We start from the raw sequence: 236,190 nt of genomic DNA, 5'->3' as shown, positions 1-236,190 counted from the left end.
GAAAAGATCTTAAAGAATTCCCCTTTTCTGATACCTGTTTTCACTTGGATTACTAGCACTGTGGATGCAAGAGATCTCGGTGGGGCGCACTGACAAGCGGAGAAACGAGTTGCCGACCACTGGCATACAGCCATAAATTAGTTGCAGCATTAGCGATCCTGTGGGCATGTCTACTAACTACATCGCATATTCCCAGCGATAGTAGCGACACTGTTGGAAGAATACCAGAAACCATTAAGTTGCACCAAACATTCATGGTGCTCCTAACTTGAACAAAAATATTATGACATGATTTTAAAAAATTACAAAAAAAATAAAACACTGCAAAATCCAAGTATGAGGTACCATACTCTACACTAGTGGCACACACTCAGTAACAAATCCAAGTCATACTGAAGAAGAAATATTACTATAATAATAATAATAATAATAATAATAATAATAATAATAATAATAATAATAATAATAACAACAACAACACTTAAAAATGAGTTTTAGAGAACACGGACGTTCATTACCGCCTTCACATCAGCCGCTTGTGATATTCCAAGTACCAAATCTCATAATCTTATTTCTTTGTTGTGGTTGCGCCAAAGAATCAATCCCATTCCGAGGCTTATCTAAGGGTTTCGTAACAAGTGTTTTTTTGCGGTGATATGTTGTTAGCGTTTCGGCCTAACCTCAAGCAGGAGGACCATCCCTTATCAGCTGCACGCGACTGTTTATTCAACAGTAATCTCACTAGAGGTTTTGATTTTATCGATAAATCTGCGAATGGAACACGAGCAGATTTATCTAGAGAAAATCAAAACTCGAGTGGGATTTAATTGACTATTACACGATTAGAAGAAAGTATATAAAGATTAGAAGTAACAAAGTACTCCAATACAATAAAATATTAATTGGCTTACGAAAATACAACTGTCTTCAAATGTATTATTGTACCATCTCAACATTACGCTAGATGGTAGTAGTGTTTTATGATTATGTTTTCTTGTTACCACTATCAGTTGTGCCAACTATGGAATCATCATTGAACTCTGTGGACTGATACTAGTCAAGAAAGCTTGTTGATTCAGTTTCATTTTTATTAAAACATTTGCATTTCACTTCAATCATCCGGATCCCAGTAATCAACGTCATTTGACAGATGATTTTCAATAAATCTTAGTATTAAACAATCTCTGATACGTGACTATCCATAATATCATATAGCAGAAGCTATAACAAACATAACCTAAATAATATAAATAAGTGTTAGAGACATTTTAATTAGGGATGATGAAATAAACAAGAAACGTTTAAATTAACGACGATGAAATAAAAAATAAACTTGAATAACTTTAAAAGAAACAATTATTGAAAGTACAATTTTCAAATTTGAATGTTTTAGTGGTTGGTGGTTCAGTTGATGTTATATTGGACGTGTGCGTAAAAGAAGTGAACTCGTTGATGTACATGGTGTATCCCTCAAATTATTCAGGATTTCCGAATGGTGCTCTTCATTACCAGTGATCTTTATTAATTCTTGTTCTTGAATGCCAATGCGAGTCATATTTGAAAGTGCTGTGCATCGACTGGAGTGGTTTGTAATTTTCTGTTTTTTGACGTCCAGACCAGTGCAGTTTGATATATTGGCAAACAAAGAAACAAATGCTAGGATAGTGATAAAAATAAACAAATGCTAGGGACGCGATAAAATTGTGCGATAAGCAGCCATGATTGTTTGAAAGACGTCTTTTCGTACCGTTTTATTGGTCGAAAGTAATGTGACGTAGTAAAAGTGTAATAGTCAATATAATAGTAGCTACCTCCATATCTGAAGTTAAAACAAGGGATCAAGCAGTGGAGAGATATTCCAGGCTTAATCGACATTTACGATAAGTTTCTTTTTATTCTTAACAGTTATTCATCCTAGTGAAAACTCCAGGGAAATATAGTATAATTAAATAAAGAGATACTGGTATGCAATGATTTATAATAAAATTTATATTTCAAGGTGAACAATTTTACTATATTGCTTGTAACAACGTTACTTTATCTCAAAGTACAGTAGTGGCAAAAAAAACCGGACCGACCCTTGTAGCTGATTCCAGAGCCTTGTTCTCTCCAGAACACGATAGACTGGTAACTAAGACTTTCGTGGTTCGAATCCTGCCTGGGAAGGAAACATTTTTTTGTTCCTTATTCAAATTTATTGCCAATACTTTTCGATTGCAGCGATATTTTACTACGGTACTTAATTTATTATTCCCAGAGGATGAATTTTACCAGCAATCGAAAAGTATTGGGAATAAATTTGAATGAGACAAAAAATATTTCCTTCCCAGGCAGGATTCCAACCACGAAAGTCTTAGTTACCAGTCTATCGTGCTCTGGAGTGAACAAGGCTCTGAAATCAGCTACAAGGGTCGGTCCGGTTTTTTTTTTTGCCATTACTGTACATCAGCATTAGCAATTCAACATAATTCGAATTTAACTGAGTATCCATTATTATTATTATTATTATTATTATTATTATTATTATTATTATTACATGGCGAGTCCTCACGTTGCGGATAGAGGAGACGGCCTTGAGATATGAAGGGTAGCTGCAATTATATTGAATAAACAGTCGCGTACAACAGATAAGGGGTGGTCCTCCAGCTTGAGGTTAGGGCGAAAAGCTAACAACCCATCACCGTAAAAAAAGCTTGATCCGAAACGAAACGAACGTTTCGAAGAATTAGTTTGTGAGCTTTTTTTCAGTCGTAGTCTACGTTGCAGAAAAAAAGCGTGAAATAAATAACATCAGATTTGTAATGATGGGTAGTTTGGTATCATGGTCTATGAAGAAAGAGGTTGCTATGACAACAATGATGTATTAAATATTATTACACGGCAAATCGTTTCTTAATATTAACTTTATGGCACAAATTATTATGCAGTCATAATAGAAGTCATGATGGTTTTGTTAGCACGGCAGCATTTTAAGGCACTGGTACAATAATGTGGCGTATTATTCACGATTTTTACTAAACGATTAAGACTGTTTATAATGCTGGTGTACGAAAAAAAAAATCGATGTACTATAGTATAGATTATTCCTGTACTGCGTTTTATTGCGACGCGTAAACTCCGAGCTGTAACAAGGCCATTACCAAGGATACAATGCAGTCGGTGTGTTTTATTTACTTGCTTGTTGTCATCTTGACATTGAGCCAGAGTATTCACATTGCAATTGTTCTAATGAAGGCTGACCATTTTCCTTCCTTTTTCTTGCCTCCCCTTGTATCCTTCCCCTCGCTCGTTTGTCACTATTTTCTTTCCCACGTCTTTTTTGTCCTGCCTCTCCTTTGTCTCGTTCTTCAACCTCTCCTCTCTTTTTATTTTCTGTGTATATTTTAACTCTTCCTTGTCTATCCCCTTATCTCTCCATCTTCTCTTTTTGTTTTCCTCTTTTCCTTTCCCTTCTCTTTGTTTTCTTTTGTTAACCTCTTCCTTCTTACTCTACAACTTTGATTACCTTCTACAAAAATATTAAATAAAAACGAGCAAACTCAAATTATGCAGTCATGCACGGTACACTCTTTTAGGTCATCAAGACAGTGAACAAGAAACGAATAAAAATAGTCATCCATTAAGAGAGAATATAACAACACAAACAGAACTGGTAGAATGCGTATTCCTAATAAATAAGAATCTACAAAGAAAGCTATTACATCTCGAAAGAATAAGAAACATCGGCAGATAGAAGAAACGCCTAATGTAATAGGCTACATCAGCAGTCGAAACCCACTAGACTCTAAAATTTCTTTAAATGATACAACATGGAATTCAAGAGAAAAATATGATTATAACTGAGAGCGGTAATTCATTTTAAAAGAGGAAATTGTATGGACCCTTTTCTCCTTCTTCTTCGCATAAGTCTTATTATCTTTCCGCTGCGCTTCCATCGTTTCGTCTTCATCTTCGCAGTAATATTCGTCACCCACTAGGCCTCCGCAGCCATCTTCGTCACCTACTTCGCCCTTCCACCCGTCTTCGTCACCTACTTCGCCTTCGCATCTGTTTTCGTCAACTATTTCGCCTAACCAGCCATCTTTGTCACTACTTCATCTTCGCAGCCATTTTTGCCACCTACTTCGCCTTCGCAGCTACTCCCTCTATTCCAAAATATGGTATAGAAAGATATAACTTATTCCGTTCCAAAATATGGTATAGATTTGTTACAGTTCTCAGTAATACAATGTAACTTTAATACATTTTCTAGATACTTACTTGTTTGATAAATCAACAAGAGAAAAACTAATAAAATAAAGTACATTTCATTCTCTGTGATGTCAAATTAATAAAAGAAAAAACAGACATCGTTTTGAGAGAATCAAATTAACATAAAACTGCAATAAATTACAACCCGTTTTTGTACGGCTGTTGTGCCTTAGATGTTCTATTCAAATTTGACTGGGTTGGTGTTACATTTTCTGTAACAGTAACATCACAGGAGACGTCCATTTGATTTCTGTCCATAATGAACTATTTAAATATTATAGTTTGATGCACTACAGAAGATTAGAAACATTCACAACTGCATGTCGGATAGTCCCTTCACTACTTCACTACCACACAGCTAAACATTTCGCGCGCATTATGTGCCATAATCAAACTTGTTTTGTTTGTTACTATACCACAGTTTGGAACGGAGGGAGTATCTTTTATCACCTACTACTACCTTGCAGTCGTCTATAATTTCGTCGTCGCGGCAGTCTTTGTAACTACTTCGTTTTAGCAGTCGTCTTAGTAACCTACTTCACCTTTGCAGTCTTAGTCACCTACTTCACTTTTGCAATCGTCTTGGTAACCTACTTCACCTTCGCAGTCGTCTTAGTCACCTACTTCACCTTCGCAGTCGTCTTAGTAACCTACTTCACCTTCGCAGTCGTCTTAGTCACCTACTTCACCTTCGCAGTCGTCTTAGTAACCTACTTCACCTTCGCAGTCGTCTTAGTCACCTACTTCACCTTCGCAGTCGTCTTAGTCACCTACTTCACCTTCGCAGTCGTCTTAGTCACCTACTTCACTTTTGCAGTCGTCTTAGTCACCTACTTCACCTTCGCAGTCGTCTTAGTAACCTACTTCACCTTCGCAGTCGTCTTAGTCACCTACTTCACCTTCGCAGCCGTTTTAGTCACCTACTTCACCTTCGCAGTCGTCTTAGTCACCTACTTCACTTTTGAAGTCTTAGTCACCTACTTCACCTTCGCAGTCGTCTTAGTCACCTACTTCACTTTTGCAATCGTCTTGGTAGGCTACTTCACCTTCGGAGTCGTCTTAGTCACCTACTTCACCTTTGCAGTCGTCTTAGTCACCTACTTCACTTTTGCAGTCGTCTTAGTCACCTACTTCACTTTTGCGATCGTCTTGGTAACCTACTTCACCTTCGGAGTCGTCTTAGTCACCTACTTATCCTTCGCAGTCGTCTTAGTAACCTACTTCAACTTCGCAGTCGACTTAGTCACCTACTTCACTTTTGCAATCGTCTTGGTAACCTACTTCACCTTCTCAGTCGTCTTAGTCACCTACTTCACCTTTGCAGTCGTCTTAGTCACCTACTTCACTTTTGCAATCGTCTTGGTAACCTACTTCACCTTCGGAGTCGTCTTAGTCACCTACTTCACTTCTACAATCGTCTTGATAACTTACTTTACTTTCGCAGTCGTCTTAGTAATCTACTTCACTTTCGCAGTCGTCTTAGTAATCTACTTCACCTTCGCAGTCGTCTTAGTAACCTACTTCACCTTCGCAGTCGTCTTAGTAACCTACTTCACCTTCGCAGTCGTCTTAGTAACCTACTTCACCTTCGGAGCTGTTTTGGCCTTCTTGTAGGACTAATTATTATTGAAATATATAATTCTCAATATATTCAACAACAATAAATCTTTATAATGAGTCTCTATAGCCACTTGGACATCATAATACAATGTCACAGTTTTAAGACAAATCGGAACAAATATCAGTTATCGATGGAAGAGAGGAAAATGTATTTGTCTGCCGGAAATTCAACATGCGCCCGCTATATTTGAGCAACAGCAGGGGATACTATTCAGAATCAAGGTAATTTTTTATAAACACAGCGGAGAATTAAATAGACTGCGTCTGCAATTACCTTCTCATCACGATCCAAATTCAATTAATGCATACAATTATCATATCACACTTTGTAATTTTAATTATCTGTTATTAGAAATTGATTCCTCTCGTGTGACCATGGCCCTTGCTTGCATCACGCAATCTGTTGCAATTTCCATGTATGAAGGTAAGCAAGAAATGTTGTATTTCAGTTCGTCTTTCATTTCTTGCCGAGTTATGATTCATTCCTAAACAAACAAATGTGGCAATAAACTGAATTCAACTCTGCTTAACAAAATTTAGTATTGAATGTACCTACATAAGCTACAGGGTGTATCTTTAACTTTGAATTATACTGACAAACACATGAACTTAATTTATGCTCAGCAACAACGAAAAATATTGAACTGTGCCCTATGTACAGAGTGTTATCATATTATATTCTAGAATTATGTCAATCTCCTGACATTTATCTTTCTTCATTAGTAATTGTTATTCGAAAGTGTTCTACATGTACAGTTCTAAAAAAAATGCGACGTCTAATTTGATCAAGTTCCAGACACAAAACATTGCACATGTGTAGTAAACAGCGCCTGTATACATTCCGCTTGTGGACGTCTTGCGAAGCTTGTTGCCTACATAAAGGAGGACTGTCATCAAGAATCGATCTATTATATTTTTCTGGTACTGTACAGTAGTGGCAAAAGAAACCGGACCGACGGAATAATCAAAGTCCCCGATATGAGCCACTGCGCATGCCACGCCCTCATTCACAAGATAGCGAGCAATCTATTGAAATTGTTGTAGTTTCGACTGCTGACGTAGCCCATTTCGAAAGCCATTAGAAAATAAGCTGGTAAAATTCATGTTCTGGGAATAATAAGTTAATTGAGTAGTAAATTATCGCTGCAATCGAAGAGTATTGGGAATAAATGTGAATAAGGAACAAAAAAAGTTTCCTTACCAGGCAGGATTCGAACCACGAATGTTTTAATTACTAGTCTATCGTGCTCTGGAGTGAACAAGGCTCTGAAATCAGCTACAAGAGTCGGTCCGCTTTTTTCTTTTTTTTTGCCACTGCTGTACATTACGTTGATATTTCAAACATTTAAAAATAATACCAATTGACTGAAAATGTCCCTAAGAATGACATATGTATAAAAGGGCAACTAGTACAGTAAAAAAAAGGCGAAAGAAGAGTTTCATATTATTTCTACAGTGAGAATGGCTCACCAGAACAGTCTCTATTTGAGCCACTACTGATGACTTGAGAAAGAGTAAGGAAAGTGAAGTGGTAAAAGAGAAATTTTAAAGCAAGAATGGAAGACGCAAAGAAGATATAGAAAAATGAACAAGAGAAAATAAATTTGAGAAGATAAGTATAAAGTAAAGGAAATATTATGAAATCTGGAGACTAATATTATCGCTTATTCATGTGGAGATGTAAGAAATACCCATATATAAAAATAGTGCTATGCAGGTTTGAAGTCTGGAAACATGTTTAATGTCACGCAACGTGCTATAATAATTTTGAAGACTTGATACTTAATAGCAGCTGTGATCAAGGCCTCTTCAACAATTTATTACAGCAATGAAACAGTTAGCAATAAATTTCGCATTGCCTTGAGTTTGAGCAAAATGTTTGCGTGTGCAAATGCCGCGATTGCTCAGGAAACCAATATTTAGGACATTTAAGCACGCATATTCTGTTAATTGCAAATATATACATTTTTAAGGAAGTGAAGCCACATTGGTGGAGGGGAATTGTAAGTAATTGGAGTTGAACACGTGACAAACAAGGTGAACAAGAATGCAGACAAGGATTGTGGCATTTCTACCACCATTCTGAAATAATAGCTTGTAAAAAGCTGATATCAGAGATGATATAACAGATTTGTCTACATAATTGGTGTCAGAAATATGAAAGATTTTTCATTGTACTCTTTCCGAGTATTGAAATAAATCAATTTATATTTTATTATCAATAATTATTATTACAGATATTTTATGATACCGGTACATAAAGTTACACAATTTCATTATCTTCTTCTTCTTCCTGTCACGTGTTCGACCACTACCCGCCTATTAAGATCTCAAACCATATTTTGTTAGGCCTTCCTATTGATCTCTTTCCTTTGGCTAAATAATGAAGAATTTGGCATAAACTCGACTAGTGTCCATCCGTAATAATTATATGGTTTTTCCATTTATTGCTGTAGCATTCCAAATGGTCCAGTAGTGGTGGGATTTTCAGTTCATCACGTACATCTGAGTTTCTTTTCCTGTCTAATCGAGTATAACCTGCAGTTCTTCTCAGGAATTTCATTTCATTGGCCTCAAGCCTTTTCTATCACTAGTACAGATGGTCCATGCTTCACTGCCATATGTTGGCATAGGGCGAGATAGTGTTTTATAGATTCATATTCTTGTATATTTACTTACTTTCGGCTTTTAGAGAACCCAGAGGTAATTCCGCCATCACATAAGACCGTCATCGGTCCCTATCCTGAGTAAGATTAATCCAGTCCCTATCATCATATATCACCTCCTTCAAATCTGTTTTAATATTATCCTCCCATTTATGTCATATTCTTGTATTTCAATATAAAACAGGAATTATTAATTTTGGCATCAAAGTATTGTAATAATTCGTATGAAATAAGTACAGTAGTGGCAAAAAAAGCAGGCCGACCCTTGTAGCTGATTTCAGAGCCTTGTTCACTCCAGAGCGTCGGTGCATATTCCTTGGACGTGTAAATATAGATAGCTATGCTAATAACGATTTTTGATGTACAACAGTATTGTTATTAAAACATCGGGGATTTTTTATTATGCCAGCATTAATTATCCTCACTAGTGAGATGACAAATTATTTTAATACAGTGTATTGGAAAGAGAGAACATGCGGTCTTTAGTATAACAAACCAGCTGCGTGGCTGTTGTTGAACTGCACAGGTGGTTTCGGGTCCAAGGAATATGCACTGACGCTCTGGAGTGAACAAGGCTCTGAAATCAGCTACAAGGGTCGGTCCGGTTTTTATTGCCTCTACTGTAAATTTTCATCGTCATCGATAAACTTACAGCAGAGGTCAAGCTTATAGATTTTAACCACAAATTTAGATGTTTGTTGTCTTAAGTGAATTGTATAATTGATATTATATCTGCAATTTTATCTAAGTTAAGCAACTTAATAGTTATTTATGCAAGTAGTTAGATATGAGCAACATTACCGCTCGAATGTTTATACAAAAATGAGGCGTAAGCAGAGTTCTGTAATTACAAGAGAGCGATAATTATGCTCATCCACTAGCTGCATACAATATTTTATCCGCGTTCATTTAACAATACGTTTAATGTGTTCATGATACGATCGTTGACTGAGTGCGATATGTAAATTACTACTGCACTCAGTGCGGTAATGAATGCCATTACAGCACTCAATGCGGTATTCATTTATATATCGCACTCAATGCGGTAATGAATGCCATTACTATGGTGATATGAAGCTGGATAAGTATCCCTTAACAAACCAAAGCAGATATGACATTATTCGCCCACGTAAAATTTCGATACTGAAAGCTTTTACAATAATATCCTTAAATAAAAAAAATACTAATTAACTTAGAATTTTATACCATAGGTTCATTTACAAAAAAACCAATTCATCTGAGAGTATTGCTGCTATTATGAGTGTTGAGTGTGCCTTGCTTCTTAACTTCGTCAATTATTAATCATGTAAAGAAGACAAAGTTAGACCTTGATGCAGTTAATTACACTGTGATGAACTTTAAATTTGTAGTATGAATTTCATGACCGTATTAAATTTTATACCTAACCTGTCATTTTTATAAAACTGTCTACACTACCTTAACACGATTCAATATTATAAGAAATCTTGCGCAACTTTGTAACGTATCTAAACAATTATTATAATGACGGATAATACCGCAAAATTGTTGGTGCATCAACACGAAGAATACTTTCCTTCAAGCCCCGGTCTGCGAAGCTGTTGGGAATATTACGAAGACACAATACTACAACCTATCGTCCTTGCTTTGTAACACGAATATTACAATTTTTCTCGACCTTTAGGATGAAGATCTTGCAGCCTTGGAACTTATGCAAATGCTCGTAACACTTCTGTGGACATCTGACTGGAAGAATTATGTAAATTCTTTGCTGTCTCTTAGCCCAGTCTATAAATTTAGCTACCAGTTGAGTTTGCAATGTTTCATCTCCTTAGGTTTCTTCTTTTATTACATCACTGTTGACGGGATAATGAGATTTTTTAGGTTAGTATCGTCGTCGTCGTCATCGTCATCGTCATCATCATCATCACAGCCAAGTCTTTTGCAACTTTTCTCCAAAACTTTATAGACTATCCCTGTCTACCATCCAACACTTGAATACTTCAAGAGATCTTGTGGCTACACTTCATGAGATCCCTATTTTGAGTTTCGGCTAGAGCACAAGAAATTTTTCTTCAAAGGAATTATTGATGTGTTCCTCCATGGTCTAGAATTTAAGTTAAGTTCAGATTTAAGACCTCTTCTAGCGCCACATAATCATGATCATCCTATCGTATCATCGGGGAAATGTAACTCCATCTTCCAGCGTTCCAAGCTCAGAAGTGAGTTACAACTAAGCCACTGCTAAAATAGATGATCAGAAATGTCGAAAGATAACTTCGTAGCATTGGAAAAAAAATTGAGATAACTAAAACAGTAGTCATTTATTTCATGGACCTTTGTATGATGTAATAAACCGAATAATAATGGCACATTGATTTTCGAGTTGCATTTTTTATGGACAGTGCACCTCGGTAGCAATCATATACTGTAATTCCTTGCCTGTTAACACTTCAGATAAGAATTGCAAGGAATTCCGTTGTGTCTGCATCTACTTACTTTCAACCACAAGGAAATCGAGTTCGCCCAGAATACTTAGCATGGCTTACTTCGGGAGGTAATTAAGCTGCGTGGCAAGTGTCATAGATTTACGGCACAGAATACAAACCTGTTTTTTACTTGGTTACTTAACTATATCAACTGGAGGTTATTTAGCGTCCATGGTATTGGTGATAGCGAGATGATATTTGGAGAGTTTAGGCCGAGGATTCGCCATAGATTACCTGACATTCGCCTTACGGTTGGAGAAAATCTCGGAAAAGCTCAACAAGGTAATCAGCCCAAGTGGAAATCGAACATGCGCGAGAGCGCAACTCAACATCGCAGGCAAGCGCCTGCGACTACAATCTCGAAAACTTGTTGCGGTAATGAGCGATTTATACATAGTCGATTTTCATGTAAGTTTCTACAGGGACATCATTTTATTTTTACTAACATTTTTAATATTAACCTGGCTATACCTTTCTATTAACGATTGAAACAGGAAACACCGTTTGCTACCCTTTCCACGACGGAGTTCGATGATACTGGCGTAAAATACAAATCACTTTACTAGGTATAGGAGGGAAGAAAAGTGGTTCATCCATTTATGTAAACTAGGAAATATCGCAATTTTGAGTTTGATAATTTTCATTAGGTTTTTGTTTAATCAAAATACAGTACTGTATCAACATTTAGTGTTTTACACACGAATTGAGCTATCCATTCGGAAGTATTAATTATGCAGTGTATATTGTACTGTTACAGCACATTAGCGTACTATATAGAGAATGAAGTTAAATTGAAAAATAATTATAATATGGATATTTAAACACATTTTAGAAAATGGTGGCCGTTCATTTCGATACAGGCTTCAATTCTTTTGAGCATATTATCGCACTATAGACTATTGTACCTAATTCCAATTACCAGTTTCGTCCTTCGTACGAGTAACACATGTTGAAATAATTCTGTACCTACTCTATAAAAGAGTACCTTACGTACTGTAAATTCAATCTTCACTTCTGCCCGATCTGAAAAGATAAAATCACTCAGAAATGCTATCTACTGTCCGTTCAAGTGGTTTTGTCGCAGGGTTGTAGAAAGGGGGGGGGGGAATCACGTGACAGTTAATTACTTAAGGAGGCCCTTTTATTTAAGTTACTTTAAACACTTGAATAATATTACGTAGACGTCCAATTCCTAACAGAAATTATTGTTTTCAGAAAAGAGCTAAGATAGCCCAGCTACTAGACTTTACAAAGGGACGAACAGAAGCAGGTGGGGGAAACCGCGATGCGACATAGGGAAACGGACGACAGTACCCGTACGAAAATATGATTCAATATTGAAAGCTCTTTCGTCACTGGAAAACGCGAACATATTTCTGAAACGTACTATACTCAGTAACTCAGTACTGCTTACGCGCCCTCGGCTCTGTGTCGTGAACGGTTGGAAGTTTACTAGTAGAAGGGATGGGAGTGAAGTACATTCCAAAACTCAGGTACAATAAAAATTGAAGTAAAAATAAAATGATGTCCCTGTATTTGGAGAGAATTTAGTATATAATAGGCCATTCGGTATCTTGTGAAACCTATATGCGCCTCAGGGGAAGAAAAAAGTGGACTAAAAAGCTTCCCTCTCTCGCTGCTCTTCTAATTGTAGCACACGAGTTCACTTAGACCTACCCCCACCATAAGGTTCTTACTATATGCTATGGCGCACACAGGCATTTGGTTTCACGAGATAACGAATGACCTATAGTCAGTTTTAATATGCCAGGATGTGCAGAATAGAAGAGAGTATTAAACTTTCTGTGAAATGATACGCAAGCACCGACCATGTTAGTGGTAGCTGCAGACTGTTCTGCTAAAATTGTAGGGGATTAAATGCGTTTCCTCTAATACAAAACTATCAGAACAATCACAAAATGAAGTTATCTTTGAATTGTCTGGTTTCTCTTCGCATGATTCAGATACGAAACAGTCATTCAGTTCTTCAGAGGCCAGATACCGAAAACCAGAAATCTGAGTAAGTCATCTACCCTCTTCCAATGTTTTGTCGTATGTATTTCAATATTATTATTGTCTTATATTTTTACACTTTGTATGTCTCATTTATTTTGACCTGCTATTCACATTTTATTATGCATTTTCCTTTCTTTCTATATGTTACTTGTTGTTTACATTAAATTATTATTGTTTTATTCAGTTTTGTGTGTAAAATAATAATAATAATAATAATAATAATAATAATAATATTAATTCTTTATTTATACTGGCAGAGTTAAGGCCATAGGGCCTTCTCTTACACTCTACCAGGTCACAAAGTATACAAGCAGTTAAAATTTAACAAAAAGTTAAAGAACAGAAACTAACATATTACAAATAATAATAATAATAATAATAATAATAATAATAGCATAATAAAATCGACACTAAACAACATGAAAATAATACCATAATAGAAAAAAGAAAGTAAAATACATTGGAATATAGCAAAAGCAACTCATTTAGTACAAATAGTTAATATGGAAAACGTAAGGAAGAATATAAGAAAATAGAATGTAATAAAATTATAATAAAAAAGAAAAAAAAAAAAAGAAAATTAAATTTAATTCACAATAAAAGGCTATGACAATAAATTCATCAGCTGATAAAGAGAACAAAGGGGGGAAAGGAAGGAAAAGAAATATATAGCCTATATTTTTACAAAACTATCGCAGAGAAAAGGGCTTATAACTGAAAGGAATCTGAATTGAAAACTTTGTAAATTTGTAGTGTTTTTGTAACGCAGTTTTACTCCTGGTTGAGTGTTAAAGAAGACCGTATGGCCTTAACTTTGCCAAGTTAAATAAACCATTATTATTATTATTATTATTATTATTATTATTAATATTATTATTATTATTATTATTATTATTATTATTATTATTATTGAATTGGAAAATTATCTTTTGAAGAGGTGTAGAAGTTCAAATATCTTGGAGCAACAGTAACAAATACAGTATAAATGATACTAGGGAGGAAATTAAACACAGAATAAATATGGGAAATGCCTGTTATTATTCCGTTGAAAAGTTTTTATCATCCAGTCTGCTGTCAAAAAATCTGAAAGTTAGAATTTATAAAACAAATATATTACCGGTTGTTCTTTATGGTTGTGAAACTTGGACTCTCACTTTGAGAGAGGAACAGAGATTAAGGGTATTTGAGAGTAAGGTGCTTAGGAAAATATTTGGGGTTAAGAGGGATGACGTTACAGGAGAATGGAGAAAGTTACACAACACAGAACTGCACGCATTGTATTCTTCACCTGACATAGTTAGGAACATTAAATCCAGACGTTTGAGATGGGCAGGGCATGTAGCACGTATGGGCGAATCCAGAAATGCATATAGAGTGTTAGTTGGGAGGCCGGAGGGAAAAAGATCTTTAGGGAGGCCGAGACATAGATGGGAAGATAATATTAAAATGGATTTGAGGGAGGTGGAATATGATGATAGAGAATGGATTAATCTTGCTCAGGATAGGGACCAATGGCGAGCTTATGTGAGGGCGGCAATGAACCTCCGGATTCCTTAAAAGCCAGTAAGTAAGTATTATTATTGTTATTGTTATTATTATTATTATTATTATTATTATTATTATTATTTGTTAAACCAATAGTTTGAAACTTGCATCATCAAGCCTGTGAAAGGTGGATTCTGCATACAGTTAGGCCTATTTGCACTGGCAAAAAATCAACCTACACTAGCTGTTGCCAATACAAACACAATTTTCCGAAAAATCACGCTAGATGGTGCAAGATCAACTGACGGAAAATCATGTACCCCAAAATCCTACTACCAATATTGGAAGCATTGTGAGTTTCTCTTTCATAGAAATGTCAAAAGTCTAAGCCAAAAGTCTTCTGATACCTTCAGTTAACTACTTACATAAAAACAAGCAAAATTTTCCATACGCCTTCAGGCAAAGAGAGAAAACACATTTTAAAATGTGAAATATGCTACCCAATGAAAACAAACTCATTAAGTTCGGTACAAACACCTACTAATATAGTACATCAACCTGTCAACTGTGACGGCATGTAACTTGCAGGAAGTCTAATGTAATGGAGATAGACGTAACCTCTAGCAGACCCCAAACACCACCCACTGGCATCAAAATAATATGCTTACGATATTGTTCCTGCGAATTCAGCAGCTAGAAGCCACTTCAAGAGGCTGGAAAGGTTAGAGATCACATATTCAATCCCAAACGGAGGCAAGTAGTTTCTCTTCCCTATAACTTCTAAGGCAATTTCGTGTTCCTTCAACCGCATCTTACACCAACACTGCGGGGGTCCCTGTGAGATGTGGCTGAGTTCTTCCTTCCCAACATTTCAAATAATTAAGTTGCATGATGTTCCATTTATATGCCTCCATTAATCTTATATTTTTGCTGATCAGATCAAATTTTCCGAACGAATAAATAAAAGTAATACAGTTTAAGTTGTGCTGGAACATGTAGCTACAGTGAATATTTATAATACAGACTAAGTCTTTGTAGTTACTACCAACCCAGATTATACAGCTGCATTAAGTTCAATCTACAAACTTCATTAGCTACAGATGTACCTATTCATCAGAGAGAATGTTCTAAGCTGCAAAAAAAAAATCGATTTCAAGAATTCGCAGAAGTTGACGTGTCATTTAAACCATTACACTGATTTTATTCAAATTGAAATATATTTATTTAATACACTAGGTTTACACTGCATTAGGCACTGCAGCCCGAAAGAGCAGAAGCTCGTGCTAGGGCGCAGTTCAGTTTAGCTATACAAAATTGAAGAGTGTTCATCCACCACAATAACATTAATAGGTCTATACAGTAAAATACAGACTATGTAATAACATATACAAATATAGAAAATAGAAATTACATGAGTATTAGATTATAATTTTAAACTAACTTACCTCAAGAGAAGACAAAACAAATTATTAATATAATTTATTTCCTAACTCTATGTATGTTCAGTATACTTACTCCTGCGTGATCACTAATTAATGCATTACATATTTTGGGTCCAAAATTTCTGTATTTAGAACCGGATATATTGCAGATTAATAATAATAATAATAATAATAATAATAATAATAATAATAATAATAATAATAAATAATAACGATAGTAACAATAACAATATCATTAACAACAGTAATACGAACAATAAAATAATAATAATAGCAATAATAATAATACTTATGGCTTTTAAGGAAACGGGAAGTTCGTTGCCGCCCTCACATAAGCCTGTCATCGGTCCCTATCCTGTGCAAGATTAATCCAGTCTCTATCATCATATCTCACCTCCCTCAAATCCATTTTAATATTATCCTCCCATCTACGTTTTGGCCTCCCCAAAAGTCTTTTTCCTTCCGGTCTCCCAACTAACACTCTATATGCATTTCTGGTTTGACCTAAACGTACATGCTCTGCCCATCTCAAAAGTCTGGATTTAATGTTAATATTAGTGTTAATGTTAGTAGTAATAATAATAATAATAATAATTACTATTATTATTATCATAATAATTATTATTATTATTATCATAATAATTATTATTATTATAAATAAAACTTAATAGATCTGTAATTAAAAGCACAAACCGCCCGCAAATTCGGTATCGATTCTAACGATACTGTAAAATTTATTTTTCTATGTACATTAGTATTATACACCTGCAATACTTGGACTTCCAGGCGGAAAAAGATCTTTGGGTAGACCAAGATTTCGTTATAGTGACCAAGTACTATGAAATCTTTAGCAAGTCAAGAGGAAACTGGCTGCAGTCGCTAATCAAGTGACGTCATATTTTGAAACTTTCGTAAAGTTTTCTCCATTTAACCCTCGAGCATAAATTTATTTAAAACGTTATTATTATTATTATTATTATTATTATTATTATTATTATTATTATTATTATTCGCTTTACAGTTCATATAAACTGTGAAATCCCGGCCGCTAAGTCACTCAATTGAGTGTGCTCTTTATTTGATGACTTGATGAGTCGTAATATGTCAATATACATACAGTACACTGTATGTCGAACATGGAGTAAGGCCACTAAGAGAAAGAACCAAAGGAGAAAGTTTCGATCCGGCGCTGTGTTTTGAATCTCGGCGTAGCTCAGTGGTTAGAGCACCCAGTGTGTAGAACTGGGAGTCCCGAGTTCGATCCTCCGGCCGGGAGCGAGTTTTTCTCCATTAACAATAAATGTATAGCAGAAGCTTAACAGCAACAGTGGTAGCGACTGTGGTGGCAGATGTAGTGGTAATAATGAAATTTCGTCATGTAAATTGTTCACTCACATACAGTCCCCGAAGGTTTTATTTAATGAATCCGAGATTCAGTCCTTGGGCCTTGATTGCCTGGGAAGGAGATTTTTAATACAGTGCAAGAAACAATTTCTGACCAGTTATTAGGCGTTTCAAGGAGACCCTAGAACCTTCTACATCTGGAATGCTCCTGCAAGTTTGTTTACGAATAATGAGTTGAAAAAATACTTTAAAGCCTTAGAATAAATTTATATCCGAAGTTACGTTGGCATTATAATACAAGTACAGAAAATTAGGCTACATTTGATATTGCATAAAATGGTAGTGAGTCCTTTTACGTTGAAGAAATTCTATTTAATTCCCAATTGGACTGGAGACGATATACCGCTTCGTGAATACAAGATGTTATATCAATTACGTTCTTGTGCTTCAGGTCGTTTCATGGGCGTTGTTTACTGCAAAGTTCAGGGGCGACTGAAGTCCAGACAGAGAACAGAGCACTGAATTTCCAGACTCAGTAATTTGCACTTCTCTTTACTGTTAATCGCTCCATTCAACGATGCATTTTACCTACAGTACATACTCTGCTTGCGACAAGATGCATGATGGTTAACGTGGGAAGAAGGATGGAATTCAAAAGGCAAGAAACAATCTTTCTCTTCTTCATTTCAGTTCCGCAATAAGGCGACTGTTTCTTTCTTCTCGACAACGAGAAACGTTTGCTCTATTTCTTTAGTATTTAATGAGATTTTATGATTCTTAATTAGAAGGTAAAGATGCATAATTTAATTTTAAACATATCTTTATTGCAGACAAAAACGTCTTTTAATTACTTTTCCGCTTTTTTTTTTACGCAATGTAGAAATTTATAACATTCCTAAAACTGTCGTAATGAGGTAAATATTTGCTAAATCGTCAACCCTCTAGTGAGGGTGACCACAAGAATTCTGAATATAATAATAATAATAATAATAATAATAATATAATAATAAAAATACAGTAGAACCTCTATTATCCGTGGTAATGAAGGGGATGGACTGAACGGTTAATCGAAAAAATCGGATAATCCGTACTATAGAAGACTTTGATAAATTAAGTGTTGCATAATGCAGTTTCGTAATTTCCTCCGTGGTCATGTGTTTTAACACATTAGGTAGTGGATCAGAAGTTTTAAGTGTAATAGCTCTGTTGGAAAGAGTGGGTGAAGAGAGAATAATGTTGAAACTGATCAGGAAGAGAAAAAGGAATTGGCTGAGTCACTGACTGAGAAGAAACTGCCTACTGAAGGATTCAATGGAAGGAATGGTGAACGGGAGAAGATTTCGGGGCAGTAGACGATATCAAATAATAGGCGGCATTAAAATATATTGATCATATGCGAAGACTAAGAGGAATGCAGAAAATAGGAAAGACTGGAGAATTCTGAGTTTGCTGTGATAGAATACTATGAATGAATGAATGAATGAATGAATGAATGTCAATGACCGGTTTCTAAGGGTCAAGAAAACTTCCTATGATGAATTTCTGTGAAAAGATAGGAAACGTATAAGTCTCATGTTATAGATTTAAGTAATTTATACACTTTATCCTTTTTTATCTCGCATAGTTGTAACTCCAATCCCGTATTCCGATGTGAGATGAACCACAGTTCCTCTTTTCCAAAACCACTCAATTATATGCACTTCTCTTCGATACTTAGCACAACATACTGTATTCCTCTGGCACTTCTTGAAGACGTTTTGCAGACAAATTAAACAGGTCACTCGGAGAGTAGATCATAATGTGTAAGGACAAAGGCTTGTAATATCACTCTCTATAAAAAAAAAAATACGTACTAATGTATTGTGCAGTCCTAAATATTTTTTCTGCAACAAAAAAAGAAGAGAATGACAGACGGATAATCCAACAATCGATTAATAGGGTGACGGATAATCGGATTTCTACTGTAATAATAATAAATTAATCAATTAAAATTGCTACAATGTACTAGGCAAGGCCCATAAAACCAAGCTTTTTTCTTAACGCGGAATCATCTATAACTATGAGAAAAACAATGCTTACTTTCATTATTTACAATTGACTGTATTCATTTGACTTTCGAGCATAAACATTTCATATTAAAACACTTGAAAAAAACATGTTTCGTATTGTCGATTACAGTAGGTACCAAATCTAATAATGGAAAAATTATTAAGAAACAATAAACTTCTCGAGTTTCTTTATAGACCGTTACAAACCGACTGCATCAATTTTAGATTTCACTCATAGTAGTTTCTTGAACACCTGATATTACTTCATATTTTTGTTAATTAGTTTTCTGACCAGTACAATTTTTTGTGTGCACCAATTTTTTTTTTTTCATTACCGATAATTAAATGAAAACTAAACGTATTTCTCAGTAAGGCTATCACTAACTGAAAGTTTTGCAACACATGACTTTAATAACTGGGGTATAGCAACCGTCTTACGCACGCATTCCAGACTGTCTGGCAATATAACGTGTAATAAACGCTCAAATTAGGTAGGCTGAAACTAACAGAAGCCCACGAAGAGCCGCTCTACATACTGTACTTCAGATCTGCTCAAATTGCATCAGAAAACCAGTAATGAATTTTACTGAATATTATTGATCACGATCTAGAAGATCACGAGACTGCGTACCGATCTTTCATTATGCATCTAATAATGTATTCCACATTGAAACGTGCCTTGTCGGGTGCCACTGGACCCGACGTAAGAGTGGGCAAATCAACTACCTTTCATGTTCTGTCAAGTACAGACATGTGCTGCTTTCCAACTGCAATTAAATGCATCTATACTGAATACTATAAGCTGAGACCATCTGTGACCATGTGCCACATTTCAGAGCTGAATTCAGGTACTGGCTGTAACTAGTGCCCGGATTTTATGGAATTACATATTTTATTCGTATACAGAGCGTTAAGAAAAGTATCCAACATTTAAGGAGGTGCTAGTATGCATCAAAATAAGAAAATAATGTCTAATAAACAGGATCCTACAACACATACTTTCTGAGATCTGAACACTTGTTCATAGGAGGTGCTGAATGTGACGTCCATTCATGGCAATGCATTCCTCTGCTCTTCGGCGTAAGGAATCACGCACTCTTTGAATGTTATGTTTTATTTAACGACGCTCGCGACTGCAGAGGTTATATCAGCGTCGCCGGATGTGCTGGAATTTTGTCCCGCAGGAGTTCTTTTACATGCCAGTAAATCTACTGACATGAGCCTGTCGCATTTACGCACATTTAAATGCCATCGACCTGGCCCGGGATCGAACCCGCAACCTTGGGCATAGGAGGCCAGCACTATACCAACTTGCCAACCAGGTCGACCGCACTCTTTGAAATTTGTTTTAATACGTTGATAAGAAAGTCCTGATAACGATCCCAAGTTAATCTCTGTGGTAGCTCGTATGGCCCTATTAATCTATCACCAAGAACGCCTGCCCATAATTTGATTGAGAATCGGTGCTTAAGCCTTGTTTCTTCAACTGCATGGGGATTTTGATCAGCCTACACATACTGATTACGAAAATTCACAACACCATCTCTGCTGAACCCCGCTTATATCCGCAACCAGGGTTTTTTTTTTTTTCAGTATTACTTGCGACGTACCATTATTCCATGCCAGGGGTGTCAACTACAATACGATTATTTGATAGTCTGCTGTATTGTAGGGCAGAGAAATCCATTGTCATGAATGGACGTCACATTGAGCACCTTCTATGAACAAGTGTTCTGATCTCAGAAAGTATCTGTTGTAGGATCCATGTTCATGAAACATTATTTTCTTGTTTTGATGCATACTATCATCTCCTAAAATAATGGATACTCTTTAACACACTGTATATGTTGCCTAGATAAGAGAAATAAAAAATATCGGGGAATTACACTAAATACATCCTTATTATGCAGTTTTAAGTTACATATACTTATATTTAATTTTTTTTTTTATAAAAGTAACATAATGATTGACTTGGGAAAGTATTTGAGGCTAAGAGGGATGAAGTTACAGGAGAATGGAGAAAGTTACACCAACGCAGAAGTACACGCATTGTATTCTTCACCCGACATAATTAAGAACATTAAATACAGACGTTTGAGATGGACAGAGCATGTAGAACGTATGGGTGAATCCAAAAATGCGTATAAAGTGTTAGTTGCGAGACCTGAGAGAAAAATACCTTTGGGGAGGCCGAAACATAGATAGGAGGATAACATTAAAATGGATTTGAAGGAGTTAGGATGTGATGTTAGGAACTAGATTAATTTTGCTCAGGATGGAAACCGATGGCGGGCTTATGTGGGCGGCAATGAATCTCCGGGTACTCTAAAAGCCATTTGTAAGTAAGTAAACATAATGATTGTGATGTATTTACGATAATTAGATTATTATGAAATATGTTACACACAGTATTTGAATCTGTTATTTTCTTTTAAATCCCGTAAGTCAAGAATTGTAAACTTGTAAAAATCAATAAATAAACAAAATAAACTAGGCTGTAGCTGTACAATGTTGCTTATTAAAGTTAAATCTTGAGTGAATAAGTCAAGGAAACATGTCATGAACTTTAACGTGTAATATTAAATTTGCTGCTTGACAAGCTAGAAAGATCATGACTTAATTTGTTTAATTAATGAAAAATATTTTGTTATTATATTAAGAAAACCAATAAATTCAGACTCCATTTATAAAGCAACATGTGTGTTGCAATAATTTGTTTACTTACATTGTTCAAGTATACAAAATGTTATAAACATTTAAATTATTATTAACAAGTTCTCCTAAGGCACACAAGAAACAAATTATTTCGTGAAACTACACAGAAAATGTCTCAGGAATGAAGATCATCAGTTAATATCCCCTTCAGTTATGTCCCAATGATACACTCTCTTCGTGAAACTTAGAATTTTCTCTTCACTAGATAAATATCCCTGAAACTATCTCAAATCCTCCATTTTCTTTACATTTATTGGAAGACGGTTCAAGTATGCTCCTTCTTCTGTCATCGCAATGGCTGTCTGAGCCTTGTTACATTTATGCCTAATGATTATTTTTATTTCCTTTTTTCCTCTTAATGGCTTCATTTATCTCACTGTTGCCCGTTGAAGACATGTTGGCATAGTATAAACGTTTAGAACAAATACTACAACAAATTAAACACAACTTTATTTATTACAGAGTTTTCGCAGGGTTATTTCATTTCCACTCTGTATATGACAGTGAAACTTATTAGAAGTGATACCGGTTAGCGATGATTTATAATGGAATGATGGTAATGATATTATAATGGCGAAAGATAAATATATCATATCTTATGAACAACACTCATTTAAAGCTCGTGTTCCAATACAGAGCTTTACACAAACATGACCCCTGGGAGAGGGATCCACGTTGGCTCCACCTCACGCCCGCAGCGTGCTGCACATATCGTGCTGGACCCTGGTCATGACTGGACGTATGTGGAACATTAGTATTTTATCACACATTCCTCATGCCGGCGAAACGCGAGCCTTCGTTTCTTCTGTAACACAAGACGAAGGAAAGTTGTTTGTTGAAATCCGCTCGCCCGCCCCGCATGAAGCAGCCGAGCCCCGTCACGGGGGCCACGGGCACTGGGTAGGAAGCATGCTTCATTATCAGCTGCTCATCTCCTGCGTTTCGTGCGAACTCTCGTCCCTGGACGCAGGGCTCCGCCCCTCGATCATTCACCCAATACAAGGTTGCTTTCGTTACAGAACTACTGTAATAATTACCATTGATGCATTTCTATTCCATGGTTTATACTTATATGCATGAACGAGTGTAGATTAATCATAATATTGAGGATTGGATGAATGAGCGAATACCAGACGGATAGGTGGATTAGTGTTGGGATAAACACATAAGCCAACGCATTAATAATACTTGAATATAGACAGATACGAATATGTTAATGAATAGGTGGAAGAATGGATAGATTGACAAATAAGAGCATAAATAGATGGATGTGCAGATGGATTTATCAATGGTAGATTGAACAGATGGACCAATGATTCGATGACTATATGGCAAACAGACGACGACAGCACGAATAGAAAGGCGAACGGTTGGACTGATGGATGATAGCATAAATATATGCGCGGACGGATGGAGTGGTGAAGGATAGCATGAATAGGCGTAGAAGGATGGGCGGGTGAACTGATGAATGACGGCTGGTAGGTTGATAATTTTTTAAAATTATTATTTAACGACGCTCGCAACTGCAGAGGTTATATCAGCCGGAATTTTGTCCCGCAGGAGTTCTTTCACATGCCAATAAATTTACTGACATGAGCCTGTCGCAATTAAACTAGATTGATAAATGATAGCGTTGATGATGGACCGACGGAGAGATTGAGAAATGTTAGTAGGAATAAGGGGCGAACGAATAAATGGACGGATTGACGAATGAATAGATGCACGAACGGAATAACGAATAGATCCACGGACGGACTAACGAACGAATAGATGAACGGACGGGCGAATAGATTCATGGACGGACTAGGAAACAGATGCACATACGAACGAAAAAATAGATGTACATACGGACGAACAAATACAGTATATGCACAGACAGACGAACAAATAAATACACGGACGAACAAATACAGTATATGCACAGACAGACGAACAAATAAATATACGGACGAACAAATAGGCCTAGATACATGCACGGAAGAACGAACGAATAGATGCATGGACGGACGAACGAATAGGTGCAAGGACAAGCTAACAAATAGATGCGCGGATGGACAAACAAACGAATAGATGCACGGACGGACGAACAAATAGATGCATGGACGGATGGACGAACGAATAGATGTATTGGAGGACGGAAGAACGAATAGATGCAAGGACGGACAAACAAATAAATACACGGACGGACGAATAAATAGATTCATGGACGGACGAACAAATAGATGCACGAATAGACGAACAAATAGATGCACGGATAGACGGACAAATAAATGAACGAATGGACGAACAAATAGATTAATGGACGGAAGAACGAACGAATATATGTTTGGACTAATGGAAGAACGAAAAGATGGACGGACTGGTGAAAGAATAGACGGGCGTTATGTTGAATATAAGAGAGAAAGATTAATGATGGAGACTTAATGGAATATAAATGAATAATGATTGGGTAATTGATTAATTTTAGAGTTTAAGAGAAAAGGAACTGGAAAAGGTTATAAAAAACATGATCTCGGTTCAGTATGGTGCTATCTATTCAGTGCACAGTAGAACTCCGGCTTTATTCGCATAATACAGTTACTTCATCCAGTGTAAAATACAAGGTGGGGCATGGGAACCAAGTGTTTTTGGAATGACTTGTACTCGGTCATTATGAAAGGGAGATACGTGCGGCATGTGACATTCCATTCCGTGGCTCATAGCATTTCACCTGCAGTGGGCATCATGGAGCAGTGGACACATGTTTTCGTACGATTCTTTTGTTACGAATGGCGAGTCGTTGACCATGATACGGCGTGAATTTTGCTACAGAGTCAATATTAATCGCAATGATTCAGTTCCCATGCGTGACACAATCTTATGTCAGTCTTTGAAGAAAAGGCGCAATACTGAAGAAATAACCGCCCAGACACCAACGCAGAGTGTGTACTCCAGAAAATGTTGAGTCAGACAAGCGATACAGCGCGGCCCAGAACGCTCTGCTCGAAGACATTCAACTGCACTTGGAATCAGCAATCGTACGATGGATTTTGCATGACGATTTGTAGTTACACCCATACAATTGGGTGGCTGTTTAGAAATTCAATGTAAGGGATTACCCCAATGATGAATTTCGCACAGGAAATGCTTGCACTCCACGAGCAGTCTGGAAACATGAAGATTGCAATGAGTGCTGAAGTCCATTTCCACCTTAATGTAGCCGTCAACAGACAAAATTTTCGGTATTGGGTGCTGAATTAAAGGACGCGATACGTCTCGTCAGCACCTTGAACACTGCGTCAAAGCAGACGGACATCACTTGTCAGATGTAATTTTACGCTCATAATTGAAATGGTATGTTCTCACAAATGTTGTTCTACCAATAAATTATGTTGAAAACAAAAACTAACTATCTTATGATTATTTTAAAAACACTTGGTTCCTATGCCCCACCCTGTATAACCATCGGCGTAATACTTTGAATCACAGCGTTGTCTTCTGTGTTCTTGCAGTTAACGTACTGGTTGTTGGATCCGAAACTTGTTGTTTCAACCCCGGCCGAGGGCGAAATATTTAAAGGGTGTTAAATTCATAGCATGGCTTTCTCTGGGAATGAAGTAAAGCTGTGGACTGACGGCACATAAACGAACCCTGTTTCTGGCAAAATTTCTTGACCATTTCTAACCCATGTTGAATTTCAACTCTGAATAAACTCTACACTTGAAAGCATCGTTAAATAAAATAATAGGCCTCTCATTATTACTAATACTGCAATTCTGCTGATTATAGTCTGAAAATTGTGCAAATTATCACAGCAGAAATTACCACCAACAAACTCTTTAACCAATACAAATTCAATTTGTTCTCATCGGTATTTTTAACACAGCAAGTTATTACATCAGGTAATTTTGCGGTAGGTAATCCTACAACACAGGAAATAAATTAAGAAATTTCATCAAATCATCTACTCTGTGTCATTTAATCCCAAAGGGGATTTCAATGAGCACTAAATACTTATCTACAGTACTTGAACCATTGAGCTAACTTTCTAAAATACTTGTTTGGAAATTACTTGAAATAAGGAAGAAAAGAACGCTCTCGTAATCAGTCACAAGTTCCCTGTCACTAGAGGGATTCTTTTCACATACACTTGCGTGACGTAGAACGGAATATTGCCCCCTGCGATTAAATTACATCTCAAGCGAACCCAAGTATGGATAGCCCTGATCTGCATATCGTTTATTCAGTTTCATCCACCACGAATCTGGGCCTTCCGCATTGTTGAGCAACACACGCGCTGCAAATAGTTATACTATATACAGTCCATGTGTATAAGTCCCGTAATTCACATTATAAAGTTGGTGGGTGACTCGAAGCCTTTTAAACACAGTTCAGAAGAATTCGACAGCAGGAATTGGTGTCAGATTTGTATTGAACTAATTGCAGAGATGGATTCATAAAAGTTACATAGTTTCAACTTTCTTTTTTTTATTATGTGAAAGTATTGTGAAAGTAAATTATATATTACGACTTTTTTTTTCTTCGAAAATATGAGTTTTAACATTCTGGATATCGAAAAAATACTCATTATTGTAATCATAGGTCTGCCTATTATCGATCATTCGAAATCTATTTGACAATTTTTTGTTTAGTTGGTTATTTAACGACGCTGTATTAACTACTAGGTTATTTAGTGTCGATGAGATTGGTGATAACGAGATGGTATTTGGCGAGATGAGGCCGAGGATTTGCCATAGATTACCTGGCATTCACCTTACGGTTGGGTAAAATCTCGGAAAAAACCCAACCAGGTAATCAGCCCAAGCGGGGATCGAACCCGCGCCCGAGCGCAACTTCAGACCGGCAGGCAAGCGCCTTAACCGACTGAGCCACGCCGTGGCACAAATTTTGTTATTAGTACAGAGTATTTGAGTAATTTTTATCAGGGAATGATGCACATGCAAATTATAACTTCAACGTAACATAATTAATCATTATTTAAATCAAAAACACACAATGGCAACTGACCCTCTAAAACAAATCGATAATTATTCTGTATTACGTACGATAAATTGTGAAGTGAGACGATGAAATACAGATTAGTCATAAATTAAGTAGGCATCAGATGTACAGAATACAGCATTTGTTACGTTATTTTCCAACATATTTCCCACCCGAATTGAGCGAATTGAGACATTTAGCATACCGTGGGGTCAACAGTGCGGTGCAGACGGCTGTCATACACTCGTTCCGAGCCTAGGCGGCAGACTTCTACGACAAAGGATACAAATATCTCATTTCCGGTGTAGAATAAATTGAAAAATAGCTACACAATCGCTGTATCTGGTCTAATAAATGTTTATATGAAATTGTGGTTTCTTTCTGTTAACGTCCACAGGAAAGCTTACTTTCTGGAGGGTCCCTCGTAATTGCGCTCGAGTGGCCAAAATTTGTATACGCACTTGTTTTGCCATTATTAACATTGTGAAATAAAAATAACTTTTTTTTATCTGCCCCCATAAGAATGTTTGCTTTTGAGCTCATATCTAGGAAAATACAACTCCGACTTCTTTAAACGCTATAGCGCCACTTAAAAAAAAAGAGTAATGAAAAAATATGGTATTGAATGGTACTATTTATCCTTTGTACAAGTTATTTAGTCGCACAAAAACCTGTAGGTCTACATATGCATCTCTTAAATATCATGTCGAAGGCTAATATAATAGGATGTTGTATATCTTCGATTTAATCACATCAATAAATTTAAAATAAAATACTATTACCTACAGACGTACTAGTTCTCTGCGACCCATTTTATATTCAATTTAATGGCGGTACATTACACTTACGTAGAATCGTTTTCTGAATCCGTTAAATGATAGCAACATTTCATCTTTTTGCTACAATAAATTACTGCTCGTCTGAAGCTATCGATAGTTATAAATATCGATAAGTGGTCATGCATATGGATTGCAGCACATGTGAAAGGCGATCTATATCCCAAGGCTTCTGTGTGATCCGATTTGCAAGAAAGATTACCCACTGTCCACTTAATTACACTCATCTTACAAAATACAGTACGTGGAAATAAGAGTAGTCCACTGGAGAACAATGGGTAACACAGTGATGAAATATACAAAGAGAAAACAAACCGTAGTCTATGGGTCACGAATCGCAGGGTTACTTCAACACTGGTATATAGACTTCCGCTGAAAAAATACTAGAGCATTCGATAAGTAATGGCAACAATGCTGTAAGTCAGTGCTCCTAGCGGTGACCATTGACATCTTATACTACAGTACGTAATAGAGCAGCGATTGTTTCATAAATTTTCAATATTGAAAGTCTCAAAGTAGCCATATTTTGTAAATACAGTGGCTGTTTCTGATTTGTAGTAAACAATACAGCCCTAAAGGTACGAACAAAGGTGCTTCATAAAAATTCAAGCTGCAAGAGAAAAACTTGCAACTCAGTGCTTTAGGGCATTACAAGAAGCCTGTGGGAGAGAAGTCCTACCATATTGAACTATTGCAAGTTGGGTGGAAGCGAGGCATTGGCTTTCAATCAAGAATTGGCATCGGAAAAGCTTTAGATTGATCAGCGAGATATCCAGAAATGCTACTGCAGATGGAGTACGTCGTCCTCCAAGAATTTGGCAACGTGTTGTTGACATGGCAGTAGACTATATTTGAATTATGTAATGTCAAAAGTAACCTAAATAAATTTAGTGTTGTCCACACTTGTGGAGTAACGGTCAGCGCGTCTGGCCGCGAAACCAGGTGACCCGGGTTCGAATCCCGGTCGGGGAAAGTTATCTGGTTGAGGTTTTTCCGGGGTTTTCCCTCAACCAAATACGAGCAAATGCTGGGTAACTTTCGGTGCTGGATCCCGGACTCATTTCACCGGCATTATCACCTTCATATCATTCAGACGCTAAATAACCTAGATGTTGATACAGCGTCATAAAATAACCAATAAAAATACATTTATTATGAAACAGTAACTATGTTGCCACTACTTTTCGAATGCTCAAGTATAATATAATACTGAATTTTTCTGAGTCTGATCATTGTATTAAAAAATTATGTCATGATAAGATATCCCATGATTACCCTACTAAATTCAAATATTACCATCGACTTGCGTTATCTTCACCCTTCGTGTCTGAATAAAGAATTGTACAGCTTGCCAAATTCACGTAAAACCCTGGAATGGAACGGAATTTGAGGAGGGGAGCACTACGACCCAGCACTATGATCTTCTAATATCTATTACGTTAACAACCTTCAAGCTAGACGCCTTCCCAAACCCACATCGACTGACTACACTAAGGAAACAATCCTGTCAGCCAGATACACGTTACTGTTCGTTAATAGAAAACCAAAGCTTTAGTCACACAGATAGTGTGCACTCTGACGTCTTGTCAACCCACTTGAGATCAGTGGATAAAAAGGGAATAATTGAGCCGGGGTCTGGTAGAGTTCCTGGGTAGCTCAGTCGGTAGAGCGTTGGCGCGCTCAGCCGAAGGTCCCGGGTTCGATGCCCGGCCTCGGAACAATTTTTCCCTTCAAATTATTCATCTAACGTCGTTGTTTCTTGTTTATGATTTTCTGTAACAAATCATATTTTCCTATAAGAGTGTCAATTGTATTATCATCATTTGTGATCAACTGAGCTAATTCATTTTATCGTTGAAGCCTAGCAATAATGTCTACCATTGTGGTTTGCTATTTACAGAGGTTATAAGGTATTTTAGTACTGCTACTAGACGTACCCTTCGTATGGCAGACCTTTCACCCATCCACCACTACAAATATATTATTATGTTTCCATTGTAAAAACCTATGCAAGTGAATCCGAGACGCTGATAATGTTGCAACAAGCTCATCTGGACAAATTTTTATCACTTGCACAAATTATGTGTTTCATAATTTCAAAGAAGGCCATACATTTCCATTTCTGGCTGTAATATCAGCTAATCTTCGATGGACAATTTTAAAATCCTGTCACTAGTTCATGATTAAAGTTGACGTCATTCAAACAGGATTACCATGACAATCCCGGGAGGTCGAGGTGACAATAGCGCCCTTCTAAGCCTCTTAGAACTAAATTAATATGTATGCATGTAATACAATCACGACCAGTTCTATGACAGCGGTGCATTGTTACTTTAATACAAAAACCTGTCATTTACACTTGAAGTAATACGTGCGTTGAGGATGCAGACAGCCTTAAATATGAGTATTTTAACGCCTTAGCATGAATATTGCTACATAAGTCTATATTCATAGATTTCAACACGAATACAGGATACGATTATTAAAAATAAAAAATAAAAGCCAGGAACTAAAAATATTACCACTATAAACCAATTCATTATTTATTTCCTGTGGGAAGAAGAATTTAAAATATCCAGCATTGAAGTGCAACTGAGTGAAAAAGGACGAAGACGAACATAATCTTTACGACGCCATAAGAAGAAAATAAAGCAGGAGTAGAAATAAAACTATGTACTAGGAAAAAAGAGTAAACACAGTGGAAGAAGCTGGAAGAAAACAGGAATAAACAGGAGACTGAGGAAAAGAGGAAAAACTCACAGGAGGCTGAGAAAAACAAGATAAAAATACTAATAGGAGAGAAAAATATTGACAGGAAACAGAGAAAAATATTGACAGAAGATTTAAAAAAACAAGAAAAAATACTAATAGGAGAGAAGAAATATTAACAGGAGGCTGAGAAAAAGAAGACAAATACTAAAAGAAAACTGAGAAATACAATGGCAAATACTAACAGGAAACTGAGAAAAGCAGGAAAAAAATATCACTAGGAGCTTAGAAAAAGAAGAGAAAATAGTAACAGGAGAGAAGAATACTAACAGAAGGCTGAGAAAAAGAGGATAAAACAATAACATGAAGCTGATAAAACAATAGAAAATGCTAACAGGAGACTGAGAAAAGAAGAGAAAATCTAACATGAAACTGAGCAAAACAATAGAAAATACTAACAAGAAGACAGAAATACTAACAGGAAACTGAAAAGACGAAAAAATACTAACTGAAGACTGAGAAAAACAGAAAAACACACTAACAGGAGACTGAGAAATACAGGAAGAAAACTAACAGAAGTCTAAAAAATCAAAAGAAAATACTAACAGAGAAGTGAGAAAAATCAAAGGAAATACTAACAGCAAAATGAAAAAAAAAAAACAAAAGGAAATGCCAACAGAAGAGAACAAGTCAACAGGACACTGAGAAAACAGGAAAACAGTAATGGGAGACTGAGAAAATAGAAAAATTGCTAACAGGACACTCAGAATAATAGAAAAATAAATGAACAGAGGGCTTAGAAAAATTAGAGAAGATACTAACAGGGTTTTGAGAAGAACAAGAGAACAGGAAAGAAAAAATACTAAGAGGAAACTAAAAAACAGAAAAAAATACTAACAGAATGTGGAAAAAAAAAAAAGGAAATAATACTAACACGGGGCTGAGAAAAACAGGAAAAGATATTAACAGGCGGCTCAGAGAAACTAGAAATATTAACATTAGACTTAGGAAAACAGAAATAGTATTGGCCTATTATACATTAATGGAGAGAAACGTATGATTTTCCGCAAGGTACGTAATTGTTGCTCGCGGTCTACATGCACTGATGCAAAGGAAAAAAAATGTCATACCGATAGCAACTTTCTTCTGTTTATATTGATTGTATTGTTAAGATTTGTATGTGCAATACGAAATGGATAGTTTTGAAGAGCCAAAATAAATAGGCCTAACGTATGCTGCTAGGGAGGCAGTTTCTGGTTTACTGCCGAAAAAATCCAGAAGATTATATGAAGGTGCATACACTCGTTTTAAGGAATTGTGTTTATTGAAGAATGTGCACATGTATTTCACGGAAAGAGTGAAGGAATACAAGTCTTATACGATATGGGTACAATATTCTATGTTAAGTTCTTGTTTAATAGTAAATATGGAAAACTGATTGCATTGTTAAAGACGAATTCAGTTGGATATCGTGCAAAAAGATCTGAAGTATTGTCCAGGGATGATGTTTAAACGTTTCTTTCTTTTTTTAGAAAATGAATGACGACGTGTATTTGTTGGTTAAGGTAATAAATTAGTACCGGTATATATAAATTAAGGTTAGATCGCTGTAAAACATATACAGAACGTATGTTAGGGAGAGAAGTACTACACTATCTCATAGGGAGAAAATGTTACATTTCTCTCCCGCTTTTGTAACCTAGAAACAGACATTTAGACGGCCTAGGAAAAAAAATATTAAAGAGAGGTTAAGAAAAAAAAAATACTAACAGTAGGTTGACAAAACAGGAAAAATACTAAGAGGAGGAAAAAACTAAATGCGGGAAACTGCAAAAAGTAAAAGCTGGAGATTGAGCGAAATAAAAGAACAATGGATTGTGGAAAACAAAAAACAGGAGACTTAGAGAAACGGAAAAGAATTGTACTGAGAAATACGAAATCAATAACACGAGACGAATAAAATTTAGATAACGGTTAAAAAGAGAAGATAATTTAAAATAGGAGTAAAATATGGCAGAAATACACTCAGGGACAAAAAAAACCGGACACTTCTATATTTGCTTGTATTTTGTTGCCAATTATTTCAAAATGAAACAAAATCCATTTAAACAAAATAATGTTTCATTTAGCACCTTATACGACAACATTTGAAAAAAAAAAAGATCTCTGATGAGAAAATTTACAAAAAATTACAAAGGGCGTATAACTATGGCATCGTTTGGTCTAACTGTTTTTTCATTTTATGGTGCCTTAAACATTAAAAACTCTTTTTAGTAATGGGTATTACCCCCACTGGCTTGAATAACTGCATCCATACGTCTTGGCATGCTCTCAATTTGGTTAGCAATGTCTTCTTGAGGAATAAGTTCCCATTCTTCGCCAAGTGCTCGCCTCAACTCTTGTAACAATTCTGGTCTCGGTCGTCTATTCTTAACACGCCGTCCCAGCATGTCTCACACGTGTTCAATTGGGTTCATGTCTGGACTCCTTGCTGGCCATGGAAGAACATGGATTCCCACTTCTTGGAGATAATCTCCGACCGCATGGGCAATATGCGGCCGTGCATTATCATGCATTAAAACAAAATTATCGCCTACAAATTGGCCAAATGGCACAACATGATCAGCCAAACATTCATTTATATACCTACCAGCTGTTAGTCTTCCATTTTCAACAAAAACCAACTCTGTACGAGCATCCGTACGCACTCCTGCCCAAACCATCACTCCACCACCTCCATACGGCACACTTTCGGAAATGCAACACTGTGAAAATCGTTCTCCCCTTCTTCTCCAAACTCTTTCACGTCCATCAGGTGAGCACAGATTGAAACGGGACTCATCGGTGAACAGAACACAGCTCCACTGTCCATTTCTCCAATCCCTGTGATCATTTGCAAAACGCAGTCGTTCAACTCGATGCATCCTGAGAAGTCTGGGACCAGTTGCAGGTCTACTTGATATCAGTCCACTTGCTTTCAACCTCCTTCTAACTGTTTTGGCCGAAATTGGGCGCCCATGCATGTTAACAAATTGCTGGGCTACACTAGTAGCTGGCAGGTTGCACTCCCTAAGAACTCTCAACACCATATACCTGTCTTCATTTGGATTTGTAGCTCTTGGACGACCCGGACCTGGTCTTCTGGTATATTCTAGGGTCTCTCTATACCGTTTTATGGCATCATGGGTTGTGCTTCTAGCCATATTCATAAAATTTGCAATGTAACGTACACTGCGTCCATCATCGTAAAGGGCTACAGCTCGAGTCACATCTTCAGGTCGCATCTTATTTTAAGACAAATGTTACAACCCCACTTAAAATCAGAAAATGTAAAAATAAAGAAATAACGAATGATAACGATAATGAAGCACAAAATGGTTGAGACAAAATTGTTATAGCTGAGACTCCAAAAGCAAAATTGGAATATTTGGTTGTAATGGCTTGTTTATAAAACAAAAAACAATCAACAATATATAAACGTCTCCATAACAACAGATGGCTACCATAATATTGTATGAGAAGATAATATTTTGCAAAATACCAGACAATATTAAAGTGTCCGGTTTTTTTTTGTCCCTGAGTGTATTACAGAAAAGTAAAATTATGAGACAAATTAGGTAAAACAAAATTATATGGAGTTGAATATAGAAGATTTAGGAAAGGGAAAGTGGAGAAACAATAGACTCTAATGTTAGAAGAATATGTTAAAAATAGAGGAATAGAAGAAAAAGTGAAGAGGAATGCAGTGTTAAAAAGAGGGAATGCAGTAAAGAGAAAAATTAAGAAAAACTGAAGTAAGAAATATTTAAGTTTCAAAGACTAATTTCACAGAAATGCGTCAAACTGGTCCCTCGCTTTTCGACAACGTCCGAACATGTGCTAGAACAACTTTCTCCATAATTTAATAACATTAAGTTTTTATAAAGCTTGCGTATAGAGAACACAGCATCTCACGTATTTCTGTCTTAAGTATTTATTGCCCGTGAAGGTTATGGGCCACATAAAGGGCACAGCCGTAATTTAATGAAACTCATCTCAGTTCTTTTTTTCCCCCGACTAGCTACGCATTTTAAAAACATGTGGACTCACCTACTAACCCAAATTTTTAATCCAAGACTTCTTGTTGAAGGCAATAATCATGTATGAATAATACATAAACCAAAGACAATAAGAAAGTACTGCATATCACGAGTAGCATAGCTAATTTGTATGATTGCTGCTTATTAAATCCAAGAATACGAGGCAAGCCCGTCAAGTAAAATTAAGTACTTTAAATATCATTAGATAATACTTCAGCTGACAGTCCTTTCGTATTTTCCTGTCTGACACCATATAACTTGTTATTAAAGATACATTATTAACTTTAAATGTTATTAATATCACCGTGTAGTTGCCAGCGATGTAAAGATGATTATTATCAATATCATTCAATTCAACATTTCCGCCTTGAAGCCATTCTGAAGGCAACGTTTTTCTAAGTTCCTTAGCATGGCTTTTTATTTTAATATCACTCGTTCCTCTTCCAATCCTCAAGTCATATTTCGTATGCTTTCATAATTGTTATTCGTTCATTACAGTTTTGCTACTATTCTTGCTCTTTCTTTCAGTCTCCAGTTTGCTAAAATATGTATGTATGTGTATGTATGTATGTATGTATGTATGTATGTATGTATGTATGTATTTATTCACACTGCAATGGGTATATACCCGGTGGCAGTGGTAACTAATTACACTCAATAATGACAATAATAAACGTATTAATTAAAAATACAATTAATAATAATACTAATAATTAACACTAATAATAACAGTAATAACAACAACAATAATAATAATAATAATAATAATAATAATAATAATAATAACAACAACAGGGAATATACTAAATTAAATGAAACGATCACTTAAGGGGACTTGGTCATTATCGCATGCAAAATAATGGTAAAAATAGCCTATCTTCAAACAGTCATAAATATAATACTATTTATCAGAGGTCTTTCATTTTTGTTAGCTATGTGTGTATACATATTAAGCTTTAAGTGAAAAAGAATGCTTACTCTAGAGTAAATCTTTATCCTTAAATTAATTTTTTTAATTAAGCACTTTTTTTTTATAAATTCACTACATGTCTATGATTAGGTACACTCTATTCACTTATTATAGCACATATTGAATTTAAAATTTGACCACTTACTGCTAATAGATACTAAAACATACCCTACTAAAATTATTCATGCATCTGTAATATTATGGGCATAGGGCTTATAGCAATCATCACCGTCAATAAATAAAAAAAAATTGACGATGATTAGTATAAGCCCTATGCCCATAGGCCTAATATTACAGATATTTTAATAATTTTAGTAGGGTATGTTTTAGTATCTGTTAGCAGTAAGTGGCCAAAATTTTAATTCAATGTGTGCTAGGATAAGTGAATAGAGAGTACCTAATCACAGGTATGTAGTGAATTTATATAACAAATATGTTTAAATTCAAAAAATACACTAGATTAACCATTCTTCTTTCATTTTAAAGCTTAATGTATATACATATATCACTAAAAAAATGAAAGAGCTGTGATATATAATATTACATTTATGACTGCTTGAAGATAGGCTATTCTTACCATTACTTTGCATGCGATAACGTCCAATTCCCCTTAAAATAACATTTGAAATATTCTAATTTGTATCTTAAAACTAAGATCGAACTAAAACCCACGAGTATATGTTCATATCTGCACAACTACCTTTCAAAATTACACTCATTTCGCTGTCAACTCACTCACTGCACCGGAACTACGACACATTTCACTGATTCTATCCTGATTTCACTAACACTTCAAAAACATTTCACTGTTCAAATTCTTTGCACTGCCACTATAAACTATAAAGCTTCACTGACAGGAACACGTTTCACTTACACAGCACACTTCACTGACACGACATACTTCTTCACTGATACAACACACTTCACTGACACAACATAATTCTTCACTGATACAACACTTCAATAACAACATATCATTTACACCCTTTAAATACTGTGTATAATTACCGTCTATTAGTAAGGTCCTTAAGCCTATTTTAAATGCATTTTTGGTTGTTGGTAAAGCCTTACTTTTATTTCTCCGTCCCCTACTTTATTTTCCACCGTCCATAGATTCATTTCCCTTTCCATGCACCGACTCTTTTCCTCTTCACTTACTCATTTTTTTTTACAAAACGCCCCTTACACGTTCTTTCCATCTACTATAGATCCATTTCATCCTTTTGTCTCGTGGTCCATTATTTCGCTCCTTTTCCTAATCTTTGTTTCGCGCCTTTTCCCGATCATAATATGTTTCGCCCATTTTCCTTCCTACTAAACTCAAACAAATTCTAGTACAGACCCTTGTAATGCCTCACTTTGACTACTGTGATGTTTTATATAGCGACCTAAGTGCTGAACTTTCTCAAAAACTTCAACGTGTACATAATGTCTGCGTCCGATTTATTTTCAATATCTGCCGACATGATCATATATCGGAATATTTTCTACGACTCTCCTGGCTCCGCTTGTAAGATCGACGTTTAGTACATTCTCTTTGCCTGCTATATCGAATTATACACGATTCCACAACCAACTACCTTGCCTCTCGGTTTATTCTCCTAGCTTCACATCATAATCGAAATACACGTTCACAGCACAATCTGTTGCTATCAATACCACGCCATCAGACATCTCTGTACTCAAGTTCTTTCACAATAGCCATGGCCCGCTCATGGAATTCGCTGCCGCTGGAAATCAGGGGTAGTCTTAGTCCTCAGTTGTTTAAAATTAGGTTGTTTAGAAATATTTTAAATGCACAGAATTAGTCTTTTTTGTATAATTTTTGTTTATTATTATTATTATTATTATTATTATTATTATTATTTTAAACTGTCATTGCTTTATTTTTCCATTAACATTAATATCTAAGTAATTGTCATTGTCTCAATGTAACCCGTGCTGTGCTGATCATACAAATTGTACTATTCCTATAATTGTGAAATTATATTCATACGTATTAATTCTTTTTCTTTAAGTTAATACTTGTATACTAGAATGTATTTTCCTGTTTGCGATTATGTATTCAATCGCTTATATTTTATTATATTTATGTATTATTAGACCTATTATTATTATTATTATTATTATTATTATTATTATTATTATTATTATTATGTTAATAGGCCTACTGATTGTGTATATGTATTCAATCTCTCTTTTTTTATTTCATTATAATAATAATAATAATAATAATAATAATAATAATAATTATTATTATTATTATTATTATTATTATTACTATTATATTTTTAAGTTAATACTTGTATATCGGTATGTATTTTTCTGTATATGATTTGATCCTAGTTGAGTGGAAGAGAAGGCCTGATGGCCTTAACTCTGCCAGGGAAAATAAAAAACTATTATTATTATTATTATCCCGTTCCTATGTTCCGCTCCTTCTTCCGATTCTTTTTTCGTCTCGTCTTCAGATTTCTTTCGCTGCGTCTATCTTCGCACTACCTTTTGATCCTACTCTTTCCTTCGTCTCCTCAGACTCTTTTTCCTTCGTCTCCTGATCCTATTTTTTTCTTCAGTCTCCTGAGACTATCACCATCTCCTGAGATACGTTTCCCTCTGCTTTCTGAGACTATTTCCTCAGTCTTCCGAGACACTTTTTTCTACTCCTCGATACACTTCTCCAAATCTCCCGATACATTTATCCCCGCCTCCTGATACACTTCTTCTATTCACCTCCTGATATATTACTCCTGTCCGCCTCCAGATACACTGGGCTACTTGTGTTCGCTTCTAGATACACTACTTCTGTCCGTCTCCTGATAGACATACGCTACTTCTGTCCATCTCCTGATACATTATGTCTAATTCTGTCCGTCTCCTGATACATTAGGTTTACTTCTGTCCGTCTCGTGACACACTACTTTCGTTCATCTCCAGTTACACATCTCCGTCTTTCCTTCTGATACACTTCAGAGAGAGACAGGACACGCCTACGAACAGCACTGAGATACAAAACTCTCTTCTCTACGCTGTATCTCCTCCAATTAAAAAAATACAAAACAAATATATATGAAAATGCAAAACCCATGCAATTACGTGTACCTTTACTTATCCGTGATATTAACTTTCAACCATAATCGATGTCAAGTAAATAATTATAGTTCTTTTTTTTTTTTTTTTTTTTTTTTTTGTAGTCAGGATATGACATAGTGATAACTCAATTTTTTTAACTAGCTTAAAGTCTACGCCTGTAGGACTAATCTCTTCAATCCTTCACCTTCAATCCGTATATAGAACTGTAAAAATGTATTTCAAATAAACCGTTCCCATTTCACGGCCTCTTCTTGTTAATCTAAAAATGTGCCGGCTGACATTCGTGTTATCACACTCCGTTATTACTGTATATAGTGTGAGAAAAAATGAAGCGAAACGTGCACAAATTTTGAAGTACCGAATTCTCGCTATTGTGTCTGACAGGCTATTGTTAAAAATTGGTCTTACAGCAATATCGGCAGTTTATCATCTGATGAAACTGCTGCTGCTTGGTCCAGAGAGCGGCCTTTCCCTTCTCGGCGTCACCTAGCATCGTAACAAAACCATCTTCATTACTCCCACTCTAGAAAGTTGCCTCCTACCTCGCCGCGTTTGTTGCAAATGAATTATTATGTAGCTGGCTTTAGTGAACTCTGGCGTGTGGAGTGTGTTACAGTGGGCAGCAAGTCTTCTCTCATGGATTTATTTCGGGTGCACACATGGATTCAGCCGTCGGCCGTCTTACAGGTAAATCCGATTAAAAATATGTTGAGGAGATTCAAGTCACGATCTTTTCTATCTCTACAGAGTACAACATTATGCAATATCAATATGCTACAATTTGAAGCCTTTACAAAAAAAAAAAAGGATGACTTAGCAGTTTTAAGAAATAACATTATGAAAATCACATATCCTTATTATACTTGTGTTTTTGTGGGTAGCCTATATAACATAGGCCTATGAATTTAACATTGCCATAAGAAAACTATGTATAAAAACAATGAAGAAATATATTAATCAATGGTCCACGTTTTGAAATTATGAGGCTGTTTGAAAAACAAGAAAATATCATGTATGGTTGCTAGGTGAAACCCCGATATTTCACAAATTGTTCAAGCCCACTAAAGTTATTTCTTCACTTTTTCTATTCATAGGTAGCCTATTTACGGCATGTTAAATCCACACTCTGTATTCTTAATCCTTAACTCTTGCTAATTCTCGTCACTGGAACTCTGTACCACCTAAAGTCAAGGGTTGCCAAAACTTGAAATGTTTTAAATTTAAGTTAGAAAAATTATCTCGTGACGAGTTGCCAAACTTGCTATAATGATAAGTATTGTATTACATCTTCCCATGTATACTCTACATTTAGAGAATCTAGTGATTTTCATTTTATCTCTTTTGTTTCTCTCATTATTTTTTCCCTAAATTGTCTATCATATAAGAACACGTGCTACTTATTATCTTAATTATTCTTTTTCTTTGTATGCATAAAAATTATGTTTAATTTATGCTTCGTATTTCACTATCTTATTATAATCCTCTCATATTTCTATATATTGCATAAGTTTAGTCTCACTTATTTTGACTGACTTTACATTTTACTATGTTTTTTTCCTTTTATGTATTGTAGATGTTCCAATTTATTGACTTATTTTTTACACTGTTATGATAATCTCTTTCAATTTTTTAATACTTTATTTGGTGTATTTGTAATGTTTTCTCTATTCAAGTTCTAATCTTGTTGAGCGTTAGAAAAAGCCTTATGGCCTTAACTCTGCCACATTAAACAAAACCCACATTATTATTATTATTATTATTATTATTATTATTATTATTATTATTATTATTATTATTATTATTATTTCCTATATTCAGAAAAACATACGGCATAAAGAAACTATTAATCCTGGAAACATGAAAGCGTTCGGTCTATTTTTAAAGGAATTTAGCCTTTCATGGCGATTATATTTAGATGTAGATTTCCGGGTACCGGTATTCAACCATGTGCTGAAACATGACATCTGTAATGTTTCCGAACTTCATAGAAGTTCCATTTATAGGGCAAGTTATTGCGATCTAAAGTGTCATCTAATCTGCAGGGACCGCTATGCGTGGCTACTTGGAGAAACTTATGTAACCGAAGTTGAATTAAGATTGTGGAATAACACATGAATCTATATCTACATATATACAAATTTATTTTGAAGCGGTCGGACAGTAAAACCATATGCATTTCTTGACCAAGCGGCCCGGATTCCATTTCTGACTTACCGGTTTTTAATGAAGAAATTCCTTCCGGACTCTTTTTCCAAGCCAAATTATTCAAAATTTCGAATGAACTTGTTTTTGAATGATCGTTTTCCCGAATCCATTTTTCCGAAGCCAATTTTCCGAAATAATTTTTCCGATTACATTTTCTCAAATGCACATCCAAATATAGTCTTATATAGCAATAACGAATTACAACTTCTAGGCCTACATACAATAATGGATAAAAATATGAAACGTTTTTGTAGTACAAAGTTTCACAAAGATGGAGAGAGAACCTTAGATAACGAAATTCGCACGAGGTGATCTCAAGTTATTGCTAAGAGGTTAAAGGTTTTTCCTGTGCCGAATTAAAGACGAACAGAGAAACTCAAATAATACAATCCATACGGGGTGGGATGAAATTATCTAGTTACTTTTGATTACCGACCATTGTATATCAATCGTTCCCACCAAAGAGTAGTACATCGAAACTTTAGAGCGCTTTACTCTCTCAGAAATTATCCCTGGTGCATCGAGGAAGGGGGATCTACTTTATATATACAGTATATATACATATACATATATATATATATTTATTAGCGGAAAATTGTGTAATGCTAAAAGAAAAAATGAAGTAGGTACTCTTCCAAAATCTATCTCAAACTCTTTTTCTGCCCATTACAAACTCAAATTTGACTCTCCAAGATTGTAACCCAATGTCACGATGTGGAAAATCAATATTATGCTGACAAATGACTAAGTTATAATAATATATAATTTCCTCACATTATTAACTACTGAAATACTTTCCAATCCTTACATAATTTTCTACTCTCCCAATGTCACCTCTATATCTAAACTTTGTTACAGTTTTGTAAGTTTAACCTCTCCAAAACATGTAGCCTACCACTTCTATGATTATGTAGAATACCTCATCAGCTGTTAATAATCAATGCATAGTTATATACCTAAATTAATACTCTGGATAAACCATTATGGTCATGTGTGTATTAGATCGCTCATACTGCTGGTCTTTAAGTCGAACGCATAGACTACACAGCGCGAGAAGCGACTTTCAATACTGGTAAATTACAGTAATGCTATCATAATTGCTTCTAGGTATGTGTAATCTGTTCTTGAACGACGCTATATCAACTACGTCTTTATTTACCGTTGATGGAATTAGTGCTAAGGAAAGTCTTCCTAGCTACGTATCTCGAAACTATGCCAATGAACTTAATTTAAGTCGTAAAATCAAATATGAAATATAGGCCTATAGTTAATTCCTACGACCAGGCTTCCAAAATATGATTATAGTTTCTCTACATAGTAGCCTACAAGTAAAATTCCCCTAAATAGTATTCGTCTGAAATTACTGTCTGGTTTAGGGTAAAGTTTGTGCATTTATATAAATTGGTTAAAAGTTATGATCATAAATGAAATATTCACTTTATACACCAGACTTTTGTGTATTTTTTGTTATAAAAGATTAATACATATAATGAAACGTAACGAATATTTTGTTGAAGTGACAGTGTTGTTGAGTCGATTGTCCGAAAACAGGTCTGAACCTCACAAGTGACACCAACAAGGCACCACTTATGAGGCAACTAGGCCAGAAGATAAAAGGGTAGGATGACCAGTTTCTTTCCCCCTCCATTGCATACATCACCGATTAGCTACATATCACACTAATCAGACTTCAGATACATACAAACAATCTTCGTTTATCACAGAGACGCATATTTGTGGCATTTTCGAAAAATGGACACGTTAAGTTTTGAAAAAAGCTCCTCAATTGTTATCCCCCTGACACACATCGTTAAATGAGACGTACTGCCTGATAATAGATGTACATATCAGCCAGAACCTCAATCAGAAGTAACAAATTCATGAAAGAACTTGATTGTTTTTCAGTATTGTAAACTGCCATCTTGGTTGCACTTTTTACTTAATCGCTTCTTCAAATTTCCAAAATTCTTCGGAAATGCATAATAGTCTAGGCTCCGTATTCCAGCTATCTAAAGACTGAAGTTAAAGACACACTTGGTATTTAGTAGCCTATGCCGAACATAAGTAGTGCAACGTATTAAGATATAAAAACAAACACATCACGTCATTGCGTGCTCGTGGAGTACAGTCCCGACATTCTGAAGCTAAACACATGCTTGAGCCGTGATGTTCATTTTCGTCGTAATCTTTGCAGTGAATAATAACGTGCATTCGTAAGTTGCGTAATTTTAACATATGGGGATGTTACTTGAAATGATTTTACATTGCAAGAAATTCTTTCGATAGTACATGACGTTATTGGTGCATGATGTAATAAAAAATATTCCTATTGCCTGATATTTTTTCGTGTTTCATTAGGATATTGCAAATATCGCTTATCACTAAAAACCCACTAATTTTCTATGTACTTTTCTAGAAATTCCCTAACTGTAGATTATTTAATTTATTAAGAGGGATGTTGGGACTGAACATCATGGTAGCTACAAAAATCCATGTTGAACGTCGAGTTAATATCTTCATAATTTTCAGATTTTGATGATATTGGTCCTTTTGGATTACATTCAACACACTTTCTGTGCCTTTTGAAATTGCAGTGTCTTTCAGTGCACTGTTGTTGTCATTTTTACGTTTATTTTGCACAATTTATATGTAATTTTATCTATATAGACAGTGAAAATATTAGTTCAAATATCCTCAACTTTCCCCTGCAATATTACACGCTTGAGTGTCTTGCCTAAGACATTTTACCTCTGCAATGAACCTTAAATTAGCCACAAAGATGTAGTTATTTAAATAATACGACTAGTAAGGACAGTGATCGATAAGACTACTCACTATGACTGCGTCTCGGTTTTGATTTTCTAAAGGAAGAGGACAGAGGATGCGCAACTATTTTGTATACGAACCTACCTGTACCAGCGCTGTGATGTCACATATACTTCAAATCAGAAAACCTAATTTCAGTTTATAGGTAGCTGGAATACGGAGCTTACATATTACAGAACGAACATCTAAATTTTCTCAGGACTAATAAATTTGGAAACAAAAACTCAACAGTCTATAGAGGAAAGTATTGAGTAGATGTAATTTCTTTGTAATGAATCGTTTGCAAAGAAACTGAAATCAAAGAACTGAAATCCAATAGATCTCATTTTGTCAGTGCTATTTCTAAGAATGGTGCTGGAATTTCAAAGCCTTCCTATCATACAACGTTCAAGTTTCTGTCTCAACTACCCGTTGACATGTGAAGCGCACGTGCAATGTGATATAGGTAATCATTATACAGACACATTGAAAACCTTTGGTGAAAATTGTAGAATCGTGTACAAGGCTACGAATGGGAAAACATTTAAATAGCAGCCTACATACATCGAGTCAACTTTCGGTACTCTGAGCCCCTGGCAGTGTCACGCCTTACCACATTGTAGATCAGGTAATAACCATGCGTCTAATATTGCTTTTTTAGGCATGAGATTGGATATTATGCTCTAATAATAATGTCAGGGGATCTATTTCAACGCTGCGAGGCAGTGTTCTAACATCTAACAGTGTCTATTCGGACTAGTCACACTGACTTTGCCTGTCAGCTATAAGACATTGATAGCTCTGTTTACACTAATAAATATTTCATCACATTGTGCACATTCATTCTTTTTAACAAAGGAAGTGTCAATGAGCATAAACCAAAATCTGCCTTGAAATTTAGTAGACAATCTACACCTTATAAAAAGTCCTTACTCCAAAAATTAGCTGAGAGTTCCCCGATATCGAGATAGAAATCCCTATTAAAACACTAGAGGAAAAGCAAGAAATTCTATCGCTGGTTTGTGCGCCCTGTATGGCCGCTCGACAATATCGCAGCACACCCCGTCTCTCTTCACTGTTGCTAATTAGGGGTGCCCAATTGCCGCTGCATGACTGCTTTATAAGACGATATTACAGCTTCAAGCTTGCATTTGAAACTAGCAGCAAATTTTTGGTGTGTCGTATTCTTATAAGACCTTCCTTTTGTTAGTGAAATTTCAAGGCAGGTTTCGATATGAGCTCAATGACAGTTCCGTTGTAAGCATCGTCTAACTCAGGCCTGCACAAAGTCTGCGCTCTCCGAGCCGGCTCACAGCTCATGAGCGGAATGCAGATATTAGCTGCGCTTTGTATAAGGGCGGACTAGAAGAAGGGGTGACTCGTACAAAATGTACACAAAAGAAAATACTAGTAAGAGTGTTCATGAAATGAATTCCCGTTCAGTGTTTACAAAACTATCTTGGACTATTATTAATTAATAAAGAAATATTTATTTTACAGAAATAATAGAAACTCTATAGTTACTTAAATGTACAATATCATTTTGTTATATTTTTATTTATCAGTACATCAAAACGAGGTTTTATACTGTTGGTAGCTGAAAGGAATAGTAGTCTACTGATCGTAATGAAACCTCAGTTACAGATGTTCGATGCCTGCCTTTATTAAAGTTGATTGTAGAAAACAGTTGCTCATAAATATAAATGTTGAGCCAAACATAGCAATCATTTTCAAATTCAGCCTGTGTAGTCGTGGATATTATTGCTAATGTTTAGTCTTGTAAAACTCAACCAGGCTAGTAGTAGTATTCAAACGATCTTTAGCCCTTAGGTCACATTGAAGATCAATAAGTTCGAGCCGTAAATCGTTAAGTGTTATGTTCCGTCATTTAGATTCCTCCATACTGTACTGTAGCAGTAGGTAGGCCTAAGCAACGTGAAACAGTTACTGAGAATAGGCCTACATACTGCACTCCACTAGATAACTGAGTGGTCGTTTCCCTCTCCTCTACCCATAGCAAGTCTATGTCATTCTGACGTATCTTCTCTCCGTTTCGGCGAGCGGTAAACACGGCTCTCCCGCTCCGAAGGAGCGCACGCGCTCGTTGAGCGCTGTTTGTGCAGGTATGGTCTAACTCAAAGAATTAGCTCCCTTTCGAAAATTCCTCTAAATAAACTCGATTTGTTACATCGTCGTTAAATAACCTAATATAATTACGATTCTACAATATTTACTACTAGTGAAGTGCATTTTGTGGAGTGTGGCATTGTACGGGACAGAAACATGGACATTAACGACGAAGTGAATAGAAGCATTTTAAATGTGGATATGTAGAAGGATGGAGCGTGTGAAGTGAACAGACAGAATAAGAAATGAAGCTGTTTTGAAAAGAGTGGGTGAAGAAAGAATGATGCTGAAACTGAACTGAAAGAGAAAGAGTAATTGGTTGGGTCACTGGCTGAGAAAAAACTGCCTACTAAAGAATGCACTGGAAGAATGGTGAACGGGAGAAGAGTTCGGGGCAGAAGAAGATACCAGATGATAGACGACATTAATATACAGTATATGGATCATACACGGAGACAAAGAGACAGGCAGAAAATAAGAAATATTGGATAGTGTTGGATTTGCAGTGAAAGACCTGCCCTTGGGCAGGACACTATGTATGTATTTAGACTTTAATGTTCTTAAAATAAGACAAATTTATTATATTGTATTAATAAAAATCATATATAAAAATCGAAATAATTTTGAATTGTATTCTCATAGTTATGAAACCAAAGGTATGAATTCTTTAATATTGTTTGAACCAAAAGGCAACACTGCTACAGTATTTAACCATAGTAGTAATTTAGGCCCAAGAATATATAACAAATTTATATTTAAATATCCCAATCTTCTCAATTCTAATAGTTCTAGTATTAAATTTAAAAAGTTATGTATGGATTTTATAAAAATTGAAAAATTATAAATTTAAATTTATATATTCTTATTGCGTAGTAGACATAAGACAAATTGTATTATACCTATACTTCTTAATTTCAATTCAGGAATCCGCCTGAACACAAGTTCTACTCTTTCAGAGGCGAGCTAAAGTTTTCTGTTTATAATATATTTTATGTTACAATTATTAGCAAAATAAATAAATAAATATTACTACTGTCAATCAGTATTTTGGAAAAATGTATGTAACTTTAAAATGTCATTCTCTAATATTTTCTTTATTACAGTGCGAAAGATCAGAATACGGTTTGCATACTAATTAAGAGAATTATAAAAAGTTGCATTAACATTTATTAAATGTCTCTGAAATAGGTACAATGCCATGTGATACTAAAACATAACAAGGAATTGCGTCAGACAATAACAAAGCTTTAAAAAGGACGTGAGATATGAGAATACGGTTAGACTACTTTTTAATTAAGCAACTCCTTACTTGCTAATTTGACTAACTCAACACTAAATGAAGATTATGAATGTAAGCGAGACAAGACATTGATGCAAACTTTCTCAAGAATGAATAGTATAGGTTAATTTTTTCATTTGAAATAACACCTCAAAGCAGGGGAGATAATTCTTGTGATATAGGCTACTATTGTTCCCTGTGAGAGTTTTCTTCACGCCACACAAACAGTTTTCTGGTGACACATAGCACACTATCTTTCTGGAGCTTAGAGGTGATGTTTTATGTGACAGGGAATGGCGTTTATAAGTTTTCCGTTTTTTAATTTCATTTGTCACATAAGATGAAAACAGAAAATGAATCAGTTACACAGAACGTCTTCAGATCGCTATTTTTCAGAGAGAAATTGACTATTAAGTACAGTTAGTATAGAGCATACCTGCACAAACAGCGCTCAACGAGCGCGCGCGCTCTTTCGGAGCGGGAGAACTGTGTTTACCGCTCGCCGAAACGGAGAGGAAGATACGACTGAATGACATAGACTTGCTATAGGTACAGGAGAGGGAAACGACCATTCAGTTATCTAGTGGAGTGCAGTGTGTAGGCCTATTCTCAGTAAATGTTTCACGTTGCTTACCTACTGCTACAGTACAGTATAATAATAATCCGTGGCGCTACAGCCCGTGAAGGGCCTAGACCGACCTGCCGGCTGCTGGCTTCACGCCCACATGCCGAAGCAGAGGTGGACGATCATCCAACCAGAATGGAGGTATCGTGTGGTTAGCACGATGATCCCCCCAGCCGTTATAGCTGGTATTCACAACCGGATTTCGCTACCTATCGTAGCTTCCCAAGTGCATCACGATGCTGGGTGGGCACCGGTCCCATACGCTAGCCGAAATTCCATGAGAAAATTTCTTCCCTCATGAGGACTCGAACCAGCGCGCATTCCGTAACGCGAGTCCTAGGCGGGATGCCTTAGACCGCGACGCCACGGCGCGGGACACAGTACAGTATGGAGGAATCTAAAAGACGGAACATAACATTTAACGATTTACGGCTCGAACTTATTGATCTTCAATGTGACCTAAGGGCTAAAGATCGTTTGAATAATAATACTAGCCTGGTTGAGTTTTACAAGACTAAACATTAGCAATAATATCCACGACTACACAGGCTGGCTGTGAACACGATTGCTATGTTTGGCTCAACATTTATATTTGTTAGTAACTGTTTTCTATAATCAACTTTAATAAAGGCAGACATCGAACATCTGTAACTGATGTTTCATTACTATCAGTAGGCTACTGTTTCTTTCAGCTGGCAACAGCATAAAACCCCGTTTTAATGTACTGATAAATAAAAATATAACAAAATGATATTGTACATTTAAGTAACTATAGAATTTCTATTATTTCTGTAAAATAAATATTTCTTTATTAATTAATAATAGTCCAAGATAGTTTTGCAAACACTGAACGGGAATTAATTTCATAAACACTCTTACTAGTACTGAATTTCCTTTTGAGTATATTTTGTACGAGATCACCCCTTCTTCCAGCCCACCCTATACAGAGCGCAGCTAATATCTGCATTTCGCTCATGAGCTGTGAGCCGGCTCGGAGAGCGCAAATCTTGTGCAGGCCTGGTATAGAGGGTTCACAGCTTGGTTTCTGACCTAGAACACGCGCATTGAACATTTTGATGTAGCTCACCCAAGTTCGTTAATACTAGGCTCTGAACTGCATAGTTTGGATTCATCAACCTAGTTGTCATAGTTACCTTGATGATAAATAGGCTATTACCGTAACGGCGAGAATAATACGTAGGCCTAGAAGAGTTTGACATAACTATTTCTATCTAGTAACAAAACTGACCTTCACAAATCCCGTACTAAAATATGAAGACATTAGACGAACCACAATCTTGAAATTATCTAGTATCTGTGTCACAAAGTCTATTTACGGAGTGACACACGCACGTTATGTCACTGCGGTTACAGAGACAATCGCTGTGAACTTGGCACTACTGAACCCTCATCCTCTGGGTTGCGGTTGTTCGGCCGAGCGGAAAATTAGTGTCAACACTTTGTCTTCTCCGGACTGTTAGTGTTGACATCCATGACTTCATTTGCGCGGTTCTCCAATGGGGATAAAGCAGGGATTAAGCTAGAAAATGTCGCAAAAATGCACAAATGAAAATTATATTTGTGAAAATTGCGGAAAGCTTGTGCAATATTATAAATAGTTCTGCAGAAAAATAAAATTAATAAAGTATGCAGAAACAAAAAGTTATGTACTTTATTTCTTGAAGTTTTATTACTTCCAATCCATCTTACCACATCTAGATATATTATGTAAGTAAATCATTACACGTAGGTATGTTTAGAATCACTTACTGCATGAATTTACATCACATTAAAGTACGTTATTTTAGCGACACTATAAACCAGTCAAAGCAAACGCATTTTTCTGACCTAGCGCTGGGTATGAAAGGGAAAAGGATTATGTGCCTATATGAATAAGCAGCCTGTTGGATTAAGAAAACAGTGGTGTGCAAACTTCAAACGGAACGTGAAATTTTATGTCTTTATTTTTATATGGCTTCTTTCTGTTTGATATTATCTATATTATCTGCGAAACAACAGTACTAACACCAATTTCTTAATATTGCAGTTGTGTTTTAAACGTTAATAACATTATAAAGAGTTAAGAAGGGATATTCACATAAATTCCATAGTAGTACAACTATACTGTACTAAGTGAATGAAACACGTCATTCATAAAGAAAGTGTTATTCCAAAGAAAGAGATTGAGTATGACATGATAAGTTGGAATTGATACTGATGGTATCTTTAGCCTTATAAAAGTAATCAATAAACTAATCAAAACCATATTTTTGTACAAAGCAAAGTTACCTAGATATATGTTTTAACTTTAACTAATAGGCTATTACATAACAAAACTCTTACCGCATTATGCTTTTAAGATGATATGGGTGCGCAATTTCCTATCATCAGAATATTAAATTATTTTCTCGAAATCTAATGAAGCTATAGAGCTGACGTTTTTACAACACATGGGCACATATCTTTTATTTATGATGTAACAGTAGTTGCCTTCTTAATTCATTTCCTTACAAACATTTTCCGTGCAAATTTTTCAAACATTTTTAATATCCTATCTTCAGTAATACGCATTTACGATATATTATATTTACGAAAACATTGTTTCAGTATCTTTAAGGCTTCTAAATAAACATATCTGAAAATTATACTTTCCTGTAAAATAGAAGTTGAGAAAATGTTCCTTTTGAATAAAAGAGCAAACTTGTGAAAAATGAGCATTAAAATTAAAACTTACATTCTTACAATGCACTTATACTTATCAGATAAATCTAAAAATTAACATGGATACAGTTTTAATAAGTTCTCTTTCCTTTATCATTGAATCAGTGCTGGCCATCCCTATATGTAGCTCGACCAAGCGGCATATACTACCTCTTTCGTCTGTCTATTTCCTTTTCACTGTAAAGCGCTCAGCCTCTCCTGAACTCTAAAGCGCGCGCATGCACCTATGGGTATCTTTTGACATGACTGCTATAAACACTGAAATTCTTTACGAGTAGGCCCTTCACATTTACCATTAACAGAGTGCTAACTCTTTTTGCTGAAAGGCGGTTTCTAATTCCAGTTTTTACAAGATTCATGCAACTAAATACTCACTCACAATTATTTACAGTATGCGATGGAATTATATAAATCAATTAGAATAAATTGATCAGTTAACTGACAAATTGTACTAATTCTTTGAAATCCATTCCTGAACATCTATTGCTCGATACCTTTTTGAACATTGTCCATGCCATTAACATTTCATTTAAATTCAGATTAGTTCAAACACATCTCTGATTTCATTTTCTCCATTAACATCTTCGTTTCTGAAGTCCAATGTGGTTGTTCCATTTTTGCACATTACATTGAAAGTTTGTTGCAGTTTTAGAAGTCTAGTAGTAAAATTTGACAAATGCAACTGTGGTTAAACCCTGGGATAAAGTAAATAATCTACAATAGGGATAATGATAGTAGAAATAGGATACAGGAATCATGTTCTTCATTCCACATATTAAAATTCCGTTACTGACGAAACATAATTTTACGAAATTTTATGAACATGATGTGTTATGATTTTTCGATAAAAATTAAAATTGTCCTTTTTATAAAAACAAATTTTTCGGTCCAATTCGAATAATTCTTCTTAACCCAGGTTTTATATAAACAAATTTTTCGGTCCAATTCGAATAATTCTTCTAAACCCAGGTTTTATTATAATTTTGAATTTTATTCGCATAGTTGTGAAACAAAAGGTATGAATTCTTTAAGATTGTTTGAACCAAAATGTAACACTGCTACAGTATTTAATCATAGTAGTAATTCAGGCCCAAGAATATATAACAAATTTATATTTAAACTAGCCGTACCCGTGCGCTCCGCTGCACCCGTTAGAAATGAATATAAAGTAATTACATAATTAAAATAGGACGTTTGATCCAGGGAACATTCGTGTTTGATAGAAGGATAAATCGTTTAATATGTTACTTAATTTAAATTGCATGCAAATAATTAAAATGCGATCATTTTGGTCCAGAGACACTCATTTGGTGCAATGACAATTCCTTTAACCTTTTTCTTAATTTTTATTACATGCAACCATAGTTTAATGAAGATGACATCATTTAGATTTAATGTGTATATTTTATTTTACTTGTTATAGGTTTCCATTGAATTATGGTAATAACTTAATTTTAACCCTTGTTTTCTACGTATTCAGTAAATGGCGCTTGGCCCACTATGGTTGTGAACCCTTCAAATAACTTAAATTATATTATATAATATTACATATTATATTATATCATATCATATCATATCAGATCATATCATATCATATATCATATCATATATATCATATCATATCATATCATATCATATCATATTATATTATATTATATTATATTATATTATATTATATTATATCAGAAGTTTCTGTACTAACATTATAGCATTATGTCCATCAAGAGAAACTACACTTTCCAATGGTGAAATAATAATTAATTAGGCTATACAAATCGGTTAATTTAGCTTCCGATATTACTTCATACAAACACAGAAACATTCTCTGTACGCTATCTTTCATAGCTTTCGATTGTTGCTGTCCAAGGCCCCTTATAGACGAAGTCATTTGTTTTTTAATTCATTACACGGCCTTAGATGGCAGTTATTTTTATTTTAAAACTCATTTATCTCATTAAATATCAGTCCTATCAAAATTTTTCAAGGAATAAAACTTATCGAAAATTATTTTTAAAGAAACGTTTGTTATGTAACATTTTTCACAAAAATCAATAATAAGCGAGATATTTCGATTTATTTAATTCAGGCTCCCTTATAACCCCCCTTTTAAATAATGTATTTTCAATGCCATATAGCCTAAAATCTAAGTTACAACGAACTTAATTTATATTCCAATTTTCATCGAAATCCGTTCAGCCATTATAGCGCGAAAAGGTAACAAACATACAGACAGACAGACAGACAGACAGACAGACAGACAGACAGACAGACAGACATACAAACAAAAATTTCAAAAAAGCGATTTTCGGTTTCAGGATTGTTAATTATATATGTTAGGACCAATTATTTTTGGAAAATCGAAAATTACCAGAAAAATTTCGGCTACAGATTTATTATTAGTATAGATATCCTAATCTTGTCAATTCTAATAGTTCTAGTTTTAAATTTAAAAAGTTATATATGGATTTTATAAAAATTTTAAATTTAAATTTATAAATTCTCATTGCGTAGTAGATATAAGACAAATTGCATTATATACTTCTTAATTTAAATTCAGGAATCCGCCCCTGAGCACGAGTTCTACTCTAAAATTTTTCTGTTTATGTTATATTTTATGTTACAATTATTAGCAAAATAAATAATTAAATAAGCAAACAAATAAATAAATAAATAAATAAATATGAAATCAAATTTCAGGAATTGGAAAATCCTGGGCTATTAACGTGTACTAAGTTCCGTTAGAATCGGTCTATACATTACTAAATAAATTGGAGAGGAAAAAATACTGTACAAAGACACACAGGATGATTTCATATATAATTTCTTCCGCTTCGTGAAAGCATATTTAAAATAAATTACTTCACGGTGTTAACCCTTGTGAGTCACTAGGTTTTAATCCCTTTAGATGGTCCATTGAAAATTCGAAACGTTTTGTAATAATTCTGGCAGACATCTTAAACCTCTTACGAGATTAACATCATAGGATCTAAAAAAACGCAACATGCGGTCCACGACCACCGGATTAACTTCACATCTCGACTCCAAGCTGCAGGCTTGACCTCCATATCCTATGTAGGTGTGATTCAGAGTTCCTTTCCCTCGTTTGTCAAGCGTTCATTATGCCATTTATGCGCGCTTGGAGGGTTAAAATCTCCACCCCTTTGTGCCGGGTATTCTCCTCACAAATATGGGCGGCCACGGAATTCCTGAGCAAGGACACACCGCTTTATTCGGTTGGGAACTTTCCTACTGTCTATACAGCATTGTTTATTTACGTAAACAACTTGCAAGGAAGATGAGAACAAAATTGTGATTATGTTCGTGAATAATAATAATAATTTCACATTGGCTATTATATACAGCTACATCACTTCTACTGTAATTCCTAACAGTGAGGATCTGTTCTCCCTTTCATAAGGTTTGAATGCATTTGTGATGTGCTATCATCAATTCTGATCCTTAACTATAGCGATCATACCATTAGGAAGTTCTACTCAGTGGCGACTCGTGATATTTTTTGTATGTAGGATATGAGATTGACGACTGATGACCAAGACAGAAATTAATATTAATAATAATATAATATTAGTAATAATAATAATAATAATAATAATAATAATAATAATAATAATAATAATAAAAATAATAATAATCATCATCATCATAAAAATAATAGAGCATGCAAAATTAATACAAGTCGGCCTAGGACTATGTTAGTCTTTGACTCTCCATTCTGGAACTGGCAATTTATTAGTAATGAAGTTCGATTCTCCTCCCCATTTTAGTTGTGAAGATGGCTCCTAAGCCATTGTACTGCCCGATATTTACCGATGCTCCGTCGTACGTTTGCGCAATTCATTTCTTGCTACAGTTAAATTCTTCTAAATGATAAAATACAACTTCAGATATTCTTTCGGCTGTCTTGTCATCTGAAAGTCATATTAGGGGAGAGTCGGGTAGTATCGGACATCGGGTAATATCGGACAGTGAGTTTCTTTCATCTACCACACGATAATAGTACCTGATTGACATGGTTACGTTTCTGTGATGTCGTATAGAGAAACGTAACCATGTCATTCAGGTACTACCATATGGTGGTAGATGAAAGAAACGCACTGTCCGATACTACCCGATGTCCGATACTACCCGACTCTCCCCTAATTCTTGTAGTTATTATAGGTTATTTTATTTTTTTAATGTAATTTTGTTTTTTTACTCATTTTATTTTTTTATATTATATCATTTTAAATTATTTATTATTTCGTTTATTCTATTCTTTTAAAATGACCAATAAACTGCATTTAAGGAGGCGATAAAGGTACTTGAAAATTCTTATTGTAGTCTCTGATAGGTTTTCCACCACCCAGAAAGAAGGGTCGTAGTATTAGGATACGCGGTCATATCCTCAAACGTGGTTATACTCAAGCCATACCCGCCCTCCGCACCTCCCCTGTTCACTAACTTCACTGTTAGAAATACCGTTTGCTGTAAGATGTTTGGATGGTTCTTCGGAAATTATTTCTGAGCTGTGGAGTGGCGACAACTCACGACAGAAAGGGGAAGCTTAAAGGAAATGAATACGTCGGGACACATTGTAAAGCAAAATCTGTAATTAAAATGTTTTCACAGGAGTTAACATATATTTCTATCCTCAGAGGCACGAAATTAAGCTTTAGGATCATCAACATATCGTTCATGGAGGAATCGCCACTGGTTCTGCTACCTGTGTGGGGAGTCAGAATTGGCAAGAGTCCAACTTCTACTTAAACTATTTACACAAACACCCACACTATAGCGTTCACATATATCAGTGTTTGGCAGAACTCTGTCTCTGGCGATCTGCAATACAGCATCGGGGCAACCGGAGAAATGGCAAGAAAATGTTGCCTGTTTCAAGATCAGAACTCATGTCCAGTTCAACTTATGCTAGAAACATCTTGATATTCTATCTCGTGGTGAACTACAATTCAGAATTTTTTTCGTTTATTTTACCACGCTTTATCAACTGCGATGGTTATCTAGCGTCTGAGTGAAATGAAGGTGATAATTCCAGTGAAATGAGCCCAGGGTCCAGCGTCCAGCATTTGCTCTTATTGGGTTGAGGAAAAACAGGTAACTTGCCTCAACCAGAATTTGAACTTGCTCGTTTCACAGACATACTGTTACTCCACAGTGATGGACAGTTCGGACTACAGAAAATCGAAAAATCGAAAGAGAATTGGGAGGACAAATTTAAAAGGTACGCAAAACGCGTCCTTGCAAGGGGTTGGGGGCTGTACAAAACTAAATATGTGAGCTCCAAGCCTGTTGGCCACTAGTCTCACTCCGGGTTACGCTGATCCACTGAAGGAGCTCTAGAAAATTTTGAAGGGGAAGCCGAAATTGGACGAACCTCTTAGGTACCACATACGCGAGGGGGACTGAGATTTGATCAAGTGATCGGACTACAGTATTTCATACACACTTTTATTCAACATATATATCACCAAACCAATTCAAGAATGGAATAAAATTGTCAGTAATGGTATACAACTAGCAAGGAACAAATCAGTCCAAACAATACTATATGCCGATGATCAGATACTTTATCAAATTCTTAAGGAGGACTGCAGATTGCAGCACATCAATTATATAATATAGCAAGCGAATGTTTACATTAAATTTTCCGCATCAAAGACAAAGGCAATGGCAATGTGAGGGAAAACATCCAACACGTGAAAATTGAAATACATGAAGAAATAATAGAATAAGTTTCTGAATTTACATATTTAGGAAATTTATTTGCAAAGCAGAAAACTGATCTAGACGTCAAATTACAAAAATATAATAAAATGAACAAAGTTATTAGAAGACAATTTTGGAAAACAGATGACAGTGGATACAAAGTTAATGCTACTAATTCCACAATTTGGGACATCTGGCCGACATCTACGGCTGTCCACTAGGATCCAGAATACAAAGCAGAGGTTAAATTAAAACTAAAATACAATTTGATTTGCGGAGAGAATACGGAACAATGATAAATTTAAAAATAAAGTACAATTTGATTTCGGAGAAACATGAGATGAAAGTACAATGAAGGGTAATGAAAAAAAAATTACATAGTGTTATACAAGTGACTGTGTAAAATGGATAATGAATCCCTCAATACCATTAGACAAATTTTGTTAATGTCCTCATTAGAAAATTTAAGAGAAAGGAGAATGGTTTTGGTTAACTTAAATGAAGTTCCCCTAGAGCCAAAAAAAAGTCCTTTCACTTCCCATGTATTAATATTCATTTTGTATCTCTCACTGAAGTGAGGAATACATGGATTGTAAATAGATTTCTTTTCATCGTTGACGTTATTAGCTTGTTGATCATCCTTCTCAAAAAGGTGAGTGGAGTAAAAAATAAGGCTTCTTTGATTCTGGCGATCGATGGCTATAATGTCTGCTCTTCTCGTTGACCCATAACTTTACTTTATAATTACAACAGTGGTGATGGCACTGAATACAGAAATGTGAAGGACCACCATTACTTGCAAGCGGGGTAACGACAATTGGCCTAAATATAATATATTAGTGTTAATTTAATGTAAAAACTTTGCACTAATTAAAAAATTAGAAAATAGGATTTTAATAATGAAAGAAATAATTGTAGATAACATAGTGAAGCGAATGGTAATTAATTGGTTCTTATTAGTTCCAAAATGGAAAGTAAGTATTGAACGGTTTTATATATGAACAAAAAAGTGGAGTTTGAAGATTTCTCCTTCGTGAAAGCAACATTGTCACACAAGACTGTGTTATTTCCTATAAACAAACAATTTTGCAACTGTTAATGATATAAACACGATTTTAACTTTCATTTCCTTACTGAACATTAATAGATGCATTACGCCTGCAAACACTAATAACTTCCCTGCTCTTGAGACTTGAGTTGTTTAGTAATTGTTAATAAAACGTGAAATGCCTGAACCGAGATATGGAGAATAATGACAAAGCAGCCACCGGCGTAGCGAAAGGAGAGGTGTCAGTCTACTGTTACAATCCGGATCAGCTTACTTAATACGCTAAGGGTGAAACCCAATCATTTTTCTCCTATTACTACAAATTCTAGGGGATTATAGTGGTTTTCTAGATGTCAGGTTGAATTTTCTTTCACCAACTTCATTTCTTCGGTAATTTTTTTCTTGGGATGTTTACCTGTTTGTGGAATCAAGGATCATGTCTCTGTTAGAGTTCTATCCCACTGCAAAATTGATTTCGAAGTAGGTGGATCCACTTTGAATTGAGCCGTTCACAGCATCAAAAATGGGCAGTGAGGGTTAAAGTAAACATTCTGTAAAATACAGCGCAAAGTAGCAATTAATATTCAATTTATTTAAACTATTATTAGTCAGTGGATAGCAAGAAGGACATATTAATTGCTACTTTGCGCTGTATTTTACAGAATTTTTACTTTAAACTTCATTACCCAATTTTGACTTACACCACTTTTGCTCTGAACGGCTCAATTCTAGACGAAATCGGCTTCGAACTCTGGTAACAGATTTAAATTCTGCAAGCCAAAGCACTTTTTGCTATGGTGTCCACATTTTATGTTCAATTAGAATGACTAATGTCAACTGTTAGCAATTCGTGACATAAATCCAAATTATTACTGTTAAATGAAGAAGTGTATTATAATGTTTTTACTCAAGTTTTTAAATAATTTTGCATCATTACATTCACATTTGGCACTATATTAACTGTAATATTATAATATTCTAGCATCCATTACCATTATGTATTTTCTTTCTTTTGTTTGTGTTGTTTGTTTTGTTGTTTTTTTTCTCTCTTATTATGTATTTTGTGTATACATCTGTGTATGCCACCTGTAATTGGAAGCCTGCTTCTGTTGGTGATGGATTTAAAATAAAAATAAATACGAGAAAAATTCGTACCGGCACCGGGAATCGAACCCAGGACCTCTCAGCTCTGCGCGCTGAGTGCTCTTTACCAACTGAGCTATGCCGGGACACGATCCACGGCGCCGGCCGAACCCCTCTCGTAGTGTTATTTTACGGCCTTACTACCTGCATTTGAGACGATATATGCAGGAGCGCATATTAAATGACTTTGTGGCCATATTCAACATCAGTTTAATGAAAAGTGCTAACAGTTTATATATATCAAATATTCATATGAATGAAGTCTCGCCCTCCTCATTGAATATTACACGACTAATGTGAACTAGTCAGTTGTATTATTATTGTTAAATACATTAATATGAATATTTGATATATATAAATCCCAATGATAAATAATATCTTTTTTGTTTTCTTCAATTTTCTTGCTTTTTTGTATAAATTCCTAGCATTGTTGTTATAAAAATAAAATCTTGGGGAGCTTCTGGATCCTGTCCCAAACATAGCCTACTGTATAATAATAAAATATTCTTCTGTTAATAAATGATGATGTTTAATCAATAATTGTCCAAAGACAGGTTTGAACCTCATAAATAACACTAAAAAGACATCACGAGGTAATTAGGCTAGGAGATAATGCGGTAGGGTGGCCAGTTCCTTTTCCCCTCCAATGCATACATATTCCACTAATCAGTCTTCAGATCCATACAAACAGTTGTTCTTCCCCTGACACATATCGTAAAGTGAGCTGTACTGCCTGATAATAGATATACATATCTGCCAGAACCTAAATCAGAGGCGATTAATAAATGGTGAACAATTATTTCTAGATACGTGTAGCCCGGATCGGTATACAAACAATATTGTTTCTCCTACACACATCGTCAAGTGAGATGTACTGTCTGATAATAGATATACATATCTGCCAAAACCTAAATCAGAGGTGATTAATAAATGGTGAACAATTATTTCTAGGTACCTGTAGCCCGGATCGGTATACAAACAATATTGTTTCTTTGACACATATCGTAAAGTGAGATGTACTGCCTGATAATAGATATACATATCTGGCAAAACCTAAATCAGAGATGATTAATAAATGGTGAACAATTATTTCTAGATACCTGTAGCCCGGATCGGTATACAAACAATATTGTTTCTTTGACACACATCGTCAAGTGAGATGTACTGCCTGATAATAGATATACATATCTGCCAAATCCTAAATCAGAGGTGATTAATAAATGGTGAACAATTATTTCTAGATACCTGTAGCCCGGATCGGTATACGAACAATATTGTTTCTCCTACACACATCGTCAAGTGAGATGTACTGCCTGATAACAGTGCATGATATTAACACACTAAAATGCTCGAGGGAGTACTACCACAGTCTAATACACTGGGGACAGAACATCTAAGGCCATATTCATAGACATTCTTAGCGCGGGCTTCCGGTGGATGATCAGCGAACTAACGTTTTTCGTTTTCATAAACCAGTGTTAGCGATATGATATGATATGAATTCTGTACAAGTAATCAGTCGATAGCCGGGGCTAGTTTAGCACGGTCGTAGCGCGGGCTAGCGAAATGTCTTTGCATAGCACCCCTAGAAGCTTGAAGACCGTTATTTTTAAGTGGTCCGATCACACCCTCCTCCCGCATTAGCAGGTACGGTACCATTCGTCTGCAAAACATTATCTGAATGGAAGTTATTGTATTGTGGCTGGATCAGTGAAAGTAAGTAGTCAACGTTTTCAGTTTGTAGTGCAACGAACAATTCTGTTGTGTGTGGGCTCTTCTGTAGTGACGTCACTGAAGCCTCTAGTTGTTCTGTCCCCGGTGTATATACAGTCACGGAGCTTGAGTTGTTGAGGTTGCTAGAAACAATAGACTGTGCAGGTACTATTTCGCATTGTCTGTAATGAGGCGATAGTAGCGATCCTAGTGATTAGCAACTATCTACGGATGCATAATTATTACATATTGAGCTTCGTGAATGTATATGCTAGACTGTGGTACTACATCAGTTCTAAACTGGTGTAAAATGGCATCACCGAACACAGCCGAAGTCGATATATTTCCGCCCTTAATAGTCGGCTTCCACAAGCTCCTGCGGGAGACGCATAGCTTCAGCGAAAGCCACGATTGGCTCTGAAAGAGGCTGTCTTATATCTCTGATATATGGTATGGTCTTAACGCGAAATAGTTTTTAAAATCTTACATGGTTGTTGGTAAATCGTAATTTTCGTCATGTGAAGAAGGCATATTTAATAAAATAATTGAATCCTCTTTTTAGAAACCCCGTAAGTCAAAATTTAACAAAACTGAGTTTATTGCCAATTTCTGTTCTGTAGGGATAGATATGCTATTTTGTAGCAAAATACCACAAGTCAAACGATATTTCTATTGTGACATGTGCGCTTCAAAATTAGGTTTCGTGGAGAAGGCCCTTAATTCGATGCCAAGGCTGACACAAAATAAACAAAACTCTAGCCTAAGCTGTTGTGTTTGGTAAATTAATTATTTTGTGACTGAATTTTGGATTTGTTACAATAATGTTGTTGTCTTTTGTGTAATATATTATTCTATTAGATTATTTCACGAAGAACTTTATTATTTATGTCCTTAGTAAAATTTCGTACAGGTTAGAGCAAAATTTGTTCACATGAAGCAAAAATTATGAGGCCAGCTTCTAGAAACTGGTTTTGAAAATTAATTTCGCATTATTTTTAACCAAATTTTCAATTATTTCATGAAATAAAAAAAAAATGTTAAATCTTTATCAGAAATCCCATAAGTCAAACACTTTCAGGCATGAATATTGAGTCATATTCTATTTTTTTTAATATTGTTTTGTATATTGAAATATTCGTTATGTTTTTACCAACATTTCCTGTATAAAAAATAATCCAATAAAATTCTTAACTCATGAAACAACTATTTCGTGACTTAAGAGGTTTCTAAAAAATTGATTGAATTACATTTTATGTGGCTTTCTTTGCAGTTAAATTTATTCAAAGATGCTGAAAATTAACAAAATCCGTGAAACATTTCAGTAGAAATCATTGCACTCAGACGGACATGTCGTGGATGTCAGAGATGTTGAAAACGTGCCGACATTTCTTTGACAATCTCGAAGTAATTCTTTACAGAGTCGCAATAATTATTTCTCTTCACACTTCGTTTACTGAAAGGTAAAAGGGACAGAGATACAGTATACGTTGAAGGGAGATAAATCTTATGTCCACGTCGGGATTCGAATCCTGTTTAGCCAGATTTGTTGCCAAAACGATACTAATTCAGTCATAGCCAAGGACTATCTCTTATTTAAATTTGTTATAAAATTCTTACATAAATTAATCAACTTCACAGACAACTTGTGGCAATGTTTCAACACCTGAACATCTGGAGACATTCCAGTAACAGAGCTGCGGAGAAATCTGCCTCCCTCGCATAATGTCGCTGACCCGTTTGTGACCCCTCAGCAACTTCTCTTTCTGTATAACTATTTGATTGTGTGTTTAGATTCATTATACAGGACGATGGTGTCTGGACTGTCTCCGAAGTATAATAAATTGAAAGTTGGCGTAATTATTATGTTCACATTTAATTTTATCTGTCTTCAATTCACACATGAGGTCATGCATAAAGTACCAGTCCTGTCGATATGTAACTAAGCAGTCAGAAATATTTTGCTCTTTGCAGCATGTCGCACACTTCTGGACTCATATTAATGGCCACGGACGAAGCGCAACGTTACACGCATTCGTTTACTGATTTGGAAATGCGCTCAGGCGTGGGTTCGATATCCATTGGATTAATAACCCGGTTGGGATTCGACGTACAATTACCTTTTTCTCCTCACTGTGTATGGTTGGGTGGATGAAAAATTATAAATTGACCGTCACAAAAATATGCAACCCACTTCCACCGTTACTGCTTGTCCTTCCCATTCTTATCTTTGTATTCCCCCCTTTTCGGCGTATTTTCCCGTTCTCCTCATATTCCGCCTGTTCTCATCGTATTCCCCCTGTTCTGCTCGTATTCCCCCTCGTTCTCCTCATATTTTCCCCTGTTCTCCTCGCATTTCCCCCGTTCCCCTCGCCGTTCTCCTCGCATTTCCCTTGTTGTCTTCGCATTTCCTTCGTTCTCCTCGCATTTCCCCCGTTCTCCTCGTATCTCCGAATTCCTCTTGTTCTCCCCGTATTCCCCCTGTTCTCCTCGCATATCTCCTGTTCTCCTCGCATCCCCCACTGTTCTTGCATTCCCCGGTCTCCCCGCATTTCCCCCGTTCTCTTCACATTTCCCCTGTTCTCGCATCTTCGAATTTCTCTCGTTCTCCTCGTATTCCCCCTGTTCTCCTCGCATCCTCCCGTTCTTCTCGCATCCCCCACTGCTCTCCTTGCATTCACCCGGTCTCCCCGTATTTCCCCCGTTCTCTTCACATTTCCCCTGTTCCCCTCGCATCTCCGAATTCCTCTTGTTCTCCCCGTATTCCCACTGTTCTCGCATATCTCCTGTTCTCCTCGTATCCCCCACTGTTCTTGCATTCCCGGTCTCCCCGCATTCCCCCCGTTCTCTTCACATTTCTCCTGTTCTCCTCGCATCTCCGAATTCCTCTTGTTCTCCTCGTATTCCCCCTGTTCTCCTCGCATTTCCTCCATTCTCCTGGGATTTCCCCCGTTTCCCTCGCATTTCCCCCGTTCTCCTCGCATCCCCCACTGCTCTCCTTGCATTCACCCGGTCTCCCCGTATTTCCCCTGTTCTCTTCACATTTCCCATGTTCTCCTCGCATCTCCGAATTCCTCTTGTTCTCCTCGCATTCCCCCTGTTCTCCTCGCATTTCCTCCATTCTCCTGGGATTTCCCCCGTTTCCCTCACATTCCCCCCGTTCTCCTCGCATTCCCCCGTTCTCCTCGCATTTCCTCAGTTGTTCTCACATCTCCTATTATCTCCGAATTCCTCTTGTTCTCCTCGCATTCCCCCCCTGTTCTCCTCATATTCCCTCTATTCTAATCGTATTTCTCTCTTTTCTTCTCGCATTCCCCTTGTTCTCTTCGTATCCTTGTTCTACTATCCCCCTTTTCTCTTCGAATTCCTCTTGTTCTCCTCGTATTCCCCTTCTCCTCTTCGAATTCCTCTCGTTTTCCTCGTATTCCACTCGTTTTCATTGTATTCCCACAACATGCCCATCATGCTAGCCGGCTATTTCAGCATAGACACATCCAGAAACAAAAACTCCGCTTTTCTTGACTTCATGTGCGATACTTTTGTTTTAGGCTTGCATCGACAACGGCGCCTACGAAGCTCGACGGCTCGTGCATTGACACAATTCGTAAGAATTTGTACGACTTGCAATCCAACCACCACATATCATAATTTACTTCACGTGCCATCACCCTATCTATTCTTGTCGTGTATATTACCTTTGAATTTATAGAGTGCTGTGATATTTCACTCAATGATTACATGTACAACTTACTGTCATTTCTAGTACTAGACATGCGTTGTTCTACGTAAATATATGCAGCATAGTAAAGCTAGGTACCTCTCAAAAGTCTGCTCGTGTCACTTGAACTGCTTTCCGTGATTTCTAATACTAGTGACAGACTGCAGTCGCTAATCGCGATTACCATTATCGTGATTATCTCCGATCACGATTACCGAAAATGTGTGTACACACCAGGTCACGCTTGGTCCCGTCTGGTCAACAGCTGAATCACCATAGAGCAGCCGTAGCGAGAACGTGACTCGCGAGACATTGTGGCTCGCAGTGATAGATGTGCATTTCGCTTGCTTCTAACCTCCCCCAACCCCCACCCTCTCACTCACTGGAGTCAAACTCCGTTCCATTTGTATTTGTCTCTGACCTGTGAGTGGCGTATGTCTCTCTTGAAACCATGTACGAAAGTTCCAAGTAGGATGGGAAGACGCATTTTTTTGCTGTCAATATCATGAGAATATTAAATGTAAGATTTGTTCAGAAGTATTACGAGGAAAACGGTTGTATAACATAAAACGGCATTATACTACATGGCACTGATGAAACATTAAAAGGTTAAGTGTTATTGTTGTTGTTGTTATCATTATCATCATCATCATCATCATCATCATCATCATCTCTGTACGTCGACCCTTTTTCAGCAGATGTACGAATAATGCGGTTTAGCTCTTAAATTTGAACTCACTGATTTACTATGTGATGTCAAATGAAAGCTAGATCTAAGGACTTGACAAATGTTGAACTTTCAAATCTTTGCCAAAAAATAAATATCCGAAGCTTCGTTCTTTCGCTTGCTCTGTTGAAGCCATGTTCGCTACAACTTACGTTTGTGAAAAATTATTTTCAACAATTAAAATAGTAAAAACCAAATTTAGATCACGACTGACAGAAAAATGCCTTCGTGATCAACTACGACTGGCAGTAAGTGACATAATTCCTGATTTTGAAACTGTCGCAGAGACATTCTAAAGACAGTTAATTTTAGGTTGTGATATTGTTCATTTATTGTTTATTTCTTTCTTCGTACACGTACTAAACATTAGTTTGTAGCCTTGTACTGTATAAAATTATATTTAAGTGCTTGACGTAAGGAAAATAAAAATCCGTTAATAAGTCAGACAGTTGCTTCACTTCCCCTTCGGGTATCCGCCTCCCTCCATAGGTGCTATGCACGTTGCAGGTTACACAGTGGTTCGGCGCACGTTTACATTTTCGCCACCGCTGCCATAGAGGAAACAATTTTCTCTATGTACATACATACGTGTTTGTTTCCCTCCTGGATAACATCTAAAGTTTAAACCTTCTTTTGATGTTTGTCCATTGTTTTTCATTTTTATTTATTGTTGTTTTTGCAGCTTGATATGGGAATTTTTTTGTTAAAATTTTTACATGTTATATAATCTAAACTGATACAATTTATATTATTTTGAAAGAGATTTGATAACCTATATAATTTATATCATTAAGCCTAAAATTTATATTATTTTGTAACAAAACATATCTTTAAAATCAACCCTAACCTCAACGATATCTTCGTAATGGAGACTTAAATTAAAAATCGGAAAAATAAATCAGTTCCAAAATTGTAACCCATTATTTATTGAAATGAAACATTTTTCAGCAGCCTTCTATTGATCTCCATATATAAGTAATTCGTCTGCCATTTGTTAATATATTTCTTTTTATTTTTCTCACATATGCATTAAATTTCTCTAATACGTCTAAGAGTCATTTTCGTTTCTATTTAATATAACAGAATGGAAGGAGTTACAAAATTCCACAGCAGAAGCTATCACGACTTCCTAAATAATATAAATCAAGGTGATTCGAAACCAAAGATTACTAAAATGTTACTTTCGTCCACTGGGCCGTGCCTCAGCGCGATTATTTAGTTCTGGAAACAGGATTTAGCTCCTGATCGCGATCGGAACGGTGACAACCCCGATCGCGATTAGGTCGATAATCGCGATTAGTGACTGTAGTCTGTCACTAGTATAACACGAAGATACTTAAATTGGTATCGCTGAAATACGGTATATAATGTGAACTGGTAATGGAAATTACGGGAAAACGGCTGAACGGATTTTAATAAATGACCCCTCATTTTGAAGCTTCAAACTCAAAGTTTTTCAGAAAACTAGTAGTTTTCAGTAAAATGTCAATTTTTCAACATAATTTTCCTATTTTCCAAAATCCATCTGTCGTCACTTTTGAGAACTAGTTAATTGCATTTCAGAATAAAACAAAACACACACTACAGTAAACAATATTACACGAAGGCCATGATCTGCAAGAATGCTGACATATTTAGAGCTCAAATTAAATTGGTTATTAAAAACTTAACTTACTAAAAATAATTTACAAGTTCGATTCTGTGGTGTGTAATTTTCTGAGTACAGCTGTGTATTGGATATTAAAAACTACAAAACTTGAGGTGGTTTGATGACATTATTACCATTAGAAATGAAATATTATTGTAGTTAATGTCATGATGTGGTATTTTTCATCAATTATACATATTAATGCTTACTTACTTACAAATGGCTTTTAAGGAACCCAGAGGTTCATTGCCGCCCTCACATAAGCCCGCCATTGGTCCCTATCCTGTGCAAGATTAATCCAGTCTCTATCATCATATCCCACCTCCCTCAAATCCATTTTAATATTATCTTCCCATCTACGTCTCGGTCTCCCCAAAGGTCTTTTTCCCTCCGGTCTCCCAACTAACACTCTATATGCATTTCTGGATTCGCCCATACGTGTTACATGCCCTGCCCATCTCAAACGTCTGAATTTAATGTTCCTAATTATGTCAGGTGAAGAATACAATGTGTGCAGTTCTGCGTTGTGTAACTTTCTCCATTCTCCTGTAACTTCATCCCGCTTAGCCACAAATATTTTCCTAAGCACCTTATTCTCAAACACCCTTATCCTATGTTCCTCTCTCAGAGTGAGAGTCCAAGTTTCACAACCATACAGAACAACCGGTAATATAACTGTTTTATAAATTCTAACTTCCAGATTTTTTGACAGCAGACTAGATGATAAGAGCTTCTCAACCGAATAATAACACGCATTTCCCATATTTATTCTGCGTTTAATTTCCTCCTGAGTGTCATTTATATTTGTTACTGTTGCTCCAAGATATTTGAATTTTTACACCCCTTCGAAAGATAAATCTCCAATTTTTGTATTTCCATTTCGTACAATATTCTGGTCACGAGACATAATCATATACTTTGTCTTTTCGGGATTTATTTCCAAACCGATCGCTTTACTTGCTTCCAGTAAAATTCCCGTGTTTTCCCTAATCGTTTGTGGATTTTCTCCTAACATATACACGTCATCCGCATAGACAAGAAGCTGATGTAACCCATTCAATTCCAAACCCTGCCTGTTATCCTGAACTTTCCTAATGGCATATTCTAAAGCGAAGTTAAAAAGTAAAGGTGATAGTGCATCTCCCTGCTTTAGCCCGCAGTGAATTGGAAAAGCATCAGATAGAAACTGACCTATACGGACTCTGCTGTATGTTTCACTAAGACACATTTTAATTAATCGAACTAGCTTTCTCTTCTGTAGGGGCGTGAGCATTTATAACTATGATGTCGCACCATCTACCCTTAAGTACTAAATATGATAACCTGTCACTGATAAATTCGACCTTTTTTACTGCTGATTTTATTCTTTTATGAACAAAGAATCCTGTTCCTAATTGGTGATTATTGTTTCCTTCCCCATAATACAACAAGTAATCTCCTATTTGTGATATGCCATTCCCATCTAACCTAACCTCTTGTACTCCCACGAAGTCTATTCTATATCTAGCTAGTTCTTTAGCTACTAATGTTACCCCTCCTGTTCTATAAAGACTAGTTACGTTCCAAGTGCCAAATCTCAAAACCTTATTCCTTTGCTGTGGTCGTGCCAGAGAATCAGTCCTATTCCGAGGCTTATTGTAGGGATTCGTAACAAGCTGTTTTTTTACGGTGATGGGTTGTTAGTCCTTCGCCAAACCCCCAAGCTGGAGGACCACCACTTATCGGCTGTCCACGACTGCTTATTCAATATATTCGCAGCTACCCTCCATATCTGGAGGCCGTCTCCTCTATCCGCAACCTGAGGACGCGCCATGCCGTGGTGATAGGGACCCAAAATACATATGAATGCTATATTGATGATATGATAGTGAAACGTTTTGAGGTTATATAAGAAGATGTAGGGAATAACTTAAATTAGATTTTGATTTCTATATTTTACAGAGTGGCGGCTATATAGTATATGTTACTGAAAGCTATAAAACTTACGTAAGATAATATTATTAAAAATCAAATATTTTTATAGTTATTAATCAAGTAGGGGGGGGTCTTTTTCATATATTTAATGGCGGTATGGTGTAGATATTTATATGCGTGGTTCTCTTCAGTATTGGCTTGAGAGAGAGTATCTTTCATTATTATGGAAGCAAATAACTTTCAGAATGTCTGGTATTCTTCATTGAAAATAAATCTGAAAAATGTTTATTTTAACGTCTAATGAACTTAGTTTGCAGCATTTGCTGCACAAGCCACTAGTTTAGATTGAAAACTATGATACAGAAGACTGAGTTTTACCCACGAGAATCATCATGCTAGTCACTCACTGCGATCTCCTCGGTTTATTTTTAGTTCATGGACCCACAATGAGCTATTCGTACCTACGTGCTTTTGTCATACCCCACGCCCTTCTAAAGACTACGCTGAGTTGTCCTTCATTGTTGCACACGCATCTATTCTGGTCAAAATCGTTTTCTGAAAGATCTACAAAGAATTCATGCACAAACGTAGAGTGGATCACCTTTGTTAAGCTTCTTTCCTTTTTCGGAATGTAGTCTAAAAACAATATTTGCTCTCTGAACTTGAGCTGTGAAGTGCGTGTGTGAGGCAATACACAAGGTTAACTGTTACACAATCTATCCACTTTAAACTTTCTCTCAGAGTCAGTCTGATATTAGTGTCATCACGTTTAAATATCGCATTAAATGCAAGTTCAATTTGTTATTATGACAGTACCATTTATTTTCCTGTAACAAACGCAAACGGAGACAATATTCCTAGCAGGATAAAGATGTGCAGAATTTCGTGGACACGAACTTAGGAAGGGAACTCGCTACGAGCAAACAAAATTGTTTTATAAAAGCCCATACAAATTTTAGAATTTCAAGGCAAGATTCTAACATATTTTGGATCGGTTCCCGACAATTCGCCACAGAAAATTGGTAACTGGGACAATTGGCCACAGAAAATAGGTAATAGGGACAATTCGCCACAAGTAGGCAATTCGCCACAAATACACAATTCGCCACAAACAGACAATTTATTTAAATGTGAATTAGTGGCAAATATGATAACTTTCACGTTGTCCTCCGGTTCAAAATACAACAACCACCTTTCTCCTTGCATGGTCTTAGTGTATCTGTCGGCTATAACTTTCAGTTCGTCAATATTCCTTGGTTCAGGTGATAGGTGCAGCTTCCTGGCACGGCGCACAGTTTTTTTAATAAATTATTTCTTCGGTAGATTCAGATTGACTTCGCTTGCAATACGCTGTAACTCATTTTGAATAATGACAGACGTTGGTTCTCGGGAAGTCCCCGCCCTTGCCTTCATGTTCTCTACACATTCCTTTGCCTTAATCCTTCCCCAGTCTGCAGAATGAGTCTTGTGTTCAGACGGTTCTTTGACGACACTGCTTCCATCTTCTGATAACGTGACTGTTGCATTACACCCGCCACGCATGTCACAGCGCCAAACAACTCCATTCTTATTTTCTCTAAGTCTCGTGTACATGTAGCCAAGGTATATTAGTTTGTCAAAACCTCTTTCTCATTTTGTGAAGCGAATTTCTTCCGCCATAGTTCCGAATTAGTTTACAGCTTCTGGATTTGTCTTGTGTTACCATAGAAATATATTATAAAAGTGTTGCGAATTTGAGTATTGTCTTGAATTTTAATGTGTGGCTAATAATTGTCTTATGTGAGGGCGGCAATGAACCTACGGGTCCCTTAAAAGCCAGTAAGTAAGTAAGTAAGTAAGTAAGGCTAATTGTCTTTGATACGAATTTCAATTTTGTAGCGAATTATCTTTGATACGAATTTCAATTATGTCGCGAATTGTCTTTTATACGAATTTCAATTATGTGGCGAAGTATCTTTGATACGAATTTCAATTATGTGGCGAATTATCTTTGATACGAATTTCAATTATGTCGCGAATTGTCTTTTATACGAATTTCAATTATGTGGCGAATTATCTTTGATACGAATTTCAATTATGTCGAAAAGTATCTTTGATACGAATTTCAATTATGTGGCGAATTGTCTTTGATACGGATTTCAATTATGTGGCGAATTAACTTTGATATGAATTTAAATTATGTGGCGAATTGTCTTTGATACGAATTTCAATTATGTGGCGAATTATCTTTGATACGAATTTCAATTATGTGGCGAATTGTCTTTGATACGAATTTCAATTATGTGGCGAATTATCTTTGATACGAATTTCAATTATGTGGCGAATTGTCTCTGATACGAATTTCAATTATGTGGCGGATTATCTTTGATACGAATTTCAATTATGTGGCGAATTGTCTTTGATACGAATTTCAATTATGTGGAGAATTATCTTTGATACGAATTTCAATTACGTGGCGAATTGTCTTTGATACGAATTTCAATTATGTGGCGAATTATCTTTGATACGAATTTCAATTATGTGGCGAATTATCTTTGATATGAATTTAAATTATGTGGCGAATTGTCTTTGATACGAATTTCAATTATGTGGCGAATTATCTTTGATACCAATTTCAATTATGTTGCCTCTGTGGCCAATTTTCTGTGGCGAGTTGTCCCCAACCCATTTTGGATAAAAAGGTAGTCGTGTCTTCAACTTAATTTATTTAAGGAAATATGTACACCTTTCACTTGAAGAAATTTAATGATATTAAAAATTTAATTTCTACCTATCCTGAATTAATTTTGTTTTCTGAATATGAACAAAATTCGTCCGTAGACAGATAGATAGACAGGGACATTCATAAAACAATTATTTCTGTGAAAATCTTGAAATTTTCTTTCCTCTAGGTAGCATCTCAGAAATTTTCATTTACATTTCACATAATGAGAAAAGAAAAAGTAAGGTCCTATTAGTTAAAACATCTGTAATAGTGTATGCTAATAGACAGACAGACAGGACAGACAGACAGATAGACTGATAATTAAATTCTTGGGACAGATGGACAGTCAGAGAAGGGGATAGACATAGATAGGAAAGAAAAAATATATCTAAGAGGAACGTATTGCTAGTGGAGTAAAATGGAATTTATATGCAAGTCTCTATGTCAAAGAGAGCATTTAGACTAAAAATACATTGCTGTGATATTCTTTAAAATGCAATTACAAACGTATACTGGTGATATTACTGAAGGGAACATGCTCACAAATGCAACAATTCGGTATTTCCCTCCCTTCTCCAACAGCCTTGTTAACATTCCAATCCATTGCGTGTTAAATAAAGATATATTATACCATTTGCAAGGCAAAACTCTGCCTCTCTCCTTCTGATTGCATATTGTGAATGTGATTTATTTACACCTTGGGAGAGTTGTAATGCGATGATTAGTGAAAATGAATTAGCTAAGCAATTCAAGCAGTTAATCCATTAACCTTCTCTGCTTCACAGACGCCGCCGTCATGACTTTGAGAAATAGGCTGTGTAAACTTATTTCGCATACTTTCCATATAAGTCTCAAGGGTAAAGAGTAGAAGTATTTCGTCCGTAACGAACGATACAACACTACGACATCCTCATTGTCTCATTTACTTCTTTTCCTCCCACATTACCTCCTACATTTTCCGTCCTAACCGCATATTCTCTGGTTTCACTGAGAGTTGGAATTCCACAATATAATTTTTTACATTTGTTATTTAACTATGATATATAAAATGTGGCATTTTCTAGTCATGGAAATGGTGATGAGAATATGATATTTGTCTATATTAGTTCGAACATTCGCTAGAGAGTTGCCTGACATTCGCCTTACAGTTCGAGAGGTCCTGGAAAAAAATAAAGTCTAAGCTAGAATTCAGCACAAGCAGAATTCAAATCCACGTCCAAACACAGCTTCCCCCGGATCAGTAGGCAAATGTTTCCTGCCAAAACTACGCCGTGTATTCCATCTAACTTCATCACTCACCATATTAGTGACTTCTCCCACCTGCCCTCTCCCGCCTTTTTTTTCATAAATCCTCTCGGGGCACTTCTTTCACCAGTCCTCGCCCGACACTTCTTTCAGCAGCCATCTCCCGATACTCCTTTCACCAGTCATCTCCCGACATTCCTTTCACCAGCTCTCTCCCAATACTTCTTTCGCCAGCTCTCTTTCACACTATTCCACCAGCCCTCTCTCGATAATTCTTTCACCCGCTCTCTTTCACACTAATCCACCAGCCCTCTCTCGATACTTCTTTCACCAGCTCTCTTTGATACTATTCCATCAGTCCCATCGCGACACCTTTTTCACCAGTTCTGTCCCGCAACTCCTTTCACCAGCTCTCTTTAACACTATTCCGCCTGCCCTCTCCCTACACTTCTTTCACAAACTCTATTTTACTCTATTTTACCAGTCCTCTTCCGACACTTCTTTCACTAGCTCTCTTTGAATACTATTCCATCAGTCTTCTCCCGACACTTATTTCAACAGCCATGTCTAGAAATTCGTTTCACCAGCCATCACCCGACCTGCTTTCACCACCCATATCCCAACACTTCTTTCACCGGCTCTAGTTCACACTATTTTACCAGTCCTCTTCCGACATTTCTTTCACCAGCTCTCTTTGAATACTATTCCATCAGCCATCTCCATATCTGCTTTCACCAGCCATCTCCCAACACTCCTTTCACCAGCCATATCACGACACTCCTTTCATCAGTCATCTCGTGACACTTCTTCACCACCTCTCTTTGCCACTATTCCACCAACCCTCTTACGACACTTTTTTCACCAGCTCTGTTTGACACTTCTTTCATAAGCCTTGTCCAGACACTCCTTTCACCAGCTCTCTAACACTGTGTACTCCACCAATCCCCTCCCGACACTTCTTTCATCAGCTTTCTTGGAATACTATTCCACCAATCCTCACCCGACACTGCTTTCACCAATCACCTCCCAAAACTTCTTCACCAGCTCTCTTTGAGGCTATTCCACCAGCCCTCTCCCAACCAACACTTCTTTCACCACATCTCTTTGACATTCCATCAGTTCTCTCCTTCCACTTCTTTCACCAGTTGTCTTCAACACTCTTCCACGTGACTTTCCGACATCTCCTCTACCATCTTCAACAAATTTTCTATCATCTTTGAAACCTTAACATTTTCATATCCTCTTTAATCTTCATAAGGAGTTTAATAATTTCTTCCATAATTGGTTCCAACATCTTCGTCATCTTAATTATTTATCACATCCTCTTCAAATTCTTTCTTATCCTTTTCTGAATTATTATCGGCCTATTTAATATACCTTCTTCTTCTACTTAGCTACCATCGACACTTCTCCACAAAATTAGCCACCTCATCCACCTATTTAGCAGCCTCATCCATCTACTTAGCCACTCCTTCCACCTACTTATCCATTCGACTCATCTACTTAGCCACCTCCTCCATCACCGTGAACTTATTCGTTGGTCTCCACGTTCTCCAGACCTGATATCCCTTGATTTTTTTTTCATGTGGGGTATAGTGAAGATAAAGTATGACTACCACCCCTGCCACAGACCATGCTTGATCTTATTACTTGCTACATCTGCTTAGCCTTTTCCTTCTTGTTCTAAATACCTTCCTTCATTTTTCAGTTATCATCATACTGCTGTAAAATTAATCAATCTTCAGTTCATTACCTCCAAATCATCTTCATCCTCTGTTCATCCCTTAATCAACTCCAATTTCCTCATCTTTATTACTTTTAGATTAACTCAATAATTATATCATCTCCATTTCAGAATATTCCCTGCAACTTTTATCGTCCTCACCTGTTTATGAATGACTTCTTGTTTTCCCTTTTATCATCAGACGACTCAGCTTTAGTTCCTCTAGTTGTAAAATTTAACTTTCAGAGCAATATTTGTTTTACAATCAGTCATGATACCACGTAGCAGGCAAGTCGTGCTGTATAAGAAATGGATATATCACACGCAAGTGAAATTGAAACTCTGATGGATTTCTTCTTGACATTATTGAATTAAGGCTGGAGCTCGCAGGTTCCAAGAGAAACTTAACACCCACACAAGTGAATTACGATGGCCACGCCAGTAACGAGATTTCCGTGTATGATACTCGCTGACATGAAGTTTATTGAGATTTATGGGTAATATGCTGCCATGATGCCACGGCAGACAAGCTAATATTTAGGAGCTTAGTTTATTTACGTCTTCCTCAGTGCATTGTTTTAAACGATTCCTTGAGATTTGGCATTTACTCGCTGATAAAGTGGGGTAAAAGGTGAGCCGTATTTTACGTCAGACTTCGTATTAATTGTTATAAAAGACTCACTCGTTGTCTATTATAATACAAGAAACATTAAAATACATCTTTAAACTGCCAGGTAAAACCATTTAAATTAAATTTATTTCAATTCGAACTATAGAAAGTTGTAATATAGGTAACTTTATTCTTTCTTAGAAGATGTTGAGTTTTTGAATTCTTGGAAATTTGGTTAGGTAGAGGAAATGTTGTTGTTTTCTAATGCCAGGCGTTTGACAAAGTCATTTGACCTCTTGCACTACAATACTTTTACTTAAATAAAAAATTAAAGATTATATACAATGAAAAAAAAAAAGTAAAAGCCGAATTTCTAAAGATATTGTCATGGTCAGCCACTGAAGCACAGATTTTGAGGTGTTCTGAATCCATTTCTTGATCCATTAAAGTAGTCCCCGCCCGGAGATCCGATTGGGGGACTATTTTACCTCCAGATAATTTTACCTTAATGGTACTCATTTCATATTGGAGTGGTTAAATGGCAAGTTGTAGCCGATTTAAGTGAACACCATATTTTAACGTTTTGGTGGCTACTTCATTCACACACAACCCCCAGAATGTCTGGAGGACCACACCTGCTGTTGGTCGACGGGTCCATTGGACCTAGTTGGGAGATCTTGTTGATCACAAGCTTTCCCTCCTTAAGCCTCTGGAGGACGATTTTAGGCCATAGCAGGTCAGCACTAGGAACAGAAAAGTAGAAGGGGTAGGAAGGAAAGTGAAATGAACCCCTAGGCCTCGAATGCTCTAATACTGTTGGGATCGAAGAAAGTAAGAGTTCAGTCAGAGGACTGAATAGGAAAGGGGAGAGAGGGAATTAGGTATTGAATAGAGGAAAATTAATACAAATTTCGGTCATTAACTCATCAAGCTCACCAGTGGTAATTGATTAGTAGCCACTCCCTTTAGTTCTGCTTGTAAAATTATGCTAACAGCTGCACCACGGAAAGTTAGGGGTGGGACATTGGGTATTTGTCCACGTTGGTTCCTTAAAGCCTTCAATGGGAAGGATTAATGGCTCTCCCCCCCCCTGTATTCGACAAATTCCGTTTAGAGGAAATGTAGGCTTACAGATCTCCCATAAATACCTATCCGGTTTCGAACACATGTAACTTAGGTTTAATGAGATTCAGTTATTTAAAATTCATACCACTAGAACGAGAACCTCAGAAAGTTTTCGTTTAGTGCATCATCTGTGGTAAGACTGCTACGCAATAACTAATAACATTTGTTCACTATTGAGACGAAATGACTATGCTATGAAGACAGAAAAGAGTTTTGTAATCTTGATTTTCATGTTAACCAGTCAGTTATTATTGTCCGACAATATTTCCGAAGAAGCTTTGGTGTAGAACCAACCAGTGGGCCTACAATTCTCCTACTTCTCAGTTTTAGGCCCGGTATTATAAATATGGTTAATCTAAAGATTATGTTAAACCTAAGTTAAACCTAACTGAGAGTTTAACTCAACGCGCCGTATTACAGAGTCTCGGTTAAGTTGAACTGTAGTAGAATAGATTGGTATTATTGCTAGGAAAGAAAAGAAGACGTTCACTGCTGTTTGATCATATTTTTGCAGTTAAAATAACCGACGCCCGTGGAGAATCTCCATTGAGATATCTTTGTTCTTCGATAACAGAGAGAATATCGTAAAAATCCTATAGAGGACCAATATCGCCTCCTTCAGTATGCTTGTCAGACTTAACCTCAAATGATTTCTTAATGCTGGCTACCAATGTTATACTTCCAAACACAATGCAACCAGATTAACCCAGGCATGACCATCCGCGAATACAGAATCAGCTGACTAAATGAACTAATAATATTAGTGTGCGTATTTTATAAGTTGTGTAAAATGTTCATGAAACAGAATTCACTCAAATAATACAATTATTTTTATAAGTCTAGTAATGTTAGGTAATATTATCAGTGTGTATATCAAACAGGCCCTAGTATTTCAAAGTAAATCTTACCAGGAGACTATGAGCCACACACAGTACAGTGCGCGATAGGCTTATAGTAGATTTATGGACACCTACGAAATTTTCCATCGTTTTCAGTATAGGTACAAACTCAGAAATAAAATTTGGGCCACCTGAATTTTCCAAGTTCCAACTTGGATACTGCGAATGTTCAATAAGTTTCATGATATTAAATTTAGAGTTTCTAGAGGTTCTAGCACAATAAAGAATGTTAAAAACCAAACAATTTGCGTATAATTAATTCATTTCATTATTTATGTTTTGATGTACAGTAATTTGATCGAACTTATCTGATGAGACGTTTTTGTTTACATTCTCTTCTCTCTAGTCTTGCGGAGTGGATGATTGGAGTTACACTCATCCCACTGCGGAGCAATGACCTCAAGAAGCACTGCTATTCTTTGCAGCGTTTCAACACGTTACGTTTCGTATTCTCAAAACTATTGGACGTATCAAAAGATTCATTTGACAAAGCTTGTTCGCATTGACTTGGTCTATTACCTCTGTGAATTAATCTAATAGCTTCCCTTCCATCCTGTATATTTTTGTCTACCGTTTAATAGTCACAATGTACGCGAAAACAATAATTGTAAATAGCAGACTTATGCGAAGCTACTTCGCTGCATGCAACCTTATACATGTTATAGCAATATTCGTATTTGGCATTACAAAATGTAACATACCTGAATAATACGGAAGAACACAGTGTTATGCTCAGCTTTGTGAAGTGAAGAGGTACCGGTAATGAAGTCCCATATCTGCAACAAAAGTGAAATGTAATTCATGATATTTAATGGCTGAAAGTGAATACACGAGACGGCTGTTATAGTTGACATACAGGGTGTTAACTAATATCTAATATGTGGGACGTTTTTGGAGAATTGGTGGAGTATCTAAAACAAAACAAATATCCACGTAAATATATAGCAAATTTCGCTTATTTTTTATTACTTAAATTAAAAATTACATATACATACTTAAAATATATAGTTTGCACCAAAAACTGGCTAATCAACCATCCATTCTATAGTATTAGTGAATTTCTTGACTGCACTGTAAATATATTCTAAATTTATAAGTTGCACTGCTCTTTATTATTATGATTATTATTAGTATTGGTTATTGTTATTATTATTACCAACATTGTATTTCATTTGTATTGTAGTATTCATCTGTTTTATATTTTATTGCAAATATTATTTTATATCTCCTGTAATTTAGTATATTTTATGTCTATTGCAACATACTTTTGGTCATGACTTTATTAACGATTGATTGATTGATTGATTGATATTGATTGAAAGGAGCAAATGTTCATGCTTGTGGCAGTTCGAGTTATATAATATAGGCCTACTACTAGAAATTAAGTCATATAAGTAAAATTTTAAATATAAATTGAGAAAAACATTAGTTAAAAAAAAAATATTATTTCTTTCTTTCTTTCTTTCTTTCTTTCTTTCTTTCTTTCCCTTAGTTTAACCTCTCCCTTTTAGGTGCATTTACACGACTCACGCCACACGGGCCTTACAGGGCCGCGACCTGTCGGGAGAGGAATTAATCTATTGGATCACATACATACTTTTTTGGCCACACAAGGACATGGAGGACCTCCCGGGATGAGGGATCAGCTCAGTGCCAGGGCCACCTCCGATACAACACAAACATTTAAGACATTACACATCATTCACTTACACACATATGAAAGGATTAAGGGAAGGATCGCCGTCCATGGCCGGACTTTCAAGAGGTACAATCCCGGCATTTGCCTGGAAATAACTGAGGAAACCATGGAAAACCTCAGGATTGCCGGCCCAAAAAAAAGATATCTATACTAAAAAAAAAAGTTAAATGGATAATTTAAATTTAAAGAAATGCATTATTTAATTCTCATACTGAAAATGTTATTATTAAGATTACTAAATTCATGATTTGTTTTAATAACTGATTGCATAATTTTGGCAGACGAAATGAAGAATGAATTTGCCCAGACCTCGTATTGTATTTCGGTTCAAGTAAAAGACATAGGTTTAACATACTCGTGTTTTTCTTAGCGTAGTAGTATGAATGCTTACTTATTACAACTTATTTTTATACATTTCTGTTTACAAAGTCCATACATAATTCTACAGATAGTGCTCAAAATAGCCATCATGAGTTCTAATGTAGGCTTCTAAGCGTCGTCGTAAGATACAATAAAGTGGAAATAATGAATCAAGCATAACGTCATTCTTACAGCAGATGCTACATTTTCAGTCAACTGACTTACACCGCACACGTTATGTAAGAACACGAACATGTTTTGATATTAATATCATCATAGCAGTGGTGTCTCTGATTGAGGTTCTGGCTGATCTATTATCAGCAGGCTTCGGCCTAGGGACACAGAGTAACAAGTATGAGGTTTAGAGTACACGGAGTATAAATGACGTCATGACCAGTGTGCAGTCACCCGACTGCAACAGCACAGGTGGGTCCGTAATGTGCATTACCGTTGTGTGTATTGCTGCTTGGCTGCGGTACGTGTAAAGGCTGGTTCACAATAAACCGGGGACGGAAACGATATCGAGAACGAGATTGGAAATAATGTTAAAATAAATGTATTTAAATGTGAGCATTCACAATTAACTTTCACGCTCTCGTTCCCGGGCTCCGGCAAGCTTCTCGTTAATTGTGAATACTCATATTTAAATACATTTATTTTAACAATATTTCTGTTCTCGTTCTCGTTGTCGTTTCCGTTCCCGGTTTATTGTGAACCAGCCTTAACAGGCTTCGGCGTAGGGACACCTGATTGAAGGTTACAACTCACGTTAATACTTTAAAGGTAGACATTTATTGTCTACACTAGGAATGTACTGTATATACTGCATCTGTACAGAGTGAAATATATTTTGTGCCATATTGTGACGGCCTGTTTACATTTTGAGACACGAAATAACGGCGCGCTTCATCTCCCGCTCCACTCGACCAACAGAACACTATCGTCCGTGCGTTCTGAACTGCATGCGTTTTTGTGCCCAGGACAGAAGTCTGATTATCAGAAACTATACATCTCACTTGACGATATGTGTCAGAGAAAGAACAATAATTGTTTGTATGCATCTGAAGTCTGATTAGTGTCATATGTAGCTAATCGGCGATGTATGCAATGGAGGGGGAAAGTAATTGGCCACTCTACCCCATTACATCCTGGCCTAGTTGCCTCATAAATGGTGCCTTGTTGTTATCACTTGTGAGGTTCAGATCTGTCTTCGGATAGTTCACTAAACAAGAACATAGCAGTGGATGTTTATCATTATTTTCAGACCTGTATACACAAATTCTGAGTATACTCAAGTAATGTTTTGTTTACTTTTATAAATATCTGTCAGTACGCACGAAAGTTATGTGGAACGATATTCGCATATTATGTAAACATGATTTTAACTCTGAATGAATAGTTGTCAGTACGATAAATGTTGACATATACTGCTTGTACGAACGGATATTTTCTAACTAAGCATAACAGTATGTGATAGTTTAATGTTGTTCTCATGTTATAACAATCCGCATGTATTATAAATCGTATTATAATATCACTGTGATTCAAATTACACTTCAAAATTTGTATCTCTCAAACGATATCGTATTTTACAAGAAAAAAAAAGTTGTTTACATTTTCTGTTTTACCACCTAGCATTCACAAAAACCTTTCGAATCACACTCTGTAAAGTTCATGAAAGCATTCGCTTGGGAATTTATCAGGACAATGCTATGCAGTTCGACAAGGCCATCACCTACACCGTTTGGAGGTAAATATTGAAACCGAAAGATAAATTTAAGTCATTTTCCTATTTCTGGTTATATAATTAACATGTTAAAGTTACAGTACAATCTTCCGGAGCCATACTTGTCCGAAGTAAAGATGCAAATACAACACAGGACACAGTAGAGCCACCGGCGTAGCTCAGGCGGTAGCGCGTTTGCATGCTGATCTGGAGTTGCGCTCAGGCGTGGGTTCGATTCACGCTTGAGCTGATTACCTGGTTGGTTTTTCCGAGGTTTTCTTCAATCACAAGGCGAATGTGAGGGTAATCTATGGCTAATCCTCGGTCTCATCTCATCAAATACCATCTCGCTATCACCAATTCAATCGATGTTAAATAACCTAGTGTTGATACAATGCCGTTAATCACCATATAACAACAGCAATGTAGGAACTAGGAAAGACCACAAGACTCAAATTTAGAAACATTTAATATCAATACTGCGAAGTTACATCAAGAATAGAACTACTGTATCACGTGACAAGTGAGCTATATAAATAAGTATGTCTTGACTGGAACCTCTCTTAGGCCCGGTTTTATAAATACGGTTAATCTAAAGATTATGTTAAACCTAAGTTAAACCTAACCACGAGTTTAACTCAACGTGCCGTATTACAGAATCTCGGTTAAGTTAAACCGTAGTGGAATACGATTGGTATTACTGCTAGGAAAGAAAGGAAGAGCATTGCAACTGTTTAATTATGTTATTGATTTAAAATAGCCGACGCTCGTGGAGAATCTCCATTAAGAAACATCTTTGTTCTTCGATATCAGAGTATCATAAGAAACCTAAAGAGGACCAATACCGCGTACTTCAGTATGCTTGTCAGACTTAACCTCAAATAGTTTCTTAATGCTGGCTACCAACGTTATACTCCCAAACACAATGCAACCAAACTAAACCTTGAATGACCATCCGTATAGAATCAACTGAGTAATTAAGTAATAATATTACAGGGCGTATTTTATATGTTGTCTAGAATATCTATGAATAGAATTCAGTCAAGCAATACAATTATTTTTACGAGTCTAGTAAAATTAGATAATGTTAGTATGTTTATAAATCAGGCCCCATAGTAAATCTTACCAGGAGACTGACACACACACACACACACATAGTACAATGCGCAATAGGTTTATAGTAGATTTACGGACACCTCAGAAATCTTCTATCGTTTTCAGTATGCTACTACCAGAGGAAAAATAGCGCAGCGTAACTAGTAACTGATGCAGAGATTCAAAAGAATGTTTTCAAAAATAAAAAAAAGAAATCATTTATCTTTTCAAATAATCTTTAAATTCAAACCCTAAAACAAATATTTTTGCATTTCATTTTTCTGTTGCATGTTGTGTCCGAGTTTCAAATTTTCGAAACAAGGTTAGGGCTATAGGCCTAATTCTGAAGGTTAGGACTGTCTGCTTCGAAAGCTTCAATCTGTTTTAAAACTTAAGTTCATTTATTATATTTCAAAGTGGTGCACTCTATTTCGAAAAATTCTTGGCAGCCGTGGTCGTTCAGTAATATAAATCACTCATAAGTTCTTGGAAAAAATCTGCAATATCCGTGTGTATTGCGGGAACCGCCATCTTGCACTGTTGAGCCTTGAACTGCAGTTTAAACGGCTGAGAACTGCCGATCAAGTTAAACTCAAGTTAACTCAAGATTAACTGGTAGTTAAGGTTTATAATACGAAGCAGAACGAAAAACTTTAGTTTAAACTGAACGTAAGGTTTAAACGGCGTTTATAATACCGGCTCTTACTCTTTCCTTGCGCCAACGTTCTCCCCATAACCAAACAGAGGAAGTATTCAAGATTTGGTTGCCTTATGTTTATATACGCCGTTATTTATTTGCTCCATAGTGAAACTGGTCTAAGAGCACAACCACGACTTACTTCAATCACGGAATAAAAAAGGCTTTCCCCATTTGGAATTCTAAGGCACTTTTTTGAAATGGAAAGATCACGATAATGGAACAATGCAAAATAATATTGCCAACATAAAATATGAAAGTCACGAGGTGTCAGTTAGGAATTGCCTCCCAATTGTGCATCGAAAGATTGTTTGCTTTCAATATGGGCTTGGCATTTAACAATAGTTTTCTGACGGCTTCTTCGCCTGTTGGCGCTCCCTAACTTCCCAGCAGGAACGGTACGCGGGCTTGGCTCAAGGAACTAGAAGATTCTTCACTCTTTTCACGAGAATTCGAGTCTTAAGCTCCGGAGACAGGCTACATTTTCTATTCTAATGACTTTGGAGCTACAATCTTGGTCATAAACGTCAACTTAAGTCCATGAGAGCCCACCTTCTAGAATGACAAGAAATAAAGTAAAGAATTGAATGAAAGGATAATAGAATAGAGAAATGAATGGTTAACACAGACGCATGCACATGAACATGCACATAATGAAAGAAGTCAAGTTTCTAAAAGGGCTTAAAAATATTGTACACAATAAAAAGAACTCAGGATGATGTAACAAAAAATTGACAGAGCAGGGATGGTTACATTTTATATATATTTGTGGGTGTGTGTGTATAAACGGTAAGAAATGAAGGGAAAAAGAAAAATATACTGAAAGAAAATGAAGTAACAATGGGAAGGATCATAAGGAAAGAAGCTGAAGAATAAACGAAAGCGAGGAAGAGGGACGGAAATAAATAAAAGAAAGTAATAAATGTGATGAGAAGAAGTAAACGGAAAGAAAGAATAAAATAAGTAATGAAAGACTGAAAGAAATGTAATAAGACATTACTGCAAAGGGAAGAATTAAAGAAAAAAGGAGGACGCAGCAGGGTGAGTGAAGAAGGCAGCAGAGTGAGATACGGAGAAGGTAGCAGAGTAAGAAACGAATTAGGCAGTAGGATGAGAGACGAGAAGGCAGCAGAGCGAGAAATGAGGAAGGCAGCAGAGCGAAAGACTAGGAAGACAACAGAGCGAAAGACTAGGAAGACAACAGAGCGAGAGACGAGAAAGGCAGCAGAGCGAGAGACGAGGAAGGTAGCAGAGCGATGGACGAAGAAGACAGCATAGCGAGAGACGAGGAAGGTAGAGCGAGAGACGAGGAAGGCGGCAGAGCGAAAGACTAGGAAGGCAACAGAGCGAGAGACGAGAAAGGCAACAGAGAGAGAGAGAGAGACGAGGAAGGCAGCAGAGCGAGAGACGAGGAAGGCAGCAGAGCGAGGGACGGCAGGCAGACAGACAGACAGACAGACAGGCAGGCAGGCAGGCAGGCAGACAGACAGACAGACAGACAGACAGACAGACAGACAGGCAGGCAGGCAGGCAGACAGACAGACAGACAGACAGACAGACAGACAGACAGACAGACAGACAGACAGACAGATAGATAGATAGATAGATAGATAGATAGATAGATAGATAGATAGATAGATAGATAGATAGATAGATAGATAGATAGATAGATTTATTCGATCTATAATATTCTTACATTTGCTTTATAGCATAGAATAAAGAACATGTCCAATTCTTACGTTTAACAATAAGATGCAATACACATAAAATGCAAATATGAAATATGTACAGAATTAATACCTTAATAATAGTAATATTTTATACAATGTAGTATGTTTACCATTTAATAGCATTATAATATTTACACAGTACTGTGAAATGTCAAGAATTCATCTACAGAATCGAAAGTGTGAGATATTAAGTAATTTTTTAGTTTTACCTTAAATAATGCAGGGTTTTGGCAATGATTCTTAATGTCTTCAGGAAGACTATTGAACATTTTTATCGCCATGTAACGTACTCCCCTTTGAAAGCATGATAAATTTGATGATGGCGTATGAAAATCATTCCTTCTGTGGGTATTTATACTATGTATGGCTGAGTTAGTTGGAAAATTTTCTTTATTACATAAGAGGAAATTTATTGTAGAGTATATGTATTGATTTGTTAAGGTTAGAATCTCTAATTTTTTTTTAAATAATCTACATGATTCTCTAGCCTTTGCTCCAACTATTATTCTAATGGCTCTTTTTTGTAATAAGAATATATTTTTACTATCTGCAGAATTTCCCCAAAATATTATTCCGTAGGACATAATGGAATGAAAATAGGCAAAATATATTGTCTTTAAGATACTGCCGTTTAGAAATTGTTGTAACGACCTAATTGCGAAGCATGCTGAGCTAAGTTTGGGGGACGAGGAAGGTAGGGGAGGCAGCAGAGTGAGGGACGAGGAAGGCAGCAGAATGAGAAATGAATAATGCAGCAGAGTGAGGAACGAAGAAGTCAATATAGTAAGAGGTAAAGAAAGCAGGAGTGTGAGAAATACAAGCAACGGACAGAGAAATAATATAAGAACTGCATTGTTGCTAAGGCATAACACGTACAGTGAGTATTACGTTTTTTCTTCATAGCGCTCATTTGTTTAATTATAAATATCCTAATTTATTATTATATATGCTGATCGTATTATTTGCTGCATCACTATTTTTTTCACATTGACATGTATACTATAATAAAATACAAATAAATTGAATAATTAAAGGAAGAAATTATCATCTAAATAAGAGGACTCGGGGAAGGATACAAGAATACTTGTAGCATTACCGCGCTGAATGGCGATACCAATGCGCTGACGTAGATATTGACTGCTTCGAGGGTCCCCAGAAAGCTGCACTAAACTTCTGCCTATGGTGGAGATGAGAGCTGATCTACATAATCTACAATAACGCAATTCGTTGCTTTTTAGTTTAAAATAGTGCCAAATCAATATTAAATGGTGCAGATTTATCTGCAAATACCGGAGCGGAATTCTGACCTACAAGGGAGGATTAATAAATCCCCAACGCATTACGATGTTCGGACAGAGGCGAAATCACCTTCACCTTCGAAGACTTTCAGCAAAATAGCTTCGAACATGTGGCAACACTGCCTCTCTACACAATGGTATTCTAGTATTGCAGAAATGAATGAGCATTCCTCGGTATCGGCCTCTAGAGAACTGGATGACATTTCGAAATCGGCACTCTTGTGTCACTTTTGCATGGGAGGCCTTGGTTTAAGGGGAAATAAACGATGAAGAAGAACCTTTATATTTCTTTCTCTCTCTCCTCTCTTCGTGACGTCACTGGAGGAGACCGGTTTTTGGATGAGCGCTTACATTATATTGTAGTGCAGGTAACAGTAGTGTTCTCATACTGTATGAGAAACTGCTAAGTACGTGTGGAAGTGGTGTGCAGTGTTGTGTCTCGCGGTAGGGGAGAGAAAGGGAGAGGAGACACTGCTCCAGTTAGTGCATTGTTATAGTGTAGTGCCCAGTAGCTGTTTCCAGGTTACAGGATAATAAAGGACACGCCTTCCAGGTTATATGTCAAGAAGGGAGCATGCAGAAATCAGCATTGGTAAGTATCGATGCAAGTGCAGGACTCAAATGTCACTATTTTTGTTGTCAATAGATATTAGATATTGAAGCGCTACAAAAAATAAATTGACCATAAAGTTGACACGTACCTACTTTCTCGTCTCATACTTTACACGTTTTACAACAATTTGGCTTTTCGTAATATAAAACACGACTTTCTTTATAATCCTGAAAAGTAATATATTCGACTATTTACGCTTTATAAGTATTAATGCATGATGTTGACATGTACTTCCCCATTATACATTATATATTATTACATTATTATTATTATCATTATTATTATATACCGATTTATATAAATATTTTACATGTTTTGCAAAAATTCAGCCATTTATCATTTAACAAACATACACAAAATGCATTTAAATAATAATAAATAGTAGGTACATAAATACTCATTTAATGTATGTAAGCACAGGAAGGTACTTTTCCCTTTTCCTCTACAGACGCAAAATAAGTTTTTTTTTTTTTTTTTTTTTTTACATTCCCGAAAAGTAATATACTTGACACGTTTTTCTCAGAAATTCGGCCTTTTTTCATTATAATATGTTCAAAAATACATATGCGTAGGTACATATCGTCGTTGTTCCTGCAATAACTCCTATGTGTAAAATATAAAATTTCTCAGTAGGAAGAAAAAACACAATTATTCATCCTATGGCAGCCGTACATAAGGGACTGTGAATTCGTACATTTTCGAAACAAAGAAATATAATTACATATAGGAGATTTTATTATTTGCTGTACCAATATTTAAGTTATTTAATAGAGCAAAAATCTGAAAATTGGTAAATATGTCACATTGGAGTTATTGCAGGAACAACGATGATTTTTAATGTGCTCAAACGTAAGAAAGTACCTTTTTTTTTCTCCCTGTAGCATACAAAATGAATGTTCTTTAAAATCCCGATAATAACAATTGATCATTAAGCATTATATGGTTTAGTATTATCATTCATTAGTTGTGCATAAATTCATTTCAAATATCCACTGCAATCATTTCTATTGTTTTTTTAATTTACGAATATCAAATTTTAAATATGGATACGGTATGTCAAAAAATTTATAGATGAACATAATGTGGTATTCGATAATCTTTTGAAGAAATGCCTAGAACAAAACCAGTAAGACCTTCTTACATAAATACTTTGGTGAAATATATTGATCTTCAAATTTAAGTAGCCTAATTCGGGAAGTATTTGTTTTAATAGAATCAGATGGTATAAAACTGAATAGCCAATTTCAATATTTATATTATTTCTCCGGTAAGTGTATAATTTTTATTACGTGTGTGTTACATTTATGTATTACGTATTTAATTAACAAACGTCTTCGCCCTTATATCGGTAGGCATCATTAGGTCATTTACTAAGTTGCTTATTAAAATTCAGAATTTATTCGAACAAGATTAAAATTCTAAAATTGTTCTAAAAATTGTACATCTAGTGTTATTCTACAGTCATTACGATGCATTGATTACATTATTTTGAAATAGTATATTTACAAGAATGAAATTAAATTAAATTAAGGCCATTAGAGATGCAAATAATAAGCTTCGTCACATATGATACATTTTAACACATGATACACTAGAAAAACACAAATATAAATACATTAATTGAAACAGTAAAATTTAATTAAAACATTGAAAACAGGAAATGAATTGAAACTATGAAAATTAATTAATAAACTTAACACTTAATGTATTAATAGTAACAAAATGTAAATAAGTTTATTTATTAAAAATAATTTCTTGCGTATTTTTGTTAAAAACTCACCAATAGAGTAAATAGCACTTATTAATAGCGAATTATAAGATCTAGTTTTGAAGTTTTTGATTAGTAACTTACAATATTGATAGGTAAGCTTATTATTAGGGGGGCGGATTTCAGCATATTTGCATGTTTCATTCCTTATTTGCAAATCATATGCTATTATATAAATGCGTTTCACGTTATTTGCAACTAAATGTTAAGATTTTATAGCGCATTTTTATGCATTAGGAATTAGGAATTAAAGCATATTTCAGCTTTCAGCGCATATAAAAGCATATTTTGCTGTGTTCAAGCATTTCAGTGCTTAAATCAATATTAAGAATATGAAAAATCAGCAAAAAAAATGGAATAAGAAGAAACACAGACATTGAAACACATTACAGTTATATTTTATTTATTGCAACATGACAACAAACAAACAGTGCACTGTTATCCGCGAATCACTGTGGGCAATTCCGCGACAATGAACGAAGTCCTATGATGAATAATTTCGAGGGAAAAATTGTTCCGGGGCCGGGCATCGAACCCGGGACCTTTCGTTTAACGTACCAAAGCTCTACCAACTGAGCTACCCGGGAACTCTACCCGACACCGATCCAATTTTTCTCTCTATATCCACAGACCTCAAAGTGGGCTGAGAACCGTCAAGCAATCAACATTGAGTGCACACTAACTCTGTGTGACTTAAATTGTGGTTTTCTGTTAACGAACAGTGACGTATTTTATGCAAATCAAGCATTCAGGTATAACTCCCTGTAAAGTTAATTTGAATAATTTCGAGGGAAAAATTGTTGGTACGTTTAACCAAAAGTCCAGGGTTCGATCCCGGTCCCGGAACAATTTTTCCCTCGAAATTATTCAAATCAACTTTACAGGGAGTTATACCTGAAATCTTGATTTGCGAAGTCCAATGATGTTGAAAGGTGCTTCAACATTTAAAAATATTGTGTGTGGACGATAAAAAAAAACCTTGTTGCTTAACAATTTAGAAAAAGTTGACAAAGAGGCTGGATCTAATAGCTGCAACATACTCACTTAACTCATTCTGATCGACTTTTCAAATAACTACACGAACGAACCTGTGGAGAAGAGTATTTCCACAGCAACGCTTTAACTCCCATGTAGCAACATTCACAAATACTTAAATGGTAAGACAGGCTGTATCGTCTCTTTGCTAGACATTTATATGCCAGCTTACCATACCGCATTTAGACATACATAACTATTGGTACAAGTTTACGAGGACTAGTCAAACCCTGAAAGAATATAAAACATCGCGACCCGAAAGTAATTGTGGCATTTCGAAACGATTATATTGTTGCAATTAAACAAGTGTCAAATGAAACACTATCTCACCAAGTTTTCCTGGCATCGGTATTAAGGGGTTAGGTACAGCTTACAACAGTAAACTTTTTGAAATATTCAACATTTTTTCCTCCATTACTGTATCTTGTACATTCATGAAAATTGGTATGTGTAAAACATTGTCCTTTTGCTACATGAAAAAAAATATTTTTAAGATTAAAAAAAATATATGTATATAGATTATTTTCAAAATTCAGTTCACTGTGCAGTGATGAAGCGTTTCCCACATAAGTCAAAAACTATCCAACATTCTGTGGTGAAACTTTTGTGTGTATTTATGCATGTCATATCTACAATATGATGCAAGATCACTCCTCTACCTTTGATAGACCGTCTGATAAAAAATAAATTCGTTTAAAAATGGTTAAATATCAGTATTTTCTTCTAATACAAAATTTAAAAAAAAATAATATTTATTAAAGAATGTAGTGATAGAGCATGATATTGCAAACATGAGTTTCAGCAATAAAATAAAAGAGAGAGAAAATGAAAAAGTTAACAAGTTTATGAGTTATGAGGGAAACGCTTCATCACTGCACAGTGAACTCCCAACATTTTGAAATTTGAAAAAAAAAAAAAAAAAATGTATATATAAATTTTTTTTAATAGTAAAAATGTTTTTTTTTTCATATAGCAGAAGGACAGTGTTTTACACATACCAATTTTCATTATTATACAAGATACAGTAATTGAGGGGGAAAAAATGTCGAGTATTTAAAAAAAATTTACTATTGTAAGTTGTACCTAACCCCTTAAAAATAAAGGATAGGCAGCAATCGAACAAATGCAATAATATACATAGTTACATCCAATGGTAACAGTTGTACACAAGATTGATATTCATACAAAAGTACAATATTATGTTTGCACTTATCAACATTTGAATCAGTGACTGAGTCCATTTTTAATCCTTATAAATGTATTGTTACATGAAATCCGCCAAGATGATAATAGCAAAAGACACGATTTTACTGTGGATATTCATTATGAAAATGGCAATTACGAACAGATATTACCTCGCACAATTTTCAATGTTGAGGTACTTTTCTGACATAGAATAAAGACATAACTTAATTTTGGAAACTAGAATTATTTTCCTATGTTGATTTGGAAATTATTCCTGATTTCAGACAACTATATTTGTGGGATGACGATGTCAAAAAATTTCATTTCAATCACTCCGCTAGTTTGAAAAAAATTGACATTTATCGCTCATTGTTTTCAGTTTATTTTCTGCAATGTTTATTTCTAAAATGTTTTATTCACATTTTATATGTTTACTAAAACGTTAAAACTTATAGGGAATGTTAATCAGAATTTTCTTTATCTGCCTTAAAAATTTCAAAGAGATTGCTTTGATAATTCATGAGATAAAGAAAGAAATGTGCGCTGATGTATTTTATAGTGGATTTACACTTCTTGGTTACCTTTTAATATGTTCAAGTCAATTAGCTCAAAGATAATGGAGTCTGTATTTTCATTTTGTTCCAGAAACTTAAATACTGATATACTAGACAACTCTTCAGTAAAACGACACTACTGACGTAGGAAAAATTATTTTGCAATAAACAATAAACGCATACTGTTCAATCGGAAATAAACTATTTCTTTGCATTCTGCAATGTACCAATAATGACTACTTGAAGTAGTAAATATATTGTAATAGTATATTATATTCTTTGAACTGAATGAAATCTCAATACAACACATTTTCCGAATATTTTTTATGTGATGAGCACGTCTTTTTTTTTTCGAAAATTCGAATAAGAATCGTTTACATGTACCGTAATAAATTTTCACGCATAAACGCTTATTTTGGTACGTATACACATTACTACTGACTATTACGCAAAATTCCTTCGCAGATAGAGCAAATATTTTCTAAAGAAACAAAATGAGATGAAAATGAAAAACTCACAAATGGTAGAAAATGACATAGTAACCACGTAATGTTTTAATTACTTAAGTTGTTTTACTTATTATCCAGACATCTGAGATGGGCAGGGTATGTAGCACGTACGGGAGAATCCAGAAATACATATGGAGCATTAATTGGGAGGCAGGAGGGAAAAATATCTTTGGGGAGGCTGAGAAGTAGATAGGAAGATAATATTAAAATTATTTTGAGGGAGGTGAGATATGATGGTAGAGACTGGATTAATCTTGCTCAGGATAGGGACCGATGGCGGGCTTATGTGAGGGCGGCAATGAACCTCCGGGTTCTCTAAAAGCCATTTGTAACAAAGTACTGAAGTAACGAAAGCGAGGGACAATGACGGAAATAAATGAAAAGAAGGAATTAAGGTGCTCTAAAAGCCATTTGTAACAAAGTATCTAAGTAAGTTTTACTTTTACAATTGCTTTTTTTTCGATTACTGTAACCTTGATTCTTATGTTTTCATGTTGTCTTCACATTCGGTTTTTCAACATTTATACTCTTACAATCGTCGTGTTTATTTGTTTCTGTATCTGCAGCCAGACATTTAAAAATGTCAATGGCATTTCGTATTTCACCTATGAACTAGCACGATACACGATAAAAGCATTCCATTGTTTAACACAAGAAGACTCAGCTGTAAAACCTGATTTTATGACGACTATCGTAAATTATACTGTCAGCGCTGAGCGGTATTTCATCAGAAAATGTTTACTGGAAGTGTTACTAGACGAGGTCACGGTCATTAGGTAGCAACGATCAGCATTCCTTTTAAGCAAATGGTACCCTAAAAAAAATAGATTTATTTACATTATCATCTGTCACTCATACATTTTTGTTCCTAAAATATATATTTATTTGCTAAAGTAACCGATATTATTTCTTTAGCATTCGTACATCCTATACAGTCACACAACACAGCTTTCCATGTCACGTGACAACGTATACACACTCTTCAGCTGGCAAAACACGCACTAAGTAGGCGCTGTTTTTCTTATCGTGAATCTGTTAAGTAAATTTCCATACCTTTACTGTTGGTATGGGCAGCTAATTCTTTTTATATTCGTCTATGTGCTGTGGAGATCTGGGAGCGCAATTTGAAGGGAGATCTCGACTAAAGCTCATTAACAGTATCCTCGTAATTTCGACTTTGTTACTCTCGGAAGATGCGAGAATATTCCTAGACTACAAAAAGGAATACTTACATCAGTCCATTGTGAGGCGTTGTATTCCTTTTCTTCCTCACAATGCTCATTACCTTCTTTTTTAGTGATCTTTGATATGCCCCATCACGTTTATTTCCGGTAACTTAGGAAGGATGCATTTATTATCAACGATTTCCCAATCCAAAAATATTCAGACATTCAGTCCAGCATCTCTTTATAGTTTATAGGTTATACATCTCCCCACTTACTAATCGCCTTCTCCCCTCTCGAGCATAAACAGTCTCATAATATCGTTTCATTCCTCCTGTACTCCAATGTCCAACTGCTCATCGAAACGCGTCTTCTCATGGTTGAGAAAAGTAGGAAAAAATTATCTGCACAGAAACATAACAGGATGGTCTCAACTGACTGTCATCTCCATAGAGACAATGGACTTTTCCAAAGCAATTGATCAGTTTGCTCAGCCGAACACAAGGCGAAAGATGATAGAAAGTTATAGGTCTACTATAACTTGCATCTCTTTAAAATACAAAATTCACTAGCCCGGTTTTAATATAGGATACGCATTTCCCCACATCGATAATGAGCACCCATTCCGGGATCCATGATGAAACAAAGGATTGCAAAGTTTCAAATGCACAGCCGAATGCTAATATTATTAGTAATTGGCTAAGTCACTGCAAATGTAACAAAAATTGAAGAATATTATAGACATATTAATTTGTCCTACAGAAAATATCTGTAATATTGACACTTTTTAGGAGAAAAATTCGCTTCGGCACCGAGGATCGAACCCGTGTCCTTGGTTATACGTACCAAGCGCTCTGACCACTGAGTTACGCCGAATTCAATCAAGTGTCAATATTACAGATAAATTCTGTAGGACAAATTAATATGTCTATAATATTCTCTCAGCTAGCAGTGCATAATAACTGCGGATTCCCGGCCAATAAGTCACTCAGCTGAGTGCGCTCATAGTATAATGGCAGTTGACATTGGATACACGTCAACATATATATGCCTAACTTGGAGTCAGGCCACAAAGGGAAACATCGAAGGAGGAAAGTTCGATCCGGTGCTGTGGATTGAATTCGGCGTAGATCAGTGGTCAGAGCGCTTGGTACGTAAAACCAAGGACCCGGGTTCGATCCCCGGCGCCGGAGCGAATTTTTCTCCTAAAATATTAAGTGTAAAAAAATTGAAGAGTTCAGAACCATAATGGGCCAAGCGCCATTTACTAAAACCGTAGAAAACAAGAGTTAACATGAAGTTATTACCATAATTCAATGGAAACATATAGCAAGTAATATAAAGTATACACATTAAAACTAAATGATATGTCAATCTTCATTAAATTATTGTATTCACTTAACTTTAACCCTTGCTTTCTCCGTTTTTAATAAATGACGCTTGGCCCACCATGGCTAGACAGTTAACACATTTCCAAGGCATATTTTATTTTTTTTTTATTTTTATTTTACGACGCTGTATCAACATCTAGGTTATTTAGCGTCTGAATGATATGAAGGTGATAATGCCGGTGAAATGAGTCCGGGGTCCAGCACCGAAAGTTACCCAGCATTTGCTCGTATTGGGTTGAGGGAAAACCCCGGAAAAAACCTCAACCAGGTAACTTGCCCCTACCGGGATTCGAACCCGGGCCACCTGGTTTCGCAGACAGACGCACTGACCGTTATTCCACAGGTGTGGACGGCATATTTTAATACATATACAAACTACGAGTATATATAACCCAAAATATGCAAAAATTATGCAAAAACGTCGAAGGAATCAATCACACTTAATTATATTACAAACGTAAGAGAACTGGATTTGAACTGAAATGTGAACATTTCTTTGTATTCTGATAGCAATAAGCCATTATTTGATCACTGTTGCCAACAATAATTATAGAAAATATATTTTATAAAGAAAATATATTAATATGTGTACGTGTATCTAAATCATTATTTTATCACTATTGCCAACAATAAATTATAGCAAACATTTATAAAGAAAATAATATAATATGTGTACGTATGTGTATCTAATCGTTTGAGTGGTTCGGGTTCCTCATATTGCAGATAGATGGTAGGATCCATTTTCAAGTTGCACATCACTTCGTCGGGCCACGTTATGCCTGATGTATATCTGTGGAGAGTTATGTCGTGTACTAGGGTGAGTGTATGTGTAAGTGTAGTGTAGTGTAGGGAATGAGCGGTGATGATGATAAAGATGAGAAAGAGAGTAGGGAAAACCCGGTGTCGGCACGTAGCCTATTCCTATCGAATAGCACTAAGGGGGCCGCCAGGCTTAACGTCCCCATCCGACGGACGAATCACTATCAACAGTGACATATCCCTTCTCTTCGTATGCACTGCAGAGAAATTTGGAATTTAAGCTACCTCTTTTACATGAAAATTTCTGACTACGCCCGGAATCGAACCCGGACCGGTAAGTCTGGTGGCAGACGCGCTACCACAGAGCTATCTCGGCGGACTTGATGATATTAATATGCAGTAATGTATTTTTATACCGATATATTATAGAGATAATGGGCTACGAAGGGAACAAAAATGTAAAAGCGTTACAAAAAAATGAAGCCCGATGGAGAAATTCCGACTTCATATTCAGAATCGTCACATCCAAAAACATAAGAATGGGTGAAAATTAGTCACTTAACAAAATCATTGTTGAGCAGTGTTATTTTCACACACCTTCAATATGAACTGAACTGTAAGTAGGCCTATATTTTTATAAAGCATCAACTCTTGCTTTGATTAAAACAGCAGTTATATTTGTAACGCCAACAAGTTCGATATCGATAACTGGATTTAGGTACACTTCCGGCAGGGGCGTTGGGACGGGTTCCCTTCACTGTGACGCCCTCAATTCCACCCGAACAATCTGTGTATATGGAAATCAGGAGGCGGATTCTACGAGGATTAAAAATCCTGGAGCATGAAATCGACCAGTCACAACCTCTTTCCATTCAAATGTCTTGAAATATAAACACGTTCATCCGATATGTTTATTGCAAGAATTGCACCAATGAACAAGTCTAAAATATTATACATAAAGGTTATTGTGAAGTTTCAATTCTGGTTTATACGGGGTGGGCAAAATAAAACTGGCCTGCGGAAAATATATATGAAATATATGAATTTATATGTGTAAGACTGATGAGGAAATGACCCTGACAATGCAGGAAACCGCGATTTCGATGCAACAATGGATCGCTGTCACATGTCCGCGCATGCGCATGTCCCGCATGCTCTGTCCCGAGCTTCGCTGTGTCATTACGTTTGAGTGAGTGTTTAGTGGCCAGTTGAATGCAACACAAAATGGTGCTCACAATAAAACAACGCGCAATAGTCGAGTGTTATGCGAAGCACAATTCATGGTAAAAGTGTGTGGAACTGTTTGCGCAAGAGTTTCAGACTGGACGTATTTTGGCAAAACCTACAGCAAAGGCTGCAATGCAAAACTTAGTAGCAAAATGACGTGAAACGGGCTCTGTAGCGAATAAAAACCGTAACTATCCGAAAAGAGTTCGAACACCAGAAAACATTGCTCGAGTGCAAGAAAGCCTGGAACAAAGTCCGACGATATCGCAAGGAGAAAAATGCCAGATTTTCCGGGCCAGTTTTATTTTGCCCATCCTGTATAAAGGGTGAGCAAATAAAAAATTAAAGCAAGTAATAAGAGTGTGAATTCTTACGTTATTTCCAAACAAAGATGGATTCAGAGTATTACACAGAATGACCGAGAATTATGCCCAACAAAATAAAAATACATATCAAGTACAATATTGGCCACCCTACCCCATTTACTTCTGGTTTTATTGCCTCATGAGTGATATTTTTATATTTCACTTATGAAGTTCAAATCTGTTTTCGTACAGTTGACTAAAAAATAAGCACAATTATTTGTTCTACTTCCAAAGCAGCTAGAGTTGTATAAATTTCAGTCAGAGGAAGTCTTAGAATAGACATACAACTTATGAATGCAGCTATAATGAGACTAATGCAAATATCTCTTACAATTAGATGCTGGATTTTAGAGAATATAGTAGCCTACTGTCTTTATCATGTAACTTTTTTTCTTATGTAAACAATTTTAAAAAATGAGCATCACGAAAGTAGAAACAATTTTGTTTCTCAAGTTATCAATTGAAGGGTACAGGAAAAGAACGAGTTTTGTCCACTTTAGCAAATTGTGCAGAAGAGCAGTTTACAGTTTTTATATTTTTTATTTAACGACGCTCGCAACTACCGTGGTTATGTCAGCGTCGCCTGTGCCTGAATTTTGTCATCTACCTGGCATCGAACCCGCAACCTCGGGCACAGAAGGCCAGCACTCTACCGACTGTGCCACCGAGGCCGACGGTTTCCATCGAACCAAACTTAATTTTTATGTAACTAGTAAGCAAAGTGAGTACAAATTTAAAAATATACAACAAAAATGTTTCTAGCCACTACCGTAAGAGCCAGGATCTCGTTACTGAAGTGCAATGGCGTTCAAAAACTAAACATTTAATGAAAAAGTCTTCTTTTCATTATCAGAAAGTATTTCCTTAAAAATATGTTTCGATTCTGCAATATCATTATACATAATACTTACTCTAAATGTATCACAATGAGAAACTAAAATATAAATTTACATATTTTATTCCAATGGATGATTCCATCCTAGAGATTCTCTCATGCCAACCAACTCATTGACATTTTAACAGAACACGAACTGACTATAACAGCAAACTTACGTAAAAGAATGTAGGAAAACAATTCATGGTTCATTAACCATACATCCTTTGTCATGTTACAATACGCCGTAAACATCTGTTGCAGTAACATGTCTTCATAACGATTTCACCCACTATACACTGTAGGAAATGAAACTCAAATGATTACTTCAGGAATATAATTTAGAATATCATCCTAGCACATACAATATTTCTTTTCAATTTTTAAAATTTGGAGTAAGTTTATGTTACTGGAAAAGTCATTATTAGACCTCGGATTTTTAGGTTAGGTTAGGTTATTTTACATCGCTGTATCAATATTAGGTTATTTAGCGTCTGAATGAAATGAAGGTGATAATGCCGGTGAAATGAGTCCGGGGTCCAGCACCGAAAGTTACCCAGCATTTGCTCATATTGGGTTGAGGGAAACCCCCGGAAAAAAACCTCAACCAGGTAACGTGCCCCAACCGGGATTCGAACCCGGGCCACCTGGTTTCGCCGCCAGACGCGCTGACCGTTACTCCACAGGTTCGGATATTTAGGTTCGAATAGGATAGGTTGCAACAATTTTATGTAAAAATCCCTAAATGTATGCAACGCGAGGAACTCTCGAGTGATGATATTGCCTAAAACTAAGTGAATTAAAGAACGTGTGTGTAAACCTATGCTAAAACGAGCCTAAAAATCCGACGTCTCATTACTAATTAAATAACAGGAATTATTTATAACTATTACACAAGGATACATACAGAAAAAGTGTTTGACTTATTTTTCGACATAGTCACCCTGCTTTGCAATACACTTGGTCCACCTGTCGAAGAGTTTGCGGATGTCCTCAAGAAAAAAGCATTTTGATGTGGCTCGTATCCAACTTCGCACCGCATCCATTACCTCATCGTCATCTGCAAAGCCCTGGTCCCGCAAATGTGTAAATCTATTGGCACAAAGTTCGGACTGTATGGTGAGTGTTTCAACACCTCAAATTTCAGTACACGTATTGTATCCACTGTATATGCAGCCGTATGAGGGGGGGCGGGAGTTGTAGTGAAGTGCTGAGGAACATCCCCGGCGTTTTGATCGTATGGAGGGCTTCAATTTGCTTATCAACATGTCACTATATCGAGAAGTATTCACAGTTTGATCCTTATCGTGAAAGTGCACCAATAGGCCTATAGCGTCATTAGCATTCCAAAAGATCGTGAGTATTATTTTCCCAGCAGATGCCTGTGTTTTCAATTTTTTTTTTGACCGGAGACGAAGTGTGCTTCCACTCCATCGATTGTCTCTTAATCTCTGGTTCATAATGGTGCACCCAGGACTCGTCTCCTGTCACAATTCGAGTGAAAAAGGTATCTCTTTCACGAACATAACGGTGCAAGTGCTTCTGACAAATTGTCTGCCGAACATGCTTGTAATCACCGGTCAAGCTGCCTTCGCACCCACCGGTCACACAATTGCCTACCTATAGCCAAAATCATCATGGATGATATTGTATGCAGATCAATGACTCATGTTGAATTCCGCTGAAATTTCATCAACAATGACTCGCCTATTGTCACGGATTCGCTGGTCGATCTGCTATTTCATTCTCTCTTTTGCCGCGCAAACTGGTCTCCCATTCCGACATACGTCACTGATATTTTGTCTTCCGTTTTTAAGTCTTCCTACCCATTCATACACCCTTCTGTAACTTAACCAATTTTCTCCATACTGAACCTTCATTCTGCTGTAGAGTTCAGAAGGATTCACTCCCTCTGGCTACAAAAAAAGAAGCTTCGTTGCTTTCCTACGGTGCAACCGAGCGAGTTGACTCAGATGGTAAAGTTTGAGACTCACATTCGAGAGGTCCCGGGTTCAAACCCCGTGTCCGATCAATCTGACTGAGGTTTTCCATAGTTTCCCTCAGTTACAAAGGCAAATGTTGGATTGTAAATTTACATACCATGATTCATCACTACCTCAATCACCAATAACAAAAATATTAATCAAAGTATAAAATCAGTTTATATGCACACAATACATAGATGTATACATGAAAGCGAGAAATTTCCTTGAACTTGAAAATGATATGATTGTGTGTATCGAACACAGAGTGCATTTTTGACAAGTTACTTTCTGTGTAACGAGCATATTTATCGCATTATTTCTTACCATACTTTGTAACTACCGTACTGAAACTTACTTACTTACAAATGGCTTTTAAGGAACCCGAAGGTTCATTGCCGCCCTCACATAAGCCCGCCATCGGTCCCTATCCTGTGCAAGATTAGTCCAGTCTCTATCATCATATCCCACCTCCCTCAAATCCATTTTAATATTATCCTCCCATCTACGTCTCGGCCTCCCTAAAGGTCTTTTTACCTCCGGTCTCCCAACTAACACTCTATATGCATTTCTGGAATCGCCCATACGTGCTACATGCCCTGCCCATCTCAAACGTCTGGATTTAATGTTCCTAATTATGTCAGGTGAAGAATACAATGCGTGCAGTTCTGCGTTGTGTAACTTCCTCCATTCTCCTGTAACTTCATCCCGCTTAGCCCCAAATATTTTCCTAAGCACCTTATTCTCAAACACCCTTAACTTATGTTCCTCTCTCAGAGTGAGAGTCCAAGTTTCACAACCATACAGAAGAACCGGTAATATACTGAAACATTTTATGACTTTTATGTTGAATTTTGTTTATGGGTTATTTGCAAAATAAATTTATGTTAAGCACACGTTTTTTGTTGTATTTTCATCTCGTCACCCCATTCCGCTTTTTACAAGAACCGCCAGGAGGTCGGTCCCGACCCAAATTTTGGAAATCAATATCCTAGAAAGTACATGTATTAAGGTCTGTTTTAGAGAAGCGCACAACCTTCCGTGACAATAGATCGTATGACTAAAGCCGTCTAATGGTTATGTTACCTACATATTAATTTTTTACATGGTAAAGAGAGTTAGGATCCCACTTAAGAAGTGTAACCTTGTGTCGCAGTATAGGACCAATGTGAATCGTTCGTTATTTACGACACCAGAATGTTAATGACTAGGAAGAAGTAAGATATGATGTCACACACTGTTAATCTTATTTTGACACCAACAAACTTGTTGGCCGTCAAATATATATGCATTCGTAACATGTGGGAGACTGGTCCATACAAGAAGTAGCTTACCGAATGCTTGAAACAGATGTTAATACTGGATTATTACTATACGCAAGGACACGGCCGTAAGCATCAGTCCTCGGGAAAGGTAAGATATATTCATTGCAGCTTGCATAAAAACACAACCGTAAATTAAAATGATTCACTGCGGATGATCACAAGAGAAAGAGAGTCGAAGAAATCCTCGTTTAATTAGAAAGAAATACGATTGCGAGAGCTGTAATGCTGTCTACGTCCTGGTTTTCAATTACTTCCTCATTCTGCTCTTGATTAAGAAGTTGCATATAATGGCTATGTTTTTAATTGATTATTTTACGACGTTTTATCAGTTGCTATGGTTATCTACCGTTTGAGTGAGATAAAGGTGATAATGCCGGCGAAATGAGTCCAGGGTTCGGCGCCGAAAGTTATCCAATATTTGCTCTTAATGGATTAAGGGGAGAGGCAGGTGAAAATTAAATTTTAGGAAATATGGAAGCTGAAAATGTGAAAATTAATTTTCCTTTTCTTTTCCATATGTAAAAGAACTAGTAAAAATTTGTTCTCATTTGTTTGGATATTTCAGGAATTACTTTTAGAAATCTAAAAAAAAGTATGATTAAAAAAAACTGAAACTTTTCCAAATTTTCACATTCAAGTCTGTTTTTTTTTCAATCCAGTATTATATGTTAAGTTTTATTTTTTATTTTTTTGGTTATTTTACGACGCTGTATCAACATCTTGGTTATTTAGCGTCTGAATGAGATGAAGGTGATAATGCCGGTGAAATGAGTCCGGGATCCAGCACCTAAAGTTACCCAGCATTTGCTCGCATTGGGTTGAGGGAAAACCCCGGAAAAAACCTCAACCAGGTAACTTGCCCCGACCGGGAATCGAACCCGGGCCACCTGGTTTCGCAGCCAGACGCGCTGACCGTTACTCCACAGGTGTGGACTATATGTTAAGTAAAACTGGGCTTTTGCAGTTCAGTGTTGTTATTGCTTTTCATTTTTAAAAATAGTACTTCATGCGGTTTATATAATTCTAAGTATTTTAGTACACACCTTAATTCAAAAATTTCTGAACAATATAGTTTGAGTAGAGCAAAATGGATGCACAGAATTAATTATCTCTGCTTTCATGAGCATGGACCAAAAAATCAGCCCTCTAGCACAATGTCTGTGGAAGTTTTAGCATTTTTTGTAATATATCTGTGGTGTTTGGGTAAAGGGAGATAAGTCATAAAAATGAGTTCGGAGATAAATGAAAATTAAACTTGGAACCCTTATTACAAATAATTTTCTACACAAATAAAACACATCAACTGCTAGGATTCTTTGATTTTTGCACACACACTTGTATAATTTAACTTGTGTGTTCATCTGGGGAACAAAATTCCACCTGGACAAAAAAAATGACTTATACCCCTTTACCCGAACACCACAGATACAGTATAATCTTAAAAAAAGTGTGGAAAATGACATTTTAAAGTTTTCATGCATGAGGCATATAAAGCGCCGTTATTTAAAACGGCTGATTTATGACCGATTCGAGACGGCGAAACTATCTGAAACTTTGGGAATTCATTCTTTAAAGCATAAGTTATTTCTTTTGTAAGAAAAATGAAAAATGTGATTTTTGGTCATAAATGATGAGTTCTCACCTGTGTGCCCCCTTAAGGAAAAACCCCGGAATAAAACCTCAACCGGGTAAATTGTCCCAACCAGGATTTGAACCCGGGCCAGCTAGTTTCACGGTCAGGCATGCTAACCGTTGCATTACAGTGGTTAATGAGTTTCAATTGAAAAGCTAAAACTGTATTATTTTTTGGGATTTTGGATTGTGATGAAGCACTGCCCAATTCTGAAGAATAACTTTCGGTAACAGAACAAAAGAACAGGTCAACTTTCCTTTTTCATACCTTCTCTGTTAACAGAGGTTGCCTAAGTACGAAATATGAATTTTCTTTATCATGACACATTAAAAAAAATCGTACTACATCGATGATTATGAAAGTTTTAAATCACGCTGCGAGTAGACTAATGTTAATAAAATTCTGACGTGGCAGCATAGATAATAGCGGGTCAATCAATCTCCTAGCAGTCTTCAAAATATTCAAGTCGGAGATTAACGATTCAATCGCTTTTTTTCAATTATGATTTAACTGTTAAATAAGAAGCAGTATCGTGGTTAAGTCATTGCACTGCTCATCGGAAGGGAGTGGGTTCGTTTCTTAATAGGAACATTCATCCATAGTGTTCTGTCCAAGGGCAAGTCTTTCACTGCAAATCCAGCTTTCTCCAATCTTTCCTATTTTATATCTTCCTCCTTATCACATATAATCCATATATCTTAAAGTCGTATACCACCTGATATTTTCTTCAACTCCGAACTCTTCTCTCATGCACCTTCCCGTGCATCCTTCAGTAGATAGTTTCTTCTAAGCCAGTGACTCAACCAATTTCTTTTCCTCTTCCTAATCAGTTTCAGTATCATTCTTTCTTCACCCATTCTTTCCAACACAGCTTCATTTCTTATTCTGTCTGACCAATTCACACGTTCCATTCTTCTTCATATACACATTTCAAATTCTTCTATTCGCTTCTCTTCACTTTGTCGTAATGTCCAGGTTTCTGTTCCATATAATGCCACACTCCGCACAAAGCATTTCATTAGTCTCTTCCTTAGTTCTTTTTCCAGAGATCAGCAGAAGATGCTCCTTTTTCTGTTAGAAGCTTCCTTTGCCATTGCTGTTCTCCCTTTGACGTCTTAGCAGCAGCTCATGTTACTGCTTATGGTACACCCCAAGTATTTGAAGCTGTCCACTTGCTCTACTGATTGATCTAGAATTCTCAAGTTTACCTTCTTCATTTTTCTTCCTATGACCATGGTCTTCGTGGTCTTCGTCTTATTTGCACAGCTGTCATTTAGTTCTAGTAGCATATCCCTTAGTACCAGCTCCTCTTCTGCTAACAACGTCATATCATTAACAAATTTTATGCTCTTTATTCTTCTTCCTCCTACTATCATTCCACCCAAGTTCTGAAAATAGTTCTTCACTAAATCCTTGAAGTAGATGTTGAACAGGGTAGGTGATAAAGTACATCCTTGATGTACTCCTCTTCCTATTTATTTCCTTCTGACATTTGAAGAGCACAGGAAAAGAACGTGCTTTGTCCATATTACCAAATTTTTCAGAAGAGCAATTTCAGAGTTTGAAACCAAATTCCATGGAATCTAATGAAGAAAATTAATGAACACTTAAGTCAATATGAAAGTACAGGTTATGTAAACGAAGTTTCATTTAAGTTTGCATCCTTATTTTGAAAATTGTAGTTATATTGGCATTTATGTAAAGTAATGTCATATGTTATAGAGAGAAAACGTGCTTCTTATGTACGGAGGAATTACTTTTACAGTAGATAAAATAATACAAATAAAGCTGTCTTCTTCGTAAAACATTTTGATAGATAAACTCGTGAATTTGACTGCTGAAAATTTAAAGAGACTCTTAATAGTACATTGTGCTATTCGAAAATAAAATGTAAATTTCAATTTGAGAGTGCATATTTTTAGTGTTTTTTCTTCATTGTTTATATTTGGTCATTTATTAGTACAGATACGAAAATAAAATTTAGAGCTCTCTTAAGCTAAGCGCTCACTTATCGGAAAAAATTCGTTCGCCGCGTTTAGATTTTTATTCTTTGCACTATTTTAAATGGAGCATCACGCACTTGGCCGTAAGGCCTTTGCCTGCATGATCGGAATCCGTTGAAAATTCTGGCTAGAAAATTCTAAACGGATTTTCGTACGGTCCAAGATCGAAATATAGAATTATATAGAATTACATGGCAAATATATCGATAGCAAGGACTCCAATCGCGGTAATATTGAAGGTATAATGAAATGGATGAAGTGAAGCTTATTTTATTAAGTCCAACAGTATGAAAAGCTTAATAGATAACTTATGAAATTAGAATTATAGCATTGTAATATAGAGAAAGAACATATGGGATGAGATTGAGAAAATCTAAATTCACCAGGTAGGCTACGTCCTTTATAGTTTATTTAAGTTACAGAGCTATTTATTTTATTTTCAGGTTCAGTTCAGAGTACTACAATGAAATAATGTGCTCTAGGGGTAAATTACAACACTATTTGATTATTCATTCGGAGATGCGGACAATGAGCGATACTATAATAAAAATCCGAACGCAACGAACGAATTTTTTCCGGAAGTGAGCGTCTACCTTTATTGTGCAAGTTTCGCTTACAACACACTGCGCATGAGCAGTATACAAGAGCCACTGTATAGGCTATATGCTAATTGTGACGTGTGAAATTGTTGCCTACATACAGAGATAAATCCTGTCTCTATCCGTAACGAAAATTTTATCAGTATATGTTGTGAACTTAATTCTCAATGTAACTACATACGTAAGTTACTTTAGAGGAAATATTACGAGGAAAGAAGGGAAAAAGTGAAATAGAAGCACTCTTCTCATTTGAGAGATATATACACACAAAAAGTCCCTGGTAAAGTAAGGTAACTGGGAGAACCGGCCTTGGACATGATTGAATTCTTTCTTCTGTACAGCGTGATGTACAAGCCATGCGTTGCAAAGCTCAGCTCGGTTAAATTAAAGTAAAATACTTATTTCAATTACCCAATCCGCTTCTAAGAGCCGTAGGATTTGTAAACAAGAAAAAGTAAAACCATATAATTGGCTTATCATGTGATCTTCGTTTCCAAGAAGGAAAGTGTTAAATAATTGTACCGGCAGCAAAAACTTGAACGTATTGCTTCATACCATTATTTCGGATGAGATTAATTGATTTAAAACGAATACAGCAAAGGAAAAGCAAGAGTTGATACACTTCAAAGATATTGTGAACTTCTGCACTCGAAAAGTTTCTTTCTGTAAAAGAAGAAAAGCGAATAAGATTCGATGTCTCTTAAATCAGATAAAAGTAAACATACAGGTTTCTCGCTTTTGTGTTTCACAATCATTAGCTATAAATTCAGAAAACCTCACATGGAATTCTGGTGGGAAAATAAATATTACCTTCCTTCTATTGGCACTGAATATATGCCCTTATTTCGTGTTTGCCCTGGGATATAGTCATGCTCCATATTTACCTCTTCATTAAGAAATCCTTCCTCTATACTCGTATTTCTAATGTCTAATCTTTGAACTATATTCTAGTACTGTTTCTGTTATTGTCTTTCTACCACTATCAATTATTATTATTATTATTATTATTATTATTATTATTATTATTATTATTATTTAGAAAATATAACTTATTCATTGGACATTTACCATTGATGCTAATGAAATAATGTCATTTTTTGAAGATAAACTATTTTCTTCAGGTGAACAAAGTAATTTTGGTGGAAAGGAATTCCTACTTGTTGAGATGATTACAAAGAGCCAAATCTACTTCCTGGTCCATTTGTAGTAAGTATAGTACTGCCTTTTACTGTAGTACTCGTAGATGTGTTTCTTGGAGTGAAGTTCCTTGTCTTTCTTATGGGAACGCTATGGCGAAATAATCGTAAAAAATTAAGAAAACCCACTTAAAAATGTATTGTGACTCTATTTAGACTGAGTTCAAAAGGCTTATTAATTTATATTCCTATTAGTATTTACAAGTTTTGGGCCAATATGAACTAACATTGTTTTACTTTGTGACGTCAATATAAAATATATTTAAAAAATATAATTTAAAAAGTATTTGACCTTAAGGGGTTAGGTACAGCTTACAGGAATATCATTTTGGAAATATCCAACTTTTTTTCTCCATTACTGTAACTTGTATAGCTAATAATGAAAATTAGTATGTGTAAAACACTGTCCTTCTGCTATATAAAAATATTTTTACGATTTATAAAATATTATTTACATTTTTTTTTTCAATGTTCAGTTCATTGTACAGTGGTGAATCGTTTCCCACATAACTAAAAAACTATTCAACATCCTGTGATGAAATTTTTTTGTGTATTTATGCATGTCATATCTACAATATGATACAAGATCACTTCTCTACCTTTGATAGATTATATTATCTGACAAAAAATAAATTCATTTTTAAAAATGATCAAATAGTAGTACTTTTTTTTCTAACACGAAATAAAAAAGTATTATTTATTAAGAAATGCAGTTGAAAGAGCATGATACTGTAAATGTGTGTTTCAGAAATAAAATAAAAGAGAGAGAACATGAGAAAGTTAACAAGTTTATGAGTTGTGAGGGAAACACTTCATCACTGCACAGTGAACTGTAACCATTTTGAATTTTGGAAAAAAAAAAATAAATAAATATTTTTTAAATTGTAAGAATATTTTTTTCATATAGCAGGACAGTGTTTTACACATACCAGTCCACACCTGTGGAGGAACGGTCAGCGCGTCTGGCCGCGAAACCAGGTGGCCCGGGTTCGAATCCCGGTCGGGGCAAGTTACCTGGTTGAGGTTTTTTCCGGGGTTTTCCCTCAACCCAATACGAGCAAATGCTGGGTAACTTTCGGTGTTGGACCCCGGACTCATTTCACCGGCATTATCACCTTCATATCATTCAGATGCTAAATAACCTAGATGTTGATACAGCGTCGTAAAATAACCCAATAAAATAAAAATAAATACACATACCAATTTTCATTACTGTATAAGATACATTAATGGAGGAAATAAATGTTGATTGTTTCCAAACATTTTACTGCTGTAAGCTATACCTAACCCCTTAATGACACCAAATTTTGTACAGATTATAGTATTGTAAGCATATTTAAGTAGTTTGAAATTTATAAACTTTGGATAAAAATTTTAGAAGTTTTAAAAATCACAAGTATCCCCTTAAAGATTTTCTATTGACAGCAGTAAAGATTTCAGTATTCGGTGAAGTATCATTAGATAAGAAATAGCTTATAAGTTCGTATTGGAAGATTAGAGAGATCTCTCTACATCTATGAATATTATAACTTTTTCAGAGAAGGGCTAGATTGTTTCAATGAATGCTTTTATCCGAATGAGGAATGACAATATTCGATTTGCACTGAATTAGCCAGAGGTACTTCCAATACTTCCAGCTTACGAAATTCAGGATAAATTTTCGAGTAGTAACTGGCTCAGTTAGTGAAATAAGAATCAACTGACAGCGAGTGGACGAAAGGCCGAGTGAGAGAGTGAAAGGGTGGCCGAGTGAACAAGTGAAAAAATGACCAAGAGAGAGAAAGGGTGACAGGGTTAGCGATCCAAAGAATGGATGATTGAGCAAGCGAAAGAGTAGCCGAGTGAGCGAGTGAAAGAGTGGCATAATGACAAATTGGAGTGTAAAAGAGTGGCCAAATGACTGAGTCAGCGTTTAAGAGTGGCCGAATGACAGAGTGAGCTAGTGATAGAGGCCGAATGAGCGAGGAAAAGAGTGGCCGAACGAGCGAGCGAAAGAATGGCCGAATGGCCAATTAATAACTAAAAGAATAGTCGACTGAGCGAAAGGATGGCTGGGTAAACGAATGACGGATTGAAGTGTAAGAGAGTGATCAAATAATAGAGTGACTCCAAATGATAGAATAACCGAGGGATCGAGTGAAGGAATAAAGAGTCACTTAGCGAGCAAGTGACAGACTGAGCTGTTGTACGAGTACTCGAATGAGAAAGCGATAGAAAAAGTAACTGATGGTAAGTGACCGATTGGTTGAATGAGTAAATGGATTAGTGGTTGACGGTGTGATCGAGTGAAAAGTGATCAACGAGCAACTGGTTCAATGAGTGCACGTGGGGTGCGAATTATGATTTCTGATGAGGGTGGATAGAATCCTAGACAGAGAATACGATACATAAAATTATTATTATTCTCATTCGATACGGCTCAACGTTTAGTCGCATAGAGTTGTTTGTCTTGCATCTTGATCATAATAATAATTATTATATATTCATGAGCAGGTTTAAGGTAAGATGTGTAATTTCTACTTTATTGATTGTTGTCAGGTTGCTGGTGATGATAATACATCAATATCATCTTCTTTGTTTACTTTATATTGTATAAAGTATACTCGTATTAAAATAATAAGATTATATTTTGTGAGGGGGAATAAAAGTTAACACTGGCAGGGATGTTAATATGAATTTATGAGGGGGGATAACTTTTCAACAGGGAGAAACCCTCATCCCCCTGTTAATTTGCACGCTGAGTGCATGAGTGGCTGACTGAAAGATCGGCTAGCATCGAGTGACCGACTGAGAAAATGGTTAGACGAGTGGCTAACTTAGTAACTTAGTAGTAGACGGCGACTGTCTCACAACGATTGCGCGAGTGTTCGAGTTGTTGATAATGTGGGAGTTATCGATTAAATAATGAGTGGCCGGCTGAGCGAGTGGTTGAGTGGAAGAGTGTTTGAGGGATTCGACGTGAGTAGCTATAAGAGTTAATAGGCCTATACGTTTTATGAGATTATATGAACAGGAGATTGCTTGACTAAAGAAGTAACGAGAGTTGAAAACTTATTTGATCAAACGATTATTGTGTATGTCAGTTATTTGTATAATGGTTTAAAAACAATAATAATAAAATCTTTGAAAGACGTTCACTTCTGACTGTGTCAGAGCAACAAGATCTGTATTACAGGTCTTCAAAAACAAGTTAATGTCTTCCTAGAAATCAGAATGCCAGCTGTACTGTCAAGGATGTCGCTTCTTGCACTTGGACACGGATATTGAATATATCTTGCGGTAGTAGCGAAGATACGAAATAATTCGACATCTCCATCATCTATCTCCCAAGGTCGGAATGCGCACCTTTCACTCCAGTAACGCACAAACAGGATGAAACTATAATTAGAGAGCAGCACTGGAATGTGGGCGAAGCTCTTCCCTGGAGGGAGCTTCAGATTTACGTAACGGTTTCATATGAGAACATATCAGTCATGCTCGAATGAAGTACAAAAAATTATTTATTACATAACTGAACATTTCCAGTTTTTAAAATCAGATTTCTATTTTATTTGATTTGAACAAATTAAGTCAACTTTAGAACATTAAGCTTCTGTTTATGTAAGGTGCTGGTCAATGGACGAACATTACCAGCGAGCGTCGCCAAGGTACTGGTACCTAAGGCTAAAATTTACAAAATCGGATAAAATCAGAAACGTTTCACAGATATTTTAAATTATTAATTTATTTGGATTATTTTTTTCTGTACATTATTGATAATGTGTAGATCAGTGCTACATAACTGGCCACGATTATTTAAAAATAAGTTTTATTTTATTCTACAATTTATATAATAATGTTCACAAAAATTTCAGTTCTGTGACGTTTCAGAACTGACAAAAACCAATTTTCAAGTTGTTATCCCTTAAATCTCATGTTGATTACTGGGTTTAAGATTATATTGAATATGCACACTCTCATATCTCACTGTTAACATAAATCTACACGACACATTTTACTTATTTTACAGAATTTAACTATCTCAGAACTGACAGGTAATAAAGATACTCACTGGAAAATAGATACATATCTCTTTCTTTCTCTAAAAACAAAATTACAAATCATCCTTTCACTGCATACTCCTACACTCTAGCCTATACCAAACTGAAGATCTGTTCTGGACTCTTGCTGTCATCCACTGGATACTTATATCTCTTGTAGCATGTGTCACAGAGCTGACATTAACTATTAGTGACTGGTTTAAATAATATTTAGAGCATTAAAGAAGCAATTCAATGACTATATTTTATAATACGCTAATAAATGACAGTGGTATGCTAACATTTAATCCTATCAAATATTGTGTTTCACTCTTTTAATTGCTAAATGACAATAAAAATGCTTTTAAAGATGTAGTTAGGGACACGTCACCAGAACTGACATTTCCACACTCAGAGCTGCTGCTTAGGCATAATGTGGTTTAATTACAATTGTCCAAAATAATAATTAAATTACTACACGACAGTTGTCATTGTTTTAGTAGGTAAAATTCTATAATTTCTAGTCAGTTGCACAATAAATTTCAAGGGCATGTTTTGGCCCTAAAGATAACTACAAGTACAATTTTGCCGTCTTGTTAAACGGAAAGGGTTATTTTAAGGGAAGATGGTATAATTTTAATTTTTTTTTCTTAATTGATGCAGGTTTTTAAATTCTTCTATGTAGAAATATAATTGCTGCAGGAAGTTAAATTCCAGACTAATTAAAAAAATGGGATCCAAACTTTGAAAAAAAAAGTACAATGAATATATCTCAGTCATTAAAAAAGATAAATCCAAAATCTCTAACATTTTACTTCTAAAAGCAAATTCGTTAAGGGAACTGGGTAGTAATTAAGGGTAAAAAATCAGATTTTTTATTTTGTGTTTTAAAAAATGTACAAAAGCTGTTCTTTAAAGCAATAGCTGTGTATATTGTGGAGATAAGTCCTTTAAATAGTCTCTTGAAATTTGTTGGCGCACGTAATTCAAACATCCTTTTTTTAATGCGGTTTTCCGTAAGTTGATATTTTTTCGAACTTAAGTGCATTTTGCTCTGAAATTACTGAAGGTATTTACATTAAATTTTTACAGTGTTTTTTGCAGCCTGTGTTACACCCCAGATCACATATAGATTGCTCACTCCTATGTTAAAATCGGTTGCACTTTGAAGAGAACAACCGCCAGGATCGCCACCCGGCCGCCGTAAACGAACACAAGATGGCAGTACAGTCGCTAATGTAATTCAAATGGAAGTTATGACGTGAGTCCTTATGTAACAACTAGATGGCAGCATAGTAAACCTGACAAAAGTTGTTACCGTCAAAGTCTATAACGCAGAGCACTCTGGGTATATATGATCTAGGATTATACAAATATGCATCCTTCACCTGACATCATTAGGAACATTTAATCCAGACGTTTGAGATGGGCAGGGCATGTAGCACGTATGGGCGAATCCAGAAATGCATATAGAGTGTTAGTTGGGAGGCCAGAGGGGAAAAGACCTTTGGGGAGGCCGAAACGTAGATGGGAGGATAATATTAAAATGGATTTGAGGGAGGTGGGATATGATGGTAGAAACTGGATTAATTTTGCTCAGGATAGGGACCAATGGCGGGCTTATGTGAGGGCGGCAATGAACCTCCGGGTTCCCTTAAAAGCCAGTAAGTAAGTAAGTAGGTAAGTAAGTAACATACGGGTTTATGAATATCACTCACATAACATGAGGAAAAAATGTATACATAAAATTGCAAAACTTATTAATCACATTTTGCAATTCATTTTGGGGTTTCTTTCATATAAGTCCTAAAGAGATCTTTAGTTGAATAATTATATTGCTTATTTTTCAGTCAATGACTTATCGCATAATATTTAAGGATTTATTCTTTTATATTACATTTAATGGGACTGATTCTCCGGCACGATGGGAGGCCGGAGGGAATAAGACCTTTGGGGATGCCGAGACGTAGATGGGAGGATAATATTAAAATGTATTTGAGGGAGGTGGGATATGATGGTAGACATTGGATTAATCTTGTTCAGGATAAGGACCGATGGCGGGCTTATGTGAGGGCGGCAATGAACCTCCGGGTTCCTTAAAAGCCATAAGTAAGTATATTACATTTAATGTTTTAGGAACGTTTTTGTCGCCCAGCCTATTCATTATGTTTTATCTGATGATTCCCAATATGCTTAATCAATTTAAGAGAGCAGTATATTATGATAATAAATGATTGAAAGAATTTTAGTTTGTCCTTTGAATGTGCAGAAATTTTTTCCGAACGACTACAACAGTTTCAAATGGCTTTGCTGACGAAAAGTTACATACTGGGAATTAAATAAATGGCTTTCCCAAAACACGCAATGAAATGCTTCCCACAAAACAATTTTTATCTGGAAAAGGAAGCAAAAACGAGTAAAACTGTATTTTTTTTTTTTTTGTTTGAAATATCTGAAAGAATAGCCCCCTAAAATTAATGACATAACTTAGGTTCACTCTTTATTTATGGTTTCCATGATTTTCAAAACGTTTAATTTTTGTAGAAATTGTGACTTGCTTGTGACCCACTTTCATAGATCCTGGTATTAGCTTGACATTTGTGTTGCTAAATACATTTCGCCGTGCCTTTTCGATCAAGTTTCTCCAGACAAAGGGATACTTATCCTGCATCTCTATTCGTTGGATAGTGGGCGGTGTGAACGTAGAATTCAAAACTAAATGGATCATTATTTCCTTTTTATTATGATGACTACGATGATACACGGTTTTTTAATGCTTGTATTTACATTAGAGTGTACAGTTAAGAGCGATCTCTGGTCATGACCATGCTATACTTGTTCAATAATCAAAAGTCTCGGCATAAATAATTTTTTTTTCTTACAAGTCCTTTGTGCTAGGATGGGTAATGATAAAGAGCCTTATTGAATACGTGACTATGGGCGCAATTAAATGGCCTAAAGTACAAAACAGTACAATTCATTTCAGTTGCTTAATATTTACCTCTGAAATACATTGCGAAAGAATAAAGGTGTGATTCTAATTTGGTACAAGATTTTCTTTGTTGATGAAATAAATGTTATATAATGTAAAGAGAAACAAAATTAGGCTATTATTGGTCCTGATATTTTGAAAGAGTTCAGAATGTCTTTCAAGATATCAGTGTTTATATTTATGTAGAAAAAGTTCAGACAAGTAATTTAGAAATAATCAACAAAACAACAGTAACAGTGCAATTTTTGATCATTATTATACAGTAACCTGTTTTAAAGATAAAGTCCTTCAGGTATGTTCAAGGTACATACATAGCATACTTTTTAAAATGGTGAGATTGGGTTAATTCTGTTCTAAACATTTTCTCTTCGGAATTCCAAGCTTTATTCAGACAGTGCATTGAATTTCGTAATGTATGAACAGTGAATTCCATTATTAAGAAAACAGACTGACAGAGGGTAGATGGAGATCTGATATGTATGTTTTATTAAAATTAATCTGAATATTATGATTAGTACTAAATGCATCTCGATTTTTAACATAAACTATAATCAGAGAACGAATATATTTCCAAAGTAAGGCCAATAATCTAAATGTTGATAAATCTTTTTACAGGAAGTACTTTTATACGCAACTGTTATTATTCTCAGGACTTTATTTTGTAAAACAATGTTAGTTTCAGACGAATTAGCCTCGAATACTAACCCATACTTTATTATAACATGAAAGTATGAACAGTATGATATTTTAAAGGTGTTTGGTAAAATGCCTTTTTTACTAGATGGAAGTAAATCATTATTTGCATAGACATTCTGTAAATGTGATTTGGAGTAAATCAAAGTGATAGGACCTATTTTTATTTTTCCTTTTTAAGGTGTTTCTTACTAATAAATGCCTTTTTTGTCATTTGAAAACAATATTTCTTGTTTATTTAAAATTTTCTAATTAACTGCAATGTAATGTGTAAGAAATTTAAATATTTTAAACAATGACTAACTTTACTAACAATAGTAGGCTAAATAAAAGTATATATTATTTTAATGTACCGAAGTACATATGATATTTCCATGCAGATATTCTGCGTCATCATACGATGAAAGAGTAATGGAACGGAGAAAAATTCTCTCCGGCGCCGGGATTTGAACCCGGGTTTTCAGCTCTACGTGCTGATGCTTTATCCACTAAGCCACACCGGATACAACTCCGATGCCGGTTAGAATCGTCTCCGTTCCATTACTCTTTCATCGTATAAATAAAAGTAATTCATTTCGGTGCTCAATCTGCTAATAATCGTGCTTTAATACTATTTGTGTAATATGAATAATGATAGACAATCCACAGTTACAAATATAATATTGTCAAGTCTTCAAGATACCAACAATCAGCTTTATAATTTTGAATATTAAGCTCGTTCTCATAGAAGTTGTTACGTAGCATTTCAAATTGTTTGCTTTCATATTTTCAAATCTTACTGTTACAATTTTGTGGTACACGTGTTTATTATTCTAGGAGAAAGAAATTTGAGTGAAGAACTGTCAGTTATTGTCGGTGACAGAAGGTGTAAGATCGGTAATAGGAATTGGCCTTGATGCTTTGCATTTCGAGAAAACACAAATAATTAATTTCAAATAAACATTTTATTAAACTAGTAGAAGGCGACGTAATGAAAATTTAAAACTAACGTACTAAATAAAGACAACACATTATAATATTGAAAAAATGAGTTTGCCTGAAAGAACAGAAAACAGATCACTCTACTGCAAATTCATAAATATTAGTGAACTGAAAAATGATCGTGAAGTTATGAATGTATGTATGTAAGTATGCAATTTTATATCGTAGTGTGAAGAATGGTGTATGCATTGGGATGCACGATGTGTAGGAATGTTTCTGTTCTCTGACAGTCAAATGATTGGTAATGTGGACTTCTCCGTGAGCATAAATTAGAGTCTTCAGGTTTATTGCCCGACTTAAAAGGTTAGTTGCTGTACCTTCACAGCACAGAGTTAACTCATGACATGACTTCCATGTATTGAGCATTTACGTACGGCGTTAGCCCTGCAGCAAACGGGCGTTTTTCCACTTGCTTAAATTATGAATGGAATCTAACCAATGCAAGATTTTACCCGCAGATGAAATACAAACCTGAAGAAAACATGCATGTTTCCCACGTGAAAAAAAATGTATATTTTACATTATGCCTTTATCTAAAAAAATATATGTGTTCTTCCAAACAACAACAAACAGAGTGTTCATTAATTATAGAATATTACTCATAACTTCTAAAATTTTCATATTACAAAGAAACGTTTTATACAAAAACAATTAGAGATAAACAATATGATTGCCAGTATTCAAAAAAAAGTTAGTTATTCTAGCATACAGAATGTGACAGTAAAATCTGTTAATTTCTTTTAAATTGCATTCTACATATTCGGAATCTCTATTAAATTTTACATATGAATGCGCAGAAGTTCTACCCATTCACCCTTTTCGTGTCTTTTAACTATTTATTAAACTTGTTTTATGGACATTAAACTTGAAACAAATAAGTAGTCTACGTATGTAATAGTAATATACGTTACAAGAGCGGTATGTTGACGTTTTCATGGTCGAGGAAAAGATTGAAAAAGCGAAACGTAGTTGAGCTTTTTTAATTTCCGAGAACATGAAAACAAACATACCGCTCGTGTATCGTACATTATTTTGTGCGAAGATCGTTTATTATATACCTGAAAGACGAATTTCTAATTAGTTGCAATGAAATCTCCATGTTGGTTTCTGTTTAATGACGGCAACTTCGGAAAACCAAAATATCTTTCTTCAACATTGTTGCTATAAAATGTTTTCTGTGTTTACTCAGCAGGCCGTGATATACGTCTGTCTTTTTTTTCCCCCAGTCTATAAATGCGAACTTAAAACAAACGGTAAGGTTATGTAATGATTTATTTTTCATTTTAATATTTTAACAATATTATTTATATAACATATTGCAGTAATAACATCGGCAAGTTGATTTGTTGATTTTTTCACGGCTTCCTTAACGTTACTTGTATCAGGAATGCAATAAGTTTCGTGGAGTAGTAGACTTTACTTAATTTTTGCAAATATTTAAAAACAATAATTAACATTGCAATTTAGGTGAAATTGCACTGGTAAGTTTCCAATTTATAATTATTACTATGTTAAACGTCTCTAAAAATAATATGTTAAAAGCCTAAAGCAGTAAAATGAATGTCGCGCTTAAGCGGTAAGAAGAGGGAAATTGTTATGTGTGTTACGTTGGGAATACTGAATGTGGTATTTCACACTTGCCGCGTATTGGTTCTGTGCGGAAAACAAGCAAATACGCACGATCTCGCACAAAATCATGTTAAGTGGGTCATAAATTGAACAAAACACTATCACTAACCAAATTTAACAACAGATGCTCAAAATGAGAATCATTTACAACCAATGTCCCAGTCTCTCACGAAAACAGTCCATTGTCTTTCTCATAGTTACACGACTGATCTGTTCCATCTTATATACAGTATAATTCTTCCTTTCAGTTCAATATTTCTTTGTGTATCCTGATACACTCTGAACTTCAAGTAACCATGAACTTCAAGTAACCACAACATACGAGTAACAAGGACACAATTTTCATGCACAGATTTCTTTTGCATGAAAAATAAACTGGGGTACTGGGACTTTTCGCCCGGTCTCTGTTCAGATTATACAATTTCATTTATACCACTCAGAAGGTCTTAATTAAGGAATTGCTAATTTTAAATAAAATCTTTTATTTATACGTATAATTTTAAGGTCATCTTCTAAGATTTTATTTTATAATATTGATAAAATCAATAGTGCTTAATTATTACATTTTATTTTATAACAGTATTCATATTTAATTCATTATATTTTATTTGCTATTAATTTCCGGATCCTCGTGGTCATCCTTCATTAAGACGGAACGATTTATTTCTCTCTCTCTCTCTCTCTCTCTTAATTGGAATCAGTCGGCAGCTTTTTCGCTGTATAACACATCTCCTTTATAATAAAAAAAAAAACTCGCAGAAACTACTGGTTGATTGATTTTTTTAGTTGGTTATTTAACGACGCTGTATCAACTACTAGGTTATTTAGCGTCGATGAGATTGGTGATAGCGAGATGGTATTTGGCGAGATGAGGCCCAAGATTCGCCGTAGATTACCTGACAGTCACCTTACGGTTGGGGAAAACCTCGGGAAAACCCCAACCAGGTAATCAGCCCAAGCGGGGATCAAACCCGTGATTGATTGATTGATTGATTGATTTAACAACATAATCAGGATACTTTATCGTTATTTTCTTTTCATTCTTTTATCATCATCATCATCATCATATTATTATTATTATTATTACTATTACTATTATTATTATTATCATTATTATTATTATTACTATTACTATTAAAATATTATTACTATTATTATATTAACTTATTACCTTATAAGATGCAATAAAATTTAATAAATACAACAGTTATATAAACACGTATCTCGTCGAACTTCTTCAGTTATTAAAGAGAGACATGTTTCGGGGATTGTGACCACATCATCAGTGACGGTGAAGACAAAGCGATTTCAGGTACAGTATGTATCCTCCACAGGCCAGTCCAGTCATGTCACACAGGAGGGTACATAGCCTACCTGAAATCGCTTTGTCTTCACCATCACTGATGATGGGGCTACAATCCCCGAAACATGTCTGTTTTTAATAATTGAAGAAGTTCGACGAGCACACTTGTTCATACAACTGTTGTATTTATTAAATTCTATTGTATTTTATGCTCGACCATGCCGAAATGTAGTAATTATACACCTGGTAGCAGACCTTTAATGCATGTCATTAAAGTACACCTACTCATTAAAGGTCAGGTCTTTCAGCCAATGACGACTCAGGTTACAACTGTTCAGCCAATGACAGGTCAGCTTTCTACCGTTATAAAACCGCAAGTATCGATTATTCTCGGATATGCAATCGAAAGACAATTAGCGAAAAGTCACGGAGGCTGGAAATCCAATACTGTCGCAGAAGGTTACGTTCTGTTACTATAATAATTAGCGTTAATTGTAAATAATATTCAAGTAAATTCAATTTGTCATCTCGTTTTTCAATGTCGAATTCAATAATCAAGGTTATATCCAGTTTAAAGGGATTACATCAAGGTCAATGACATTATTGTTCCTCGGAAAAAATCAATACTTTCGCGTCTGCGCACATCTCACAATTCACGACCTAGAACAAGGTCACTTCCGATCTTGTCGGATACAAATAAAATGTATACATCTGAATAATTTCAAGTTAGAAATATGGTCGAGCATAAAAAGTCTATGAAACTCGTCTATAATGGTAATTAAGAAGCTCGTATGAAAATTATGAAACTCGCTTGCGCTCGTTTCATAAACATCCATACTCGCTTCTTAATTATTATCATTATAGGCTCGTTGCATAATGTACTATTATGAGATTTAATGAACACTGTTAAAATTGACCAAATTGTGTATTTTATTGTTATTCCCTTATTATTACTATTATTATTATCATTATTATTATTATTATTATTATTATTATTATTATTATTATTATTATTATTATTATTATTATTATTACACCACCTCATTCTAGTGGTGAGGTCATGGAAAGCATGGGGCTCTACCTCCATGCCCCCCCAAGTGCCTTCATGGCATGTTACGGGGATACCTTTACCTTTACCTTTTACTGTTATTATTTGCCTACTACTACTACTACTGCTGATGCTGCTAGTATTACTATTATATTTGTCGAAAATCAAAAAGTAGCATTTGCTGGTACAGGCCACTAGTAATATACTGCATAATAATAATGTTGGTTAACTACGCTTCAAGCATTATTGTATCTGGGTGTCACGATTAAATCTACTTTCTTCAAATTAGAACTTTCGTTCTTGCAATGACACAAGAAGTAAATTCCAAATTAATTCTACTTGGGGTTTCAATTAACATTCCGATTGTTTCAGCCACGGTTAGTCAGTAATGAAATGTCGTGCGGGAGGGGCAGGGGTCACCTGAGCAGGTTGAACCGTGACCACTGATCCTCACGATTTTCTAGACAGTGCGGCGCACACGCCTCTGCGTGAGTGATCTCAATGTCCTCAAACACGCCGACCCGACACCCTGTCTACTATCACATCACGTCGAACAGTGAAGAACTCCATAACCTGTGCAGATGTGTCACTGAAAACTATTCCGTAACTGTAGCAAGTTTAAGTCCAGTTATGACAGGAACGTCGAAAATTCAGTAGTTGGAAGGGTCCGATTGGTATAGTGTCCTCAATTTTGAGTTCAAAGATATTGTAACCCTACTATAGCTTAAGCTTTTCTGAGTCATTTCCATTTCGTCACATGTTGGAAGCATGTCTGTATGATACTGTGCGGAAATATCCACCAATCCAGATTAAATCCAACAATATGGTAGGAACGAAAATCAGCTATAAGGGCCATATTCATAGACATTCTTAGCGCGGGCTTCCGATGGATGATCAGCGAACTAACGTTTTTCTTATTCATAAACCAGTGTTAGCGATATGATATGATATGATATGATATGATATGATATGATATGATATGATATGATATGATATGATACGATATATGATAGATATGATATATGATAGATATGATATGATATGATATGATATGATATGATATGATATGATATATGATATGATATAATATGATATGATATGATGATATGATATATGATATGATATGATATGATATGATATGATATGATATGATATATGATAGATGAGATGAGATGAGATGAGATGAGATGAGATGAGATGAGATGAGATGAGATGAGATGAGATGAGATGAGGTACGGTACGATACGATAAGATAGATACGATACGATATATATATGAGATGAGATGAGATGAGATGAGATGAGATGAGATGAGGTACGGTACGGTACGATACGATACGATATATGATATGAGATGAGATGAGATGAGATGAGATGAGATGAGATGAGATGAGATGAGATGAGATGAGGTACGGTACGGTACGATACGCTAAGATAGATACGATACGATATATATGATATGATATGGTATGATATGATATGATAGATGAGATGAGATGAGATGAGATGAGATGAGATGAGATGAGATGAGATGAGATGAGATGAGATGAGATGAGATGAGGTACGGTACGGTAAGATACGATACGATACGATACGATACGATACGATACGATACGATATGATATGATATGATATAGGCCTACGATATGATATGAATCCTGTACAAGTAATCAGTCGATAGCCGGGGCTAGTTTAGCACGCTCATAGCGCGGGCTAGCAAAATGTCTATGCATAGCACTTTAAATGCTAAAGCTACGGTTTGTTTACAGCGATCATCGCCGGACGCACATCGCCGGCGATTGTAAACGCTGGCGATCATCGTCAGGAAGTGGTATCTTTATCAGCGCACAACGCTGTCAATTCCCATTTGTTTTGCTGCCATAACTAGATTCAATATTTCTACATGGCCATCTCTAAATATCGATTATTGAACATGTATGCGGCGATGTGCTTGCTGAATTTTCTTCAGAAGCAACCTCCAGCGATCTGCGTCGTGTCCAACGATCTACGTTGGCGATCATCGCTGTAAAGAAACCGTGCGCATTCATTTTAACTGCTAGCAACTCCAGGTGACAATCGCCAGCGATGCGCGTCCTGCGAGGATCGTCGTAAACAAACCGCAGCTTAATATGCCATGAAATCTGTACATTTTGATGCGTATGCAAATTATTTCGGAACGCGGGACGCAATGATCGAAATCGGAACAGTCCCGGGAAATACGGGACGGTTGGCAAGCTTATTTGTAATTTTTAAAAATTCCTAACATTTTAAAGAAAATCAGATCTAAAGAGAAATATTCATGGGCTGTAAAAATGAAGTTTCTATTGGGACGTGAGCGACTGAAATTTAATTGAACAGTGAAGTTCATTCTTGTACTTTTTACGTATTTCTATATGTATACTCACATTACAATAATTTAGGAATGAAGCATCAAAACATGGAGCATAGGCCTACATGTTCGACTCCAGTTTCATTGTTCAAATTTGAACGATTTTGACTCGTGTAAATTTCTATCTATAAAATGTTATTCATTGGCTGGAAGGATCCGTCCGATTGGTATAGTGTCCTTAATTTTGAGTTCAAAGATGTTGTAACCCTTCCTATAACTTAAGCTTCTTTTCTGAAAATCTCATTAAGTGTTACACAAATTAAAACTTAACACTTAAAAACTTGTGTATAAAGTGTAAATTAAAATTAAAGTGACATTTATTTTTTTAAGATGACATTATTTATTTAGCCTGACGAGTTACTTCCTTGGTTTGAATTGTAAATTACAGTATTTAAAAATAGCTTGTAAGAGGGTCTTAGGCTAGAAATGTTTAGTTTAAATATGGTTCTGTTTATAAGTATGAATAAGAATGTAATTGCTTGTCATATTTCAACTATTGTATCAGTGAAGCGTGGTGAGTCAGTGAAGTTACGGTTTTACAGTGCACTGAATAGTTTCGATCAGTAAAAATGTATAGTGTCAATGAAATGTGTTCTACAATGTCAGTGAAATGTGTCACAGTGCCAGTATTATCGCCGCGCTCTCATGCTTAACATGTCGGCATCATACAATAGCGTGCGTGTGCTTTTAAAACATAATTTTGCCGACCGATTGTTGTTCTGTAGGTTTCACTCTCAGCGTCACGTTGCCACGTCTATTTTCTCGATAAGAATAAGCACTAGTTTTTTTATATTGTTAAATGCCTGTTATTATTATTATTATTATTATTATTATTATTATTATTTCATATACGAGTACGTTGACATTCTTAACTCTTAATAATAACTCTTTAATAATAATTTTAATCACATACCTTAATGTTCGTCCTCAGTACAAGACACTGCAACCTCGGTTTTAGTCCACGTGGATTAGACAAGTAGGTGTCATTTAATAATGGAAGCAGCTTGTTGGTTGCAATATTGAGATTGAGGCGAGTGATTGGAGCGGCGACATAAGAAATTGAAAACAATAATGCAATTAAATTTCAAAGACCTGTCGAATGTTATGCACGAGGCCGCTCAGAGATCTGCCGAATGTTAACCATGAGAGCGCGGCGATAATACAGTGAGGCCCGGTTTCTTCAACCTTTGCTAAAATGCACCTAACATAGCGTTAATTAACTGTAAGTTAAAAGTATGAATTGCTGTTAAAAATATTGCGTTTCTTCAACTTTACATTTCACATTTTAACATTGTTTGTTAACTCTCTGTTAGGACCAGAGATTCTAGAGTTTAACCATAACCTATAACTAAGTATAGGCTCACTTCTGTTTTCTGAACTCTGACAATTGCAATTCTTGCTTGTTTCCGTTGTTTGATTCAGAGAGGATAGAAGTATTTCTATTCTCTCAGTTTTATTTCTGCTTCTTTCCATCATCTATATCACAATAGCATGGAGCAGCATATTACTGTATTGGTATTGCTGTTGTGAAATGGAAAACACTGGAACAAAAAGAAATCGTGGGACTAATTTCTCTTCGTTCGAAAGAAACCTTCTGATGGAAATTATTTCGTAGTATAAACCAATTAATGAGAATAAACAAATAAACGGATCTACGTTGAAACCGAAAAATAAGGCTTGGCAGAAAATAGCCTATACCTTTGTATGAACTTCTGGCCTGTCAAATCACAGAAATCATCCGCTCTGTTTATGTATTCATGGATATTATTTTCTAAATAATTAAGATATATAAGTTGAGCAGCTAACGCACCAGACATATTGGATACTTCTATGCTAACAGAGAGTTAAATGATTTAACTGCATGAAATTGGGCAGTTAAATTAACATAGGTTTTAACAGCCTGTTAGTACTAACAGTAGCTGAAGAAATGCTTCAACTGTTAAGTTTACAATTAAAATGGAATAACACACTGTTATAATTTAACAAAGGTTGAAGAAACCGGGCCTGAATGAGATGAGAGTAAAGTGAAAGATTATTATTCGTACCAATGTGAAACTTATGTAGGGCCTATACATATGTAGGCTGTAACGTAAAATTAGGATCACTTATAATTAGGTTATTTTATGTATTATTATTGTTATTATTATTAATTGTAATTATTGTGTATAATTGTTTTTTTTTATTCAATGCAGTGGCACTTGACTAGAGTCATTGCCCGTACAATGGCGATAAAAACTAAAAGAAAAGAAAACGAAATAAAGTGAACAATGTCCAAGTGAAACTATGAAGGAGTGGATGTCAGCACTGCTGCATTCTTTCTTTGGCCTCCCAGTACCTATCCACAAAGCCGACAGATGAAAGAGCTGGACAAGTCTTAATGTGGTTTGAATCCATGGTGTCGGAACATCCACAGAGCATGCAGTGGGGGCTGGATAATGAGCGTATTCCGAATCTCACCGGTGAGCAATCCGATGGCATCACGGTGTTCCGAATTCCACCGATGACGTCACTGATGCTCCACCGGTGTCGCACCGGTGCCATTAACTTGCAGAGGTGGTGGCAGTCTCCATCAGCCGCCATCAGTGAATCTGATTGGTTCTTGTATAGGGCGGGAATTAGCAGACGAATAACATCGTGCACTGTTGTGTCATGGCGGTATGTTCTGCTTTAGTTCTGCTGTATTGTTTGTAATGAGCACAACGTAAAAACAATGTGTTAATGGCTTATGGGCGAACATGTCAACGGACCAGTTATTACTACCGGTTCAAGAAATAAATTGTTTATGCTATCTTTTCTTTGAACGAGATGGGAGTACGAAAATTTCGCAAAATTTTGCTAGCGTAGCACAGACAACTTGTACAGTCGCCATGACAGCATCGATCCTTCCAGCAGTTTTGTTCCTTATTTCGCTGCAACATGACGTCATTGATGCCACCGGACCAGTGAGATTCGGAATACGCTGAATACACCCAGGCGGTGGAGGTGATTAGCAAGACAGTCATGACCGACTGCGGCGCGGAACGTCGCAACAGCTTCTCTTCTGGGCCATTCGGGGAGAGTGGAGTTTAGTGCGTCCTTCCAGTGTTTATCATTAATTTGGTCCTCCAAACTCTTATGGAAACATTGTCTCAATCGACTGCTTATATTTGTAGATGCTCTGTGGAATGGCAGCATATTAGAATATTGTTCCTTTCTTTGCTAGAAAGTCTGCTGCTTCATTCCCGGCAATACCGCAGTGAGAAGGTATCCATTGCAGATGTACAATTTTATTTAGTTTCTTGATGTCTTCTCTGCATTGTTGAATGTCATCATTAGCTGGTTGTAGTAAGTAGTTTCCAATTGCAGATATCGCTGTTTTTGAGTCACTGAGGAGGACAATGTTCGGAAATGGGAAGGACCTGCACAACAGTTGTTTCACAGCAGTACATATGGCTCTTACTTCTCCATCAAAAGGTGTATGGTTGTTGCCTAGAGTGAGATACGTAGAGAACAGTTGGCAATGAATTCCGGCTCCAGTGGGCCCGTGTTTTTCTATTTGGGAGCCGACAGTGTACACATGCAACCATTTGTTTTGTGGGTAGCGGATTTGTAATGTTTCTAAGGCAGAAAGACGGAGTACTTCACTACATTCATCCTGTTTGTAATTGTATTATATTTCTGTGTAATTGTATTGTGTATTATTGTGTATCTAATTGTATTGTGTATGATATAATAATTGTATCGTGTATTGTAATTTTATTGTGTATTGTTTATATTGTGTGTACCATTGTCACCGAATGCTTGTCGACTTGCAGTGTAAATAAATACAGTATATACATAAATACAAATATGTTGTTGTATTTTACTCGTAAGAAAGTAAGCAACAAGATAGCCAATTGATATATCTCGATTTCTTTCTTGGAAAATATATGATAAGCTTATTTAAAAGCGATTCTTCAGTGATGTGGAATTCCTACTCGTTTGAAAGTTGTATTTCCCTTCACCAGACTTTCGTCTATGAAAGGCACATAGACGTCCAGACGCGAGCTGCGTGATAGCCGTGGGATTACCTCAGCAGACTGTTACTATGGACTAGAGCTACATGTGCAGACATTTTTTATATATTCAGAATCCGTGTGCGCACATCGTGCGGTTCGATGGAGTTTGATGCATTGTGATCACGAATATAGTGCAGTTTCCCAATCCGCCCTTTCCCCGTCACGAGCGAGGCGTGAGCTGCCTGCGAGACATAAACACATCAGTTCGCAAGGCTTAAGGCCAAGTGTACTTAATTGAGATGAGTCGATAACAAACACATGTTACATAGGTCACTTGCTGCGACTGGAGCGCCGTGACCCGCAGTGCGTGAGATTCGGTAATTAAGAGGTGAAACAATGTATGGCAGCAAATGGAGCCTAAAGGTTAAGGTTGAGCGGTGAAGATTATGATCCGATACTGACAAATCAGAGCCTCCTCCATATTATTGAATCAGGCAGAGATTGACAGCTTGTAAGTAAGCGGCTAGTAGCAGTATGAATTCTAATGATAAATAAATTACTGAATGGAGAAAAGGGAAGGGAATAAAAGGGACGAACTGGAAGACATATCAAGGAAGAAAAATATATTACGATGTACTGAAGTACATATGATATTTCCATGTAGAAATTCTGCGTCATCATATGATGGATGGGTGAAGCAGAGAAAAATTCTCGCCAGCACCGGGATTTGAACCTGGGTCTTCAGCTCTACGTGCTGACGCTCTGTCCACTGAGCCACACCGGATTCCTATCCCGATGTCGGATTGAATTCTCTTAGTTTAAGCTCCACCATATCTTAGGTTCCCTCTAGTGGTCAACCTTCACACACTACGTCACAGATGTGACAGTGGTACAATGTCCAACACATTATTGTGCAGAGGTGCACTCATTACGAGTGACTGAGTGGCCGGGATCCGACGGAATGAGCTCCGTCTTAAATAACAGGTGATTATTTCATCATATGATGACGCAGAATTTTTGCATGGAAATATCACATGTAATTCGGTACATCGTAATAATATACGATATGCGAAAATAATCACCTAGTGATTTAAGACAGCACTCGTTCCGTCGGATCCCGACCACTCAGTCACTCGTAATGAGTGCACCTCTGCACAATAATGTATTGGACATTGTGTCACTGTCACATCTGTGACGCAGTGCCACTAGGGGGAACCTAAGAGGTGGAACTTAAACTGAGAGGATTCAATCCGACATTGGAATGGGAATCCGGTATGGCTTAGTGGATAGAGTGTCAGCACGTAGAGCTGAAGACCCGGTTTCAAATCCCGGTGCCGGAGAGAATTTTTCTCCGCTCCACCCATCCTTCATCAAGGAAGAAAAAGAATGAAAAGGGACTAGAGCAAGAGGAAAGGGGTGGAGAAAAAAGAATATGGGAAAGAATATAGACAAATAACGAAAAACAGAAGGAAAGGTATCGAACAGAAAGATGTAGGAAAAGAGGTTAAAATAATTGACAAAAAAAAGGTAAATGGCATAAAATAAAATGCTGGAAGAGAAAGGGAAGGAAAAAAAAAGTGAAAAATAAAGTGAAAGAAAATGGTTAATGGAAAAGAAAGAGGTGAAAAAAGAGAGGAAGGCTGAAAATGGAGGAATATAAGAGGAATACATGGAATAAAATCGCCAGAAATAGGTTTAATATACAGAGTGAAAAGGGACCGATGCATCAAAATGTAAGAGGTTTTTCTACATGTTAAATGTAACAAAATTTTTTATTACACTTTTCCTTCGATGAAGCACCGTTAAGCAGGAAAAAAAAGTCTTTGCCCAATGTTTGCAGCACTCTATTGCGGCAATGTCCCGAGAGAAATGGCACTGATATACGAGCAAATTGGTAAAAATAATCTGAACAGTTAATGCCTTGAATATTTTTTCGCATATAAAATTGTTTAGCCATAAATTTAAATTGAATAACTTCGAAAATTGTTAAAATAAATCTTGCAACGCAGTGCACTGTCATGCGTCGCCGACAGTACAGCTGAGGAGGAAGGGAAGGGAAGGGAAGGGAAGGGAAGGGATGCAGGCTGGGCTTTGTACAGTTATTGCAGTAGCCGTGATGTTGCCAAATGCTTCATAGAAACAATAATTTCCTCTAAAACAGTGAATGTTAGAAATATTCTTCGAAGCGCGTAGGTTTACCAGAATTCCACAGTTATAAGAAGAATTTATTGAAAAGTAACAGCTTTAGTATTGTGTGACAAATCAGTTAATGTCAGAATTATTACACAATATGGATACGCGTTGCATCTCCACTGTTTCCTAAGCAACAATTTTATGCTTTACCTTCCAAATTACGATAGGGTGAACACCGTTGTTTAGTTTTATACAGTCAATAATAATAATAATAATAATAATAATAATAATAATAATAATAATAATAATAACAATAATAATAACAATAAAAATAATAATAAATAATCATCATCATCCAAAGGGATTAGGCCTTTGGCCTGTTCCGTCTTCAAAGTTTATGTCGTCTATCCATCTTGTTCTTGGTCTACCAACATTTCTGTGTCCTCTTGGTTCATAGTTCAGTATCTGTTACTTTAGGTAATCGGTCGTCATTCATTCTTCTTAGATGTTGGTACCAATTATGTTTCTGTTGTATTTTCTCAGTCAAATTAAAAATATTTAGTTCTATATTTTTGTTATTTTGATTATCTAAAAGGGTGAGACCACCAACACTACGAAGGAATTTCATTTCACTGGTTTCAATTTTCTTTTTAGTTGCTCGGATTATAGACCAATTTTCTGAACCAAAGGCTAATAGTGAGACAACTAACGTTGTATAACATTTTAGTTGTGTTGAACGTTGTGTTTTATTTTTTAAGGTCCTTAGTATTGTTCCACACATCTGTTGAAATTTACTCATTTTATTTTTGACGTCTTGCTCTTTTAAGTATGATATATTGCAGCCTAAATAGTTAAATGAGGATACCTGTTCTATGATTTCATGATTTAAAACTATTTTACATCTTCTGTGATCAACTCCTTCAAAAGCCATTGTTTTTTGTTTTATGATTAGAAATTTTAAGATTATATTTTTCCATTATTAATTGTAGTTGATAAGCTGCCACCTGTAAGTCATCCTCCGATTCTGCCATCAAGATCTGATCGTCAGCAAAAAGCATGTACTTCAATAATGTACTGTTGTTATTTCATTCTGCCATTTTTCTGTGGCTTTATATATATATATATATATATATATATATATATATATATATATATATATATATATATATGTGTATATATATACATATATATATGTGTGTATATATATGTATATATATATATATATAAATATGTTGTGAATTCCATAGCTGCTTCGTACACATCTTCTTTCTAGTTTTAACTACAAAATTATATTTTCTTACGCATTTATCACAAAAATTGTTACAAATCACGCCACTCTTGTATATATATATATATATATATATATATTTATTTATATATATATTTATTTGTTTATTTAATTATTTTAATAATGTGGGAGATAGTGGACAGCCTTGTTTAACACCCTGATGATGATGATGATGATGATGATGATGATGATGATGATGATGATGATGATGATGATGATGATACAATTATTTGTAATAATATACCTTCTTTTTTTATTGTTTCATAGCTCCAATTTTAGTCGGTCAACCCTTTTATTTGCAATAACAAGAGCCTTCATATGCCGTTATTGTCCCCAACTCTACGAGCGTGGCTCATAGATGTCGCTAGTGCCAAGAAGCGTAAAGCACTTACTTCGTCAGATACTATCCAGAGTGCATGACAAGCAGTGGGTATACAATGCACTCGTAATCAGTGACGAAGAATTGTTTCAGGGAAACCGGAAAGTCCGGAGAAAACACCTGTGTTGCCTGGACTATGTGCTTGCCCACGACAAGTTATAGGCTAAATTCAGAGTGGATCGAACTGAATTTGAACTCAGGTCCCTTAGCTTATAAGTCCAGCGCGGTAATCGTTTAGTCATAATGCAGACTATTCGCCTTCCATTCCATAAATGTAAAATCTTCCCTAGTAACAGCGTCCCACATGATTTCCATAGACAAACGGAATTATGTGGCTGAGACTCGTGCAGACAAGAGCAGCGTGCTCACTCGACCGCGTCGTCCGAAGTACGATCAGCTGATACAACAAACACACATACGTAACAATGTCTTGTGAGACACGGATTGCTATTGTGCTCTTTCAGTTCGGTTTCACGCGTGACTAGCGATTTTAAAGCGACTTCCTTGTTGCTACAGAAGACTTTTGAAATGTTGATGAAAAATTGGGTAATTTCACTGCCGCAGTCCTTTTTGTGATTAAAAGTCTTGAATTAATGAGTAGAAATGTTATGCTCGGATTCTAGCTTAGCTCGAAGCTTTATCGTTGTAATTATTCACTGCAGGCAGAATGATTCATTACACAGTACAATACCAAAATCTGCAATGTAAGATTGAATTAATTTATTTCCTAGTCCAGAAATATACAGGGTGATTCACGAGGATTTATTCTCCCTTGCGGAGCTTATTTCCGAACACATTCTGAGCAAAAAATGTCATGTAAACATTTGTCCTAATCTCAATATTTTCAGAGTTACACTAATTTTAAATTGTTTGTAAAATACCATTATTCTCTATTTTAAGGGTAAAAAAATATTATAGATAAAGAATGAACTATTCAGGAGTATCATTTCTTTAATTACCTAGTATTCTGAAGCTAAAAATATGTTGTGAATTCCATAGCTGCTTCGTACACATCTTCTTTCTAGTTTTTAACTACAAAATTATATTTTCTTACGCATTTATCACAAAAATTGTTACAAATCACGCCACTCTTGTATATTCTTCAAGACTTACATTAGGATGCATAATTAAACTCTAAAGAATCAAGTTCCTAAAGTCGTTTGTAATAATTTTTGAGTTAAATGCTTAAGAATGATGTCATTTTTAGTTAAAAATTGAAAAACAAAATCTGTACAAAGCAACTAAAAACACATTTTTAGCTTCAGAACACTAGCCAATTAAAGAAATGATACTTCTGAATAGGTCATTCTCTATTTGTAATATTCTTTTACACTTAAAACTAAAAAAAAAACTATTTTACAAACAACTTCAAATTAGTGTAACTTTAAAAATATTGAGATTAGGACAAATATTTATATGATTTTTTTTAGAATAACTCTTCTCGGGTTCTCAGCCGTGTGAGTTGGAGATTAGCTTCCAAGCTTTCGACGGCTAGCTCTGCCATCTTCTTCAGGGAATGAAGTGATGTGGGACGAAAAAAAATCGAAAAATCGAAGGAGAATTGGGAGGAAAATTTAAAAGGTACGCAAAACGCGTCCTTGCAAGGGGTTGGGGGCTGTACAAAACTAAATATGTGAGCTCCAAGCCTGTTGGCCACTAGTCTCACTCCGGGTTACGCTGCTCCCCTGAAGGAGCTCTAGAAAATTTTGAAGGGGAAGCCGAAATTGGACGTAACCTCTTAGGTACCACATACGCGAGGGGGGCTGAGACTGATCAATTGATCACGGAACGGGGCGAGGAGGAGTTGGCTGGTGTGTGCCGTTTGGATGGCAAGACGCCGTCATCTGTTGTTCGATGACAAACCAGGTGAAGGCCGTCGGAAGAAGCGCCGTGAAATCTAAACTGCAATTTGAGAGGTCCCTGTCCTTTCAATTTGCGACTTATTGAGTGACCTCGTATGTTTAATCTACTATTAATATTATCTGAAATAGGGCATACATAATTTATAAGAAAGGTGGAATATATATGGGGAAGGGCATATAGGTCCGTGGCCCATTTCTTATAGGGCTCATCCCGACATTTGTCTTACGCCTGAGGAAAACCACGGAATACCTTAGGCAGGATGAGTTGTCTCATATAAGAGACTAGCCAATTTGGCTATTATGTTGGAGGTCATGAGCCTTGTTGATTTGTCTCAATTTCGAGACCAGCCATTTGGCTATATGATGGCTCAATTGCGAAGAGGGGGGAGAGATGTGATTGTTAATTAGGGGGATTCATGGGGATATGAGAGCAGGTCCGTGGCCCATTTCTTTTAGGGCTCATCCCGACATTTGTCTTAGCGCCTTAGGAAAACCACGGAAAAACCTTAGGCAGGATGAGTTGTCTCAATATCAGAGACTAGCCAGTTGGCTCTTAGGTTGAATGACTCTATGAATCGATGGATATATACTAGCCAATTGGCTCTATTAGATTTCCATCGATCAACAAAAGTAGATAAGGTTATGGAGGGATTTTGTTTAGCCCAGTTAAGACAAGGTCATTTTACAGCGGTTGCACTATCCAAGGAGTCTCATGGAGTTGAGTCGTAGCTACCAAAACCTGGGAGTAGCGCCAGCCTCCCTGTCCTCCTGTCTCAATAGTATAGCTAATGGACCTGTCTGGTGTCTACGCCGTAACCTAGGATCATACTGGCCGAGGCCAGATATGAGCGGGTTGGGGTTAGCACGAGCTTCCGCATACAGGTTCCTAGCCAGTCGAGCAATGAACTCGTCTATGGTTGGCAACTCTAGTTCATCATGGAACTTTCTTCTCGAGGCGACTCGGGGGAGATGGGTAATGAGTCGAATCACCTGGTTTTGGACAACTTGGAGTTTACGGAGATGGGACACTGCCGCAAACCCCCATGCGGGTGCGGCATAGGTAATGACAGAGCGAATGAGGGCCTTATACATGGTAAGTCCTACCCTCAGGTTGTCAGGAGTTAAGGCCGCCAGAATGGGATAGTGTCTAACTATCAGCCCGTTGGCCTTACGAAGAAGGGATTGGATGTGATCTCGGAAGTTGAGATGAGAGTCCATAATGATCCCTAAATATTTAATTTGGTTCATCCACGGCATTTCTCGTCCGAAAAGTGTGGGTGGTGGTGGTATGTCTTCGAGCCTCGCTCTTAGTGAAAAGAGTATGGCCTGACATTTCTCTACATTGACCTTGATTCTCCAGTCGTGGAACCACGGCTGGAGGTGATCTAAGATCGACTGTAATCTACGGGACGCTAATCTATAGGTTTTGCCCATCGCCAAGAGGGCAGTGTCGTCTGCATAGATATACAGATGACTACTTCTGCCGTGGATATAGCGAAACGGGAGGTCATTAATGAATATATTGAAAAGTATGGGCCCGATAATGGAACCCTGTGGGACTCCTGCGTGAATTTCACGGGGGGTGGAGAAACTAGTGCCTACACGGGTTTTGAATGTACGGCCTCGGAGGTAGTTAGAAATGAGGCGTATCATTCCATCTGGGACTCCCATGCCCAGTAACTTAACGAGGAGTCCCTCATGCCAAACCTTGTCGAATGCTCGCTCGATGTCCAGGTAAGCTGCAGCTACTACACGCTTCGTGCTCATAGCCCAGGTAATGTCCTCCGTCATGCGGAGTGCCTGGAGTGTAGTGGAACGACCAGGGTGAAAACCGAATTGCTCGTTCCTGATTTGGGGCAATACTACTTCAGTGAGGCGTCTATGTATGACCCGCTCCGCCAGTTTGCTGAGACAACTGAGGAGACTAATAGGCCTATAGTTGCTTGGATTCGTCTTATCCTTTCCGGGCTTTGGAAAGAGAACTACGTGAGCTTCTTTCCAGGGAATGGGATAGTGACCGGAAGCCAAGATGTTATTAATTATCTCTGCTATGCGCTTCATAGCTGACCTTGGGAGATGCTGCAATATAATTCCTTGGATACCGTCGGCTCCTGCGGCCTTATGAGGGCCGAGGCGACGAATGAAATGGGCGACCTCGTGGGTGTTCGTAGGTCGTATCCCATTTTCCGGCTCCCTGCTAAGGAGGTCTCGAACCGATTCCTCAACAGCTCTGATATGGGGCAAGTTTAAATTTTGTTCCACGGGTTGAAAAGTGGTCTCTAGAACGTCTGCCAGTGCGGTAGCCTTCTCCTCAGGAGTAAAGGCCGTGACATCTGGACCGACTACTAATGGGTGAATAGATTGAGACGGATTGGACAGAGCTCGAGATACACGCCAGACTTCTGACATGTTTCTGCTGTCCATCGTCTCAACCTTGGATTTCCAAGCATCCACGACCGTCTCGTGGACCGCCTCACTGATCCGCCTGCGCAAGCGGTTCATTTCTATTCTATGTTGATCTAACCTAGTACGCTTCCACAATGTTCTTGCTCTATTGCGGGCGATCTTTAGATCTCTAATATAGGCTGGGAGCTGCATCCGTCCCGGTTGTGAAGACCGTTTCGGTATAGCAGCAACCATTGCCTTCTTTATGCACTCCGTCAGGTCGCTAACTGACCTATCTATCCCTGCCGGAGTGACTTCAGGGGGGAGTGGTGGAAGCGTAGCGGCTACCTGGTCTTGAAAGAACACCCAGTCTGCCGCCTTGTAGTTGAATTTCTCAGCGGTTGGGGAGAGTTCGACTGGGTGCATGATCTCCATTATCACCGGTAGGTGGTCGGACGGAAGATCATCCAGGGTTGTTAGTCTCGCTCTAGTTGTGAGACCTTTCACCAGAGCGATGTCTAATATGTCAGGCAGTTGATTTGCAGCATCCGGTACGTGTGTGGGTTCCCTAGGGGCCATCACGACGTATCCGTTTCCTGTAGAATTAAGAAAAAGCCTATCGCCCTGCCGATTGGGGCGTTGACAGTTCCAGCTAGCGTGCTTCGCATTGAGGTCGCCGGCGACTACGAATCTATCGGATAGACTTGTCACTATATCTAAATCGCGTTCATCTAGTATGCCCGGAGGACTGTAGGCAGCCATAAGCAGAAAGGGGAGTCTGCCTATGTAGGCTCTAATAGCCACTGCCTCTAATGCCGCTAGCTGGGGAAGGAGATACTCACAGTGCGCGATCGTAGAACGAACGAACACCGCTACACCTCCGCCTCTTCTACCTGCTCTATCTTGTCTATAGACTTTAAACCCCGCGCATCTTAAATTTACTTGGGGTGTCAGGAACGTTTCTGTTATAAATGCTACGTCTATATTATTAGCGTCTAGGAAAGCCCTGAACTCATGTCTATCATGTCTAAGGCCCCTGGCGTTCCATATACACATCCTAGCAACTCCGTCACTTCGTCTGGCCATTGAGAGAAACGAGGGAGGTTAGGAGCTTAAATATCTCCGGGAGGGCAGACATAGGATTCTCCATAAGGAGAACTATCACTTTGGTTAATCCTTCTAGGATTGGGGCGAGCGGGAGGTTAGGGTTTGCTAATTGCAACGCCTCGGCAAAGTGCTGAACTTGGTCCAAGGTCGCGCCTTGACCGGTCGGGCCTTTCGAGGTGCTTGCAATAGCTTCCTGCTGGGCCGGTGGGACAGGGGCGGAGATGGACTCTACCGTGGTAGCCTTGGTGGCTTTTCTGCTGCCCCTGTTGCGCTTAGGGCGCTGAGAAAGGGGTCCTACATTATTGGCAGCAGTTTGGGGGGCTGTCGCTGCCACGGTGGACCACAGAGGCGCGGCTACGGGCACTTCCAAAAGCGAAGGGATGGTCGCCTGCTGCTGCTGCGTTTGCTGCTGCTGTTGGCGGACCGGCCCGAGTTCCGTGCGTCGCTCCGCACGGGGCCCCTGCACAGGGGCGCGAGCCTGTGGCTGCGGCTGCTGTTCTCGGAACAGCTGCTGCTGCCTCGCAGCTCGCTCCACACGCTGCTGCCGGAGCCACTCGTATTGGAGCGTCCGCTGTTCCTCGAGCTCTGCCCTCCTCCGTCGGGCAGCCCTGCTCGTTCCTTCCGTGGCATCTCTAACCTGTAGTGCCACGGGACACCCTCCATAATTGGCGGTGTGAGCGCCAGTACAGAGTGCGCATGTAGCGGGGACATCGTGCGGCTTGCGACAATCTTTAGTCTTATGGGGGCGTGCACAAGCTCGACACATAGGCTGCGCTTTGCAGCTAGCCTGCGTGTGGTAGTACCACTGGCAGTTGCTGCACTGAGGCGGGCGCTTGCTGGGGACGTAGTCCTCAACTGTTACCCTCATCAGGCAGCACTGACGCAAGGCTCTCATTCTATCCCGGGTTTCGGGGGAATTCTCCACATCGACAATGACCATTGGGAGTTTGGCCTTTGTCCTTGATGAGTGCATCCTCGTCACTCGCCGGACGATTATGCTTTGGAATTCCAGGTCGCCCTGGATGTCCTCCTCATCTGTGTGAATATCTATTCCTCTTAGAACGAATCGCAGAGGCTTGTCGTTCTTGGGGCGCAGCAAGTTGTACGCTACTCCCCGTTCGGTCAGGAACCTGCAAAGATTTGCGTAATCCCTTTCGCAAACAGTTTTCACGGCCGTCCCGCCGCGCGCCCTGTACGAGCATAAGCCCAACGGTTCGTATTGTGCCTTGAACTCTAAGTTCAGTCGGCCCAGCGAGCCAGTGAAGGCTGGCGTAATAATAACAGGTGGGATATCACCACGTCGCCTAGTGAGGGCAGTCTCAACTTCAACTTCCTCGTCCTCACTCTCCGACACGTGAGTACGAGCTGGGGAAGGGGGGCGGGGAACTGCCTCATCTACCTCAGGGGCAGCAGCCGTCTCCTGTGGGGCCTCAGGTTCGGCGGGGGGTGCTGCCTCCTCGGTCACGACTTGAAGAGTCGCCGCCTCCAATTGCTCCAAGGTAGAGAGAGCCGATCTCTCTTCCTTGGTGAGCTCACTAGCGGAAGGAATGCCGCCCTGCTGAGTCCTAGCTGAGCCCTTATTCTTCTTCTTTTTGGCCTTAATGACCTGAAGTGCGCCGGACCCAGATGGAATCGACGGCACTTCATCAGCCAAGACCGTAACACCACGGCTATTCAGTCCGCTAGGACCGGGCAAGTCAACACGTGTCACCTCAGTGACCTTGGGAGCTATCTTGGGAGGGGTGGGCTTTCTCGGGAGTCCTGAAGGGACTGGGATGGTGGTAGGGGGACGAAGCTCAAGGATCTCCGCAACGGGGACCGGGACAGGCGGCGTCCGTACAGGACCAGCCGATCTCAGGTTCCGACGTCTGGGCGGAGGAGTAATCTGCGCGGGACGCGACACGCGCAAGTAGGAGGTGGTGGGCCCTGTCTGGCTAGTGCAAACTAGCAACCGCTGTACGCCACCTGCAGTAGGATGGCTCGTGGCCTTGTTGCTCTTAACTGGAGCCATTCGAATTACAGATTCGATCCTGTCAGGGGGGGGGGAGACCTAAGCGGCACTCTGTCCGCAGTGCAAGAACCTGCTAGGCCCCTTTCCCACTAAGGGTGGAAGCCCAGCAGTTACGCCCGACCGGTCGCCGAAGCCTAGCCCGGTTAGCCGATCGCAACAAGCGTTGCGGAGCCCGCCGGGGACCGTCGGTTTGGTTCGCTAATTTCGTTGGCCCTGATAAGGGCCGGACGAAAATTTGCGTAGCCCTCAGAAGGGCCGGGCAATAGTAGAAGAGTGGAGGGCGGAAAGCAAATTAGCCCGAAGGCCCTGCCTTTGGGCAGTCACTCCGGCACGGAGGCACAGAGTCTCTCCCTAGCAGGAAGCCTGCCTAGGGGCCGAGGACGGCTAGGGGTCTCCTCGAGAGAGGACCCAATCCCCGACCGGGATCCGCCTGGCCTAGGGAAGTTAGTGCGCACAGCCCTCCGTAGGCTGCGCGGCTTTCTTCGCGCTGAGCGCCGGTGCGGCAATGGAACCAATAGGCTGCTCTTTAAGAAGTGCCGATTACGTAGGTGTCCGCCGCCTGGCCGACAGAAGTACGATGCTCGGCGCCTCGAGCCTCCCTGGCCGAGAGCTGCTTGGCTGCTGCGCTCGCTTGCTGCTGTAGAACTGAGGAATCTGGTTGGTTGTCCGCTGTAGCTCCTTTCGCCGGTGCGCCAATCAGAAGTTCTCAGGACACGTCTTGCTCCTTTCACGTCCAAGAAAGAAGTATCTCCATGTGATGTGGGACCATGTGTAGCCGGTATATATGCAATAGTAGGGCTTCCCGCTGCGGGCCAATTAGGAGCTAGTTCCTAGTCCCGACCGCCAGGCGAATTCTGGTTGGTGGAAGAGGTAGCCAATCAGGAGCTAGTTGCTGGTCCCAACTGTCTGCCGTGTGCTCCGTAAGTAACGGTAAATCCTCGTGAATCACTCTATATACAGGGTGTTTAAAAAATACGGGGCATTATTTCAGGTATGTATTTCCCACATGTAGACAATCAAAATAGTTCATTACAAAATGTTTCCGGAAATGCTTTATTTCCGAGTTATGGCCTTCAAAACATTGAAATTCACCGGAACGTTTTTCTTTCCGCAGGTCGTTGCCGTCAAAGGAGACATTAAGAGGGCACTCTGACAGTTCATTCCGAGGCGAAGGTTACATTCAGTGTTGTGTAGGCGTTAGACTGTGCGACATGTATTCAAATCAAGAGCTGGCAGAGATACACTTCATGTACGGTAAGGCGGACGGCAATGCTGCGCTGGCTCGTCGTTTGTACCAGGAGAGGTACCCACAGCGACAATGTCCTGATCGGAAGACATTTGTATGTCTCCATTACCGTCTGTACGAGTATGGAAAATTTAACTCTCCTGGTTTGGGAAGGGGACGACCAAGATCTACAACTCCAGAAGTACGGGAGGAGATTCTGGAGGCTGTAAACATGACTCTTCTATCAGCACACGAAGGGTAGCGTTGCAAGTCAATGTTCCTCAGCTGTCTGGAGACTGTTGAAAGAGTATCAATTGTATCCTTATCATTTGCAATGTGCACAGGCCCTGTCACCAGCAGATTACCCTGCACGAGTTAGGTTCTGTCAGTGGTTCTCGCAGCAGTGTGGTGTAAATCCGAACTTTCCTGCCTTAGTATTATTTACAGATGAAGCACAGTTCACACGAGATGGCATAACAAATTTCCACAATCAGCATGTATGGGCGTATGAAACCCACGTGCAACTGTTCTATCTCATCACCAGGTGCGGTTCTCCCTCAACATGTGGGCCGGTATCATTGGTGATCGATTAGTTGGACCCCATGTACTTGTAAACAGACTTACGGGGCAGGCGTACACAAACTTCCTGGAAAACACCATACCGGTACCTTATGTTTTAGAAGGCACTCCACTGATCAATCGTCAACACATTCACTTCTTGCATGATGGCGCTCCTGCACACTTCAGTCGTACGGCTCGCCGGTACTTGGATCGAAGGTTTCCTGATCGATCGATGGATAGGTAGAGGTGGCCCAATTACTTGGCCTCCACGCTCACCTGATCTGAACCCTCTCGATTTCTACTTGTGGGGCCATTTAAAATCATTGGTTTATTCGTCTCCGGTGCCTGATTTGGAATCCCTTCGGAATCGAATTGTGGCATGTTCTGAGGACATACGCAATACTCCTGGAGTTTGGGATCGTGTTCGCAGGTCAATGAGACATCGATGTGAGGTCTGTATTCAAGCAGGAGGTGGACATTTTGAACATCTTCTGTAATGACAACGACCTGCGGAAAGAAAAACGTTCCGGTGAATTTCAATGTTGTGAAGGCCATAAACTCGGAAATGAAGCATTTCCGGACACATGTTGTAATGAACTATTTTGATTGTCTACATGTGGGAAATACATACCTGAAATTATGCCCCGTATTTTTTAAACACCCTGTATATCTCCTTGCATACAATAGACTATCAGGCTCTGTAATACGAACATCAGAATATACAGAGTGATTCACGAAGAGTTACCGTCACTTACGGAGCATATTTCCGAATATATTTTGAGCAAAAAAATGTCATATAAACATGGGTCGTATTCTCAATATTTTCAGAGTTACACTAATTTGAAGTTGTAAAATATATTTTTTCTTTAGTTTTAAGGGTAAACGAATATTACAGATGGAGTGTGAACTATTCAGAAGTTTCGTTTCTGAAGCTAAAAATGTATTGTGAATTCCATAGTTGCTTCGTACAGATTTTTTTCTTTCGATTTTTAACTACAAAATTACATTTTTCTTACGCATTTAATCACAATTGTTATAAATCACGCTACTCTTTTAAACTCGCTGCATGTTTAAAATCTTGTCACTACGTACACTTCTCAACAAGAAACAATGCACTACAGTCCAGTTGTAATAAGATTTCAAACCTTATCACCTGCACTGATCCTCCTAGAGCCCTACAGTAACAACAGTCATTGGCGTAGCTCAATTCACTGAAACGCTTACCTGTCGGTCTGAAGTTGGGCTCGGGCGTAGGTTCAATTCCCGCTTGAGTCGATTACCTGGTTGGGTTTTTCCCGAGCTTTCCCTAACTGTAAGACGAATGTCAGGCATTCTATGGCGAATCTTCGGTCTCATCTCGTCAAATACCATCTTGCTATCATCAATCCCATGGACGCCAAATAACCGAGTAGTTGATACGGCGTAGTTAAATAACCGACTAAAAAAATAATATCTAATTTCAAGTTTACATTGATTTCCACAAGTAAGTTACAAGTGATTTATTGGTAAAGATTTATATGGATCACCCTGTATGAGAATCACAGCGATGGAATACAGAGAGCTGAAGGAGAAGTTCCGGTAGTCGAGTCGCTAGATGTGCATTGTAGTCTGGGATTTGCTAACAATTATTTATTACGGAATTCAAGGCCTTCTCAACGGAGGGAATTGTGCAAGCTTGCATTATGAACATCTCTCACTATTGTGTCCGCAACTAAAAACAATTTTATAACTGGAGCGCGACAGCACAAGGACCTGCTTTCTAGTCTACACAGCTTCAGACCACATGAGTCACAGGCTCGATTCCAATTGTCGGCCTTCCTCACTGGATGTGGTATGGATTCTTTTACTTTCTCATTAGAAGAATTATTGCAATTCTGAAAAATTTATTTCGAGATTTTCGTAAAAATTCACTTTTCAATATACCTGATATAGAAAAATATGTTTTGGGCATATGCGTGTCATCAAACTGTCACCTACCCTCTCAGTATAGCGCGATTTCTACCTAATCATCCCTCAAATTTGTTCTTATTAAGGGAACCTGAATTCTTCTATTTTAACCTGGGTAAAGTTTATGATTTTTAATTAACCTTATTTCAGAATCTATCGAGACTAAAGTAATGAAATGGTAGTTTAGCGCTAATTTAACAGTTGTAAATTTTTCTTTACAAATTGAATTAATTCTTTTTTCTTTTAGAGTTAACACTCTTTTGAATTTCAGTTTCATAAAATCTCTATGTTAAATCATCCATTAAGATGCACTGAATATTTCCTGAAAGTGTGATGTAGCTACTTCTGGCCAGTATAAATTCAAAAAAGGTGCATTTTGTACAAAAATTATAAACTTATGAAAATGGCTTTAAAATGTTTAGTACATCCCCGCAGCATATAGCGGGTTGTTACAAAAAATATGGAGAAAAAAGAAATGAAACAAAATTCTTAGATCTTTGGAATTGATTATTGTATAACTTATGTTTCATATACTATCGGAAAGATGAAATTTTGAAGAAATCTAATTGAGTGTAATCCAAAACTGAAAACTTTCACTATTTTTCAAGTTTCGGGTTCCTTTAAGTACGGTATCTAAAACTTAATTTACCCCGAAATTATGCACATAAGATACTATGTCTACATTTAAATCAAAAATACAAAATAGCGAAAAATTCTAAAGCCAATCAAAAGATAATTTATCCATTTCTTGCATAAGATAGAGAAAAGAAAAAGAAGCTCAGCATGTCCGACGCCGGTGTGTTTCAAGTAAATTAGTTTTTGTACCAGATAAAATGAATTCTGCTTTTCGTTGCGAATAAACCATGTCCAAATTAGTTTTCAAACGCAGCCAGGAACATTATTGAAAACGGTGGTTCCAACGTACGAATTTTGATATGCAAGTAAATTAATTTCAATGTAAATATATCATTAATTTTTATTTTACCAATAATGTTTGTTGAACATCCTATTCACGAAACAATCTTAGCAAATATCACTCGTGGATTCATCTTCGCACTCGTGAAATTATCGACTCACTCGCGTTCTTTTTTTTTTACTTTATTTAACAATGCTCTACCAACTACTAAGTTATTTAGCGTCCATGGAATTGTGCTCGCGAGGTAGTATTTGGCGAGATGAGGCTGAGAATGAGCCATAGATTAATGATTATCGCTTTACGATTGGGGAAAACAACGGAAAAAATCAACTAAGTAATCAGCCAAACCGGGAATCGAACCCATTGCCCAAGCGCAACTGCGGATCAGCAGGCAAACACTCTACCATCTGAGCTACGCCGGTGGCTCTCACTCGTATTATTGCTTATGATAATGGTGAGAAACTAAAATTTTATGATATCCTTAAAAAGTGTATTCAGAAATTCTTATGACAACGACATGTAAAAAATCTTTGTTTATTGATGGACAGAGATCTAAACTGGAATAATCAAGTAACCCACATCTGTAAGAAAGTATTTTCATTGCTCCACTCTCTTAATCATTTGCGAAATTGTCTACCCCCTTTCCATAAAAAGAGACATTGTTCAATCGCTAGTGATGCCCCATTTTTATTACTGCGATTCTCTCTTGACAAATATAACTGTCAATTTAACTAAGAGACTACAACGTGTTCATAATGTGTGTTCACTTCATCTGCAACACTCGTAAATTTGACCAAATAAGACCATCTTTTGATGCTCTTTCATGGGTCCGCCTAAAGCAGCCTGTTTTGTTTAGAATATTACACACTTCTACTCCAAAATATCTGAGAACTCGCTTTGAATATCTTACAATGTTACGGAATCAACATTAGGCATTATTATCGCTCGTCGCCATACTTCTTTCTATTCATTATCTTTCACCGTATCAGTTTGTCGCCTATGGAACTCTTTACCTCGTCATGTCAGGGACTGCCGAACGGTTAATCAATTTAAATTCAACGCGGAAATGCAATGAGCGTTTTGGGTACCCTTCCCGAGTCCAGCCCTTTGGATGAACTCTTTCTCTTGTAAAATTTATTTAGTATAGTTAGATATTTTAGAAGTAATTTATTTTTCATTACAAGATAATATTTTATACAAAAAAAATTATATTGGGCCTATATTATATTTAAAAAAAATTAAATTAAAAATTAAGAATTACATACTTCTGCATGGAATTGATTTGTGAGCGTTATCCGATTTTTATAGGTTATTCTATGTGTTTGTATAAATTGAAGAGTACACGGGAAAAACGAACAATGTCAATTCCTTTAAGGTTGATGTCGTTATCTAATTCACTGTATTGCTACAAACTTTAGTGGTATTTTTACCAAAAGTGGTAAATGAGAATTAAAACCACGGATACACTCATCATTTCCTTCATTTCAAGTAGAAACACCAATAAATTTTGCAGTAATATACTGAAATAGATCATTATCTCACCCTTAATGGAAATGTAACATTGTTCGTTTTTCCCGTGTACCCTTCAATTATCATTTAGGCCTATCATAAAGTAGAATTAGGATATGAATTGCAAACCACTTAATTATGTATCATGTTTAGTCAATATTTCATTATAACTTATGTAAACTTGTTAATGTCCATGAAAATGATTGGTATATTTAAATATGACTATTAATTTTATGTACCATACTATTTTTGTCATTGTTTCATTGTGTATTTCACTTCTGGTCGTGTGGAAGAGAAGGCCTCATGGCCTTAACTCTACCTAAATAAATATATATATATATATATATTATATATTAAATAAATAAATAAAATAGATAAATACATAAAGTAAGTAGCATAAGTAAATAAATAAATAAATAACATTTCATTACATTGAGTTTGCGTATTATATAAATACATGCTTGCTTCGGTACTGTCCCTAACACAGGTCTTTCTCGAAATTATTAGATATTTTACCTTATTTGAGGTAATTAGTTTTCGAAGGTACACTATTACATTACAGATGCTGTTTCACTTATAAATATCATATATCATACCATATGGTATCATTTATCATATAAAATGAAATATTATTTATTTATTTATTTATTTATTTATTTATTTAGGCTTATTTATTTATTTATCCATTTTATTTATTTATTTATTTATTTATTTATTTATTTATTTATTTATTTATTTATTTATTTATTTATTTATTTATTTATTTATTTATTTACTTGGAATCCGCTCCTGAGCACGGGTTGTACTCTTTCAGGGGCGAGCTAAAGTTTTTCTGTTTAATGTTACAATTATTAGCAAAATAAATAAATGAATAAATAAATAAATATAATTTATAATCAGTTTCACGAAGATGACATACTTCCTCATTACGTTTTATGCGTTTTGGAGTAAAGCAGTCAATTTCTTGTGTCGCAAATAATATTACCATTTTATAGTTTATTTCCATGAACTGCTACTCAAAAGACAAATTGAATCGTTGAATCAATTTTCAACGAAATTAATCTAATATTCAGTTATTTTTCTTACAATATTTTACTATAAAAACGCCGGCTGTACTCCACAGACCGAAATATAATTTCATCTCATGATGCAGAATTTGGAACAGACTCGAAATTGGTGTCATGAAGCTGTTATTGTTCGGTCATTGCACGAGCTCCACGTGTGTTGTCAAAACTATGTCATAAGTTCACATACTATTTCGAGCACTGAAGGTGTGGGTAGAGCCTTCCTGTTCGCCACACACTATTAAAGTCATTTTTGATTATGCTTATTACATGGGTTTGTTGCTGTGTAACCAAACTAGGTTTCAAACCCCCGGCATCGGTGTTTCATAATACAGAACATGTGCGAAAAAAAAAAAAACAAAAAACATCATGCTCTGCGAAGAGCGTCTAATTTGTTCAAGGAGCTGCAATTCGTGTACAACAGTTCGTGAGGGATTCGCCTTATCTCGCAAATGTTTGTGAAATCAAGTTCATTGGTGGGATGAGCGCTAAAACATCTTCACTTTGAAATAAAAGTAATAATGCGGTTGAGCAAATCAAGATGGAAAGTTAAACACGCGTACGTAAACAAAAAGTGAGCCAAGAGCTTTAATGTTGCTTTGTTTCTGTAATAGTACAGTGCTGGTATGTTCAATTGGTTGGCTGAATTTCTTACTGTTCATTTCGAACTTCATAAGGGAAAACATTAATTCCAATGTACAGTAGTGGCAAAAAATCCGGGCCGACCCTTGTAGCTGATTTCAGAGCCTTGTTCACTCAGAGCACCATAGACTGGTAACTAAGACTTTCGTGGATCGAATCCTGCCTGGGAAGGAAACTATTTTTGTTCGTTATTCAAATTTATTTCCAACACTTTTCGATTGCAGCGATATTTTACTACTTAATTAACTTACTATTCCCAGAATATGAATTTTACTAGCAATAAATATTTGTATTGTAAACATTTTTGCGTTCTCGTTGTCGTTTCCGTCCCCGGTTTATTGTGGACCAGTCTTAACTGTTTCATTTACCGGCAGTGGCAGCATTCCTACTACATGTTGTAACGGTGAAGGGTTGTAATAACCCTCTTTAGAAAAATACGTAAGTGCTAACATAATATAGGTACAGTACGGGTACTTCATATTTTTCTGCATAAAAAACAGCGAGAGAAAAAGAGTGATAATCCGCAATCTCTTAATAAGTTGACGGATATTCGGGGTTCTACTGTAGACTACTAAGAATACCGAAATACCGCGAACTACGAATTAATTGAACACAATTTTATTTATTTACTAAAAGTAATATAAGTAACTGGATAGGGGCTTCAAATTTTCTTAACCGTTTTAAGTAATCGTTTACTTTTTCTTATATTTTCCACGTGAAACGTAGCTTTTTGACTTAAAGGTTTAGACCTTTCCTTCTCCATTTTCCTTTTAGACTACTGAAATGTCTAGAAGAATAAGACAAGCTTATTCTGCGGTGATCTTCACTTTTTTGTCAGCAGATTAGTAATCAAATTGAATATGACCAAATAGAAAGAGAAATTGAATCCTGCATTATCATTTTACTAAATGTGAAAGTACAAACGTTATTATGAAATACATTTACATATTAATAAAGTAGAATGCCTTCGACGATTCCGCGGATAGGCAGTTATAAAAACTAATAATATCTAAACTGCGTTTATTTATTATAATTCATAATTGCCATGATAATTATTAATTCATAAGGCTTTTAGGCATGACTTTTAATGCACAAGCATCTGAATTAGTAATTAACTATCGTCATCGTCTTTTAATTATTCTCCCTTCTTTTTTTACTCCATCATCGCCATACTAATCGTAACGGCTATAATCATCATCATCATCATCATCATCATCATCATCATCATGTCGTTAAATCGGTTATAGAGTGGATTGGGATAATTTGGGTATAGTGGGGTAAGTTGGAAATAAGTTACAATTTATTGAATAAAAACTTTACCTAATCTTCAAACAGATTCCAATTTAATAGCGTAAGTACTAACATAATGTAGGTACAGTACGAGTACTTCATGAAGTGTGAAAAATGTGTGTTGATCACACTGATATTGTCTGGTAAAAATTGTTTCACGTTTACCAGTATAGGAAATGACTCATCACATTCAAAGCAATATTGTTGGGAAACCAGCTGAGATTCAGTACATTACACATGCACAATGGATAAAAAAAAGGCACAACATTAGAAATACTCTATTTTCGGAAATACATAACATTAATTTATAATGAATACACTGTTGGAAAGAGTAGACTTTAAAGATAAGCAGGACTTTTTTTTTAGACTCATTTAAAATCTTATGCAGGTCAATACACAATGATGCGAAAAATGTGGTTCTTGAACACGATTTAATACTTCAAAATGCAGAAACCGAATGTTGGTAAAATTTATAATAATTAATGATTTTTCAAATAATCAAAATTAAAAATGATGCTCTATGTGACCATCATTTGCCCGCACAACCATTTGTAGGCGTTTTCTCCATTGTCCAATAGCACTGGATATCTGTCTTTGATCAAGCCGGTCCCAACATTCAAGAAGGCGTTGTCTTAAATGTTCAATATTACAAATTCTTGTTTTGTATTAAACTGCTTTTTGTAGTTGACTCCATACAGAATAGTCCATAGAATTAAGATCTGTTTGAAACTCCAGCGGAAACCATCAGAGAATCTGAGAAATGCGATCTTTCACGCAATAATCTCTCAGGAGGGATACCATGTCCGTATCTTGCTAATCAATCGTTGTACACTTGAAACAGACCATTCTCGCTGAGCGTAGTTCCTTACAATTTGATGGGCAGATAAATTATCATATTAATGCAAATGTTTAATGAAAATCTTGTCTTCGTTTGTTAAGAGACTCATTATTCACAAAATGAGAACTCAAAACGGAAGAAAACAAATGATGATAGCACAACAAACGGCTTGGCCTGCTGAACTCCTAAGACCATAATGCTTAGTTCGGCATAAACGATCGATTTTGCACTGCCTTACAAAAAATAAAAAAATTGCGTTTAATAAATGGCAAAAGATTAAATATTTTAGTACTTTCCCGGTCTACATGGACTGTGGAATTTTCCTGTGAAATAAACTTTCAAGTGAAATAATTTGCTACTGGAATATAACCAATTAAATTTTGTGCCTTTTTTGGCCCACTGTATATTTATAACACGTTTTTAATAAGTATATAATTAATAGTTTGTTAGTAAATTAAAATTCACAAATGTGGGGTATGTCGGTATAATTTATTATATGTTAATTGGTAACTAACCTAGTTTTTGTTCCAGATCATGCCACATATACAAATTATGTAGTGTTTTCTGTCTCTGATTTTAATGGGACATATTATTTTTAAATGTAACTTCTCGTTCTGAAAAAGAATTTTTAAATGTTACATTTATTCGGATTAAATTTCGGCACATTTAAACGACAAAACAAAAATTGTTTCAATAATTTATTATCATAACACACTGCTTTCTTAAATTGACTAAGCATATTGGGAATTAAATCAATGACCTTCCATAAACACGCTACGAAATATTTCATATGAAACCATTTTTATCTCGAAAAGTAAGGAAAAACGAGCAAAATTGTATTACAATTTTTTGTTTGACATATCCCAAAGAATAACCCCCTGAAATCAATGGCATCACTTACGGTTCACCCTCTATAAATGCTACTAATTTAACTGCCTCCCTGAACAGAGAGACATCTGCAGGTGCTCAGGCGCTTGAGTTGAACACACAAAAAAAAAAAACATTCAATTATTTCGATCCGTCATGGTACAGAAACTATCACTGCTTCCTTGAACTGTGTTCCGTGGCAATAATCCAATGCCATTTATTACAATGTAGGAGAGTTTGCTCATGACGTCATAATAACTCTTAACAGCGGGTAATAACATTGTTCTGGCGAAAAAATAGGGTCGTTAGATTCTAATTTGTTGCAAGGTAATTGTTTTACGATCACTTTGAAGCTACAGAGATTGTTCAGTCAGTGAATTAATACAGAGGGTTCCGTTATATGTGAAAGAAAATGCTGCAATAATCCTGCTAATGTGAAAAAGAATTCAATAAATGTTTATTATCAATACAGCAATTGCAATTACTGCAATTATAGCAGTTTAGCTGTCATCTTCTGTGGCTGATGTCAGTAAATGCAAGCCCACACTACCAGAGAACTTAGGTTCTATTCCAGACAAGACGTAGATACAGAGTGAATCAGGAGGAAATGTAGGCTATATGATGTGAGGAGTGATAATATTGGAGATTCTGAACAAAAAAAGTTTATATGAACATAGATATGCCCTGTTCTTAAGTGTCTGACGTACAGCTGTTTGAAAATCACGGGCGTCAGTCTCATGTCCTTCATCAGAACTCACCCAAAACTACATCATTTATTTATTTATTTATTTACTTATTTATTTATTTACTTATTTATTTATTTATTTATTTACTTATTTATTTATTTACTTATTTATTTATTTATTTACTTATTTATTTATTTACTTATTTATTTATTTATTTATTTACTTATTTATTTATTTATTTATTTATTTATTTATTTATTTATTTATTTTTTTTTTTTATTTTTTTATTATTTTGCTAATAATTGTAACATAAATATATTACATATAGAAAAACTTTAGCTCGCTCCTGAAAGAGTACATTAGGTTGTAGTGTTGTCTTTATTGGCCTTTCAATGCGCAATGGGTGGAGTCATTTCTTGGCCACCGAGGTCACCCGACCTTTCCCCATTGGATTACTGTGTGTGGGGTTGGCTTAAGTGCGAAGTCTACAACCGCAAAGTGGAAACAAAGGAGGAACTTCTTGCTCGCATTTTACATGCCTTTTCTTTAGTAAAGTAACGTCCGAATCAGCTCATATAATAATCTGATTTCTGGTCAAGATATTCCCAATGACATATCTACCTAAAGGCTAGAAGAATTGGCTTATAGCACTGATTTTAAAGATAAACTTTTGGGTACCCTAGGTCATTTATGTAGTCTATTGTCGTTGTTCCTGCAATAACTCCTATGTGACATATTTATCAATTTTCAGATTTTTGCTCTATTAAATAACTTAAATAGTGATACAGCAAATTATAAATTCTCCTATATGTAATTATATTTATTTCTTTCGAAAATGTAAGAATTCACAATCTCCTATGTACGGTTGCCATAGAATGAATAAAAGTGTTTTTTTCTTCCTACTGAAAAATTTTATATTTTGCACATAGGAGTTATTGGAGGAACAACGACGATGTGTTAGAAAAAGAAGAGTACCAAGTACAGAACTTTAATGCAACGCCAGTCGCAACATTAAGCAATTTTTAACCGCTCATAAATAAATCACCGGAACAAGTTAACTATTGTAAGCACAATGAAATAAATTCCACGAACATGCTTGCAGTTACAAATCAATATTATAACATGGTGTGCATGTATATATTGCTTGAAGACATTTCGAATCATTTCTTTTGTATCGTCTTGTATTTTAGTGACTGTGTCTACATAGCTTTTAAACTTTTCATTTCCTTTTTGTTGTCGTCGCATTGTAACTCATTGCAAATTTGTCAGTTGTATATGATAAATGTCATATAGTGCGCAACACACTGCCACAATGAAACACCGCTCAGACTGGCTGCTATGGACGTATGGACTGGCTATCGTATGGCTGCAAGAGGCGTTTTGAGATCTACAGTATAATAAATACTCTCATACTTTCAGCGGGCAAATCGCCTTTATCAGTTTCGACTGCATCACGAACATTAATTAGCTGTATGAAATGTTTGAATAAGCCTGTAATTAGATTTTAATCACTAATTAATTAACTTTCTTACGCAGCCTCCCATTCCTCTAGCTATTTTGATTTCTATAAATCACTCAGGGTCAATGAAAGTAATAGTGTGTGAAAATATGCACATAAATTACGCCCAATAACATTATATAATAAAGGCAACTGTGACTACAGGCTGTATAACGAAATTCGTAATAAGCAAGCTTATGTAGACTGCCTAAAAACTGAGGAAAATATTGAGCTCTCTTCGTACAACCGACAACAAGGCCTCTCATTTCTCCCAACGTCCTCGTAAATTAGTAGCATAACCGATTATTCAGCGAACGTGTACTTCATTTCATTTCTGAATGCAATGAAAAAGTACGGACGCATTTTACTACAAATGAATGCGCTATCCACTTACCATGTAAATGAGTCGACAAATCCACTTACACTACTTTCTCAACCCCGCTCACGTTTTCACAATGTTTTACTTTACTACCAGTCTAAAATGGAGCGAACATTGGCCTAACGCTAGATCAACCCCCACTAGTGACGTCAAATGACACATTTTGAACATCGTGCACGATAAGTGACCTACTCACTAAGAGCGATATTTCGCAGGCTCTGTCGGAGAAAGGAGGGATTTCCGAAAACAGACTTATTAACAATGTTCTCTGTAACACCTACATCTCAGCCTGAAATGTTGTAACATACTCGTAAGTTCATTAACACTCCATATAATACTATTATCGTTATCGTTATTATTTTATTATTATTATTATTATTATTATTATTATTATTATTATTATCATTATTATCATCATTATAAATAAAAAGTATATTTCCAACTAAATTGTAACATTCCAAATTTCACTTACTCTAGATTGGCAGATGTATAGCTACTCGTATTATGCCAGCGGTGACCAAAGCGGGTGTCGTGATTACATCATGTAATCACAGACATTCAAACGGGTACGAGGAGTTTCCTGTACATTGCTGTATTTTTCATTCACGTACTGAAGGCAAGCAATGGCGGTATCATGTCGCTCTACAAACTCTGTCTCTGAAAGCAGTAAGAGGTGGTTTCGTAAAGAATGAGAAGGAGAACTTTTTTGTTGTTCTGTCGGACAAAATGTAATATGTTTACTTTGCTCAACGGTTCAATTAGAAGTATATAGAAACATTAATTGCCACGCTGAATAATGAATTATTATTATTATTATTATTATTATTACTATTACTATTATTATTATTATTACTTACCACTAAGAATATGTCTGTATAATTCTTCTGTACGTGCTTGAATATTGATATATTTATATCTTCTCCCTAGAAGGATAAAATTATTACGTTTTATCTCAATTTTAATTTTCTTAATCTTTAGATGAGGGTAACCATTTATTAGTTATTCATTTAATAATAATATTGTATAAAAACTGATTCAATATTATGTGCCAACGAACTGTTAAACGCCAGAAATTGACATGTCTTAAATCGTAGCCAGGAAGAGAAAGAGGAGATAAATAAATGTAAGAAAGTCAGCTACCTAATGGGCTTTGAAATATCTCGTGCTCTGAAAGTCTTTTAATAGAACAGAATTTCTCAAAAGAGTAATGATTAAAATAGCTTTAATAACTTTTCCATAAGAAGTTTTTAATTTTGAAAAAACTACGAATTTCTCGACCAAGTATCGAGAGAAAAATTTAGAAACATCCTGATTATATTCAAGAGGAAGGTTAAAAAAAAGAAGCAAGAAAAATCGTATAGCCTATTATTCCCTGGCTCTTGACGACAGCAGTGACATTACTGATACAGCAAAGCTTGGGATGTTTATCCGCGGGATTGATCAAGATGTTAGTACAGGAACCACCACTGGTTGTAGTTTTCATGCGAAGTACGTTTCCTCCGTCTCCTTACTTCATAGGCTGTCTGTCGCATGTAATCACTGCAGCTCGAGTTTTGGTAGTTATGCGATCGGTGATTATTAAGAATTTGAGATATTTAGTTTTATATTTCGCCGATACGTCTGGAAACTTGGCCGCATAATGCAGTAAAATGTGTTGATGAGCATGTCTTTCTTTCATTTATTGTGTAAACTGAGATGCATTCCAGGTTGCAGAACTCTGAGTGGACGTGTTACGCAACTTTCGAAGCGCTAACAACTGTGACGGGCGTCTTTTAATATGTAAATCTCCGATTAATTCAACGTTTCATCACAAACGATGTAATGGAATTTTAATCTCCATTAAATGTGCTCACTAACACGACTAAGTCGATATTCGTATTGTTCTGGTGTGAGGTTCTTCTATAGCAAACGAGCGTTACGTTACGAAATAATCGACATTGTACCTCATCTGCATTGTACGTACGGCAAACAAAGGCGCGCCGTTAACCGAACGCAGGATCGTGACCATGCTAATCGGAGGCTCGTGTCTTATCTTCATTTTAATCGGTTTTTATCGACGCTGTATCACCTGCAAGGTTATTTAGTGTCGGTGGAATTTGTGATAGATATTTGGCGAGATGAGGCCGAAGATTTTACATAAATTAGCTAACATGGGCCGGGGTTTAAAAATTGGCGTACCGAAGAGAAATCTGCAGTGGAAAATGAAGTTATTCGGATAGCTGTCTTACGGATACTTATTTTTCATCTCTCATAATTTTATTACACAATTATTCTATAATTAAAAATAACCAACAGTGGCATTGGTGCAGAAAGCATCTGAAAATTACCTCAGTTATATTCTAACAAATCAAATCAAGGGGAGGTACAAGACGAACGTTCTATTTACCAAGTAATCGTATTACCTGAGTGTCCCTGCATGTCATAAGACTCAAATGATAACATAGGTTAACAGTTGTAAATTATAAAGAGCTCACCAAATAAAAACGTGTATGGATTGTGTATGTAGAGAGTAGAAAGAAACGTATTACCACAGTCTAGTATATACAGCCACGAAGCTCAATACGTAGTAAATATGCATCCATAGATAGTTGCTAACCACTAGGATCGCTACTATCGCCTCATTACAGACAATGCGAAATAGTACCTGTACAGTCTATTGTTCCTGGTACCCTCACAACTCAAGCTTCGTGACTGTATACACTAGACAATGGTATTACACTCATTCACACGAGTCATAGTTCAGATCATTGCGAGTGAATTTTTGCAAATAATGGTTTTAATACAATTAGGTCTAATGGTATTAATAATCTGTTGAGAATTTTGAGTTTATGTAGGAAGATAAATGTAACATGTCGCAACGCTACAGAGTACAAATAGCAGTGCTTATTTTTAATGTGGAACATTTTCTGCGTACCATTCCAGAAGATTTTCAACAAAAATTAGTTCATTATCCCATACGGGTGTTGCGTCGATGTCACCCAAAGTGCATTCGTTAGTTTAAGAACTCTTTTTTTCATTCTTGGTCCAGGTTATTTGCTTCTACAACACTGATCACTCTGCAGAAAGAACTAAGGAAGAGACTAGTCAGTGTTTTGTGTGGAGTATGGCATTGTATGGGGCAGAAAATGGGCATTACGACAAAGTGAAGAGAAGTGAATAGAAGCATTTTAAATGTGGATATGGAGAAGGATGGAGCGTATGAAATATTAAACTTCATTTTAATGCAGTAAAAAACTTATAATTCGTATTTGGTTAATAAATTCGAGAAAGTATAATTCCGAAATATTTAACTGTGATATTTATTTTCAAGTTAATTCAACTATCTGTAATGACATTATTATTGACTACAATTTCAAAAAACTCATTCTCGTGACATTGATAGGCCTATGTGAATCGTTTTAACTATCAAACCGCATTGTTGTCTCGAGAGAAGGCCTCATGGCATGATGAAGTAATTATGAAGTAATTTACGAGAATGGCCCGCCTTGTTAAATTTAAATGCGAGTATGAAGACGAAAATAAATATTTTTTTATTTCAAATTCCAAACATTCTTACAATTCCAACAGTGCTCAACATAACCGCGAACAGTGTAAACGTTTCATGCAATTATATCGATTCGATGAATCCCCTGTCATTTGCTTTTTGTTTCTTCTTCATTTTACTGACTTGCAGAAGAAAGGAATTAATAAATTCTACCTGAAGACATGGCCGCAGTGTTGTCAGCTTTCAATGATCATATTACTACAACTAGAGAGTGAAATCTTCAATAATTAATCTTTATGCAATTACTTGAAACCTGTACCTTATATAACTAAATTACTTCTAAAAACAGTCATAATATTAATAAGAAACAAAAGAGTTATTCGTCTTTACCCGCATTGAAGTCACTATATCAATGGCTCAAGTTTGGAACAACGCAACTCTATTGAAGTCACGTATAAGAAAGAAAACAATAGACGTCAGAAGATTAGATCAAACAAAATAATGGTAATGAAAAGTAAATAATCGCATTACCCGTTAACTATACGTGTCAACATTATCGGGATGTAACATCCAAGTTTTTCTTTATCTCTCAATCGGAATGAATTACGACTATTCGTACTTGCTAGGCAGGTTTCAAATGAGACTGCATTATAAATCTGAACAAATATGTGAGCAGAAATATTATTTTATGAACTCTGCCGGAACTCTCCAACAACTACTCTCGAATTATAATAAACTACGAAGAACGCAGAAACATTTCCATTCCAATCACGAACAACTTTTTCATCGATATGAGTATTTGAATAGTTCAAAATATGAATATGTTAATTGAACCACTAATTATAAAAATGTGGACAAGCATTGCCGTCATTTACTTGCATGATCTGCATTTTGCTAGCGACGTTCGGGAACTGGTTACTATTGGAAGGATTAGAAGAAATAAATTGAATGACGAACATTGGTTATTATTATGATAGTTTGAGAATGTACCCGTCATCACATACGTACTTGAAGACTTTTCGTCCAGCCATAGCTTAACCTGCATGTAACAAATTACCAAAAGACTGATGGTTCGGTACCCAATATATTTATGAGATTTGTTTTTAACAAAATGCTTGGATAAATATTTTTTGGCTACTTTTATGACCCAGAAAGCTCCGCATATCATTTCTTCATCTCTTTTCGTCAATGATTAGATTATGTAACTCAGAAGTACGTTAAATTGGCTAAATAAAATAATTTACCGACAATGAAGTTAACACCACTGAATATATTTTCTAGCTTTCGACTTGGAAGAGAAAATTAAATGACATATTACATGAAGTTAAAGAAAGAATTAAAATGATACTCATCTCATGCCCCCTAAATACAATAAAATTTCAGAGAGGTGTTACAAAATTTCAATGAAGAATTACAATTTTAATCATATGATCGTTCCTGCACACATTATAACTTCAAATGGATGTTACGTGAAGTCAAATGAAGACTTTCAATCAGGGCCGCATTTAGGGGTCATTTGATCATGGCGGTATATTTTAAGAGACACATTTTTACTCGTACAAAGACTTGGGTGAAATAGAACATATCTTAGATTCAAAATTTAAGCTGTTGTATGGCAATGAAAGAGCAAAGAGGAAACCTCTTGTGATATAAGTTACTATTTTGGGCCCTGAAAAATCTATTTACAAGCTGATGTAAATTTAAGAGGGGCAGAAATCCACACCTGTGAAGTAACGGTTAGTGCGTCTAACCGCGAAACCAGGTGGCCCGGTCGGAGAAAGTTACCTGGTTGAGGTTTTTTCCGGGGTTTTCCCTCAACCCAATATGAGCAAATGTTGGGTAACTTTCGGTGCTGGACCCCGGACTCATAACACCGGCATTATCACCTTCATCTCATTCAGACGTTAAATAACCTAAGATGTTGATAAAGCGTCGGAAAATAACCTACTTAAAAAGGAGGCGCAGAACGACAGTGAAGAAAGTAATGTTTTCTGAATAAACTGTTTTAATAGGGGACAACTACACCGCAATAAAAACCAGGATTGGAATCGGTGTAGACAAGAAGAATTATTAAAGCAGTAATAATGAAATATAGCTAAGAAAACAGAGAACAACAGCGTATAATATCAACGTGCATTAAACTCATTTTTGTGAAAAAGTGACTTACTCCACAGTTCTGATCTCATTTATGTTTATAATGTCAGTTAAGCAAAAAATTACATTATTTTGTCAAGTGCAAGGAGTCAAAATTAAACATGTATCGTGTATATCTTTTATTTGGAGGGGACAACGTTTATTTTTTGCCCAGGGGCGTAAGGACCTCTTCTTACAATTATTCATATCATCCCACAGTTTCCCGAAAACACTGTAATTTCAAAGAAGTGATAAATAAAGAATTAAAATTTATAATCAATTCACCTTCTTTAAAAGTATTCTTATTTCGAATTGGTGTAAGAAAAGTTACAAATTTAAATGAAAAATTACAATAAGTTTTAACTATATAATTGTCCTTTAACACGCAGCAAGTTTACAAAAATGCCAAATGAAGGACTACAATTTCATTGCATTCATATCGTAATTCTTAATCACAATATAATTTTTAAAAAGTATTAAATGAAGAATTGTAACCAGTGATTAACTTTATATCTTCTTTACTATGTTAATACGAGGAAATTACCTGGCTGATTGGTTTCGAAGTAATATTTTTCATTGTCCGAAGCCTGGTGGAGGTCACGCGCTATCTTCTGGTTTCCTGTTGTGGTAGGGTGTGTTCATGATTGTGTCGGAAAGGGAGTGTGTTTTGAAATTGAGTTGAGTGTTTAGAATGTGCTGGGGTGTGTTTTTGTATGTTTGTAAATTTCTTATTGTTCTAGATTGTCAAGTTTCTAGATTTTTGGCTGGATGTGTAGTATTTTCATGTCAGTGTCTATGTTATTGTAGTTGTAATGTGTTCTGCGTAGGTTGAATTGTTGTGTAATTTGGTTATGGCTGTGATATGTTCCTTGTAACGTGTTTCAAATGATCTTCCAGTTTGTCCAATGTAGAAGTCATTGTAGCTATTGCACTCACATTTAATGTTAATCTAACTAATTGTACGGCAACTATAAATAATTCAATCGGCACTATAGCTCACTGCACTTTTATTACAACACATTGCACACACAATGTAACTCACTGCATTTTCTCTATTATGCTCTGTGCACTCATAATAATTATAAATCCAATAAATAGCGAGCATATTTTACTATAGTCTGTTATTAAAGTTTACTTCTAAAAAGATTTGTGGTTTTTAGTAAAGCCTTTTGGGTACATGAAATAAAGAATGCAATTACAATCACTTTAACATCTCTGAAAGAATTACAATTATAATTATATGACGTACTTGAAATAATTAAAATTACAATCATATAGTAGTCTTCGAATAAGGAAACTTAAAACAGAATGATACAGAATGACACAAATGGGAATACCAATCCACAACAATCATGTGTATTCATTCAATTATGCAGATGACCAATTAATACTTGCACAAGATCATGACGACATAGAATACATGACAAGAAAATTAAAAGAGGAATACGAACGTTGGAGATTGAAGATAAATATAAAGAAAACTAAATATTTATGTATTGGCGAGGAGCTAGAACCATTGCAACTGGACAATGGAGAAATTATAGAACCAAATATGAAATGTATATATTTAGGGACGAAAATAGATCAATTTGGGAAAAGTAATACAGAAATTGAACAGAATTTCCGAAACAAAAAAAGCAATTAATGCTTTAAATTCTCTTTGTTGGAACAAACATACAACAATAAACAGGAAATTGCAAATTTATAAAACAGTAATTCAAAGTATTCTTACCTATGGCGCAGAAGTATGGCAACTTTCTACAAGGGAAGAAAATAAAATTGTAGCTACAGAAATGGATGTTTTAAGACGATCAGCAGAGAAATCAAGAAAAGAAAAAGTAAAAAATATGCAGATAAAAGAAAGTAGAGGAAGAACCAGACATTATTCACGTTATAGAGAAGAAAAAACTACAATGGTATGGACATGTAAAGAGAATGACAGAGGAACGACTACCAGGACAAATTTTGGAATGGATACCGACAGAAAGAAGGAAAAGACGTTGATACAAGGGGTACAGACTGTCATGAGTTCAAGGAATTAGACACCAGAGCGTTGGTTGGATAGGGAGGATTGGCGTTTGGTTTGCGGAAGACGGCGTCAGCAGTCATGAAACCGGAAGAAGAAGAAGAAGAAGAAAACAGAATGATAAATAACTGTAATTAATCATAGAAAAGGCCTCAGAAAATACTGTGTATCCTACCTTTAAAAAGCAATAAATCATGAATAGTAATTACATACATCTCATCGTCTCTGAGTAGATTCTATGCTTCGTAACTCAAAAGCAGATGTTACATCATTACAATTACAACACCATTTCAACAATTTAGAAAATCTACGTGCATTATAAGGGGCGTTAAGAACAAAATTGCAATCCATACCTTCTCATAATCTCCCAACAAACTGCTTAATTGAAAGACATGAAAGAACCAGTTATAAATGTAATGAGCTTAGATTAGATTAGATTAGATTAGATTTATTTATTTAACCTGGTAGAGATAAGGCCGTCAGGCCTTCTCTGCCCCTCTACCAGGGGATTACAACTATAACATGAACAATAAGATTACAATTAATATTAAATTTACAATTACAATTACAATAAAAATTAAAGTACGACAAGAATACCTGATTAATGAAAGCTAGACATTTTATCATAGAAGTTAAGAACAAAGAATATTTTTGTATTTACTAAATTATAAATTAAACCTACAATAACAAAATTCTATAGTGATGAAATTACCGGATATTGAGATATTTTGTGGTAGATTAAAAGAACTATTTACAAGAAACCATGTCTGAACGAGTCTCAATTACTGACCAAGTGCCTAGTAAGTTTCCGTTTGAATTGAATTTTATTTCGACAGTCCCTGATGCTAGCAGGTAACGAATTCCAGAGTCTTGGCAGGGCAGAGCTTATGGAATGCCAAAACAAAAGAGAGCGGATTTCGATACCTAACAATCTGCAAAGTTTGTCACCGACCATGAGGCACGTTTTCTCTCAGCTTTTCGGCTTCACCTGTCATTTTACTGCTCATTTGCAGTCGTGTGATCATGTCAGTGTAAGTGGAGGATCTCTATAATTTAGAGGAAGCATTAAGTAAATAATTGCAATCATAAAGAGTTCCCATGTAATGTCAAGTATAAGGGTGGGAAAATGGGTGGTGCATGTGTTCTTGACCTGTGAGAGCAATGTGAAAGTTTCTGCACTGATCCGGTAGAGCATGATTCAGAATCTAATACGCTGCCTAGATGGGAGAGGATAAAATAATAGCATACCTCTTGCTGTAATTAATTAAATCTTTTCCAATCCCCAGTATCGCATTGATTCTGTACTATTACAAGGATCATCCTCTATGTCTGGTGGTTGCCAATCTAGTTGTAGGAGTCATGAGACGACAGAAGAGCCGATTCCATAGTTTTCACTCGCTATGTATTATTTTTAATGGCGACAGGAAGAACTCTGACAGGAAAAATGATAGTAAAGTAAAGTATCAGTATAACGGAATCCTAGGGATTTCTGAAATTACTTCGTTATAGCAACATTTTGTTACATCGAAATTCGCTATTTTTCTAAAAAAACAAAGCTGATCTATTTACTTCTACTTACGCCGTAAATTTCGCATATTTTACATGTGTAGTTAGATCTAGAAAATATCCTTAAATAAAACAAAACGCTGCATTTACATTGCATTTGAAAACAAAAAGTTTAAAGAAAAGTATCAAAATTCAAATTTTATTAAGCACACTGTAAGGCAAGAGGTACCATGTTGCTTGGGATGCCATGCTGTGAGATTAGCGAGCTGTGATTCGTAGAAGGGAACTAACTGAAGATAACAAGGGAGCAATTGCTTGAAAAACAATCACAAAATCCAGAGACATCTACATCATAGTAGACGTACTACATTAGCCAGATATATAAAATTATTTCTCTTTAAAAATGCAGATTTTTTTTCGGCAAGAGAGCGAAATTTTTACTTCGTTATAAATTTTTTTTTCGTGTAAATAAAATTCGTTAAATTGAAATATTTTAAATTATATGGGAAAAAGCCAGGGGACAGAAAATAATTACATAATATTGAATATTTCGTTATATTAGCATTCGTTATAATGATATTTTACTGAATAATTTGACAATTATATATTCCAAACAACACTTTTTAAAGACAGAAGTTTATACGCTTGACATTCCAGAAATCTCGTCACACTTTCTGTTAATACGGTGACGTTATCCAAGCGCTCTACGTCAAGTAGGTAATAAGACCTACGTTTTTCCACTCAGGCTGGAGAAAAGAAAGAAAAAGAAAATAGATAGACAGAAAGAAGGAAAGAAACAAACTAGCCCTACAGTGAATGTAAAAACGTAACGAAATATTTGACTTAATGTTAATTTAATAAAATATTATATATACACAAATGGGTGATAGTAGATGCATGGAGTATAAAACGGAAGTAGTTAATTGAAAATAGCCTAATTGAGACATTCCTTGGAATAACTTAACGTATATTAAATCATACGATGAAAGAGTAATGGAACGGAGAAAAATTCTCTCCGGCGCCAGGATTTGAACCCGGGTTTTCAGCTCTACGTGCTGACGCTTTATCCACTAAGCCACACCGGATACCCACCCCGGCGTCGGACAGAATCGTCTCAGTTTAAATTCCAACTCTTGGGTTTCCTCTAGTGGCCGCCCTCTGCACTACGTCATTTTCTCCGTTCCATTAGTCTTTCATCGTATGATCTGCATGGAAATATCATATGTACTTCGGTACATTAAAATAATATATATGTATATTAAATCGTTTTTCCATTTCCAGTATATATTGAATCCTTAGTAATACCTCTGATCACATATAGGCATACGCATATCAGATTGGCCATTCCCATATCATGAAATGGCAACATATAGAAGAGAACAACCTCTAGGATCTCCACTGTCGAAAATGAATTTTTTTTATCGCCCGCTAGATTAATACTGCTAAGCTATTACTCCATACAATTTAATCACGGTTATAACGTGACTTCTTTTGCAGTCGCTAAATGGCAGCATAGTGAAATTAATAAAATTTGTTGTCTTGAAAGTCCATTAGGCTGATCAATCTGTTAAATGTGATCAGAGGTAGTACTTACTTACTTACTGGCTTTTAAGGAACCCTGAGGTTCATTGCCGCCCCCACATAAGCCCGCCATTGGTCCCTATCCTGAGCAAGATTAATCCATTCTCTATCATCATATCCCACCTCCCTCAAATCCACTTTAATATTATTATTTTGTAGCTAAGTTTTTCCTCTAGAGAATGCTCAATTTTAAAGTACTTAACTCTAATATTAATTTCCAGATAAATCCAGTTCTCTGTAATGATATATTTTATTATTATTTATTACAATTTCAAACAGCTCTTTGACGTCATATTGATGTGTGAATCGTTTCCGTTGTAACTGAATTATCACCTCAAGATTATACCTCAAGGATTGAGGAAGCAATTATGAAGTAATTAACGAGAAGTTCTGCCTTGTTAAATTTAAAAACTGGGAATATAAAGACAGAAATTAAATGAATTATCAACATTTTATTTCAAATCCCAAACATCCTTATAATCTCAATCATGCCCATAATAATATTCACGAACAGTCTAAACTTTCCACATAATTATTTGGATTCGATGGATCCCGTGTCACTTTTCTCAACAAAGATTCTACTTTGACACGAATAGAACTAACAGTGCACCACGACTTTAAAACAAGTTTCAATCCTATCTCTATGTTAAATTAGATTTATAATATACTCTGAAATTTAAAAAGGAATGTGTAATGTGCAAATGAATGCGGAAATTGGAGTTGTGAGCAGATTATATACAGTACACTATTGTCATTTAAGCGAATATTGCATTTCCAGGGTGAAAGGCAATGCTTCCTACTCGCAATTTGAATTATATTACGTCTGGGAGCGATTCCCGTTATACAAATCGAGACGGCATATAATGCAATATTATAAGGAAGCAAGTATTAAGTTACGTAACTGAGATGATCTCCTTCTATACTTTCATCTCCATAACAGTCTATCTGGTAACAGTCAAGGATTTTGGGTCATGGGATCAGTTCCAACTTCATACAATTTCGTTCTATCTTTCGAGGCCACTTAAATGTTTATTCAAAATTCCGTATTAATAATAACAGTATGTTAATCAATAATGCTATCAAGGGCAGGTATTATTCTACACAACAATTTTACCTGGAAACTTTCAGGAACAGGATCGTATTTTCATCACGGACTTACAGTTTTACTTCTCTTCGAGGGAAGCTGTTTTCTGGATCTTATTTAACAACGTTATACTGTTCTCCAACCAGGAGATCAACCGTGAAAGGAATGTGCTTACTATTGCGTCATCTATTGGAGCGAAGTAGATAGATAATATTATCGTTATAACCATGTGCTCTCCTGCATATGTTATTTCCTCTATGGAGGGATTAAAAGACCAGGAGATTAACAGTGATCTAATTTTTTAACTAGGGCAGTATAAAAATGTGTTTATCAGTGTTATTTTTGTGATGTGAGAACTAGCCAATAGAGATACGAGTACCCACGTGTATGACCTTACGACATCTTATGACATCAACATTCATTCACAGCATTACCCCGCTGCGTTTCATTCCGCAGAGACTTTCTCGTGGTTGGAGAACATTATGAACTACGAGGTTATCTGACGGCGCTGGAATTGGTGACAATGAAATGGTATTACATTTTTAGAGTTCAAGGACCCGCCATGCCGTTACCTGACAATCACCTTACAGATAGGAAGAACCTCGAAAGAAACCGAGGAAACCATGCTAATGATTTTGCAATCGACTGGCTTTAAATCCGCAAACCTCGGATAGAACAATTAGGCCTATCATTGTCCAATTTACAGAGACTGCACACTACTCAAATCTCCAATACTAACAATATAGGAAGTAGATAACTTATGCAAATAGTGGTAATATGTTTAACATGTTAGAATGGCAAATTTATTTCTTTTACAGTTAACAGTGATATTGCTTTTTGCCTTAACCCTTGTCTTCGTCATTGTTATGGATGATATAAAGTTTCAGTATTTCAAGTAAATTTTTGTACAAATGCATACCATCTGTAATAAATTTATGTGTAGTTTAGTCAACTGTCCGAAGACAGGTCTGAATCTCACAAATGATATCAACAAGGGACCACCTATGAGACAAATAAACCAGGAGATAATGAGATAGGATGGCCAGTTCCTTTCCCCCTTCATTGCATACATCGTCGACTAGCTACATATTACACTAGTCAGAATTCAGATGCATACAAACAATTGTTCTTCCTCTAACATATCGTCAAGTGAGATGTACTGCCTGATAATAGATGTACAGAAGTGGCAAAAAAAACTGGACCGACCCTTGTAGCTGATTTCAGAGCCTTGTTCACTCCAGAGCACGATAGACTGGTAACTAAGACTTTAGTGGAATCTTGGCAAGGTTCAACGCGGACTATCGATTAAGGGACAGATTCCTCTAAAAAGACTAAAATACCGCCAAGTTCTTTAAGTTTTCGAATCCTGCCTGGGAAGGAAACTTTTTTTTTGTTCCTTATTCAAATTTATTCCCAGTACTTTTCGATTGCTGGTAAAATTCACGTTCTGGGAATAATACGTTTATTAAGTAGAAAAATATCACTGCAATCGAAAAGTATTGGGAATAAATTTGAATAAGGAACAAAAAAAATTTTCATTCCCAGGCAGGATTTGAACCACAAAAGTCTTAGTTACCATCTATTGTGCTCTGGAGTGAACAAGGCTCTGAAATCAGCTACAAGGGTCGGCCCGGTTTTTTTTTTTTTTTTTTTTTGCCACTGATGTACAGTACATATCAGCCAGAACCTCAATCAGAGGATAATTTATGTGGTGATTGTTTAATCTACTGTCCGAAAACATGTCATAAGTAACACTAATAATAATGTCAACCAGTCGCAAAGATTACAACGTGTTCATAATTCTTGTGTTCGCTTCGTCTGCGATGTCCGTCGAGCTGACCACATTACCCCATCCTTCCAAACTCTAAACTGGCTACGGCTTAACGAACATAGAAATTTTCATTCTCTTGTTCTCCTTTTTCAAGTCCTTCATACTTCTACACCTACCTACCTTGCCTCCGGTTTCAGTTACCTGTCATCATATCATAATCTCTTCACACGCACGCAAAATAGCAGCATACTAGCCATACCAACACATAAGACTTCATCGTATTCATCATCATACACAATCTCGCTCTCGCGCTTGTGGAATACTCTACCCAGTGACATCAGAGACTGTCGGAATTTAGTAGGGTTCAAAAGCAAGCTTATTAAGCATTTTCTTACTGCGTAGAGTAGGTTTAATTTTTACTTAATTGAACAAAATAAAAATTCTTGTTAACTCCTACAATAAACTGTCTAGCTTTTATTTATCAGTTAATCTTTTAGTACTTTAATTTTTGTTGTATTTGTAAATGTAATATTAATTGTAATTATAATTGTAATTGTATTCTTAATATTGTAGTTGTGATCTCCTGGTAGAGGGGAAGAGAATAAATAAATAAATAAAATAAATGAATAAATAAATAAATAAATAAAATAATAAGGCATCACTCATGAGGCAATTAAGCCAGGAGATAATGGTGTAGGGTCACCAATTATTTCCCGTTCCATTATATACATCGCTGTATAGCAACACATTTCACTATTCAAACAACGTACCAGGTATAATTTATATGATATAGTATTTAATTTAAAAAGTGTTATTTCTAAAAAAAAAAATTCACATCTAATTTCAATACGGATATTTCAGCTAACTTTTACAGCGGGACTTGACAGCAACAAACTCTTAAAAACCGCAATACTACTTCTACTTAGCAGTGTCGCTACAATTGCATCTCATTACATCCTAAATGTCTGTCACAGCTGTTATTTGAGGAAATTTGACGGTAAATTTACCGATTTAGTAGTAATCACGATGCAACGAAGCAGAAATAGTCAAAGCAAGTGATTTGCTGTCTCTGAGGACAATGCCATTTATTTCAACGACATGCTTTTTTCACTATAGTTACAACACAATTTCATACTCATTCAGCGTGATCATGGCCTGGATACTGAAAGCAACGCTCATCTTCTGCTACCCTTGGCACAGTAAACTGAAACGACAATTCAGAAAGCGAGTGTGCGGGCAGCAGAAGTCACTACTCTTAATGATAATTTCATTTGTCTATAGCATCTCCGCACTGTGGCAATGAACTTAATTTTGCTTGAGTAAGGCTAAACTTTTTTTGTCAAGGTAGCAATGACAAGGGCGATTAAAAGTGTTGTTTATTATATTTTGGCCTCATGCATTCATTCATAGTTTTCTGCCCAAGAACAGTTCTTTCGCTGCAAATCCACCATTTTCCAATTTTCCATATTTACTGCCTTCCTCTTAGTCTCCGCATGCAATCCATGTAGCTTAATGTAGGCTATCATCTGATATCTTCTTCTGCTTCGAACTTTTTTCCAGTTCACCATTTCTTCCAATACATCCTTGAGTAGGCAGTTTCTTCTTAGACAATGACCCAGCCAATTTCTATTTCTCTTCCTGACCTGTTTCAGAATTATTTTTTCTTAAGCCACTCTTATTTCTTATTCTGTCTCTCCATTTTACAAGCTCTATTCTTCTCCATACTGACATTTCAAATACTTCTAGTTGCTTTTCTTCATTTCGTCGTAATGCCCATGTCGTCGTCCCCATACAATGTCACACTCCACACAAAGCACTTCACTACTCTCTTCCTTAGTTATTTTTCCAGAGGTCCACAGAAGATGCTCCTTTTTCTATTAAAAGTTTCCTTTGCCATTGCTATCTTCCTATTGACTTTCTAACAAGAAATACTAAAGTTAATATAAAATATATATATATATATATATATATATATATATATATATATATATAGAAAACAAAAAAAAAGATAAAAACTTTATACATAGAATCAATCAAAATATAATTTTAATCAGATACTTAATTTTTTATTTAAATTGAAAATGGAAAATGTTGAAAATTCAGGTTTCATAATGATTATAGAGTTATACAATCTTGGTCCAAGACTAATACCACAGTCTAGTAAATACAGTCACGAAGCTTGAGTTGCTGAGGGTACTAGGAACAGTAGACTTTGCCGGTACTATTTTGCATTGTCTGTGATGCGGCGATAGTAGCGACCCTAATGGTTAGGAACTATCTATGGATGCATATTCCCTACTTATTGAGTTTCGTGACTGTATATACTAGACTGTGCTAATACTATGTTTGAAACCTGTCGCTATGGAAAATTTTTGCTCTCGTAATGGTAAATTAATGTTCCGCCTAATATTGTAAACATAAGTAAATTGTATACTGTATATAATCTTTGCGAATTTTGTGATAACATATCTATTTTAATAATGTATATTTGTATAATTGTTCAATCCTACAGATTTTAAATTCAGAAAAGATGAGTTTACAAGGAAATTAGTAGGCTTTAAGCAGGTTTTGTTTACTGTCCTTTAATGTAAAAAGAAATTGAGCATCTAAGGAATTTTTTTAAGTTGCACCTCATGCAATAGACTAATGCCATATTGGATGGTGAACTGAAAAAGAGCTAAATAAACTGTACATAAAATACTGACGGGTTAAAATATGACGAAGAATGAAAAATTTGTAAATTCTTTTACGTATTATACCTATCTTAATTGGAAGAGATTTCTCATACTCCATGGGGATGGGGAGTTTGCAAAATATTTAAAAAATAAAAATTTGTTCAGTTGTTCTTTCCCGTGGGCACGAAACAGAAATGTGCACAGAGCATGGGAACTATAGAAAGTTAATACAAGTTTGACATTACTCATATGCATATGGATGGATGAATAACATTTACAAGATATTCTCTTAAACTTACATACAGGGTGGAAGGGAACCTATTGTATTGATTCACAGAGGCAATAGATCAAGTCAAAAATTAAATTTTGGTTTATTTAACGATGCCCGTAACTGCAGAGGTTGTATCAGCGTCGCTAGTATGCCGGAATTTGTCTACTGATATGAGCCTGTCGCATTTAAACACAATTAAATTCCATCGACCCGAGCCGGGATCGAACCCGCAATCTCGAGCACAGAAGGCCAGCGCTATACCGACTACGCTACCGAGGCCGACGATCAAGTCAATGCGAACTTCCATACGTCTACTTTCATAAACTGAGCACACTTGCTATATTGCTTTAACAAAACAATGATGGCGCAATCACATTCACCTGTACCTACCTACTACAGAGGATAGTACTAGTATTAAACATTTCGTCTTGGCCAGGATAGGAATTCCTGTCCTACCAAAGATTGAAAACTTTCTTGCTCTCATGCAGTACGACCCACTATTTTCCTGCCTGGACGCTCAAGCAGTAGTAAGCAGTACAAACAGTGGAAATGAACACGCCTGGCTTTTATGTATATTATTATTATCATCATCATCATCATCATCATCATCATCATTATTATTATTATTATTATTATTATTATTATTATTATTATGAGTAGGAGGATTAACTATTATTCATACCTCATATAGATTATTTTATTTCGTCCATCAAACAAACTTAAATCTTACAGCAAATTGCATTTACTTATTCTCAATCCATTACCTTAATTTTCTGTATAGACTTTACACGAAATCATAGGGATGTCCTCAAATTTCCCCGTCACTTTTTCGAAATTAATTTTTCCACTTACCATGTGATATCTACTGTGTGTTATTAATTTTAAATTAATCTCAAAATGACATATTCCCTGAAATAATGTTAGTTCCCTATACACAGAGACTGATTATATCAAACTTTCAGGCTTTCTCAGTGAATGTGTGTGTCATTATAACATCCAATGTCTTGAACTTATATTTACAGCGCAGGATACAAATCTGCAGTCTGAATAGAGAAGCCTATATTTCTGTGTGAACAAAAGTAAAGACGAAGTAACGAACTACAGATCGCGTCTTCAAACGGACTGCAATAAATAATGCAGTATTTTTCATCCTACTTCTTGCATGTACATATTTGCCACAAATTGCATTTCAGATACGAATGAAATATCATTGCCCGTATTGAACTGGAGTAAGCCAAAGTAATCCGTTTATTCACAGAGAACAATATTAGTGCAAATTTTTCGCGTGATAGGTTACAGCACATTACATAGCGAAATCTAGATCAGGTCACTCCGAAGGACTAGTAAATTCTGCAGGCACTTTGAAATGAAAGCAAATAAAACGAAAGAAAGGGTATATGGAAAGAGAAACATTTAAAAGATACGCGAATACTCGTCCTTGCAAGGAAATTTTGAGTTGTGGGGTTGAAAGGACGTATATATGTGAGCTCCAAGCCTGTTGGTCACTTGTCTCACTACGATTTTCGATATCCCAGTTGAACATGAGAGAATTTTGAAAGGAGTAACCTTATAGCTACTACATAATGAGAGATATCGAAATCACTACAGAACAACAGCAGGAATGAATGATTGAATGAATAAATGAATGAATAAATGAATGAATGAATGAATGAATGAATGAATGAATGAATGAATGAATGAATGAATGAATGAATGAATGAATGAATAAAACTAAGAGGAGAAACATTAAAATGTATGCGAAAACTCGTCCTTGCAAAGGAATGTGGACTGAGAAAAACTGAATATGCGAGCTCCAAGCCTGTTGGCCACTTGTCTCACTACGATTTTCGATATTCCAGTTGAACATGAGTGAATTTTGAAAGGAGTAACCTTACAGCTACTACATAAGGAGAGATATCGAAATCACTATAGAACAGCAGCATGAATGAATGAATGAATGAATGAATGAATGAATGAATGAATGAATGAATGAATGAATGAATGAAACTATGAGGAGAAACATTAAAAGGTATGCGAAAACGCGTCCTTGCAAAGGAATGTGGACTGAGAAAAACTGAATATGCCAGCTCCAAGCCTGTTGGCCATTTGTCTCACTACGATTTTCGATATCCCAGTTGAACATGAGTGAATTTTGAAAGGAGTAACCTTATAGCTACTACATAAGGAGAGATATCGAAATCGAGCTCCAACCCAGTTGGCGACTTGTATCACTCCAAGTTTTGCTGTTCCACTGAAGGAATTATAGAATTTTTAAGTACAACAGCAGTACAGAATCGTCGAAGATGTTAGAAGTCTCCATTGGGAAAGACAGAATTATTCCGGATGTAATAGACAACAGCGTCATCTCTCAGCAAAGTAGGCGCTCACTAGTGGTCGTGAATAAGCAACTGTTACGAAACTTCATCTGGATAATACTAGTAAGCAATGCGATATCTATTTATTGCATCATCAGTACATGCAAGATGCAATTTTATTTTAGCCATCATTCCCTTCTTCGTCCTTTTCTTTAAGTATATTAAATAGAATTAGATTTGAGTCAATAACAAAGAACTCAGAACCGAATTCCAGTTAGCGTCTAATAAGTATACGAGCAATTAATTGTAACCTTGATAGAAATTATCATTATCATCAACATCATCATCATCATCATCATCATCATCATGCTTTTTGTCATCCAGTCTGCTATAAAAAATCTGAAAGAATTTATAAAAGTTATATTACCGGTTGTTCTGTATAGTTATGAAATTTGGACTCTCACTTTGAGAGAGGAACAGAGGTTAAGAGTGTTCGAGAATAAGGTGCTTAGGAATACTATATATTTGAGGCTAAGAGGGATGAAGTTACAGGAGAATGGAGAAATTTACACAACGCAGAACTGCACGCATTGTATTCTTCATGTAACATAATTAGGAACATTAAATCCAGACGTTTGAGATGGACAGGGCATGTAGCACGTATGGGTGATTTCAGAAATTCATATAGAGTGTTAGTTGGGAGATGTGAGGGAAAAAAACCTTTGGGAAGGCCGAGACGTAGATGGGAGGATAATATTAAAATGGATTTGAGGGAGGTGGGATATGATGGTAGGGACTGGATTATTCCGCTAATAAGGGACATTAATAGTAATGAGGGATTTTGACGTGAAACGAATACTCATTCTAAAAGAGAGAAAATTTGTAAGGTTTTGACGTGAAACTTCTATGGAAACCATTGAAACGTGTATAAAATAATTTCTTGCTTTGATTTCCACGCGATCCGTTTTTCTCCATTTTCTATTTAATGTGCACCTCCTTATCGCAGTTCTTCATTAAACTAATATCACTTAAGGGGTTAGGTACAGCTTACAGCAGTAAAATTTTTGGAAATATTCAACATTTTTTCCTCCATTTATTGTACCTAGTGCAATAATGAAAATTCGTATGTGTAAAACACTGTGCTTCTGCTATATTAAAAAAAATATTTTTATGATTTAATTTTTTTTTAAATTCAAAATGTGCAGTTCACTGTGCAGTGATGAAGCGTTTCTCTCATAACTCATAAACTTGTTAACTTTTTCATGTTCTCTTTCTTTTATTTTATTGCTGAAACTCATGCTCTTTCAACTACATTCCTTCATAAATATATATATATTTTTTGTTTTGTGTTAGAAGAAAATACTGATTTTGATCAATTTGTAAAATGAATTAATTTTTTATCAGACAATCTATCAAAGATAGAGAAGTGATCTTGCATCATATTGTAGATATGACATGTATTAATACACACAAGAAATTTAATCACAGAATGTTGGATAGTTTTTCAGTTATGTGGGAAACGCTTCATCATTGCATAGTGAACTAAATTTTGAAAAAAAAAAATGTAAATCTTTTTTTAAATCGTAAAAATATTTTTTTCATATAGCAGAAGGACAGTATTTTACACATACCAATTTTCATTATTGTACAAGATACAGTAATGGAGGGAAAAAAATGTTGAATATTTTCAAAATTTTACTGCTGTAAGCTGTACCTAACCCCTTAATGAAGAACTGCGATCTTAAGGCTTGATAACAGGCTTCCTAAAGGATTGTTCAACTGTTACAATGATCACTCAGCAATGTTATGTTCGGATCAACATTAAAAAATTCTCACCTATATCTTGTGAAGAAGAAGGAAAAGAAAGTAGTATTCATGCAGTGTCTTATATTTATAAATAGCATTAACAAAGCTTCGTATGAACTCTTCTCTTAGTATCCTGAAAATTATTACAGACAAGTAACACAACACGTTTTAATTCTCGTTTGTTTTTAGTCCGTACGAAAGTTCGCGTTTAATGTGCCCCATCACTCATAGGCTAACAGTTTGTCCAGAATTAATTTCATGACGGTTCGCTTACAATTTGAACACGTATAAATCACTTGCACTTCGCACAATGTGGCGACCAACTGCTGTTAATTGGCAGACACGAGTTGATTAAGATGCGCGAAGAACATTGGAAGGTTGAGAAGGGAATTTATACAATATTTCATCACATATTGCCTCCAATAATATAAAAACTGGCTACTTCTCAGTGTTTCGAAACGACGCGGTTCTTAAATGAAACTTTGTTTTAATAGGGTTGTCAAAAATTGTGCTTATTGTCTGAAAATGACCTAAATGTTGTTTTAATTTTCTTATATTATTCTGAAGTGCTCAAATCCTAAATCAAATTGCCACCGGCGCGCAGCTCTGTCAGCTAATGCGCTTGCCTGCCGATCCGGAGTTGCGTTCGGGCGCGGGTTCGATTCCCGCTGGGGCTGATTACCTGGTTGAGTTTTCTCCGAGGTTTTCCCCACTCGTAAGGCAAATGCCAGGTAATCTATGGCAAATCCTCGGCCTCATCTCGCCAAATACCATCTCGCGATCACCAATCCCATCGACGCTAAATAACCTCGTAGTTGACACAGCGAAGTTAAATAACCAAGTAAAAAAAATCAGATCAGTGGAGAAGTTCATTTTCAAAATATTCCACAGATTCATTATCAGCTATTATGTGACTATTACTGGACTAAATTAATTTTTTAACACAAATTTAAGACGCTAGTGCCACACACGAGTTGCTCTCGTGGCAGACGATGCGGTCGGTAGGAATGGGCAGTGGAAATACACCTGCATCATTTTTGCTCTAACAAGAAAACGTTCTGATGCGGGCAGATAAAAAGTTAATTTTGTTTTCTTCCATCATGTTAACAATGTCAAAAGAAGTGCTTATACAAATTTTGGCCACTCGACCGCAATTACGAGGCCGTCCAGAAAGTGATTTTCCCTGGGGCCGTTTATAGAAAAACTCACAATTGCATGGAAATATTTATTGAAACAGATACAGCAATTGTTGTGCTATTTGTCAACATATCCCCCACTGGAATTGAGCCATTTGTCATACCATGGGATCAATTTTTGTGCCACAGAAGTCAGCCGCCTCAGATCGGAACCAGCGTTTGATTGCGTCTGCACCTCTCTCTGTCGATCCCATGCTATGAGAAATGTCTCAATTCCGATGGAAAATATGTTGAAAAATAACTCAACAATTGCTGTGTCTGTTCCAATAAATTTGTCCAATGAAATTGTGTTTTTTTCTGTTAACGGACCCTGGCAAGCTTATTTTTTTACGGCCCTCATAATTGCGGTTGAGTAGCCAAATTTTGTATAAGCACTTCTTTTGACATTATTAATATGGTGGAAAAAATTAACTATTTTATCTGCTCCTATCAGAACGTTTGCTTGTAAGAGGTTTCCGCAGTTTGTAAGCAATAGCATGTTTGTTACAAGAGTCTCTTGTACTGTTGTCGAACTGGACGGTGATATAACCAAAGTGAACCTAACTTATTTTTCTTCATTAGTATTTTACTAAAGCTTTCAAGGGAGAAAATGTTATTTTAGAATCACTTTGAAAATATATTTTAGTTAAGATAAATTTAAAAGCATAATAATTAAAACAAAAATATGTTCAATAATTTTACGACAAACTTATTTACTTTATGAAAAAAACTGAATGAGAGTTTCGTGAATTGTATGTGATTCTTTCCACCAATTTCATTAAAAAGATCGATCCCGGATCCAGTCCTCGTGAAATCAGTCAATATGTCTGGAAAACTTTTTGAACGAGTCTTACTGGTTACCCCTACATTTTAAATGGACACCCGCCGTGTAGACGATGCCAGAAGACTGTAAGATCTTCCTTATAGATGTTTGTGGATTTATGTAATAAATTTTATCGCACGATGATTCAATCATTGGGTAAGCATAGTGTTCATTAGCCAGTCTGACATTTGAAAGTAGCGATTTGGTTGTGTAATGAGAGTTCAGACGACCTGTAGCAGAGGGTCCAGCGAAACAGGAATCTTATCAGTTGGACGCGGGCTTCCAGCTATTCTTCACACTACTTAAGCTTTTTTTGCCGCACCGTTATGCCTTCCGTGGCGTTGTGTTGTGCGAAGCGGCAACAGCCAGCTACATATGTCTCGATACGAGTATTAATTCATTTATAGTATTCTGTCTTTCACTACAAACACAGCATTCTTCAATCTTTCCTATTTGTCTCGATATATCTTCACGAAAATCATCCATTATCAGTGCTGCTCTCTTCTCAATCTCATCAAGCTAAGAGGTTACGTCAGGTTGATCAATCAGTATTAGCATGTCTAGTCAAGTTAATCCGTCATGTCAGAGTGAGATTAGGCTACGTAAAGATTAATTTTTAGTCCTACAGAATTTATCTGTTATGGTAACAATGGTTATTAGAGGAGAAAAATTCGCTCCGGCGCCGGGGAACGAACCCAGGTCCTTGGTTCTACGTATCAAGCGCTCTAACCACTGAGCTACACCGAAGTTCAATCCACAGCACCGGATCGAATCCCTCTACTCCAGTGCTTTTCCCTTTGTGGCCTTACTCCATGTTCGACATATATGTTGACATACAACAACAATAACTTTTGAAGCATGTGGTTCAGTGACATGAAACTTGGTGTGTGGGGATAACCATATACTAAGAACTCAATAATGGTATTACCGAGTTCTTTCTACTTCCAGAAGTAACTCCAACTCTCTTATTTTAAAACGAACACCCAATAGGCTACATTTTTTTTTTTATTTTTGAATAATGCTCATTAAGAGCTTTTCAAAAAGTATAATATAATATAATAATGTATTGCCAGAATAAAGATATATATATATATATATATATATATATATATATATATATACATATACATAAATCACACTATCACTCCCAAAGAGAGTACATATTCGTGGTCAGAGGACATTCCACAATAGTACATTATGCAACGAGCCTATAATGGTAGTAATTAAGACGCAAGTATGATTGTTTATGAAAAGAGCGCAAGCGAGTTTCATAATTTTCATACGAGCGTCTTAATTACCATTATAGGCAAGTTTCATGCGACTTTTTATCCTCGACCATATTTCTAACTTCAAAGTATTGAAAATTAGGTCTTTTTATGGTTATGTGCGAACTGACCTGAATTGTGAGATGTGCGCAGACGCGAAAGTATTGATTTTTTCCGAGGCCGAATGTCACTGACCTTGGCACAGAATAAGAATGAACATTAGTCTGATATAACCTGGAAATTGATTTAGAATTGAAAAACGAGATGACAAATTGAATTTATTTGAATATTATTTACAATTAACGCTAATTATTATAGTAACAGAACATAACCTTCTGCAACAGTATTGGATTTCCAGCCTCCGTGACCTTTCCCTAGTTGCCTTTCGATTGCATATCCGAGAATAATCGAAAACCTGAACTTTAATGAATAGGTGTACTTTAATGACATGTATTAAAGGACTGCTACCAGGTGTATAATTACTACATTTCGGCATGGTCGAGCATAAAATCTTAAAACAAATATTTCATTGTTGTTCTTGGTCAACTGTACGAAGACAGGTTTGAACCTCACAACTGATACTAAAAAGCACCACTTATGAGACAACTAGGCCAGGCGATAATGGGGTAAGGTGGCTAGTACCTTTCCCCCTTCATTACATACATCGCCGACTAGCTACATATTACACTAATCTGACTTCAGATGCATACAAACAATTGTTCTTCCTCTGACACATAACGTCAAGTGAGATGTACTGGCCTGATAATGAAGTACAGTAGTGGCAAAAAAAACTGGATCGACTCTTGTAGCTAATACAAAGGAATCCTGTGCTGTGTATTGTGTCAAACTGTGGTAATTTCAATACGGACAGTGAAGCCAGAGGTATGTACTGCTATTTAATGTAAAAATACGCAGTTATCTTTGCTGAATAGAGGATGAAATGTAATATTGATGCCAGATGAAAATGAAACTCTCAAAGTTTTTTCGTCTGTAAGTTTGAGGCACTGAAGGAAACAAAAGACGGTAAGAATCGAACAAATGCAATAACTTTTGTTGTTACAATTAATTATATAAGATGGATGTATTTTGTGACTAGCAAAATTTGAATCTGTGACTCTGAAATCAGCTATAAGGGTCGGTCCGGTTTATTTTGCCACTACTGTACATATCAGCCAGAACCTCAAACAGAGGATAAATATTTCATTAATTAATAAAAAAAAGTAAAAACAGAAAAAGAAAAACACCGATATTAGAGTAATTGAAACTTTATATTGCCTCCTTAAACAATTTATTAATTGATTTCTTTTAATTATTGGAATCTTTAGCGAACCATCAACACTAATAGACGTTCTTGTTCCAAATTTATATCAGTATTTTAGGACCGTTAAGTGTTAAAAAACCGATAAAAACGTTCCTGACACTCAACATGAGCATTTCAATCTTACTCAATCCCGTTACATTCAATAACATTTCACTCAAGGCACGGATTCCAGTGTTTCATACCACAGATTATAATCTTATTATTGTTTTCTTGAATTTTAAATGCTATTGCTAGAAAGTGATGAATGCTGATACTCCAATCGGAAAGAAACTGCAGGTTACCATCAGGTTTAATGCTATATGTGAAGATAGTTCGCAGCCTTGAAACAGACACAACACAGCAATATTCTTGGTTGATTATATACAATCGAGATGCATTATGGGTTGAAATTACTGTCTCTATCTGCCACCTCGTTCTCTCTCTCTTTTTCACTGTGATACACAATTTGACACATTTATTGCGGGGAAAATTACTGTTATAATAATGTGACTGAAACAGTTAAATGACTGTCACAAAGAAGAAATGTCATGACTTTCATATTCTTTGCAGTAATTCAGTTCTTTTGGAGAGACAGAGCTATTGATCTTTAGGTGTCACGAAAGTACACTGGGGGCATGGAGGTAGAGCTTCACGCTTTTATGACTTCGAGATATAAAAAAAATAGTACGGCCAGCACGAAGATCCGACAGAATAGAATAGAATAGAATAGAATAGAATAGAAGTCCACACCTGTGGAGTAACGGCTAGCGCGTCTGGCTGCGAAACCAGGTGGCCCGGGTTCGATTCCCGGTCGGGGCAAGTTACCTGGTTGAGGTTTTTTGCGAGGTTTTCCCTCAACCCAATATGAGCAAATGCTGGGTAACTTTCAGTGTTGGACCCCGGACTCATTTCACCTTCATTATCACCTTCATCTCATTCAGACGCTAAATAATCTAAAATGTTGATAAAGCGTAAAATAGCCTACTAAAAATTGAATAGAATGATTTGTTTTCGCTGTCAGAGTTAAGGCCATAAGACCTTCTCTTCCACTCAATCAGCCTTAATCAATACAATATATATTTAAATTACGAATATTTACACTACACTTAAAAGATTCTCCAGCAATACTCTTCAGTTAAAAGTTTTAACGACTAGTAAATGTTTATTTAAATTTAGATAAACCTATAAGATAAAGTAATAACATTATTTATGAGCTAATTTAATTCAATCAATTATAATTAAATTGAGATAGCCAGTAAAATGATAATTAATTTAGTATAAATTTACTATAACTATGTTACAGGGAGAAAAAAAATATAAACCTAAAATATATTTATATAATATAAAGACATTTTTCCAGAGTGTGTAAATACAGAAATACAGCAGTTCATTCAAGATAGTTCAATTATAAAGTACTTAACTGTAGTATTAACTTCCAAATAAATCAAATTGTTTATAATAACAAATTAGAAACTACACCTATTATTATTCATTACGATTTTAAACAATTCATTGGTATCTTTTTTTTGTAATGGCGGGTACAGGACTGTTTGTTATTCACCTATATGAAGCCAGTTATGTAGACCAATTTACCACAGATTCGTTGCTCAGGATGCGCCCAGAAGTCTGATCTAACCTACATACGTTATGAGATGAGATGATGGAGATTTGTTCGGATGATATGGAGAAACTAGAGCTCCATGATGTGTGAATCGTTTCGAATATCAAATGCATTGTATTGAAACTATCTTTCATGGCATCAAGAGGCAGTTATGAAGTAATTATCGAGGAAGGCTCCGCTTTATCAAATTTAAAAGCGAGGAATATAAAAAGAGGAAAAGAAAGGAATATCAAATTTTCATTTCGACGTAAAATAACCTATTAAAAAAATAACACACTGCGCATGTGCAATAAACAAGAGCCCCTGTATATATATGCTACTTTTGGGCAGTCATGCGAGATTGTTGCCTACATATAGGTGGACTCCCATCAAGACTCGCTCCAAATTTTAATTCCGCATCTGTACAAGTAATGGAAGGTGTAAAAAAATTACAGGGAATTCATCGAATTTCTATAATTGCGTAAAACGTTTATGATATTCGTGATTGTTATTGTTCGCATAAGTGTGATTGTAAAGATGTTCAGTATGTACTCTCTTTGGGAGTGATAGTGTGATTTGTGTATAGGGCCTATGTATATGTTTATATATCTTTATTCTGGCAATAAATTATTATATTATATTACTAGCCGTACCCATGCGCTCCGCTGCACCTGTTAGAAATAAATATAAAGTAATTACATAATTAAAATAGGACGTTTGATCCAGGGAACAACTTTTACAACAGCGCAAGATAATCTGCTTCGCTCATTACCCAATTTTTTTGCATTGCATTTATTGCATATATATTTTATGTATTTTAACACGATTCAATTTAGCATAGTTAAAATTTGAATTATAAAATAATGGATTGCTAAGCTAACGTACTATTACTGCATACTAAATCAATACACTCTCGTTGTTCGTTAATTCTCTGAGATTAAAATGAGTGTACATAAATATTATTTTAAGAAATACAGAAATCGAATGTACAAAATAGCTTGTGCATAAGAAGATATTTTAATCTTACCTGTCCTCGATTTACTCAGACGTTACTGTAATAACATTATAGCATTATGTCCATCTAGAGAAACTACACTTTCCAATGGTGAAATAATAATTAATTATACAAATAGGTTAATTTAGCTTCCGATATTACTTCATACAAACACAGAAACATTGTCTGTAGGCTATGTTTAATAGCTTTCGATTGTTGATGTCCAAGGCCCCTTATAGACGAAGTCATTTGTTCTTAATTCATTGCACCGTCTTATATGGCGTTATTTTAATTTTAAAACTCATTTATCTCATTAAATATCAGTCCTATCAAATTTTTCAAGGAATAAAACTTATCGAAAATCATTTTTAAAGAAACTTTTGTCATGTAACATTTTCCACAAAAATCAATAATAAGCGAGATATTTCGATTTATTTAATTCAGGCCCCCTTATAACCCGCCTTTTAAATAAAGTATTTTGAATGCCACATAGCCTAAAATCTAAGTTACAACGAACTTAATTTATATTCCAATTTTCATATAAATCGGTTCAGCCATTATCGCGTGAAAAGGTAACAAACATACAGACAGACATACAAACAAAAATTTCAAAAATGCGATTTTTGGTTTCAGGGTGGTTAATTATATATGTTAAGACCAATTATTTTTGGAAAATCGAAAATTACCAGAAAAATTTCGGCTACATATTTATTATTAGTATAGATACTTTTTTGAAAAGCTCTTAATGAGCATTGTTAAAAAATAAGTCTTCAGTCTCTTTGTTAATATATTTTAGTCTCTTTGATATATAACTTGTCTATACCTGCATAGTTCGGACCGAATTAGTACTGTACATTTCTGAATCCCGGACCGAATTATACTGTATCTTTCAGGTGTGTATCTGATGGGACCGAATTACTATGCACTCCATTCGTAGCGTCCTGCCCAGGTACAGGTATTTCACTGCAAACCCAGCATTATTCAATTTTTCCCTCTTTTCTGCCTTCCTCTTCGTCTCCGCGTATGATCCAAACACAATGTCGTCTATCTTCTGGTGTCTTCTGCCCCGAACTTTTCTCCCGTTCATCATTCCTTCCAATGTAGGCATTCTTTAGTAGTTTCTTCTCAGGCAGTGACCCAACCAATTCCATTACCTCTTAATTCTTGAGCCATTACAAGTATAAATTTATAGCAAATAAATTATTTTTTTTCTGGCAATGTACCTGGGTGCTTAGCCTCCTAAGAGGATAGAATTGATTGCATTTATCGCTGGTTTATGAAAATACAAAATTCTGCTAGTGAAATCACAAGTGGGTCCTCAGAAAAGCATGATCCCGATTTTGACGGAACTTGGACATGATTACTACTAAAATACATCTCAATATTGCAAATTCGATTTTCTAAATCTGGAAGCAGTAATCTCATCTCTGGTTCAAAGCAGTTTTCATATTCTTCTGAAACCTTTGATTGTAATGAGTACATTAAATTGACGCTTTGAATGAAATTTCTATTACAGATTATCGGTGTGGCCGTCTTACTGGTTGTGGCCACGACCCGAGCTACTCCAAAGCTTCATCCCAGTTACCCGTACACCCCTACCGCGGGGACACCTGATCATTACAACGAGGTATGTAAACGAGATACTTGGAAAATGTTCCCAATTGAAGTTGTTAAACTTCTAAACGAAACCATGCTCTGTTTATTTTTAGACTTACAGCGACGCAAAGAACACATTATAAGTTATAGGCTCGGTAACTTACTACTGAACACTGACTGAAGAGCGAATTGCGGACAAATTGTTTCAATTAGTTATTTTACAACGCTTTATCAACTGCTGTGGTTATCTAGCATCTGAATGAGATGAAGGTGATAATTAGGGGGCGGATGTTGATGAAAAGTCATCTTCTTATTTTTCACATTCAAACTATGCCTATTAATATAGAAATCCTTTCTATATTAATATCAACGTAAAAGAGTGATTTCTTATATTGCATTTTTTGACGTTTTTAAACTAACAGGTTATTTTTATATTTTTTCGGAATTCTTTGGTAATTTTTAATACTTTGAAGAACTTTTAGATCATTTGGAATGCATTTTACCTTCTTCTTTACCTTATATTTATTATTTGGATTATTTGGTGCAGCTTCAACAAGAAATTGAATTGTTTATACTGTATGTATATATATATATATATATATATATATATATATATATATGTGTGTGTGTGTGTGTGTGTGTGTGTGTGTGTGTGTGTCACTGTGCGTGTGTGTTTTTCATATCTCCCTTTTATTTTATTTGTATTATTTTTGTGAAATTTGGTATGAAGTTAGATTAGTTATAATAGTGGTAATAAATGATAACGGTAGTAATAATAATAATAATAATAACTGTTGTTTCACTATTTTATTATTAGTAAGCTTTATTTTCGTTTTGAAGATCCAAACTGTGCATAGTTATAGCACGAATGGCCGTACGAGCTCGTGCGAAGGATCTTGTGTACATGAGTTTGTATAATTTATTGTGCATCAATAAATGCACTTATCTATCTATCTTCTTCTTTACCGATAGGTCTGTTAAATCATTTTCTAACCAAATAGGTCAGTAGTAATTACCTACTGAATAAGTGAATAACAGTGAAGTTTGAGTTTTATAGTTTGGAACAGACTCTAAAGTCCATCCCTCATTCCATTGAAGGCTTCACTTCACACAACGGAAGTAATATAAAATGCTTGACACCAGCTTAGTTTAAGTGAAGGCTTTGACCGCTACTGTTCTTTTGTCGGTACGAGCGTGTCTTTAGAATTTATGTTTGGAAGGGAGGAAACTTTCATCATGTCCTGGACAGGACGTTGTGTCCTCAACATGGTTCGGAAGGGATGTCTACTGTAGTAGACAGTATTTTTAACACAAAGATTGCAAGAATGCACGCTGCGCCCACAATTTGTTTTGTCATTCACACTACCTCATCTGGAAGATCTTGTAACAAAAGCGAAGCGCGGAAGGAGGAGACGGAGAATGAAGGCACTGACATGGACCACCTCTGATTGAAAGACATTGTAAATCCTCATTAAAATCTACAGTTTTCCCTTAAAACCTTCATTTTCTTGCATGTTCTTTTCCATTATCTTAGCCAAATTCCAGGAAGTTGCCTTCCCTCTCTGAGATTTGCAGGGCAGTCACTGAAAAACAAGGTGACTAATTTTTAGAAGTTGTGGTGCGAGTACGGTGAATAATATTTAAATGTCATTTTCTTTTAATTTAATATCATTCTTCCATTAGTTTAAGGACATTTTAATGACCATTTTAAGTAGATTTTATAACATCAACATCCGCTCCCTAGTGATAGGGGAGAGTCGGGTAGTATCGGACATCGCGTAATATTGGACAGTGAGTTTATTTCATCTACTACACGATGATAGTACCTGATTGACATGGTTACGTTTCTGTGATGTCGCATAGAGAAACGTAACCATGTCATTCAGGTACTACCATATGGTGGTAGATGAAAGAAACTCACTGTCCGATACTTCCTGATGTCCAACACTACCCGACTCTCCCTTAATGCTAGAGAAATGAGTCCGGAATCCAGCGGTCCAGTCAGACACCCAGTCGGTTCAGTCAAAGCAGGTCGGTTCAACTCAACCAGGTCAGGTCAAGTCGTTCCAGTTCAGTTCAACTTAGGTAAGCCAAATCTAATCCTCTTACTGCAGTGCATGTGTAGAAGAAGGCCCCTCCAGAACACTGAAGAACATCGATGCTGCAATACGTGTTAACAGCTGCGATTCTCGTGCCTATCAGCGCAATCAAGCCAACCAGTATGATCAACGAACAGTAGTTGCACCGCTGTATCTTCACGCCTCTCTTGTGTATCTGTAACGACATTTAAGCTGCAGGTGAGGGTCAGTTGCTTCAATGCTGCCTCTCGCGAACCTTGAGCGCGCTCTCTCTGCAGCGCTGTGTGAAGTATGCTGAAATATAATTGCAGCTTCTGTTCTCATTCCACTTTCTTACAGAAGCAATCTTTTTTTCCCCTTTTGTCTCATTAGCACCTTGTTTACATTACTGTCACTTCTCGTATGAGAAAGAATCATAGACTGTGTTAATATTTTTAGCCCGCCTGGGATCTTGATAACATAACCATTTCTTTCATGCTACAAGAACTGGTTTTCAATCCTGCGTGGGAAAATGCTATTTGTCACAAATCTTACATCATTCTGCACTGCAATGTAGAAACATTTTGAGAGCAAAGGATGAATATGTTCAAGAAATAATAAAAATGTACTGATTTTTAAGTTAATAAATTTATATTCGTAGGATATTCTTAAACAGTTAATATTTCTCAAGGGTGAAAAAGTTAAATTTATGAATTTATTTATTTAAATTTAAGTTATTTATAAATTTATTTATTTATTAGTGTAACTCTGGAAATATTGAGATTAGGACACATGTTTATATTACTTTTCTGCTCAGAATGTCTTCGGAAATAAGCTCCATAAGTGGCGGTAAATCCTCGTGAATCATCCTCTATATCTTAGTTTTAAAATTGTACATAATATTCTAGCAAAGTCAGGTACTGTGTTATAAAATTCCCAGTTATTTTGCGAAAGGATGAATTATTAATTGCTTCAAGTGTCTAGTTTTGATTTATGTCGTGTGTTAAGTATGTGAATGTCAGATCTGAGATTATATGAAGAAATGTTTCTATATATATATATATATATATATATATATCATCACTTCACAAATCATCTATGTATTCCTCATCTTTCACTGTTGCTACCTCTCGTCACTGGAACTCTCTACCACCTGAAGTCAAGGGATGCAGAACATTGAAATCTTTCAAATCCAAGTTAGAAAATTATCTTATGAGGAGTTGCCAAACTAACTTACTTTTATGACAAGTGTTGTATTGCACATGTTTCCACGTATTCACATACAGTATATAATTTATATAGGCCTATATTTTTTCTAGTGATATTTAACTTATTTTATCTTTTTGTTTTCATATTTTCCGATAATGGTATATCTATAATGTGATAACTTGAGCTATATATATATATATATATATATATATATATATATATATATACACCTATATAATCATAATTTTCCTTACCGTGTGTACCAAAATACATTGTATTCACTGTATGCTTTGTACTTCACTATTTTATTATTATTATTATTATTATTATTATTATCAATAATTGTCTCATATTTTTATACTTCGTATGTCTCATTTATTTCGATCTGCTGTTCACATTTTATTATGCTCTTTCCTTTCTTTCTATATGTTCTATTATGTTATATAATTATGTCTGATTTCTACTTACTTTTTTTACATTATATTGTTATCTTACTCAGTTTTGTGTGTAAAATTGTAGTGTACTTTGTAAATTTGTAGTGTTTTTTGTAACGCAGTTTTACTCCTGGTTGAATGTTTGAGAAGGCCGTATATCCTTAACTCTGCCAGGTTAAATAAACCATTATTATTATTATCATTATTATTATTATTATTATTATTATTATTATTATTATTATTATTATTTTTACTACTACTATTATTATATATTCAATTGAATAATCTTATATTCTCTTAAATATTAAGTTATCCATAATATAGACCTATGTCACGCCACTCCATCGACTAATGTAATACATTATGTGTTTTTTTTAACAATGCAAAATAAGAAACGAATAAATTAATTTTTCCATATATACTTGTAAAATGTAGAATACTATTCGTACCTTTAATTTCACTGTATTCACGACGATTAAATTCCTTTTTTTACAGCCCGTAACACTTTAAAGCACATTAAACATCTAATGTAATGTGTTCTTCTTCACAACAACAAAAAGAATTGGTCTTCCCATCCTTTGTGAATATATATATATATATATATATATATATTTCCGCTTGCGAAATCTCCTTAGAAAGAGAGAGGTTTGTTTCGCTAAACCACAGTCTAGTATATACAGTCACGAAGTTTGAGTTGTGAGGGTGCTAGGAACAATAGACTGTGCCTGTACTATTTCGCATTGCCTGTAATGAGGCGATATTAGCGATCCTAATGGTTAGCAACTATCTATAGATGCATATTTACTACGTATTGAGCTTCGTGACTGTGTATACTAGACTGTGGCTAAACGGTATCTGTTCTGCTACAAGACGCTACTGAGAATACGAAGACTACAGCATTGAGTATGGTAAACATGTCAATCATCCTGTAGGGAGGGGGTGGTTTTCAAGACTCGAACAGACGAGTGCGACGTTTGGCTATAGCTGACATATAATCTCCAATGGAGAAGTAATATAGGAATACCTAAGAAAAGATGGCCTGAGCAGTTTGGAACCGGACCGGGTTGAAAACCAAATCGCTATGAAGAAGACTAAAACCCTAGATCATACATATATGTAACAGATAACTCATCGCTATGTTAAAATCGGCAGCACTTTGAAGTGAACAACCGCCAGGATCGCCACCCGTCCGCCGTAAACGCACACGAGATGGCAGTACAGTCGCTAATGCAACTCAAATGGTAACTACAAGACATGCTTGAAATATAATCATTCTACGACATTATACAGAAATTTACAGAAAACTTTCATAAGGACTTGCTGTACCACCCGAATCCTCTGATAAGATAAGAGCCCTGGCAACAAGAGTATAAAATAACAACTACCGTCAAGATCGGTCACCTCAGTTAAAAATATAAATGTTCCTGCTTGTTAACCATCTCTGTTAAAGTAGAAGCCTTTTCAGGCTGACACTTATGTACCATACATGTTCCTGTTAATAAAAAATACCTCGGCATTACACTTGATTAACAACTTCGATTTCATCACCATGTTGAAGCAGCTCGTAACAAAGCATTAGCCAGATTCATTCATCTATATCCATTGTTGAAGTCACCTTACATCAGACTTCCCTTGAAAAAAAAAATCCTTTACATTTCTGTTATAAGATCTCAAATGACCTATGGCTGCGAAATCTGGAGCAATACAAAATTCCAAATTATCATACGTCTTCATGCTATACAGAGAAAAGTATCCCTAACTATCACTAGTGCAGACTATAGAACCACCAATAAACAAATGGGAATTATGACGTGACTCCTTATGTAACAAGTAGATGGCAGCGTAGTAAACCTGACAAAAGTTGTTAACGTCAAAGCCTATAAGGCCGACATATCTGGTTACGTATATGATCTAGGCTAAAACTTAACATATTTCACGTGCACCGTTTCCGGATAAATTGACTCCTAGATAACGACTGTGAACAAAATCTCCCCAATAGTTTAGAAGAAGTCACTGTTGACAGACAGAGGGCATACTTAAAACTGTTTTTAGGTATGTTGAAATAGGTTTCACAATAATCATTAAATAATTTTTTTAAATACTACAATATTTTGTCGCTTAATCAGGAAAAATAAAAACAAAACTAAAATCATATTAACGTAAATGGAAGCGTGGCGATGTATTTGCAAATAATACTAAGAACGTCGTGTGTTGCAGGTCCAATACGACTACCGCTACGCTGTGGACGATCCCAAGTCCGGAGTCATCAACGATCGGTGGGAGCAGAGGTACGGGGAGTATGTGAAGGGGGCGTACAGTGTGCTGGACCCGGACGGACGGGTCCGAACTGTGGACTACGAGGTGGACGGTCCCAAGGGATTCCACGCTGTCATCAGAACACAATTCCCCAGTAAGAAACCCTCATCCTAAACTATATTCTTTCTAGAATACATTAAACATTTTCTTTTCTTTGCACAATTAATAGCAAGAATTCAGAACCTTAATTGAGAAATATAAAAATAAGAATCTGAAGGCAGAAAAACTCAACTGACTCATGACGAACATGTAGAACTGGGTTTTTCCTTGAAGGAAGCTAGAAAAAATGCTCTAGCCAAAAAAGTTCATTTTAAAAACTTATATTTCTTTATTTTAGAAAATACATCGGTTTATGGTTTATTTTCTTTGTCATAAGCAGGCTTCGGCCTAGGGACACAGAGTAACCAGTATGAGGTTTAGAGTACACGGAGTATAAATGACGTCATGACCCATGTAGGGTGACTGGAACAGCACAGGTGGGTCCGTAATGTGCATTACCGTTGTGTGTATTTATTTTTTTATTTTAGTAAGTTATTTTACGACGCTTTATCAACATCTTAAGTTATTTAGCGTCTCAATGAGATGAAGGTGATAATGTCGGCGAAATGAGCCCGGGGTCCAACACCGAAAGTTACCCAGCATTTGCTCATATATTGGGTTGAGGGAAAACCCCGAAAAAACCCTCAACCAGGTAACTTGCCCTGATCGGGAATCGAACCCGGGCCACCTAGACCCGGCTAGACGCGCTAACCGTTACTCCACAGGTGTGGACTGTTGTGTGTATTGCTGCTTGGCTGCGGTACGTGTAACAGGCTTCGGCGTAGGGACACCTGATTGAAGGTTACAACTTACGTTAATACTTTAATGTTACGCATTTATTGTCTCCACTAGGAATGTACTGTATATACTGCATCTGTATAGGGTGAAATATATTTTGTGCCGTACTATGACGGTACGACGGACTGTTTACATGTTGAGACACGAAGTAACGACGCGCTCCATCTCCCAATCCACTCGACCAACACAAAACTATCGTACGTGCGTTCTGAACTTCATGCGTTTCTGTGCTCAGGACCGAAGCCTGGTCATAAGGAAAGAATTGTAATAAAAAAAAGAATATTTTAATATTAGACTACAATTCCTAATATAACCATAGGAGAATTCGGGAAATTGGGGTTTACGAGTACGCTATTCTGCGTCTCTGTGATATTCCCATTCAAAATAGAGGATCGAAAAATACGAAAGTAATTCCTTTTATCACGAAGTCCCTTTTCTATTTATGACAGACAGATATGTTGCGTCATCTATCCAGTCCCATCTACAGTATGAGCGACGCGCTGACACTGTAGTTTCTTCTTCTGTTTTGCTGGAAATAGAACCTAAATAATAGATAATAATCCGTGGCGCTACAGCCCACGAAGGGTCAAGATCGACCAGCCGGCTGCTGGCCTCACGGCCACATGTCGAAGCAGAGTTGCAATGGGAGTATCGTGTAGTTAGCCCTCCAGCCGTTCTACAGAGACATCATTTTATTTTTACTAACATTTTTAATATTAACTTGCCTATACCTCTGGATCAACTCCGTTTGCTACCCCCTTCCACGACTGGAGTTCGATGATAAGGCGTAATATACAAACATATCACTTTACTAGGTATAGGAGGGAAGAAAAGTAATTCATCCATTTACGTAAACTAGGAAATATTGTGCTTTTAAGTTTGATCATTTTCATTAGGTTTTTGTTTAATCAAAATATAGTACAGTATTAACAATGAGTGTTTTTACTCACGAACTGAGTTATCCATGTGGACGTATTCATTATGCAGTGTATATTATACTGTCTACAGCACATTAGCGTACAATATAGAAAATGAAGTTAAATTGAAAATTAATCATAATATGGATATTTAAACACATTTTTTAAAATGGTGGCCGTTCATTTCGATACAGGCTTCAGTTCTAATGTGCATATTATCGTACTATAGACCAATTACCAGTTTCGTTCTTCGTACTAGTAACTCATGTTGAAATAATTCTGTACCTATTCTATAAAAGAGTACCTTACGTACTGTAAATTCAATCTTCACTTCTGTCCGATCCGAAAAGATAAAATTATTCAGACATACTATCTACTGTCCGTCCAAGTGATTATGCCGTAGGGTCGTAGAAAGGGAGGAAATCACGTGACAATTAATTACTTAACGAGGTCCTTTTATTTAAGTTATTTTAATAGACGCAGACGTCCAATTCCTAACAGAAATTAATGCTCTCAAAAAAGAGCTAAGAGAGCCCAGCCACTAGCTGGCGAATAAAAGCTGGTGGGGGGGAACCGGGATACGACATAGGCAAATGGACGACAGTACTTTTGCGAAAATGATTCAATATTGAAAGCTCTTTCGTCACTGGAAAACGCTAACATATTTTTGGAACGTACTGTTTACTATTACCGTAAGGCTACTATGCCTGTATATGCGGTCTTGGATCTGTGTGGAGGACGGTTGAACTTCATTAGTAGAAGGGGTGGGAGTGAAGTACATTCAACAACTCAGGTACAATAAAAATTGAAGTAAAAATAAAATTATGTACCTGTAGATGGTTTGCGTAACCGGATTTCCTATCTATCGTAGCTCCCCAAGTGCATCACGATGCTGGGTTGGCACCGGTCCCATACAGTGGCCGAAATTTCATGAGAAAGTTTCGTCCCCCATGAGGACTCGAACCAACGCGCATTCCGTAACCCGAGTCCTAGGCAGGATGCCTTAGACCACGACGCCACGGCGCGGGATAAATAATAGATACAAAATACAGTATATAAAGTAATCAAATACATAACGCATGCCCTATTATAGACCTAATACAAAGAGTTCGGCACGGGTCTGGGCAGATAAAGTGCATCCAAGCGTGACGACCGACGCTCGACGTACACATCAGCAAACTCGATCAGTAACATCCCGCGTAGTTCAACAAACAGGGTGGAAATGATTTACCGTAACTATGCAGATTGAAGAGGGCAACAGAATAGCTACATTACAATAAAAAGAACACCTATTATGTATTTTGTAATTAAGTCCATGGTTAATTACAAAATTAGTTTGAAAGTCTGCGTAGTTTAGTAACAGCACATCGCGGGCTCACGTACAAAAGCACACATACACAAACACACAGTTTGAACATCAGAGTTCCTTCCCTTATACTCTCAAAATGCACAGCGACAAACGACCTCAGAATTAGCGGAATAGAAAATAAATTTTCGAAGATAAACGAGAAGATAACTTTCATAAAACTAAGTGGGCCGTTGAACATTAACAAGCTTAATAATTTAGGTAAATTTCAGTTCAGAGTCAAAATTAGATGGGAAAACAAAATAAAGGAACTATGTGAAGACAGATTATAAAGTGAGAGAATCCTTCACTCTACAAAAGCTATTGGTTAAGGAGTAACCAAATTAGTAATCTGTTAAATAGTTAAGTAAACAAGTGAAACAATCAATTAGAATAATAATAGTAAAACATTCAAGAATTTTATTATTATTTCTGAATCGCCCTGTATACTGAGAATCAGTTTGTTATATTATTATCATTATTATTACCTTTTATTGGGGGGAAAAAGACCTTTGGGGAGGCCGAGACGTAGATGTTGTTATGTTTTATTTAACGACGCTCGCAACTGCAGAGGTTATATCAGCGTCGCCGGATGTGCCGGACTTTGTCCCGCAGGAGTTCTTTTACATGCCAGTAAATCTACTGACATGAGCCTGTCACATTTAAGCACACTTAAATGCCATCGACCTGGCCCGGGATCGAACCCGCAACCTTGGGCATAGAAGGCCAGCGCTATACCAACTTGCCAACCAGGTCGACCCGAGACGTAGATGAGAGGATAATATTAAAATGGATTTGAGGGAGATAGGATTTGATGATAGAGACTGGATTAATCTTGCACAGGATAGGGACCGATGGCGGGCTTATGTGAGGGCGGCAATGAACCTGCGGGTTCCTTAAGTCATTTGTAAGTTATTATTATTATTATTATTATTATTATTATTATTATTATTATTATTATTATTATTATTATTATTATTATTTCTGCATTTGTGTAGTATAGTATAGTATAGTAGATATGCAGTATTAAATAGTAGCTACTAAACTGCTATTAGCAGAGCTATTAAATTAAATAGTTTATAGGCTAGTACTTGTGAAACTACAGTATAATATGTTATAAAGGGTGCGTCAGAAAGAACGGATGGATTTCAAACTATCGATACGCAACGAGGAGAGAGATATAGTGAGGGGGACCACGACTGTTGGGTCAGCCATAGAATGCAGTTTCAGTTGAGAACATGGTGTTGGTCTGGTGTACAACGTGCTTTCATCGTAGAGACATTTTTGAAAAATGAAGAGTCTGTGATCGCCACTCAGGACTCATTTCGACATCGGATGTCACGCTAGGATTCCAACTCGGAATACAATTTTGCGGTGGGTGGCTCCATTTCGTATCACAGGTTCAACATTAAAGAAGAAATCACCTGGACGAAATTCTATTGCACTGAGATTGTCCGAGGCTACGGTAAGATCTCGCGCCCTGCGACTTCTTTCTTTGGGACCATTTAAGGCGTAAGTTTGTAAACATCGATCACATACACTGGACGAACTGAAGACAGCGATTCGTGAAGAAATCGTGGCAATTGCACCAGCTATGACTGTGAAAGTGATGGCGAACATCAGAAAACGCCTCGATGCCTGTATTGAAAGCCAAGGACATCATATGGATAATGTTGTTTTACATAAATAAACTGCATGTATTGGTGAATACGTTGATAACAATAAATTTTTGATTTGATGAATCTTTACAATTTTCTTGCCTTGTGAAATCCATCCGTTCTTTCTGACGCACCCTGTATTTGTATTTGGTATGGGAATTATGGATTTGAACTGGAATGCATCAAATCCCCCATGTCCAGTCAAGATTGATGAGAAATAAATAAGTAAATAAATAAGAAAGTAAGTAAGAAAGTAAATAAATGAGTAAGTAAATAAGTAAATAAATAAATAAGTAAGTAAATAAATAAAAGTAAGACTGACAATCTGTTCTAAAATATGGTATTTACAGCAGTACTGTAATAAAAAAATATATAAGCCATTTGAAATTGATAGAAACAAGCGAGTCTGAAAACTACCTTCAGCTAGTAATTCAGTGTCAGCGGACGAATTTGGCAGGGATCTGTATGAAATGATAGTGCAGGCCAACATTCAACAGAGTTGAGGACAAGCACTTTAAAAATGCTATTGGAAAGTACACTTGCACACAGCAAAGACTATGTTTATTCTTTTGTGATACACAACATAGTCCTACTCTTGAAATCATTATTTTGTGTATGTACTGTGGCTGTTCTTGATGCGGAAATACTACAGCGCCACTACTCCAAGTCATTTGGCTCATTGAACAAACTCCGTACTCACTTAACTTCAATGAATAGTGGCTAAGATTCCAGTCTCTAGTCATTACCAAACAGCGGATTTTCGGTCCCGATACTGAACGTTACGTGTACGTCAGTTGAAGGAAGGCAATTAATATTAATTTTAATACAAAATATTTGTTTCCGTGTCTATCATCCCTAGAAGTTTGGGAATGAGATTTTTTAACATTCTGTATAATACAATAAAATACAATGTAATAATATAATGATCATGATAATAATTATTTATTTATTGGTCTGACCCAATATTCTGGGTTTGCCCTACGACACAGAATAGCTCACAATAAAATTTAAAATGAAAAATTATATAAACAGGTTTCAGACAAAATTGATTAAGACATAAGAAAAAAAATAGAACCAAATATAATTTAAATTGAATGTACACCATAAAGATGCTGACGAAATATCGCTATAGAAAATTTTATTATGGTGGTGACGATGGCATCTTGAAGATCTCTCGTCAGCTTTAATTATTCCCTTCACTTTACAAAGGCTTTCGGGATGGTGCCTCTAGCTCCGAAGAAGAGACCGGTAACTGTGATTTTTTCAATGTTGTATTTCGCCGATAGGTACTGAATCGTGGGCTCGTAGATTTTCTTTTTCTCTTCGTTCACTTCAGATGGATGAGTGGTTGGTTATTAATAATAATAATAATAATAATAATAATAATAATAATAATAATAATAATAATAATAATATATTTGGTACTGCAATAACTACATATAAATGACTTGCAACAGGTGAACGTCCTTTCTTCTCATAACCATTCACGTGGAGTGTTTACCGACTTCACCCAGTTCTTTACATCAGAAACAACTTACTTGAGATGACGTGTCGGTAACCTTAGCGATGCGTTTATTTGCCAATTCCTTTCTGTTCGCATTAGACAGTCAACGCATCTCTTGTCTCGACAGACGTTTGCAATATGCATCGTGTATCGCACACCTAAACAAATAACACGCAATTTCGGTTCACCACTGTGACGCAATTCACAGTGACAGATCACACAACACGACTGCGACAACCTCGCTTTTACAAGAAGAATGTCATAAGCAAACATAATTATGTTTCATCATATTATGATCTTCACAACACGTAAAAAAATGCTTTGAGAATTCAGGCTGTTATCACAGTCTAGTATATACAGTCACGAACCTTGAGTTGTGAGGATGCTAGGAACAATAGACTGTGCCGGTACTATTTAGCATTGTCTGTAATGAGGCGATATTAGCGATTCTAGTGGTTAGCAACTATCTGTGGATGCATATTTACTACTTATTGAGCTTCGTGACTGTATATGCTAGACAGAGGAGTACAAGAATATCCATTATCACCTACCCCGTTCAACATATTTTTGTCCTGCCATCTATCCGCAATATGAGGAACCCGGATCACCCAAGTGAAGTGGGTAGGCATTGGATATTGCCTACATATCTACTTGGAGGATTTAGTGAAGAACTGTCATCAGAACATGGGAAGAATGGCAGTAGGAGGAAGAAGAATAAAATGCGTAAGATTTGTTGAAGATATGACTTTTTAGCAGAAGAGAAGATGATACTAATGGATATACTATCGGGGCTAAATGACAGCTATTAACAGTATGGGATGAAGAGAAATTCAAAAGAAATACGAAGAACGTAGTTATCGGAAGAAAAATAAGATAAATGTGCCAATTCGAAATGAGGCAGTAGAACTTCAAATACTTGGAATGTACTAAGCAATAACATGAGCTGTTCCCAGGACGTCAAGAGGAGGATAGCAATGACAAAGAAAGCTTTTAATAGAAGAGGGAGAATCTTCTGTAGAGCTCTGAAAAAATAAAAAAAGGAGACTAGTGAAGTGCTTTGTGTGGAGTGTGGCATTGTATAGTAGCAGACACTTGGACATTACGACGAACTGAAAAGAAACAAATCGTTTGAAATGTTGATATGTAGGAGAATGGTGCTTGTGAAGTGGACAGACAGAATAAAAAAATGAAGTTGTGTTAGAAAGAGTGGGTGAAGTAATAATAATGCTGAAACTGATTAGGAAGAGAGAATGAAATTAGCTTGGTTACTGGCTGAGACGAAACTGCCTACTGAAGGATACACTGGAAGGAATTGTAAACAGAAGAAACATTCGAGGTACAAGAAGATATCACAACTATCCTAAGAAAACAATTAGGGCCTATATGGACTCAACAGCAATTTAACCCTCGCAACTTAGCTGCTCTAGAATTTCATGCTACTTATCTGGGGTCCTTTTTGATCCCAAAAACATCTGTTGTTAATGATTAAAATATTTTATAACTTACTGCATTTTTATAGTATTCAGTATAAGCAAATTGAAAGTCTTTATTACACCTAGAATTACTCACTATGTTTAAACAATGAATGAATTAATTAAATTAGTTTAATGGCAAACTATTCTATATCTGTATTTTTGTTTTTTCAATCATCAGTCAACATATCCACTTTCCTTGAAATAAAGCACAAAAAGGTACCTGTTATTGCATCAAGTATTAATAAATTATGTTTAGATAATTAATTAATTTAGTCTCATCACCTGCTGCAGTAGAAAGAAAAGAAGCTAATTTTAAAAATACAAATAATTACTCTTGAACCTACATTTTACCCGTAGCTTGTAAGGCAGTTTATGATGTATTTATTTCTTTTGTTCACTTTCCTTACAAGAAAATACTATCATTGCAAAATAATACTAATTCTAGAAAGCAAAGGCGTGTTCTATAGCTGGGGCTATCCAAGAATCAAAGCAATAAACGTGAAAATAAAATCAATATACAATTAAGAAATAATAATTTTAATTGTAAAGGAATCTAAAATAACCAAGGATAGCATATCTAGGTTACCGGAACATTTCAGAGTACATGGATGTAGATATTAAAAATAAAAGATGGTGTGGGGTCAGAAAAGACCTCAGGTAAGTGTCGAGGGTTAATCATAATGTAATCACAATATTATTATAAATTTGTTTTATATTAAGCCTATGGTTTAATATATTATTTAATACTTTAAAATATTGAACGATTTTTTTTAATTATGGTTTATTTAACGACTCTCGGAACTGCCAGGGTTATATCAGCGTCCCGGAATTTTGTCTCGCAGGAGTTCTTTTACATACTAGTAAATCTACTGACATGAGGATGTCGCATTTAAGCACACTTAAACGCCATCGACCTGGGCCGGGATCGAACCTGCAACCTCGAACACAGAAGGCCAGCGCTATACCAACTGCGTTACCCAGGCCGACATGTTGAACGAAATCTATATATGAGTAGAATGCATATTCTTCCTTCTTTTTTGTTTTAATCATGTAACTTGTAACATTTTTCAATTATGTACTTTATTTTGTATAATATTCTATGTTCAAGCAAGCTGAAAGTGACACAGATTTGTAAAATAAAAAATTATGGAGAACATTAAGATTAATATATGTGGAGACTAAGACGACGGAAAAGAGGGACCACTGGAGAATGCTAGGTTTGCAGTGATAGACCTGTGCTTGGGCAGAAACTATTAAAAAAAACTTGTATATAAGCACAGAGATCTATATAATCATTTCTATTTCCAAAATAAACTTATGTGAAGCGAATAATAAACACTGATCTCTGTAAAAAAATATACAGGGACATCATTTTATTTTTATTTCAATTTTTATTGTACCTGTGTTTTTGAATATACTTCACTCCCACCCCTTCTACTAATGAAGTTCAACCGCCCTCCACACAGATCCAAGACTGAATATAAAGTCATAGTAGCCTTACGGTCATAGTAAACAGTGCGTTCCAAAAATATGTTCGCGTTTTCAGTGACGAAAGAGCTTTCAATATTGCACCATTTTCGCACAGGTACTGTCGTCCATTTGCCTACGTCGCATTCCGGTTTTCCCCACCTGCTTCTATTTGCCTCTCTGTAAAGGCTAGTGGCTCTTTTCTGAGAACATTAATTTCTGTTAGGAATTGGACGTCTACGTAATATTATACCCATACCAATGTTTAAAATAACTTAAATAAAAGGGCTTCGTTAAGCAATTAACTGTCACGTGATTTCCCCCCTTTCTACGACCCTGCTACAAAACCACTTGGACGGACAGTAGATAGCATGTCTGAGTAATTTTATCTTTTCGGAACGAGCAGAAGTGAAGATTGAATTTACAGTACGTAAGGTACTCTGAGAGTAGGTATAGAATTATTTCAACATGAGTTACTAGTACGAAGGACGAAACTGGTAATTGGAATTACACACATTAGAACTGAAGACTGTATCGAAATGAACGGCCACCATTTTTAAAATGTGTTTAAATCCATATTATGATTATTTTTCAATTTAACTTCATTCTCTATAGTGTACGCTAATGTGTTGTGGACAGTATAACATACACTGCATAATGAATACGTCCGCGTGGACAGCTCAGTTCGTGAGTAAAAACACTTATTGTTAATACTGTACTGTATTTTGATTAAACAAAAACCTATACCCAGTAAAGTGATTTGTTTGTATATTTCGCCAGTATCACCGAACTGCAGTCGTGGAATGGGGTATCAACCTTGATCCAGAGGTATAGCTAGGTTAATATTAGAAATGTTGGTAAAAATAAAATGATGTCCCTGTGTATATATATATATATATATATATATATATATATATATTTTGCTCTGGAAAGTAACTTGAGGCTATTGTTTACCATAAAAATGTTTGAATCGGCAGGTGTGACTCAAGGGTAAGGAGGTAGTCTCCTTATTCGAACTACGGTCATCTGGTCGATTTTTACCCAACTGTAAGACAAATGTCAGGTAATAGTTGAACCATCTGTTTCATTTTATCAAAATACCACCCCTCTATTATCAAATTCCGCCAACGATAGACAACGTCGCACTTGATGCAGCGTCATTAAATAACAGATTTGTGATAAAGAAATATGTTTTAATGCCACAGTTACTTTCTATAAATAAATTAACAACAAATAACCTTGATGAGCTCTTAGTTAACAAGAATTCTACTGGAATTAATCATAAATGTAAACTACTAACCTACATACTTTAAGAAATGACATCTCAAAAGAACGAGATGGAATCGCAACAAAGCAACTGTAACCATGACATTTCAGAAGTTATCTTAAACCTAAAAAGGTCATGGATGTAAGTTTTTAATAAGTGGCTTCTTTATGCTTGCTTATGGACTTCATTTGTTTCGTTATTCTTTTATTGTATTCCTTGTTTAGACTTCGTTTTAGAGATGGGAGAAGGTGTTCTTTTTTTAGAATCCTTCCATCTGTTCCATAAATCAATTTTCAACAGGAACTTCCACTCTACCATATGGATGTTCCTTCGAAGAATATTGTATATTTTATAACTAGCCGTACCCGTGCGCTCCGCTGCACCCGTTAGAAATGAATATAAAGTAATTACATAATTAAAATAGGACGTTTGATCCAGGGAACATTCATGTTTGATAGAAGGATAAATCGTTTAATATGTTACTTAATTTAAATTGCATCCAAATAATTAAAATGCGATCATTTTGGTCCAGAGACACTCATTTGGTGCAATGACAATTCCTTTAACATGTTTCTTAATTTTTATTACATGCAACCATAGCTTAATGAAGATTGACATCATTTAGATTTAATGTGTATATTTTATTTTACTTGTTATAGGTTTCCATTGAATTATGGTAATAACTTAATTTTAACCCTTGTTTTCTACGTATTCAGTAAATGGCGCTTGGCCCACTATGGTTCTGAACCCTTCAAATAACTTAAATTATGTTATATTATTATATTATATTATATTATATTATATTATATTATATTATATTATATTATATTATATTATATTATATTATATTATATCAGAAGTTACTGTAATAACATTATAGCATTATGTCCATCTAGAGAAACTACACTTTCCAATGGTGAAATAATAATTAATTATACAAATCGGTTAATTTAGCTTCCGATATTACTTCATACAAACACAGAAACATTCTCTGTAGGCTATCTTTCATAGCTTTCGATTGTTGCTGACCAAGGCCTCTTATAGACGAAGTCATTTGTTTTTTAATTCATTACACGGCCTTAGATGGCAGTTATTTTAATTTTAAAACTCATTTATCTCATTAAATATCAGTCCTATCAAAATTTTTCAAGGAATAAAACTCATCGCAAATTATTGGTAAAGAAACTTTTGTTATGTAACATTTTTCACAAAAATCAATAATAAGCGAGATAGTTCGACTTATTTAATTCAGACCCTCTTATAACCCCCCTTTTAAATAATGTATTTTGAATGCCATATAGCCTAAAATCTAAGTTACAACGAACTTAATTTATATTCCAATTTTCATCGAAATCCGTTCAGCCATTATCGCGTGAAAAGGTAACAAACTTACAGACAGACAGACATACAAACAAAAATAAAGCGATTTTCGGTTTCAGGGTGGTTAATTATGTATGTTAGGACCAATTATTTTTGGAAAATCGAAAATTACCAGAAAAATTTCGGCTACAGATTTATTATTAGTATAATGTAACATGAGCTGTTGACAACTAATTTTAATTACTCTAGGGTGAAAGTATTAGCCTCTCAATATCGTAATTGTATTACTTAATAAGGATTCTAAAGTACAAGACATTAAATGAGTCCCTTATGCAGAGCGTTCATCAGAAAAAAAAGCAGGTTTCACTCACAAGCAAACATTCTTATGGGGGCAGATAAAAAAAAAAATATATGTTTTTTTCTTCCACAGACCAATAGGAAGGCGAAAATGTTGGTAGATCAAAGAATGCGAATAAAAATGTATTCGAACTTTGTAAAAATGATGACTGAATTTATGCTGTAATACTAAATAGCCCCGCTAACTATAATCTTTAATACGCTATAACCTCTCCTAACTTTCCCGCACAGCTCTCAAAAACTTTTTTCTTTCTAATGGCGGATACTTGACTTTCCGTCATTCAGCCGTGTGAAGCCACTTGTGTAGATCAATTTACCAACAGAGTCGTTGCCCAGGTTGCGCTACAGGAGGCTGGTCTACGCTACACCCACAATGAAATGATATAATGATTGAGATTTGTTGGTAAGCTAGATCTCCCGTAAGAAACCCTACATTACCTGGACTAAGGACTTGCCCAACACAAGTTATAAATTGGGCTTACGCCGGGGATCGAATCCAGGTCCACAGGATTATAAGTCCAACGTTCTACCACTAGACCACCATGGCGGCTGCTCACAAAAACTAAAAATACTCTATAATTTCAAACTATCAAAGCAATTTATTTTATTTAAGGGGTTAGGTACAGCTCACAGCAGTAAAATTTTGTAAATATTCAACATTTTTTTCCTTCATTACTTTATCTTGTACAATAATGAAAATTAGTAAGTGTAAAACACTGTCCTTCTGTTATATGAAAAAAAAATATTTTTACGATTTAAAAAAATTATTTAGGCCTACATTTTTTTTTTCAAAATTCGGTTCACTGTACAGTGATGAAGCGTTTCCCACATAACTAAAAACTATCCAATATTCTGTGATCCAAATTTTTTTGTGTATTTATGCATGTCGTATCTACAATATGAAGCAACATCACTTCTCTACCTTTGATAGATTGACTGATAAAAAAATAAATTTATTTAAAACATGCGCAATAATTAGTATTTACTTCTAACACAAAATAAAAAAAAAATATTATTTGTTACAAATTTATTACAAATTAGAAAGATACAAATCAGATTTACTTTAAATGTTATTTTAAGTGATGGTGCTTCATTTAATTTAGGATGCTCATTATTATTATTATTATTATTATTATTATTATTATTATTATTATTATTTATCACTATTATTAATTATTATTTTTATTTATTAGTTGTGTTTATTATTAATTGTCATTATGGAGTCTAATTATTTACCACTGCCACCGGGTTTATACCCATTGGCAGTGTGAATAAACACGTATATACAGTACAAGGAATGTAGTTCAAAGAGCATGATATTGTAAACATGAGTTTCAGCAATAAAATAAAAGAGAGAGAACATGAAAAAGTTAACAAGTTTATGAGTTATGAGGGAAACGCTTTATCACTGCACAGTAAAGTGCCACCATTTTGAATTTAAATATATATATATATATATATATATATAATTTTTTTAAATTGTAAAAATATTTTTTTTTCATATAGTAGAAGGACAGTGTTTTACACATACCAATTTTCATTATTGTACAAGATAGGCTACAGTAATGGAGGAAAAAAATGTTGAATATTTCCAAATACGAGTATTTTATTGTTGTAAGCTGTACCTAACCGCTTAAACAGCTTCCAGTAAAATAGGGGCGAGAGTGAGTGGGGAAAATAATGTTTGCCATCGTTTCATTTGCTTATTATTATGGTAAGTGTTTAACTGCGTAGAGTTAAGTACAATATCAGTGCCACGTTTTGGGTTTTAGAACTGTTAGTAGGGCTCCCACAGAAGCAATACCTACAGAAACGGTATGCTCAATAAAAAAGCATAGAACTGCTATTATGATCGAGGTACTGTATAGCCTAGCTGTCTAACCACTCTTCTGCTTGTTCTGAACTGCTACTTCGGAACAGGATGTTTCGAGACTCAATTATCAGAAACTGCCCATATTCGGATCCATTTATGTCTGTGAACAATTATTTTAAAAATTGAAACACATTGTAAACCCTCATTAAAATCTATAGTTTTCCCTTAAAACCTTCATTTTATTGCAAGTTCTTTTCCTTTATCTCAGCTAAATTTCAGGAAGTTCCCTCCTCTCTCCGAGATTTGCAAGGCAGTCGCTGAAACAAGGTGACTAATTTTTAAGTAGTTGTAGTCCGAGTACTGTGAATAATATTTAAATGTCATTTTATTTTAACTTTTGTCATTTTTCCATTAGTTTAAGAGCATTTTAATGATCACTTTAAGTAGATTTTTAGGTCATCAACATCCGCCCCCCCCCCTAATAATCAGTAACTTTCATAGGGGTTCCTTTGACTATAGGACAGCCGTGGCGAAAAGGCCATGGTGCGCCGAGCCACTGTGTAAGCTGCAACGTGCATAGCACCTTTGGAGGGAGGCGGACAACCGAAGGGGAAGTTAATGTTTAGGACGTGTAACGAAGAAAGAAATGAACAAGAAAACATAGAACACATTATCACAACCTAAAATTAACTGTCTTGAGAATGTCTCTGCGACAAAGTTTCAAAATCAGGAATTATGTCACTTACTGCCAATCGTAGTTGATCACGAAGGTATTTGTCTGTCAGTCGTGATCTAAATTTGATTTTTACTATTTTCATTGTTGAAAATAATTTTTCACAAACGTGAGTTACAGCGAACATGGCTTCAATAGAGCAAGCGAAAGAACGAAGCTTCAAATATTTATTTTTTTCGAAAGATTTGAAGTTTCCAATATCTGTCAAGTCCTTACATCTGGCTTTCATTTAACGTCACATTGTAAACCTGTGAGTTCAAATTGAAAATCTAACCGCATTATTCGTACATCTGCTGTAAATGAATCGACGTACAGAGATGATGATGATAATAATAATAATAATAATAATAATAATAATAATAATAATAATAATAATAATAATAATAATAACAATAATAATAACAATAATAATAACACTTAACCTTTTAATGTTTCATCAGTAACATGTAGTAACTTATATGCTGTTTTATGTTATACAACCGTTTTCCTAGTAATATTTGTGAACAAATCATACATTTAATATTTTCATCATATTGTAAGCAAAAGAATGCATCCTCCCATCCTACTTGAAACTTTCGTTTTTTATAGAGGTACATGGTTTCGAGAGAGATATTGAGACGATACGCCACTCGCAGGTCCGAGACAAATACAAATAGAACGGAGTTTGACTCCAGTGAGTAAGGGGGTGGGGGTTGTAGATAGGAAGCGAGAGAAAAGCACTGCGAGCCACAATGTGCTCGTGAGTCGCATTTTCGCCGCGGCTGCTATAGGATATCGGTAGTGAGTTTATGAGAATGTAGAGTATGATTGCTGGATTGGAGAAATAACTTTGTCACAAGATTGAGCTGCTAGAACTATAGAAGTTAAAGCTGCATTGGAAGTTGAGTTGGTTATAATTTGTATGCTTCAGTAGTTTCAAAGAACCTATGCAGAAAGTTCATAGGCCTAATTATAGCAGCGCTGATTTTATTCTGCAAAAATTCACAAAATTGCATTCACTACGTCAACACTCATTTTGTTTTGTTTTTTTTTTTTTTTTTTTAGTTGGTTATTTAACGACGCTATATCAACTACTATGTTATTTAGCGTCGATGAGACTGGTGATAGCGAGATGGTATTTGGCGAGATGAGGACGAGGATTCGCCATAGATTACCTGGCATTCACCTTATAGTTGGGGAAAAGCTCTGAAAAAAACCAACCAGCCCAAGCGGGGATCGAACCAGCGCCCGAGCGCAACTTCAGATCGGCAGGCAAGCGCCTTAACCGACTGAGCCACGCCGGTGGCTCTCATTTTGTTTCTATATTTTGTTCTATCATGGTTTAACCGACTGAAAATTCTTTCGACTCCCAAATTCACTAACAGTAAGAGGAAAAACCAACCTTGACATTGCAAATTCTGCTTCATCAAATGAATTTGTGCTCCTGGCATCACGATAATTAAATACCTCACATCAAAAGCTCACAGAATTATAATTTAAAGAATAAACCACAATTAAACTAGATTTCAACTACACAGCAATCTAAAAAGATTATATTTCCGACTAGTAAATAACTGCCAACTAAACTGTTATAAAAAAACAGATTCAGTCGGAAAACAACACGAAGCTGGCAACACTGGTTGTGTACCAAGGCGAGTGGAGCCGCGGGCATAATGTGAACTATCGCGATGCAGTATTACGAACGCAGGAGCAGTAGCGCCACGGCTCCGGGCTGCAGGACTCCACTGGCCTTGGTCGAGTAATACCACGGAACACAGTAAGCATTTCATGTAAACAATAAGCAGTTCAGAGTCCCATATTGTGGAGTGAGCGAATATTAGCATCTACACTTCCCCTGCCGTCCACTCTCATGCTTGATCAAACCATTTGAAGTCAGGTTTGTTGTATATTCAGAAATAATGTAGGCGATATATTGTTCCGTCCACACCTGTGGTCGCGAAATCAGGTGGCCCGGGTTCGATTCCCGGTCGGGGCAAGTTACCTGGTTGAGGTTTTTCCGGGATTTTCTCTCAACCCAATACGAGCAAATGCTGGGTAACTTTCGGTGATGGACCCCGGGCTCATTTCACCGGAATTATCATCTTCATCTCAATCAAACGCTAAATAACCTAAGATGTTAATAAAGCGTCGTAAAATAACCTACTAAAATAAAAAAATATATTGGTCTATTTGTTATACATCCTGCCACTCACTGCAGTTACGTTCAATAGCGCAAAGTCTAACAGAGAAACTACTATCTTCACTCTCTTTCGCTCTACATGGCAATTTACAACAGATATTCCATGAACTGAAGTCCATTTGATAAGCATATTTTTCATAGTTGTTTTGTGTACACTATGTTTCCTATGTGATTAACTTATTCATAGCGACATTTTAATATGAAAATTACGAAAATCAACTAAATATATTTGTTTCCTGTATAAAAACACAAGTTCATACTTCTCAAAAATGTTCAAAATTATTATGATTACACATGCCTCATTAATGCAGCATGAGCAATTATTTCTAAAAAAAAAATGTAGGTATAAAGTACACGTTGCATGTCCGATGTGCAACAAAATAACATTTGATCGCTCAATTCATGGCTATTTTTCTAGAAAACTTGTATGGTCGAAAAGAATTTTACTAAAACGATCAGAAATCCAGTTGCTATATATTACGTTTGAATTTAATCACTTTTAGGATAGCATTTCAAAATTGAGAAAATTCATTTGGATTTTCTAATGTATTTTCTACTACCGCAGTATATTCTTGTAAATATTTCCCTGATACAAGATGGAGCGGCATTTAACTACGTAGTGTCTTCGGTAAACAATTCTAGATATGGCTACTCTGCTGTCGATGAGTTCCTCCGCTGAAAGTTCATACAGAAAGACGAGATTGTTTAACAAAGAAATATCAACAGAACGTTTGTTAATAGACATGTTGTAGTTTGTGTAGCAGGCAGGCAGGCAGGTAGGTAAAAAACAGACAGAACAAAACCTCTGTTCATGTAAGATACTGACGCTGAGAACGCGTAAATCTAGTTTTCGTAGCATCAAGTTTGTTTCTCTTTACATTACTGTAATGGGAATATCTTAACAAATTCACATGACGTCTTATTTCAGAAATATTGATCTAGATGTTATCAACATTGTCGACATTATCCAAAAATGTATCAGACTTTTTCTTTTAAAATATTTTTAACAGAAAAATCCGTCATACATCATGAAAATTCCAGAAGTAACCGTTTACAAGTTTTATAACCGTTTATTTGATTTTTAAAAACCGTCTACATCTCAAAATACCCCCCTTACTAATTCATACGAATTTCAGACGCTGTTAAAATAGTATCTTACGCTGTCCGTAACACAGATGTCAAATGTGTAGTGTTTTTGTGCTGCAAATTTCTGTCACACGGTAAAATTTTATATTCCCTCAAAACTGAAGTTCGGACAGTAATAAGCTAGACCGGAGTAAATTACATTTGTTCTATAGGCTTTTCTATAGCACGCCAGACAAACTCCCAACTTTCTCGGGTCGGGTCAGGTAAGATAGGTCTACCGCTGTTGAATAACTGATAACACGGTAAGAGTTGAGAAAGTTCAGGAAGTTGTGAAGTGATATGTTCAAGTTAAGTTTGTTAAAATGCATGGAGAAATTCGGGTTTTACTTTTTTTCATTGTATATTATCTTTAGTTTTTTATTTAGATTCAATTTTTGTTTTGTGGCTTGTTTAATGGGTTTTATTCTTGCTTATTTATTTGCTTTTAAATTATTTTATATGTAACAGCATTATTGTTGAAAGACAGAGGTGTGTGTGTGTCTATATATATATATATATATATATATATATATATATATATATTTAATTATTTGTTTCAAAATCAATAATGTAAATGAATCCATGTGTAAATGCGAGGAAAGCGACCAGACTGTTCATCACCTCCTATTTTATTGCCCAATTTTCGAAAGAACTCGCCTGTTATTACTGTCACATGTCATCTCATGTTCTGGGGAATTTGAAAAACCCCTGTGTTTTATGTTTAAAAAGAAATGCTGTTCAAGAGAATTTCAAAAATTCATATCACATATTCACAATTCACTATAAATAGCTAGTTCATGTGTTTCTGCCATAGTAAGAGAAGTTGTATATGAAAGAAAGGGTATATGAATGTGTTAATGTTGTTGTATATATTCAGGGTCTATTTTTTATCATTAATCTAACATGCAACAGAGCAAAACAGGCTACAATAAAAGGAAATACTACTACTACTACTACTACTACTACTACTACTACTAATAATAATAATAATAATAATAATAATAATAATAATAATAATAGCTATAATATCACTGTTTCATAAATCATATATGTTTTAATGTAATTTTTCTTTTTATTTGTCCTTTCTGTGTATTGTATATAATACGTCTATGTGTTATGTGTTGAACATGCACTAATATGTCATGTCTATTTCATGTCATTTTTATGTCATATACGTCCTTAAAAGTAATATGTATATTTCCACGAAATGCTCACTTTTTTTTTTAAGTAACAAGTCTGTGTGTGATATGTCCTGGGAAAGTACTGTATGTAATATGTCTGCATTTCATATATTGTGTATCTATTTCTATATATTATATCTATTTTATCTTATATCTTTGTATTTGTATAATATAAATATGATTTTTATTGTCATACACAATTAATGTAATATGTGTATTTTATATCATAATTATGTACTCGTATATATTTTATATAACTATTTGTACAGGGCTATAATATGTATGATTTAATTACAGCCCTAATATATCTTCGGGTAAAATAGGATTTTATAAACTTGGAAATTCAATAAATAAATACTGCCAAACGAGCGGACCCTGATTCAAATCCTGGCTGCGACATGTTACAGTTCCCCCCTCCCCCTCAACAAATTGAAGCAGAATTGCTTGCTAACTTTCAGTGTTCGACTTTGGACTTACTTCGCTATCATTAATTCACATATCATCCTCAATACCATAGCCCGGGTTAAGTTCATAGAACGGCCTTTCACATACCTTATAAGATACATCGTAAGGTAAATTTATATTATTCACAGAATATCAGCGGTAAGCGCAATAAGCTCGGGTCCCTCCTTCGCAAAAAGTACACAGGCTAGACCCCCATCAAAGCACCTTTTTCACATAAATATACATGAACAATTTAGCTTATAATTCATTATTGATAATGATTCATTCACATGAGCAGCAGTTATAAAATAGGTATATGCAACTCATTAGCAATAGAAATAAAAGAAATGAAAACATGAAAGAGATGTAGCTTATAATTATTCAGTAGTGACAAAAAAAAAAAAAGAAATTTTATAAAATGATAATAAATTGTAGGGCCAAAACAAGGGAAAAGCTGTGATATTTTTTCGAGCTAGAGATATTAAATACCAAATTTATTCTATGTATATTTGGAGGGATATAAACTGGAATTAGTTTGAGTATTTCAGCGGAATCGGTATTATTTTTGTTCATAATTCTCTGAGAAATATCGAGTAAGTCGTTCTTCTGTCATTGAGCGTATGGAAACAAAAAATTCATCTCAACAATCTAAGTAGTTGGGATCTGGAATGGACAAGGTATTTTGAATATCTTATAATATAGGAACCAAATGAATTTATTCTGTATCAACTCGATAGAATGAACGTTGTTTTGCAACGAGGATTCCAAATCATTGCTGCACATTCCACTTGCTTCTAACAAGGTGTAGATCTAACCTAAAAACAGGTGGTTGCTTGAATAATTTCGAATTACAAATCCAAGTGATTTGTAAGGATAATTAGTAATTGTTAAAGTGGGGCTTTGAAAGTTAAATTAATCTTAACGTCAATACCTAAATTAATTAGCTATTAATTTAAACAATCGCACACTATCCACAAATCTGCTTGCAAGATAGCTACATGCTACAAGTTAGCATTCACACGAGGAAAGTGGTGTAGTCAAATTGATCACGTGACAGGAAAGTGGACACACAAGTTGACGAGTCGTCAACTCAAATTCTGCTTGACCGTCAAGTGACAACTTGACTGTCCGACCACATCACACGGGACAGTCGACTTGCTTCAAGCATTTGACTCCTGTAAACTATTCCTGTGTGAATTGGCCTTTAGTGTTACGTGCTATAGAAAACCCGCTCTCTAATTGAACGCAAGAGTATATAACAAAATACTATCGCACTGTAGTTATATCACAATGCTGTAAAAGACTAAAATAATAGTTTTAACACATGTTTTTTAATATTAGACTCAAAATAATGTAGTATTTGACAGTGGCACTTACCCCACTTCCGGATCTCGGCAGGATTTTTTATGAATATTGTTCCTCCATTTGCAACACTTGAACTTTCCCGTTCCACTTTGTATGTTAAACTTGTGCAGTCCATTACAACGAAAACTTATATAGTTATTAGTTATCGCAATTAATATGATACATTCCTATCCAGATTTGCTTGTCTTCTAATAATTCACACAATTCCATAAAATAAAGTAATCTTAATAGCCTACTGAATTCCGAAATTAATCGAATTTAATTCTATTTGATATACGATCGCATAAAACAAAAGCTGCCCTACAGTTTGTTTAATGTGTTCAACTAAAGAAGTTTCCGAAAAACTAGTGTCTTCACGTATATATCTTTGCTATTTATGTTCGTAGAAGTTAAGATAAAAATCGTCCCACAGCATCTCACTTACAATCTTTCAAGACTTGAATTCTTCTCTAGTAGTATTCAACATTAGCACACAAGAAATTACACTTTTAATATAATAACAGTACGTATTAGAAATAGAGATAGCAATGGAATATATCAGTAAATTATCGTATATTTAATATGTTAGTGTCCGCAGAAAAGTTATTCGACTCTTCCACACAACCCGCACTTCAACACAACACTCGCCCGACTGGCAAGGGTATAGAGGGAAGCTCTCCCCTCTACGAAGAGAGGGATAGGGTTGCCAACTTCCTACAAGCGAAGCAATGAAGTAAAACATACGCACGATAAAGTTTAAGTTCTTCAAAATAATTAAGAAATATATTTGTTTTATCTCTTTTCATTTCTCCAGTAAATAAAGTAATTGCGACAAATTATGTTGCATTCATTTATATTTCTGTAGTGAATAAAGTAATAATAATAATAATAATAATAATAATAATAATAATAATAATAATGTTTTATTTTCGCTGGCAGATTTAAGGCCATAAGGCCTTCTCTTCCACTCAACCAGCCTTAATCAATACAACACATATTTAAAATACGAATATTTACACTACACTTAAAAGGTTCTCCAGCAATATTTTTCAGTTAAGTTTTAACGACTAGTAGACTACATATTTATTTAAATTTAGATAAACCTATAAGGTAAAGTAGTAACTTAATTTATGAGCTAATTTAATTCAATCAATTATAATTAATTTGAGAGTTGAGATAGCTAGTAAAATGATGAAAATTAATTTAAAATAAGCTTACTAGAACTATGTTACAGGGAGAAAAAAATATATATAAGTCTAAAATATATTTCTATAATGAGAATATTAACGTAATTGCCATTAGAGGTTTTGTAAATCTATTTAGAGAAATTATGATAATAATAAGAATGGACAGATGTTAGTTTAATTATAGCCTATGTAATAAATATTAATCAGCAATTAATTTGTTAAGTAAGAATTTATGTAATTTTGACCTAAATGACGTTATTGTCCAACAACCCCTTACATCACTCGGTAGCGAGTTCCAATTTCTAGCAACTGAAACTGTATAAGATGAATATAAAGATGCCTTGTGGTAGGGTGTAATGAGTAAATTGTTATGATGAGATCTTGTACTTAGCTGATGATATGCGGATAAAGTAAATCTATGATAAAGTTTAATTTCCCCAAATATGAAAATGTTTAAATCATTTTTTTTTTCAGAATGGAAAATAAGTTTTTCTATTGAATGAATATTAATAATGTAATGAAAATGGCGGAAAATGTAGTCAACTACGTTGGAAATATACTTTAATTTTTAGGAACCTGTAGTGCAAACAGTTTCTTAGAAAAATGTTTCTAAAATTCCCATTTTTTAACTCAAATTTAATTAATATTTTTCAGGTTTAAAATTGTTTATAAAACGAAGTATATGGGGTAGAAAGGTACTCTATAACCCAGAATATGCCTGCAAATATTGTCTGCATGTTGTAAAAATTGTACATTGATAAGTTCAATAGTTGAATAGTAATAGCGCAATTTCTTCCCTTATGCACAACAGCCATACTCTCAGACTATCCAGTCCCCTTAAGTCATATAAAATATTCGCTTGTATAACTTATTCTTACAGTTTCCAATTGTGTATGAAACTAATCAATGTGACTGGAGCCAACTACTGCATGTGTGTAAGTAGATATGAAGCAATGTGTTTGTCTGTTGGCAGGGAACAGTCTGCTGAGCTATCTTCAACTGCAAAAGTCTATCAAGCAACATGGCGACCCTCCTGTGAACATATTGACCAACCAGGGGATAGCCACTGCTAGCTCCGAGTTCAACAACCAGAGATCGGCTCGTCTCCACAAGGACCTGCCTGTCAACTTCCACTCCATCAACCCCAACTACTATTTGTGTACGTTTCCTTACATAAAATTTGAGATCAAGTTTTTAAGACTTCGTATTGATGTTTTATAGGTCCGATAATATTAATGATAAGAAAACTAATCAAATTGTTTTAATAATTTTCACTCTGAAGGACTTATCTAAATGGAAATATTAAAAAATAGAGTTTTACTGACTTAGGCTACTACACATGTATTCATATGAACAAATGTTTTCGCTTCTTGACACAGGGAGCGCACTCGAACATGGTGTAAGGCCACTACGGGAAAATAACTAAAGGAGAAAGATTCGATCCGGTGCGGTGGATTGAACTTCAACGTAGCTCAGTGGTTACAGCGCCCAGTGCGTAGAACTTGGAGACTCGGGTTCGAAGCTCGGCGCCGGAGCGAATTTTTCTCCGTTAATAATAAAATGTTAACCATCACAGATAATTCTGTAGGATCAATAATTAATCTCTACATAGATTATTCGCCTAGAGAAAATTCACAAACGATTAGGGAAAACATGAGAATTTTACTTGAAGCAAGTAAAACGATAGATTTGGAAGTAAATCCCGAAAAGACAAAGTATATCATTATGTCTCCTGACCAGAATATTGTACTAAACGGAAATATAAAAATTGGAGATTTATCCTTCGAAGAGGTTGAAAAATTCAAATATTTGGAGCAACAGTAACAAATATAAATGACACTCGGGAGGAAATTAAACGCAGAATAAATATGAGAAATGTCTATTATTATTCGGTTGAGAATCTTTTGTCTTCTAGTCTGCTGTCAAAAAATCTGAGAGAATTTATAAAACAGTTATATCACGGTTGTTCTGTATGGTTGTGAAACTTGTACTCTCACTTTGACAGAGGAATAGAGATTAAGGGTGTTTGGGGATCAGGTTTTTAGGAAAATATTTGGGGCTAAGAGGGATGAAATTGCAGGAGAATGGAGAAAGTCAAACAACGCAGAGCTGCACGCATTGCTTTCTTCACCTGACATAATTAGGAACATTAAATCCAGACGTTTGAGTTGGGCAGGGCATGTAGCACGTATGGGCGAATCCAGAAATGCATATAGAGTGTTAGTTGGGAAGCCGGAGGGAAAAAGATCTTTGGGGAGGCCGAGATGTAGATGGGAGGATAATATAAAAGTGGATTTGTGGGAGGTAGGATATGATGATAGAGACTGGATTAATCTTTCACAAAATAGGAACCGATGGCGGGCTTATGTGAGGGGAGGCAATGAACCTGCGGGTTCCTTAAAAACCATTTGTAAGTAAGTATAGGTTATTCGCCTAACAGTGCATATACTGTAGGAATCCCGGCCACCAAATCACTCAATTGAGTGCGCTCCTTGTGTGATGACTATTGACTTAAAATATATGTCAACATATATGTCGAAAACGGAGTAAGGGCAGAAAGGAAAAAGAACCAAAGTAGAAAGATACAATCCTGTGCGGTGGGTTTGAACTTCGGCGTAGCTCAGTGGTTAGAGTGCCCAGTGCATAGTACTGGGAGACACGGGTTCGATCGTCGGTGCCGGAGGGAATTTTTCTCCGTTAATAAAATGTTAACCATCACAGATAATTCTGTAGGACCAACAATTAATCTCTACATAGATTATTCGCCTAACAGTGCATATACTGTAGGAATCCCGGCCACCAAGTCACTCAATTGAGTGCGCTCCTTGTGTGATGACTATTGACTTAAAATATATATCAACATATATGTCGAAAACGGAGTAAGGGCACAAAGGAAAAAGAATCAAAGTAGAAAGATTCAATCCGGTGGGATGGGTTTGAACTTCGGCGTAGCTCAGTTGTTAGAGTGCCCAGGGCGTAGACCTGGGAGACTCGGGTTCGATTGTCGGTGCCGGAGCGAATTTTTCTCCGATAATAACAAAATGGTAGTTAAGAATAGCTAGTACAAGTAGGACTGGCTTATTTATAAGTATTACGAATGGATTTAAGAAGACCATCTCGACAAGTTACACAATACAGACCTATAATGTAATAAACATTTGAAGGGTTCAGAACCATAGGGGGCCAAGCGCCATTTACTAAAACCGTAGAAAACAAAGGTTAAAATGAAGTTATTACCATAATTCAATGGAAAACATATAGCAAGTAATACAAAGTATACTCATTAAAACTAAATAATATGTCAATCTTCATTAAACTATGGTATTCACTTAACTTTAACCCTTTCTTTCTCCGTTTTTAATAAATGGCGCTTGGCCCACTATGGCTCTGAACCCTTCATTTCTTTATTATCGGAACGTATGATGATGGATGATGATGATGATGATGAAAAGATAAGCGTATGTTTTCAGCACATTAGGCTTCACTTCATCATAACTTTCTGTTTCAGCACTGGTGCCAGGTCAGAGAACGAACTACAGATCCCAGAAGAACCCCGCAACCGGAGCCTTCGTCGCAGCCTCTCCTGATAGAGACAGCGTGCCTGTGCCCCCTTCACCTCCGAGGTATGCAGCCCGCCAGACGGACGCAGCACAGGTTCGGCCTGTGAACGGGTATCCGCAGCCTAGCCAGTACATACTGCCGCCACCTGCACCACGTAGCCAGCGCTCGCAAGCCGTCTCAGCTACTCCTCCAACCCCGTCGGCGCATTTCACAAGGACTTACTATGGGGGGTAACAGTGTTACCCCACCTTATGCAGATTTTATACTTAGTTTTATATATGAGAAGCTCACACACCTACACAAGTCCCAATAACTCATTCTCATTGTTTATTTGTGGTGTACAGTGTATCAGCTAATATAGCATCTTTTATTTTCTCATTACAGTCTGTAAAGAGAAAGTATTATGATGTTAGAAAACTATTTAACTTTTTTCGGCACAAATACAGTAATACAGTAAACTCCCGAGTATTCGGTTTGTTGCGTTCCTATTCACCATCATCATCATCATCATCATCATCATCATCATCATCATCATCATCATCATCATAAGGGAGTAACCTTCGTTCCGGTATCTTGAATTAGAGTTGTAAATATTATCTCCTCTTCGGTCTGCCAACATTTAAGTCCTTAGGTTTATACTCTAATATTAATAATAATAATAATAATAATAATAATAATAATAATAATAATAATAATAGTTTTATTTTCCCTGGCAGAGTTAAGGCCTTCAGGCCTTCTCTTCCACTCGACCAGGATCAAATCATATACAGAAAAATACATACCGGTATACAAATATTAGCTTAAAAATAATAATAAACATAATAAAGTAAAAAAGAGAGAGTGAATCGGAATGTGATTTTCTTCCATCCGATAGACATGTTGGTTCTAGTTCTTTCTATATTGGTGTAATATTTCAGTTAATTTGAAGACGTTGACTTCTCTCCTGATATTTTCATTTCTCTTCTTGTCCAGTAAAGTTTGCCATTGGTTATTAATGGAGAAAAATTAGCTCCGGCGCTGGGGACCGAACCCTGAACCCCCAGTTCTACGCACTGGGCGCTCTAACCACTGAGCTACGCCGAAGCTCAACCCAGAGTTAGAGCGTCCAGTGCGTAGAACTGGGGGTCCCGGGTTCGATCCCCGGCGCAGGAGCGAATTTTTCTCCATTAATAAACAATGGTAACCATAAAATAGTTCTGTAAGACCAAAAAATTAATCTTTACCCAGTAAAGTTTATCCCGTAACATTTTCTAAAAATTTCATTTCTGCGGCCTCCATTTTTCTTTGCTCATTCTTGCTTAATGTTCAGAATAATGCTTCGTGTGGCAGTACGGGAACCGCCATTACTTCATAAAAATCTAATTTAGTTTTCTTTCCAGTATCGTTTCACTGTGCCGCATATATAAGTTAATTTATTAACTTCCTCGTCAAAGTCAGATACATTGTGTTCCTATTCTCTTTATTATTTTCTGTGAATATGCAATGGTATTGGTAGCTCTTATAAAGCGATAATGAGTAATTTGTATTCAGATCATAACAGAAGAACTTTTAGATTTACTAGCAATTGAAGTGAAACACCATATCTACTTTTATCAGAAAGATAAAAAAAAAACATAGCTGATAGCTTCAAAGGTGGAAAATTGATATTTCTTCGTTCAATCAGTTTCTTTTAATCGTTACGGATTTCAATAATTATATCTGGTTTTACTTAACTCGTGTCTGAAAACTAAAGTAAACAATCCTAATGATAAAAAATTTAATCCGTGGCGTGACAAACCATGAAGGCCAAAGACCGACCAGCCGCCTACTGGCCTCACGTCCACATGCCTTAGCAGAGGTAAACGATCATCTAACTAATAGTCCCAATGTCTTATGGAAAGACTTGGCTTTCTCGCCACACACTTTTCCCTTTTTCATGGAGGAAGGGCTAAATCTTGATGTATATTTCTCAAAATTATTCATGCTTTTCAAAAATCCATACAAATACTGTCCTTTATTACATCAGATGATCGGAAGTTTACTGTATTCTGACTGTTGGTATATCGTTCTCTAATTTCTTTACATGTTCCTTAATTCGCAACATTTTTTACTTAAAACACGGTGCGTATTGTGTTCATAGCCTATTTTATATCTAAGAGTCTATTTATGTTTGATATCCTCATTGGTTCTGATGTTGACACCAATTGGAGAGATTTCAAATCACGTTACAAAATGAATTTTTAATCATTAAATGCTAGAAACATGGTTATTACATATGTTATTTGCTTAGAATTATCACTGGAACAAGTACAAGTACGGTACCTTTTCATAACAAAAATCAAAGTTCAGTTAATGTACTAAATACGAGTGTAACTATTACTAATATTTTCACAGGAAATATTTCCACCGACCATATAATTATAGTCTTAGGCCGGTATTCATAGTCGAGATAAATCATACTTATATTTAAGTCAAACTTAAGTCTCATCTCCTTCAATACGTCTTTCTCTACATAAGTAAAATATTTGCTTTTCTTCTTTCCGTACATTACATCAATAATTTTATTTTATCCTACAGAAGCTATACATACAAATTTAGAGATAAAAGAAAAACGACAGTCTGATTTGCATTGTCGTGACAATGGCCTTGCAATTTCTCATACCAATAAGTTCGACTTAGTTGTAGTCACACTTATTAAACTAAACTTAGCAAAGTACGACTTAATAGCCGACTATGAATATAAGTTAAGACGTTCCAATACTTAACAAAGTCATACTTCTTGAACAAATAAGTCACCGACTATGAATACCGGTCTTAGATTGATGTAGCCTAACGGTTACTTTCTTGGACATAAGCGATCTTCTTTTAAATCATGTTCTTTGAAAAATCAGTTCATCTTTAAATGATTTACGAAAGGATTTTGGAAGCTTAACGTAGCACAAACCATCTGGACATAACTTATGTTCACCAGTTGGGTTGACCGGCAATGCTTTTCCGACGGCAAAGCGCTACTCCGCGCCGCTAAGAGATGTTAGTTATAGTTTCAGTAACTTACTTTACATAATTACTTTAATTATTTCTTATATATAATCAAATAGCACTCACCATTAGATTCGACAGTCTAAATGTTCATCTTCTGTTCTTGAACATGCGTCAATCCTGAGGAAAAAATTACATAAAGTTAATTTTGCTGTTTTGCAAGGATCTCTTCAAGAATATTTTCTTTTAAATCTACCAGATTACATTGATCATTTGTGCACACTTTTTATGAGTAGCACGCAAATAAAAGTCACAGGGATTAAGTTCGGGTAACTAAGACGTCACAAACCCTTGCTAATATTATTCTGTCGTTGAACATTTCGTGTAATTTACACAAAATTTCCTCTTGCAAGATTTTTAAGAATGTTTTCCCACATCACTGTTTTGAATTAATATTTTTTCTACGGATAAATTAGATCGAATTGTCACCGTATTACACAATGAAGCACACACAGAACAATAAACATTTTAAACAAGCACCACACTAAAAAAAAATCAACTGTGTACAAAACCGGTTATCAGCTAGCATGACGCACGGCCGGCGAACTTGACGATGCCAGGAACATAGTGCGATCAGTTTCGGCTGTTTCCGATCAACCTATCGACGGACATTCATATTTAATTATTATTCCTCCCTAACAGACAACACTAAAAACTCAATTCGTGGTATCTTGGATTTTTACCTATTATTTTGAAATGATAATAATAGCATTGTTCTTTTGTTTTACATCTCGTAAAACCATTATTGTAAATAAATAGCAACTTTGAATAATTCTCATTTCATATTCAAGAAAAGTACTAACACTCAAACGCGACAATCCTTAACACCACCATCATAAGGACTATCATACCATATTTATAACCATCACACCGGGCGGCCGTCTCGAACTGCTTTCCTGATTTTAATCGTCTCATAAAAGAAAAAGAGAAATGCGAGGGCATCTTTTTGCCTTTATTAGGAAGTACTACTCAAACAAAAGTGATTACATAATGAGGTTTCATTGGCTTTCACGTTCACTTCCCGCTAATTTTAGCTAATATAATATAAAGTGCCATATATTTTATTTTTACGAAATTTATATGAAATAATAAAATAATTTATTTTGTAAAATAAATAAAACTCTCATTGAGAAGAACCTGATATAATAAAGCAATTACCAATTCACCAATCCATGCTTACATACATACATACATACATACATACATACATACATACATACATACATACATACATACATACATACATACATACATACATACATACATACATTACATAAAATTACATACATAACATCGCATTAAATTGTTATAGACTTTTAAAGGCTAAGGTGAGTAGGCCTAATAGTCCTAAGCAGAGATGCGTGAAACCTATATTTCTTCCATATCACGGAATGTATCTTAAAGAAACGTGAAGATTTGCAGAAAATACTGAAAAGGTTTTCTGAAAGTCGTGATGTTTGTGAACATATAATCAAATACAATGAATTAAATATACGTTTGTGTATTTAGTTCTCTTAATCAAGAATTTTGTTCATCAAATAATGTAAATACAATCTCGACTTTGCGCAAATCTATGTAGATACCACATTATTAATGTATTATACTTCGTCTTGACCAGTGATTCCCAAAATGTGGGTCGCGATCTCTAGAGAGTCGTGTAAAGAGCTCAAGGGGGTCACGAGATTATTTACAAACACATCTTAACTTCATGCTATACGTTTATATTGTATTTGGGAATATAAAGAACGTTGAACATAAAAATAAGAAAAATAGTTCAGTAGTTATAAAGTAAACAATAATTAATACAACAAATGTACCTGTTTATAAGAAATCTGAACGCTACATTCGATACACACTGATATTTTAAATGTCAAAAAGATTCCTCATTTTTGTTTTCATGACACATTATGTATCAGAAATTTATTTTGCATGAATACGAGTTTGCAAGGGATATCAACAGTTTAACAGCTTCTTTTGCAAGCTCAACGTATTCTTGCATTCATTCGATCCAAAACTTACCTACGCTCTAATAAAAATGTATAGTTTCAACATCCCATCAGTGGATATATATTTTAACGAGTCTTTCCTTAATATTTTTAGAATACCAGTCCGTTGAAAGCAACTGTCGGAAATCGGATTCAGTATCAATCTGTGATTGTTGCAATTATTTTGAATTTCTTCCGGAAAATACTTAAAAAGTTGCTGTTTAAATTATGCAAACTTAACTGCATTTGAGCAAAAACAAAGTCAATAATTATTGTATCATATGATATGTAGCTAAATTTTCCGTAAGTTCTTTAATAGGCCTACATTTGAATGAATTAAATTTCTCTTTGTCAAGTGGTATCGAACAGGTATTAAGTTTCCTTATAAATTCGCCGATTTTATCAACAGCAGTCTCACTAGAGATTTTGATTTATCTAGAGAAAATCAAAGCTCGAATGGAATTTAACTGACTATTACACGATTAGAAGAAATTATATAAAATTAGAATAAATAAAGTACTTTAATGCAATAAAATATTAATCGACTTACTGAAATTGTATTTCACTAATGTTAGCTTCACCAAAACCTTTGAACGGAGTCGCCATTTTCAGTTGACTGCCTTTGCTGAAAACAAATGACAATCGCAAAGCATGTTTCATAATACCGTAAAGAAATGTTGGCAAACAAAAAAACAAATAGTAGGAAGGTGATAAAAACAGGAGAAAATATATAAAGATATTAATTGACTTACTAAAATTCTATTTCACTCATGTTACCTTCACCAAAATGTTTGAACGAAGCCGCCATTTTCAGTCGACTATCTGTGCGAGAAGCAAATCACGATCGCAAGGAATGTTTTATAGTATGTACCGTAAAAAATTTGCAGTTTGAAATGTTGGCAAACAAAGAAACAAATGCTAGGGTAGTGATAAAAACAAATGCTAGGGAAGCGATAAAATTAAACAAATGCTAGGGAAGCGATAAAACTGTGCGATAAGCAGCCATGATTGGTTGAAAGACGTCCTTTCGTACCGTTTTATTGGTCAAAAGTAGTATGACGTAGTAAAAGTGTAATAGTCATGTTAACATCTTGGCCTTGTGAACTATTATTAAACATGTTTAAGTGTTCGAAAAATATTTCAGTAAGAAATATCAGACTAAGAACCCCAAGACATTTGGAAAACAGATTTGCATATTGCAAAAACGGATGCATTAGAACATGGGCGCTATCCACTGGTTCTGAATAAAATTATGGTTATTTTAGATTTCACAGAAATTTGTATTTTTTTTTTATTGTTTTATGCTCGACCATGCCGAAATGTAGTAATTATACACCTGGTAGCAGAACTTTAATGCATGTCATTAAAGTACACCTCCTCATTAAAGGTCAGGTCTTTCAGCCAATGACGATTCAGGTTACAACTGTTCAGCCAATGACAGGTCAGCTTTCTACCGTTATAAAACCGAAGTATCGATTATTCTCGGATATGCAATCGAAAGAGAATTAGCGAAAAGTCACGGAGACTGGAAATCCAATACTGTCGGAGAAGGTTATGTTCTGTTACTATAATAATTAGCGTTAATTGTAAATAATATTCAAATAAATTCAACTTGTCATCTCGTTTTTCAATGTCTAATTTAATTTTAATGTTATCTCTGTAGGTTCTTATGGCCTAGCAAGGTCAATGTGAACATATGTTCCTTGGAAAAAATCAATAGTTTCGCGTTTGCCAACATCTTACAACATACGGGACATTGGTCAAGGTCAGATACAAAGAAAATTAATAATATCAAGTTAGAAATATGGTCGAGCATAAAAAGTCGTATGATACTCGCCTATAATGGTAATTAAGAAGCTCGTATGAAAATTATGAAACTCGCTTGCGCTCGTTTCATAAATATCCATACTCGCTTCTTAATTACCTTCATTATAGGCTCGTTGCATAATGTACTATTTAAGCACCGGCACAGAAGTGAAGGGTCGCAAACAAATATATCTCCCAAAAGTGTGTCGCACCTTCTAGAAGTTTGCGAACCACTGGTCTAGAAAACTCATTTGAATATACTATAGCACTCAACCCTTGTTACAAGAATATATCACTACATTGTCGTTGTAATGTTAAAACTGCAATTATAGCATTCAATAAGCAATGGCAACAATGAAATCAGTGCTCTTAGCGGTGACCACTTAAATCTTGTACTACGTAATTGAACAGAAATTGTTTCATAAATCTGCATTATTGAAAGTCTCAAGTAACCATATTTTGTAAATAAAGTGGCTGTTTCTGATTTGTAGTAAACATTAGGTCTACAGTCCTAAAGGTACGAACAAGGTGCTTCATAAAATTGGAAGTTTCAAGAGAAAACATGCAACGCAGTGCTTTAGGACATTACAAGAATTCTGTGGGAGAAAATTCCTATCATACTGAACTTTTGCAAGTTGGGTGGAAGCGAGGCATTCGCTTTCAATTCAAGAGTTGACATCCGAATAGCTTTAGATTGATCAGTGAGAGAGATATCCAGAAACGCTGCTGTAGATGCAGTCCGCCGCCTTTCAAGAATTTGACAACGTATTGTTGACATGACAGGAGACTATATTTGAAACATGTAATGTCACAAGTAACCTATATAAATTTAGTATGAAACAGTAACTATGTTGCCATTACTTTTCGAATACACTACCCGTAGTATATAACTGTCTGTGACGAAACCAGAAATTAATTTTGGAGAGAACATTCCCCTCATGCCCCATATTATTCACATTTTTATTATTAAGCGTAAGTTGTCATTATCAAAGGTATGATTCGGTTTATATTTGTGCATCTCCTGTAGTCTACGTAAAACAGAAGTAAAGTAACTGAAGAAAAATTTTGAAGAATATTCAAGAAAAGCACTAAAAATAATGAAACTGACAAGCAAATGCCTCTGGACGGTTCTTCACTTTTTATATTTGTGAAAAACAGTCTGGTGTCACCACTGCTATAAAAGTATTCTATTAGTCAAAGGAGACAAATGACACGATTACAAGACGACTCTTGGTAGCTAAAGTGACTGTAATTCTAATAGTAACTGGAATATACAAGTTTCCACATTCTTTCTTATTATGTCCATCATATTTATTACCTTTTGAATGTGCTTGTATTAATTGAAATTGATAATTTTTTGCACCGTTATGATTTTTTAGTTAGAATGCAGAGCAAATGAACATTTAATTACAGAATGTAAACGCTTCTCTCTTACTGTGTGTATGGATTCCGGCATGCAAGTGACACTGAAGAATTCCTGTTCCTTATGCAACAACTACAACATTCCATACATGTTATTATGTCTACATGAGTGTGTATCTTATGATGTCAACTTCTTGTACATAAAACTTATTGATGTGGATGTAAAAATGTACATAAAATAAAACACTTTTATGATAACATCTTGTTTACATTCCTGATTTCGTAACTATCGTGCATAACTTTCTTCACTTAAAGACATGAAAGAAACTTCAATGAATTTAAAACCAAAATGATAATGGTACTGGTAGAATTTTTCGTCAAGCCTAATATTGTTGGTAAGTATAAAATAGTTTCTAACCAGAAATATACGGGCTATTCCATATGAAATCGATCAGTAAAAAACCTCGCATTTTTTTATACTCTAATTTTTTTCCCTACTTATACAAGGTGCTGAGGGGAGTGCATTTTCAAAAATATACTATCCAAAGTCACACGGTTTTCGTATTATTGAGCGACAAATTTAACGTGTTTTATAAAAACAAGCCTCTTTTTTCAGCGCTCAGAACTCTGGAACCATTTACTGCAGAATATTGAACGAGAGCTTATTTTGAAGCTGACATTTGGTAGGTTATGTTAAGAAGTAATCCTTATTTTTATTGTACACAGACAGATAATCTGATTTTACTTGTTTTTAGGCTCTTTGATCATTTGTAAAAATGTAAAAAAAAAATATTGAGAAAAAACCTTGCATTACTAAGAGGGATTCGGCATTGTTTGCTTAGTGGTACGGCAATAAGTTTCGAGAGTATTAAATAAATTATTTTCACACGCCTAGACTTGAACGGCGCAATGGCCGAGAGCTGTAGATAAGCGAGCATTGGGCGTCATTTTTCTCCTGTGTTTATGAAAACTTGTGATAAAGCTAGCCCAGCCACGACTGCTAGAGGAAACATCACGTGTTTATGTCTCCTGGCCTTGCTTGTCTCGACCAGAGCAGTGGTCTCGACTACCTCCCGTCTCGCAGTCAGCTGGTTAGTTCACGCGCGTACTATTTATTTTCTTTATTTGATATTTTCAATACTTTCTTATCAAAGTACCACCAGTAAAAAATATGTGTTTATTTGTACTTTCAATGCGGAATCTAACCATATATTTTAAAAATATTTTTTCGTTGCCAAAGGCGTCGTAATGAAGAAAAATCTCAATTTCTCCATTTCCATAAAAAGTAAGAAAAACTGTTTACATGTCAATATAAACTTTAACTTCTCAGCATCAAAATAAACCATGATTTTGATGATTGGGTGGAAGGGTTTCGGAGCCACAACAGTTTAAAGTTCCTAATTTTATGAAAATACGATAAATTTAAATATTATTAATTTAAACACTATTGAGTTCTGTTGCCTCAAACTTTGCACAAAGAATTATATCACAGTTGTCTACGGACAGAAAAAGTTTCATTGTATTTAAAAATTGCAAGGTCAATTTTCTCTATATTTCGGTCGATTTGAGATGGAATAGCCCATACACATATTTAACTGAAATACGCACTGTTACTTCGAAATTCAGTCATAACTTATTTCATTTTTATTTTATTAATTTTATTTTAAAAATTTTCTAATGTTATACAACTTTCCGGTCTGACTTTAAACATTATTATCATCATCACTACTACTAGCATTATTATTATTATTATTATTATTATTATTATTATTATTATTATTGCTGCTACTACTACTACTATTATTACTATTAGTATTTTTATGGCGCGACCTCATGCTTAACATGTTGGCATCATACAATAACGTGCGGTGTGCTTTTAAAACATAATTTTTCCGACCGATTGTTGCTCTGTAGGTTTCACTCTAAGCGTCACGTTGTCACATCTATTTCCTCGATAAGAATAAGCACTATAGTCGCGACGCTATTATTCCCGGCGTGACTCCTCCTCTTTGCTTACGTCTTAAGAAATAAAGGCTCTATAAAGTCTAGGTAGGTAGTATCGTTCGCCATTTTTGTTCTTTCATTGCCGAGCTACCAGACGAGGGATCTATTTGCCACACCGTTAAATATTATCATGTCGTAGCTCCTATGATAATAAATCAAACGCACTGTAATTGAGCAAATAATTGAGCGGCAAATAACGTCTTCGTGTGCTTTCTGCGAACGCCAACGAGAGCCAAAATGGCGGGCGATTATATTAAGTATTTATCGAGCCTTAACAAATGAATAACGTCTTCATTAGCGAATCACGAGACGCACACGTTTAAATGTAGCCGATCTGCAACGTGATTGGCTGCCGAAAATTAGAGCGACGGGACTATAGTTTTATTATATTGTTTAATGGATATTATCATTATTATTATTATTATTATTATTATTATTATTATTATTATTATTATTATTATTATTTCATATACGAGTAAGTTGACATTCTTAACTCATAATAATAACTCTTCAATAATAATTTTTAATCACATACCTCAATGTTCGTCCTCAGCACAAGACATTGCAACCTCGGTTTTAGTCCACATGGATTAGACAAGTAGGTGTCATTTAATAATGGAAACAGCTTATTGGTTGCAATATTGAAATTGAGGCTAGTGATTGGAGCGGCGGCATAAGAAATTGAAAACAATAATGCAATTAAATTTCAAAGACCTGCCGAATGTCATGCACGAGGCCGCTCAGAGACCTGCCGAATGTTAACCATGAGAGTGCGGCGATAATACTATTATTACTGTTACTACTATTATTATTATTATTATTATTATTATTATCACTATTACTAGTGCTATTACTATGATTATTATTATCTTTACTTATTATGTTTTATTTTAATGAAATGTGAAGAAGTGAAATATTTTGTACTAACCATTTCTCCCTTCTGTTGACGGATCTGCTACGATTCAGAAAAACTTAGCGCTATGTCATGCTTTCAATGCTGTCAATGTAGTCTTTTTTTTGTTTTTTTTTTATTTGTATTCCATAAATATCCATGTATGGTGGGTCCCTATCACCACGGCATGGCGCGTCCTCAGGTTGCGGATAGAGGAGACGGCCCCCAGATATGGAGGGTAGCTGCGAATATATTGAATAAGCAGTCGTGGACAGCCGATAAGGGGTGGTCCTCCAGCTTGGGGGTTGGGCGAAGGGCTAACAACCCATCACCGTAAATAACAGCTTGTTACGAATCCCTACAATAAGACTAAGTATATGATTATGTCTCGTGACCAGCATATTGTACGAAATGGAAATATAAAAATTGGAGATTTATCCTTCGAAGAGGTGGAAAAATTCAAATATCTTGGAGCAACAGTAACAAATATAAATGACACTCGGGAGGAAATTAAACGCACAATAAATATGGGAAATGCGTGTTATTATTCGGTTGAGAAGCTCTTATCATCCAGTCTGTTGTCAAAAAATCTGAAAGTTAGAATTTATAAAACAGTTATATTACCGGTTCTTCTGTATGTTTGTGAAACTTGGACTCTCACTCTGAGAGAGGAACATAGGTTAAGGGTGTTTGAGAATAAGGTGCGTAGGAAAATATTTGGGGCTAAGGGGGATGAAGTTACAGGAGAATGGAGAAAGTTACACAACACAGAACTGCACGCATTGTATTCTTCACCTGACATAATTAGGAACTTAAAATCCAGACGTTTGAGATGGGCAGGGCATGTAGCACGTATGGGCGAATCCAGAAATGCATATAGAGTGTTAGTTGGGAGACCGGAAGGAAAAAGACTTTTAGGGAGGCCGAGACGTAGATGGGAGGATAATATTAAAATGGATTTGAGGGAGGTGGGGTATGATGATAGAGACTGGATTAATCTTGCACAGGATAGGGACCGATGGCGGGCTTATGTGAGGGCAGCAATGAACCTTCGGGTTCCTTAAAAGCCATTTGTAAGTAAGTAAGTAAGTATTCCATAAATATGGACAGCTAAATCGCACATAACAAGAGAATTTTAAAATTAGTGATCGCTAAATGGCTGTAGGTCACTGACTAAGAGGAAATCGCTTACCGAAGAATGCACTGGAAGGAATGGTGAACGGAAAAAAAAGTTAAGGGCAAAATAATACATCAGATGATAGACATTATGATATATGGATCGCATGCGGAAATTAAGAGAAAGGCGGAAAAGAGGAACGATTTGAGAGTGCTATGTTTTGCAATGTAGGGCCTGTCCTTGGGCAGAAAACTACCAAGTGGTGTGCAACTAAAAAAAATGGGTCACAGTCCTGTCATCTGTCAGCAATTTGCAGAAACCAAATCACGTAAAGTGAAGTCGGTAGGCATTGGATACATACATAATAATAATAATAATAATAATAATAATAATAATAATAATAATAATAATAATAATAATAATAATAATAATAATAATAATAATGTTTTATTTTCGCTGGCAGAGTTAAGGCCATAAGGCCTTCTCTTCCACTCAACCAGCCTTAATCAATACAATAGATAAATTTAAATTACAAATATTTTCACTACACTTAAAAGGTTCTCCAGCAATAATCTTCACTACACATTTATTTAAATTTAGATAAATCTATAAGGTAAAGTAGTAACTTACATACATACATACATACATACATACATACATACATACATACATACATACATACATAACATTACGTTACATTACATACATTAACATGTAATATTCCCAAATTTAGCATTTTAATTTACCGTTCAAATGAAATATAGGCCTAATTGCCTTCAATCTTGTTTTATCCAATATACATTTGTCGAAAAGTTAAATTTTATGATATAAGGCACAACTTCACGTGTCAAGTGTACAAAACTGCATTTTAACATTCTTAGTCTTTCATTATTTAGGATGTTTTAATATTTCCAGATATAATTGACATTTAATGTTTTTACAAGCTTGTATTTAAACGAATGAACACCACATCACACAATCTGATTTTACGACAAAAGGTGCAATTTTCGTGTCATATGTACAATTTTATCTCATGTCATACCGTATGTCAGCATGTTCACGCAAACATAGGACCTGATGATGCTCTACATGTGAGCGAAAACGTTTGTCCGAATCTAAAGTGCAATAAAACTTTTATGATTTATAAGTTATTTACCGATTTTTCTTAAAACAATAAATATTCGTTATTCGTGTTTTTCCTAGAGAAAATCATATTATTGTAGAATATTTTCATTTTGTAATATGAAATGCATTATGTACTGAATTTCTACTTAAATGTTTTTCGCTCTTATTAACTTACATACAAAATAAACAGAAACTATTATATATTCTTACTTAAAACATTTCGGCTATATGAGAAACAATACATGTCCACGAACTTTAGGGCACTCTGGTGCTCTCAAATAGAAATGAACGTTTAATATATTTAAACGTATTGCAATGCATATGAAAAAATTACCCCAAAAGATAAGAACATAAACCAATATTTATAGGCTGCAGATAGTTTTTTTTTTTTAATTTTCTGAAAACATAGATAAAAAATGTGTAGTTGCTCAAATAACCGATTGAAAATTTAAAAATGCTTGGTAAACGAATATTAAAGTTAAATCACTGTAAGTGTTCCAGAGTATTGAAAGGAAATTTTAAGGCCGTAGCCTCAATCTTCAGCAAGATTCTAAGGCGGTTCAGATTTGAAATGCAGTCCTTGAGTGAGGTCGTTCGAACTGTGTAGGAGGTTCAACAATAGCTTAAGGTCGCACATAGAACTATCTATTTACCTTCCTAAATCACTCCTTGCATTATTTAGAGGTATACAATCACCTACCATTCGCATTATATCAGCTGTGTATAGAGTGGCACAACACAATCGTGTCATTATGTATGTATGTATTTATTTACACTGCAAGTGGGCAAGCACCCGGTAGCAGTGGTATACACAATATAAAAAATACACAATAAAATGATAAACAATACACAATAAAATTTACAATACACAATACAATTATACAATACACAATACAATTTTATACACAACACAATAAGAATATACAATACAATTTAACATAATAATTACAATTAATAATAAAACATACATAAAATACCTAATTTTACATTACAACCTACATAAGTTTCAATAGTCTTTCACTTTACTCTCATCTCACTCACTGTAGTGGCACTATAACACATTTCACTGACACTATAGAACACATTTCAATGACGCTATAAATTATCACTGATCGGAACTATTCACTGCACTGTAAAACTATAACTTCACTGACTCACCTCGCTTCACTGATACAACAGTTCAAATAAGTCAAATAATTACACCCTTATTCATACTTATAAACAGAACTACATTTAAGCTAAACATTTCTAGTCTAAGGCCCTCTTACACGCTATTTTTAAATAATTTACAATTCAAACCAAAGAAGTAACTCGTCAGGCTAAATAAATACATGTCACCTTAAAAAATTAAATGTAAAATGTCACCTTAATTTTAATTTGCACTTTATACACAACTTTTTAAATTATTTTTTAATCTCCTTAAGGAAGGACAGCCCTCAAAGACCGCTGCAGGTAGGTCATTCCAATCATTTATAGTTCTATTTAAAAATGAGAATTTACCTACATCCGTTTTCTGTTTCCTACATTTGTTTTTAAAATCATGATCGTTCCTACCATAGCACGTTGGCTTTTCTAACAGAGCCGTTATGTCTACCTTATACGAATCATCATAATACTCGCAGACAGCCTTCACTTGTTATCAAAATCCCTGACGACACTGAAACGCACAATATTATTGATGCTATGTAAGTCGAAACACAATCGACGGCTATATGCCAAAAGTAAAAATAAAACAATTTCAAAACTTTACAGAAAATGAAGCTATATATTTTTCATTTATTTCGGTCTATTATGTTTCATTTTATATTTACAAATGCAGACTGGACATAAAATGGCTGTAAGTGTCAAAGAGACAAACTGTAGAAAACAAGGCTTTCTTGTACAACTAGTAATGTAACATCGTACGTTTTCTACATCAATGGGAGAAGCTAGGCTCTAAATACGAGTAAAATTACAATAGGACTTATCATTTTTCTCACTCAATTAAGCCAGGGACATACTCTTTTTTCGGAAAAACTAATTTTCAAAAATATTGACAATTACAGCCATTTTTATATCACTCCTCAAATTAATTTCCGTGGCGCTACAGCCCGTGAAGGGCATAGACCAACCAGCCGGCTGCTGGCCTCACGCCCACATGCCGAAGCAGAGGTGGACGATCATCCAACCAGAATGGAGGTATCGTGTGGTTAGCACGATGATCCCCCCAGCCGTTATAGCTGGCATTCGCAACCGGATTTCACTACCTATCGTAGCTCCCCAAGTGCATCACGGTGCTGGGTGGGCACCGGTCCCATACACTGGCCGAAATTTCATGAGAAAATTTCTTCCCCCCATGGGGACGCGCTGGTTCAAATTAATAAATTCGTAAATATTTTTCTGCCTGACGGCGGGTACTGAATGTTCGGTCATGGAAGCCCAACAAATCGTACCGGGAAATACGTACCTCGACAATTCGTCCCAAGAATAATAATATCGTTCTAGTCACTGGACCGCCATGTCGGCTTAATTATAAAGTGAAGTGGGTAGGCATTAGACACACACATATTTAAAAACTGGCTAGGGAGAAATCTTGGAGGTCTCCTATACTGATATTCTGGGATGAAGTCTTCAGGGTAATACGAATCTGCGACAGTTTTGGCAGATACTAGATCTAGCATAATTTATATAATATTTAGTTCTAACTTATCGGTATTAGCACAATGCCGAAATCTAGCATAATTGCTATTGTTTCTCTCATCAATTGTTTACATTCTTAAAGTGAGAAAAAAAAAGAGACTATGATGATGATCATGATGGTGATGATGGACTTCCTTTTATTGCTTTGATCAATACTACCTCTCAGAATACTGTTTTTTTCAATGGATATAGAGCATCTCCTATGGCTTGATGAACAAGTGCTCATATTTTGGAAGATATTAATTTTGGAACTCACGTTTATTAGACATTTCTTCTTGTTTTGATTGTTTTACGACGCTTTATCAACTGCTATGGTCATCTAGCTTCTGAGTGAGATGAAGATGACAATGCTAGTGAAATGAACCCAAATTCCAGCGCCGAAAATTACCCAGTACTTGCTCTTAATGGGCTGAGAGAAAACTTCGGAAAAATCCTCAACCAGGTAACTTGTCCCGACCAGGAATTGAACCCGGTCAGGAATGCTAACCGTTACTGCACAACGGTGGACTTTATGAATACTACTACCTCTCAAAATATGGAATGCTTTTTAAAACTCTGTATAACTCTAATAAAAATTTAGTAGAATATAAGCAGCAAGAAAGAATACCATGAACACGAACATATGAAAATATTTTGTGAAGACTTCACTCTTTTTTCCTTCGTAAATAATTGAAATGTTAGGCATGACATAATGAGCAGGTGTGAGTGTGTGTGTGTGTGTGTGTGTGTGTGTGTGTGTGTGTGTGTGTGTGTGTGTGTGTGTGTCATGTTACCTCAAGGTCGGTTAACGCATATATGAGTTATCGAGTCATGACTGCACACAAAAATGATCATTCTTTCGGAAACCAACATAAACACTGAGGTCACACATACGTCGACACACAAACTGCTAATTCTACAAGAACATTCAGCAGTAAGTTCTTCATAGACATCTAAACAGAATAACTAGTCAGAGAAGGTTTTCTGAGCGCGTGCGAAGTATTGCGTAAGTAAATTAACATTGCACATAGGCCTTCTCGTAAACTTGCGTTCAGTTTCAAGTAAAGCATTAAGTATTGACATTGAAGTCACTCTTCAGCTTCAAGGATTGTTTCCTCGATTACTAAACGACACTTCAGGTAATATTTCAATAGTTCATATACACTATAATGGTAAATAATAGAAGAAGACGTCAGGTGATAGACAACATTAAAATATTTCACTAATTTTCATCATCATCATCATCATCATCATCATCATCATCCACAGGGATTAAGCCTTTCGACCTGTTCCGTCCCCTCAAAGAAATTGATCTCTCCATCTCTTCGTAGGTCTTCCTCTGTCTCTCTTGCCTTTAGGTTCGTACTCTAGAATCTTTTTAGGGATACGGTATTCTGGCATTCTTTGTACGTGTTCATAATATTTTTCTTGATATTCTTTTATTTTATTGTTTAAGTTGAATATGTTCAGTTCGTCTCTTATCGTTTCATTATATTGTCTGTCTGTCTGTTTTTCTGTATCCAGCTACCGATCTCAAAAATCTCATTTCTGATACTTCTATTTTCTGTTTTTCTTTTCTGTTAGGGTCCAACATTCTGAGCCATACAAGAGAGATGGGGCTGCCAAGAATTTATAAAACTTCAAAATGGTTTCTTTCCTCGTTTTGTTTAATAAGGTTCTTTTAATCGTTCCACATATTTGATTAAAATTTTATAATTTTCTTTGTTGATCTAATCCGCTTGTGTTTCCAGTTTCACAGCCAGGTATTTAAAATCTCTTACTTGATCTACTATATTGTTGTCAATTAAAATTTTACATCGTACCTGTGTTTTCCCTTGGAAAGCTAAAATTTTTGTTTTTGTCGAAGATATTGTTAAATTATAGCTTGAAGCTGTGATTTGTAATTCATATATTAGTTTCTGAAGACCATCCTCTGAAGCAGTTATTACTAATTGATCATCTGGAAATAAAAGAGTTGTTAAATCTGTTTTGTACAATTTCTTTGTAGATTCTATCCAGTCTTGTGTGACTTGGTCAATATATAAATTAAACAGTGCTGGCGACAGCGGACACCCTTGTCTTACTCCTAGGTTTGTTAAAATGTTTTCTTTACTATCTTTTGTGTCACTTGTTATTTGGATTTTTGTTTCTGCGTAAAGGCTCTGAATAGCTATTATGAGATGTAGTGGAAAACCTTTGTCCTTTAGTATATCCCATAATAGGTTCCTTAGTACATTATCAAAGGCTTTTACGTAATCTATAAAGCCAATATACAGGGTGATTCATTATTACGTGTAAATACTTTGTGCGTGTATTGTAGAGGTGAAACTAAGACTAAAACGTTCTATACAACTTTTTCTCAAAACCTTTAATTCCAGAGTTCCAGTAGATGGCACCTACGTCATAGTAACTGCATAGGCATTACTGTTCTCTCACACATTTGGTGTGGTATTGTGGGGAATCAGTTACTGGGACCTCGAGTTCACCTCTGCGGTTGACTGGGGAAATCTACCACGCATTCTTGGAATGCGAATTGCATGGTCTGCTACATGATATCCCTTTTCCAACGCGAATGAACTTCTGGTTTATGCACAATGGTGCTCCGGCGCATTACTGCCGCAACGTTAGGGTGTATCTCAATGCTGCGTATCCAGGTCAATGGATAGGTCGCTCAGGGCCAACTCCTTGGCCAGCCAGATCGCCGGACATGAACCCTCTTGACTTCTTCAAGTTGAGGGACAGCACTTTGAACATGCATTACACTAAGAATTGTGCAAATGTGTAAAGTCTAGAAGAAATTGCTTTACATTCTTTACTGTGTTTGGTTTTAGTTCACAAAACGTGCATAAGTGGACTGCCGAGGATATGGATTTAGTGACTTTGGTTATTTTTGTATTGAAGTCCAAATGCACTGTACGAAAGTAATAATTAGTTCACATTTGGCGTGTTATCCTTTCTTTGTTTTGGAGCGCAAGTTCCACGAAAAATGGCGTTAAATCTGGAATTAAAGGTTTTAAGAAAAAGTTGTATAGAACGTTTCAGTCTTAGTTTCACCTCTACATTACCCACACAAAGTATTTACACGTAATAATGAATCACCCTGTATATTGGAACATTATGTTCTCTTCTCTTTTTTATCAGCTGGGAAATTGTAAATGCACAATCTATACATGAACGGCCTTTCCTGAATCCGTGCTGTTGTTCTAGTAATATATTTTCTGATTAAAAAATTTTAATTATTTAAAAATAAAAGTAACTATTGGGTTTTCAAAATCATTAAAACTTTTTAGTGATATATAGACAGTGTATATTAAAAATGCCAACTTCTATTTCTAACGAACCAGTAGATTCTGAGAAGAAAATGTTCAATTATAACTAACGAAATGTGTATCTCCTCCCTGAAGCAGTGGCGGGGTTCTCCGACTCACAACTTTTGTATCCCTTTGTCGTAGACGTTTTCCGCCTAGGATCGGAACCAGTGTGTGACAGCCGTCTGCACCTCTCTGTTGATCCCAAAGTATGAAAAATGTCTCAATTCCAATGGGGAATATGTTGAAAAATAGCTTAACAGTTACTGTATATCTCACAATAAATCTTTCCATGCAATTGTGGTTTCTTTCTGTAAACGGCCCCAGGGAAACTTACTTTCTGCACAGCCCTAATGATTGCATTCGAGTGGTCAAAAATTGTGTAAGCACTTGATTTGGCATTATTAGCATGGTGGAAGAAGAAAAAACTTTTTTATCTGCCCCCATGACAATGTTTGTCTGCTGAGTTTATGTACGGGAACTATGAAAATTTTCGAGTAGATTGTACCACCCTAGGCGACAATCGTGACAATACTGGGTACAGAGAATAGGACTCTGGGCTGGAATCCGCCACTGCAAGACGTTAAAAGCCCAAACAATGGACGGTGAAAGTGTTTGGGCATCAGGGCATGAAGGCCGGCCTCCACCGGCGAAGTATTGCTCCATTTCTGAAGCAGTAAATCCCAATGGCAAGTTCGGCCGTTCCGCTTGGAAAGTGGCGGAGTGTGTGAGCACGATATTGCTTCTAGATGTCACACTTGATGTTGAAGCTATTTCGTCACGGTCCCCTGTGAAAGGTGGTTACGTCACAAGACACGTAACAATTGTTATTTGTGCTCAGAAGCAACAAGAGAGGTCACAGAAAGGAACATTTTTTACCTACTTAATTTCCTTATTTATTTTTTATTTTTTAACAACTCTCCAGTGGTCGAAATTGAGATCTTGAACTGAACTAAGGGAGGTTTCCTACTGGAACAACTCTCAACCGCAACTCAACTGTGCTTCAACGCAACTATAGTTGGTATTAATACAGCAATGCGAACAAGATGCATACATTCCTACTCTTTCAATATCAACTCAACTACAATTTCATTGTCGATCAATTGAGTTGCTATCAATTGTGTAATTATCTAACGCCGTTGACTCTGGTGATAGCGAGATGGTATCATGGCGAGTTATGTTCGAGAGTCCACCAAGAGATTACCTTACATACGCCTTACAGTTGAGGAAAACCATAGAAGCATCCCCCTTCACCCACGTCCGATAATGTACAGAAACAAATTATTTCTTCTTTACGCTTTATGGCGTCTCAAAATATTCCCCATTAAATCTTATACACTCATCCAATCGATGCAACCAGCCATCAAAGCACTGCACTCACTTAGCACTCCCTAATCAATTTACGGTCTCTAAGTATAGACTGAAATATTTGCTAAATATATTGTTCGTAAAATATGACTGGATATATAATTTCGGACAATGACAAATTTATAAATAGTTTTACTGAGCCTATTACATAAGTAGGCTATATGTTTATCTCATCTTATACTGATCAATGTTAATACCTAAATATTTAGCTTTTAAAATTTCTTCCAAAAATTGATAATTACAATTTGTAAGGTGTTAACAATGAAAGCGATGTATCTTAATTTTGAGACTGAATTTATTCATTTATTCATTCATTCATTTACTTACAGAATTTATTTACTTATTTACTCAGTTACTCACTCATTTATTTATTTACTTATTTACTTATTAATTAATTAATAAAAGAATCTTACCAGAGCAATTGCTCAAAAGTCCTTCCTTTAGGTTTTTAATTATTTAACTTTTTACTCTTTTACTCTTTTACTCATTTATTTATTTATTTATTTATTTATTTATTTATTTATTTATTTATTTATTTATTTATTTATTTATTTATTTATTTATTTATTTATTTATTTATTTTCTTATTTATTTATTTATTCTGGTTGAGTTAAGACCCTTAGGCATCTCTTCCACACTACCAGAAGTGAAATATAGCCTACATTGAAACAATAAAACATAGTACTCGTAATATTAATACTAATACTTAAAAATAAAAATGTTATCATGCACATTAAGGACCTTACATACAGTATAATGAAATATTGACTAAATACGATACATAAGTAATTACCATTTATATCCTAATTCTACTTTATAATAGGCCTAAATGACAATTTATGTAACATCCAGAATAACCTATAAAAATCGTCTAACAGTCGCAAATCAATTCCACGTAAAAGCATGTAATTCTTAATTTAAATTCATAACTGTTCGGCAATCCCTGCCATGACAAGGTAAGGAGTTCCATAGACGACAAATCGACACGGTGAAAGAGGATGAATAGAAAAAAGTATACGGTGACGAGGAATGGATAATAAAATCTGATGTTTATTCCGCAATGTTGTAAGGTATTCAAAACGAATTGTCAGATATTTTAGAGTAGACTCAAGTAATATTCTAAATAGAATAGATAAAAAAATATGCTGTTCTTCGCTCCTTTAGGGGGACCCATGAAAGAGCTTGAAAAATACAAGTTATGTTTAATGAAAAGAGATTAACTTGGATTTCATGATATTTAAAGAACGTAGATATGCATCAAACCAGTTTTTTACAATACTCGTGCCTTCATTTGCGTAACCGTAAATATATTTCCAACTTATACCATGGATTTTTAGTAGGTTACTTTACGACGCTTTATCGACATCATAGGTTATTTAGCTTCTGAATGAGATGAAGGTGATAATGCCGGTGAAATGAGTCCGAGGTCCAGCACCGAAACTTACCCAGCATTGGCTCATATTAGGTTGAGGGAAAACCTCGGGAAAACCCTCAACTAGGTAACTTTCCCCGACCGGGAATCTAACTCGTGCCACCTGGTTTCACGGCTAGACGCGCTAACCGTTACTCCACAGGTGTGGGCTATACCATGGAAAATAATCACAGTACCATATTTATATGATATGCTAGTGCCGTTGCAATTTTTACATTAATATTATATAAAGACTACTAACATAGTAGGCCTACCTTGCGACATGCTATATATAGGCCTATATTCTTTTGTACATTTTGGTTTTGATGGTCCAGTGTACGTTTCTTGATTTAAGTATCAGTAGGAAGTGGTAAGTGGATTTTACTGTATTACCTACATTTATTCTTATTTTAATTTCATGAAAATACTGTCCATCTATGTGAATATTGGATTCCAGATATACGAATTTCTGAACCAGTTCTATTGTGTCCCATTTCAATGTTTACATTTTCATACCTATTTGGAGTCTATGTCATTGTATCATTATTTTCGTTTTGTTTACATTCACCTCTAAATCTATTATCTAGACTATATTTTAATAGATTTATAGGTATTCTTAATTAATGTTAGGGATCGGAAAATAATGATAACATCGTCAGCGCATGTTATGATTTTTTTTACATTTACACGCAATTGCTCCCTTTATGCCTGCTTTATTTTGTCTTACAATGTATTATAGTACTGAATTAAATAGAAATCATCCTGTTTTAGTCTTACAAGCAAACATTCTAATGGGGAGCAGATAAAAAAGTTAAATTTTTTCTTTCATCATGTTAATAATGTCAAAAGAAGTGCTTATACAAATTTTAGCCACTCGTCAGGGGCTGTTAACAGAAAGAAAACACAATTTCATTGGAAAAATTTATTGCAACAGACACAGCAATTGTTTAGCTATTTTTCAAAATATTCCCCACCGAAATTGAGACATTTGTCTTATCCTGGGATCGACAAAGAGGTGCAGACGGCTGTCAAACACTGGTTCCGATCCCAGGCGGCTGACTTCTATGACACAAGGATACAAAAATTGATCCCATGGTATAACAAATGTCTCCATTCCAGTGGGGAATATGATGACAAATAGCGCAACAATTGCTGTATATGTTTCAATGGATCTTTCCATGCAATTGTGTTTTTTTTTCTGTAAATAGCCCAAGGGAAAATCATTTTCTGGACGGCCTTGTAATTGCGGTCGAATGGCCAAAATTTGTATAATAAGCACTTCTTTTCACATTATTAGCATGGCGAAAGAAACAAATTTAACATTTTTATCTGCCTCCATCAGAATGTTTGCTTGTTAGACTCGTTTGATAGCTATCTGTTAATTGATACTTCTTTTTGACTTTATGAATAGTTCCTCTGATACACAACTACGGCTTGAAAATTAGGCGTACGTCAAGTATTTCTACTGTCGTAAATAAAAAAAAGGAAATTTTTTTGTAGCGAAAGTAACAAACAACAGATACGTAGAGATTTGTAGCGTATATAGATCAAAGATATATTTATTTCTGTAAATTGCTCCGCCACGATTTAACAGAGATAATTCAAAATAATAACTAAAGTTCTTTATCTTTGCGAGATAAATCTTAAACTGTAGATCTTGCTTTCCAGGTAAAGAAGCGATAAAACTCGTACCCAATATTTCACAAAAGTTGTGATATATTATGTCATGCTCCGTGAACTACGTACATTCATTCCTTTTTATTGAAACCCTTGTCAGTAATTTTTGTAGCTTAATTTCTCTCGAACAGTAATTTCCTTATTTCGTCGCTTCGCTCGGACGGCGCTGTGGATTGCGAGACAAAGCGTGCCACATTCTCCATCACTACGTGATTATACCGAAAAAAAAAGCATACACAAGACATTCATTAAGTAACAAATATTTTGGTAGTGTGGGGTAGTGATAAAACTAATAAAAAACAAGTGTCAAGTTACACTTTCCCCCCCGTTGGAAAGTCTTTGGTATAAAAATGAAGCTCACGACCTGGGTTCAAACATTCACGTAACAGCAAGCTTCTGAAAGTGTAGCAGCCATGCAGTTCCTTGCTGTAAGTTCAACAGAAAGGGATATTATCGAATCACGATATAAGGAATTCAGCTTACATGTGTATTTGTTATGTTGTTTTGAACTCAAAAACGTGGTGCATTAAAATAGTTCGTCAAGTGGTGAAACAAAACAGATCTTTTTAATTAATTGACATTCTTACAATAATTGAAATGTGATAGTGCTGTAAATATAGGCTAAAAATATTTAGATCTACTTACACCGGCAGCACACTGCATCGGATTTCTGTCTCAGACAGGACGATTTTGTCTCGGACCGCCCGATATGATGGCAATAGGCCTAACACGCATTTTTATGAAGCTGCAGCATACTGCATCGGACGAACGTCTCGAGACGAATGTCCGATCCAGTATGCTGCAGCCAAAGAATGCGTGTAACCATCGTCACATCGGATGGTCCGAGACAGAATGTCCGATTCAGTATGCTATCGGCATTATGGAAAATTTTCTTTCTTATTTTTCAAAACATTTAAACTTATTTCGCAATTAACTTTCCCAGTCAACTAAGATTTTAATAAGTCCACCGCTTTGAAATATCAGTTAGCTTATCTGACCGTGGAACAAGAGAACCCGGGTTCAAGTCCTAATTGGGACAGCTTACCTGGTCGAGTTTTTTCCGGGGTTTTCCGTCAACCCAATAAAAGATTAACTTCCGGCACTGCCCAGGACTCATTTCGTTGGCATTATCACCTTCATTTTTAGTACGTTATTTTACGACGCTTTATCAACATCTTTGGTTATTTAGCGTCTGAATGAGATGAAGGTGATAATACCGGTGAAATGAGTCCAGGGTCTAGCACCGAAAGTTATCAGAATTTGCTCATATTGGGTTGAGGAAAAACCCCGGAAAAAATCTCAACCAGGTAACTTTCCCCAACCGGGAATCGAACCCGGGTCACCTGGTTTCGCGGCCAGACGAGATAACCGTTACTCCACAGGTGTGGACACCTTTATTTTACTAAGACGCAGATAATCATTGCAGTTGATAAAGCTTCGTAAAATCAACCAATCAAAATAAGTATTAATTGTTTAATTTTAAATTGAAGGACTACCCATCGATCGAGTTATGTCTGTGGTCATTAAAATAAGTTTTTGAAGTAACATATGCTTTGATATCACACTAACCAAAAATCGTTTTCGAGTCAAGTGACTTATTTTCATCGCATTTCATTTGCATTTTAACCATAAGAGAGAAACTTGCTGAAGTTTTGAAAATATATAGTCTTAGATTATTTTCCTGCCTTCGGTATTTGGGACGAGTTTAGTACAGTGTCCCTTGCACAGTGCAAGGGCTCGGAACCCTTCCTTTACGAGGACTACGACAGTCCCACTCAATGTGCAAGCATTTAACATCTTTTGGCGTTGCTGAACTGTTGTTCTTCTGTCATGCTTCTCAACCCCTCACGTGGTATCTATTAGGTTACGTCCATTTTCGGCTTTCCCCTTCAAAATTCTCTAAGTTTCTTCAGTGGAACGGCGAAACCCAGAGAATGAGGCAAGTGACCAATAGGCTTGGAGCTCACATATTCAGTTTTTCTCAGCTCCAGATTCTCTTGGAAGGACGCGTTTTTGCGTACTTTTCAAACATTTTTCCTCTTATTTCCCCATCGACAATGACAATAACCAATAATAAAACCTTATTCTCGACCGCAGATAAAACTCATGCAAAATAACGTAGGCTATATTCATCTCGGAAATACATGAAAATAGACAATTACAGATAAAAATAATCCAACCACTTCTTTGCTATTGGACTTGAAAAAGAAGAAACAACTGATGTAGCCTAGTTGGATAACCAAAATTCTAGACAGTTGTTAAACATTGTAACTTTCATGAAATCTTGTAGATCTATCAGGATGATTATTACAACAGCATTCGTGAACTTTCATACAGTAGGATAATGAAAAATATAATCAATTATACTCATTAACTGAAATTCTTATATTCGAATGTAATTTTGCAGATCGCTTTGTTCTCTACCATCTTGGTAGTGGCAACACAAGCCGGATATCTGGGAGCTCCAGCTCATCACGCCGTAGACTATTACGTGAGTAT

The 236,190-nt window shown here is 35.9% G+C and overlaps 2 protein-coding genes across 2 annotated transcripts in view; both read left to right on the top strand.

The window, feature by feature from the left end:
* The first annotated feature begins 85,421 nt into the window (after positions 1-85,421).
* LOC138716184 (uncharacterized) lies at positions 85,422-211,554 on the top strand. Its single transcript, XM_069849023.1, has 5 exons — positions 85,422-85,619; positions 178,151-178,261; positions 184,148-184,340; positions 207,373-207,558; positions 209,908-211,554. Exons 1-5 carry the CDS (start codon positions 85,602-85,604, stop codon positions 210,192-210,194), a joined length of 795 nt encoding a protein of 264 aa, XP_069705124.1. The 5' UTR covers positions 85,422-85,601; the 3' UTR covers positions 210,195-211,554.
* A 22,478-nt stretch (positions 211,555-234,032) lies between these two features.
* LOC138716153 (cuticle protein 19-like) overlaps positions 234,033-236,190 on the top strand; it is a 12,756-nt gene continuing 10,598 nt past the window's right edge. Inside the window, exons 1-2 of the mRNA XM_069848977.1 lie at positions 234,033-234,119; positions 236,099-236,182. Of these exons, the coding sequence (XP_069705078.1) occupies positions 234,105-234,119; positions 236,099-236,182 (99 nt within the window). The 5' untranslated portion in view covers positions 234,033-234,104. The remainder of the gene's footprint in view (positions 234,120-236,098; positions 236,183-236,190) is intronic.

The sequence above is a fragment of the Periplaneta americana genome, chromosome 16, assembly GCF_040183065.1.
Source record: "Periplaneta americana isolate PAMFEO1 chromosome 16, P.americana_PAMFEO1_priV1, whole genome shotgun sequence".
In the NCBI taxonomy this organism is placed as follows: domain Eukaryota; kingdom Metazoa; phylum Arthropoda; class Insecta; order Blattodea; family Blattidae; genus Periplaneta; species Periplaneta americana.
Note: the sequence above shows the minus strand (reverse complement) of the source record. Positions and strands in the feature narration are given on the sequence as shown.

Excerpts from the sequence above, each read along its gene's own strand:
- LOC138716184 (XM_069849023.1), top strand. Across the intron at positions 178,262-184,147 it reads CACCTGATCATTACAACGAG|GTCCAATACGACTACCGCTA; the intron begins GTATGTAAACGA and ends CGTGTGTTGCAG. Across the intron at positions 207,559-209,907 it reads CAACCCCAACTACTATTTGT|CACTGGTGCCAGGTCAGAGA; the intron begins GTACGTTTCCTT and ends TTTCTGTTTCAG.